Source organism: Melopsittacus undulatus, chromosome 3 (assembly GCF_012275295.1).
Source record: "Melopsittacus undulatus isolate bMelUnd1 chromosome 3, bMelUnd1.mat.Z, whole genome shotgun sequence".
NCBI lineage: Eukaryota > Metazoa > Chordata > Aves > Psittaciformes > Psittaculidae > Melopsittacus > Melopsittacus undulatus.
This window is the reverse complement of record NC_047529.1, coordinates 89,232,121-89,520,478: the sequence shown is the minus strand read 5'-3', so window position 1 is coordinate 89,520,478 and position 288,358 is coordinate 89,232,121. Positions and strand designations below refer to the sequence as shown.

Here is a 288,358-nt window from a genome sequence, read left to right as displayed (position 1 = left end):
ATGTTGCATGCATTTTATTTTGCCTTGCACCAGACACTTCAGCCCAACTGCAGACTGTTAAGAACCCAGTATATTCTCTGCATAAATGAGCTCAATCATTAGTGCTACCCAGAGCAAAGGAGTGATGCTTCGTATCTGTCTTAGGCCTTCAACACACTAATTGTCCCAGGATTTCCATTTGCAGAGAACTAAGGCACAGAGCAACTAAGTATCAAGAAACTGAGCTAAGTTTCATCCCTAAAGCTTGTAAGAAGAGGATCAGAGTTCATATTCAGACAATCTTCCTTAGGTCCCTCATCTAAACTCTTAACTCCTCTCACTGGCGACAGAGGAAAGTTAATATTTGACATCTCTGTTTGCCCTTTGTAAAAGATGAAGCAAAGTGCTTTTCCTCCTATAAAGGGACTATGTAGCAGGTAGGTAGCAGGGACGTCCTGGGTATTGGGACCACCTGTGACATGTTCTGAAGAGAACAAGGGAAGGCTCTTTGCACCCTTATCTTCTTTGCACATTCATTCAGAGATCTGACTGTAAAGCTGCTGATCTGTGTATCTCTTAACACATCTGGAGAGAAGGAAAAGATACACTAAATTTTTATTAAACTGACAAAACAGACTCTCTGCTGAGGGTCTGGAACACAACTGGAAGTTACTCTATCCTCTGTGTGAACAGTAAAACAACAGGCAGGATCCTGATCTGCTCTCCTCCTTTTTTATCCAGGGCTGCCACTGGGAAGCTTGGCTGTGCTGCTGCCATCAGTTTACTTTAAGGGAACAGAGATCTGTATGAGATTCAGAGTGCTTTTAAAGGCTTAAAATAGGCCACAGCTTGGCTAGAAATCTAAATTAGAAATCTGTTTCCAAGGTTTTGACCAGCAGCGCCAGCCATCATGACAGTGGGCTGGAAAGTTGGGTGTGCAGCTGTGTACCGCTTCCCATGTCCAGAGCAGGAACATTTCAATTGGGGAAGTGTGGGGAAAACTAAAGAGACTGGAACCAGTTAAAGAAAGAGGAAGGCTTGAGGGTTCTGGGAGGGTCTGCGGGGTTTGCTTTTACAGAAGCAGAGCAGTGGGCTGCTGAGACATCCTGGTCCTGCTGTTAATCAAGGGAAGCATCCCAATAAAACAGCCCAACAGTAACAGATGCTGTAGCATCATTTTATTTGCTGCCAGGGTGTTGCCTTTAACACATGTATAAATAGAGCGAATGATGTATAATACCCGCCTAAGAAGTTATAAACTTAGTTCCTAAGTACTTACACACTTCTTTGCTCAGTCCTTCCCACTGTTGTGCCCATTACTGAGCTCACTGTTGGCACCAATTAGGTTTTGCCCACTTCCCAAAGCAGTAAATTTGGCCTGTTTATTGCTCCTGTCCTCTCCCAGATGCTGCACTTGAACAGACTCTTTTGGGCAAATATTTCAGGCTTCAGTATCACACCAGCTGACTTCAGCTAGAGGAAGTGACTGAAAGCAATGTTATGATAAGGGAGCAATGTACATGGAGGGACCAAATTCTAAGGAAGTGGTTTTGTTTTACATTTAGCTCTGAAGTCAGCTGCTATGTATCAGACCTAGCAAAGGTGCTTTGTGATAGAAACCTTGTCTGGTCTTTTCCAGCCATACCATTTAGTCTAATAAAAGACAACCTGTCAGAGCAAGTCTCAGAGTTGCAGAGGGTAATGAGGAACCCAGCACCCACTGCTGCTAAATGCACCTTCACTGTGGCAGAGTGGATCTCAGAAAAAAACTCATGGGAAGAGATGAGCACACAACAGGGGTGCTTTGTGAGGGCAGCTCTAAACAAATGCTTTGTCTTACCCATGTCCTTGTACTACCGTGATTATAACAAGACAATCACTGATGTATTTCAGTCATGTCATCCGCTTGCCTTTATTCTGCTGGAAAAGAAAGAGAGGACTCACATTCCGCTGCATGGCTGCAGCAATTAGAAATAGCTGCGCATGTATCAGTGGAAATTTCCAAGGGCGATACGCAAGGTGTTTCCTCTTTTCTCTCATAACAAACGTATCTCTGGCAGCTTCCAGGCACAGAGGTTTGTATGAAAATCAAAACAGTCAGGTTTTAACTCTTGTATGCTTTTCTTTTGATAGTCTCAATAAAAGCAAAAAGAATCACAAGAAGTCTTCAATAGAACATAATCTTTACGTTACATGCGAATTCCTCTCTGAAAGTTCAGAACTGTTATGATTAATCTGCTTGTACAAGAAGAACCCTTGAAAAGCAATAGAAATCCATAAAACGAGCACTAGTGTTGAAAAATATATCAGCTCAAAACCTATGATTTGATTTCTGAAAAATTTCATGCATGTCAGCCCAAACACACACAGGCATGCACATGCGCACACACACACAAATCTGAATGCTTTTGCTAAAACAATATTTTTATGACTATTTTTCAACAAATATTCCAGACTGCTCCACAAAAAGTTCTTTTTTTAATCAAAGGAAATCATGGAGATTGTCGACAGTATGAAATGTGTTTGCAACAATCCTGCATTATTAAATCCTGATGGGGCATCTGTTTCATCCTATTCAATAAAGCCCTTTATAGATTTTGATTCTTTCCTTTCTTGAAGCTGGCTAACACTTCCTGCTGCAGGCTCTGAATGTGCACCCTTTTGAGCCTTCTATCCAAGGATTGCTCTTGTTCCCTGTCACTGTAGTGAAGATCAGACAACCTGGGTTTTCTTCCCTAACTTTACCTTCGACTTTGCTTGTGCCCTTAGAAATGTCTGTAGTATTTCATTTTGTACAACAGCCCACTTTCATATGACAAGTGGGGTTTTCAGCAGTCACACCTCACACATCACGTATATCTGACTGCCTTCCATCTTTACTGAAACACATCTCAACCTTCTACCACTTGACACCACCTATTTCTTTTCTTGTTTTCACATAATTATTTTTTTGTTAGCCCTCAAGAGAGGGACCATTAGAACAATTCTTAACAGTTTAACAGCTTAGATGGCCTCTGTGTTACCATTGCACCCCAGCAATACTGGCCTTAAGATAAACAGCAACTACTTTCCCATCCTATACTCCATCCACACATGGGAAAACCCAAGCTTCAGCCATTGAAAGTCTAACTGTCATGGTTTAAACCAAGTCCCCCAACTCCCGGAGAGTTAGGAAGGAAAATCCAAAGAATGTAGCCCCCACGGATTGAGATAAGAACAGTTTAATAGCTAAGGCATAACACAAAATCACTACTGCCATTACCACTACAAATAATAATGATAAAGCCAATAACAACCGAAAAGAATACAACACCCCACCAGCCACCGACCCATAACTCACTCCACCCTGCCCGGCCGAGCACCGCGTGCTCCCTCCTCCATTTTCCTCCAGAGCTCCACCCTTCCAGCTCTCTCCCCCAGTTGCATCCTGGGCATCACGTGCTATGGTATGGAATACCTCATTGGCTAGCCTGGGTCAGGTGTCCTGTCTTTCCTTTCTCCCGGCCTCCCCTCCTCCACCTGGTTGGAGCATGTGCTCAGAAAAAGCCTTGAACAAAAACACCCTCAAAACATGCTCGCTATCAAGCAACTGTTCCCAGCCCAGAAGTCAAAACACAGCACTGCACCAGCCACAAGAAGGAGAAAAATGACTGCCACGGCTGAAGCCATGACACTAACATATGCAGAGGGTGGATTCTCAGGTGACTTTGGTCATAAATCCCATGTTTAAACGACAATTTAACCCCATCCCTAAGATGTCTTGAACATCTAAGGGCATCCAGTGCATCCTCCTCCAAGAGGGCAAACTCCCTGCAGAAAATATACATGAATTCTCTTTCTGCTTGCTGCTTCACTGTTAAAGGTTATGAACCTGCTAATTACTCTACTCTGAAAAAAGTCATGGCCATGCTGTTTGCATAAGGGCTGAACTTGCTGATACAGAGCATTTCCCACTCAACCCAGCCTTCTAATATTGTCAGACAGGCATTTGAACATGGCAGAGGTGTCTAAGTCTCATACCCATATCTAAACACAAGTATTCATCCTGAACTACCTTACTGTGCCACCTGGGTTGCAACATATTCTGGGTATTTGGCTGGGTATCTTACCCAGATGAGCTACAGTTTTTCATCCTCCACTTGGGCTACTGTCCAGGCATCCCATACAGACTTTTGGCATAGACACAGGCATGCTGAGCTATCAACTTTCAGCATAATCATGAATTGTTACTCTAATTGAAGGGACCATTCCTACTGTGAGCTGCAGTAAAGGTCTTTGACACCAGAAAGGAGATTAGCTCATATTTACCGCATTCAAAGACAGCTACATCACTTGAATGATGCTCAGTATCTCCACTGAAGAAGGTTATGTACAAATCAAAGGAGCCATTTACAAAGCATTTACGAAACAATTCCAAGGGATTGTTATAAATCTCATGTCTTGTGCATAGATAGAGTCGTGCTGGATATCATTCAACCCAGTTTGATAGAAATGGCTGTCAAGATCACAGCCAAACTGGCTGTTAAACACCATTTTTGGTAAATAACACTCCTTGCAACTGAACTCCAGTGTTCCAGAGTCCGTGCTGTTACCCTTAGCTAGGCAAACTGCTTCTTCGTTTAGCCCACCACTAAATCTCTGACCTGGAAGTCCTTAGGTTGAGTGTGCTAAGGGAGTGGGAGATCATTTCTCCAGGATGCTGCATCATGGCCCCTCTCCTGCTCCCACCCTAGCCCCTCCAGGTGCCCCTGCCCCCAGAAACAGCTATTCTTCTTCTGCACCCTTTGCATCCAGGTCAGCAGTAGAAACATTCCTTTAGGCAATATGAAGAAAGTGGCCATGCCTGCATGTTGTAAAAAAAAAAAAAAAAGATATTTTCCAGTGTTACCAACACTGACATCAAGTAATGTGTCATCTTATAAACTCCTATATTTAGTCTATTTTTCACCTTTGATGATGTGTTTTATCCCTGGAACTCCATCATACCTCAAGATATTGTTCCTCAGTAATTCTTCCAAGAGTCATCAATGCCATTCAAAGGTGACCTTCCAAATATCAGGAATAAGACTCAAATACAGCCAGTGGCTAAGCCAGATAATTCATGGACTTAGTTCCTCCTTGGTTCCCTTCATTCCTTCCTCACCACTCCAGTGCAAGGTTGAAATCCAGCTGCTTTGCATGTGTACTGCATCAATGTGCTGCCAATGACTGTAAATTGTACCTTTAGAAAAGATAGAGATCACAGACCCACAGGATGCACCATCCCCAGAGAGGCTCACAGGAGGCCCAAGCAGCTCTGACAATGTGATAAATGTCTCAGTCAAACAATGTAATTGTCTGTGCTTGAGAACTGTATGGATATTGATGAAAAAACATCTGTACAATTTGTGTTCTGCATATCTCTAGGAGCACTCCTGTTTTTCTGCAGTGTTAAAAGACAGGCCTCCATCTTCAGACAGAAGGGGACCAAGGACAGGATATCTGTGATGGTGCCATCTCAGACCCACATGTCACCCACATTTGATAATTATTGTGGCTGCTCTCAAAACACATCTGTTTTTCAAGTGCATTCCATTCAAGCAGCTTTCTGAAAATTCAAATGTCTATGCAGAAGTTCTAGCTTACACCAGCAAGCTCCCTTTACACAGAGAGGCTGCAGGTCTGTGTCTGTACATGTCTGTCTGTGCCTCTCCTATGCAAATATGTCCCTCTGGCTCTGACCCTGAGGTTTAGTTGCAACAGCACCAGGCAATCTTTTCTGTGCAGTTTCACAAAGCAGCAATGCTTAAGTATTCCTGTGGGTAGCTGATGTATTTGGGGGTATTGCATGGTAAAAATGTTTGTGTTTTATAGAGAACACAAAGAAGCCTTAAGGAATATCCTCGCAGGAATTTTTGCTGATGCAGTTTGTATTGTTGCTTCCTAATTGGAAGGAGGCCTTGTTATCAGCATTTGTGCCCAGTAGCACAGATTGTTTACCTGCTGTGAGGGAGCCGCAGCGCTCTGTATTTTAAGTCAGAGCTGCTAATACCATTATTTTCTGAGAACACAGCCAACAAAAATATCAAAGCTTCCCAAGGTTAACATTGTGATACCTCCCCTCAGCTTTGGCCTCCAGCTATAAGAAGCTTTGTGGTTACTCAGGAAAAATCTCCCAGTTCTCAAAAGTTTAATTTTTGAGAGGATGTAAAGGAGAACAGATTTCGTTACTAAGTTTTATTCCAAGAACGATGATGGTTTCATTGAGCAGAGTCCCATTCTTGCTTCCCAAGCCCTTCTGAGATCCTCTTCGTAAACTCCAGGTGACTTTATCTGAGAAGCAGTTGTGAATGGCCTGGGAGACACCAGCCAGTACACATCAGTATTGATAACAGGGGCTGACAAAAATAGGCTTCTGTTTCTGGATGATCCCCACAAGGTGCAGGGAGGCCAGAAGCCCTCTGACCTGAGGTTGGGTGGAATGTGGTCAAAGAAGAGTTGTCCCTGTCCTGGAGGACAGGTGGATATCAGACCACAAGGTGATGAGGAATGGGGGTCAGTGATTCAATGCATTTCCTTGGAACCACTCAGATTTATTAGGGATGGCCCTTGACAAGGAATGAAACAAGAAGCATTTCTTTTTATATAAAAAGGGAAGGAGGAAGTTGATACTCTCAGCAATTGAAACTAAGAGAATCTGGAAACTCCTGTTTAAAGGGTATCTTCTCAGAAACCTTTGTTTAATTTAACATCAATGAACTCATCAGACACTTTTTAATGGATTGTTCTCAAAAAAAATTATGTTTTCCCTGAAGCATCCAGGAAATGCCTGCATTTACATGTTCAATGCTTATACGTTAAATGGGAAATGTGTGTTTGCTAACTCATTACATTACATTACAGAGTGAGGGTATTTTTTTATTATTATTCCTTTTATTTATCAGGCTGATTGCAGCCTTTTTTATTTAATCAAGTACATGTGTGCTGTCTACATCTGTGATGGCAAAGCCCCAAAATGGGATGTGAAATAGGGAAATGGCTAGAATTCACCAAAGACCACTGCTTGTTCGCATGCTTCTGTCTGAAACAGGTGGATCTGGAGGGAGTTATTTTGAGCTTAAGTTAATGCTGACCTCAGCTGAAATAATTTGCCCTCTCACTCTTCCTTCAATACAGAGTCAAGAGGGAGCTGTCTGACTGCTGCATGTGATTGTACACATCTGTCAACAATCGGAGATCCAAATGCAAAATGTAGCACTCGGGAACACAGTGTGGATTTCCGACACTCCCTGAAGGACACGAGGACCATAAACCAGTGAATGGATTACAATAAGGCATAAAGAGAGCATTTTTATCTGTGACAGATTTAACCCTGCTCCAGCACTGCTCTACATTATTTAAAGGAAAATGGTCTCTATTTCAAACCAGCTTTCTGAATTTCAAATGAGAAAATCAGTCATAAGCATTTTTTCCATGTGAATAATTGTAAGCCTCTTTTGGAGGTGGTTTGGCAGTGTTGTTTTGGAGGGGGCTGGCTATCAGCTCCCACAGAACACCCCTTCCCCAGTGAGCACAAGACCGGAGAAGGGACTGCAGGCTTCTGCATATCTTGCCACCCCAAGCAAAGAAAGGCTTGCTTCGCTGCCCTGGCTTGCCATTTGAAGCCTGCAGCACCACGAGCCAGCCAGGCTGTAAAAGAGTTATGAGGAATAATGTCCCAAAGCCAAGAAGCAGGTGTGAGACATGCTTCTCACTTGTGCAGACATATGCTGCAAAATGTTGCAACCTTTCCCGCATATTATCTTAATGTATAGTCATTAGGCAGGACAGAGTGGAGAGCGCACATATGGAAAACGTCTCTTATTTGGAGACAGGAGCATGTACTTCCCTTTGATGCTGGCACATGCAAGGAAGTACTGATATGCCAACTCCAAACTGCAGATCACAACCCGATAAAGAGACAATCTCAAAGAAGTCAGAAATTTTACCATGTTTTAGGCTACAAATATTTTTTTATGAATTATTCCGAGAAGCAACACAGCTGGATCCTAGACAACTGCATCGGTAAGTCCTACCAGGGAAATAACTTGAATGACAGAGACTTGGGATGAAGGTTATGCTAAGTTCAGGTAATGTGGACCTATTGGCATTGTGTTAGCTCATTCCTTGGACAGCCTTTGATGTACTCACAGCTTTTGAGTCAGGAAAGGAAACATGCATGTCAAATAGCTGGGTAAGAGGGTGTAGCTGAGTAGAATATTCATATAAATAAATGGCCAGATTCTAATACCTTTGAAGTGCTGGATTATTTCAGTTTTCCCTAAAAGTAAATCCTGATGACCTCCAATGACATTTAAAGTATTCTAGACTCTTAAACCAGCCAAGAAGCATTTACAGACAGAACAAAAGCACAGGCAGAACAAAATAATCCTGTCACTGAAAAGTCTAATTAAAAGGACCATATCAATTAAGGGCTAGTTATCTGCAGATTTTTTGAAAGATTCAGGCATTAAGTGAGAATAAGAATCATGTATTTATTAGCAATAAGATAAAATCAGGATCTTTAAAAGTTTGCCTGGACTTCCAAAAATTGCAAAACAATCCCAACAAGTACAGACAAAGTTGCTTGCAAAGTAACTTTTCACGGGAAAGGGAAGGATTTTCATTTCTTGTAATACAAATAAACATAGCCAAAACCTAGGAAATGAGTTGCAGAAAATGGATGTACATTTTCATAGAGATTAATTAGGTGAACTTCATGGCACAACAGGCACACAATTTTTTCATCTCTGTCTCTATTCAACTTTAGCTACAGAGACATATCATACTGGTGTAACAATCTGGTGATTTTGTAGACTTGATCTTTTGGCACATAAATATACCTCAACAAATTTCTTTCTTTCTCTTTGATTTTTATATAGATCACACCCTGCACTGCTGTTCTGTTCCCAGCTGGGAAGATGTTCTGTGACTTCCAGGTCAAATAATTTCAGTGGGGCAACAGCAAAAATAACACACTGACGTAAATCCATGAACAGCTACTATTGAGTCCATATTCAGGCTTGGTCCTGTGGCTTTTACTGCCCTTTCCGGATGTGTGCATGGAGGGACAGAAACACGGCCACTAGAGCCATGCAGCCTCCAGCTGTCACATTTCTCCCCCTGTTTTCTTAGCCTTTCACTTCCACTGCTGAGATCCCGGTCATACAAAATATTGGACTTTCCCTCAGTGGTGCCCAGAGAAGAGAAGATATTAATGAGGAAGCACATAACTCCTCTACCCTCCAAGGGAGCCATTGGAGACAGAGGTGTATGGTTTATTCTCTTTGCATACTCCAGAGTAAGGACAATTTGCAAAAGAGGGAGTTTTCCTCGTGTCTGTTTATAAAAGATTAGGTTTGTGCTGCATAAGCTGTAATTTGCGCATTTTCATGGTGGTGTTACTTTGATGTTACTGACTGTGAAGCTTTGATACCTAGCGCAATTGTGAAATTTCATCAATGAAACAGGTAAACTTCTCCATACTCACCAGCTACTTCCCAGAGTGTGTCTTTAGCAAGAAACATCCCAGTGTCTTGTAGGGTAAGGAATTTTCTGGAGAAGTTTATGTATTGTTTTGAAAACTGGAGAAATATGAGGGCACTGTTGTTGCTTCAAGGGCAGCTCCCAAGTAGGCAGTAAAGAAAGACACGTGACACACACTAGTCACGGAGAACAATCCCTCCCTGTTCCCTGCCACCAATCCAGAGTAAAGTACACTTGTGTGCTTTACTCAAAAAGCCAGCCCATACCCTTTTTTCTCCACTATGAATGTCAAAGCACTGAACTCATCCTATTACTCTCTGTTGTTTATAGTCCTGGTGCATGTTTCCAGTCCCTGCCAGAGATGAAAGGCTCACTGGACTTGCCACAGTTTGTTAATGGCACAAAGCGTTTGATTTGTTCCAAGCATGAGGGCATATTCAGTACAGCCAAGACAAGCTGCAAAATTCTTCTGATTCTTCCATGATCTGTCATCACCTGCCTTCTAGCCAAGACGTGGTTTGGAAGAATCAGTGGGTAAACAGCATGTGGAACAAATCATATCTGGAAAGAGTAGAAATCCAAAGTAGTGCTGCATGCCTTGCTGGCTCTTGTACAGGGATCTTCTTGCTGGTCTCTGCAGGCTGTTGGTGGACAAGGAATTTTATTTGATTGATATTAACCTGTGCTCTTTCTTTTTTTTTTGTTTAATCTCCCAACCGTACCTGCTAGCAAGCTACTGATGATTCTAACATGCATGGCATGAAATCAGGTTTTTCAGGGAAACAAAAATTCACCTCTCAAAATGAAAACTTCAAACCCAGGCCAAGTTTCCTTTAGCTTGTTCTCTGTTTGTTGCCATGTGGTTATAAGCAACCTGTATGCAACATGGATGCATGTAACAAAGTAGGGATCAAACTGTTTTCAATTGAATAAATGAAAATAATATGACTTCAGCTCAGATATTTAAGTAAATTATCTACCTGTATTATGAATAACACAGATAAGCTTTTAAAATCAAATCTCTTTTCCTCTGATTGATGATGTTTCTTTATTTTATGAGTGCTGAGTGGTTTTTCTGTACAAGATGGAGTTGTTTTCTTTCCTGCTTTTCTAGTTCCTGTATGCCAGAAAGAAGAGCTGGTTTTGATTTCAGTGTAGGAGAACATTTCAGTTCAGAATTATAGCAACAGAATTTTAACTGACATAGTTTTGTAAAATGTTACACGTTAAGATCATAGCCTACTCTGTAAAATACAATTTAAAAACACTTAAACTATTTAAACTGCTCAGCAGTGGCAGTATGATGGGAAAGAGAAAAAGAACAAAACCAACTGTGTCTGACTTCTCTTTCCCTTCTGTGCAGAGAGCTGCAGTCATGAAGATTCTCATCACCACCCCTCTATCAAGCAAAGCTTCCCCCCTGCAGGCACAGCATGCAGAGGAAGGGGTGTCCCTGCCTTCACCCATGCTCTGCTCCACTGCAGGGAGCACTGCTGAGAATGTAGGTTGTCAGGGACTTAGCGGATGGTGGGGTAGATGGGAGGGATGGGATGGAGGATCTTCTCAGGCCAGGATGGGGCCTCGGAGAGAAGCACCAACCTCCATGCATCCTACATCACTCAGGAGGACAAGACTGGTGAGCAGCCTGTCTAGCTGTGGCCCTGTGCCCAAAGGGATGTGTGTGTGGCTCAAGGATCTTTCTCAAGATTCAGCTGCTTCCATGCCCAGTTAGGATGGCAGCAGGAGAGTGACTCTCAACCATGCTCATTGATATATCTGCAATTGTTCCTTAACCTCCCTCTACCTCCAAGACCATGCAACCAAGTAATATTGGATCCCTGTAGAGGACTTACTCTGTGCAGCTTTGTCCTTTTAACCTTCTAATGATCTTCCAGTTTAAGCTGTTTGTGGCAAGACTGTAGTGATAGGACAAGGGATAATGGGTTGAAACTTAAACAGGGGAGGTTTAGATTGGATCTGAGGAAGAAATTCTTTACTGTTAGGGTGGTGAGGCACTGGAATGGGTTGCCCAGGGAGGTTGTGAATGCTCCATCCCTGGTGGTGCTCAAGGCCAGGTTGGACAGAGCCCTGGGTGACCTGGTTTAGTGTGAGGTGTCCCTGCCCATGGCAGGGGGGTTGGAACTAGATGATCTTAAGGTCCTTTCCAATCCTAACTATTCTATGGTTCTATGATTCTAAGACCTAGACTTAAATTGCTGAATGCCAACGTCACAAATTGCTTTTCAATATGCTCTGCTGATTCCTTGAGCTGTTGACAAGACCTGAAAGGGTGAGTTGTAAAGGGTTTTAGTTTGGACAAGCTTTAAACTGCTTTCTCCTAATTCAGCATCTGGTCCCACATGAGTGATGAACCAAATAGTACAAAGGGAAAATGAAAGTGTTTTCCCAAAGAATGGGCTCATGGCCTGTGAAACTGCCAAAAGATGAAAGTAAATGTTATAAAGAAACAGGGAACTCTGAAGAAGGTGGGAAACCTCCTTCCATGGCAGTTTTCACAGAGAGGTGCAGAGGAATATCTCCTTGAATATGCCCTTCTCTGGAGATATTAAAATTTGTCTGGATGTAATCCTGTGCAACCTGCTCTAGGTGAACCTGCTTTGGCAGGGGGGATGGACTAGGTAATCTCCAGAAGTCCCTTCCAACCCCAACCATTCTGTGATTCCATGATTGATTCTGGGGTTCTATAAATCTGTAAAATGTGGAGCAGGGCAGTTTGTAATTGCTTTCCACCAGATTACTGCCATATCCTTCCTAAGCAGTCCATGGAGGGGACTGCCAGATACAGGGACCTGAGTAAGACGGATGCTCCTTCCAGTTGGTTATGACAATTCCTGTCTCCTGAAGGACCTGTGATAGCTCAGCCAGGAGAGAGGCAGCCTTCAGCACATCACCTGGGAAAAGCACTGCTCCTACAGCACTACCATCACAAAACCCAACAAACCAAAATCACATTTAGGGAAAAATGCACTTCATTGGTGCTCACCACCAGAGTGGCAGAGAACTGAATGGAAGAATTGTGCCTCCATCACTGCAACACATTCCTTGCAAACATTGCCATGAAAATTCTCCATCAAATCCTCTGGGCTGTAGGGAATGAAGATGTGCCAAAATGCCTGGGGGCAATCGCATATTTATTTATTTATTATCTTCTTTATAAGTGTGTGCATCTGGGTGTTAAAGTCCATGATTGGATATTCAGGTTGTATTCCTCTTTTAATTATGAAAATGTCTGAATCTTATGTTACAATGTTTTTCTTCCTTCCTCCCCCTATCCTATTCCTTTCACCCTAATTCCTTGAGATGCTGAGTGTCACTGGACTGCAGCTAGGAATTCAAATATTCTACTGTGATAATTATGTTTCATATTTAACTTTTATATCATTATTGATATTTGATAGAAATCCATTTGGCATGGTTTTAATGCAGATCTCTAGTTATTTGGAGGAAAAACTCCAAATGCACTCATCTTGTTGATTCTGCATCTGGACAGCTTCAGATCAGTCCAGACTGGGAACACTTTGGTGGTAGGGCTGGGTGGGAAGCAATAAGTTTTTCCCTACCCAGGGAGGGCATTCAGGCTCCCTCAACCAGCAGAGCAGCTCACAGCAGCACCCAGGCACCACTGCCTCAGGGGCCAGAAAGTACTGCACACTTGAAAGCAAACAGCTCAGCTATGAGGTTCAGAGCAGGCAGAAAATTGGGGAGAAAGGGACCTGAACTGAGAACACCTCCACATTCGAGTAGGCTTCTGAGCAGAAGAGAGCTGCAGTATAGCAAAGGGATCTTGGTGCATGAATGTATTGTCACAAGTCACATCTTGTTCGTGATGAAACCAGACCTCTATCCTGATTGGACACAGCTCTGTACCTACTTCCTGACTGCTGCTCAGAAGCTGCATGTTTACTTATCTTTTAAATTCAAAAGCTCTGTGATAAACACCAGGTAGTGCACAACACTGTGTTTACCATCTCTTCTCCTGTGAGCAGATTTCTTAATTGTCTCGAGTGATGACTGTATATTGCACTAACACTCCCAGTCCCCATGAGGCCTCACGCTTGCCTGACTTTCCTGCAGGGGTTTTCTCAGAGCAGATGGTTTTGCTCTCAGAAGCTGCATTTTTTCTAGCAAGAAGAGCTGTTATGGCCCAGCAGCTGAGTGGTCCCCAAGGCAGGTGTGGAACCATCTCTGGAAAGAGCCTTCTGGCAGGAGCAGGGACAGATCATAGCGGGACTGCTGCCTACTGAGAGCACAAAGGCCCACAGGACAGAAACAAAGCACGGCAGGCTGGGCACAACCCATTCCTGAAATAGCACATCTGATCCTTCATCTTATTTTAAACAATATTTTGCAATAGCAAAAAAACTTTGTGAGTTCTCGCTCCATCTGAGCACTGTGCCTTCCTATCTTTCACGACAGCTCTAGCTAATCAGGCAATTTTTATGTATTACAAGGAACAACTCTTTTCCCTAATGATTTTCTGCAGTTCTGGAGTACTTTGCTTTGTTATATTGGATGGCACTTAGAAAGATGGCTATTCCCACTCTGCAAATGAGGAAAATGAGATACAGAAAAGTTATGCAACCAGGTCAAGGCACAGTTGTGTTTACAGAAACAAGTAAGAAAAGACAGAAAATCCTGACAGTTGTATAAGATCTCTTGTTCTTTTTCACAACACCAAAACTAGTTCATTTCCTCACATGCTGTGTTGGAGAGGGGCATTTATTACAGGTAAATTCATCTTCTGTCCTTAATTATTGTGTATAAACTGACCACTAATATTGATCCACCAGTCTTAAGAAAGCCCTATACAAATAATTATTTAAGCTATTACCAATGGTTATGGGCATTTGGGCAAATACATGTTTGTACGCCTGATGTGCTAACATGAACTTTGCATATGGAAACTGCTCTGTGAACACACGAAGCAGCTGCTTTTGAAGTGTCATATTTTAAGGCATTTTTTTAAAAAGCAAATGTCAAAGGATTGCCCCCTCAAGCCTCTCAAAAATTCAGCTGTGCATATTTTGACTAATCTTTTGCCAAAGTTTGTTTTTAATTGGCATTTTTTTACATTTAATTACCATATATAAGTGCAGAAATGCAAGCCAAACCACAAAAATCCCCCTATTTTATTTCACACTCATAATAAGATACAGTAAAATTGTCGAATGCACGTATTTTTTAACAAACTTGGAAACCCTCTGTCTTGAACAGGGACAGTTAGATTTTTTGCTTTAAGGCCACTCTGCAATAAGGATATTTCCCTGAAACCTTCTATTCTTAGACTAGGGGAGGAACTTAGTGAGATGCTGTTTCTCAAAAATAGTAACAATATGTACTCAGTAAAGCAGCGGGGGTAACCACAAGGCCTTCCAGCAAAAAAGATCTAAGTTGTACATGGCAAAGCATTTCAACTGACATTCTGGAGACAAAGTTTTGGGAATGAGTTCAGCCTCTGAGTTCCACAAACTTGAAAAGCCTTTGGGTGCTGACCATTACAATACGATGTATGGGGTTCATTTCAGGTGCAACAAACACACTTCGACCTTGCCGGCACTTGGGGAACTTAGGGATGCTTTTGAAGGTTGGGCTGGCAGCATCTCAAAAATCAGTTCCTGCTAATGAGTTTCTACCTCTGACAAACTGATTGTGAATTTTTTAAGTTGTTTCAATTATGAAGCTATTGTCCACCTGATCCTGTCACTGCCTACAGCCTGCCTTTCCACTAATTTTAATGGCCTTTGGAGTCAACCAAGGGAGTGGGTTCTGGACCTTAATACAAACATGCCCTCAGGGATGGAAAGGCAAAGCCAGCCTGTGAGAACATTAGAAGTTTCACAGTTTGGTGGCCTGAAGGCAAAGCTTGCTATTGAAGAATCCATCCCATGGTTCTGTGGTAAAGGGTGTATGGAATGAAGGGTAGTGTGATGCCAGTGAGGGTTAAATCTATGCCCTGAGAAACAACAGTGAGAAACTGTGAGCTAGGGCCTTTAAAGAGGCAGTGATATATGGTAACCTAAATCCACCAAAGAAAACAGCCACCAAAGATGCTGTGAAGTGGCTTTTCTCTGACCCCTCTGTAGGCCCCTCCCTTTCTTTTTAGGGGGCAGAGTGTAAGCCTCACACAAGTGTGCACTTTAACCTGGTTGTAATAAGCAGTGCTCAGCATCCACACATAGTCATCCCACCATGAGGAAGAAAAACCCTCTGTTAGAGATAGCAGGTGGCACCATGGTTGTAAGCATGGTGGAGAACACAACTTGCATACAGGAAAGTAGTGGCCTTGGTGGCATGCTTGCCCTGGAGTGGTGGCTTGGCCTCCCGCCTGCAACACAGATATAAATATAGGCACCTGTTCCTCAGGGCCTCACTAGCAGCGTACTAAGATCTACTCTGAGCACCAGTGAATTTATTTTTTTCCTCAAGGCATTAAATATTTGTTTATTGTCATGTTATGTTGCTCAAGAAGTATAGTCTTCTGGCAACAGGACAAACACATTGTGGGTGACAGAACAGCAAGCTTGCCTGCTCCATCCTCCCCATCCTTTCTGGACAAATGTCTCTAAACCTTTTTCACTCTAACCATGCACACAGGAGACTGGGCCAAGGCAGGTCTGCTGGAAGGCACTGTGCATAGGCTGTAAGAAGCAAGTATTTCTCCTCTTGTTCTGCAGCATCCTTGCTGAGATTGGTGAAAAATGAGTTTGATCCATGTGGTCTGACAGAGGCTGCAGCAGTTCCTTCCCCTTGCTTCTGAGCTGCAGATCCACAGCACGTATCACAACACCCCAAATGGTGAGCAGACCCTCCTCAGGATAGGGCCTTTCAAAGGACTCACTTGCAGCTGCCTCTTCCAGCCTGCCCCTGACAACTGTGATTTAATGTGACATCTCAACATTACCAGCTCTTATCTTCCATCATAGTACTATGATAGCTGAGGATTTAATGAGAGTATAGATGTGGAAACAAATGGTTACCTGAACAGTTGAGGGCTAATTTTTCATTTCATTTCTCTTTTTTTTCTTTTTTCAAAACCCACATTTCTGTTTTTCATGGGAAAACAAACAGACTGATTTTGAAAAGAACACAACATTTTGTTTTGGTTTGGGGCTTTTAAGCCAGTCTGATTGTTTGGGAAGGAGAAAAGTCTGGGTGCCAAGGCAGTGGTAGGGTCAGGAAGAATGCAACTAGAGAAAAAGACTCCTCAGGCTTCTGGGGAGAACTTCAGGGATTTTGGGAAACAGTCCCATTTCTCATTAACTGCCTTCACACACTGGTTTTATTTATGCTACAGCTATGTTTGCTGATTCATTGGCTATCTTGTCTGTCCAACTGCTTAATCTCAACCTACTGAGTGTGGGTTTGTGAAGATGTAGCAGCAGATGGATACCATTCTTCCAGTAAATCTTTTTTACAGTGTTTGTCTTTGTTTATAGTGTAAAGGAAAGGACTCTGAAGGAATCCAGAAAGCCAGAGATTTCAAAGACTTTGCAGATTACTCACGGAATAGAGTCACCACAAATCTGACTGAAACTGGTGGGTTACCCACTGGAGCTCCCATGGCAGCTTATGTGGGGAGGTACACCATAGACAGATGTTTGTGCTGCTGAGCTCCTGTTCCTTTGTGTTGCATCTGGAGGGATGAAGAAGAACAAGTATAATGCAGACAGGTTGTCCAGACTATCTGCTCTGTTTGATAGAGAACTTTGTCATTAGATCAAAACCAGTTTGCTTAGAAATTATTTTTTTACCTCTAAAACTTTAGTGCCTGGCTGGAGGTATTCACTCATTGCTGTGCATCCACCACGCATTTCTCTGAGATCTATGCAAAAAAAGGCATCAGTGACTAGATAAAGATATATAGATAGACAAATGAGTGATGATTGCAATTGCTTTAGTATTTTTCTTTTCACTCTTTGGACTTAAAACAAAAAGGATTTAAAAAAACCCCAAGATGAATAAATCCAGCTCTGCAGGCAGACTAGAATCTCACAGTGAAAGAAGCTAGAGGCATCAGGGAAAAAAATGCTCTGTAACAACTTCCAGAGCAGCCAGAGAAGACAAGAGCTGGAATTCTCTCTCTTTGCACCTAGTTTTATTCCAGATCTATGATTCCAGCTCCTCAGTCAATGGTGTAGTGTGCCCCTGGGACCATTGGTACAGGAGATATAATCATTCTATACCTGGTCCTGGACATAACAGCCAAGAACCTGAAGTACAAAACCAAGAAATATTGTGGCTTGGTTGTCCCAGTTCTAGAAAGATAAACACGGTTTCTGTATGGGATGCATATGATCTTGATTCCAGTTAGGACATGTACAAGGAGTGAACTTACCTCTTTCAATACAAAAGCTGAAGTCAACGTGGCCAAAGCTAAAGGCATTGGTTTTCACATTTAGAGGCAGTAACACACTGGGATATCTCCAGCTAATCCCATGCAGATTGGCACATCTACAACACAGACAGCTATGAAGCTGGGTCCAAAAAGCAGGGGTAGCTGCTGGGAGCTCCCCTGCTCCACAGCAAGATGACCACCTTGGCAGCATGCAGAGCATGCCCCATTTCAACACATTCCAGCCATTCCTGGGAGCCAGCAAGCTCCCTGTTCTGCACAGGCTGCGTCTGCCTGTGGTGATGGACTGGTGGAAGGGGATTTCAAAACTGCAGAAGTTGCTCAATGCCAAACACTGTTTCTAAATTGGTTTTCTGCCTATAAGCAGATCACACAAATCCCTTCCCTTCAAGAACCTCCCTTTAAGTGCCCTCCCTTCAAGAACCTGGGAGGCTTATTTTAGAGAGATTAATGAGTGCTTTTACAAGTTGCTGATCTTGTCTTAATGTGTCCTCGAGATGGCCACGTCCTTTTATTTTGTTGGAACCAAGGCAGGCTATTTTCTCCACCTGTGCTTGCTGAAAGCAACCTCGAGGTGTCTGATAGTACCACCGTCAGCCTGTGTTCGTCATTCTCTACCGCAGCTGACACTGTAATACATTTTCTGTCTGGTGAAATTTAGAGGCACATTAACCTGCCTGACAGGAACAGTGAGGCACAAACAGCTCCTGAGGAGAAATGTCCACAGTGCAGAAAATGTTTCAGGGTTCTTTAGGCTGCCGTTTGATACATCTATAAATTATGTTCGCAGTCTCACAGATACCCCACTAAAAAAAACACGAAGTATAAAGACACATAACCTTCCTAGAAACATAGCTGAGTTTGCTGCATGAATTTTCTAGACATTTCTGTCATCTTTAAATAACCAAAAGGCAAAATCAGCTATGACTCTGTCTTCATGCCCACTAGTCTGCTGCTAATTTCAGAGCTGTTTGGTCTGTGTCATGAGGATTAGTAGTGACCAGAGCATTTGCTCCAGAGTCAAATCAAAAATCAAGAAGAAATGACCTTTCCATGTCTGTACTTGAATATCTCTGTTTGATTTGCACTTTCCAGCATTGCTGGTGCTGATGGTGGAGCTGTATGTGTTGCTGTCTGGGGCTGTGCAGTGGCCTGGCTTTGCAGTTTTGCCTTTAGCATCTCTGCAGAGCAGGAGGGGAAAGGACACAGTGCTCTGGAGTCCTGGCTGTGGCACAGTGCAGGGACTCCTGTACTGTTTTTCACTGTGGATCAGCTCTTTCTCAGTTGGTGCAAGAGAGAGGCATTGACATTCAGGTGATTTCTGGCAGGCTTCCCTGGAGACAGGTCACTTCCAGCAAAACCTGAGAGGAGCCTGGGAGTGGTTTGAGCATACCAGGCAGCATGGGGAAAGCAACTAGTACTGGTTATCTCTCGCCATTTGCTTTAGGAGGAGCAGTCGTTCCTAGCTGGTGGTAATGGCTATTGTCAGCGATGCTTGAAGCCAGGGTTAATAGCACTGCTGGTATCTTTAACTTGGAAGTGACCACAGTTGGAAAGAAATCTTTCTGTCAAAATGCTGGGTTTGCTGGTTTCATCTTCTAGTTAGTGTAGCTGCATTAATCACTACTTTCCTCCTCTCTCTCTCTCACACTATGTACTTGAATGGCTCTTGTCACACTCATATCTGAGTGCCTCTCCCCTAGAGGAATTTAAGAGTAAAAATAACTCTCTATCTCCTTTCCCAGGCTGAAGAACTGCTTCCAGTTTATAGTTTCCTAAAAGAGTGCTGGACATACTTTATCACAAAAGAGCTATTTTCCTTGGCAGGAGTATCTGATGGGAAAGTTACATCAAACAACAGCTGAATGTAAACAGAATAGGGAGAAATCCCAGGATCAGGATCTGGTCCTGGACATATGACAGGAATGTGATTTCTGTCATGCTTGTGTAATTTTAAATTACACCACGAAAGCTGCAAAGGAAGTAGATATTTACCTGTAGTAGTGTATATATTTAATTCAAGTGCAGGATATTTTGGGATGCATTAGTTAATGCTGTAGGCCACTATGAAGACATAAAATGATGCATTGGTGATAAGTATCATTATTATTAAAGATTAATTGAATAATGTAGTTAAGATGCTGCTGAGTAATTGAAAATAAACAATTTCTTCCAGTTGTTTGAGCGAACAAGCACAAAAAGATTAGTGCTTCTTATAAAGAATTAGCAGACCATTCACTGCACTTGCTGTAGGGAGATGAATATTTGTTTCCTGGCAAAAGACCTTTTTCCAAATAGCCACATCCATTTGATACTTCCAGTTAAATCAAATAATATGTTTCTTTTTACAGATGCTTTATTGCTTGATAATGATCCTAACAATTTATATGAAAGGAATTGTCACTCCTAACTACTTGAATATAGCACCACTATAAAGGAGGGTATTCAATAAAGCCACCTGGTAAGATCTTGCACGGGAAGATCGGGAGGCATTCCCAACTACACTTCCAACATAAGGAAGCGGACTTGGATCAGTTTATACAACCGCTTTTCTATCTTTACAATCATTTCTGCCTTGACAGCCTGGCTTCCCAGGAATTGTTTCTGATCCCATGTATAATCCCGTGTATCCCAAGGTTCCATTGGCATCAGTAGTATATACAGGGGGGAAATCTACAATAAAAAAAAAATTAATCTTTGCAGACAGTGTTCTGTACTAGCAATGACAGATTCTTCAGAGGAAGCTGCAAAGAACTGCATACCGGGCATTTGAAATGGCATGTTCAGAGAGTCTGAAAAGACAGGCCTCTAGCTTGGATTTTCACATGCTCCTTGGTGCCTAATTCCATTGACTACATCGAGCAGTGAGAAGTTAACAAATAACAAATAAACAAAAGAAGTGGAACAAATAACAAATGCTTTTTGTACACCCATGTACAAAAACGGCCAATGGACACTAGAGCAAAACATAGCTGAGCTGTTACATACTATTTTATCCATAATGGGTATCCTCTTTAAAAAAAGTGTGCCCTTGTGTATACTCCTTGCTAAGAGAAAGCTTACAGCAGCACGTGGAAGGAGGATTTTCCTTAGACTTCACTGATATGTAAATGCCTGGTAAATGGCAACATGCATTGTTTATAAGGTAGCCAATATCCCAGGTAATTCAATTTTGAAGGATGCATCTGAGCTGACTGATGTGTGTAAGAGTGCATCTGAAATCAAAGAGCTCATCACAAAGGTGTGTCCCTTTCAGGAAATCAGGGAGGCACTCACATTGTTCTTTGGGAGTTGACAGCAAGCTCACAGAAATTGAATTAAGTATTTGAAAGCAATGTTTAGCCTGGTATGTCTGAGTGGCTGAAATCTGTGTGAGACTACATAAAGAAAAAAAAGTTATTTTGCATTAGCAAAGCAGATTAGATGTTCATATTTCACTCTTTGTTGTGACCTTGGCTATGCATAAAACAACACCCAGGTGAGACCTCATCTGGGCTTGTTTCTTAGGGAGAAATTGAAAGAAATGTGTGATAAAACTCTTGATTCTGGTATTATCTGTGGGAAGACCATCACAATCAGCACTCCCCCATTCCCTCGTGTTATGGCTAAGAGACAGCTCTCTTAACCCCTTTCCTCGCTTAGATCACTTACTTACAAAATCAACAGCCTTAATTAACGTTCCTTGAGGGTCCTTCATAAAATGAGGTTTTGCTGTTTGCTACTGAGCAGCCATGATGCAATAATTAACAGAAATACATTCAAGTGTAAAGTATAATCTGGAAACTCTCTTCAGGATTTGTCTACAAAAAGATATTAGCATTTTATTGCACCAGCAGACAAAGCAGAGCAGCCCCAGAGTACAAGGGCAGCTGATCCTCCACCAGCAATTAAGCAAAAATTCCCACTGAGATCAGAAATCATTTTGCTTTATCAAGAATGCATGTTTGTCTAGTGTTCCTGTGTACGTGTATTGCTCAGGATACGAGAAAAATACCGTGTGGTTTCACAATCAGCTGACACCAGTCTAAACCCCTGCTAGATGGAGGCAACCTGCCATTTTTAGGTCCCTACCCTGGTTCCCCAAAACGGAGAAAAGGATCCTTCCTCCTTTTTACCTCTGCACCATCACTGCCCCCTACCCCGCCTTTCATTCTTGTAATATTTTAAAAGTACCTGATCTGATTGCATATACAGCACCCCCAAAATGCTACTGCCATGACTAAGGGCACTGGTAAGATAAATTCAGAGATGTTTAAGCTATCATGAAACTGCATCATGCATTTGAAGCAAAGTTTCATTTTGCCTAAAGCTTGTTCATGCAGGAAAATATTATTAGCTACATTAGTAAAAGATGTAGACTTAATAATATAGATTGCATCAGACTGAACTTTTTATGTGAACGTTCTTGTTTGGGAATAATAGTGGTAGCTTTTGATTTATTGTAATTTAATTCTTTAAAAATATTGACTAAACTGCAAGAGGAAAAAAGAAGAGAGAAAAAAAAAAGACCCAAAAAAAGGCGTTATTTTCTCTAAAGAAATAAATTCACAGTAGGAATTATTCCAGGAAAACTAAATCAGTTTGAATTCATACCTTTGTTTATGCCACTGTAAGTTTTCCATGCAGACAGCTCCATATAGGGAAGTTACATTTTATATTATAATGAGGTTACAATGTGCTAATCCCCTTGGACTGAAGCAATTATCACCTGCCTGCTAGGTGTTAAATGCTGCATTACAAGGGGATTATTTTCTCTTTTGTTCTGACTGAGGTCTGGTCGACCCACAAATACACACTGGCTAAATTCAGGAGAGTGCATTTTGCCTTCCCTGAATCAGTTACGCATTGTGTTAATAAAACTGGACTCAATGACAATTCCCTTGCTATGTTGTAATTCAAAGTAGTGAAATGATGATTTCTATGACACCTGATCATTTACCATCATTCCGAAGCCTCGGTTATTTGATTTTATTTGTAGCACATTTTATTTTATTGTTACACGTTTTCTCTCCCACAGCCTAGCTTTGAACGTTATGTGGAAGTGCAGCTAAATACCGTAAATGAGGCAAGTTTGGACCTTTCTCCATCCCAGGAATGACACATGGCAAATACAGGTGCCACAAGAAGTAGGTCAGCATTGGCCTTTTTTTCTCTTCGCACTCAGTGCAATAAAACAGTGCCAGGGGACAGTTGGCTGTCAGAGATGCAGTCTTTTGAACGTTTGTAGAGCTGTTCCAGCTCCCACGTCAATCTTCACAGCAGCAATGAAAGGCTCCTGCCTTGAGAGCCCTGGGTGAGTTCCAGTTACATTATTGCAGTTTACATGTCTCAGTTTCCTTATTGCTTATTTGTATAAAGCACTGATCGCAAACCTTTTGTGTAGACATGCATCCACTTTAGAGGCATCTGTCTACCACTTCAGAGCAGATTGTGGTTTAGTGATGGTTGAGTGAGCCTTACCCGTGCACACATCACATACAAACACACATTTCTCTTCAACTACAGTCTCACTGAACACAGACAAGGAAAGAAACACCCACTCCAGTGTGTGTGCCTCAGATCTCGTATCCTAAGCTTACTTTTTGCTGCTTACTTCAAAGCTGGAAGATGTTTTCTTGGCATGAGCCATTGCTACCCATGTGCTGGGTGTGCTCATAACGTTGTCAGGCACAGCCCAGACCCACTGCTCTGGGACACATTTCCTCCTACCTTTCTCTCCACAATTCCTCATGGGTTTCAGAACAGACAATATTTCTGTAGCCAGACAATTCATGCCTGTGTACACTTGTGTTGGACTTGCCCAGCATTTTGAGAACATTGTCTTATTTGGATGAAAGACAACATATAGAACCAACATCCCTGTCATTTGTTAGCTGTAATGTATCCAGAGACTCCTTGAAGGCCAATTATATTCTGCCTATTGTTTCAGGAGCTTGGAAAAATTTATGCAAAGTACCTCGAATAAAAATAGAATTTCTTGTGGCTGTATAAATGCTCCTCAAGAGTCTGAGTCTTGCAGACACTGTCAAGAAGAAAGCTGATGCCACAAATCTTTGTAAAACCATATTGAAACCCACTTTATTTTCTTACATGTAAACTCAGTCCCACACTTAGTGCAATCAGTGTAGGACCAACACATTTAAAAATGCCTGACTTCGAATAAGTCAGTACCCAGCTTTTACCTCACAGGTCTTACCAATTTCATTGTGTATATAACCAAGGGATGCTATAGGTTCTGATTTTCCCCACTGGATAAACAACATTGTAAGATTCACCAAGACTTCCTAATACTGCTGCTCTAAATGATGGCACAAAGCAAAGGCCAATGCAACTTAGACAGCAGATTAAGATGTGTTTGCAGTTGATTTGTACCATAGGACTACTGCAATCTTGTCTACCATCATGAGCTGTGGCACAGCAACATTGGGTTCATACTAAACATCCTAAAAACTCCAATGCTTGAGAAACCATGAAGGGTGCAGGCCCATTCAGAGGGAATGCAGACAATGTTTTGAATAGGTGATGTCATTTTAGCAAAGGTCTAAAAGAAGAGGGAGAAGGGACTCTGGCTGAACTCAGTCACCTCCTTTGAATGTAGCTGCATCATGAAATAAGGCAAAGAGTCTGGCTAGGACTCAGTGTAATTGGGTGTATTGTAAATCACAGTAAGTGTTTATCTATGGGAGATGTCTGTGAGCATTCAGCAAAAAGACTGGTCGCATGTCCTACTTTGCCCACAGCAGTCTCAGAGAATTGCTCCTGCTGCTGCTGCTTGTGTGGAGGCAAGGTAAGAATGGGAGAGAAGAGTTTCCAGCACTGAAAAGAGAAGGGTTACTCAGTTATCTTTGCAAGCCCCTAAAATTCTTGTGATGGAAGTCACCCAGCCTCTGCTTGCTAGCAAGACACAAGGAGTCCTGTGCTCCTGTGGGAAACCTAGGACACCTCTGGCCTGGGGTGAAGACCAAAGGGAAACACTCTAAACTACCTGTACACTGAACTGAAGTCAGGGAATGCATGCATGCAACATACTGTGGCAATGTAAAACTGAGAACTGGCAATCCATCTGGGTTTCTCCTCCACCTGCACATTTCACTATCACTATTATTTAATTAGGAACTGAGCATCTGAAGGTTTCTCACTTCCAAAATTAAAAGGAACAGTTTTTATTTTTTCTGCAACTGGCTATTTACCCAAGTCACATCTGCTCTAAATCTAGTAGGAAGCCATAACTGGAACTGTCAGCATTGCTGAAAGATTTTTTAGTTCTGCTGATTAATGATGGCAAATGTAACCCTGCTGAGATTCTTGCCTTTTGTCTCACAATAAACCCCAGAGTCCTATATATCGTGTGTGGCTTCCCTGAAGTGCTGCCCATTTCTGCAACTTTAATGAGGAGCATTAGAGATATTTTCCTTTGGCAACCAGGCACTTACCAAAAATCCTTAACTTAATAGGCAGAAGGGAAGTGATAGGGTGGGATAGAAAATTCATAAAGTCAGCTGAGATGAAATAGGGAGGGGACAGCATCTTTAACCCCTAGTTCAGGTCTTTTTCCCTTCTGCCTGTTTTACCTGTACCACCACCCTGGGAAACCAGGCTGGCTCCTGCTGCTCCTGCAAGGAAGGAGAAGGTGAGAGAGTACAAGGCAGTAGCTACTGCTGGGGCAGCCCTTGTTACAAAGGGCAGTCATTGTCTTCATCCTGACTATTTTGTCAGTGGCAGGAGGAGTAACAAGGCTAGTTTATAAATCCCTACATGCCTGGGAAGCCTTTGGCCAGTGCTGACTCTGCTCCTTCCCTGTGTTTCCTGCTTCCTCCATGCCTTAGAGCTGCTCCTAGACTCACTGGAGAACACCGCTGGAGCAATTTCTGCTGACCAAAGGCTATAGTTAAGTGTTTTTCCCTTTGGTTAAAAGAAATGCAGATCATTAGCACACTCCTTTGCTAATAGTCCCTTCAGACAGCTGGAATTCCTGGCCAAACATCGATGAATTCATGTCAATCTGCACATGACATGATCTCCCCAAAGGTCATAATTTTCAAAATTGTTTTGGTTACCTCTGAATGCCTGGCTGGTGACACCCATGCTCGATTTGCAGAGACAATCTTTAACTTCAGTTACTTGTGAACTTCATGCAGACTTTTGAGCCTCCAGCACTGCTGAGACAGACCATCACATCTGAAATTAGAACTGCACAGCTGACTGCCCAAAGGAAGGAGTAGACATTCTGGAAATGTGACTATAAGCATGCAGTGAGCCTTATTGCAGGCATGTGAGAACAATGCTGCAGAAATCCTTGACTGCACAAGTTCTGCCTCTGTGATGGAGTCTGAGAATCAGTGTCTGAGACACTGAATGCTGATCATCAGCTCATACTAGAAGGTATTTGAACCTCGTAAGTTCATTTACTGTACAGGGAAGGCTTGTCCTTGCCCTCCTTCCTTCAAAGCTTGTAATGATTCAGTGTTCTGTAACTGTAAACCTCCATCTTTTCAGGATCATAACTTCTGTGCTGCTGCAATATGATTGCAAGAAGCAGTTTTCCTTGCTCATGTCGTCTCTTGTACATTAGGTTTGGATGAGGTGGCTTGCAGTTGGACAACAAGGTAAATGACACAGCACTGAAACAAGGAGATCACATTTAGCCACTGAAGTAGAAAATGTTCTGTTTTCAGACTGAAAATGCTTTTGGTTTGATTTGTTGTGGTTTTTTTTTCTTCAATATTGGCTATTACAAAGGAAGGCACACTGGGGTAGAACCATAGTCGTAATTCATACAAATATCTACAGTGATGAAATTCCCTTCAGTCAGACAACAAAGAAGAAAGATGAAATCCTAGACTGCAGGTGCCCCCAAATATTGGTTGAATGAACAATTGTTTTGCATTAAATTTCAAAGGCTTATCACATTGCAGTAGGCCTGAATTCAGATCTGTTGTTATTCATCCTGAAGTACCACCCAAATTCCTACATCTAGATCCCTTGTGCAAGAAGACAGCCCCTAGCCAGAAGGACATAGCTAGTCTCTAAGGACTCAGTTTCTCAGAGGTATTGGCTCTTCTGCAATTGTCACAGGAGCAATGCCATGGACTGACTCTAATTTTTGCACAGGAACTGGGACCTCTGTAGTGGTGGCCAGCTGTGATCTTCTCAGGCCCTGTTTCAGCAGTATCTGTTCTAAGCCATCGCACAGCATTTGGATTTTCTCTAGGATTAAAAACAGAGAAGTTCAGAGAATGAATGGCACAGACATTGCATTGTTATCACCTTCTCTGGGAGTCACAGTGTACAGGAGTGCTACCCTTCAGACATGCCCAGAGGTTTTCTTTTGTGCCTACTTTGCAAAAAGTCTTCCCTGGTGAGCCCTGAGAAAGAGGATCCTGGAGGGAGAGCTTCTGTGATCCTGAGATGCCTTCTCATCAAGAAAGAGCTGTGTTGGGAAGGAGGGCACACATATGAGGACCCTTGCTCTGTAGGTCACCAAACTTTGGACAAGGAACATGTTGATATGTGTTACTTAACTTTGGGTCAGTTTAACTAATAGGCAAAATTTGAGGGAAAAGTATTTGCAATAATGCAGTACAATACAAACAGAAAAATAAAAATCCTGCTTTTAAGATTATACTTGCTGGTAAAAATCCTTTGTGGATCTCAGCCATTTAATGTTTTTCCTTTATCTTGTGTTAGGCACCAGAATCTTTCCCTATTGTCATAAAGGGGAGTTTCTTTGCAAGAGATGACTGTCGCCGCTACTGTCTCCTCTGTCACTCCTTATTCACCCAAAGGAGGGAAGGGCAGAGGGCAAAAGCTAAGACTATTTTTCAAGCCATCCAAAGCTCAAATACCCCAGTTATCACATAGCTTACTTCAGAAAACTTTGTTATCAACACTGATTAGTTTCTGGACTCCAAATGGCATCATATAAAGAGTTACCTTACTTCTGTCTTCCCTGCTCCTCAAGATCCTTTCATTAACACTTTTCATCTATATCCTAATTATCAAAATCCTAGATCGGGAATACTTGTCTTTATGTACACTTATCTGGAATACTTGTCTGAAGACAAGCAAAACACCATGCCTGTGAAATGATGCCCGCTTTTCTTGCTAGACTTACAATCTTCTTTTTTTTCTGGTGACTATCTTGCAAAAAATGATGCTAAAGATGATGCTGAACAATAGTAAACACTACTCTGCGCTTTACAGAAGCACTTTTGACAGAGACTGTCACAGATACTATGTAAAAAGTCATCTCAACTTACGCCATATGTAGGAAAGGAGAAGCTATTTCACTGTCTCTAAATGGATTTTTAAACAAGAGATTACATCTGACATTGCGTTTAGGCAAGAACTGATTTATATGTGAATAAGAGTTACTAACAAGACAGCAGAAATTAAAATCTATTCATACTTTTTCAAGAGTGAGATGTGCAGTCACTGCAGTCCTCTCTTTCATGCTCTGACACCTTCTCTCCTTCTCTTGAATAATCTAATAATAACTGAAATTTCCACTCCAAAAAGCCATCTGCATTAATCATTTGGTCTGTAGAGATCTCAGCTCAATTATTGTCAGCCTACATGTCTGCAACTAGGAAATTATATTAAAAGTTACTCCACAGTGATGTCAGAGTGCAAGAGTTGAATGGTGACGGGGTAGCTGGGCTTCCCTGTGTAAGAGCAAAGCATCCTCCTCAGGACTCTGCTGAGCTGGTATGTGGTACTGTTTCCAAGGGGAAAAAGTAAAATTAATGCAATCAATTTACTTCATGTTTTGCCTTGTCTCAAAAATTATTAAGTCATTAATCTTAGCAATGTCATGGTGTTGTCATTCACTGAATTCAATTAAATAGGAGCTCACCCTTAGAAATCTATGCATTCTTCACATGCAGTATTCTTGACCATAATGGGTTCAGATCCCCTTGTAGATTTGGGGAAAATTAAAGGAAAGGTGTTAACGAGGATGGAGAGTAAAGTGCTTCAGTACACTGCAACTTGTACACACCTAACCTGATAGTACTGAGCCAAATTCTTATTATACAGTCGTAGGCATTAAACGAAAATGCAAGTCCACAGGTTTCATTTCAGGGTCCCTAGCTCTTGTGCTCTTCTACTCTCTGATTTCTATTTTCACTGAGGTACCGCAGAGTTTCTGGACCAAGAGGCCATAAGCTTTCATGCGCTGGTATGCTCAGCTGCCTTCCTCAGAAATCCTGTGCTGGAAAGTGGCTTTGTACCCTTGCATTGTAGCAACCACTGCTGAAACAGCACACTATTGCGTTGCAGAGGAGTGTTCACCAAAGCAGCTGTGTGCTGATGGTTTGAAGGAAAACTAGTAGGTCTGAAGAGAAATTGGGAAAAACAACATATGTCAAGAGGTTAATTGAGCTGAAGCTAATTTACACTGCATGAGCAAGCAAAAGTTTCTGTGATGGCAGACAGAAGTGGAATTAACATGAGAATATCAACGAAACTGCAGTACATTAGATCAATAGATCATCAGGAAAAGAAATAATAAAAATCTGATTATGTCTAATAGAACTGTCAAAACAAAAAGTCACACAGGAGACTACTTGTTGTTGTCCATAGCTTTTGAAATTATGTCTCTGGGAATGCTGCAAAAAATAGCACCCAGACTCTGATAAGGGGAAAGCACTGCAGCTGCCCACTAGGGATAGGGAATGCTCAGGGAGAATCTTGGGGTTACCTCTATTTTATACGTAAACACGCTGCCAGGAATCCCAGGCTATCATTGCCTTTTCTTGGGCCGCCTTATGACATGGGCTGCAAGTTATTAGCAGTAGCAAATGTTAGTTTGATTCCCTCAGGATGTATAGCTGGAAGATAACAGGGCAGCACCTAAGGTAATTAATTAGTCTTGCCTGTCAGCAGAGCTAAGCAGCTATAGCAATAGTAATAGCATAATGATACGATGATAAGGCTTCTGGTTTTGGAGCTAGTGTGGATAGGTGTCTGTGCTCTACTTGCCATTATGCAGCAGTCATGCCATCTCACATACACCAAACAGCCTTAACTGAATTGCTTTCACCATCCTGAATGTACCTGTGACAGACCAAAGTTTGTAGTACTGCAGCTCTAATCTTGACAGATATCTAAAGACCCACATGCCTTTGGTGCTATGGACAAACAGATGATGGCAACTTATGGCCCTGTGAGCAAGAGGTATGACTTCAGAGTTGCAAAGGTAGTGTTGTTGTCACTGATATTGCCCCAGTCCTGTTTCAGGAAAAGAGCACCTAGACTTGAGAAGCTTTGCTCTATCCCTGATCAGGTGTAACCATTGGAGGAGTATCTGAGAAGTGATCTATGCATCTTCTTCTCTGGTAATTTCCCAGCCTCCTAGGCCAGACAGAGGTTCTTTTAGAGGGCAAATTAGGTTCTGCTACAGCACAGTATAAGTTACTGACTGCATGCTTTGTATATTCAAAGTGTTTTAGCAGGTTCTGTAATGACTCAGGGAACTGATTATTATTCATGCAGAAAACAGCTGTAGTGGCTTAACACCTTACAATTCCCCATCATTTGATTAATGACCCTTTCTTGGAGATACCTTCTTCCTGAGGAGAGAATAGGTGCCTGCCTTTACAATACCTCAGTTCACACAATCTTTCTTAGCACAAGACAGCCTTCAGTAGAAGTATCACCAAATTTTGAATATCAGAAGACAGGCAGGTGTCTTGGCAACAGTTTGCATCAGAGCCCTCTAAAGTCTTGACTGACTCAGGACTATCCACCAGAATGCCTTGGTGAAAGCCCTGGAGTCCTGGTGCAACAAGTGATCAGTGGCTGGTACTCACCATGAAAATAGTCTTGCAGGGAGCCAGACTCTGAAGTCTTTGCTTTATTAAGAAGAGAGGTGCTTGCCTGGTGAATTACAAGCAAGTTTTAAGAGCATGTGGAGCTAATATTTCTTAACTTCTGCATCATGAAATTGTTAAAGTGAGACTGAAAATGTCAATGAAAATGCTCACAGATTGCTCCATCCCTTGTATCAACTTCTCCTTTTTTTCCACACAGTTGTGGTAATTTCATTACCTTTCTCACTTCTTGTTAGCTATTTCTGGGGATTCTTTCAAAACTGGCAATTCTTGCAAAGTCATCTTATGGGTTGGTTTGGGTTTTTTTTTACTATGGGGTATTTCACTGTTTGACAGATGGCTTTTTCTATTTTAATAATAGGGGAAAAGTATTTAAAGAAAGAATAGCAAGAGAAAAAGTATGCAGACATCAGAGAACAATTCTGAGGCCAGAGTGGAAAAGGAAAAAACAAACACTGAATGCAGCTAAAGGGAAGTGCTGCCATAAGCTGCAGTACAAACTGCAGGGAGATTAAAGAGATAGGAAATGACAGTTTGGTGAGGCACAAAAGTGGTCTTTTTTCACATAGATGTGTTTATTTGTAGCTCATAATTTTTTCAAGTAATTGAAAATATTAAGTCCTGTATATTGTTATTTTTATCACTATACAATTTTTATTGGTTTTTGCTCTTGTTTTATCACTGAAAAAATATCTCTGACTAGGAGATATCTACTATTTAGATAACTAAATAGGAAAAAGGTAACAAATGGCCACATCTGAAAAGTGAACATATGTTTTAGTTTACATACTTGCACCTTCTCTTGCTCTTCTTATAGGTTCTCAGTTTGCAATATTTTTACTATCTTGTAAAAATTTTAATAGCTTTTACTATTATTGGAGTAGCCTTTGTGCTTTCACAGCCTAGGGCAGGAAAGATCTTGTATTTGTGTATGTGTAACCATTTTGGTTAACTGGTTTAGTTTAACAATTAAGGTGCTAACAGTAGCAGGGAGCTATCTCTGTCCTGCCCCAGGCTCACTAGGATACTTTGGATGCTGAAGCCAGGGGTCCATGCTAAGCAAAGGATGTCATCCCAACCTAGCATCCTGCAGACAGGCTCACCCCACACTGCCTTTATCATGGGAAGTGGCTGGTGAGATGGCTGGTGCCCTATCACCCTGTGGGACCCTATCTGAGGTGAGGAGCTAGGGGATAGAGTGGGCAAGTTGGGATAGGGAGGAAGAGGAAGGGAAAACCAGCACTGAGCAAAGACAGGGCTGGCAAGGGGAACTGTAGCTGAGCGGGGGGGGGGGGGGGGGGGGGGGGGGGGATATGGTCCCACAGATGAGGCAACATTACCAGGAATGACTGAGGCTTGTGAGGACCTAGGGAGAGGGGAAGCTGGGACTGAAGAAAGAGAGCATCCCAGGCAAATTTACCAGCACAAGCAGAAACCCAAGGAGCAGAAATTGGGATGGGATGGAGTGAGATGGGAGGGGAAGTAGATTTGATGGAGGGGGGATGACTGGGCAAGAGAAAGAAGATTCATCTGCTGAAGAAATTGACAGGTAAAGGGTGAATTAAGCATCAAAGTAACAGAAATTAAAAGCTTATGTCAAGTTTGAAGCAACCGATCACTGCTCTGAACATCCAGTTCTGTCCTTACAATCATCAAAGTGATCCTATGTCATGCTTGACATGACTGACACCAAATTTGGCATTGATGATCACTGATACTGTGGGGTTTTTTTAATTTTTGATGTCTGACTTGGGATGCTGGAGCTCTCCTGACTGCAGAGGCTGACAATGGAGAATGTTCATGGGTGTGTTTTGTGCTCTAAATTCCCAAATATGCCCAAATCATCACACCCTCATCACTTCAGACAAGGTGCTGAAATCAGTGCTGCCTTTTGACCTCATCCTTTCTATGCCTGTGAAACAGTGATCAGACAGCCTCCACCCCCTCTCAGCGCAGCTGTGGTGCAGTCACGCACAATACAGCAGGTCCTAAGGTGTGAATCAGCCTGTGGGGAAGTGGGTGGCTACAGACCTGGAAGCAGTATGGCAGAGGATGTCACATTGTCTTGGATACAGTGCAAAGGATGAGGGGTATTATGGGGCTTGCCAGAAAGGCTGTACTGGGAAAAGCAGCTTAGGATTGTTGGACCAACGTTTGAGAAGTGTTCAAAGACTGTAGTGCCTAACTGGCAGCCAGATGAGGAAACACCCAGCTTTCTGAGAAAGGTTTGTATAGTGCACAGAAAGGTAGGTTTCATTTGCAGAAGGCTGCATTTGAAATACAAAATATTGAATATCTGCTCATCAAGGGATCACAAACTACTTTGTCACTGCAGTAGGCTCTGTGATAAGAAAGTTGATGAGGGCAAGGTGTTTTCAGACATGATGCATTTTGAATTTTTGAGCATGTAATTTGGCAACCTTAATAATGCTTTTCCGTGTTGCTTTTCCCTGTAATGACTGGCATTTGGAAAATTTTCAGCACCTGACTAGGACACAAGAAGAATGTATTCAGCCTCACTCAGCAGGACTCTTGAAAATAGTGAGACTTCAGAAAACAACACCTGTGTTAGGCATTCATCAGCTTTGGGTTGGAATGAGGTTGAAAGTGCCGGTTTCACTGAACTCCATGTTAAATGCCCTAATGTTCTAGAGAAATTCTTCTTATTAATGACACTGTATCAGGCTTTAAGATTAAGAGTGCTGATGGAGAATGGAGTCCAAAGCTGACACCTCTGGAGACAAAGCAAAAGCCAATCTACAGCATTGTCTTATGGAAAAGCAAACAATATGGAGAAGCCAGTCATCGTGACCATGGTATGGTGCAGACAGGGAGAGAAAAACAGTCTCCCACTGCACATCCTGCAGCAGGAATCATGGTGCCACTTCTTTATCAAGGAGTTTCCCAGGAGCCAAGGTGGAGCTTGATGAGGCATGCCTGAGAACCTCCAGATTTGTAGGTGAGTGGGGTTCTCTCAAAGTGCCTCACTGGAGCATGTTGCTGCCGCAGTTGGGAATTTGCCACCAAGTTTCTTTCTAAGCTCCCATTCTGAGAGTAAGGTCTCCAGTTTCATCCAGTCATAAAATGAGAATGATCCATTATCACTTGCTTTGGTTTTGTGGGATATTTTTTGTTTTGTTTTTTTTTTCCAACCATTTATATTTATAGTTTGTAAATAACAGGGACAACCAGGGATGCTACTATGCCAAACAAAGCAATCGGAACACTCTGCTCATCCTTCTAGCCCAGAGGAAAATAAGTATTGTGGTATTTAGTGAAGAAACAACACAGTCATAATGATGAAGTACTTCTTTTTTAAGCAGTGATTGAAAATAACAGGTTCATAAGCAAAATAGGTGTGATCAAACACATCAGGCATGCAAACCTAGTAACAGTAATTAAGGTTATGCTCCTGGGAAGAAAAGTGTGACTAAAACAGATGACATGCAAACTTTTTCAAACAATAGCAAATTGTTAAAAGGACTTTAAGTGGAGTAATAGAGCACAGGAGTTATCCCATCTTTTATTTGTTGCCTGGCAGACTGGATTAAGTTTAATAGATATGAAAGGCTGCAAGCAGCTACATGATCGTCCTCTACGGTTATGTAAGCAGACTTTGGCTTCACAACCTGTGTGCTTCCGCAGAGAATAAATACAAATCAGCTTCAATTCCAGTTAGAAAGAAAGGGGAATAACCTGCAAAACCACTGAGGGATGTTTTCCATATTAGCCCCCTTTGAAATGCAGAAGCCTGGAGCTAGATCCTAAACTGTTACCAAGGGAGATAGCTCCCCTGACTCCAGCTGAACTCCCATTTTTCTAGAAGTTACAGACGTGGCTTGGAGTTTTGTGGCCTCTGCATTTTCTTTCAAACTGCCTTTAAAGCTCTAAGCAAAAGCAAAGGCAGTAAGCATACAGCCCCTTTCCCTGCCTTTTTAGGTGTTCCATTTAGTATGAGCAGTGTGATGTACAAACAGTGAAAGTCAAAGACATTAATTTCTCTTTTCAAAAGTCAGTGGAAAGCTGCTGGTGGCCCATGTGAGGTCTGGTGTCAGGAAGCTCTGCCATCTCAAAAGCTGGGGCACAGGGGAATATTCTATTTTGGAAAGGCATATTTTTAGTGAGGCTGAATCAGAGCTCTTGAAAAAAATCTGAGATGGAAAAGTGGAAAGATGTTCCTGTATGAGCTGCTAACACATTTGGCTCCCCTGCTACAGATGTATGACTGCCTAGACTGGCACTTGCATTTGAACAGTGCCTGCAAGTTGCATCCAGCAGCAGAAGCTGGCCTGCTGGAGAATGGCATCAGTAAATTGAGTGCACTGCCCCTCTATAAATTGCCAGATAAGTTCTTTGTTTCCTGAGGGTAAATTTTCCCTCTGCAGATTCATCAGGAAAACCTCCCCTGTTATGTTGACATTCAAAGGCATCAAGCTGGAAAGACCCAAGCTTCCTCCATAAATTATCAGGACAATTTAAATTTCTTAGAAAGAGAAAACCAAGAGACTGTTTCAGTCTCAAATGCTTCTGACTCACAAATTCTGTATTCAGTGCACCGGCTGTCGGTATATAAACAGCTATTCCATGGAGTCCCAACAGAGAGAGATTTGACTGTTCCTATTTTCTTGGCTAATTTCTAATAAAACATCTTGAAGTCATGAACCATAGAACTTCTGATTGATGTGCACAGAATAGTTTGCCTCGGTGCCATAAAGAAACAAAAATAAATTACTGAACAACTAAATTAGCACTTTAGCTCTTAGCTAAATGAGTAAACACAATCCTTGATTAACACGGGAACTTCAACATCTCCTCTCAACTGCCGTAACAACCACCAACACCTGCAATGTCGTTGTGCCTAGTTTCTATAGCAGAGGCCCAGTCCATGACCTGGCTAGGGAAAGTCTCCCAGTAGAAAGAAAAGCACAAATGACAAATAAACAAAGGCTCGCTCCCTCCTGAACAGCCTTGGAGAAGAGAGGGGAAGCTGGTGACAGGCTCAGCACTGTCATGAGTGAGCATAATGTAAATACCTCGACAGGCAGAATCTGAGATTTTGACAGATGTAACATAGCTGCAAAGCAAGTAATAACGGAGTGCTAAACCCCCGCAGCGAGGGCGCAGCCCATCTCTGCTGGCATTCTCTTTATCCCCTCTCCCCCACCCCTTCTTTGTATTTTTTTAGCTCTTTCTTCCACCTCCTTCCCCCTTTCTTCCTTTTATGCTTTTTATCCCCCCTTTCTCCTCTCTTGGGATCTGGCACTTTGGGCCCTGCGATTCTTCACAGTTCATTGGTTTTGCTTTGCAGGGCTTCATTCCTCTGTGTCAAACAAAGATTGCGAGGAGGAGAGCAGAGGCTATAGAAGAGAGGTTACATCAGGCATGCTGTAGACAGTGCTGAAATGTGTTTGTAACCTTGCCAGCTGGATGGACAGCCCCTGCCCAGTGGGGACTCTAGAAAGCAGATTCAAAGTCATGCATACCAGGGGGTGGGGAGGGGAGGGAAACAGAAAGGTGGGATGTTGAATTTCCATATATTTCCATGAGCTTACTGTCATTTCTCCCTAGCATGTCACTAGCAGAATATTACAAGGCTTTCCTGCACTAGTCCTGCCTATTAAAAGCATACCCTGACCTAGATGCTTCATTTCCCCCAGAAAACAAATGCATATTGTGGAAAGAGTGTTGATACTGCCTGGAGCTTGTCGGAAACATCCCTTGTCATGGATTGCTTGTTTGTGTTTGTTGCAGTTGCTGTTCTAAGCCATGCAAAACAATTAAGCAGCTATAAAAAGGGATATCCCTGTCACCCTTTGAGTGTATCGAGGATTTGATTCAACATCACCCCAGTACAAAGGTGCATTGTGCAAACAGTCAAATATTCATCACATCAGCAAGTCTTACAGGTGTTACAGTGTGCATCACTGAAGTGCCTGCAGCCACAGCACTGGATGGAAATCCACAGTGCCAAGCTCCATCCCAGAGGACCTTGACTGAGGAGCTTACATTGTGAACATTTCTGAGCAAGTGACATCGTTAAAAATAACAAATAAAAGCATTCAACTAAAAGGGCCTTACAGCAAGGGCTAAGTCCTTGAAACTTTCCTTCTTTCAAGGCCTCAGGGAAGAAGAAGCCTCACAGACAGATGTCTCACCCTAAATATGGTCTATCCTGGGCACAGCAGGCAGCTCAAGCCCAGCCCTCCATCCTGACACCACTAATCCACCACCATCAGCTCTGCTTCAGTGAAACCCAGAGGGATAACTCTGTCCAGGAAGCCTTGAAGATGGGGTTCTCAAAGCAGGGTTACTTTAAACATGCATTTTTCCGTGTTTCAAAATGTGCGTAGCAACCAAATCCCGAGTGGACAACTGGACTACTTTGCAGCTTGCATTGAAGGCTGAGGGATGCCATGCCTGACCCACCAGCTGAGGCTTGTAAGGAACAGACAAAAATCTGCTTTTCTTCCTGCTGAATCCATGACACAGTTCTTGCAGAAAGGACAGGTCTCCATCCCAAGCATCCAATGTCAACATTCCTGTCACTGCAGTGACTCACAGCTCCTTCACTGGCCTGTCAGGATGGAGATTAGGGAACTAGTTTTTCTAATTCTCATGCCCCAGAACAATATAAGGTGTGCCCTAAATCACACCCACCAACCTCGGACCCTAGAGGCTCTTATGTTGACTGAGCCTTAATCAGTTGTGATGCCCCAGAGGGAGATGGTTTAACCGGTTAGTTGAAGTGCTCCCTGCACTTGTAAAGACTCAGCCAGACTTTAAGCCCCCAAATGCCGCCCTTAGCTGGGGAGATGCATTGGGAGAATCCAGTCTCACAATGCTCATGCACAAATAGGACAAGTAATTTTTGGAGGAATGCATGGCTTAGAAAGATTTTAACAGTTTTTAAGTATCCAAAAATAGTATTATATCATGTCTGTCTAGTATCCACTTTAAAATCAAGTCCTAGTCCCTCAATTTAGCTGCTTACAAAAGCTGAACTACTTCTGAGATAATAATTTTTCGTATACATTGTCTTATACAAGTGACAGCTCTATGGGAGTGCATGTGCATATGTGTGTTTAGTTTAGCTGAAGTCAGACAATTCTTTATTTAGAGGGAAATGAATAATTCCTTTCCTCCACACTCCATTGTCTACCTTCCTGCTCCTACTACTGCTCCCTGCTCCAGCAGCTGAAGGCCAGAAAACTTTCACAGAACTCACAGAATCCTCTAAAACTAACAAAACGAGCCCAAAGACAACAGGTTTGGTGGCTTGAGAGGGGTCAGCTGGGCCTCCAGCCCATGGCACTGAAGACTCCAGCATGTTCTGGCATGCAGCAAGCTGCTTAGCTGTTAGACAGCTTCAAGGAGCTTAAAATAGGACCTTCCTGCGGAAGCAAAGGCAGTGGCTGAGAGTGAACAAGAGCACAAGGATTTGTCCCACAGTGTCAGAATGAGCTGGGTTTGCTCTGACACACAGTGGATTTCCATTGTTTTTCTAAAGGTATTTCTTCTCTCCTTGGCACTCTGTAAAACAAGGAGTATCAGGCCCCTCAAATGCCTTCAGATGCTGCTGAGACATTTGTCACCAAACCTTAAAGCTGTTGTTTAATCACTTCACTCACAGCCAGATTCCTCCTTTTTCTTATAGAAATATCTGCAGTCTGGTATGTGTTTTCAGGCAAGATCAAGCTGTTTTCCAGAAAAAAGGTCTTTTCAAATCTGCAGTCATGTCTTACTTGAACTCCAGCTGGGCTCCTTTGTGAGTGCAACTTGTCATCATTTACAATACAGCATCTCTTTCTGTAGCTGTTGTTTTATTGTTCATGTGTGAAGCTTACTCTGAGCTTCTGCTATCCTGTGCCCACATCACCTCTTTGTAGGAAGTGCTGGGAAATGAGGGCAGCCACCATGCCATGCTTGGTCTGGTGTAATACAGGAAATACATAAAGATGTTATCTTACGTTACATTATGTTATGTTATAGGCAGAACGCTGCAGCCATCTGTGCAGAGCTACATTCAGCAACTGTATGATGCCATGCCTGATAGATGACTGGTTTACTCAAATATCTGGTGAACACTTGACAGTCTACTAAGATAAGTTACTGTCTAACCACTGCTCCCCACCCCATTCGTTGCTTTTATGCCAGTAATGAATAATGCTAACATTCCAGGGAATTATCATTTTTGAGACATTTTACTTCACAGCTCAACATTGTCTGATTTTGCAAGTTAAATGATCAGCCCAGGGTCTCTCTCAATCTACAGTCACAAATGTGACACACCTCATTTTTTTTTTCCTTTTTTTTGTTTCTTTGGGTTTTTTTCCCTCTTGCCACTTAAAAAATAAGAACATTCAATCAAAATAACTGCCTAGGAAAGGTTAGGCTGAGAAACTTTCAAGGGTGATTTAGATGATCTTTTTTTCCCTTATTTCACCTTACCATAGTGGGTGTCAAGTGTGGAAGCAGACTGTCACATTAATACTTGGAATAAATGCTGTCTAGGAAACGACAGTTCTTTCTAGGATGGCTCATGTGTGAACATTACAGTGTTCAGACTAAGCAAATGTAAACATAATAGCCTAAGTACATCCCAGTATGAATATAGCTATGTTGGCAACCAATCTACTGTTTAGGGGCTCTGCACAGCCCATTTTTACTGAACACAGAAATAGTTTGCAGAAAACTATTTGGTCAGTTATCTGCTATTGCCCTGTTTGGCTGCATGAACAGGGGGGGGAATCATAGAATAGTTAGGGTTGGAAAGGATCTTAAGGTCATCTAGTTCCACACCCCTGCACACCAAACCATGCCACCCAAGGCTCTGTCCAACCTGGCAAAAATAATCCAGGAATAAACCAGGGAAAAAGAAAAAAAATCAGAATAAAAACCAGTTAGATATCAATGCACTAACAGAACGTGTAGGATGATTGGTAACAGTATCTAATTTCAGAGCTCACAGATAGCATAATCTGTTAATTTACTTACGGCTGCTCTCCAGCAATAGTCAGAAGTGTGGCTGGATGGAATAGAATACAATAGAAAGAAATCTACAGAGTTTACAATAAGTTTGGCAGTGTCAGCCAACAAAAAGGACCCAGCAGAGGAGGCCACAGCCAGGTTAGCTGCACAGTGCCAGAGCAGGGCTGTCCAGCACCCAGCCACTGCTGCTTCCCACTACCTGCACTGGTCTGCTCAGTCAGTGGTGACAATGCAGGGAGCAACATCTCCTTATATCCACCAGCAGAACCATACCTCACAGGAGAGGATTTCCCCCTCCTCCCACCCTCAAATTTCAGTGAATCCTGATTGAAAAAAATCACAACTACCCATTTGTTCTTAGGTACATGTGATGTGTACAGAAAACCTGATCATTGGAGAGGCATTGGAGAGGCAAACTAGATGGGTTACACAGCTCCAGAGCTGGAAAACCTCAGCTCTTACTGAAATCATTGGGATTTAGGCACCTGTTTTCCCTGGAGTTGCTGAAATGAAGTACATCCCATATCTCCTGCAGTTAAAAGTATTCCAGAACAGGGGTAGAAAGCTTTATTTCTAAAATAATGTACCCCACTAAAACACTCGTGTTATATCACATTCAGTGGCTGTTCCACAAATGCTCCCAACAGCTGTTGAAATGTCTTGGTTGGATTCCTCTCACCTAAGTTCAGTCTTCCCAAACAAGTCTTACCTCCAGTCTGAATTTGATCCTTTGGCCTCCCCTGCAGCTAGACAGCTTCTCCAGATGGTGATTCAGAACTCCGAAAATCGACCCTTAGGGCATTTTTGTGCCTCTGTAGTTGAATTTAAACAATCAACTGTTTTATAAAGTCCTACTCCGAGAAAACATCCTTTAACCCATTAAAGATCACTGCATTCTGTTACATGGATCATGAGACACACAGAAACCTAGATGTAAAATAAAACATCTTTTATTGTGTTTACTCTTCAACATTTCAACTGATCCTGTAAATCTGAAGCTGTAAACCAGCAGGGAGTTGTGTGGGGATGGGCCCTGGGAGCAGGATGCTGAGCTCCCAAGAACTTCCAGGGACCCCACAATAGAAATTCCTTAACGGCTTTGGCCTCATTTCTGTCTCCAAGATGTGGCAGGGCAAGATACTTTTATTCCAGTAGTGTTACTTTTGAATTGAGGGTGACAAAACCTGAGGTATCACCCTAGCTAGAGCAGAAGTCTTCAGCATCGCAGTAAAAATGCCTTTCCTGGGCACAGGGGAGAAAAGGAGGAACAAAGGAATTGCTCTCTGGAGCCCATGACAGCCTCCCCATGCTGCAGAAACAGCCCTGTGGTAGCCATCAGAGCTCACAAAGTTTCTGGGAAGGCTGTAAAGAAAAGCAGCCACTTCAACCAAGATGTAGTTCTCAGCACTACAGCTTTGTCACATCAGCAGGCTCTGCTTCACAGCAGCTCATCCCTCCAGGTGAAATACAGATCTTCCCAAAAGTGTACACTCCTTAAACTCTGGGTAAGAAGCAGTATCTAGAACATGCAGAATTGAATCCTTAGTTACTCAGAGACATTAAAAAAAATGGGTTGAAGACAAGCACCAAAACTTCCAGTAGAGCAGTAAACTGAGCTATTAACCTGAGCTGCGGCTGTCGTCCTCTTTCTAGTAGGTTTGGGGTTTTGGGTGGTTTTTTTTATTTTTTATTTTGTTTAATTCCCTGTTCATGGTGGTGGGGGTATTTCTGCTCATTCAGGCCACCTGAAGGAGGTAATTTATTTTGAGAATGGGGTAGCCAAAGCTGTACTTAATCTTGTGACTTGCAAGTGTTGGAGTCTCCTTCAGTAGTGAGTGCTCATCAGCTGTGGCTAATGATGAGGTACCTCTGCAAGGGCTTTTTGGACAGACAACCCAGAGTAAGGAGGTCAGTCTTGCTGAGCAGTGACATAGGTCCTGTTTGCCTTTGAATGGCTGATGGTGGGGTTGTGCCTGCTGTAGGTGTTGAGAGCAACGGAAGCAGTTTTTCTGCATTGAGCTTTGTAGATATCTGGTGAATGTTGATTTCTACTTGTTTACCTGCTTGTGAAGCATCCTGGATACAATTCATAGGAAAGAACATGGCTTGAGCTGGCTGCTGAAAGTATCTATGTCCTTTTTTAAATTGTATCTGAGCATCCCTTTATCTGTCTGATTGTTAGGGTCCTTTGAAAAGTATTGCTTTTGGAGGAGGGAATTGTATCTTTGCATGTTGAAGCTCTGGTGCTCTGATATTTGAATTTTGCAGTAGAATTAAATCTGAAAGTCATTTCTTGGTCAGGCTTTTCTCAACCCTGCTAAGGTCTGGGCACCTATCCCTTTTGCTTGAAGGGACTGGTCCCAGCCATGGACCAGAGGACCAGGAAATGAGTCTGTGGGAAGAGCTGTTCTTGCTTTGTCCTGAGTTGACATCATCTTCTGAAAAGAGAACTGCTCCTCTTGAAGTGTTTTTTAACCTCAGCTTTTAGATCTCTTTCATGTGAAGCCTGTGTCCTTGTTGGATGTGATACCTCCCTTTCCTCCAACCCCAGTTCCTCAGCCTTCTCAGTTGGTGCTGCGTCCAGAAACCAGCTCTGTATGTGTTGGTGAGAAGGCATCTCAATCTATTTCTCAAAAGGCAAAACTGACCCCTTATGCCTGGGGGTCTGCCCACCTAAATCTTGCAAGGGGCCACATGGCAGAGGAGTATTTCTAGAAAGACTTTAATCTGGGGAAGGGAAGCATCAAGCTGGTTGTATGTGACCTCAGTCGTAGCTGTGCATCTCTCTGCCTCTTGCTGTGGTTTCTACTCTGTTGGTAATTGAACTGAAATCAAAACAACCATATCTCTCTGATGCTCTGGCTGCTAAATAGCAGTATTGTGAATAAATCAGCGTTACTTCAGAGAATCGCTTTAATATGGCAGAATTGCAGCAATCAGGGGATAAACATAGATTCAAGAGTATCTGGCAAAGGAGCTGATTGTCATTCAAATGAAAATGCTTTTGTTCAGCCTTTCTGCAAGTAGGGGTAAGTATCATCCAGAGGAATTAACAGTGCTTGAAGGCTAGGGTAACTTCTCATTCCTGCTCTGTCCCTGATTTTCTACCCTGTGGCTCTATGTAGAATGTCTTGCTTCCTGTCTATTTTTCCCCTAGTTTTGGGAGCACTTACTTCCTTGGTCCTCAGTGCTGTGTGAGACTGCTTATTTCACAAAGAGCTATGTGGTCAATAAATGCCTCCCTCTCCCTGATGCCAAACTAACCAGGTTGAAGGACAGGGAATGTTTGGCTTGATAGCCAAAACTGCAGGGCAATGGTTGGAAAGACCTAGTGAGATTTCAAGCAATTAATCCCTTGAGATAACCGTATGTCTTGTCTTCTCAATGATAAATGATGCCATAGTTCAGTATCGCTGCTGCTGAGTGCTCCTTTGTGTTGATCTCCTGTGCATCCTGCTCTCTTTGCTGTCATCCCCATAACGCATTTTCACCATCTGCCACAGCCTTTAATGAGCCTGTGCTCTACAACCCTTGAACAAAAGAACTAGCCTACAAGAGAGTCGATGGGGGGTGGGGGGAGGGAAGACCAATATTAAAGATAAAAACCACTTGGGAACTATTTTTACTGGTTGGCTTATGAAGGAAACTGGTGGTACAGACATGGTAGGTGTTGGCTCTACTGGCTTCCAGCAGCGATGATGGGCAACAGGTTAGCATTTGATGACGAAGCTCAAGGGGTAACAAAGGTTGTGGCTTCAAACTGCCACACCATGGAAATGGTGAATGGGAATGCTGATTGGAGGGGTACCTGACCTGGCTTTTAAAACCAGGTTATCTTCTAAGTATGCTGTTGAGTATGCTAAGTTTCTAGGGAGTGTGAGTGACCCCTGAATTTTGGAAACTTTTACCCGAAGTCATGTATAAACCATGACCCTAAGCTATGGGTCAACAATATCTTTTTTTACTTCATTAAAATAATGGATTTTTTTTCCCTTCCTAGTTTGAAGTGGGCACAAAGGCTTTCCATGTAGGACAAAGTGGCAGGGAGAGAGAAGTCAAGGCTCAGTCATGCTATCATGAGCATTCACATTTTAATGACCTCTGAATGCTCCTGTGTACAGATAATAAAAATACGATGTTTTTCTAACCTCTTTCAGGATGCCAGAAAAAAAGAATCCTCATCTTGCCCATTTGGAAATGCTTTTTTTTTTTTTTTTTTCTCAGATGAGCATATGCAAATTACGATTTCTGCAGATTTTATGGAGAATTATTCTAACTTTACCTGGAACTGCCTTTAATTACTCTACAGTCACATTAGCATTGCAAGTCAAAAACAAGGTGTGGGGCTAGGTATCCCCCATCAAAAAATCATACAATGTCACTTTTGTTTTTTAAAGTAGAGCTATTACCTGAGAGAACTTAATTTATATATGTGTTTAAAAACATATGGATTAACTAATATTTGGTTTAATTTCTGATATAGTCTTAGTTTGATCAACCTATGTTGTAGAGAAGAACTCTTTTGTGTGTGCATGGTTTATTTCAGCCTTATGATGGAAAGGATAGTTTGTAGTTTGAGTTCTTGCCGTGGTATGTTGGCACTAATCTGATTCAATCTACATCAGGACAAATGAATCTATTGTTTCTGATCTGTAGGTCAAACCTATTGCCTCTTGTAATTGTCTATATGACAACTTCTGTGTGAAAGGCCTTTATGCTTCACAGGCTGGTTAAAGACAATGAGAATAGATTTATTTATCTTTTTTTAAACCAAGAACTTCAATTTGGTCTTGGAATTTGGCTATCCATAACACTAAGGTGTTTCTTTCTCTACCTGTAGGTGTTAACCTGTTTTTACTGAAGCATTATATGCTTTGAAGTATGCACTGCTGTGCTCAGTGCTTATTCTTCAACATATAAGGCAAAAAAAAAGCAAAAAATCTAAGGCAAAAGTGGCAATTATCTGAGTGCTATATGGGCCCATCTACGGAAATCCTTGCTCTAGGGATTTTCCTGGCATTCCCCTCATGAGTAAAGGAGTGTAGGAAAGCATAGAGGGAAGTGAAGTTCTGCATTATCAGAGTTCCTGTACAACTGTAAAGCAATATGGCAAATAATTTCCAGTGCTGCTCTTCTTGGTCAGCAGCTTAAGAAGTCTTTCCAACACACCTTAGTTATAATAGTAGCTATACACCTTGGGTGTCTGTCTCTGCTGTTTCAGAAGCTTTTGCCTATCAATACACCATTTCCTTATGCAAAGCTGCTCAACTGGTTTTATCCTGCCTGTGGAGTTCTTATTTCAGCTTACAAAGCCAGGAACGAGCTGGAAGAATCTCTGAATTTGTGTGGTGTGAAACTCTCTCAAATTTCATAAGCAAGATGAATACATTTGGATTGAAATACATGGGAAGAACAGGCTGTTGAACTCTCTTGCCTATGATAAGTTGTTTCCTCATGAGATGCAAGGTATTTTGCATAAATCTTGCAATATCTCTTTGTTACCCAGGACAGGGTTTACAATTAATCTGGAATTGTCTTGTTAGCACCACTGAAGGCTCTTTGAGTTTTGTTTTGGCAGTTTCCATGGCTCTGAGTTACTCACAAGAGGTGTTCTGTGAACTTCCATGTCCCAACTCAACAGTGTGTGCCTGACTCCAGATGGGTTTCCACCCTGCAGGATATTCCAGGTTGTCCAAAGCTCCTGAAAATATTGCCAGTAACAACAGCCTGGAAACTGATGTGATTATCAAAGGTGCAGAAAGAGCAAGACTAAAGTCTGATTTAGGGAGCTCAATAATTTGAACCTGATTCTCCTGTATTCCAAGGAAGTGCACAGTTGCTTGTCCATTAGCTATGGTGGGAAGCACAGGTGGTTTCTTAATTTGTTTTTTTTTTTTTTTTTTTGTTTTGTTTTGCTTTGCTTTGCTTCCCTTTCCTTCTGTAAGAAAACTAACAAAGCATGATTTCCTCAGGAGGGATACAAAAGGAGAGTTTCTTTTCATATGACTGAGGAAATATTTCCTGCTTAGATCTAACAGCAATATTCCATTAATTCAGTCAGTATTTCAGGAAAATGGTATCTCTGGGCAGTTGGGAAACTTCTAGGGGAAAATATTTCCCCTTGAAAACATCTGTTTCCAGAATTTTCTGGCTTCTGCTCAAGTCAAAGATGGTCTCTCATCTACATCCACCCCTACTCTCTCAGGACATGGGGGATGCTGAAGGTGTACAGCACAGGAAGGGAAGGCTTTGTTGTTCATATCTGTGGTTAACTAGGCTTGAAAGGCAGCCTCAGTCTGAGCTGAACTTAGTTTTGGCCAATGGCTCTCATTCTGTCAACACCAATCACCTCATCCAACTTCATAAAAGTGATTTATAGGAGCCCATGCCTAGGTGCTCTTTTCAGAAAAGAAAGCCATCAACTCCCTCAAAGATAATAGGAACTTGGCTCTTGGCTCAGGGTGAGAGTGGCAAGTACCAGCAAAGCAGAAAGCTCTCTGGCAGGGTAATGAGTAACAGGGAGGAGCAGGGATGACTTGGCATTTGGAGCATGTCATTGCCTCTGTCCCAGCCTCCTCTGTAGATTCTAAACATGCTGGTTTGCTACTTGGTGCTCCTGCGCCGCTGTGGGGACAGCCTACTGCAGCACAGGCTGGACAGGGTGCCCTCTGGCCCCTACTGAGCTGCTTTATCCAGGTAGGGAGCAGTCTCTATAGGTGTTCATGTGTGCAGGTTGGTTCAAGTAGGCACTGGCATCCTATAGACCTGCAAGCAAATCCTGTGCCTCAGGCCTTAGCTGCTCGGGATCCTCCATAACAAAGCCTTGCTGCACGCAGCATTACCCCAAGGAAATATGCTTTTGTTGCTGTATTTATTTATTTTTCCCGCCACTTGGAGTTTATCCCTGCTAGCGATCTCCAACACAGCAATTACTGGTGTGCAGCAAAGATGAATATGGAACACAATAAATGTCATTAGAGAAGTTGGAGCCTTTACTGATCTGTGCTGAAGTGTTAGATGATGGATGGAAGTCATTAAAGCTAGGGCTTCTGTATTGCCACTGAAGCTCAAATGTAATCTGCTGCCTCTCATTCTGTATAAATTGTCACATGTGTACTATGTAAATGGCAATACTATCACTGGTATACTTTTTGATCTTATTTTTTGGTGGCTCTCAACTGTTCACCAGGACCTTCTCTGCAGTCATAGAATCATAGAATAGTTAGGGTTGGAAAGGAGATTAAGAGCACCAAGTTCCAACCTCCCTGCCATGAGCAGGGATGTCTCATACTAGACCATGCCACCCAAGACTCTGTCCAGCCTGGCCTTCAACATCTCCAGGGGTGGAGTATTTACCACTTTCTTGGGCAATCCATTCCAACACAACACTCACGGGAAAGAACTTATCCCTTGTATTTAACCTGAACTTTCCTTGTTTAAGTTTGAACCCATTACCTTTTGCTTGTCCTATCACTACAGTCCCTAATGAAGAGTCCCTCTCCTGCATCCTTAGTGGCCCCATTCAGATACTGGAATGCTGCTATGAGGTCTCCATGCAGCCTTCTCTTCTCCAGGCTGAACAGCCCCAACTTTCTCAGCCTGTCTTCATATGGGAGGTGTTTCAGTGCCGTGATCATCCTCGTGGCCCTTCTCTCACATTATTATACTCATAAGAGCAAAATTATTTGCACAGGGTTACCTCTTGACTTGCTGGTCCTGGCAAAGGGGGATAAAGCCTCTCTCCTTATCTAGCTAAGTTTTCTACCTACACTGCACTGTGAACTACTGGGTGAGAAGAAGTCCCAAGTTATGGAAGGTTGTGCTGGAGAGCCAGCCAGGAAGGACAAGTGTGTGGAGGAAGCATTCAAATAGCAGAGAGGATTTTAACTACGGAAGCTGAGACCCTGCACGTGCTAAGGAGCAGTGTGATTCTTGGGCTTGATAAAGGAAAACATGAGATAGATATCCCAGACCCTTTGCTTAATGTTTGGGATTTCCTGTCCAGGCTTCTTCATTTATTTCAGGCTAAAGTAAATGAAGAAAGCATAACCCCTACTGGGGTCCTGTAACCACACAGCCTTGAACAAACTGTGGGCAGCAATTCCCAATGGTGAAAATCAAACCTGTGAACAGAAGCAGAGGGAAGAATATCTCATGGCTGCCCCAGAAGCCTGGGGGTGGTGTGCCAAGCTCTGGACCCACACCCAGCTGCAGGAACAGGACCACAACAAGGGGGTCCTAATAGGTGGGTTATCAAGGACAGCTGGTGTAGTGCCCAAGAACTGGCTGGTGTGAGGCCAGGTGTAAGAAGCAGCTCTTCCTGCCCATGGGTTTGGCTCTAATGCTGGCCTCCAGAGGGCTGCTGCATGCTCTCCAGTAAGTAAGCAGTCTGGCTTTAGCTTTTGCTCCTCTTCTCCTATCATAGAATCCTTCATTAGCTACTCTCCTGCCTTCATCCACCTTCTAGTGATGATGGCATGGTGATGTACTGAACAGTGTCCTCTTTCCTGGAAAGGGGAATCTTGCCCCTCTTGCATGTAGTGCTGAGTTCTGGAGTATGTTTGTAGGGTGCATTTGGGTGTCCCTCTGAGCTGGTGACAAATAAAACCAAACAGGAGGTGCTAACAAAGGAGGAAGGGCCTGTCTGCAGCAGGAAATGTTGAGTGTAGGGACTTAAGGAATGAAAAGTCATCTCTTGTTGGCTTGCTATAACTCATGTCAATCTCTGGCAGTTCTAGGTTTATAGATCCTGCATCCTCTTCTTGTTTACATCAGGTTCATCCAATCTTTCCACTTTGCATGGGAAAGAATCTTCAAAGTTCGGCACCCCCTCTGAAATTTGTACTTTAAGCTACTCTTTTTATTATTATTTTTCTCTTAAGAAAAAAAAAAAAAGAAAGAAGTCTTCACACAACAGTGCTTTTGGGGGGTTTCTAGTCTGTAATTTTGAAACCCTTGCTCCTTTGTTACTTATTTCTGACACCCTATGGTAGCAAAAACATATGGTACATTGAAATTATTTACATCCTACATTGGGTTTGAAGTTGTAAAGTATGTTCAATAAATGAACATTCCACAGTAGGGACTTAACCATCCAACCTCCTTAGGAAGGTGTAATGCTATGGCGTTAGAAGGATGTGGGTCCTTTGAAGTCTTGTACCTAGGTTTTTTTTTTTTTTGTTTTGTTTTGTTTTTTGCAAGAAGAGCCAGGTTTGGTTTCTCCTCTGGAAAATATATGAAAATTAATATATTGGTCTTGTCTTGACTTGGGTTTTGAAGATCCAACTTGTATCCAGTTGTAAAAACCTTTGAAAGTCTGTAGCTGTAGCCGCTGTGATACCTGCCTGAAAGCGTGCCACAGATTTATGAGGAAAGGCAGGAGATGCTGAGTGCACGGTCTGTGTGCAGCCAGTGGGGCTGCAATGCACCAAGGGAAATCAGTTTGTTGCAGATGCTCCATCTGACTGAGCCAATGGAGGGAGGGGAAAGGCCGTATTGCCTCTGACCTGCATACCACAAATGCAGGTTTTTTTTTCCCTAACCAGCTTAATTTGCTGTGAAAGGTTGGGATAGATGAGGGTTCTCACTTGAAAGCTATTCTGTATGGTAAAGAATTAGATTTCCCCTGCATAATTTCTGTTCTTCTCCTTTCTATCTTACCTAGATATCAACAGGAGCCAGACAGACTACTGAATGTCTGAAAACTGAATTTACCAACTGTCCTGGGTTCAGTAGTAGCAGTCGTTTTTCTCCTTCTTAGCAGCTGGCACAGTGCTGTGTTTTTGACTTGTGGCCTGGGAACAGTGCTGATAACACTGATGTTTTTAGTTACTGCTCAAATGTTTAGACTGACCAGGGACTTTCTGAGTCTCATGCTCTGCCAGGGAGGAGGGGAAGCCAGGAGGAAGCAGAGACAGGACACCTGACCCAAACTAGCTGATGAGGTATTCCATACCACAGCACATCATGCCCAATATACAAACTGGGGGCAGTTACCCGGAAGGGTTAGATCACTGCTTGGTCAGGCTGGGTATCAGTCATCTGGTGGTGAGTGGTTGTATTCTCTCCCCTTGTTATTTCACTTATCATTATTATTATTGGTGGTAGCAGCAGTGGTTTGTGTTATAACTTAGTTACTGGAATGTTCTTATATCAGCCCATGGGAGTTACATTCTTTTGATTCTCCTCCCCATCCTTCTGGGAGCGGGAGTAGGAAGGGGGGGAGTGAGAGAGCGGCTGCGTGGTTCTGAGTTATGGTTGGTCTTAAGCCATGACAGCAGCTAAATAAGTGAGAAGCTTGCTGGAGACCCTCAAGCTCTATAGTAAGCACTTAGTTTGCAAATCTTAGATGGGCTTTGATGTCCGCTTTTCAAAAAAGCTCCAAAGGATGCCTCTTCACTGCAACTTCAATAAAAGAGAAAATACAGGAGATGACTTTTGAGATGGAACAAAAGCCTGTAACTGAAGTTCTTTTCCAGCTGCCACATGCAAGTGCAGCAATATGTGGAAATTCAATCCGAAGGGACTTGAAGTCAGATTAAAAGGTTGTAGGCACTTGTAGGATTTTGCCATCACTCATTCAGAGATCTTCTATTAAATAGTCCTTAAAAATTGAAATGTTTTCATCATGACACTGGATCATCAAAAGTGGGAGCTTGTACTTTCTGGGAAATGCTCTTTTGGGACTGCCAAGCCTTTTTCTGCCTTTCCTCCCTTCATTGTTGACCTCTGGACTTTTGCTCAACTGAACAAACTTGACTCAAAGTACCTGACCTGAAGGATCCTGATCTTCACAGGTCAGAGCATCTGTAGCTTCCACAGAAAATAGTGGGAAGCCTGAGCACTGCTCTCCTTGAAAGACTGGCACAACCTTTTTGGCTCCTTGAAGCCAAACTGAAGGAGCCAATACAGGAGAAAAGCAGCTAATGTCCATTTAAGGGATAGGATTTCAGCTGCTAGTGAGATGTAGCTTAGAAAAATCTAATCACTGTTTTTTATTGCTGTTTGGGGGCAGGGAAGTAATTGGTTTTCCTATTTTCTTTTATCTGTGTAGACCCATTTCCATGAGTAAATAGTAAACAGAGCCTATACTCCAGCTCCCTGTTCATGCTGTTATGTTTGGCAGCCAGGGTGTGGAGGGTAAGGAGCTGTCATGTAGAACAAAGAACATTTCTGTTTTATCACTTGAAACGCTACTGTCTGAGTGAGTTTTGGTCTGTGGGTTTCTACTGTTGTCCATGCAAAATTTGGGTAGTGGTAACAGCCCAGAGTATCAGTTTTTGATGGCTCTGGGTCTACAAATCCTCCAGATTCACTGTGCAGTTGGACAGAACTGTTGAGCTCATCAGTGGAAAAACTACACTGTTTTGGCTTAAACAGAGCAATATGGTTGTTCAGACCTAGCTCCCTGGAAAACTGGTATCCAACACATGCTTTTTGAAACAGCAGAGCCCTTTCTTAAAGGGGAAAGCAAACATTTTTCAGGTGTTGGAAGACCATGAATGGAGGTGAGTCTTGAACTGGAAAAAGAGCACCTCTTCAGAGACCAGAAGCATTTTCTGTTTGGTTTGCCCTAAGTGGCTCAGAGGACTGGTAACTAATGAACCAGTACTTGGATGTGGTCCTTGCTGATAATGCAGCATCAGCTGTTTGGGACCTGGCTGCTCAGTGAAGTAAGGCAGGCTGTTTGGTTTCTGTCCCAGGTGCACGTGTTCACATCAGGAAGAAAAATTAGAACTCATGCTAACTGGCACGGCTGCCAGCCATCTGTGTGCAGAGGGAGAGAGAGCATGCCCTGGGCACACCGGCTGGAAGAGTATAGGCTCAAAGCTGGGGATGCTGCCTCTGCTGCTGACCAGACTGAAATCATTGGAGAAATCAAGCTGGCACTGACTTTGCTTTAATGGCCATTGAGGCCTGCTGGATGTAAGTTTCATCAAGTGAAAAGTGAAGCCCTGACTCCAGACTGAAGAGGCCAATAGAGATTGGGAAGGTGTAAACCCTCTCCTGCTGAGAGACTATGTCACAGGTTGTTGAAACAGACTTTTCTGCTTGCATGAAATGCCAGTGATGCAGGAGAAATTTTACCCCTGTCCTGCATACCTTGGCTCAGGTGCCAGGGCATCTCTCCTGTCCCCACATCTAAGAGTCTGTGCTTAAGAAACACTGCATTGGATAAGCTGGTAGAGAATAATGCCAGTCATTACTGGCTCCCTACCTTTACTTTGGATGAAGTTCACTGCAAGTGAGATATTTATTCGGTGGAGGGAAGGTCAGAAGAGGATGTACAATTGCATCCATTGGAGTTTAGAGAAGGGCTTTAGAGCCGAGCAGATAATGTTCGTGGTTTGCCTGTTCCAGTGAATGCATGACATCTCTTCTGTATATGCAACTCTGCCTCTTCTCCTAAAATCCAGCTGGGAAAATAAGTCAATCATTTCTCATCAGGCTACAAGAATTTCAAAACTCCTCTCCAGGGCTCCTTCAACACTCCTCTGCCTACATCTTAATTTCCTGTAACAGTCCTAATCTGCTTCCCATAGGTACTCGTGGGAGCCTTGTTATCGACCTCAACTGGAAAAAGGATTGTTTCTACCCCTCATTATAATTGCTATTAACTGGCATAGCTCTTGCCTGTCTCCATCACAGGGGGCATTAACATAATAGGTCAGAGAAAGTGAGTTCTGCCTGTGGCCCTTGAAGGTGTCCCTGCAGCATGGGGATGGAGCGTGTTGGCTGTGCAGGAGGGAGCTGGTCTGGCTCCCCTCCCACTCGGGGAGTGTTGAGACCTGGGGCTGTCAGAAAGGGCATCCTTCAGCACTGTTTAAACCCCCATATCTGGAATAGTGATGTGGGTGACAGGCTGAAACTTCCCATGGCTTCTGTTCCTTAATTGCCTGTTCCTGAAGCAGCCTCTGGGGAGAACTGACGTTCAGTAGCTTGTTACCTGCATGGCTCCATAGGCTTCCTGCAGAGCCAGTGGGTAAAAGAGATGATGAATTGCCCTTGGAACTTGCCTTTCACCTCTGCCTTCCCAGAGTAACTAGGCACTGGATCTAGGGTGAGCTGCTGATTTAAACAGCTCTCCCCCTCCTGCAGTGGCATGAGAGAGTATGCTGAAGTCTCACCTTCCTCTCCAGCACAGGAAATACCCAAATATCAGACCAGGGCTCAAGTAGACTGGAAACAGATTTGGTGGCAGAAATGAAAGAATAGTGGAGTCCCATGTGCTTGTTTTAGGAGCAAGTTGCATATCCTATGAGGAAGATCCTGGGTTAGTTGTGGCACCCAAAATATGCTCAGGATTTTTAGCTACCTCAGCTAAATGCATGCAGGGCAAGAGCCAAATGTAGCACAGGCTTGTCCAGGTCTTGGATTGGCCACTGGAAGGTGTTTCAGATGATAATGCCCTCCAGGGAGATGCATCCCCTCTGGGAAAGCAGTCCCTTTTCTTCGCGGAGTGTTGCAGAGGAGGAAGGTGCTTGTTCTGTGCCTGTGCTCTTGTGTTTGCAGTGCCTTGAGCCACTCCTTACACAGGCATTTGAGATGGGAGGGCAGACCACAGAGACAGCCCTTCTGCCCTCTGCAGCCTGCTGGCATGGGCCAGCGATACCCACTTCTGTTGCAATAGCAGTCTCAATGTCTGGGTCTTGCCAGGTATATCCACACAGGGCACTTAACCTGAGACAAGCTCAATGTGCATCAGAGTCTGAGACAAGCCTGTAATTAAAATCTGACTGGTGTTACAGACCTCATTGCTTGACATCTGCCCTCAGTATTTTCATGTGGCCATACAGATTAAGAGGGATGTGGAGGAAGAGATAAGAAAAATAAGCTCCTGTGCTGGGCAGAATATAGTCTTCAATCCTGACAGATCAAAAGTGTCAAACTTCAGTCTGGGTAACGCAGGAATTAGTGACTTGGTGATGTGCTTCTTTTTTTTTGGGGGGTGGGGGGGAGAGATAAGGGGGCTGTGGTGGTGTGTCAGAAAATGAGGTTGGAGAAGTACTCATAGCACATGGCCAGTATACAGAGCTTGCTAAGAGCCATAAAGGCCTGTAACTACATTTGTATGGATTATACAAATCCATGAATTTTTAACCCACAGGACCTGGCTGTGTTGAGCTAGAGAAGCACAGAATTACCAGACACTGCTTTGTGATGTGCTAGTACCTGTCCTGTGGCTTTTTTTCTTACCCCTATTAGGACCTGTCTAGTAAGGGGTTGTGTTCCCACAGCCTGGGTTCTGATCGGTAGTGACAATTTGACTTTTTTGGAGCACAACTCAATTGTACGTTCAGGAGGCAGAAAAGCTTCACCACCCTTTAAACTTGCTTTAAGGGACAGCGTAATCAGGGTTTCATTTAAATATAATCCATGGATTCACTTACATGTTCTTATTTTCTTACTTTGGCGTTGGTTATGTAAATGCAAGCTATCTTAAAATCCCAGCTCATGGTTTACATTGCTCACCTTTGAGAATAAACCCACCCCATCTTCATCTATTTCTCATTCTCCGGCTTAACGCTGCAATTCAGGGTCCCAGTCCCCACAAGGAATAGCTCATTTCAGGATGCTTGCTGGCATTTCACTGTCTGAATCCTAGCTCTCCCTCTTAGTTTTGGCAATTGCTTGAATAGCCCTGGCAGTATCCTTTTAAAAATGTTTCATCTGACTTAGCAAGCTAATGCCTCCTCTGAGACCAAGGGAACACTATTTCATGTGTTCATCCAAGCCTTTTAAAAACTGCAGAGGCTGCTGAGGAATGTGACTGCAATCTATACTCAAAGGAGGTTGTGGCCAAATTGGAACACCTTATACATCATTAAATGTGACTGGAAGATAAAGTTAAAAATCATCAACCTCAAGGGATCAGGGCTTGAGCTAAAGTAACTGACCCCTCCACTAAGCCGTTGAGCATCCTCCACACCTCCAATGAGGAAGCTGGAGGCACTTGTGTTGTGATCATCTCACACCTGTAGCATTGAACCCTTCCTGCTTAACTGGGGACCAGCAGTGAGGTAACACTAGTTCAATAATTGTCTGAACTATGTTTTATGTTACAAAGTTTATATTATTAATGTGGACTGAGGCCAGCCTGTGGAGATCACATTGCTGTGGGTTCTGTGCCCATAACTCGTTGGACCCTGGATCTATTCAATGTGTTATCTTTAAAGATGTACAAAACCAGGCAGGGCGGGCAGATGAGTTGTGCTGTGGAGTAACCCACCCCACAGAGACTTTATAAAAGTTAAGTGTTTGTAGGAATCCATGTTGGGGGTGAAAACACATAAAATGCATCATCCAGCTACTGGGGACAGGGAAATAGCAACACAGTTATTGAGGGGAATCAGGGCTAACAAGTGCCATTTGGGAAGTGTTGGAACAGCAGTAAATGAATTTCTGAACTCCAGTGTACTTGTGAACTGCTAACCTGATGTGACTGCTTCCTGGCACATAAAGCACTTTAAAAAATGCTTCAGCATGTGATGCTGCCATCTGCTATGAGATGGAGGCGTCTTCATAGTAGCTAATAACAGGGTTTCTCTCAGCAAGTTTTATGTGTTCCTCTGCAAATGTAGATGGGCCCCTCAGTACCCTCCCCAGGCCCACTGAATGTCCTTTATCAGGCTGAAAGTCAGGAAATGATCCAGGGATCCGTGGCCAGCCTGTGTCCCAGACCCCATCTATTGTAAATTGCCATGAATCTCAGAGGCACTGGGATGCAATACCTCTAGTGAGGGTTACAGGAGGAGGGAAGAGACAGATGTAGCTCCACTGGCTCACATGTCAGATACTCAACATAGGGACGCAGGCAACTCTGCCCTGTTTGGCTTAGAACCATGGCTGAACCTGTTTAGTGCTTACTGGCCTCCAAACAGCCACATTTCCTAAATCAGAATATGTAAACTGATGGATGTTAGAGTGGGTACTGGTCCTGTCTTGCCCCTGGTTAGTCAATATTCTCTTTCCTGACGGAGTTCAGAACCACCTCTTCAAAATAAAACATTCCCTCAGTTTCACTCACATCTGCACTGGTGTCTCTGCAGTGCTGACAGGAAAGTTAAGAGAAATACTGAAGCTTCATTAAGAAGTCTGCAAGCTGGAAATAGAGAGGAGAGCAATGTGGCCCTGAGGGTGGGGAATGGGGGAAGGTGAGGAGAAATACCATGTTCATGCAGAGCATTTGATATTTAAAACTTGGTAGCATTTGCAGGGTAAACTGATATCTGTGGTTCAAAATGGGATGTGAAATTCACCCCAGGACTCCTGGGGATGCTCATCCTGTTCCCAGATTCAGTGGGACTTGATAGAGCTGTTACTTCTTGTCTGCAGACTATTTGGCACCACAACCCATGACGTGGCTACTGAGTCAAAACAGGCTTATGGGCTCTGTGACTCTCACTGAGCTACTTTTAAACTGGCTAAACATCACCTAACACAGATACGGATGTGCCAGAGCTCTCATACAAAACATGCCTGATGTGTTAAAGTGTGATTTGGCTCAATAGCATGTCTGGAACGCACCAGTGATGTGATTTACGATGCAGATATGGTCTTTGCTTTGGTTCTGCCATGTCTCTTTATGTCTCCTGATGCAGAATACCGTGTCACTGTGTGCACAGCAGCTCTTCAGCATTGTGGAGCCATGCAAGTGGGGCAAGCTGCAGTGCAGTAGCCAGCATGACCCTTCAAAAATGTGCCCAGCTGCCCTCTGAAGCTTCTCTTGTGCAAGAACTACAGCACTGATGTGTTAAATAAGAAAGTGTGGACATACTTTTACCAGCTAATTACTGTGTCAGAATTAGTTAATTAGCCCATATCGTGATGAAAGCAGGGTCCTGTATGTGCATATAGGAATGAACAGTACCAAAGGGCTGTGTGGTGGGGAAGGAGAAGACAACCCTGCAGATTAGCTGGGAATATTGTGCACCCCAAAGAGTGAATTGCAGGGTCTGTTGGAGAGTCCTGATTATCTATCATCTAGACAATCTCTGCCCTGTTTTCTGTGTGAAACGTGGTACATCTGTCTGTGAGCTGATGTTTGCTGATCTCTGCATTCACTTCTCTTGGTTTTGGTGGGTCAGTGGTGGGACAATCCTGCCCTTCTCAATGTGAAACTGATGAGAGCCAGTAGTGGGAATGGTGAGCTCCTTGCTCCTGCTGCTGAGCGAGTTGCATGGAGGGTTTCTTTGCTGCTGTGGAGTGAGCTGCTGCTTGGCAAACTCACAGTATTTATCTTATTAACTGGGCTTAGAGGATCTGTGGGGAGTGAGAAAGGTGTTTCCAGTGTGTGCAGAATGGAAATGAGCAGTAGGTAGAGGAAACTCTCTCAGCAGGAGCTTCCCTTGCCTGTGCAGACCAGGCAAATGGTGGGGCACCCTCATTTCTTTAGATTAGCTCCACATTTGGGCACAGTTTTTTGTCTTGGTCAGTGAACCTGGGTGAAGGAGGCTGTCTGACTATTCTGTGCTAGGTTTGCAAGAGTGAAAAACCTGTGAAGGAAGTTACTGCCCTTGGTTTGACACAAAGCATGAAGTCTGCTCCACGTGAAGTAGTCTGACATGAATAATATTGCTGCTGACTCCAGGTGTGTGAGGAGATGGTGGCTGAGCTCATCTCTTTTTTACCTCAGTTCCTCTTTTTAATAAGGTAGCAGGGTTGGTTTTTTTTGTTGGTGTTTTTATTGTGATCATTAATTCATATAACACAATATATAAAGGACATACACCACCTTCTGCACTCTCTTGCTACTGGCAGAGTTATGGCAGTGACTAATGCTGTGGACCAGTGTGGCCAGGCATTACATATGAATATGTAACCACCTCTGTCATGATAGATAAGATTGGTGAGAATATGGGTCCTCACTCCTTTGTGACTGTGAATATTTAATTCAAGAGATGGCTGAAGGCATTATTTTTCCTGGTTTGGAAAAATGGTACCTTGATCTTCCCAAGTGATCTCTAGCATTGCTGACTTACATTCATCCCATTATTGTGGTGAAAAATGAGGACTACATGTTTCCTTTTTAAAACACTTGGGACAGCATCACCACATTAGAATAATTCCCCACACCCTTTACAACAGGAATTTTGTTTCAGCTGAGAAGAAAATATTCACAAAATTTTTTTGGATGAGAGGTGAAATAAAAATTCTAAGGTAGTATTTTCCTTAGCAAATCCACCGATGGCAGTGCTGCCATCACCTGAAATGCATGATGTGCTCTGAGGTCTTACAAACCCTTACACAGAGTGACCCATGAAGTAAGTTATGCTAAATTGTGCCCTTTGCAGGGTCCTGCCTCGCATCTCGTGCCTCACTGGATGAAAACTGTCAGACTCATGGGTAATGTGTAGTAATTTTGCAGGGTCTGGCCGGAGTTTGTTTTCTGCTCATTGCAAGAAGAGCAAGTTCCTTTCTCCCTCTGAGAGCTTCACATCCATCCCTGAGCTAAGCTGGAGAAGCCAGGCTTGTACTTTACTTTACACTGACTACCTTCTGGTGCAGAGTTTCAGTGACAAATGTCATCATTCCTGTTATTTTATGAGCCTGAAACAGATGAGCTAAGAGAGGACTGTCTTACATCACTTTCAACGGAGAGACGCACACAAGGAGCCTAAGCAGAGTTCAGATGCTCTAGGGACGTGGTTGCAGATGACAGAGCTTTTTATCTTATCACCTTAGGTCAAGCTTTCCTTAAGCAGCTCAGTTGTTACTCCAAAAGGGGCAGTAAATTGTTTCCTGTGCTTAAATCTTGTATTTGGGTCAGTGCTGCTTGTAAAGATGCGATTCAGAAATGAAATGCATTTACTGTCTGCCATTGTAAGGATCCTGTGTATCTGTCTAGTCTCAGGTTTCCCTAACGTTTTAAGAGCAGAAATTGAGTGCCATGTCAGTGGCACGCCTCTTGCCTCAGTTTTTCTGCTGGTATTGCTTTGTGACTCTCCTTGGAGAACTCTACATGATCCTGCACACTGTAATGCTCCCTCCAGCAAAACCTCTTAAAGGATTACTTTGACTTGCGACAAAAAGTGTCAGGGAACACTTGACAGATCAGAAACTCTTAACAGAGTAGTCCACTTTACTTTCTGGGCTTTTTTTTTTTTCCTCTTATTTATGCTTTAAAGCAGTCAAATCACCTGCCATGCCTGGAAGGGCAGGTGGGATTTGGTTCAAGACTCAATGTTTAGCCTAGAAGAGGACAAAGTGGGAATGTGTGTGTTGAAGCTTGTATTGAATGTATGTATGAAGGAGAAGCTTTCCCTTTGACAGCCCATGATATACAATCTTATACTGTGTCCTCTATGAGAGAGGCTGAGTATCTGCAAGGGGAAACTCCAGAGGGCATCAGCAGATGGAAAGAGCAGCTGAAAATCAGCATCAGGCTCACAGAGGAATGGCAGAAGCTGTGGGAGGTGGAGCTGCTCCCTGGACTCACCTGTGTGCATGGCGCTTGCTGAAACTCAGTCCAAGTCCCTCCCAAATGCAGGTCAGTGTTGTTCCTCCATGTGAGCAGAAGTTGTCAAGTCCTCCTTCTACCCAAAAATAGCATGGGAGAAATTGTTCTTTTTGTGAGACTTAATAGTAGCACCATAACCTCTTGGCCAATGACTGGAGGTTAAGTACTGGCATTTGATGTTGTACTTGAGGGTCCTGCTAGGGCAACTTGCTCACTCTGGGTGACAATGAAGTTGCATTCAGTTACAGAGATTTGCAAGAGCATATGGTTGAAATATTGTCACGAAGTCACAAGGAAAGACTTGACCTCTAACAGTCAGTGCTGCTTGTGTATTCATGAAGTCAGTCTTCTATGTCATGTGCTTCATGGAGGGTATGTTCTGAGCTTAATTTTCTCTTCATCAACCCAAGATCACATAAATCTCTGCCTAACTACAGATGACTACAGAATCATAGAACAGTTAGGGCTGGAAAGGATCTTAAGATCATCCAGTTCCAACCCCTCTGCCATGGGCAGGGACACCTCACACTAAACCATATCACCCAAGGCTTCATCCAACCTGACCTTGGACACCGCCAGGGATGGAGCATGCACAGCTTCCCTGGGCAACCCATTCCAGTGCCTCACCACCTTAACAGTAAAGAACTTCTTCCTTACATCCAAGCTAATCTAAACTTCCCCTGTTTAAGTTTGAAGATGTTATCCCTTGTCCTCTCACTACAGTCCCTAAACCATGACATTTCAGGGGTTTTTTTGTGTGTGTTTTTTACCCCAAACTTCACTGTCACCATTTTGAAAATCAAAGTGGTGTCCAAAGTCAGAAGAGATGCAGACCATAAAAAGGATCTGAACATCCTGTGCCAGGTGAACAGCGTGTCTTTGCACAGGGGACAGACTGGCCAGGAGACCTGACTGCCAGCGGGAGAGTGTTGGGTTTAGCAAGAATAGAGAGACATGTGGATTTCATCCTAGGATTCGTGAAGGAAGACAGACCAGAAAGCTCGGCTTGGACAGCCTTGGCAGCATTCTGTTTTTATAGTAAGAGCACTGATAAAATTTACCAGGGACTTGGGTTTACATCCTCAAAAGCATTGATGTTTTTAAAATCCCAGAGGGAAAGCGACATTTCCCCTTTCATTCTCCTTCAATGAGAGTAGTGCTGGGGAGCATTACTGGTTATGTAGGGACAACCTGGAGTTGCCTATCAGGTATGAGAAGATCATCTCTCCTGTTTCTCTGAAATCCTTCATAATTAGTAACTGAGCTACACAGCAACCATGCAGAACTGATATATTAACTATATCTGAGCCTGGTACTGCTCAGTGCAGAAAGCCTGTGATCATACAGCTGAGCTTTGGTAGGGCCAGATGGAGAACCAGACTGTTCGTGACTTGTGAGCTTGGTTTTGTTGTATTTCCTGGTAGATGAGTTAGCTTTGCCCTTTCAAAGGGGGTGTGTGAACTTCTCACTGCAGCTGATAAGCCCCCATGAAAGCCTGAGCACAGTAGCTCAGTCGTGTCGGGTGCGGACAGGGTCACGCAGCTCTTCCTCCTCTGGGGAACTGGCAGGGCAAGCTCCTGCCTGCCCAAATTGTACCTTCAGCCTCCCACTTCAGCCAGTGGAGCTAAGCTTCCTTTCCAATCTGGTGGTGTTTTGCCAGTGCTTCTGCAGTGATAAGGTGAAGATTTTATAGATGCTTTGGGCATGTGGTTACAGACAAACAGCTCTGCTCTGTGTCAGGCTGGCCTCAACTTCTGAAGAGGCAGATGTGTGCGAGACTGGTGAAAACAGCTTTCTTTGAGCTCACCTCTGCAGATCCTTAATCCCTGACAGGCATGCCTGCCTCTCCTAAGCATCGTTTCAGCAGGCTTCAACCCAAAGGAGACAAGGTGAAGCTCTCTTTAGTTCCTTGGAGTGAGCGTGTGTGAGCATGTGTGTGCATGCCTGCGAACATGTGCAGAGGGCAGCGGTGAGGACTGCCACAACCACCCATGTTTCTGAGCTGAGGTGCAGCCCATGGCAGAAGCAGAATGTTGTGCAGGGTAATGACAGAGCTGAAATGAAAAGATGACTAGCAGAGAGGGGAAAAAAACTCATGAATTCCAGTATGAAATCAGTTACTTTCTTTCAAATCTTTACACTGTTTAGGACATGCGTAAACCATATGTTAAAGGTGTTAAAGGGATGAATGTGGAGTACATCTGGCTGCCTAAGCCTTTATCCAGGGGCAGACTGGAGGGAAGGATACGCACCCTGGGAGTTCCTGACCCAAGAGACATAATCCTCTTTGCTTAGGTTGCTGTATTACAGGACTGTCTGTACATAGGAGTTGGGATTATTTTCTCCTGTTAATTCAACTCCAAGAGCTAAATACCACCTCCCATAATAAATGACCCACTAATCATTAACAGTTTTAGAGGCAGAACTTGATTCTTTCCAGTATCTTTTGCAGAAGATAAGCAGGGTCTGTTACCAATTTATAGGGAAAGTGAATAAAGAAATCCCTGAATGATTGTCCCCTGGCCTCAATATATCTTCTGGGAAGAACTTTCTAAAGCCCAAGAACTAAAACTGCAGAAGAGGAGACATTAACCAGGCCTGGTGATTTATTTATCTTTTAGGAGACACCATTGCTGCTTCATTTCTTTTATTTTCCTCTATAGCAGACCTTTATTTTAATAGTATTACTAAGCACTGATATTTAAGAAGACCTAATCAATATTACATTTCCAATTCAGGATAATAAAAAACACACATAGTAAAAAGAATGAAATAAAGCTGTGATGCCTTACTGTTTCCATTTCATAACCAGGCAGTATTACTGTACTGGAAGAGCTGCTCTGTGTTGCTGCCTTCTGTTCAGGATGCTAAGGAGAAGGTTCAAGGAGAGTTGGGGGTTTGGTACAGCTGTAGCGCATATTCATTCAAAGACTTTGGGGTACTTGATGGGAAGACAAAGAAGAAATGTTTCCTGTCAGGATTAATGGAAAGAGACTGGCTTCACTTGCTACAGCTCATTATAGAGAATTAGCAATGACAAATCATGTATGGCTGTGAGAGGCAGGGTGCTCTCTTCACTTTTTCCTTCTCACTTAACAAAAACAAGTGTCAATAGGTAGATCAAATGCCAGCACTGGAGCCAAAACAATCAATGCCTGATGGCTATGGTGCTGGTTGGGTTTCCCTGAGTTTTCTTCTTTTGCAGAGGATATTGTGCAGTGTTGCAAACACCTGTGCTGCCTGTTAGGCTGGAGCACAGTGCAAGTGCTGAGCAATGCCTCTGCTCCCAGACATGAGCCTAGTGCCAGCATCACCCCATCCTGCTTCGTGCTGCATCGTGAAATGTGCCCCCAGCCACATTTAATCTGCTGCCCCTGAGGAAAGAGGGAATTGGCTTGAAACCCTCAGCTCCTACCTAGTCAGGCTCTGAACCATTTTGTAATAGCTTTAGTCTTGGCATCCCAGGAAAGATTTACAATAAGCCCTTCCATAATGTTTGGTTTCACTTGCCCTTTTGAGCTAAGGTCAAGATCAAAGAGTAGGTAAATAGGTTGTTCCAGCTTGCAGACACCCAGCTGCCCTGTCTGCCAAGTCTACCTTTGCTTATCAAAGCATTTATTGTTTCTGTCACCTTTTTATTTTTAAAGCGACTAAAGAAAATGCCTATATTTAAGGCAAAGCACTGTGCCTATTTGTCAGTGGCATCCAAATCATGCACATATGAAACTGCATTGTGGTGCTTCCTGAATCAAATGTGTTACATCTGGGATGCAGGAGGGCTTTCTTCACAATTTCATAAGAGAAGGAGAAAATAAAATCCCCAGCTTGCTTTAACTTTGAGACAGTTTTTTGCTCCAATGGTCAATTCTTGCCCTCCCTAGAAATGTCTTATTTTTCTGTTGTGAAGGATTCTGCTAAATGAAATAGCCAGTAGGCATTGAAAAATCTTTCCCAGTGTAAATAGTAAAGGATGCAAGTGGGTCACAGTTTGGTCTTTAGCTGGCTAAGTTACTGGTATTCAGCTTTGCTGGTTTGTTGTGAGACAGTTAGATTTTCCTAATCTATCATCTCAGCATTCTTGCACCTCTTTACCTGAAACTTTGCCCACTTTCATTTTGTGGGAACAGTGGAGTTGGTACCATTTGTAAAGTTTTGTCAGTGCTGTGTTTAGGTGTCAATACCGTGTTCCTGCTCTTCAGCATTGCCCAGCTAAGTGGAGGAAAATATCCTGGTCAACCAGTCAGCCGCTGTTCTAGGAACTCTGGTTACTGATATTACAGGAGTAAGCTTTGATCCAAACTCATCAGACGATAGCCAAGAACAAGCAGGTCTCATTGCCTGACCTTACTGTATTAGAGCCAGGAGAAACTAATCCTGCTCCTTTCAAATTTCATGAAGGGTGCAAAAGGAACTTTGTGAAAATGTGTTTTAAACGATAAGAAAACAAAATTTTTAAGTTTCAAGAAGAGCACAGAAATAGTGAGATGGGTGTGTCCCTATTGCCCCTCCCAATCCCCAAAGAGTGGAACAGGTTGGCCCTGGTATATCTAACCCAGTTCCTGTGACACTCCCAGTGCAGCCCTGGAGGAGCTCCAATATGCAGTGCTGTGCCTGCCTTCAGGCTGCTGGCACTGGGGTGCTCCTAGAGTGAAGCCTGAGAGTGTGCACAAGCTACAGGTCTTGAGATGGAGCTGATACATGTAAAAACTTGAGCCTACCCGGAAGGAAAATCCAGAAGTGTTTCCTTCAGTGTTTCATAGTCTCATTGTCAGAAAAGTAATACATGTGAAGTTATTTTCTTATTGTAAATTGGATTGTCACTGTAGAAAGGTCTCTTAATTTTCCATTTCTCCAGTGAGACCCATCATGTGTCTCCTGTCTGTGACTCTGATTATTTTAATATTTTCTCTCATTTTCCACTTAGTATTCCTGTGTGGCTGCTTATTATAAACTATTTGTTCAACTTTTCAGATGATTATAAGAACAAATAGCCTAGTGATGTACTAACCTTGTGTGTGTCTTTGAGAATACTGCAACACCTCTTGTGTAGGACACTGCTTTTCCAGACAAGAAAACCAGGAAAGAGTGGCTGAACACCATGCATGCGAAGAACTCAGACATTTCCTTACTCACTCAACCCCAGATGTTCTTTTCCCAGGCCTCATACTCAAGCCTTCATTAGAAATTTAAGAGAAATGCTTTGCTGTGGCTACTGGCTTGGCTGCTTTTCAGGTTCAGAAATAATTTCCTATATTCACAGGCCTTTCTTCCTTTTTCTTTTTTAATCTCTCTAGAAACTTCTATTCTCTTCCTTAATAAACAGTGCAGATAAATATCCACATGTGCATAGTATTTTAGAGCTTCTTTGTAGCATGTTAACCTCAGAGACTAAAAAAAAATCTCTTGCTCCCAATCTCATTTATAATAGGATAGTAAACTAAGAGGATACACATGAGGATTATTCTAATCTTACCCTGGAGCTCTCTCCAGCACTATCTGGGATCTGTTATTGAACTGCCTTCTCCAGTGCTCTAGAAAAGATGTGCTTATCTTGATTTAACAAGTAATGATAGCAAAAGTCTGAGCTGCCATCCTTTCGAAAGAATTGATTAGCTAACTGATTGTGAAAAGAAATACTGGGCTGGAGCTAAACACCCTTTGAGTGCTGTCCCCTCTTTGCTTTCTCCTTCAGTCCCTTGAGTATGTCTGTACATGGGTTGAGGTGGTGTTGGTGGTGTGTATTAAACATAACTAACTCCTCCTCCTCCAAAGCACATGCAATGGACTGCTTGAGGTGAGCTGCTTCCTCATCTTGCACCTTTCCTCAAGCAGTCCATTGCATGTGCTTTGGAAGAGTAAAGAACCTGGTGAAGGTTCCAACCTAAACAATTCTACGATTCCTTTGATGTTCAAAGGCTTAACACACAAAGCCTGTATGCCAGTCTGTACTTCTCAAAACGTTGAGGACTTGGGGTATTAGATAAGGAGAACACCTCTGCTCCAAAATGAGAAAGAGGCTTATTTCTGTTGAGATTCATTGCTTGCAGGTGGTAGGACTTGAGTTCACCTGGAGGTGATGGAGTCCTAGCAAGCATACATGAAACACATCCTTGGGATACCACAGATGCTCTTTTACTTGTCATCACAGCAGGTTTATCTGTCTGTATAGCTCACAGCATGCTATTTTTCTTCCTTTCAATGAAAATAACTACATTTTGCTGTGAGACTCTGATCTTGAATGCATCTTTGTAGACTGCTTCCAGAAGGCATCACAGAATTTCCCAAGCAGAGGCGCTGCTGCTGTCAACAGCACAATAACAGTCAAACACATGGTTTCTTTCTCCTCTCATCTTCATCCACACCCACCTCCCCAGGATGAAATTTCTAAAGCCTTGTATGCTGCACAGAATGCAAACAGGCATTGGGTTAGTTAAAAACATTCTTCTCTTTATTTGAATGTTTTCTACTCACCAATAAAAGGAAGCTAATACATTGCATAGTATACCTTTCTTTAAGTATGCTTGTTATACAGCATGTCTGAGAAAAGGAACAATTACTGGCTCTAGCTTCCCACAACAAACAGTGAAGTTAATGGAATAATAAATTAAAGTAGTAGTAGTCCACATTATGTATAGAGTAAATGTTAATTAACAAAGACAAATATAATACGAATGATGACTGATTCAGTTTTCCTTTTCCTCAGTTCAGTGTCTTGTTAAAGTGGTTGCATAGGTTGAGATTTTATTCAAATGCAGCAGTGTTCTGAAACACAAAAGCCACATGGGCTTTTTAATTGAGTGGGAATGTCTTCAAGAAAGGTGCAGTGAGAATGAAGGTGCTGTTCTCCTGCCCCTGTGATGGTTGTTGAGCGAGGCAGACTTCATGCTTAGTTGTCTCTGAGGCACTTACTTACAGGGCCTGCCAACTGTTTAGATTGTGGGCACTACTTATTCAGAGGACAAAACTCCACACATCCCTCAGTGTGTGGGAGAAGGAGGGTCCTGCAACCTTAGTGTACTGGCCATTGTCTTGTCATCATCCTATATAAGAGCTCATAGCTGGAAACTCAGTACCTGGGCCCTCTGGGGTGTGAACCCACCAGGAGGTTCTATAGGTCTTAAGGAAACAGCTGTAAGAGACTGATCTTGTCAGTGCTTTCTTTGCTGTTTATCTGAACTCAGGTGGGTTCCACAGGATGGCAGCTGGTCCTGTGCATGGGGTGAACATCGGGGTGCCACAGGCTGCTACCCATGCTGACTGGGCTGCCTTGAGCTGGAGACAAATGCCTTGTCTATCTGTCTGGGTGCATTTCAGAAAGTGTCAAATCTGCTATGGGGAGGCAGGTATTGAATAGGCACTGTCCAGAAAAGCTTGGAGAAAGAGCTGGTCAAAGAGAGGAGCAGCAAGAGATTGCCATGTGAAACTGGGGATGGGAATTAAAGTGGCAGTCCAGACAAGGTGAAGATCCAAAAGTCTTTACCACAACAAGGATGCTGGCTCATGTTTTACACAAAAAGAAAAGTCAACCATGTTCTGAATCACAGGGTTATAATTCCACCTTGAGGATCTGATGACTAGAGCAACCACCTGAGCTTTGCTTTGACAACCGTATGCTCCTGGATGCAATTATAATCCTGTTGTATGTCTTGGCTGCCTGGAACATGTTTCCCTTCTATCCTTAACATTGAGGTAGAAATTTCAACTAGTATTAAAACTGACAAAGAAATTGAACACAATCTTAGTGGGCGAGTAGTCCAGTGACCCTCCAAATTTGTAAAAACCTTCACAATGTAGCTGTAAAATGAGTAATTGAAGAAGCAGAAACAAGTAATCCTAAAAATGTCAGAGCAATGGTATAAAAAGTACAGTACTGAGGTGCAAGACGTTTTCTTCATCTATTGGCTTAATAAAAAAACAAACCAGATTTTCCTTTTAAATTCTCCCCCTGCAACAAATGGCAGAAGCAGACTTTTTTTGTGACACCAGAGATATACTGGTATCCAAGTAGGAGTACATGATGAATTCCTAAAGGCATTAACTGCTTTGAACAATGATTTCAGTACAGATCTTTCATATTAGTTGGCTTCAGCTGAGTGTTGGTTTTATTTCCTATAAACTACATGTTTATGTATATATACATATACCTGTCTGTTGCAAAAAAAAAATCTGTGTTCCTGTTGAAGTTTATAAGGAAGATTGAAGTAATATAATAGTAGTAATAATCTTCACAAGGAGACATAATGACATATCATTCATACAGTATTTAAGGTAGACAAATTACCAATGTAATAATTCTTTGTACTTTACAACCCCTGTAATACTAAAGCAAGTTTATATTAATATATAAATGAAGCAAGTTAAGCTACTGCTATAGGGATTGCTGTTAGTTACCTCCACTGTACTCAGTATCACTGAGTAAATGAGGTACAAATTTCAGTTGAAAGAACGCTGTTAGCTTGAATTTCATCCTATTGATTTAATTATTGCAGGAATGTGAAAATGCATTCAGTGTAAGAAAGCTGTTAAAGCCAAACTTCTTACAGCTAGTTTTCAAGAAGTAGTCGATGTTCCAGCTTTAATGCTACATTTTTAAATCAGAGATAAAAATCCATGAGTAAGGAAGACATATACTGTTTATGAGTCTTCAAGGAGAACATTTCACTGACATTAAAGGCAACTTTGCAGACTCACTTGAAATGCATCAATTTGTAATCTACACATTTACAGGGGCTGCTCTGCTCTGAAAGCTGTTTCCCAATCTGTGCCAGAACATGTGAATCTGTGTAGCATACTTCTGATGATAGACCTCCAGGCTCTGTTGCTCCATAATTGATTTAGTTATTAGTTATGCAGGGAGAGAAGAGATCCCTGAGGCTTGGTAAAACAGTATTCAGTTACTAAAAGCAGCCCTTTGTGAATTAATGTCATCCTACCAGCTCTTTCTGCTCATTATTCCTTCAAGTCTTGTTTTCCTGGACACCAGCTGTCACAGAGGAAGTCTCCAGCCTTTTCTTCTGCCTCCCTTGCTGGCTGAAGTTGCATGAGCACTGTCTGGAGTGTCTCCTTCACCACCTGGATCTCCCTCTGCAGAGACTGTGCAAGCTTTATTAAGGAATAAATCTATAGGTGATTGGCAGTCCCTCTTCTCTTTCCAAGTTATTAAATAAATTCTTGTTCTGCTGCTCACAACAGATGGCCATGGCTATCTTATTGTAGCTTCAAGTTCTTCCAAATTGTTAGGATTAAATATTAATACATTTCTCACACTTGCTTTCAAAAAGAAAAAAAAATCCAGGCAAACTGGAGTTCTCAAGTAGCATTATTTAGCACTTTAAAAGAGGAACAGGGTGGGGGATACTGCTTGGATATTGTTCTCAAGGGAAGAAAGGAGACAAAGAACCTGTACCATGCAGGCAGCAGCACTAGCTGCAAGCTGTCTGCTGGGTGGAGAGTGGATATTTAAGCCAGAGCCACAGACCTGAGTGGATCAGACCCCAGATAAAGGCAACAGGGCAGCAGGAGCAGTCTGAGATATAAGCCAAGAAACCACAGCTTGTGTGGCTTTAGCAAGCTCAGCGATGTGTGCTATGCAAGGAGTGTTGGGAAGCTAGGTAAGTAGCAAAATTAGGTTATAGCAGAGAAAATCTGTGCTCTAATCTTAGCTGAATTATCAGTATAATTACAGCACAAAACCCACAAATATAAAGCTATAGGAGGTTTCACAGTGAATGCTTTGAGCAAGTTGAAAAGCAAAGAGATTAGCAGCAGCAAGGTTATGCAGTTGTGCATGGAAAGGAGAAAGGCCACCAGAAATGCATCTGATCATTCAATAAATATACTCCATTCGGTTAAGGGTTTTCCACATTTTATTTGCCATCGTGTATTTCAGATTTCCTGCAAGGCACTAGGGAAGAAAATTATGGCTAATGGATCAGCCTCTTAAGAGACCTTCTACTTCCCTCCTTCCCCAGCTCCACAATGAGAGGCAAGATAGCAGGAATGAGAACACAAGAGGTGCAGCAGTGAACAGACAGGCAGATGAAGGCAGGATATTCATGGGAGCTAGTGGCAACTGCCGAGACATACATGATTTTTAGTGGCGTAGCTTCTTAGGCAGTACAGCTTTTTGTTCTGATGACTACTCTCTCCTGGGAATAAGCATAGTTTGTACTATCTATATATCAGCCTTGCTACTGATAAGCTTCTGTCAGTGAGACTATCCATTGTTGACTCAAGCACAAGGACTAGGTGTAGATCAAATGACACAACCAACCTTATTTTCTCTTCCACAGGTTACACTATGTGGAGAGCAAAGCAAACACGATACAAGTCAGAGCCTGCTGAAGCTGTGAGCCAACGAGCAAGCCCCTGTGAACAAGCCCCAGTGATCACCCCTTCCACACTGAGGCCTCCTGTACAGGTATGGCTTGAAAGGCAAGGACCCCAAAAAGGTTAACCCAAGCAGGCCATGACAGAGAAAAATATGTTCATTTCTAGCAGTAAGTCACCAAATGATCTCTGAGAGAGCCACAGACTCACTTCAAAGGAAATGAAACAGGCTGACACTGAAACAACTCCATTTCAAAAATACAATGCACAGGAAGGATAACGCACAAGGACAGGCTTTATCCTTTACGAAGTTCATCCATTATGAAATGTTGTTTTACTCGACCCCAATGTCAATGCAATGCCAAGAAAAAAAGACACCCTCAGGTTATGTAACTATAAAAAGTGAGCTGCTATGTTTGAAAAACTGTGCCTAGAGAGGACCATGGGAAAGCTATACCAATCATGGCTATTTCAGGCAGTCACAGTTATGCCTTTGAAAAGCATTCTGGCTGCTTTTGATTCTGTTATCAGGTCCTCAAACTTTCATCTTTGTATATTTACATACATTTACTATGATGTTTTAATACATTCACCAGGAGTATTCATGCACACTTCTAGTTTCTGCACAGCTCTTATTAATATAACGGGATTATGTCTGTCATTACAAGTAATAGCAGCACACATAAAACTTCTAGGATCTCAAAGCACCATACAAGGACAAATTAATTATGCTTTGCATCTCCTCTGAAGTAAAACACATTGCTCTGGACTGTCCACCGCTCTGCAACTTAATCATGAGACTCTGCTGAAAACCTAACTGGTAGAAGTTCTTCAGTTTATGAACACCAGGAAGCCTCTGAAATTTAATTACTTCTGATGTGCAGTTTCTGGCTACACGCTGTTATTTGCAATATCCTAAACTATTACAGAATCTCTTTTCAGGTAGAAAAGCAAAATTACAACATTTTGGTGCCAGTGGATAAGAAACCTTGAAGGAAGGATGAAAATTAAGACAGGGAAAGAAACTCTTAACCAACAGGAAGATGGAACAACAAGAAAGATGACTACATAGTCTAACTGCAGCAAGTTTCAGTAACCTCATACATAATGCCACAGCCAGCTGTAGACCAGTAACTGTCAAACAAGCCATTATAGCTAGGAAAAATTATGGTATAGGGCTCAGCACTGAATCTCTATACATATACAGAAGTTATGTCTGGATACAACTTCCCCCATTTTAAATATGGAAAAAAATACCCTAGTTTTGCATGGATCCACATGCAAATATGTCCTTAATGCTTAAATTCTCAACCCCAATGCTGCAAATATTGAGTCAGTATCAAGACAGAAGCCAAAATAAGTTTCAACTAGGAACATTTTCTGGTCCTGCTGTCTTCCTGTGAAATACTGCCAAAATCTCTTCAATGTCTCATAAGCAGTAAATTCAAGTATTTAGGAACAGCTTCACATAAACACAATACAAATTCTGCAACAATAACACAGCTCTAATGTTGTCTTGATTGTAGCTTTTCAGCTATTTGACTTTTTTTCTTTAAAACACTTTAGCAACATAACAGAGTCAATGCTTTGCAAAGGAGATACAAAGCAGAGCTAATTATGGCAGACTTAATTTTTAGACAAAATGGGCTCATCGATGATCTTTTGTTTTCTCAGCTCAAATGTTTAAGGAAAAGAGACAAAAAGCAGGTATTATAAACCAGTTGCCTTACTATAGGAAAGGTTAGAAACTGAAAGTATATTGTAAAACAAAATGGAAATCAAAGAAGCTACAGCACATGGGTGTAAATACACTGACCTACCTCCGTCATACATAAACAATACAAGTGGAACCATGTTCTCTCAATGCAACACACAGTGGAAAGGGCTCACCTTCCTGTCATTTCAAATAAAGTCAAAGAGGGCACCACTGACACCTGTCACTCTTGTGGGATTCCAAAATTTAGTGCAGGTTCACCCAGGATGAGATTCCACACTCCTGGTTCTGTTAAAAACCCATTCTGGTGTAAAGCAAGATTTGATCGACCCCGCCATATGATCAAGGTGAAGGGTTAGCAAAGTGACCTGCAATGCCTAATGAACAGGCACAAAATTCTGATTTCAAAGAAACTTTTTAAAATGCCTGTTTAAGGATGACAAATGCAGATTGCTTTTATAATAACAGTCCAGCCAGGTTTCTTCAACAAAAGCATTTTCACCAGGAGGAACTATTACAAGCATTCAAATTGTCCATCAAAATGTAACTGCTAATTAAGAACAAAAATGACTGTGAAATTGCAATATAGGCTCCATTTAATTTTAGTGGGAATTCCAAGCCTTTACTGTCAGGAAAGTAACACCTCCCATCAGCCCTGCAGACACCAGAATGAGTCGCTTTTCATCCTTTGCTATTTCCAATTAATGATGGGGACTGTTTTCATACACTCAGCAATAATTAGCCATAATTGAATGTTCTGTGGGTTTATTTGGTTATATTACATAGAATTTAGCAAATATGTCATAGTGCTACAGAGGAGATTTTCTTCCCCCTTTCTCCCCTATTGTTTGATGCTTTTTATACAAAAGTACAGTTTAATATTTGCTGTGAAAGGCTTCAATAATAAATGAGAATCCCAAGTCAGTCTGTACCTATACTGAGGACCAAGGAATAGCACTAGATTTCTCTTTTGTTCAGGTTGTGCTGGCAATTATGATGAGCAGCATGGTTGATTTAAGTGTGCTATGCCACCAGAACATAGAATGAAAAACAATGACATCTGGGATTTTTCTTCTAATACAAACTTAATTATTAATCAAAGCTATGACACACACTAAACACTGGCAAATGGCTTAAGAGCATCAGGAATTTATTTTTCTCAGTGGAGTCTTCAAAAGTCTTTCAATAATCAGATGACAGGACTAATTTACATCTGTGCAACCCCCAGTTAGATTTTTGACCTAATACATTTTGTAACGTTTATTCTTAAGGCAGTTTGGGGGGGGATGTTGGGAAGGGCAAAAATAACCAGCAAACAAGAGTTTGAAAAATTTATCCTGCTTTCATTACAATCACAGGTCTTTAAGCTCCTGCTCTCAAGAGTTCTACAGATTTTTAATGAACACTGAATAATTATCCAGTATTGGGATAAGAAGTTGTTTTCTTTCAAACCAAATAAACTACCATGCAAACAATAGATCCATCTATGAATCATAAATCATTCTACTGAGGCACCAATCTCAGTCTAGTTCCTGCAATATAAGCATGTTACAATAACTGAAAGTTTATTTTATAGGCATTGAGCAGTTTTTACTTAAAAAACAATCTACAGGTCTGTAGCACTGTGGTAGCTATTTTTCCTCATTCCTTTTTGAAGTATAGCACAGCAATTACATGTACCAGATGGTAACATTTTACGCACATTGATCTGGACTACCTCTGAAATAGCAAGTGAATGTTAATAAGGGGTAGCCAAATTGCTGAACTGCTTCTCTGTATGTCCCTATGTCCTAAGCATAGTTTCTCATTTTGTGGTTGGTGGTCTTGCTAGGACCAGGATATCACACAGTGTGCATTTCTGTACTTAGATAACATGAGCTGAATTTCATCAACAGTGGAAATCACTTCTGTATCAGACAAGCATGGCTTAGAACGAGATTAATCTGCAACTCTTCTCAAATTTTCAATGATTAGATTTTATTTTTTCAACTACTTCTTGTAGTTTCACCAGCTACAAAGAAATATGCACACTCCATAGAAAATACAAATGCTACTGTTTTACTTGTGCATTTTTTTTCAGGAATCAAAAAGCAGTTTTCCAGCTTATTTCACCTTACCTAGTAAACTGTAACCATGATCAGGCCTGACTACTTGGTTTGAATGTGAATTTAAATCCACTACAAAGAATCCGTAACTCAATGTTCTTCTATTGAGGTTAATGAGAAAAGCTTATTTGAGAGCAAATATGCATAAAGGAGGAATTAGATGCTCTGCACACACACAAGACAAACACATTCATATAGCTCTGAAAAGAATGATCACAAAGAGCGCCAGGGAAACATAAACACAACCAAGCACACAGGCTGTAAATATAATTGAAAGAGTATTGCAAACTGGTCTGTGGTATATACGAGACAACAATCTATCTGTATATTGAAAGACTTAGGAAAGAAAGATTTGAAGTAGTAACAAATGAGTGACTGTCTTTCCCCCCTCTGATATAGCACCTCCCAGTGCATTCCTCCCCTCTCTGCCTTAAAGTTTATGATTCTGATACCTTTACAGAAACCAAGTTTCTACAACAGGCTTTTGCAACATGCTGGCCATAGATGCCAAATTACCTAAAATACAGTGGTATTTTCACACAATCTATTTATTATCCTTTCTGTAAACCTTCTCCTGCAGGCCTGCCCACCTCAGGTTAGGAGGAACTGAATCCTTCCTCACATCAAATCACCTTCAGGTGTCTGTAAAGGCTTTTCTATTAATCTCTCCAACCTGAATTTATTAATCTTTCCTCATTATCCCATTGCCTGCCACCTCTTTTTCTTTAAAACCTAACCAGCTAAGTACTCTCATTTTCCTTGGCCTCAGTGGTTCTTATTACTTTTTCTCTTTCTTAGCTGAACAAAATCTCTTTTGTGATAAGCTTTTCTATGAAAGTTACAAATGAAGCAACACTCTGTGCTATTAAGTTTTGAAAAATGCCCAGTGAATACCTCATAAAAGTTAAGCAATCTTCAATCAGATAAGGAACGACAGATGAAGTACAGAAAGATACAGGTGCTTTGTAAGACAACATCTTATCTGGTTACTTGCACTGGAGAGTTAGAGGCAGATTAAATTGCATAGGATGCCACATGATGCACCTGCTGCTCATGTTTTTTTTAATAGGAAACCCCCCAAACTATGGGTGACAATATGCACAATCTGAGTCAACGATGTAGCATTTAATTTGGCTAAATCATGTTGGGAAATGCAGGTGCATGTATACTTGTATCCATGTAGCTTTTAGTGTGCTAGGCATTTACTTATATGAGCATTACTAACAAAAGGATTTTAACAGTAGAATAAAGTTTTTTCAGTGCCTAATCTCAGTGTGCACAGAAATAACTTATGTTTAAATCAATTAAAGCTGGATCAGACCATAGTGAGAGTTCACTGTAGGAAAACTTGCTACAACAAAAACACCCACTTCGGCAAGACAATCAATTCTCAACTTCTTAATGTATTTAATCTAAATTAAAAACTAGTATTCCATGTGAACCTGAAAGGCAAGTATTCCACATACATACTTACATAGATCGATACATACCTGTAGCTGTATCAAAAAGGATATGAATAACTCCTTCATCAACTCTGCAGGCAGAACTTTGCAATTGATCTTCCAGGTGCACCAATTTCTCACTTATTGCTTTACATTTTTCTCCCAACTCTGCAGAAAATATGAAGAACTCCTACAAGAAGTTGGAAAAGAAACCATGTTTTCTGCTGACTACAATTTTCTACATCAAATTTGCATCAAATTAAGGGGAAAATAAAATATTAGTAAGGGGAAATGATGCTTTGCAGTGCTAAGACATTGCCTGAAAGCAAATTCTCGTTAGAAAGACAAAAAGTTGTTATTATACAATAAATAGGTGGTTTATATGAAATGGAATAAACTTGTGGTCTCAGTCTATTTCTCAGCACAAAAAAAGTCATGATCTCACTTTCAGCAGATGATTAAAGGGGTGTGAAGACTGAACGGCTCTCTCTCTTTCCTGTTGTCTCACCATAGCAGGGGAGGAAAATCTCATGCTGACTATGCCATTTAGGGCATAATCAAACTGTTCATATAAATATGATTTACAGCGTTGAGCCATTTAAAAATTTAAAAGAGACACCACTTCTGGTATCTCTTATAAACACAAAATGTACTTACTTTTTTGAGGAAAACTATGGTTAGAATACCTAGGGACTTTGTTCAACTGACCAGAGAAAATGCACCAGACCAGAGAAAATTCATCAAAGCCTTAAGAGATTACAAAATGAAACTACACTTTTTGTGTTATCATGAAATGGCAAATTTTTCAAGAGTAATGCTTCTCTACTTACTTACACAGATAGACTCTTTTTTTCTATTTTAAACTGAATATTTTAAACCAGTTGCAAAGTCTTTTCCCTAACATTTACTGCACAATAGAGTTTGTATCATTATATTTTGTACTTTTTATTTCTTTGAGAAACAACCCAAATAAACAAAAAATACAAAAGAGGGAGGGGAAAAAATAAATCAATCAATTTGTGCAACACTGAGACAAAGCCTCTTCTCTCCTGCCCAAGACATCATGGAACTGTCTACAGTGATTGATAAGGGGTACATGTAAGGAAATATAGTGCCAAGATGAAGTTCTGCTGGAGCCATGTTGACAAAAAAAGGAGTCATTCATCTGCTGGAATACAGAAGAGTGAACTTTTTCTAGACCTAGTCTATACACTCATCCACAAAGCCTGCTGCACATGTGGCCATATGCAATCTTGAAAAAGCTTTTCTCCTTTAAAAAAGTACTTGAAGTCCTTTGCACTGATCTGTTGCTATGATAGCAGCCCATCAGTAGTTGCTTAAGATAAATCAAACCTTCAAGCAAAGCCCTTCCAAAGAAATTGTGCTAATACTTATTGGAATGCTGCCCATTGTGAAACAATCTGATTTTTGGTAAACACATTCACCAGACTTCAGTTCTGTGCTACCCTTACGCTTCATGTCACACAGTACATACACAGAGTCAAGTGTCAGAAGAGTTCTGCCTGCTGGCACATCCGCTGTTAAAGCACAGAGCTTTAACCTTTCTGCTTTCCTAGGTCTTCTGTCAGAGATGGCTACTCAGCAGACAACATAGGTATGCATCTACCTGCAGCTTGAATCCTGGATGAGTGAGCTGGTTAAGAAAGGTTATGTCGCAAACACCCACAGCTTAGAGAAGCACAGTGTGAGAACCAGCTGGCTGAGTCCCTGACTCTGCATATGAGTCCCTAGCAGCCATCTTCAGATTCAGTACCAAACATCAGAATCTATGGCAGCACTGCACAGAATTTATAGACATAAAAATGACCCACTGTTTCAAAAATAAGAACAGCGGAGAAGAAGTTACACATTCTCACTACAGCAATTAGGAATGTCCTTTTCTCAAGGCCAGGAACAGAAGATGAGTAACAAGTCTTCCATACAGCTGCTAAATCATTATTCAGCACACCAGCAGGACTCCATATGCTATTAGGGAGTGGGATAACCCAGGCTATTTATATCAATAGAAAGCTTTTAGGGAACCATGCTGTGACATGCATACAAGAACTGACAACAGTGGTCTAACAAAACTTAGGTCTCAGGCCAGAAGAGTCAGTAAACTGCAAAAACCTAGTACTCTGAAAGCACATCTAAAATTCTGAGCTTATAGAGCAAGATCCAAACTCAGAACACTGATTCTCTCCTACAGCTAATTACACCTAAGAAAAACAGGTCTTCACGTAACCATCATCTCAAACACAAGAAAAACAAGTCAAAAATACTGAGTTTGCCTGTTAATTAAAAACTGTTATTCCTAAATTAACTGTTCCATGATTGTATAGCAATGAAATGTATTGCTTTGACAGACAAAAGCCATAGATGAAGATTTCCAAACCAGACTCTTTCTACAGACTGTATACTTTGACAAAATGAATTAGTCCTGTACAGATCCTGAGGAGCTGCTATGTCATAGTGACACATAAAAAGCTGATTCTTGCTCTTATAACATCAAGGTACTGAATGTTTTAGTGTGATCCAGTCACTGCTTTTATCAAAAACTATTACCATATGAGATTTCGGATCACACTAATGCTGTCAAGAAAGATGACACTTCCAGTCCCAACTTTAAATCATCAGTTACTACAGAGAGCAAATAAAGAACAGTACATGTTACAGCACACTCTTGAATACCTGTGCCATTAAGCATATTTAAATATAAAAAGCATTATAAAGATATGCGTTAAAGTAGGGATCCCTTTCTTTTTTTAGTGTACTGTTGATGGCTTGAACATTTATCCAGATAATCTCTCACCCAACTAGTGGTATCACCAGTTGCTGTAAGACCCATTTCCTCCACTTTAAAACTGCCCTCATGTTTCCTGTCTCGTATATGCAAATACACAGTGTTCACTGAGAAGCTAATCTAAATGATAAGCACACCAGCTGGATTTGCCCAGCCCTGCTGTGAAGATCCACAGTTTCCCTATTCGCTGTGCCAGTGAATGTCCAGGGCAAAATGGGCCTTTTAGACCAACTCCCTCATTGAACTTCAGGTGGGTTAAAAGACACTGGAGACAGCATTGAGATACCTGGTTGGCAAAACCGGCTCCAGGCTGCAAGTGTGGCTAACTCTGATGCACACAGACCATGAAAATCCAAAACAAAATACATATAACTAGAGCCTGAAATCCACAGTTGCAGTGCATAACTACATTATAAGTGGATAACTACACTTACTGGTGTACTGCTACATAATCTGATTTCATATTTGACATTTTCTTTCCCCTTTTAAAATAAAACTTTACAGCAAGGTAAAGAAAAATCCCAGGAAGAATGGAAATAAAGAACTCAGCAAACAAGACCCCCAAGGCCCTTGGACTTCAGGTGAATGCTAATTCTGTAGCAAAGGCATCACATGGTGCTTCAAATCAGTACAAACCTGTATTTGGGATTCTAAGATTTGGCTAATAGCTTCTAACTGACTGCATTTCCAGGCAAGGACTTTATTGGTATATTGATCTCACACTAAACATGTTTAGAAATAAGAGACTATCATTTTTATCACTGGCTTTAATTCCTTCAACCAAATACTTAGATTCTCACTTAAAGTAAAACATCCATTCTGTCTCAGGAAAAAAACCAACAGCGTAGTGCTCCTGAATGATCACATTTTGAGTATGTAACGAATTGTCTAAAAATATAACAAAAGTCCCGTTTACCATGGCAATGAACATAAAATGAACAATGAGTACTAGGACAATGTGCTCAATGCAGATTTGTTACAACAATAAGGGAAGCCAGGAAATCTGAGAACATAAAAATCAATCAAACTTGTTTAGGTCTTTAAACACTTGAAACTCATTTAATCATATCTATATGGCTATGGTTGCACTGCAGTGTAACTAAAATAACTCCATAATGTAGGGGTTATATTCTATTAATCTTAAAGTCCTAATAGGTATTTTGCAGCTTAATTCCTCTTTACTACAACAGTAATAGTGCATGGATAAACTGTTTTTTGCACCTACATGACACAGCTGCCTTTTTAGTTGAAATGAGAAGTCCCTCCATGGTTTAGACAAGCATCATCCCTGAGGAACTTACTCGCAAGTATCACAGAAAAACGCAGAAAGATCATCATATCATTTTCCAGAACATGTATATATTGCCTTTCTTATTTTGGATTGGAAAGATGAGGTAATGCAGAGAGCTCTAATTGAACAGGAGGAAGAGGTACAATAGGAAAAAAAAATATACTGCTCTCAAAATATACAAGAATAATTCTAAAAATTCAACCAATTCCACAGCTTCTGCCCCCAGGCCCTTGTCTGAAAAGAGTTCAATAACCCAGAGATGTTGATAGGAAAGATTTCTCTCAACGTCACTGGTAACATTTTTATTTGACATTTATCTATATAGGCAGGGAAAAAGCTATCAATGACACACAACCTATTCAGAACAGCTCCTGATTGGGAAGTGGCACTTTACATTGATCAACATTTCTGAGAGGAGAGTGGACTCTGCCTCCAGCTCAACACATTAATAAAATACAACTCGTCCGAGCTTATAGGTTATGTCAATGCTACAAGCTACCGTAAGACTTTAAAATGCTTTGGTTATTTTTGTACTAACAGCACTTTCAGGAAGCAGATAGAAAAGACTACAGGAGTCAGAAGAGAGCTGAGCTGTAGTACTGCTTTATGGATTTTTCTGTGAATGGCTGGCTGGAATTCCCACTCCCCACCCCCATCCGTAAGCAGGTGAAAATAGCACAAATGTGGGTGTAGTGAATTCTTCTGGTTTCTTATGCAAAGTAAAAATTTTCATTCTATCCCAGAAATGTGAGAGTCTGATGCAAGAAATGGGAAGAACAATGTTTCAGCTAATGCACAGCTGGAGCATCAGAATCCTGAATTAAGAGCAGAGGAAAGGGCTTCCACTTTAGTCTTCTGCATTTCATTTTACCTTTTTACAAATCATTTTAGTCACCTGTGAGCAACAGCTCCTTGAGAGAATTACTCAAGGAAACTGTTTGATCAGCTTTTCCAGTGCAAACACCTTCCATCCTCTCTTGGACCTAGTTCAGCAATTTTACATGGAAGAATCAGTATTGTAGCAGCTAGATTAAGCTAACTCTATTAGAGACTCTATTAGGGATTAGAGCCACCATTAGAGTCTGTGGTGGTTTTGCTGAGAAGCAAGATTCCCAGATATATCCTTAAAATTAATTTTTCTTACAAAAGGAATTTTTGTAAAAAGGCTTTGCCTTACTTCCAACAATATCATAACCCCAAGAAGATAAAAGCCTTAGATGACCTTCTGCAGAACATCAAAGACTCAAAGGGTAAGAGATTTACAAAGAGTAAATCCTCTCTCTCCTACAATAATTAAAAGAATTCAAAATAACAGAAACAACAACTACAAAAAGTTGGCCTTGCAGATACTTCACACTATGGCACAAGGTTTAGAATAAGTGACTTATCACTGGCAGCAGTGCTGCATGCTTACCCTCACCCCTTTGCAGAAGTTAATGTAAATTGTGAGCACTTGAATTTCCAGAACATCAGGCCAGGGCACCTCTTAGATCCTTTCTAGAAACAAAAATGCATCCATCTATCTGTCCTGCACAAGCAGATGCTTCAGTCACATGCAAGCTAAGCACACAGGCTTTCAGATAGTGAGCTACACAGCCACAGAATGTCCAAAGTGCAGGAGGAGGCACCACATTTGTCCCTGCATTGGGGGCATTGTCCTGAGCAGGCCTAATCTCTTACTCTGAAAATAACACATGTAACTCATTACCAGCACCATCAAGGTGATGGGCAAGGCTGATGAGGAAGCAACCAGGGAGCACCAATGCCTGCTGCTCTGTGTCTTGCAGTACTATTAAGCCAGCTGTAACTCTCCTCAGCTGCCGTCTGTCTACACAGTTCTTAGCAGCTAACAGAACAGAGCCTGCTCCAGGGCTTAATTGTCCCTGGACTGAGCAAATCTTCCTCTTGCAAATTTTCCTTGTTACAAACCAAGATGGCCGCATTTAATTTTATCTTTCTATATCACACAATGTTAACTAACAGTTCCCCTCTATATAATTATTTTGTACGCAATTCAAGACTTTGACTTGCAACCACATCAGGATTTCTAAACCTTTTATTTCTGGTGCTTTCCTTCTTTTCTTCAGTGTGTTTCTGCCTTCTACAGTGAGGTGCCCAGACCAGTAGTGCTCTGGAGTCTTTGACATTCTCAGCTAAGCACAGTAATTATTTCTGTCTTACAACTGACATTCCCATTAATGAGGCTGCAAATGACATTTGCCCTTTCTTGGAAGAAGGTAATGAATCCCACTACCTGTAGTCCAGGATAATCTTAGCTTCTGCAGTATTGTCATCTTAACTGCTATTTACCATCTGTATACATAAATCCAACTTTTTTCTTCCTCAAATGCAATTTTCACCTGTCTTTTAGCATATCCCATCTTATTGATTTCAGGCTTTTCTTTCAATCTATCAAGAACGTTTTGAATTCTAATCCTAATTGAAATTACGTTGACTGGCACAAACTCTGGCCTGCCTCCTTTTTAAAGGCAAATACCAAGTCTGCCTTTTACGGATCCCCTGAGACTTCAATCTTCCTCCAGGAGTTTTCAAAGAGGTTTGTTAATGGTTTGGAGATTGTTTTTCTTGGCTCCTATGCACTAAGAAGAAATTTCATCAGTCTAGTCTGACTTGAATACATCTCATTTGCCTTAGGATCCTTTTCTGTTTTCGGTTCTTGCTACCTTGAAGCGAATATTAAGAGCACTACATTATGGACGTAGTTCATCACTTTTAGAAAGACCAAAAGCAAAGAAAATGAGGAATTAAAAAAATACTTCTGCCCTCTGCTCCCATTTCAGTATTTTCTTTCACCTTTATTACTAGAAGACACACACTCTTTCACCTACCCTTTACATACAGCTTATTCCTGAACTCCCTTGCCATTTTGCATGTGTTTTGTTTACAATACCTTAGTACATTCAGGGATCTTGCTGATGCACTCTTACAATGTGCAGTAGTACACATTTAGGCTCATTCTTAGAAGCATTTTTATCCTTTCCTTTGCAAAATTCTTCTGGACCACTGGAGAGCTGCTGACACAGATATTAGGTTGCTACTGTTTGCTTTTTTCTGCCTCCGAAGGAGATGGTGCTGTACTATAAACATGATGTCTTCTGGAGGTTACCAAAGATTATCTGCTGATTCCTCATCCAACAGAAACTCTACTTGTCTTTTCTCAGAAGAGGGATCAAGGTTCTTTCCCAATTACTTTTGCTCTTGCTACCTTCCCCTCACAGGCTGCTCTTATTACCTTCCACTTACAGACTGCTAGCTTGTTCCATCAGTCTGTTTATATTATATATATATATATATTTAGGAGACTGCAGCACTACAACACATTCCTCAGTTTATCATATGCAACAGTTCAAGCATAAAGCTTTCCAGACAGCTGTTTTGCAACTGTGTCATACCTCCGCCCCATCATCACATGCTTTTCCGACATTCCCTTTGCTTGCACTGATTGTCTTCCCTCAACCACAGGGATATACCACCACATGGGAGTGTTAAATGACACATCAAAATTACAGCCTGATGCTGGCAATCTTTCCCCACATCTTCCATTACAGCAGTGGAGGAATGTCCTTGGAAAAGCATCTACATAGGAACAGAGGTTCCCACTACCTTCCAGCACCCTGCTGTGGTCTGGGTGACAGCAGTCTTCCCATTCTCATCTCTAGTAGATTGAAGATCTTCCCTGAGTGCAGATTTCCTAAAATGCAGATTTCCTAAACACTACTGCATTGACTCATTTCATTAAACTGGGACAACTCCAGCTCCTACTGTGGGAGGATGAGGCTATTTACTGACTAACCAATAAAAATTCACAGTGGACCAGGACTTGGAAAAGAAACAAAAGCAGCAAACTGTTTTCCAGTGTCCACACCCTGGTGTGCTAGGAGTCAGCATAGCTGGATATCACTTATAGGTGGTTTCTAGTATTGTTCACTCCCAATCTCTGCTCCCAAGTCACTAAGATGCAAGAATCTGAAATGACTAACAGGGTGCTCTCCTGCAGGCAGCCAGGAGACTGACAACAGTGGATTAGGGGACCAGAGAATCAAAGGAGCATTTAGGCAAAGCCCTGACATGGTAAATGGTGCTGACAGTTTCATAGAGCTGTCTACAAACCAGCATCAATCCAGCTGTGGCAGTGTGGTAGGGCTTGGCTTTTTAGTAAATTTCCATTTCCTTTATTTGCATCATTGCTCTCTATTCTCTTGATGCAGTTTTTCTCCCTCAAAACGTTAAAATGGCAAAGTTCCTCTGCCTGTGAGGACTCTTGAGATATTGAACTGTTACTGAATACTTCTGCACTGGCAGCCCTCTGTGCCTGTGAGCCCTGGTGCATGTGTAAACCCAGCACAAACATCACACATGCTCTGGGCACATGTCCTGTTAAGCAAAGGAACAACTTCTGCCAAGGACTGGGTTGTACTACAGCTTTCAGTACAGGTCACTGCTGGACACAAACATGCAGTTGTATTCTCATTTGCTTTGGTCCAGACCATATGGGAATGTTTAATTTCCAGCTGTCTTGGCAGCTGTCACTACCAATGTGCCCTCAGTGTTTTGCCCCACTGGCAGTAGAGCTTTTTGCTATCTTTATCCTGTGGGACTAACTGCTCCTATTTCATGTCATCTGTGGACATGAGCACCTGCACAGTTTTGCTTTAATTCACAGTAACGTTCAATGCTAAGAAAGGCTATTTGCATATTCTGCAAAGTTCACCTTCACTCTCAAGACTTCCTGGTTTTATTAATGCTGAATCTACACACAGCCAAGCAGTTTATCCTAGGTGCGCTCTCATGTCACAGTCTCCTTGTACACAAAGTCAGCAATCTGAATTTGGTCTTCCAGTTGGATTATCTTTCATGGAGCATTCCAGTTGCTCCACAGATTTTGGATTCATGGTGGGAATTCAAAGAAATGTCTCATCTGAAGAGTTATCCCAACTGCAGTTTTTATTTATTTAGTATTCCTTGGCTGAGCACTTGCCACTTGTACTTTACATGCGGCATGTATGCTGTTATGGAAGGTGACTAAAGGTTACTCACCTGTGTAATTAATTTGCTGGCTGGACACAATGCTTGCATACTATATTTCCCTAATATGTAAGTTGCAACCCAAGGCATACCAATAAGAAAACAGACCAGACTGAATTAGTACAGCTCTTAGAACCAGTATAACTCTCCTTACACATCTATTATCTAAGCTTTTAGCTTGCATGGAGATGGATTTTTCTCATCACTTTCAGTAAATGCATCTCCCTTTACTCAATTATCCTAGACTTCATTAAATGTATAGACTAGGACCTGAGGTCTTTTTAGTTATGAAAATAATAAAAAATTACAACATCCAGTATTTTATTCAGACAAAATTTCAATTACACACTGTGCCTGATAAGCCACAAAGATGATCAGGAGGCTGGAGCACCTGTCCTGTGAAGACAGGCTGAGAGAACTGGGCTTGTTCAGCCTGGAGAAGAGAAGGCCCTGGTGAGACCTTAGAGCAGCTTCCAGTGCCTAAAGGGAGTCTGCAAGAAACCTGGAGAGGCAGTTTGTACAAAGGCATGTAGTGACAGGAGAAAGGCAAATGGCTTTAAGGTGGAAGACAGTAGATTAAGATTAGCTGTAAGGAAGAAATTCTTCACTATAAGAGGGGTGAGGCACTGGAACAGGTTGCCCAGAAAAGCTGTGGCTGCCCCATCCTTGGCAGTGTTCAAGGCCAGGTTGGATGGGGGTTTGAGCAACCTGGTCTAGTGGAAGGTGTCCCTGCCTGTGGCATGGGATTGAAATCAGATGATCTGTAAGGTCCCTTCCAACCCAAATTATTCTATAATTTTATGAAGTGTCATTAGTTCTGAGGCCCAGAAAAGTCTGTACAATATCACTACACTGCCTAGAAAACACTTACCTCAGATAAATGACCCTCTGCTCCCAATGAAATGTCTTCTGTAACCTATTAGAGATAAAATTATTAAGTATACAGTAGATACATGCTATATAAACAGTAAGATTTCAATGGAACTTACAAAAACCATCATTTTCTTTCACACATATGAAACATTTCAATTGCATTTATAATGGAACATTTGTAGCCACCCAATATTTAAAGCTAAATTTGAGTACATTTTACTAAAGCCTGCCTTTGGCTTCACAGTTAAAACCCACAAGGAATACAGCCTCTAAAGCTGAAGGACTAACTACAGATTAAACCAAACTTTTCTATTAAGCTTTCATGGATCTATACACCATTCAGGAGTCGACAAGAATTTTCTGGCACAAACCCTGTAAGTGACTTCAGGCAGGACATACAAGAGACCCCACTGATGATTTGTTTTGTTAACGCATGCTAACTATAGTCAATTCCTCTTTCGAAACTTGCTTCATCTGTAAAGTCTGTAAGAAATTAACCAACACTTTATTGATTGGCTGAGGAGCAAAGAAATTTGATGTTAATGTTATTGTATAATCATTAATTCTTATCACATATAACAGTATTGATAATCTTGCAATAAGCTGAGATAGGGATATTAGTTTGGTAGGGCAATAGTATCACAGATATGTACATATATATAATTAAGTGCAAAATCATTACTCTGCTATAAGATCATTATTATTGCTAGGTACTCTTTTTCGGTAATCTATCTGAAAACAAATTGCTTAGATTTCTTTTACCTGTAATATTGATTTTTTAATTACATTTTTACTGCAAAATACACATAAGCATTAAGCTTACTGAGATGCTATGATCAATAGCTAATGAGGTAGTATTTTTACCAGTGGATACTGCCTATCAGGATCACGCGCCACTCAGGGGCATCATACTGCACAACAACACATGTGACTGTACAACAATGATCTGAGCCCTGTGTAAAAGCCAGCTGCCTGTTGCAGCAGAAACCCTTTCTAGCTTGGATCAATAAAAAAAAAAACATTCAAACACTGACTTTCAGTGATGCTTAATGCTGACATTTAAAATTAAGATTAACATTTCTGAATTATTTTTGCAGCTCTACAAATACAACGTTTAATTAAAACTCAAATGAATGCCAGTTTATTTAGTCTTCTAAAAGTTTTGTCCTTTACACATTGCACATTTCCCTCCTGGAGCACAGGCTATCTGAATGCCCAGTAATGAGTTATAGCCTTCTGACAGAGGCTTTCTTGGTGCTTGCTATCACTATATTCTGAAAAATGTAATGTCATATCCTGGGATGATCTCTTTTCAATGACAGACACCACATTAAATACTATTATCCTTTCACAACTGTCCACTTAGTATCACTTAGAACATTCAATATCTTAAAAAAAGTGAGTCACATGAAGGCTTTACAATCACAGAACATCTTCCCAACACCAGAGTGCTCTACAGAAGATCACAAAACATTGTCCCAGATAGCAAAACTGCAGTATGGAGAGGTGGGGAAAAGACAGCAGCCCTTACTCTTACCTCTGCTCCCTGTTTCTTTTATGGTGAAAATGCAAGAAATTATCTACAAAGAATTCTGACAGGGTAACTACCAAAAATTCTGACTTACAAAAGGTAACACTACTGCATTTTGGGTTTTACCTTGTAACTTTAATCACACCAATTTTCTTGAAATCTAGTAGGTGTTTCTTTCCTTCATAGTGATTAAGAGGGAGCACTGCACAGCATGCCAGATAGCAGAAGAAGAAGAAAAAAGGATAGGTCAGGAACTCAAGCCTGCAGGTGCACACATACTCATGTTCATTAAGATATTTGGTGTTAGGGAGGTCCCAGCACACACACACACACTCTGTTTATTAGTTATCATCTGTTTCTGATGTTGTAACAAGGTTTTGCTTACACATACATTATCAACAAGCAAAAAAAATAAAGCAAGATATCCTAAGGAGTGGTAAAAGCAGGAGCTAATCTCTGAAGAGAAATTAAAGGTTACTGAATATTTTAAAAATCATCCAGATATGTATCTTAATGTATACTAATGATCATAACAACTCAGATCTCACCGAAATGTCACATGGGCAAGCTAACTTGCAGTCAGTTTGAAAGCATGGAAAATTTCTGAGACAAAAACAAAAATCAAGCCAAGTTAGTCATAAAAAGACAAACTATAACTGCAGTGATGGGGCACCCTAATTTCATTAAGATAGCTACAAGCTGGAGAGTATACGCTTATATGGAAATTCAAGAAGCAGTATCAAATACATCAGATGCCAAGCTGACTTGCACATGGCTGAGACCAGTAATAATGTCTATAAATTTTCTTCAACATATTTTTTAAATACTTAAACCTAATGAACTACCTGTATAAGAGGAGTACATCTTAATTTTTAAGTAACTAAGAGTGCTCCACGGGATGATTTTTGCTGGCCTCACTTTTAGTTTTGAATTAGTAACAATGTGTCAACAAGCTCAGATGCCCAAGCATGCGATTGCCTTCCCTGGTTAACCATGATAAAGGAAATTTGATTTACTAGATTATTTTGGGATGCCATAGTCTACACAACTGGGAAAAAGAAATTCTGTACTGTCTTAGAGAACACAGTTATGAAGACTATAAAATAACCGTTGACAGTTAATAAACCTGTGCTTCACACATGACACTGAAATATCTGAACTTGCAAAGAATTTATACCTTACATATTTTATAACAGAACCTGTCGTATTTTATGATCTAGTGGGGATATTTAATTAAAAATGAAAGACACTCCCTCTGCAAGCAATACCTAAGGATCTAAGTGAAGGGTGCTTTCAACTCATCTACTTTGCTTTTCTTATTGCCACATTTCTTGCTTGTTTCTTTGTTTTCTAATGAAACCTATACAGTAAAACACAGTTCTATGCAAGGAAACTATATTTATAGTGTACATCAACAAAACCAACATCCAATCCACAGTAATACTTAGCCAGATATGACATGATAAATAACTGGAGAGCTTCGTTTACAGCATTTCACCATAAAGTAAATCAATCATCTGGGAAAATAATATACCTTCCAAGGCATATAGGCACATATGCCATTATTACCCTTTTCTATGCTGTTTTGAAGCAAGGAATTCAATAACCTCTAAATACAAAGAATGCCACTGCTTCATTCTGCTTCAGTGACCAACAGCACTTTCTAGAAATTCCCCAATGGGGAACAGAAGTGACACAGTTGAAGAGAATAGTAATTTTAGAAACATGGCAACCACATCAAGCTACTTCTCACAGAGGGACAGTATATGCTTCTTAAATAATATCAAACTGAGCATTTTGACAAATACATGGTTTTCTACTAGGTACCCCACTTACTGTAAATGGCTACAAAAAGGTTCATTACGAACGGGCAACAGTAAGTTTTCCTATGAAAGTCATATGAATGACTAAATTTAGAGGCTAAAAGACACACCACTGTTGCTTTGTGGGTTGTTGGTTTTTTTTGGCCACAAACATTAAATTATTTTTAAATAAAAACAATGCAATACCCTAGGCCAGACCACTTAAAGGCTCCGGAAAGTGGTTTATCTTTCAACTAGTCCATTTACACACCAAGACAGATTCTGTCTTGCACTTCAATATGTTAAAAACTGGAAGTTAGCATGATTTGTGTCAGGGTTCTGTTTGGTTTTATATTCTGCCCTGTGATGAACTACTAGGAGATGTTAGGGAATGTTATGCTATTGCTCTTTTCTAAAAGTTTAGATACTGCCTGTCACTCATACTGGGATCCTACCAGCTTTACTATCTAAAGTGTACTCACCTGGGTAAAATTACTAAATGCCAGAACAAGTTAAAAAATCCTAGCTCCTGAAAGTATAAAAGCAGACTAACCCTAATTCCAGAACCAGAATATAGTTTATACATTGGAGTTGTTTATGGTTGCAAGGGGGTGCAGTCATCACTGATATATAACTTTGCCTCATTGATCAAAGCTGTAGGCAGCATTGAAGCAGAGGAAGGCTAGTCGACTAAGCTGTAAAATACAGCTGTGCTGTTCAACTCCTTGTAAAAGCCGGAAAATGAACAGTCTTATACTAACAAAACTGCTCGTTTTTTTCTGTCAAGTTTGTCAGTCCTAGGAGCACTGTGGAAACAGAGGCAGAAATACTGATGGGCATTTTCATGTTTATATTTGCACACTAGATTCTGAATGGATTTTTGGCATGTTCTCAAAATGGAGTTTGTTCAGGGTACCAGGACAAGCCATATCCCAGGCAAAGGCATTTATACCACAAAGCTTAAGCACTTAGGTGAAATGCTGGAGTTTGGAGGTAGTCTCCCAAAGTTCTCTCTATGGTTGATAGTGGCAGAGGGAAGTTATCAAAAAGCAAGTTCAAAAAGAAGAGCTTAATGGAAGCACTGTAGGTATGCTTTCCTCTTCCATTAAACATACGGGGAACCTGTCTGTCTTGAGTCCTGCACATCTCTCCAGAACCAGAAGTCACCTCACTTCAGCTGCCTAGATGTCATTCTAGGATAGCAATGCTGATTTCCAGGCAAATTATCTGGAATTGCAGAGGTGAAATAGGTGATTACCTACAGCACAAATCTCAAGAGTACTACACAAACAGTCACAAAATCCAACACCCCCCACCCCCCGAGCTTCTCCACTACACTTCTGAAAGGGGAGTGCAGCTTTCTATAACCAACAGAACTCTTATTACTTCATCAGACTCATCAGGAATACAATAAGAAGTGGTTGGGGGGGCAAATCAAAGTCACAGCTGACCATCTCCAATAAAAATGCTGCCGATGTGGAATCAGTCCATAAACCATTTTCCCTAGGAAAATGCTGCAAGCACTCTTGAAGCCCACACCAAGAATTTTACAAATGAGAAGATTTACAGTAAGGTAAGGGCCTGCTTTCCACTAAGTTTCAGCCAATATAAATGCAAAATTAGGCATCAGCTTTCAATGTAACACACAGTTCAACGGCTCAGAACATGAGGTGTAATTAAGCACACTTCTAGTTTTTGTCAATGAAATTCCAAGATAATAAAACTGACAACTCCTGTTGGAGGGTCTTTTTGTCACAGTGGTGCTGTTGGGCTGATGAAGCTTATTAACAGCTTGTTTGCCTTGGCAGCACAGTTAAGATGATTAGGTAGCTGTATATTTTTTGAGCATGGATGGCACTCCAGAACAGAACATGAAGACTTAGAAATTTGTTAAACCATTTAAGCCTTATGACTTTTTTCCTCATTTTAATACTTGTTGGATGCTGGAAGCCTACCAGCCCTCTGAGCTAGGAAACCTTTGACCATTTCACCAGGGGAGGAAAACTTGTTCTCCCCCCCATTTCAGCTAACATATATCCAGGCTAACAAGTCAGCAGAACTAACTCAGAGTGACACTCACCAATGAGATTAGGAACAGCTGACAGCTTGTGTTAAATACTTAATTGTTTTTCCTTTAAGTCCTGATGTACATTCTGTACTTATTGTCTGAATAATTTCCACATTTTAAAAAGACTGATTGTGAAAAGAAAAAGGGTTGAAGAGCTTCTTGAGAAGCTAGCAAGCTATTTTATTCATGTCCCCGATTGGAGGTCGGATATTAAATTCATACTTAACCTGCCCCGCTGACCCATCACCCAGATTCATCTCCTCCTCTCAGAAGGAAAACTAGCAGTTTGAAATGCAGCTGTAGAATATTTCAGATACCTCTTCTAGCTCGCTGTGCTTGGGGCAGGGAACTGAGCCCCACTCTATGCTCTTTGGAAAGTGACCTTCTTTTCTTTTCTCAGAATCAGATGGGCCATCAGCAGTCATCTCCATCTCATCCATTTGGTTCTCCTCTTGCTCAAAACCACAGCAACTTGTTTCTTTCAGTTGAAACCCTCGGATCAACAGCTGACAGGCCTCCAAGTCAGCTTCCCACACTCTTTGGAGCAGCTGGCTCCTGCAGCTGAAATAAAAGCCAAAAGAAAATAAAACTGCAGTTCGTGGAGAATAGTTGCTATTTCAAGAAACTTTTGGGGTGAGTGCTTATTATTAGTTAGGAAAATAAAAACAAAAGAACAACAGCAACTCAAATGCTTCCACAGATATAACACAAGGGATTTAAAACTTAAAAGCAGTAAAACTGTGGCCCTATTACAAAGCCAATACAATAAATAAAGAAAACCCTTTGTGCTAAGACGTTGCTTCCAACTGTATGTTGTACACTAGCTATATGTGTCCTTCTGCAAATCAGACCAAAGACCAGGGTCTTATGATCACAACCAGAGCTTCATTCATCCTACTGGATATACAGGCTCGTCACCCTAAAAGCAGTCATTTGGTTTCCCCAGATTTGATGTAGAACATCATGTATAAACAGTCACACTATTCACTGCATTAAATCAGCTCTAAGTTTTGGAGAATATATACACTGTATTTCTTGTTAGACTGAAACATGCTTCCTTCAACACTGGTGAATTTGATTAGATCAAACTGTAATACCCTTACTTCCCCTCAGCCTTATATTTGTGTGTATTGTCCTTATCTCTCACTAATATATTTTGGTTTTTATTTTTACTTTTTTATCCCACCAAAGAAAAAATGAAAGTATTACAAAATTCAAAATACCCAACTTCCTCATACCTTTAATCTATTGATCATCTCTCAGAGATACCCATGTATGTTACAAATACTGCTCCTGAGATCCATTCAATAAGTATTTCCACCTGAAGTAAGTGGGAATTCTAGGCATAGATAGTTTATCAGAACAAGACACTGATTACTAAGATCACACTGCTCTCAAGAGATGTGGTCACATCTCCATTTAATACATGTTGTCTCTAAGGACCAAAAGATTAGGTTGCCTGGTAAAATATAGCAGATAACTGGCAGAGCCCTGGATGGGACTCAAAAGCACCGAGTCTCATGGTAGTACACACTTCCAGGTAGATTTCGAGGCTAATATCTAATAACTTTAGTTTTTCACAGTGCTTTTCAGATTGTATTATTTACTATATAAAAATGCAGGGGGATGATGAGGAAATGCACTTGCATCAGAAACAGTCGGCTGGTACACTGGTACAGAAGATCTCTACTGGTGCCGCCAGAAAAAAGCGGCAGGTTGTAGTAGTAGGGGACTCTGCCTTGAAAGGGACAGAAGCGCTCATCTGTCGGCCTGACCCGGTCACAAGGGAGGTGTGTTGCCTACCTAGGGCACAGATCAGGGATGTTGCGGAGATGCTGCCTGCTCTAGTAAGTCCCACAGACTATTACCCGCTTCTAGTGATACATGTGGGTGCTAAGGATATAGATAGTAGTAGCCTGAGGAGTATAAAGAAGGACTACAGAGCTCTGGGAGAGGTGGTCAGGGGTTCTGGAGCTCAGATAGTCTTTTCGACAATTCTCCAAGACACAGGGGAGGACCTTCCAAAGGCAAGGAGGATTGGACAGGTTAATAAATGGTTAAAAGGGTGGTGTCATAGTCAAGGGTTTGGGTGTCTTGGACATGGGGCCCACATTTGTAGGCCAGGCCTACTGGGGGCTGGTGGAGCTGCTCTGATAAAGAAAGGGAAGAGTGGTTTTCCTGGGAGGCTTGCCAGACTTGTCAAGGATGCTTTAAATTAGTTGTGTTGGGGGAGGTGAGCATCATTCCATCCCAACACACCCAGTCAGTTGCCAGCACCTATAATAAATACTCTGAGCAATGTAGTGATATCCTAGCCACTCCAGCCAATGAGCCAGCTTCTTTGGAGCTTGGATCAGATGCCTCTATACAAATGCCTGTAGCATGGGGAATAAACAAGAGGAATTAGAGATGTGGGCACATCTACGGGGCTATGATATAATAGGCATCACAGAAACATGGTGGGATGGCTCCTTTGACTGGAGAGTTGGAATGGAAGGTTACAGGCTTTTTAGAAAGGACAGGCCCGGTAGGAGGAGAGGGGGAGTTGCCCTTTATGTTAGGGAGAGGCTGGAGAGTATGGAACTCTGTCTGGGGACAGGTGATCAGTTAACAGAAAGTTTGTGGGTCAGGGTTAAGGGGAAATCGGTGATGGGACACATTACTGTGGGGATATGTTACAGACCGCCTGATCAAGAGGAACCTGTGGATGAAGAACTCTACAGACAAATAGGAAAAGCCTCACGCTCGCAGGCCCTTGTTCTCATGGAAGACTTCAACCACCCTGACATATGTTGGAGTGACGGTACAGCCTGGCACAAGCAATCCAGGAGGTTTCTCGATTGTGTGGAAGACAACTTCCTTCTGCAAGCAATAGAGGAGCCGACGAGGAGAGGTGCCCTGCTTGACCTCATGCTCACCAACAGGGAAGGGCTCGTTGGAAATGTGACTCTCCAGGGAAGTCGTGGATGCAGTGATCACGAGATGGTCGAATTCAAGGTCCTCAAGACAGTGAGAAGAGTGTGCAGTAAGCTCACTGCCCTGGACTTCAAGAGAGCAGACTTTGGGCTCTTCAGGAACCTGCTTAGCAAGGTTCCATGGGATATAGCCCTATAGGGCAAGGGGGCCCAAGACTCTTGGTTAATATTCAAGGATCACCTGCTACAAGCTCAGGAGTGTTGCATCCCGACTAGAAGGAAGTGCAGCAGGAGGGCCAGGAGACCTCCTTGGATGGATAAGGAGCTGCTGAGAAAAATTCACAGGAAAAAAGAGGCTTATAAAAGGTGGAAACAAGGACAGGTGGCCTGGGATGAATACAGGGATGTTGTCAGGGTACTTAGGGACCAAGTTAGGAAAGCTAAGGCCCAATTGGAGCTAAACTTGGCAAGGGATGTTAAAGATAATAGGAAGGGATTTTATAGTTATGTAGCGGCTAAAAAACAGACTAAGGACAATGTAGGCCCCCTCTGGAAGCTTTCGGGAGAACTGGCTACACAGGACTTGGAGAAGGCTGAGGTTCTGAATGGCTTCTTTACCTCGGTCTTCACAGGCAAAGGCTCTGACTGCAGCATCCGAGTCTTGGAGGGCAGACGCAGGGACTGTGAAAACCTAGACCTTGGTCCCACTGTACATGAGGATCTGGTTCGAGACCATCTTAAGAACCTGAATGTACACAAGTCCATGGACCCTGATGAAATCCATCCGTGGGTCCTGAAGGAGCTGGCGAATGAAGTTGCAAAGCCACTGGCCATCATCTTTGAAAAATCATGGCAGTCAGGTGAAGTTCCTGACGACTGGAAAAAGGGAAATATAACCCCCATTTTCAAGAAGGGAAAAATGGATGACCCGGGGAATTACAGACCAGTCAGTCTCACCTCTGTGCCTGGCAAAATCTGGCAGCAGATTCTCTTGGAAGGCATGCTAGGGCACATGAAAAACAACAAGGTGCTTGGTGACAGCCAGCATGGCTTTACTAGGGGAAAATCCTGCCTGACCAATTTGGTGGCCTTCTATGATGGGGCTACAAAAGTGATGGACAGGGGTGGGGCAGTTGACGTCACCTATCTGGACTTGTGCAAAGTATTCGACACTGTCCCACATGACATCCTTGTCTCTAAATTGGAGTGTCATCAATTTGATAGGTGGACCACTCGGTGGATAAAGAACTGGCTGGATGGTCGCACTCAAAGAGTTGTGGTCAATGGTTCAATGTCCAGCTGGAGATCAGTAACGAGTGGTGTCCCTCAGGGATCGGTGTTGGGACCGGCCTTGTTTAATACCTTTGTTGCTGACATGGACAATGGAATTGAGTGTGCCCTCAGCAAGTTTGCCGATGACACCAAGTTGTGTGGTTCTGTTGATCTGCTGGAGGGAAGGAATGCCATCCAGAGGGACCTTGACATGCTTGTTTGGTGGGCTGATGCCAACCTCATGAAGTTTAACCATGCCAAGTGCAAGGTCCTACACCTGGGTCAGAACAATCCCAGGCACAGCTACAGGTTGGGCAAAAAGGAAATTCATTGTAGTCCTGCGGAGAAGGACTTGAGGGTATTAGTCAATGAGAAACTGAACATGAGCCAGCTTCAGTGTGTACTTACAGCCCAGAAAGCCAACCGTATTCTGGGCTGCATCAAAAGGAGTGTGACCAGCAGGTTGAAGGAGGTGATCCTGCCCCTCTGCTCTCGTGAGACCTCACTTGGAGTATTGTGTGCAGTTCTGGTGTCCTCAACATAGAAAGGACATGGTGCTGTTAGAACAAATCCAGAGGAAGGCCACAAGGATGATCAGGGGACTGGAGCACCTCCTGTATGAAGACAGGATGAGAAAGTTGGGGCTGTTCAGCCTGGAGAAGAGAAGGCTGCGTGGAGACCTCATAGCAGTCTTCCAGTATCTGAAGGGGGCCTACAGGGATGCTGGAGAGAGACTGTTCATTAGTGATAGGACAAGGAGTAATGGGTTGAAACTTAAACAACAGAGGTTTAGACTGGATATAAGGAAGAAATTCTTTACTGTAAGGGTGGTGAGGCACTGGAATGGGTTGCCCAGGGAGGTAGTGAAAGCTCCATCCCTGGCCATCCCTGGCAGTGTTCAAGGCCAGGTTGGATGAAGCCATGGGTGATATGGTTTAGTGTGAGGTGTCCCTGCCCATGGCAGGGTGGTTGGAACTAGATGATCTTAAGGTCCTTTCCAACCCTAACTATTCTATGATTCTATGATTATAAGTGACCGAAAAAAGGAAAATAACTATTTAATTTCAGCTTTTCTGACAAAATTAAATACCAGCTTATCTTTTATTCTATATGAAAGAGATAAAGGAGCTGCACTGCTCACACTGATTTCATTAACCTAACAAAGGAACATTTTTATCCCTACAAACTCTACAAGATTTCAAGCTGCAAAATTCACACAGCAATATTCTGAGATTGAGAATAAAATTACGCTCCAGAAGCTGAGCTTTTTAATTTGTGCTTAGAGTCAGTGTATATGTTTATTGAAGGCAGAATGCAGCATGAGGTCCACAAATTGGTCTCCCCCGAGGAGTTCAGAGTACTGCTAGTTAGAAAGGAAAAAAACCTTCACTAGATTACACCAGTGTTCCATCCAGGTAGCATTTCACCTACGAAGCCAGAAAAACAATATACCCTCCACTGTTTCTCTACTTGTGAGTCACATCATCATGGTTATACAGCCAAAACATTTCCTTGCTGACATACATAAGCCCCTTTACTTACTTTTTGAAAAAGTTTGTTTGCAGTTGTATATGGTTTATTATTATAAGCTTAGAAAATACACTAGAGACCAAAATCATGATTTCCACTGGATAGCTTGTTTTGGCTATTCAATTTAACAAAGAGCTGTATTTACAAAACTAGGGCAGAGATAGTGATGTATGAAGAATTCACAGTAGAGAAGATGAATAGCAAATATATATGAATATATATATATGTACAGAGCAATGGTGCCTGGGCTGCTGTTGTTGGGCCATGTCTCACCTCATCAGTAACATGCTTTTGACTGATACCTGTTCTAGTAATCGGCAGTTATTAAACATACCATTAATAGCTTACTTTTATTTTAAGAATAGCTTTGTTTTACCCCCATATCTGTAAAACTCTGATACATCTTAACCTAAGACACTGAGATGTTAAGGTGAACTTCTTTATCAGTGAATGCATATACATTTGGATATACTAAACTTATATACCCAAGCCCAAGAACCCTGCATCTTTTAGTCTGGGTTTGAAATTCAGTGCCTAAAAGCATTTTTCAAACACACTTTTTGAATGAAAATTACTTGAAAGCTGCAAATAGCTGACAAACACATACAGAAATTACTCAAAATTATGTTGTTACCAGCATGCAAAAATCTTTAGGCTTTTACATCAGGTGTGAAATCAAGTTCAATTGAATTTCAGAGTTTGGTTTATTCATGTTCAATCCACACTAAAAGTGCATTTGCAGCCTCCATGAAGCCAAAAATATGTGGATGTTTTTACTGAATAAAGTTTTTTCATGTATGCAACTTCTCAAAATGATGGATCAAGACTGGATCAGATTTTATATTATTCTTATATTTATAATTATTTTATGATATATCAACCTCTGGGTGTTATATGCCTGTCTGTATTTTACTAACAAAGTGACATATGTGGCAAGATCAGTGGAGGTGTTGGATCAATTTGCTGAAATCCACAGCAAATCACAATCCACCAACCATTTATAGACCCAGCAACAACAAAGCATACATTAATCACTTACAGATTGTGCACTTAAAAGCTCACATGAGTGCTTGTGAGTACAAAGTGCCAGTCTTTGCATAAGGTACAGATGAAGATGTTCAAAGAAACAGAGACAACAGTGGACTGATCATGGCATGTTAGTTACAGTACAATGGTTTAATTTGTTACATCAGTAACTAATTAGTCTAATCATAGTCAAGCACACTGAGGTATCACAGTGAATGAGCACTTTAAGGACCTGCAGGACGCCATGAAACAGGTCAGTGGATATCCAAGATCTTCACCCTTCCATAAAGGAATCAGGTAAGAAAAAAGCAAAAGCAAAAAAGAGCAAAAAGAGCAAAAGAAGTTAGTATAAAAATGCAATGAGCAATGTGGCTTAACAAAAAAAAAAAAAGAAAAAAAAAAAAAACAACAAAGCAAAAGGACAGAGTAGGTGATAAAAGACCCTGAGCAGCCTTGACATGGAAAGCTAGCAGTTACACCTGATGCGACAAGACAGAGGGAACCAATGGAGAAAAGCAAACAGATTGAAATGATAAGAAACAAAGAATCTAAGAGAACAGTCATTGCAGTGTCAACAGCTCTTTGAATAGATGAGAGTAGGGCAAGACTGCTTTTGTCAAGTCATGTGCAGGGAAATGGATGTTGCAGTAAGATGAAAGACTCAACCTGAGTAATTTTTTTAGCCAGACAGACAGCTGGGACAGGTTTTATCTCAAGGACACTATGCATAAAGAATCTACAAAAGCAGGCCTTAGTTGACTTGAAGAATTGCCAAGACATCCACAGCAACACAAAAGGACACAGCAGGGAGTATTCTGGATTAGGTCAAGTTGATGATGATGAAAGAGCTGTCAGAGATTTTTATGGATAGGAGGAAATGAATGCAGAACAGACAGGTTTATCCTTGAGTTCTCTCCATAGAGTAGCAACTGGAAGTGTAATTGCAGATGCCTTTACCAAAACTCAAGTAGCTTTCTAGGAAACAACACCAGAGACCAGAGGGTACAAGGAAACTAGAGGTTATCTTCAATCTACAAGTCACATTGGGTGAAATTCATGTCAAGAGTCATATCCAGCAAGGATTCTCTCTCTCTTCCTTGAAATCCAAAGATTATCGCTCCACTGTCTTTTCACAAGATTCTCAAAAGATAGCAGTAGGGCCTCTATGTGTCTCTCAGCACAACATTATTCTAAAACTATTTATAGTACTAACTGGAAATAGGAGAACATGACTTTCCTATTGAGGGCTCTGCATACATACAAAAGGCACATTCAGTTCCTGAACACTACAGCCTAAATAAAAACATGCCCATGTAAAAATAGCAGAAGATTTTATATTAAACCCTATTGAAAGAAAAGACAATCAACAAACTGACAAAAATAAAACCCACCAAACAAAGAACAACAAAAGAAACAACCAAAAACCAAAAACACACACACAAAAAAAACCCCAAAACCAAAGTCCCCCAACATCTCTTCAAAAGCAAACTAGAATCATACCAGGGAGATGGCACTACTTGCCAAGTGCCCCTTGGTGAGTGAATTGTTAAAAGTGGTTTGTAACACCCTGAGATCTACTGTGCTAGTAGAAAAAGTTGCTTATTTCACAGGAAATCCCTGTAAGACACATCTTGAAGGCCAAAGAGAGTAAGACTGAAGCTAAAAGGCTACATAACAAGACATTTATTTAGAAACTACATAACCAAAAGCTGACTTATGAGGTAAAAGTAACTATCACTTTTCTTCTGACAGGTGAGCCACTCCAAGGTGAGATTCAAGAAAGTATGAATTTACCTTTTCCTGGTATCTAGCACTCATGTTAACACTGCATTCACTGAACATAAAGGTGGTTTTCTCTGACAAGGAAGCAAACAAAACACAACAAAAACAGTCTGGTAGAAAGACCAGGATTTTCATTACAACAATTTAAATGATTGGAAAGTTTTGAGGCTTGCAGAATCAAAAGACTTTGTTCTATATCCCCACTCTTTGTCACTCTATTGTACAAACTAGGGAAAGTTCTCTGTATTCTGGTCACCCACTTCTATTTATATTTTATAGAAAAAGGAAGGAACTAGCTCTTCTTACTCTAAATTCAGTTATGCCTTTGTCGCCTTTTCTTAAGGCAACAGCCATGCAGTGAACAAAGGAGGCAAGGGAAAGACAGTATGGAATAATAATACTTGAAGGAAGGAAGAAAACCATATTGCTTTACTGGTAGCAGAAATCCACCCCTCTTACCTGTTTTATCACATTAACTCAGAGTCATGCATTAACAGCCCTTCTTAGATTTAAGAAAGATATATTTACTACTTCAGGAATATGTTTTGCCTTTCTCCTTCATTAAAAAAAAATAAAATAAATAAAAAAGAGGTTTCCAACCTGATCAGTTCTTCATCTTTCACCTTAGCTGTTATATTTTAAGATGCCCACAACCGATCTGTTGAACAAACCATGGACTACAAGGTTCATGACCCCCTTACGTGGCTCATGCAAGGCCCTAGAGAGGGAGGCACTAACCCCGTTTTCCCCATGTGGCTGGTTTGGAATGGCAGACTGAAAATGAGAATATATAGCTAGAGCTCATTAGATCACAGCTCTCAGCTGATGAACATAAAAGAAAGAAGAAAGGAGGTACAGGGAAAAGAACAGAGAAAGCCTGGAGTCTGCTGAACAGCAAAACTTTATTTTTCTCTCGCCCTGTGCACTAGAACATAAAGTCACCTCTTTTAAACATCTGAAATAAAAGTCTTCTGCTTTTTATTTCTTGCAAGTCTCCCTAATACTATAAACCCCTTCATAACAACCTCAATTTCACAACTCAATTCCTTCCATTGTGTCTCTTTCTCTCCAGTCTCCTTAGGAGCTGAAAATCTCCTGAACTGACTTCCTATTGTTCCAATCATCTGGTAGTCCCCCAAGTGCAGGAGACATTCTTCTCACTCCCTTATTTCGAAGCTCACTGACAACATTTGTTTGCTGTTCAGCACTGTTATTGCACTTCTCCATGTAAGAACAAAACTCATTCTCAGAAGGTCAGGAGAGTCCACACTCCCCTGGCCACATGTCAACATGCTCTAACACTTGCCTTGGAGACTAGCTAGAACTCCTAGTCTGCAAATCGCAGTACTTTTCTCTGGCACAAGCAATTTGCTTCTCTGACCTTGCCTTCTTCTTTATAAAACATAGTAATATCTAGAAAACAACAAATAACTGACCCTCTTTAAATGTGGTGTTTGACCTATTAGAAAATACACTGGCCCAGAACCACAAGAGCCCCAAAAAGCAACCCTCACAATGCCCATCTAACCTAGACTCCTACATCTTCAACACCCAAAAATTTTGTTCTGGTTAACCTTTCTAATACCTAAACCTGATGAGCCACAGACAAGTCCACTGTATAACTTCCTAGACAAAAGACATCTAGCATACCAGACAGGACATCATAGTACAGCACAGAGATGGGAACACTACTTTCACACATCTTTAAGAATAGGTGATAGCAGTGTCTCTGCTTTCTACAGCATCCTAGTAGCAGAGGCAAACGTGCAGAAAGGGACAGATTTGATGAAACAGGTGAGCAGAGCTTCTAGGCCAAACCAGCCCTCAACATGATAGCTTTAGCATCCTCCTCTCCTCTAATCAGGGATGTAACAGGGCTGAGTACACCTGGAGGTGCAGCAGGCAGCATAATTGGAGCCAGCATCCTGTGTCTTTGTTGAGTGATCTGACCTTTACGATACTCTTAGGGAACACCCACCAGTCTTTTAAGTTATGTTGGGATTAGAAGCTATGAGCTCTTGACTTTGTGAACAAAACAAAGAACAACAGTTCAATCCCCTCCTTCCCAACATCTGTCAAATTCCAGACAAAGCCCAGTGAAGAACCCCAAATATGAGCAGACACTTGCTCTGCTCATCCAAGATATCTAACACTGTAGGCACCTGAGGCCCAGTATAAAAAAGTCTTACAGAACAGAACGGAAATGTAAGAAAACCACTTTGGAAGGAAAAATGCCATGCAGGAATACAACCACTCAAACACTGCACAATCTCCTTAAGACTGGTGCTGCCTGCTGCAAACCTTGCTTTTCACATCTCTCCTTGCCGGTCTGAACTTTCACTTCAGGGACCGTGTATTTCTGCAAGTCTGACTACAGGGACAATCTCCATCAGTCTTCATACTCTTTCAGTTGAAAACTTAACTCTTTTCTTCCCTAACTCTATTTTCTCCCCTCCCTCCCTCTCTCTTTTCCCTCCATGCTATTACCTAGCAGGTAACACTGCCATTTTATTACTTGTGGTAGCTTCAAATAGTGCCTTTAGATGAAGATCCTGTGAAAGACCATGCACAGAATAAGTATATGCTGTACTATAGAATTAACTAGCTGAGAACATGAACATCATGTGTTGTGTTTACATGTATTACATTCTATTTTAAAATAATTTTAATTGTATTGTTTTATCCTTAGTGAAGGACCTCAGAATACGTGATGATACATGGATGTGAAGATGTTCATATATGAAGGAAATAAGCTTTTTTATATTGTATAAATACTTTCCTTTTAAAATAATGGTAGTGACATTGAAGAAAAATCAATGTACCATGTAACTATTATATATTTCACAGTGGTACAAAATAAGGGACTGATTTTCAAATGTGTATACCAAATTGTCAAACTAAGGTAAGCAAAAGGGAGCTGTGAGTGTAGGTAGTTTCCTAATTTGCATTTGTAGCTGAATGATTTCTATCAGCAGCTGAGATACATTATTGAGAATACAGCCTTTTGTGCAAAAGGCAAGACAAACCTTGTATTAGATGGGAGGGCTGGAAGCAAAACACGGCCCAAGACTAACAGCAAGGGGCACCACTATGTCTGATCTCCTTCCAGAAATCCATTTTTCTCTCTAGTTCCACAGATTCTGATTTAATAAATTATTGTTTTACAGCAAAACCTGTATGTTAACAACGTGATGAACCAGATGTAAGTTGTAATATTTCCCATAAATTCCACTCCACTCACCCCCAAATTATATGTAATGAAATCTAAATTATACGTAATGCATCAAAATATTTCTCACATGAAGAGCCATTACATTCTCACATTAATACTTTAAATCCATTTTCAGCATTTTGTACCTGTGCATAATGAGGTTGTATCACCAATTCCATACACTGTACAATTAAGAAAAAAAAAAGATAAATGCATTATATTATGATGGATGGATTCTAAGATTCCTAGGGAATCTTCTCAGACCTTTTAAATGCTATTAAGTTGAACTGGCTTCATAAAACATTTCTTTAAAAATTCCTTCCCTTTACAATATTCAGACTTTTCAAAGAAGCTAAAAAAACAAGAAATAATATTCATATAATAATATTCATGCTTAACCCCTCACAGTGATGTCAGTAAACAGAAAACCATAAATATCTGACAGTATTTTCTGCCAAATGTTTTACAAAAATTAAAACTATCAGCTGCAGTCATCGTCCACAAATTCTTCCGCTCAGTAAAACGTTACCTACTGCATCCCGGATACTGTAGGACTAGAATCTCAACTAAAATCTAAAACCAATCTGCTAATAATCATGACATCTTTCTCCTGCCCATAGGAAAAAAACACCTGATATCAGCATCTTGAGGTCTGAACTACCACCTTGTATTTTATATGAAATGTACATATTTTATGTCTGCCTTTTCTTTATTGAAGGGCCTGTTCAAAACAAAGAGGAGGAACTATTTTTCTGGTGCTTAAAAACAGCAATGGACATTTGATTAGTGTTATAAAAAACAAGATACCATACAATGCCAAACAATATTTTTGCCGTTTTCTCATCAATCCACTACCTGTTTCTTTAACACAGCACAAAACTTTAATCATGGCCTCTCATCTTTCTATTAATATTCAATGCAACTGTGTTATACTTAAATTATCTCCACTGGAAACACAAAATGATAGACTGCTGCAGCTGATGGTTTTCACTTTGATTCTTAATGCAAGGTGGATGTGGGAATGAGACTGACATGTTGAATGCAGGAAATTAAGTAATTTACAAGGGAAGAAGGAATGCACCTTGTAGTAAAAATTTACTACACAATTTTTTCCTTACATTTACTGTACAACATATTTTTACTGTATTGCCTAATATATAATGTGAAAATTTAGTACCTGTTTTCAGGGCTATTTATTTGTCTTTAAAAAAGGAACAAACTAATGGTCCTCTGCCCATACCTCCACTGAAACATCTATTAGAAATAATCTATTCTAAGACTAAAAAACTTATCGTTGACAGATGAGGAGAAAGCTAGCAGGGAATTCTTCTTAATAAGCTGTCCACATAAAGCCAGCTTCTAAACCCTTGTTTATCATTCACCTCATTCATAATCTGATAAAGCACCTTCAAGTTTGGTACTAACTCTGATAACTCAGTCTGCATGCTGCTTGCCTTTGGCTCCTGCAATAACAGCAATGCTCCACAATGTCATTAAACAGTCGTATCAGGTTGTTTGGGTTTTTTTTGACTGGATGGGAATTGCTGGAATAAGATTTTTTTTTTCTGCACTATTTAATATTTGATCCGAAATCAGATTTATGATTCATGCCTCTCCGGCATGAATTAGGCCCTCATTTTTGAAACCATGCATCTCAAGATCTATGTATTCATCTAAGCTCTGCTCAAACAGCTGAGCTGCTGCACAAGCCTAAATACCTTTGTGAGATCCCATACAGGATTCTAGTAACTTCCACCGAAACTGAAGCAATTTAGTGGCTTTCAAAGTCAAAGCCAGTTCTAAATACAAGAAAATGCATTTGTTTCCAAAAGTATGGCACAGGAAGAAAGCACACTATTTCCATTGAGGCCACATTCTCAGCTGCCACAAAACCACTCTGCTGCAATAGCAGCAATGGCTATTTATACCAATAAAAGAATGCATTCTTATCACAGAGCAATTAGAATAACAAGCCTGATCTCTCCCTGTTTATTACAGTCCCTGACCACATGTGTTAGGAAGCATAGAGAAGGAATTTACAATTCTATCATTTTTATTCTATTCTCTGATATAAAATCCAACAATTTATAATATAGTCCTCTCTCTGAAAAAAATAACAGACTTTCACTGTCAAGTGAATTTGGGAATGTGAGTCGTTCTGTGTAGTACTGACTGAGCAGAAATTAAGCATACATAACAATTGTAAACAGCAGGACAAAGGCATATCCTTTTAGAAAAGACACAACAGGGAGCAATTAAATGTTGTTGTGGAAATGCACCTTGAAATTCAACCTCTGTGACCAGGAAGACACACCTGGAAAAATGAGTGCTTGACAAATCATAATGTCAATAGATGCGTGCTTACAGAGCTCCTCTGAAACGTCCAAGGGCATGATATGACCTATTGTAGCTGCAGGGTCAAATGAAGTCAGGAGCCAGATACTGTTCTGGCTCAAAAAGAGCAAGAGAGAAAGGGCCGTGTCTACAGGTCCTCCCTGGCTGGATCCTGTTAGCTACAGTGAAGCCTGCACTGCTGACAGCACACTGAATTGCTGGGGCCTGTGTGCCTACGCTTGATGCCATGAACACAGAGATGACACACAGCTTTGCATATCCTTCCCTCTCTTCACATAGCTCTTTCTTCACAACTAAGATAGGTTCAGGTTTGCATTAAACAGCTCACAGAGAAGACAAAGTGATAGGACAAGGGGCAATGGGTGTAAACTGGAGCATAGGAGGTTCCACGTTAACATCAGGAAGAACTTCTTTACTGTGAGAGTGATAGAGCACTGGAACAGGTTGCCCAGGGGGGTTGTGGAGTCTCCTACGTTGGAGATATTCAAGGCCCGCCAGGACAGGTTCCTGTGTGAGGTACTCTAGGTTACTCTGCTCTTGCAGGGGGTTTGGACTAGATGATCTTTCGAGGTCCCTTCCAACCCTTGAGATTCTGTGATTCTGTGACAGAGCTGGGCAAGGAACAGGTGATGCCAGTGGGCAAAGAGGAGTACTTAGAAGAGTTTACATTCATTATGCACTCACTTTTCAGTTAAAATAAAAGACTGGGAAAGTCCCATAAAATTCCTGGAAACAGTCTTCTGCTTAAGTAGATGTCTTTTTATCCATTTTTCAAAATCAGTCCCTAGTTTCCAGAGTGCTTCTTACCCAACACTATGCTCTTAACTAAACATCTGCAAATAACACCAGTGCCTCCTTTTGAACATTTTCTCCATTATCTGGATGGGATGATGAAAACACTGTCCTTTAGCTTGAACAAGTATCCAAAGGTAACTCCTCATTATCTACAGCACACCGCAAATACATCCTCAAAGTTGATGGTCTTGGACCTTATCTTCAAACACCCTCTGAAAATCCAGGATAAGGTCAACAGCTGAACATTCTTTATGAAGCCCAGTGGAGCCATAAGGTAGAAATTTCTCAGAGCCACTGAAATGGAAAACTATTAAAAAGCAAATAACTAAAGCTCTTTGTATCAACCTTTCCTTCTTTAATACAAATGTACATTAGCATAGGTACCTAAAAGAAAAATTTTATAGGCTTCCATATCAAAAACCACACAATCTACTCTCAGAAAGGAGGAAGCCAGTATGGCTGTTGTCAGTCATGTTAAACATTCGCCATTCACAAAATGGGATCCTCTCTGCAATGAAAAACATCCCTGATTCACAAACAAAAGATGAATATTAATTTTAAACTCCAAATAAAATTAATGTAATTGAATCAAATAGAAAGTGATGAGAAAACAGATGGGAAAAAAAAAAAAGAAAAATATTACTTCGTCTCCAAAATAGGGAAAACTGAGCACATCAAAGCAGCAAAGTGATGCAGAATTACTTATTCCTGATGAGGCAAGAGTTTGCAGCATAAAAGACTACTGTGACATTAATGAGTTGCAGCACAGTGTTGAACTCCAGCTTTTCAGGCATGCCTGACCAGTACCAGAACAACGCAGCCTAAGAAAAACGCACACAGAGTAAGAAAAGAGTCTAACAAAATACACAATTACTAACCAGCTAGAAAGGCTGTGAACTTTCAGCACATTTTCTTTTTAAGCAATACTTTTTGATTTTATAAGGGGAGACCCAGCCTTGCCCTCTGATGATTTTTGCTATGCTAAGTACAAAATGAATGAAAGACAAAGAGCCTGGAGGGAATGGGGGTAGGCAGGCAAGCTTTTCCATGAATATGCAGCAAAATCCCGTCACCTTGTCTTTGCCAGTGCTGCACACTACCTACTCAAGTTAATTCTGTAACTTTGAAAAAGCTCTAATCTAGATGAAATCTGAATTAATATGGACAGACTTACTAAAGGCTGTGTGATCGTGTGCTTTGCTTCTTCTAAAGCTTCAACAGACACTGGAAACCAGCCTCAAATCTGGCCTTTCTTTTTTTTTCCTAAAACCAAATTTAGTTTCAATTCTGAGATTAGATTTAAACCAAACAGAGTTTTCCCTTACTTCTCACAAATCAGTACAGTCATGTGCCACAGTTCCCCAACTTCCCAATTAAAAAGGAAAAAAAGTCAATTATTTGTGACCCAGCATCCCTGAATGGGCAAAACGCAAAAAGAAAAAGAAAACACAGCTGCTAAGCTTGTAGTTCTTGTGCCCTTCTTTACTTCTTACTGCCTCATACAGAAGTCAGTCATTAAAAAATGTTCAGGGCACTATGTATATATATATGCACACACACACACAAACCAAATATACGTTGGTGCAATACTAACTCACCACTAGGACTTAGAGTGGAAAAGGAAATTTTGTGTTTTGTCGCCTTCCCCCAGACAACTGCTGGACCCAACAGCCTCCCTATCACATCTCCCTCTTTCTGCAGAAAAAATCTTCCTCCACACACCTATATCCAGCAGGTGGGGCTTCAGGAATTAAAACAAACTCCTCCTTCCCTTGCAGCAAATGTTTATTTTATCACTGCAGACTCAGAAGGTCCTTGCTATTGCAGCAAAAGACATGGAGGGTGCCATCAGTTCAATTATCTTCTCTATTGTGAAGGCCATTAGACAGAATCAATGGGGATTTTTGTGTTGTTTTTGTTGTTGTTTTTTTTTTTTTCATTTTCTCACTTAGTGGACAAAGCAGATTGCATTCTTTGTCCTCCTCCGTTTTTACTGCTCATACAAAATGCTTTTCATCTATAGAAAGGTATAAATATTAGTTCTGCCAGTGCTGAAATACACAAGCTCAGGCTGGGGGCCAAGAGTTGCACCCTGGCATGAGATATGAGTTTGCCTACCAAATGATCTCTGCTGGCACATGGCACCCTAAAGATGAAATATGTATTATACTGCAGAGACATGATATCAAACTCTACTCTGCTGCACTTCCAGAGAGATTATTTCAGTTTCCATCCCTGTGAGCATTACCTATACTTTTCACATCCAGAAACAGAAGGAACAACAAAGATTGTCTCCTTTCCTACAGACCCAGTTAATATAGGTTAATCCATTTCCTTGTAAGATTATTTAAATTTAAATTTACTAAGAGCTTCCAAGATACTATACTCTGTCTGGACATTGCAGGCATTTTCAAATGTATTGCAAGTGATTATGAAGATAATGCGAACCTACACTGTGGTCATGCAGCCTATGATACCTCAAAAAAGAATCTGCTGCGTTTTAAAATTGGTAATAGGTTTTCTCTGAATCAAGTGCTTAATTATATTCCTGCCATCTGACTCTCCTCCCTCCAACCCCTATGATATACAGAGAGGAGATACACAGAAATAGGCGTGCTAAGGAATGAAGTTGGAAATAAAAGAAAGTAGGTAAGAATTTTCAATGTGGAAGTGAGAAAAGGGGGAGACAAGCTACAATAAATGAAACACCAGGAGAAGAATAAGAAAGCTGTCTCTCTAAGAATGTTAACTTCAAGACAGAGCAATTAAAGAACAGCAAACATTAGGAAAAAAAGAAAGCACACAAATATTTAAAGCAGATGAAAACCAAATAAATAGAGCAAGAAAGGACACTTAGTTTTTTACTTTGTTAATTGGATTCACCATTGTGAAAATTAAGTTTCCAGAACTAGTAAAAAAGAGCATGTATCTCCCAAATATGGCTGGGCCAATACAGCAACCAAATAATTACCTGTAATTTATTAACTAGCACACTTAGTTTGCTTTTCATTATTCACTCTTTTTATTCATTAATATTTTGGGCAAGTAATCTTCCCTCACTACAATAGTAACAAAACAAAAGATCTGTGGGATCTTGCCCATTTTTCCCTCTCCTACAGAAATCTTTTTAAAACACTATTTTTGTTTTCAAGTTCCTATGTTCTTGTAACCAGTTGCACAGATGAAGTGATAATCCTTCAATTTGTAATATCATAACCTTTCCACAGCAAAGTAAGTGCTATGACACAGGTAGTTTTGAAACTAGAGTATCAGGAAAACATGAGCCTTTAAAACCAAAAATGCTGTTTTTGTGACAGTGTCTCTCATGTAGACTAAAGAATAAGGTAAATGAAACAAAGCAAATGTAAACAACAAAAAGAACCAATTCTCCCAAGTGAAGTGTCTGATCATCCTCACATGGGTTTGGTGACACTGCAATGCTTTTGCACCATTACTGGGACAAATACCCCATATAGACAGGAACAGTGGAGAAGTCATAAGCAGGTACAAGAGCTATGCATCTACAAGGACACAGAGCCCTTTTGATATGCTCTAAGACAATCTTCAACCAGCTTTGGGACCATCAACAGTATGAAACACTGTCCCTTCAGTGTGCCATGCTATTAAGAGCATTCATACCCAGCTCTGCTCCCAGAAATATTTCTGAAACTTAGTATGTTATTAAGGAGACTTGAAACATATGGCATTTAGCTAATAGGGTGAATAATAAGGGAATATAATAACTGTTTTAAGACTGTTCATCTTCATGTAAACTGGAATGTGATGTGGTGGCAACTACTCTTGACCTGGACCCTTCAGGACATCAAATGTCTTGTCTGAAGGGATGGAAGTCAGTGACGATGATGTGTTCAAATGCATTAAAAACACTGTTTGCTTGAGAAAACCACAAGTTTCTCATACAGAATGCATGCTCAGACTAGGAGTTTCAGCAAGCAGGTTGCAGCCACATTTGTTCTGAAATAGTCAAGTGACATTTGACTGAAACCCTTAAAAAATAATCACAGATGCATGAGATCAGGTAAAACACACCTTGGGTTTGACTTCTGCTTCTTCAGTAAATGCAAGTTGTCCTAATCACACACAACCCTCTTCACACCTCAGTGAACAAGGAGCCATGCAGATGAGCACACCACACAGCAGGGTAAGACCCCACTAAATTTCCTGTATTGTGCATCCATGAGTTGAAAAAAGCCACCATTAACATGAAAACAAACACTGAACTGAAAATTAACCAAGACAAACAGTGAAAGAGAATCAATTAAAAAAGAAAGGTTTCACATACATTTGTGAAGCTATCAGGTGCTGTATCATTCAAAAATGGCAAAGCACATACTAGCAGGTACATTTATTAATTTCCCCTTTCTTGCAGAATAACTCAGAAAATAGCTCAATAAAATACATTTAATTGTCACCAGCTACTCTTGAACAGTATTATTTCCCAAAAAGTTCATTATTCCTCTCCAGGAATTATAAAAAGCTACTAAAAAGTCCTGTGTTTGTGATGAATGGAAGTCACATCCTAATCTTTGGAGGCCCAGAGAACAGCACAATCACATTAAATTCCCTCAGCTCAAGAAATGTCATCTTTGCATCAGCTGGTATAAAAAAAGCTGTTTGCTGCCTGAGGCAGTTATGATAAGGGATTTAGAAGCCATCACCATGTGGGCCATGAGATATAAAGGAATGCATCACCGCATATAAAGTGTCTGCTGCTCACAATTTCAGAGCTAATGTTCTCACAGCTGTGTATGACTTAGACCAGCTGGGAAGAAGAAAGGGACTAAATGAGTCACTAGGAAGGATCTAGTATCTTTTCTAACCTGCATTTAACATTCCTGCAGCAAAACTGCTGGTAAGCAAAATAAGATCAGATCATTGTCCACCAAGGGATGGGGCTGTGTGCCTTCTTGGAAGCACAGCAAAAAACACATAGTCTTGGGGACGTAGGCAAAGATGGCATTACAGTCTTAGTTCTGCACTCCTAAGATACTACCAGCAGCTAAAATGGCCCTCAGTGCAACTGAGGCAGGTCACAGGTCACACAAATTACTGCAGGCCATCTGGCACTCCCAAGCATGCCTGCACTGCTGCACATAAGAGAAGGAAAAAGCTTTTGAAAAGCCTTACTCAGCAGCCTTAGCACAGCAGTTCTCTAGCAAACATCAGGCTTTCTACACAATGACATACATGACACTCAGAGCCCAAGATGAAATCTTACCCTTACAGAAAATAAAAGTCTGAAGATGGCCACTGAAGAGCTTTGTCATTAAAATGCTCAACATTTGCAAGCTTGTACTTGTAGGTTTGGATACCACAGACTTCAAACAGGGCTCTGGGTGGATGCAGGATGCTAGAAAGCTTCAGCTGGACACAGAGACCTCACAGTAGAAAATCATTATAGGCTTGAGAAATGTTTAAGGACCTAATTGTTTAATTAGCGATGAAGGCAGCTCCTTCTGGGGTTTCCGCTGCCTCAGGTTTCAATACTCCATGAAAGGTCTGGCTCTTACATTCTGAGCGCAGGCAGAAGGATAAATGATGCTCCCAAGATCTTCGGTTTCGCCTGGCATTTCATTTGCTCTCTGCCTCCTTCCCCCTCAAGATGTATTTTCACTTGTGAGATGCTGCTTCATCCAACATCATATCTGTCATTAATTGCTCAGGCTATGGTTCAGGCAAAACTTTCAAGTTAACATGTAGTGTAACTCAGGAAATATTTGGTATGCCCAAAACCCCAATTCTTAGGGCAAATGTCAGATCATTCACAGCATACAGAAATGAAATCTTCAGATGAAGTTCTCTTCTAATAATTCTGCTACATTTACTCCATCTGCTTAAGAGTGCAAACTTTCACAGATTATCAGTTTCTAGTAAGTTTCACAAGGACAGTATACTCCAAATATGTTTCAATGGATAGCTAGCAGATGGACACTTGAAAAATATTGTTATTTCAGCCTAAATCTCATGAAGCTGATTTGCACCATAAATCTTACTTTTGCTTGGTATAAAGAAATATAAAAAAAAAAGAAAAAGTACAGAAAAAGTTTTTTATTTCATTTATAAAATGCCCTATTTCCCTCTGCTACTGCAAGAACAGCATAGCAGTGTCTCCAAAGGTAAGAATGAGCTAAAAGAAACAAAGCCTTTTGCTGTATATTTCAGTGATGTAACTGAATTCCTGGCTTTGCACAGCACTTTATAAGATAACTGTATTTACAGGGGAACATTTACTAGCTTCTGCAAGGGCAATGGTCTGAAAGATAATTTTTATTTTTTTTCAATTTTACCTTGTTCCACACATTTGTTTTCATTTCTCCAGCTATCAAATACAGTTCTCATAGAGATCAATCTTTCTATGCACATGTATTCTCACACAACCTCCTCTGCAATGGAAGGGAAACAGACTGAAGCTAGGACAGGGATTTAATGAAATACAGTGCCCATGCAAAATGCAAGAGAGACACAATTGCTCATATCACATGACTTCACTGAGATATGCAAGAGCTAGCAAATAACCCAGAAGATGATGAATTTTCACACAGAAATGCATATCAAAGGTTTCTTAACCATTTAAAATGCAGGTGACTTTTTTGGTATCTTCAAGAACAAGTGAATATTTACAAACACCAAGTCTAGACTTGTATTCCCACATCTAAGTTCCTAGCCAAACATAATTCAGCACCCTCTTTCCATCTCCATTAATTTCAAAGATGTTTATTGGTACCCCACACACTTTGCAAAATCTCTCCACTTCCATTTAACTAATGAGTTAAAAGATAGATAGCATTTAATCATAAAATCCCAACCCAAGTCTTCTGCTCTTATGGCTTTCTAGCACTCTTTTGTAGGCTCATGACCCTCAACCATTTACATGACTTCAGCTCACTTGTGGCAGAATTTAGTGGTTCTTTAAAGAGTTGGATTGCTGAATCATAGAATGGTTTGGGTTGAAAGGAACCTTACAGATCATCTGGTTCCAATCACCATGCCACAGGCAGAGACACCTTTCACTAGATCAGGTTGCTCAAAGCCCCATTCAACCTGGCCTTGAACACGTCCAGGGATGGGGCACCCACAACTTCTTTGGGTAACCTGTGCCAGGGCCTCACCACCCTCATAGGGAAGAAGTTTTCCTAATATTTAATTTAAATTAGATAATAATCTAAACACTTTTTTAGTTTAAAGCCATTCCCCCTTGTCCTATCACTACACGCCCTTGTAAAAACTCACTCTCTGGATTTCATGCAGGTCTCTTTAGGCAGTGGAAGCTGCTCCAAGGTCTCCCTGGAGCCTTCTCCAGGCTGAACAAGCCTAGCTCTCTCAGCCTGTCTTCATAGCAGAGGTACTCCAGCCCTTTGATCATAATCACAGCTCTTCTACAGACTAGAAGCCCACTTTAGTCATGGTAATGATATAAAACCCCAGCAGAGCCTTCACTTGGAGTGGAAAGAAATGAGATGTAAAATACTTTCTGTGGAAGAACAAGGGTCACACAAGAAAATACTCAGATGACTTTCAATGAGCTAGATCAGACATCTAGAAGTAAACCTCTCCTGTACAATCCCTCTTAAATCCCTTATCTCAAGCAATGAGCTGAAGTTATCTAAGCAAAACTTCTTGCACTTCAGATATTCATAACAGACAGATGTCTTCACTGAACACAGAGTTTTATTATGCTAACTTTAACCTCTTTTGCACATCTGCTGTTTCCTAACAAAAGATAAAACTTTTGTGAAGTGTACCATGGTGTTCAAGGCTGGGTTGGACAGAGCCTTGGGTGACATGGCTTAGTGTGAGGTGTCCCTGCTCATGGCACAGGGGTTGGAATTTGATGATCTTAAGGTTCTTTCCAGCCTTAACTATTCTGTGATTCTATGGAAGTTATGGCAATAGTATTTACATTCTCAAAAGAGCAGCTAATGACTTAATGCATAAGCCCTAGGAGTGGCTTGATATATATTGGTGACTGGAAAAGAGATAGCTTACATGCTATTTACTTATTATTTGATGGGAGGATACTGTTCTCAATAGTTGCCAAACCACTGCTCAGAATACAATCTATACTTCAAAAGGAAAAAACACTGCCAAGTGATTTGTATACTCCATGGGTTAACTTTCTTTGGAGTGAAATTATTAGAGACTGAACACATTTCCTTTTTTGTCAGTGCTTATTTTCCCTTTTTTTTTTTCTTTCCCAGTGCATATTTTCCCTTTTCTTTTTCTGTAGGCATAAGTCTATTAAAAGAGTACTGCTCCTAATCAAACAGATTGACATTCTATAAAGCTGTTCGAGAAGAGAGATATTTTGTAGGCTGCAGTTGAAAGTACTGCATTTATTTAAAAAACAAAACCTGAAAACAAGACCCCCAAAAAGGCACTCCAGTAAATAAGCTCAGTTCCACCCCCACCCTCTATACCCAAAAAACCAAAACCAAGCAAAACCCAAAAAATATCACAAGAGGAATATATTCAAAGTTTTCTTAAGAAAATAAACAAAAGAGAAGGAGAGGGGGAAAAACATTTTCATTGACAAAACTGATACTTTTTTAATTTTAATCTTCATTAAAACTGTTTTGGTCTGAGCTTTCTTCATTAATTCTCTTGTATTATAAAAGTAGTCAAAAATACATTTCTAAGAGTTCTATTTTATTTTGGAGATATATCTTAAACTGAAGGGTTCTGAATCTAGGTTTCTACTTAGAACATTGCCTAGCAAAATTATATGTTTTAGCTGGAGGAAAAACTTTAGAAGCTTATTTGAATTCATGCTACACAGATCCTCTACTGGTTTCAAAAGCATCAGAAAAAGTGAATCCATGAGCCAGATGCAAATTCTTCCTCTGTCTACAACGTGAACTTAAAATTTACTCTTTAAACTTTCCTTAGAGAGTCTTTCTTTAAGTTATGATATACATAGAGGAGTAATTTGGTCATCTATATGAAGACCAAACAAAGAGAAACAGTTTCTCAAGTTATTTCTATAAGGGGAAGGTGCTTGGAGGGGAGGAAGCCTCTTGGGCTCTTGCTTACTTTTTTTAATTATTCAAGCTGTATAGCAGGTGTAGTTAATTACTTAAAGTGCAAAGAACCTTTAAAAAATAAGTATCTATAACAAATCTATTAGTATAAATGCAAAGAGATTTTAATGATGTAGCATCTTAGAGGCTTCTTTTTGTCAAAAATATCAGAGATTTTATCTTTCCACCAATATGAAAAGAAATTCTCTTCCCTTAATTACTTGGGATAAACTATTTTTAGAATAATAGCATCTGTATGTATTGAAAACTGTCACACCGTTTCAGGACTCAGTCTTCACCATCTGGGAACTTGGCCAGAACTGCACTGTTTCTTTGGGGAGTTTGGTTTGGGTTTATTTGGTGAGTTGTAGGGGGTTTCATTGTTGTTGGGGGGTGCTGTTTGGGGCTTTTTATTATTTATTTTTAGTTCTTAAGAGAAGGATGAAAAAGTTTAGAAGCCTGGCAACAAGTCTGTTACAGAAGCTGATGGCAAGCCCTGAACCGCATGTTAAACTGCGTGTACAGCTGCAGTGATATACTTTGACTTCATGCATTTGTGTCCTCAGCAAACGCTGGAAGAACAGTTATCTCAACAGCAAACCTTTAAAGCCTGGTTGCAATAGAGAACCTAGACTGAGGCCCAGGTCTACAGGGTATTCAGAAAGGCAACCCTTGCATACAAAAGCAACAAATCATATTACAGTATTCGACAACTCTTTCATCTTCTAAGGGAACTCTGAAATGGTCATCTACTGTTCATCAAAATATGCTTTCAAAATATAAAGCAGTTCCAAAAAGAGGGTTTAACTTTTAATCCTTCCCCTGAAATGATTCTTCTCACAGAAGCAGTATGAATACCAGCAGTTCAGCATGGAAATTTCTCCCAGAAATAGAAGGAAGAGTGGAAAAAAACATGCTGCAAGGTCATTAACAACACCTATCAAGATACACAAAATTGTGTAATAATACAAAATACTGGTGCAGAAAAATCCAGGTAGACTACCCAAAAATTACACAAAAAGGCATAAATAAATTAAAACAAATAACAACTGCAGAGTCAATCTAATGAATCCTTGGAAGGTGGCAGTAGTGGGGAAACATACAGATTCTCCAAGTATTTAATAGTTACAGAGAAATTTACTTGTTTCCGGAAGCCTGATAAGTCAATTGAATCTATACAGCCTAGAGCATCAATACATGTTGTTATACATTATATTTTAACATTAAAATATTAATTTTAATCTTATATTTAATAAAGAGTATGGTTTTCAAAACAACAACCCTCAGAAAGTTCGTAAGACTTGTCTTATGCTTATGGATTGGAGTATATAGAACCATAGAACTGGCTAGGCTGGAAAAGACCTCTAAGATCACGAAGTCCAACCATTACCCCAGGACTGCCAAACTCACCGCTAAACTGCGTCATGAAGTAAAATGATATTAAGAAGGAGTTAGGCAGCACATAGTCACACAACTTGATCTTGAGGTCTGTTTCCATAATTTTTTACTTGGCACTAAATTGCTTTTAAATTTAAGAGTTACACAAAATAAATACTTCCATATTAAAAACAATGAGTGAGCACATCTAAATATCTAGAACCTTCTTTTTATAAATATACAACCAAAAATAATGAGGTTAACAAGGCAAAGTCCACTAACGCAAAATATTCATTATAACATCGCTGCAACATTTGCTAAGCTTATTTCAAGGAGTAGCCTAAAATTTAAGGGGTGACATAGAGCCCCTTTCATACAGCGAAAGAAAGAAATGCAAATACTAGCATTTGGGATGAAAAAAAAACAAAAATAAGAAAAAGGAGAAAAAAAAGGCAGCAGGCAAAAAAAGAAAAGGTATAAAAATAAGCAAATTCTGCATTAGGATTCAGTTCTTAAAATATCTCCATTGTTGTCTTGGTTTCTATTTGTTTTCCACAATCACCCAAATGGCACGCTTTCAAAACTGTTATATAAAGACTCATTACTTGTTAAAGATGCCCAGAATTCTAGTATGGGATTCCTTGGCACTGCTCAGAGCTGGGTTTTGCATAGGAACAGATGAGTGATTTTTCAACCAGCTGTCACATCCCAAATACTTCAGGGCTTCTGGGTGTTCAAGAGCTCACACCACCAATTACAGCACCTGCAGGCAGAGCTGGAGCAATGCACATGAACCATACACATGCTCCCTTTTCTCCAGCCATCAGACCAGAGCTTGAGCAGTGTACACCAGCCATACGCGTGCTCTCTTTTCTCTGGCCATCCAACCGCCGCTTCAGAGCAGTCCTACGCACTTGAGAACATAGTGATTTTTCTTTTACCTGCATCCACTGGCAGGCTGGTGGCAAAGCTGCTGATCACAACCACAAACAGAGATCTTAACAATAACACTTACAAGGTTTCCAGTTTTGAACCATTTTTTATATTATACTAACAAAATTTCCAAAACATCCTTGAACACTTTTATGCATGTCAATGCTGCATTAACAAGCATTTTTAAGGTTACAAAGGTTTCTATAATATCATCCTTACCTATGCAGTTTATCCTCCAGTATCTCCATATACTTTTCAGCATTTTCTTTTACACTGGTGACTGCAAAATAAAAGTTAAAGTTAGGTAATGGTATAACTGTACAGTTTTTAACCAACTCATTTCTTATCCACAGGTTTCATATATATATATATATCTGTTAGAAATTGTCATTCCATTAACCTTCAAATTGCAGTGTGGGTGTCTTCTCCCTTTTTTTCTTGACAGTCTATTGTATCTGTGTTGCATTAATATATCTTGTAAATCCCACACACCTAGGTCCTCCCCTTTACCATCAGGAGAAGCAAGGAAGCTTAACTAATTTGTCAGTCCACACACAGGAGTCCTTTCAAATGTTATGACTCTTGTATCAAACTCGTTTTGATAAAACCAAAACAGTATAGAATGGAAGGAGTTACCACTAAAGATTGTTTTAAGATTTGTGATGGGTTTTGTGGTTTGGCATTTTGTGTTTGCTTGTTTGTTTTTAAACTGGGTACCTAGATACTGCTTGCATGAGTCCCTACTGTTTCTCTCAGAAGAAACTCCAATAAACCACTCATCATTACACACAATAATAAAGACATTCCTCTGGATGACACTTGGTCCTCCATCATGGGTATGAGAGGGGGAAAAGGTAAACCCACTCCAGGAAACAGGAGGCTTTTAGAGAATAACCATTTTCACATTACGATAACTTTTTTTCCCCTCCCTAATAGCTGCTTGCCAACTCCTAGTCTAGATTATAAATCAGTTGGTCACTTTTAAACTCTTAACTCGTTGTACATCAGTTAAATATATATTTTACATAAAAATGCATTCTACAGAGTATCACTGTTTTGACAGGCAAAGCTTGCTACATGGGTGAGGTACCCTGGCAATGTAACCATCCGTCTCCCCCTATCTTCCCTACAATACAATAATGCCTCCAAGCACAGTTTATACATATCAGGTACTTCATATTTCTCACTTCCCTCTCATCCCTCTTTTTTTTTTCCATCACAAAATATAACGTCACACACTAAAGCCTAATCTGAAAACTCAGCATTAACCAAATCAGCTGTGCTAAAATTCTGTTCACACACATATACACATGGACGATTTCACTAAATGAAACCACATGGGTATTACCATTAGCAGTGAGCATCAGGGTCAACCGAATGTCAACTGTCTGCAGACAGTGGTATTTACCTGGTCACACAGCAGTTACACATCACTTAAGCAGTCTGCATCCTAATAGCATATATAGGACACATTTTGCAAAGGTAATTTACTTGGGGGGGAGGGAGGCTATTTAATTTGCAAGAGACTTTATCAGAATAGCAACATCCCCAAAACCCTACAAACAATGACAAAAGCAACCAACCAAAATAAAACACCACAACCCTAGTACTCTGGAAAGCACCACGGTTTTGTAACATCCTTAAATCCAGGTTCACTGTCACAATAGGTTCTGCAACATATATGAACCAGCAGGATTCTGGAAGATTGTATTTTACATAGACAACTGCATTCATTTGTATATTCACAGACTCATCTCACGATGAGAAGAGTGCTGATGAATGTTATGCAAAAGGTTATATAAGGATAATGGCACTGGAGACTGAAAGTTTCCTCGGCTTGTAGCAGTTCTCTAATGACTACAGGACTTAGCAGAAGTTCTCTGTTTCTTCACCATGCTTTTATTCCTACTCTTCGTGCAGAACTGTGGAGAGCCTGCAAGACTGCAAGCTTTCCTTTAATGACACATTACAGCTTTATATAAAATACCACCACTTTTTCCAAACTCCCTATCTGTCAGTCCCCAATGTGCTGACCCGAGGGCCAGTGCATGCTTTGATAACAGATAGCTTAAAGGTGTATGGCTGCTGTACTTCCCCTTCACTTGCTATTGTCATAATATCCTTCAATATGAGGTGTTTCAACTCAGGGGCTTATTCTTTTAGATAATAAAGTCAGCAGATATTATTAATTTTTGAAGAGGGATGAGAAGAGGTGGAGAATCTGTTTCACACTCACTTTGTTTCTAACAGATATAGTGACTTCTTATGTTACATGAAAGATAAACCTTGCTTTCAATTTCTCCTGCTGTGCTTGTCACTTTTTAATTGGGTATGATCTGATAGAGTAATTCACACTTTCACAGTTCAGTCGTGCCCCTACATGCAATTTTACAATGCCCTTGAAGCACACAGCTTAATACATCAGCATTATTCAATGACAAAAAGTAATGGACAAGAATACACCACTAGTCAAAAGTAGGTCAGTAAAAAGCTAACACTCATTTGGAAATCACCTCACATCACTAAACCCTACTCTCTCCTGTCAAATGTTTTAACTACATTAAAAGAAATGCAAACTTTGCTGCTGAAAAAGAAAGCTCCCCAGATTAGCTCTGTCTCCTTGCCTTCTTCTGCATGTAATTGGATGAGCTGTGACCTGGAGATTTTGTTGAAGGAAAACACTGCTTAAAAATCTACAGAGGTTATTTCCCCCACAACAAATTGCAAGTAGCACTGCACCAAATAAAGAAATACTTTCAGCCTTTTAGATCATCCATTTGAAACAGAAAACAAGTAACAAATTAGCAGATTTTTTGTTCTAAATAAATGAATATATTCACCATCCCTTCAAAGAAAAAAAAATGCAAGCAGAAAGCTGTGCATGCCTTCAATCTAGCTAAGAAAGTACCAGATGACAGAGGAAAAAAGAGGCAATAATATTTTATGAGATTCTTTTCTGCATAAACATGCCAAATGGTTTATTTCTACATTTAAGTGAAGGGGATTGCTTTTTTCATCAGTTCTCTGGGGATTTACATGCTTAGCTCTTATTGGCCTTAAGAGGGGGTATTAAAATAAGTATAAATACAGAAAATCAGACACCAGGGCATTTACTAAGATTAAAAAGACTTTTTTTGAAGCCTTAATTGAAAAAAAAAAAAAAAAGTGATTCATCACTTCTTTCTCTTATTTTAGCATATATTTTTCTTCCTCCTTACAGCAGCAGGAAGAGTCCAGTCTTGGAACCACTCCTTGCCAGATGGAGCTGAGGGGCAGTGGTGAGGTCCTGGGATGTCCTTTCAGTTGTTACAGAGCATAAATCTGCCATTGTAGAAGCTGTGTAAACATCTTCCAACAATTAACCTACATAGTGTTCTTCTAAAATAACATCATGTGATATTTCTCATCTAAAACCAGCCCCACTGGGGTAATGATACTTCTATTATTATTATTATTTGAGCCTGCACATGGAAGTATATAATCATTTTTGTTCTCTAATCTTGGTCCTCACAAATTGAGCTTACAAAGACCTATGGACCATGATATATGCATTGGATTCTATGATCAATGTTTTCAAAAACTTTGTAAAACTGTGTATCTGACTGGAGATACCTTGAACCCAGTGTCCATATGGAAGCTCCAGATGCCAGCTGTTTTTCAGGCATAATTTTGATGTCTCTAAGTTGTCCAATAATCATACGAGTAGATGTTCAGCAACATCACTGTTAATTTGCAGTGCCTCATTCAGTACATACCGCATTTCTTAGGTACGCTAAAACTTTGTTAAACTGCTTCCTTGCCGCAAGATTTTTTTGACAGTGTTCATTTAGTAGCTCTATTATTTGTATACTGGTGCTTACTAGGTTCAATTTTAGCTTCTAATTTCAGTTTCAGTTTCAGTTTCACTTATGTCCAGAGCTATCTGAATCTGAGTTTTACAGATAGTGATCTCTGAGTAATGTTAGTGAACTAAATCACCAAGTTTCCCAGAGTTTCATTTTTCTCTGACACGACCGCAAGTGTTGGTTTATCCATGTCTCACATTTCTAAGGTGTTTTAAGACACTTCTTGAGAGAGCTGTGTTCTCTGTCAATGACAGCTTCATCTGTAGACTTTTTTTTTTCTTCTCCCCACTTTCAGTTAAGAGGTTAGACCATTCAGGGCTTTTGTACTTTGTCTAAAATAAGGATTTCAGTCTTAGTCTACCTGCCTATCAGAGCTGAAAGCTGAAAGCTTCAGTTTGGTTGGGGTTTTTTACTTAAACAGGAACAGTTGGTATCTTTATCTTTTAATCAGGGATCCTTTTCTTTTCTTTGGTACGTGCATACTTGCACTTTACAAAGTGATGACTTATACAGCCCTTGCCTGAGCTCTTTTCATCAGTCTGCTTGCTATTACACTCCAATTAAAGGACAAACATGCATAAAATAGAAGCGAGTATTAAAAGTGTACTAAGTAAATACAAAGCTCTCATACGCTAACTTATAAATGCATGAGTAGGTATTACAAAGACCTGTGTGCTGTGAGAAAAATGCAACATAGTTATTCAGCTGGAATGATTTTGAGAATGATTTTTGGGAATTCATAATGTCTCTGTGAATTCTGCTAAGAAGAAAATGGACAGTTGATGGCTACGGATTCTAAACAAAGGTTTGGTTAGAACCTGAGCTAAAATGTGATTGAGAAGTGATATCAATGGAACAATTAACAGTTAAAATAGGAATGTAAAAGCTTGGCACTTCAGAAGAATAACGGGCCTCAAAAAACAGGTAGCGAATATCACAGCAGTTTTTAAGTGCTAGCCCCTAAGTCTGTAGATTGCTACCAGACAAACAACCCACACATTGAGTTCCATAGATGCAAATCCAAAGTTAGCTTCTTGCTTTTGATTCTAAAAGGCCTTTTTTTTTTTTTTTGGTTGGTTGTTTTTTTCTGGGGTAAAAGGGGTGCAGAGTTGGGGTGAGCCATTCTATGGTTCTGTGAACAGTGACACACTTTCACACAAAATCAAAGGTTGGAGCAGCCATAATGGCTGCTAGCAGATCCAGACCCAGCACAAAAACCACTGCCTGACATTACCTGCCCTCAGAACAAATCTGAAGCCTATACAATTAGCCTCTCCAATCCACAAGCATTACATTCCTTCTCAAATACTTTATTAGCCAGGTAAAGCAAAACTCCCATTGGCCTTGGTGAGGTTTTTGTACAATTTAATGATCTGAGATTTTGCTCTTAATGATAATGTAAAAATAGAAGTAACTGATGGATATGCATTGGTCCACCTGTGATAAACTCTTGAATGCAGAATTAGGAGTCAACAAGGTTGACAGGTTGCTTGTCCTGTCACTATACAATTTTTAAATGCAGAAAATATTATTAACACTAAGAAAAAAGCAAAACCAGAACATGATTAGTTGAAAATATCTGATGTTTCCTGTCATGGAAGATATGCTGCGTTAATGTGTGAAGTTGGGATCTGAAAAACTGCTGAATGGCTTCAATATATTTAAAAGTTAACTTGAAAAGACAGTCAAACTTCAGCAATGACATCTCAGATACTCAACTAGATGTCAAACTGATTTACCAAACCCCAATAACAAGAGTTTAGATTACAGGATGGTAAGGCATTTTGCATCTTGCAGACAGAAAGAAGAAAAACTCAAAGAATGAGCTCTGCATAAAGAACAACAGCCTCTCTCCAGTGTATTATTTCCAGGGAACTTGATTAAGAAGAACAAAAAAAGGCCAGGATTCAAGAAAAGGAAATAGATGCCTTGATAAAGACATGCAAATGCTCAAAAAAATTTGTTAACATTCTGGGTTAAGTCAAGCCACCATATTCTACGCAGGATTATTGACTGCCTTCTAGTAGTGAAGTAAATACTGAGATATGTAGTTACTGCCCATGTCTTCCAGCAGTTATGGATTGTTAGAAGGAATGTGATAATCTCCTAAATATCATTGCAAAAGAGCACAAAAATTGCCTCAGGAAATTACTGCCACCAGAAAGGAAGGGGCCAAAACTTAGGAGTCATCTAAACAGATTGACTATTCTGTGGATAGGAACACTACGTAAAAGGGAAGTGGAAAGACTAAAATCAGTACTGAACATCTATTAAAAGAAAGCCACACAGTTAAAGACAACCCAAACTTACCTGATGGAGGTGAAGATACTATCTGCCTAATTGGGAGATGATATCATAACACAACCACAAGCTTTCTTCCTCTTTCTAAAAACAGCTGGCCTGGAGGATACTGTCCTGTCACACAAATGTAAAGCAGTGCTTTGCAGTGACATGCCACCAGTGGGTAGCTCTAACACAACAGTTCTGCAGGGACTGAGTTGTATGAATGCAGCAGGGCTGTACTATGTGGGGCTGCTAAACAGCCTGAATCCCTCTGGATGAAAGAGAGTCTGCAGTAACTGATAGGTGATTTGGTATGTTGACCTTGCCATAATCCCATTCCAAGAGGACAGAGGGCTTTCACAGATCTATTGTCAAATGCCACTCCACTGCTTTCAGAGAGAGAGAGGCAGTATGTTGCATCTTGACCATATGAATATTTCTGCCATTAGATTCAGTTGACTCTCCAGCACTTGCTGTCAACTGCTCTGATACCACAGGGCAAACTCTTCTGGTATACAGAAACCATTAAAGGTTCTAGCTCGAGCATCACTGTCCTCAAACACTTTGCTCACTCTTATATTTAAAATCTCACAGTATACTGCCACTTCATACCCTCCATCTTTACTGAAGTAATAAAAATATAGGAAATAAAAATATATGAAGAGTAATAAAGAAATACACAATTGGCAAAGCACAGGATAGCATAACATTTTCTCTCTTACAATGCACTGAAACAGGAAAAGCAGAAAAGTACAGAGTGAACAATTCATCTTCCTCAGGAAGTTCCCTTTGGGGTTGTCAACACAGAAGGTCTACTGTTAACATTCTGTCAAGCACATGGGTACATCCTGAACAGTAGGAAGCATACAGTCTAACCTCTAGACATGCTGGGAATGGGTGTTCAATGCTATACCCAAGACAATCAGCTTCCTCTCTCTCCAGGACACCCCAGAAACACCAAGAACCGGCTCATTTGGAGAGATGGCAGTGATTTACACATAGCAGAACATGCACAAAGCACATAGTGAAGAGCATGCTCCATCTGCATCCTTGCCTACAAGGCTCTTTACATATTTACTTAATGTTTAGGCCTTGCTGCGAAAGTGGATTTGAGCCTGCAGTGAGTCAAGTGATACCTTGGCTTTGTAAAAAAACTATAGCTAAACATATATAGTATATAGAAATACTGATTTTAAAGAGAAGCCACATCCTGCCCTCAAGGTAGATGTCAGGGCAGATACAAGCTACAGAAAATCTCAGCATGAACAGAAGTTTGACAAAGAAATAAAACCCTAGAAAGCTAGATCTTATAAAGAGAAATGACAGGAGGTGCCAGCAGCTCTGCCTGTAACAACACAATTCTGTCTCTCTGAGCATGGCATAAAAGGTTTGCAGAGCAGATGAGTGGGGAGGGGGAACCACCCTGAATTAAAAGGCACATTTGAGAAACAGACATTCCAGGAATTTACCTCCTGAAGCTTCTTCATTGTATATGCTACTTTTCATCCAAAGAGACAGGTAACCCTTCAAGTTCTGTGATGACTAAATTGCCTAAATTGAAAAGAATTACCATACTTTCACAGGGTTTCTAAGGCTGCTTTCACATTTCTGCAAAACCTGGCGAGCCTGACACACAGTGGTTCCTCCTGTGCTACATATGGGAGACAGGAGGGAAAGGAGGCAAATTACTTTCTAAATACTTTCAGTAAATAATCTACCTTAAAACCAAAATCAGCTGAAATGTTACGAATTGTTTTATTATGCAGCATTAAAGCAAGCACACTGCTTCTAAATTAAAGGGGTGGTAGGTGAAATGTTGGCCCAGCAGAGACCAGAGCACTGAAGTTACATGACAATAGACCTGCCTTGATACTTATGGAGACTATATAAAGCTTAGCAAGGGTTATCAAGTAATTAGTGCAAGACCACCCACCTGTATAGTCATGGGTCTGGGAGCAGCCTCTAGGAGTTCTACCTTAAATGTCTCTCTTGCACATACCACCTCTGAGGTACCACAGGCCAGGTGCAGAGACTCCTATCACAGGTTTTGTTACATTTCCATAAATGATTCAAAAGCTGCACATGTTTGGGGTGCACCAAATTAAGCTTTAAATTGGTTGCAGAACTAGAGAAAACCATTCCTACTACTTCACATGCCTGGTACCAGGTGGCAACATTCTCCATTTTACTGCAAGGAAATCTGAACTCAAACCCAAACTACACGTCTGCTTTAAACTGCTGACATAAATAAGCCAACTTCCCCTGAAAGGTCTTCTTCATGATAGACAAGTTTTACTTTATTTAGAAAGATGCAGAACCATGCACAATTCTTAGCTCCAGAGTGACTGCACAGCACCACTTTCTGGAAGGATGCTGGGGATCCACACTGAAAAATCCTCAGGGGCAGAGCCTCCTAAATTCTGCTACAGGCAAGGCAAGAGCTGAGTTTTACTCTCCCATCCCATTCCATGGATAAGATCCTCCTGTTTTGCTAGCTTCTCTGCAGTCACCCAAGTTACTGTTTCCATAGAACATTACACAACAGTTTATCAACACACTTTAGCACCGAAATTAACATATCCTCTCCAAAAAAACATTAGGAAATTTTCCTTTCCCTTTCCATTCCTATTTCCCTTCCATTCTTCACTGAAGAACTAGGGAGAAATTAAGCAGAAGGCTGAGGGAGAGAGAAAAATCTGCTTACAGTTTCTTCACATTTTCTCTTACCTGGCTTTCCTCTCTGTCTGTTTGCTACTTATTACTTCAATCCTCTGCCGACCATCTGTTCAGACCCCCCCAGAAAAAAACTATTTTATTTTTACTCATTTATCCTTGCAAAGCAAAGCCTAAACATAAAGGAAAGCCATGTGTCCACCTTGCCCCCTGTGGATTGTCAGCAGTCACAAGAGATCATCTGGAAGCCATTACACAAGCTAAAAAGGCAACAAGACTCAACATGTGCATAGACACCAAAAGAGTTCAAAACTTTTACTCAAATTGCCACAAGATTTTCCTGAAAGTAAGACTTATTTCAACACTGCTAGATTAAAAAAAAAAAAAAAAAAAAAACAAACCAAAAACCAAAAAATCCAAGACAAACAGAACAATCAGGCTTTATGCAGGAGCTAAGCTCCATGACAATAACTGACAACACCTAATGCCTACATTATGAAAAGGAGTAACAGTTCAAACTTCTTTTGGCTGAGGAAACAAACTGTGCAACAAGAGAAGTCCTGATTCAGCTTTTAATGGGATACCTTGTGGCTAATAGGGATGACCCACTGACCATCAGGCATAGTCACAACTGGTCAGCAACACCAAGGCTTCTAAAACATACAGTGGCTGTTTTAGGTTCTCCCACAGTCATTGTTATGATGAATCATAGAATAGTTAGGGTTGGAAAGGACCTTAAGATCATCTAGTTCCAACCACCCTGCCATGGGCAGGGACACCTCACACTAAACCATATCACCCAAGGCTTCTTCCAACCTGGCCTTGAACACTGCCAGGGATGGAGCATTCACTACCTCCCTGGGCAACCCATTCCAGTACCTCACCACCCTAACAGTAAAGAATTTATTCCTTATATCCAGTCTAAACCTCTGCTGTTTAAGTTTCAACCCGTTACCCCTTGTCCTATCACTACAGTCCCTAATGAACAGTCTCTCTCCAGCATCCCTATAGGCCCCCTTCAGATACTGGAAGGCTGCTATGAGGTCTCCACGCAGCCTTCTCTTCTCCAGGCTGAACAGCCCCAACTTTCTCAGCCTGTCTTCATACGGGAGGTGCTCCAGTCCCCTGATCATCCTTGTGGCCCTCCTCTGGACTTGTTCCAACAGTTCCATGTCCTTTTTATGTTGAGGACACCAGAACTGCACACAATACTCCAAGTGAGATCTCACAAGAGCAGAGTAGAGGGGCAGGATCACCTCCTTTGACCTGCTGGTCACGCTCCTTTTGATGCAACCCAGGATACGGTTGGCTTTCTGGGCTGTGAGTGAACACTGAAGCTGGCTTATGTTCATTTTCTCATTGACCAACATCCCCAAGTCCTTCTCCACAGGACTACCATGAGTTTCCTTTTTGCCCAACCTGTAGCTGTGCCTGGGATTGCTCCCACCCAGGTGTAGGACCTTGCACTTGGCATGGTTAAACTTCATGAGGGGGAAGTTTCAAGTAGACTTTATTACACCTTATGTTTGAGTCCTTTACAACCAAAAATTGATATTAAATGAGTAACCCACTTTGGCTTTTTAATTTAAGGTCACAAAGGAAAGACTGCCAAAGATTCCTTTGAATCACTCACGCTCCTCCAGAAATTTTTCTCCAAAAGGACTCTGCAAAATTTCATGCTACTCTTACTAGTGCTAATTACCTTTTCTCCACCTCAACATGCTGGCTAGTCATGCTATACAAATGAGGAGAAACCCAGGCATCTACAGACAAAAAGCCAGAGGATAAAATACATTTTGTACTTTAACAAATACAATTATTTAATGCAGAAAATACTTGTGCTCAAAAAAAACTTCTTTATGGAACAATAACACGGCAGTGCAGCACAGGGCAAAAAAAATGGGGGGTGGGGAAATTTGCTCCCAAATGCTGCCATAGAATCTGGTTACTAAAAGAGATGGAAAGGTGAGCTGAGTATAAGCATAAGAGCTTTGAAAAGCAAATGAAAAGCAGGGAAAAAAGTGTTAAAACAAGGCCAATGTTACCACTGACAAAGGAAAATGACAAACACTTATCTTCAGTAAACAAATGGCTGCTAAGAAATCAGTCCTTCTTATTTTAAAGACAGCAAAGCAGAGCTCAAACGTATATATTGAATTAACACATACTGCAATAGCAACAAGAAAGAGGAATATTCAGCATTGCAAGCTATTTTTTAACAAACTTGAAATTACATCAAATAAAGCATCAAGGTCCTGTACCAGTTACAAATGATAACTGCAAATAGCACTAACTTGCATTTTTGCACTGCTGTTCTCTCCAAGGATCTAGAACAGGTCTTCAAACTACAAAGAAGCATCAATTTCTGATTTGAAAAATAGCTGACAATGCACAGTGATACAAAGAAGCAAAGTGTCCCATATAGACCGATATACTGCAGTTTTTAGAAGCCCTTTGTAAACTACTTGTCTGCTGATGGCTATACCAGGCATCTTTTCTGCAATGCAATAACAGGGCTTCTAAACACGAAAAAATGTGAAGCTGAGCAGAGCCTTTTCTGTAGTCATTCCAGGCACAAGGAATAAAACAGACAGCCTTAATATATTGCTTTCCTTAATCCCTAATAATCTTTGCCCTGCTGCTTCCTTCTTCTCCTGGTATTATGCAACCTGCTCACAACTGCTTATGAGTTTCATTAAACTCATCAGCAACATTTGGCTATACTTGACATATCACTGTAAACATGACACTTTTGACCACGAACATGCAGCAGCACCTCAGAGATCTCTCTACTATTAGCATACAAACCTGAAGCAGATATATAACATGTAACTGGCAAAATTACACCAGCTGAGCAAAACAGATGTAGCTGCAAGAATGTACATGCACTAAGTACCCACACTAACACTGAGCACCCAAAAGAGCAGTCACAGACACGAGTGCACACTGTTGAGTGTGACCTTTTTTGAACTACTTTCAAGACAGGATCATTAATTTAATTGGCTGACTTAAAAAATACTGCTTACACTATAAAATCTGTGTTATCTTTCTTATTAACTTTCTAGTGCAAACCTCTATTATACTAGAGCTCTTGAAAGCAACAGATTTAATATCTCTAAGCTAAGGCGGTCCCAATGAAGGCATGAGACTCCCCCTAAAACGATAAAGTACGTTTTATAAACAAGTTGCACATACCACTTCTGACTGCATAATAAACAAGGGATCCCAGTGACATTCCAATGGAAGACAAAATCTACTACATTGCAGATTATCATGTAATCTCCACCTATGCTGCTCTATATGTCATAACATATTTTCTTTGACATCCTCCTCTGTTATCAGAGCCAGACATAAGTCTGCATCTTCCCCTTATCTGGATAAACTACAAAATATTTGAGCTCCCTCTAACCTGTGGTTTTGGTTTTGTTTGTTTTGGTTGGTTTTTTTTTGTTTTTGGTTTTTTTTTTGGGGGGGGAGGGGGCAAGATAGACTTATTTCTTACTTCATACTTTGCTTAAAGAGATAATGGAAAAAGCAGATTCATCTAGTTCAAAAACTCTTTCTAGATTGAAGCAGTTTCAGCATCAATAGAAAAATCTTTTATTTGAATTACATCTTAGGACCTCTGTTTGAGTAATGTCCATAAAAGAAGGGAATTAAAGACCTTGCCCTTCATGGGGAGTCTGTCATGGTTTAGACCCAAACCGCACAGCTCATGCACTCCCCCCTCTCCTGACTCCCCCAACTCCCGGAGAGTTGGGAAGGAGAATCCAAAGAATGTAGCCCCCACGGGTTGAGATAAGAACAGTTTAATAACTAAGGTATAACACAAATCATTACTGCCACTATCAGTAATGATAAAGGAAATAACAAGTGAAGAGAATACAACACCTCACCAGCCACCAACCCATAACTCACCCCACCCTGCCCGACTGAGCACTGACTGATACCTCCTCCAACCCCCAGAGTCCTCTAGCCCTTCCAGGTAACTCTCGGTTACATCCTGGGTATGACGTGCTATGGTATGGAATACCTCTTTGGCTAGCCTGGGTCAGGTGTCCTGTCTCTCCTTCCTCCCGGCCTCCCCTCCTCCCTGGCAGAGCATGAGGCTCAGAAAAGTCCTTGGACAAACCAAACATTTGAGCAGTAACTCAAAACATACTTGCTATCAGCAACCGTTCCCAGCCTGAAAGTCAAAACGCAGCACTGCACCAGTTACCAAGAAGGAATAAAAATGACTGCTACTGCTGAACCCAGGACAAAGTCTCAGCAGCATTGCTATACTGTAAGTAGAACGAGTGGTTTTGTTCTTCATAGCAGCACAAAGCTTTAATGCAGTGACTCTTACCCCCCAAAAATAACTATTTCTGGTGGACCTGACACTTTTTGTTGACTGATTTTCATTTTTGTACATTTTGTCTGCCATACTACCCTAGCTGTCTGACTCGCACACTCTTTGTCTCATTTTCTCCTCCATTCTTTCTTTTCACTTCACTGTCTTTCAAATTCCTCTTTCTCTGTGCTTGTTGGCTTTGCTCTTTCATTTTAGTTGGAAATCATTCATTACCACAGGGAATTTTGCTTCTGGTTTTGCTCTCCATACTAAACTTGCAGTGCTTCAGCTCCTGCCAGAAAAGAAAACTTTCAGTGCAATCTAATAAGGACTCCCAAGCTGGTAGGTTGTGGACACTACTGATTATTCTGGTGATGTTGAAATAGCTTCCCAGTGGCTGCTGTAAACTCTTTGTACAATAGCTTAATTTAACATATTCTAATACAAAGTATTCTTTAGGTATGAGTTCACATACATGAGTTCATGACCCAAATTATTTTTCAAGAGGCACCTGGAAAGTTTTAATTTCTTAAGTTTTAAAGACATGAGTCCAACTTCGGTAAAAGTCAACATCCAAATCTTTAGGACATCCCAAAACCCATAGCAACCAGTGGTATTGTGCGGCTGCTCCAAAATGTACAAAATTAGGATTTTAGCCCTCCTCTCTCAACCTTTTCACATATAAGAGCAACAGTAACTCTTACTTCTTCTAGTCGCTCCCACGAGAAAATAATCAACTTTTCAGACAACATCCACCTGTTTCTCATCACTCCTTCATGGAAAAGCTAGCCAGGTAGATGAAATTGTCTGCAAGCCACCAGGCTGGACCACACCAAATTGGGGCTGTGATGCTTAGGGAAGGAAATTTTCCACTACTCCCACAGCCTGAACAGAGAGAGGATGACTTGGATTTCCTGCTCAACTGCCCAGTCTAATTACTGGGCATTTAACAGTATAAGAGACACAGTCTGCACAGGAACAGACTGGAGCAGTGCCAGAAAGAGAAGTGGATCAGGTCAAACAGGAGAAAAAAAAAAGAAGTCATCATGAAGAGCAGGTTAGAAAGTGTTGCTGAAAGAACTGAGCCCAAGGGGATACTTGCTGGTCTGAGCTGATCTGCAGCTGATCAGCACATTACAGCCACATTTCCAGGGCACTCTGCTTAAGTCTGAGTAGAGCTAAGTGCTCCAGAGCACCAGACTGGTGTTCAATTGAGCTGCTGCCTCTCTACTTCCTGACTGATGTATCAGTTGAAGAGTTAGAGTGAATTGCCTACCTTGGGTGTTTTGGTGGGGTTTTTTCACAGTTGAATTCTAAAGGTTGGGCCAAAACGCCCACAGTCTAATAGAACTGGACTTGTACCAGCCTGTATATTTATGCAAAGCTGAAGAACATTCAGTGGTTTTCTGAACTTTAAGGCTTCCCATAGATCTTGCTGCTCACACTAGATCAAGTTGTAGAAGCGAGAAATGCTCATACAGCAATGCTTCCACAGTGCTGGATTGCAAGAGGCTTTTTCAAAGTGGTGTTTGTGCATTTTAGCCATGAAACTTCCTGTCATATCAGTAGGAGTCACACAGCTAAATTCCTAAGCAACACTTTTGGAAGATGACTTATATTTAAAGGAGGATTAGAAGAAAATACTTCTTAAACCATTTCCCACGTAACATTATTGCTCTTAAATTCAGAGAAACATGGAATTGTTTGGGGGAAATACATGATTCACTGGGTATCAATTTTTCCATCCAGTTAAGTTGGGCAGCTATGCTGAGTGTTTAACACATACCCATACTTCCCCCGCCCTTTCAACAGAGTGTATATATTAAACACAAGTTAAAGCTTCTGGGGTTTCAACTTTGTTGATTTTACATTCCTTCTGGGATTTAAAGTACTGTTTTGTTTAATTATTTTTCCTCTACTCATCCACAGTATTGAATGACAGTAATAATGAGCTCAGAATCATTGTACAAATCCCAGTAGGAACCATTCATAGTTTGCTAATAGGACATTATATTTGCATTACCAAGTTCAGTTCAAAGCACGTTGTGTAAATTAGCTCTGAGGGTTACTACTACAAATCTAAAACCAGAACATCAGGTCAATTAGCAGAGCTCTAAAGCACATTAGTTTGGGTGAAAACATAAGGGTTATGATTAAAGTTCTAGGAAATCCTCTCCCTTCTCAGGCTAAGTACCTCTCAAAAGAAGCCTGGGTTTGCTTCTGGGAGAAACCAGAATGCCTCAGCTCACAGAAGTGTGGTCTGATGCTGGTGACCCCAGTGCCTGATAAGCAATGCTAGCTCCAAAGAGGAGAGCAAAATTAACTTGCAGGAGGTATGAAAGTCCTCAGAACACTATAGAGGATCCTCAGAACATGACTTTCTTCTTCATCCAAATTAAAAAACAGATGAGTATGAGGAAGACTTGGAGGATCAAGGAATTTGACATAAATATATTGATTATATGAAAATGCAGCTAACACAGAAAAGCTCTTTAACTTCCACCACTGAGATATATGTAGCACCACCAAGCTCACAGCCACAGACCAAAAAGGCACAGTTCAATAATGATGAAAGAAGGCCTACAACTCCCTAAGACAGGGATTTCCCAGTAACCAGTACTGTAGGACTACTTACCTTTTGGCAAACAGCATACATATATGATGATGATAATGATGGCTTGGCTTCACAAGTGAAGATTTGGGAAGGGCTTTAACCACGCTCACTACAAGCACAATGACCAAGGGCATGTGGGATATGCAAATCTGTTTTGAAAAGGGTAATTAGGCAATCAGGAAGTGTCTGACCAGGACTGTCATCTCCTGAGCAATCTCGAGCTACCCATGCGCTGGTCTGCCTGCATGTAAGGTTGGATCTGCAGCTTCCCATGCAACTTGTCACCTACTGTTTTGACCCTCTCCTGCCCATACAGACAAGTGAGAGCAAGCCCTTCCAGCCTGCTCTGGGGATTGTTTAGGTGAGGGCAGTGTGCGCAGAACTGGCCCTACCCTTTACACCTGAGGTTTATCTGCCAGGGCCTAGCGAGCTGGGACAGTGACAGCAAAGCCCACAGGTCGTAGGTTTTGTAAGAGTGTCCTTCTCTTAGATGGAAGACCATACAAGGCTGGACGAGCTCCATCAGCCCGGGTTTGAAGACAGGAGTTTTCTTTCTCCTGTGAGGAAGGCCTGTCTTTGCTAACACAGATTCAGGAAGGGCTTTAGCCCACACATTCTGAACAAGACTGTCATTTCCTGGGCTGAGCAGGATTACTATTGCAACATCATCAGTAGGGTAAAAGTAACCTGTCTTGTGACGGTCTAACCCCAGCTCACATTCCCTATTAGTGGGTGAACAATCCAACGCTTGGTGAATTCTGCTTCACAATGATAGGAAGAGCTGACACTGAAGGATCAAAAAGTGATGTCACTATGAATGCTTGGCCACCACAAGCCAGTTATCCCTGTGGTAACTTTTCTGACACCTCCTGCTTAAAACCCCAAAAGCCAGAAGAATCGTAAGGCCCCACTTTCACAGTCTGTAGTCGTACTGAAAAACAATATCAAGCTAGCTTCTGCCCTTCTGCTCCACGGGAGGTTTCCGTCCTCCCTGAGCTCACCTTAGGACACCTGCGTTACGCTTGGACAGGTGGTACCGCCCCAGTCAAACTCCCCACCTGCCGCTGTCCGCGGAGCAGGTTGCACCCAGCACGCGCCGGGCGCTTGGTGCTGGAAGTGAGAGCCCCCCTCGGGGCTCACCCCCCAGCCTCACCAGGTAAGTGGAAAAATGATCACACACTACATATACATACACACACACAGACACACAACTATGGAAGTAGGTAATGAACTTCAGAGACCAGATACAGCATCTTTGCATCAAACTGCTGGAACAAAAGCATATAGACCCAACAGGAGAAGGGGTATCCTAATAAAGTTCTACCTCAAGACTACAATTCTGATGAAGCTGAAGAATGTCACATTAGAGTAAAAGGAAAAGGGGCTAAAGGAAATTATTTTGATCAAGTCAGTTTATTGGTTTAAACCCTCTAGTCAAGTTAGGTCAGTCTTACCAAGCCATCAAGTCAGCACAGTATACCTCTGCCCAGGCAAAGATGATCTGAAGATTCATTCCTTTATCATTTGGTGGTTAGCTTCTGAAATTTTAGCTAAACAACTGCCTTATAAAGCTGCTTATTTGAGAAACATTAACTCAAAAATACATCCTATTCTCTGCAGAAACATACCTGAAACAATAGATAGGTGACTTAAAAAATCATGTTATTAAACCAAATTATGGGATTTCCGATTACACAAATAAATCACGCAATGCACAGGTTTCATAATCAAATAAAATTGGTCATTCTTCATACACTAAGACAAACAGATGTGACACAGAGGAGGATTTCATCAGAAATATTCATAACTCCTTTCTTTGTACCACTGTTTGGCAACTGCCTAATGGACATACAGGAGCTGAACTCATCAAAGCTTCTGCCAAGCCCGGGAATAAATGACTGTAACAGATGAAGAACCAGGCAGAAAAGTATTTTTGTTTGTTTGGGTTTTTTGTTTGTTTGTTTGTTTTTAAAAAAAAAAGAGAGATACTGGAAAACTAATTTGGATGTTTGAGTCAAGTACCTCTGAAATACTTCCAGGCCCACGAACATGCCCAGCTAAATAGCTGTAACCTCCTGCTGGATGAAGCAGGGAGAATGAAAGGATTTGCCTGCACAAGACACCAGGCATGCTTTCTGGGAGAAGGCAGCACACAAAAGCGTAACAGATCCCACCCTACCTGCAGTGCAAACTGATGTGTGAAACAGAAAATAGGCTTTTAGTGAATTACAAACAGCTGGCAAGGACTTATAACTACTCAGTTGGGTGAAAAATGCTCTATATGGAAGACAGAAACACATGAAAGATCAGACACCACACATAAATTGAAAGAAAATGAATGTATTGTCAGAATACAAACAAGCAAAAGGGATATTTCAGAAAATAAGCACTGAAATAAGCGCTTTACTATTACATGAAAACTCAGCAGCAAAACCAGATGAACTAGAGTGCCTACCAAAGTGAAAGCTATTTGGCATAATAAGTGCTTCTGAAACCAGGTAAAGTAACACAAATCAATAGACTGCTTATTATATCTACCTATATAGTAGCACAGGAAGGCTCAGATTAGCCTTAGTAGGATTAGATTGCAAGCACAAAATGAATTTGCAGAGGCAGGGAAGCAACATATTACTGCAAGACTCAATAGGATCTACTGTGGAGAAAATTCTGTCTTTAAAGGACTATTCTCTGAATTTGAATTTTCCCTTTTTTTAAAATCATCCCATGACTTTCTTTCCTTATTTCAGTTACAGTCGTTCATTTCAATTTGCTGGTCTTTTTCACCAGGTTCATGGCTAATGTTTCTTCCATCACATTTTATATCCATTAAAGAGGCAGAGAAACTGCCAAGTGTTTTATTTGGGGGGGTGGGGGGCGCGTGGGGGTGTGGTCCTGTCATTCTGCATTTCTGTATTTCCCACAGGAACATCAATTAGAAGTTCCTCTTTAACATATACAAACACACAAATGGCTGGGAATCGGTGTTAGACTTTTCTTCAAGACACATCCACTCAGGGTCAGAGCAAGCACAGAAGGAAAAAAAAAAGCTTCTCTGCTTTGTCTATGTTTTACATGAGACTGTCAGTCTGATATCACTTCCCTAATGAGTGGTGTAACTATTATTCTAATGATGCATTATTCCAATTTTCAGCATTTCTATAACCAAATTGCCTAAAGAGAATGGAGATGTCCAAAGGGGAACCATTCCCTAAGAAAAAACATTTGAGTAGTAGCAATTAGTCACTTTCTAAAAAGTTGTGAGGCAGAATTGCTTAATAATGATTCATTTCAAATGATCCCAGAGAACCTCAGGTTTGGGTTTTCTCTTTTTAATAGGTTCATTCTCCTTGTCCTTCCCCAGAAGATATTGAAACAGGAGACAACACTGCAGTCATCAGCAGGCACTGCTTCATAAAACAAAATGGAGCATATCAGCAAAGGAGAACAGCTGCCTAACCTTGATTTGTGGCACTGAATCTTTGCTCAAGATATATTCCTGTGGGAAATTCTGTGACATTTGGACAGCTATGACTCTTTGAAAAGCATTAAAATATTGAAGTTTTCTTCACGTATTTTTAACAGAATTTTGATCACTTGTTCTCCCATCAAATTGGACAATCTGTAAATTACTGACCAGCTGAACTGGTCAAATAGATAACGGGGGCCAGGTACTGTCATTTCAGAAAACTCCAACACTTCTACTGCCTGAAGTTACCACCTCTTCCTTCTCGGCTTCTTCACAAGTTGTTAAAATTCACTCTCCTGGTTTAAGGAGCTTTCCTCAAAACCTTTTCCATCTGCCTCCAGTTAGTACTGCAGTGATCCATTTTTCTACCTGGAAAACAGGAATTTCTCATTCATGGAGGCTCAGGACCAGGAGCATACTGTGCAGCAGCTACCCCAGGGGACGGTCTCCAGCGCAAAGCACCCTGGCAGGACTGGAGTCCTCCAGAGAGTGAACAGTGCCACCTTCTGACCCACTGTCCCGAGCTCTTGAGGCATGCCAGCCTCCTGCAGCCATCCAGGCATGTAATAATGACTTACCCAGATTCAGATGGCTACACAGACTTGCCAAGCTTGCACGGTGCAATGAGGAGCAGAAAGGCAGACAAAACCAAGGAGAATGGAAAGAAACTCTTCGAAACAGCTTCTGTCACCCTGCCATTAAAATCACCTTGTAGTCTAGCAAGAATCATCTTTGATTAACCTTTTATCTCCTGGCCTCCCTAGCTAAGGAATTAGTAACAAAGGCGTTAAATGGCACTGGATTTCTTGTATTTGATTTGTACTGTTCTGAAACGTCATCAGTTCTGAGAGGTGTTAATGTGATCTGCTTTCTACTATGGCATGGGAAATACAACACAGATATAGTTCGTCCTGTTTATAACAAAATTAAAAGTCATTATCCTAGTTTGACAATTATTTGAAGAGTATTTGTTGGTTTGACCTAAACTGTCAAAGAAATACTCTGCAGTTTCAGTGTTTACCTATAAGGCATCTTTTATTTGCAGTGATTCCTAGGAAAGGAATGCTACTCTCAAGTTCATTTTTTTAATGGACTTCTGTTTCTCCTGAGAGCAATTTCATCCTTAGAAACAACGCAATAATGCAGAGGTTCTTCGGACAGAGAAAAAATATGCAGGCACCCTAACAGGCTATAAATCCTCTCCACAAACTTCGGCTGGTTTTTTAAGACTCTTAAATTATCTCTGGTGCTGTGGATTGAGTAACCAGAGCATTCCATATGTGGAGCAAGGGACCAGATGGACAACAGAAAAAAAGCTCATCCTTCACTGTTCAGAAAAGTATATTTCAGGAAAAAAACCCTTTACAAAAAGCACGTAGGCAGCAATATACTTTGGCTGCCACAATGGGAATTCTAGCTGATGGGAACCACAACTATTTCAGATCAAGGAGCTTCAGAGTAAAGTGACAGCTTGTATGTCTGGACTTCATTTAAGGGCAAATCTCAGCCCCTTGTAAGTGTGCTTCATCCGCTTCTAAGTGTGCTTCATCCACTGCAATTGCAGAAACAAGAGCAAGGATTCTAATTTTTGCCTAAACCAGAGAGTGGATGAAATGTCCTCTGGACTGGTCAGGATAGTTAAAAGAAGACTATCTTTGGAATTATCTCCTAGCTCTCAGGCTACTCAGCCTTCTGCCCTGCATCAGATAATCCCTACTCAGCAGACTCCAAGATGATGGCATCATGTTATCTCATCCATGAGGAATTTCTTGTGCCAAGGAGCTTCCTGCATTTAAGCTGTGGCAAAGAACTGTGCCTACCTTTAAACAAACACATTCACTGCTGGATCCAAAAAACTAAGTGATGTTCTTCACTGAGAGAGGAACTGTTTCACCATTTAACACTTAAATGAACAGACCCAGAAAGACACAGGTACCAAGAGAATACGAGGCAGAGACAGAAGCTGAATCCAAACATCCAACTGTTCAGTTTGTTGCTCCAAACTGCATACTGCTTCAACAGACCTGCCAGCTAAGTCTATTAAACACATAACCAAGATTAAGGCTATTTCTAGTGTTCCACCTCTAAAAGCATTACTGAGGAGAAACCAAACCCTACCCCTCAGCAGGACATGCTGCATGCTGCCAACACACATTTCATCTAAGGTGATGGGCCAGATCATTGAGTCACCTGAAGGACTGGGATGGTTCAGAAGCACAGTGGGGATATCCTTGATACCAGAAAGAATGTTCAGGGACATGGCTTTCCAGCCTCCTGCATAGGGATAACACCACCAGCCACCAAAGGAGACCTGAGACACACCAACAGTTTGTGGAGGGCAGGACACCTTAGGTGGCAGATCTGCCAACTGATTGTGATTGACAATGCCTACCAAGGGGGCCTCAAATTCTCCTCAAAGGGAGACTGTAAGTTGCAGAGGTCAAAGCAAAAAGTTAATCGGCTGGTACATACCACAGAAACAAACTCTCATTCCTCTCATCCTCTCAGCAGGGCTCTGCTTCTGACCTGCTTTTTTCCCTGCTAATTTTTTTTTCCCCACTTCCATTCACCCTTCTTCAAAAGACTGCTAAGAAAGGTATTTCTTCTCTATCTGCAGTCACAGCTTTAAGTATCTGCATCAACTATGTTCCTATTGTGTTAGTGTCAGCATTCACCTTAACCCAGAAACCACACGCAGAACATCTGCAGCTAAGGTGGGCTGGTAGGGATGGCAGCCTTTGGGGAAGGAAGCATGTCAAAGCATATCATAGGCACAGGAACTGCTGCAGAGACAGCAATTTGGAGGTACCAGGGTGCTTCATTTTGAATCTGATAGAGAGTGGCTAGTACAGAAGGGGGAAAATGGCAAAAAAGAAATGGGAAAAACACTGGTACAAAATGAACTTCCTTGCCTATTCTCCATGGACATAAAGGGTTCCGGGTCTTGGAAAGAATAGCTGATGTAAATAATTTCAGCAAAATCCTGTTTTAGATGCATTACTTAATATGCTTCCAGCTCAATCCTACTATTCCCTCACACGCTCAGAAGGCCAAAACATACAAAGGCTGATCTCAATGTGAACAGCTGTTTGTCATGCTGCATCAGCACAACTCATCACAGGCATGTTAGTTTCTACAGGGCATAATAAGGAATACCCATTCCAAGCACAAACCAAATGATATTTCAATCCAACATTTTTGTTTAGATTTTGTCCTACTACTATAATTTTTCACATTTCCTTTTATAACTTTAATGGAAATTTTCTACCCCAAGCACAATGTTTTCAGGCTTTCTAGTAAAACTAATAAAAAAATTAAAAAGAACCCTCAAAAAGCCCCTTGAAAAACTTATTTCTGTTCCGATCAGCTTTATCTAAGCTGAAGTATTTATTGACTTATCACTGCAATGAAGAGATAAAAAAGAAAACCAGCACATCCTCAAGAATCAAAGCATAAAACACGAGAGCAGGGGGGACCCACCTCAGCATAAGCGTCTTCACAAGCGACTTACCTTAAAAACACCCAAATCTTTCAAAGAAACCCTGCAAGCCAAGTTTCAAGCACTTCTGTTACCTAAATGTGATATTCCTCATAAGAGACAGGAAGTCCCCTCCTTCTGCAGAAGGCACATACATGCTTCAGAAATTAATTAAAAAATAAGCTATCCCATTACTCACCCTGATGTTCATTTTTAGTAAGTTCAGTTTCAAATTCTCTCACTGATGGTGTTTTGCTTTGATTCCTTTTTCTTGGTCATCTGCTGAGATCAGCATCTCTCAGCATTTCCAGCTCTTGGGGAGCAAAATTAGAAGTCCAAGACCTCCCTTTTAATCGCTCTTCCTGAGCAATTAATCCTTTTCTCCAATAATAATGGATTTTGAGTTCAACAACCTCCCATAGTGTTCAGTAACACTACTAAAGCTGTTCTTCAAAATAACCCCAAAACATCAGCATACCACATAAAAATAATGAAAATTAAAGACAGCTTCCTTTTAAATTGTTGTCAGGACCAAAAAGCAAAACTGTGAATTTCTAAAGAAACAAAGTCTTTCCTTCCCAGCATTTAAAGGACTCTCTCATGTCTTCCATGAAGATTATATCAGATTTGACATAGAGAATATCAGAACAAATTACTGATGGGGTGAGGCACTGCAGATTGAATCAAAGACTTCAAATAGATAGTGCTCACAGCACTGCCACTGGAAAAAAGGAAGCAAAAATCTCTTTGCCTCAATCACAGTTCCTTTGTCCACATGCATAAAACTCCCAGACAGAGTCTGGAAGCCTACTGCTTCAATTCCTGATGAGCGTTGATGGTTAACAGTAGGTAACTGGCACAAGAAGATGTAACAAGGATAGAGCAAGGGGTCAGAGGGTTGAACTCCTCATGACAACCGGTATGGTGGAGGAAGTCAAATACAAAATGTACTGGTTCTGGGAATCAACTGGCGTACACAGAATCAGCTCAAAGAAAATTGCAAAGCTATGGCAATAGTTTTCTTGTATGATACCCTTCATGCTATTCTCATACAAATAATCACAGATGGATTTATATAATTATTTATAATAATTTTAAGAAGTAGGAAGTCACCATTTTCTTTACTGAATAACACTATTCTCTGATGAAACTTAAAAATGTATGAGTCTCAATAGCATTAATCTGTATTTTTGTAAGAACATCACTATTTTATAATATTACCTTCACCTCTTACTAATTTGTTTTAAATTAATAAAACACAAAACAAAGATAAAATCATGCTAGTGCAGATCAAATATAACTTATTCTGAAGCATTTAAATGCTTCAGAAGCATCTAGAAAAGGCATAAAACAAAGAAAAAGATTCAGGTCAAGTGAGGATAACTTTATCTTTCTTGCTGATAAACAAGCCTTTGCACATATTGCCTCAGAATGTGTTTTATCTAGTTAAGACAAACAGCTTTGATATGGGAATTAGGGACAAAAATCATTGCTTGCTAATCTCTTGATTGTTTTAAAACGAGATAAGCTAAAACAACTGTGACAGGCAGTTTCAAAACATTATCAGTTACTTGTAGAAATCATATCCATTTCCATCTCAAAATATTCCTAAATTTGCACTTATGCAAGGAGTATTTGATAAAGCTTGTTAGAGACCACATTTCAAAGAAAATAAATGTTTTGGGAGTACAGACAGGCACACAAATAATATCACAGTAATGATGCAAAAGCAAGGCTACTTCAAAGAAATGGGATTATACTTCAAGAAAATAAATTTATCAATCTGATTCTTTCTTCCTATTCAAGTCATTCACTGTTCTGGACACTATTAACAGATCAACTTAGTTCAGCAGTCAAGTACATCCATCTAAATTGAATATTTTATTGAGTTCAAATCACCTTGTCTGGACTTAGGCTACTCCAGACTTGGAACATGGGAAAAAGCTTCCAAGAAAAAGAAACTTCATCAATCCAAACACAGGAAATGACATCCCCATGAGACTGGAATAAGCATGGTGCTAACTCGTGCTATCTGGCACTATACACACTATTGACCTCATTCAACCTCAAGATTTCTGGCTGGAGATGGGTGGTCAGAAAATGAATTTATATCTGTGTAACAGACTAAGCATGATAACAAGGCAACATGAAGGACAGCACACATCTCCCATTGAGGTGAACTGTTTCATTAGCCTATAGCTGGAGGCTCAGGTGAGCTGGTTGGTTTTGCTTTGAGCACTGCTGGTAGCTGCTGTCCTCAGTCTTTCACTTGTGGAAGACTAATGGATCACCATAGTACATTCACATCTTGGGCACAGGAAAAAGACAAGCCTGACTTATGTGCCTCTGGAAGGCAAAGGAACAGAATGAAATGTGACAATACCTGCTATATCTCACTCAAGGCTTTGTGACATGTCACAACATGCCTGGACAACATCCATCATCCCACAGACAGATCTCTTCAGAATCCACTCTCTCTCCCCCCTCAACCCCTTCTCCCCCCCTTTTTTTTGGTTTTTTAAAGCCAACGCTGGTATTAGAACAAACCTAAGGCACAAGAATGCATTCTGATTCATATGTGTAATTATTGACCTACTCCTAATTGTTTAACCATCTCTTCAAAAAGAGCTCGTTCTATAAGAGAGGCCTACAACTGACTTGCAGAGAGAGTCTTATCCATCCTTACAGACTGGAGTGATTTTCTCCTCACTGTCTGCCAGCTTCCTCCAGGAACTGAATGTACTGTTGGAGCATCTCACATTTGACAAAATCATCAGGGGTCACACCAGAAAAACACAGACACACACAAATAGTGTGACATCAAGAGGCAGAGAACAGCTGAAATTGCTCTAGGAGGAATTTCCTGCAGAAACACAATCAGATTGGTGAAGCCACATAGGTTTTGTGAGTTTACCAGCAGCAAGTGTTAGGGGAAAACCAGAGTAGAAAGTTATCTTAAAAGCAAGAGAGCCAGCCTGGCTGTAAGGTGAGGCCAAGCAGCACCATTGAGCTGACCACCCAGTGGAGCAGAAGGAGAAAGAAAACCCAAGAGAAGAATTACAGCAGCAAAGTTTTGCAGTCAAAGTGTGATTGCAAATTATTAGGCCAGCACAGTACTTCAAATGACAAGCATAATATTGTGTACTAACTGCTCTCCAATCACACTACTTAGAGATGAGACAGGGTTCATTTTAACACTGCCCTTCAATACTAGCAAGAAAATGTTACACTTTCACAAAGTAAAAAACAGTCTTGACAGAGTAAAAGATGGAATAAACCAAGACAGGCAGCATACAGATGAAGTAATTTTGTTGTAAAAACACTGGCTGCCTGGAAAACTGTGCAACTCTTTATAAATATAAATTCAAAGTCAGTATCAAAAGAAAATCAGAATTTCTAGTTCATTGTTTTAAAACCCTCAAAATTCTCTAGTGCTAGTCAAGATACAAAATATGAGCTCTTTCTCGCTACCTACTGAAAATCAATGAATGCAGTTTTGGACCATTTACTGTATAAGAATCTAACTAGAAAGTAAAACCAAACAAAACGAGTAAACCCATCAATGTTAGCACACAACACCTCAGAGCTAAGCAAAGAGCTTCCTCCTGCAATTGAAATTAAACAATCTCTTTTATTGGTTGTCTCAGTTTATCAGTGTCTAAAGATGCTGGGTAGGTTTTTACCTACATTTTACACTTTTCAGTTATTCAATTCTTCTGAAACATACTGACTGAAGAGACCCAATTAGTGTAAAATTCAAATTTGTTCCTTTGTAATTATACAGGCCATAAAATTCATTGCTTTCAGGCAGACTTTTACACAGGAACAAATGAAGCACCATCACTTTATCTTCCTTAGTTACAGTTGTGGTATTACTGGCCAAGAATTTTCACTAAATTCTAAGACAACTCTCATTCCTTCTCAAGAACAACTCTATAGGTCTATAGTTGTAGTCCAGTTGTAATAATTATTATGCAAATCCCTCAACTCCGCATGGTTACCCAGCCTTAGAACTCATTACAGACTCATTAGAAACACAGTTGCTCCATCTTCTCTTTCAGATACTTTGAAATTTAATCATTACCATGAACTAGGAGGTAATGCTGCAGTATGAACATTATACTCATCACAAAGCTTTTGTGTGGGTGCACAGGATTCTTTCATACTTAATTTGTAATTAATCATACTTTAGATTGTAGTCACTGTTGTGGGTTTGTGGGGTTTTTAACACACAAAAAAAAAAATCTTCTAAGTAATTCCCCCTCACTCACACATTTTACCAAAAACATTAAGAGACAAACAGAAATTAATTATTCTTCACAGAGACTGGGATGTCAGACTCTTATTTTTAATTTCTTTTTTTTTTTTTTAATGGACTTAGCTAAGTTCAGAAAAGAGTAAGGAAACAAGGGTTAGGGTAAGAGGGCAGACACCCTGAAAGATGGCAACATCAGCAGCTGCGGGAGTTACTTCCCTCAGGGGCACAGATGCTGAGATGAGGAAAGCAACCAGGATGCAGGACTGAGAGAATGAAATGTAATACTAAAACATTGTGCCTTGATTTACAGAGGTAAGAATTACCTACTAGCCTGAACAAACAGGAAGTACTCCAAGATACTGAAGCACAGAAGTAAACTGCAAAGACATTTCAAAAGTATAAAAAGTTATGATTCAGGTGCTGGGATGCTGTTTAAACCTTGAGAAGTTCCAAGCTTCTTTTCTGTTAGTACTGTTAACAGTACTGCACGGAACAATAGTCAAATCTCAAAGGTAAATAAGGACTGGATGATTCAGACAAATCTTCACAGTAAAATTGGTGACTTGATACAATCTTAAAAAATGGTAGGGATTTTAATTAGGCAGAACTGACAGTGATAAACCACAAAGATAAAAAACAGATTCCTGCTGTGGACATGAATTCTGCTTACCTAATCAATGTAATTAAATGTTTAAAAAGTCTTCACACTGGAGCTGCACACAATTTCCCAGGAGAGGTGCAGGGAAATTTCATAAGGAAAACATCAAAAGGTTTTAAAAAAGTGCAATATTATTCTTTACTTCACTGGGGCAGGCAGTGATGGGCTTCACCTGCCACATAGTTTGAACCCCCACAACAGCTTCATCTGTTATGATCTCTTTTGTTCCAGATCAATGAAAAAGATATCACAAAAGGTACTGAAAACCATTATCACAGTAAACTGGAGGAGAATAAAAGCAATCACAAGTTCACTGCAGAATACTGATGGCAACCCAAGTTGGGAGATTATATAATGAACTTCTGCAAACTTCACAGCAAGGCTGTTTTTCAGGCAATAAAAGTATGCTGAAGACTGAGGAAAACAGGAAGAGGGAGGAAAGCAGGATAATCATTCAGTGGGTCTTGTGTGAAAGAAGTGGCCTGTACATGCTCACTGAAGGACAACTCAAAACCCATCTATGTCAAGCTATGAAACAAGGGAGTAAAAGCAAAAAAACCTTACCACTGCTGTCTAAAAGTGACAGAATTAAGGATGAAAAAGCATTCAAACAGAAAACCAAGACATATACATACTTACAAATAAATATTCTTTTTTATTCTTTTATGGAAAATACAGGGGAGGGTCTGCAAAAAAATTGCTTGGTGCATAATCAATACATTCATACCCATACATTCTGCAGCAATAAGCATCCCAAAAGTAGTCTCTCAGTAACTTAGCGAAGGATTTTTTTGCATTAACAATTCAATTCTAATCTCCTTCTCCTCTAATTTCCCCAGAGATTCAATAAAGCAACTTCATCTAAAATATCCATCTAGAACAATGACTAAAAAGGGTATAGTAAAAACAAACTAAAATTGCAGTGCAGAGGCTGATCTGACCACTAAATGTAAAGCATGAGAAGATAACTGATACATCCATTTTGAAGTGATAGCAAAGCGGTCACCAGAGTATTAGAAGTCACTCGATTGCCTGACTACTCTAACAGTAAAAGATCTCTCAGATCAACAAACATTTTGTTGAGATCTTCCTGACATCATTTCTCTTCAGGAGTAATTGATTGGGACATGCTTCCCTAAGCCACATATTGAGTAGTCAAAACTAGCAGCACAAGTCTTCAAGTTATAGTTCAAGGTGAAAAACATGGGGGAAAAGAAATAAAGTAAAAATCATGTATGAATCCCTCTTCCATAAAACGTAATGTTAGACTTCAGTGTTTAACAGGAAGCTTCATCTGTTTAGAAACAACCTCCTATAGATCATGACAGCTACTCTTTTAAGAGATCATTTTACAAGTCTTCATTTTTACTTTCCTATGGAATTAACTGACTGAAATTGGTCACTTACTTCTGAAGTCACCATCTTTCACTTACAATGGTATTGATATTTCCATCACACCACTTTTCAGTATCATGGACTGGAATTTAACAAGGAAATAAGCATAGGGATCAGCAAACTTCAATAGAACCGTAAGATCCATTTTGCCACAAATCTCATTTATGTTACCAAAAATAAAAGAAGTACACAGTCTGCCTCTTCTGGAACACTACAAAAACATCATGTGACAATTCAGATTGTACAATAATAAAGGAGGAAGGGAAAAAAATACTTAGTTTTGCTACAATGCTAACAACCATTTCAGACTTGCAAAGCTTCTGAAATGTCAGTTGTCAACATCACAAAAAATGATGCGATTGTCTCAAATCCCCAAAGTCCCCATTTCTTAATTATAAGAACTGCACGTTTGCCCAGAGAAACAAAAGAGAAAGCAGAGAGAAAAGGGACTGGGACTGGAAGAGAGCCTTAAATTCCTTTCAATCAATAGGGTGTTTAAAAAAGCTATCTGAAGGGACACGAGTGAAACATAGCAATTAAAGGAATGAAAACCAAGGTTAAGATTCTCCACAGGATGCCTTATTATCATTTTAAGTGTCATAGATATCAGGGAGTATAGCCTCCACTAAAGTGCCAAAATTGTTCAACATATATGACTTCAGCTTCCAAATCATACTGGACCTTCTGAAAACCATGACCTCTTTGCTCAGTCACTAGAACAAGCTTTTGTAAGATACCCCAAACAAGAACAAAATTCCCTTCAGACAAACCTCCATCTCTTTTCCTTTCTCTCTACCTCCACCAATACAGATAAGGGGTTTTGCCATGTAGTTTAACTGGTTTTATTGAGAATACAGCAACTTTAATTCCCAAGAGAGGTAAAGAAAAGCCTTGTGCAGCATATCCTGACATCAAAGTCCTTATATTGTCATCTTTACAGGGGATGTTTTTCTATGTTATAACTTTAATTTATACCATAATTTCTGCATTAATTTGTAGATGTGTGTCTAATGTCCTAAGAAACACAAAGATATTGTAGCAAAAATGACAGACAGTGCTGACTCACTGATGGCAAGAATGAAATAAATACAAAAGTAATTTTCCACTCCTCTGTACTGTCAGTTCTGACGATGTTTCAGCAGAGATTAATGGGCACAGGTTTTGTTTTAGAAACAAACTTGAAAAACATTCCCAAGAAAAAGACACAGGGAAACTAACTTTTGACAAATGCATTCTCTATGTTATTACTTTTGTTTGTAGTATTTGTTTGGTGTTTTAAAAATATTTAAGTATTAAATTCAAAGTAATTAAGGACTTACATAACCTGTAGCATTGAAAGCTTGCAGAAAGCCTTTTATGCAAATGATTTAATGCAATACACTGATAGGTCTTTCTAACCAAGAGGAATCAGTTCACAGCAAAATACAAAGGACTCGTTTAAAACATTTTCATCTCTACTAAAATGCAACCTATTCCACAAGCTCTCCGAGGACACAGTATGTCATCCTGACAGTCTAAACCATTCAATGTGCCTGCAAGTTCACCAACCTTTGAGTTCTACCACCAGCTAAAGCCTCCTGGGTTTAATATCCCTGTTTTGGCAAGGGCATGATGCTCAATGTCTATCTCGGGTATCAATCCAGTCAAAATGTTCCATTGTTCACAAGAGAGGAAAAAAAAAATTAGATCAGCAGGAAATATTAGCTAGTTGCCCTTTCCTTCCCTGGCAGTTTGGATATTCTTCAACAAACTGAAATCTGTTAGTGTATCCCTCCAGGTGAGAGAGGAATTAAATACTGCCTTTAAAGGACAACCAGATTTGCTTGGAGTTTTGGAGGCAAGGGGTGGAGGAAGGGGAATCCCTTCATCCTGTCTTCAGGACAGCGGTGCAGGCTACAAACTCAAATACAGAGAAACACTTCCCTAAAGGTCTAGGCTAAATACTTAAGCTCTGGAGAGACACAAGGCTAGGGATTCTCTCCTTAGCATTTCTAAGCAATCTTAGAAAGTCTAAGCAGTTGCTGCAAATGCCCATCTAAGGCACTAATTCTCTACAGGCACTGCACAGAATATGCTGTACCACACAATGGAGGGTCTAGCACCTAGAAGAAGCCAGTGATGGACCTTGCAGCATCTAGTTCTTTTAGATCAACTCCTCAATAACTTATTGAAGATCAGTAGAAAAAGACACATTAGGTTGTCTGTGAGAGACATTAAGAGAGCATTTGCTTGGTACATACTAAGAGCAAAATCAGACTAAATGATGTAACAGTCTCGCCTGGCCTCAGCCCTGTGTAAAATGATCTTTACTGCCAAGGGCCGAGAGACTAATTAATTTGTGCTTTAAAAACCCTGCAGAAACTTGGAAGAGTGATGCTACTCTGCTCGCAAAGCATTCATTCTTTGGTTAATTCAGACTCCTTCTCCCTTAACATACATCAGTGTATCCATCCAGTTCCCTGGCAGTGCTCAAGGCCAGGCTGGACAGAGCCTTGGGTTTAGTGTGAGGTGTCCCTGCCCGTGGCAGGGGTGTTGGAGCTAGATGATCTTAAGGTCCTTTCCAACCCTAACTGTTCTATGATTCTAAGATATTCTGAATAAAGCACAGAAGTAGCACATTTTGCAGTTCAAAGCTGATGACTGCTTATATTGCTTCAACATGTTTTTATATTCTGTATATATGAGGCTGACTGAAAAGCTAAGGAATAAATTAAAACTTTAGATTGTAATGAGACAAGCAGTTTTGCCCTTTGTTTCTCTCTGTTGTCCTCAACACGCCAGAAGGTTGGTAACAATACATGCCTACTCATCTGTGGCAGATTATCATCACCTACAATAAAAAAGAACTAGGTATAGCTGGGAGACTTAATTTCCTTTCATATTATCCAGAGATCAAGGCTTGCTCCAAACTAGGGTAAAATAAAACATTGAGAGTACCCTACCATGCCTCCTGCTCAAAACTGGAATCTGCCTCCATATAGGCAGTTGACAAAAAGTACTAAACACTGAAGAACAACAGTCCCAGATACTTGGGTACTGACCCTGACACTGGGAACAAACTATCCCAAAGCAGTGCTAACAAAGGCCATGACTTGCTAGTCTGAAGACCAGTCAGACACTCCTCACTGATGCTTATGTGCTGGAGTGAATGGCACAAGAACAATTTACCCTGCCAGTCATCCAAGACTATAGACCTTGCACAAGAATTAAATGACCAAAGATACAAATTCCACTGCATCAAATACACAACTGGAAAACAAGCAAAACTACCACCTTGCTCTCTGGGACAGTTTTAATCTTGGATTATAACTAGAACAAAGCACAGCCTTAAATCAGTCTTGATCCATATTTTTATTTTTCAGTCAATTTTCAGAAGAAGTGATTCTCTTTGGAGAATCAAGCTGTCTGCCAGAATATATTCTCTATGTTCTGACAGCACACAAAACAAACACTATTGAAACAGTTATAACCTACCAGAATTGTATCTTTATATTATCTTCATATCTATTTTATTAGAAAATAGTAAGTGAAGTTACTATAGATATTTTTGATACACCAAGCTCAGCTCGAATGAGAGTCCTTTTTAAATAGCACAAAAAGAACACTGCAAACTGGTATTAATTCACTAAATAATTTACTTGTAATGACTTGTGTACATTTGAAGGAAGCTAGATTTATCCAAACCTATTTTAAATTGATCAGAAGGAAACACTGCTTCAAACTGGGGACTGGACACAATCAGTTCTGGGTCCCCAGTTCTTCCAAGATTAGAGTTCTGGGAGACCTGTGTGTCCAAACACAGCTTTTATTTGTAGACTTGAAGAGGGGAAACAAGTTTATTATAGTTTAACTCTGTCAGTTCCTCAGTGTTCAACAAACCAGTCAGTAAACTGAATGAGTCAAATTGAAACAGAAAATGATCTCAAAGCTCCTGCAGCAGAGGCAAGAAAGATAAGGTGATGTCAAACATTCAGTTTCAAACACACTGGGATCCCAGGTGGCTGGAGTCCAAACTCCCCTTTCAGATCAGCAGCCGTATTTCCTGTTAAAACTGTAACTGGACACAGCTCTGTTCCGTGCAGGAGCAGCAAAATATGAAAAATGCATTCAACACGTTACAGAAAGCTTAGTTCTTCACTGCTTCATACTAATATCAAACCAATTTCAAACCATTTGCTTTCACTTTTGGTTCTAAACCCACCCCAATTTATTCATTAACAGTCTGTAGCTGATGGCTGGGATCAGTTCTTGATGCAGTGCTGCACTGTGCAGGGCACCAGCCTGGAGCACATTGCCAGGACAGACAGCACTTCCCTGGCCTCTTCTCCCTCCATTATCTATCTTCTTGTATGTTCCAATACAGAGAAAATATGAACCACAGTTGCAATTCCCTCAGTGCACCTTGAAATAATGAGAGTTTACTGCTGGAGTGCTCTTCCTTTATTCTTCCCAAGGCCTCATATCCTGATTGCAATCCCCTACCCTTTCCAGTGTGAGGATTTATTTATTTTAATCACAAGCAAGTAACGCACACCTACAGAGCACTAGTTCTTATAGCTGTCACTTCCCCAGGGACATCTCCACTGCCAATATATTCAATTTGATGTTAATAAACCACAATGAGTCAGCAGAAATCGCTCCTATCCCAACAACTCTCCCCCCGAGGGTGTCAGCAGATGTTCAAAGGAGAGATCAGCAGCAGGGCATCGCCAATCACCTCAGTGTTATTTTAGCCTCACTTATTTGTTCAGCTTTTAACTGTCTACTTTATAAAGAGGGGATAAAGAAAACAAATCTTTTCAGGGAATAGTTCACTCCTGCAGAGATAAAAATCTAGCCAATACCATTCACACTTGCATGGAAAAACATACATTATATTGCTTTATCACCTGAAATGATACAAAACCATTGTCATCTGAATCAATTGATCTCCTGTTTGCTGCACAATATAGCACAGTAAAGCTTAGGGGGTTTTGTCCACATTTGCAGTTGCATTAATTCCCAGAGCAGAGAGCTGTAAGTCCCCCCTCCGCACAGCTCTGGTGCAGGCACATACAAAATATTGTATTCAGCTCTGGACACCTCATTACCAGAAAGATTACACATCATAGAGAGTTATTAGAGAAGCCACAAAAATGATAAGTGGAGACTGAAGAGATTGATTACATCAAAACATTAAAAGTTAACTGCAAGAAGACTGGCTAAGGAACAACTTTCCAAGGGACACAGTAATGGCCTGTAAATATTTGAAGTATACATACGCCAATAGGAAATTAATTATTTAGGATAGCAGAAAAAACCTAGATACAATTAGGAATAACAACCTGACGTTAAGAAAGGTCTGCCTCTCGAGAAAAAAAATAAGGGTAATAGAAGACTGGCTTTGGGAAGTCTATCGGCTGAGTAACTTAATAGGTCTTTTGTATCTCTACCTCCTGTAACTCTATGATAATAATGATGGAGCGAAAGAAAGGACTCAAAGTATGAAATCCAATTAATTCTTTGCCAGTAGGCAAACCATCTTTATCAGATATTTTGGCTTAGCAATAAGCTTAAGCTTGGTATGATAGATCCTACCTGTCAGTTACTCAGATGTAGCTTTTTGTAAAATCTTCAGGGAAGACAAGAGTATTTTTATGCTTTCATTAAAACAGACTACATCCATCAAAGGAGGAAGTATATTAAAAAGATCCATGGCATTTTCAGAGTAATCTGTGCATCTGACCGGTGCCATATTTAGCATTAGCTAATCTGTTTTGTGCATCTAACAGACAGCAAACCCTTTGGGGCAGAAATCCCATCCTCCTCTTTCTTTCTATTAAACAGCGCCGAGTGTGTTGACAGCACTCAACAAATAACAGCCAGTTCCAAGGGAGGGAAGTCTGTGCTAGTACATGCTGTGCAGTGTTACTGTCAAGAGATAAACCCTTCCATTAGCAATGGAGCTGGGAGTCTTCATGTCCACTCGAGTAGAACAGTAATTCCTACTTCTCCCAGGAAGAACTTTACAAACAGAAAATAACCTCAAAAAAAAATTCTATCATTTGGGTAGATATGGAAATTGGTAGGAAGCAGTGACGAAGAAGACACAAATTATTTACAAAAGGAATAAATCAAATATTGAGACTAAAATCTAGCACTTCTGAGAAGAATCCTCTTTAAACACACATACAATTTGTATGCATTGCAACACCATCTTTCAAAGCAGTCAGGCATCGCTTTTCAAATAACAATAATTAATCACTGGGGGTACATTTAAAAAAACCCATACCAGTGTATTACTCTGTTTCCTAAGCAAATATTTCATCCAGAGTTAACACTATTTATTGACACTGCTTTGGCTCATGCGAAACTGTTGCAGAAGCAGGTCCCATTTGAGGAGCCAAAGAGTCTGCTCTCCATTTTACTATCTGCCAAAGTTAAGTTTTGAAAGAGCACTTAGGGACATACATAGTTATATATTGAGATATATAATTTATATATAATTTATAATAATAAGGTGCTCTGAATTAAAACATAACAAGCCACAGACTTATGACTGGTGGGAAAAAATTATTGTTGGCAGCCTGCACAGTACACCTGGATACTCCTCTGACAAATTCCTCCTTTTAATATTTAATATTTCATTCACATAATATATTACAGAACTCCTTCTGATTATAAATTCCAGCTTTGAATCACATACAACTAACAATGCTACTCTCCATCATACTGAATGAGTTTTTTCTGGGCAGAGATGCTGCCTGTGCTGCTCTTAGATGAACTTCTTACCAAGAAGCAATACCAGTGACAGCTGAAATACTGATGGCCAAGAAAGGGACAGGTTTTAAAGAGATGTTTTATTTTTCAAATGATCTTGGCTACGCATATAAAACATCTGTTTTATACTGCTCCCTGTGTGCAAAATGGGTATTTAGTAATTTATATTAAAGTAGTATAGTGATGGTGATGAACACTCCTACCTAATTTGCTACAGCCTTCAAATGCTGTGTGCATTTACAGAATCACTAACTTCAGAAACATTTGCACTGTAGTTTCTCTTTCCAAGGATAACATTAGCTAGAAGAATTTAAAATACATATTCAAAAATTTGCATTTCTCTGGCTCAGTTTTCTAATCCTTAATATTCACTCAAATGTATCACAGGTTTTTATGGAAATCTTGGGAATTTTTCTGTTCATAGATTTTTTTTTCCTGTCAGTTTCATCTAGTATGAGAAATAAACTTAAAAAAAAAGAAAAAACAAAAAAAACCCACAAGACTTTGCTGAGATGGAAAATAGATTTTGTTACTTTCTTTTCATTAAAAGATTAAGAAAAAACACCTGTCTAAAAAGTTATTGAAAGCAATATATAGACAATAAGATGCAAATCTTATTTTTATAATGTTCTTATGCCATTAAACAGCCTTCTAGGAAACAGATTCTAGGATAACTCATTCCAATGGACAAGCCAAGCAAAGAGAGACTCTTGAGACATGATAGCATTAGCTATCTTGATAATAAAATATAGATCTTGATAGTACTATCAAGATTGCTTGCTGCCAGCTTCACAACCTCCACTGTCAAGTAGCACTTGCAGGCAGATACATTTTTTTGCAGCTCACAAAAGTCAAGGGCAAAACCAAGCACAATGACAGACAGAATTTGTAATCCTGGCAAGAAACAAGATCAAAATCAAACAAGCAAGAAAAATGTTTGTTGCTTCAAGTGATTTTTAATAGTATTTGTCAATATTAGTGTTAATTTTTAATAGTATTTGTCAATATTAGGTAGAAGCTCCATTTACAGTGGTTACATATCTGTTAGGAAAATTAAAAACCCAGCTGACGATAAGCATCTTAGAATCATAGAATAGTGAGGGTTGGAAGGACCTTAAGATCATCTAGTTCCAACTCCCCTGCCATCAGCAGGGACACCTCACACTAAACCATGTCACCCAAGGCTTCGTCCAACCTTCTAATCTTACATTCAATTCTGTCAAGCCGAATTGAACCTTTCACACTGCCCTGTGACCGACTTGAACATTTGTGATAACAACCACCAGAAAGCCACAGAGAAGCTGATGTTCTAAATCATTTAGAGCAAAAAGACATATTAAATCCACCGTTTCAACATTATTTTAAATATTTACCTACATTGCGTGCACATCAAATGAGTACACTTTGAGCAGCTTTTTAAGGACAATTGCCTAAATTAACTTCTTTCCACCTTTCTGGATGGAAGACAAACACACATCCAGCATATACAGACCGTGCAAATTGTACTAAGCTGTACTCAAAAAAATCAAGAGAAAAAAGGCTTGACGAGAAGTCTTAAATAGCTTGATAGATTAAATAAACTTAAAATAGCTTGATGAGAAGAGACTTAAATAACTCATGTCACACAAACCAGTGGGAAGATTAATTGCTGATTGCAAGGCTTGGGGTTCAAAAGACACAGAGGCTCAATTTTTTAAAATTCTCATGCATGGTATTTCCATGATAGTTTGGTGATGATGTGCATGTACTTTATTGTGTCATATTTAACATCTCTGTAATCCATTAAGATGACATACGTCGTTAATGTTGTTTCAAGAGCTATTCTCATTCTTCCCTTGTCATTTCAGTTGTGCACAAAAAGGGTTCAGAAACCTGCACTCATTATAACTTCCCACATTTCATTTTATAGCACATGTCCTTCTTCAAAGGAAAACAAGAGAAGTCCCGAGAGCAATGCACGTCTAATGGCAAGTTCTCCTGTCTTCCACACAATAGAATTAGTAGAGTGAGCTCAAAAAAAAATAATAGAAGTGGAAAAAAATCTCAGTATGGTTGACTGTGAAATTCACATTTTCCTCTTATTGCTAAACAAATGGCTAAACACTAGCACTGAAAGAAAAATGGCTAAATATCTCAACATAACAAATCATATTCTGAAACAGTAATTCACCTGCAACTTTTGTATTGATTCTCACAAATAATAATATCTCCCCCTAAAACATATTTCACATTGTTTTCGCTCCATTGATCAGGAGTGTTTTATAAATGTTTCGATCACTCTGATGAGAATTTTGGCTACACATGCGCATCCTGTGATCTTGCTGAGCTCCAAAACCACATAAGTGTGCATGCTAAGTAAAAAGAATCCGTATTTTTACTACAGGTTTTTCCTTCTACATACCTGCTGTCTTGCTAAGAACACGCTACACTAGATTTATCAGCAACAATTAGCCGCTTGTACCATCTACAAAAGATTACCTATATAAAAAAAAGGAAGGTTTTTTTCCAACACATATTTTACATTTGGCAAATTACTGACATTTTTAGGTTCCTTGTTGATACAGATCCAGATGATTTTTTTTTTTACTTGTAGCATTCATTTGACCTTCTGAAACTAAGCATAGCTGTTATGCACCAAATAAACTGCCTTAGCAAGCTCAAATCCCACAAACAACAAAGAAAATGGTCCTTCCACCTCTATGAGTAAAAAATATCACGGACAGTAGGCTAATTTTATGCACACAGGGGCTACACGGAAACAAATCTACAACAGTGCCAATACACCCGCTTGTTTTGTCCCTGTACTGACATTAAAGAAGATTCATCCTCTATGAAAATGCACTTTATGCAGCTCAGTCACACTCATTACTGTACAGTCATTTAAAATTCAGTTTCACTGCATTTTGCAGCATCACCAGCACTGGCCAGGGATATTCAGTTTCAAGGCAGCATTCTGATATTTTGAAGTTAGGTCAGACAATGCCCAGAATTGTCTGGTCACTGTCTCAAGAAGCATTAACTCTCTCAAAGGGTCTGTTTACAAGTGAGAAGATGGAACCATCCACCCCAGGATATCCAGTGCAGAGAAAAGGAGGGCTAGAGGATCTACTCCTCCACCACCTCACTCTGTGACACAAGTATCCAAGACTGCCATGAATAAAGTCACACACACAGACCTATAGATGGGTATCCCATTTCCCAGACCACTGTATTTTTCACTGGTTGCTTGAAGAAGTTTTAGTCAGAAGTCTCTGCAAAACGTTCTTTGGTGCTCAAAGAAATGAAAAAGCTTAGCAAAGTTTTTACAAAGTCTTCTTACCAGGTGTACTTATCACACAGACTGTACCATATGCCTTCCTATTCAATACCTTAAAAGACAAAAAAATGCCTCACACTTCTCAGTACTCTGTCTTTAATAGGTATATAGTAAATGTAAAATATCATTATTCCATTAACACAGCAGAAGTAGCACAAAATATGTGTGTGCTGCTCCCTCTGTGCTTCTATGATAATTTTAAATCTATTATTAGTGGGATTAACAAGGTTCAGCTCAGTCATATCAGTTTAGCAGCACACATGAAGTCTGTGAGCATACCTGTTTGTGACATTCTGCTACCTAGTCATGTGAGTTGGTCTTTTCCTCTTGCAGAATTAACTCTTTGCCTGTAAGTGCGACTTGAACAAAATTCTGAGCTAGTGAGGCATCCTTCTCCATCTGAAACAACTTGACTCTTCCATACTGCACTATTGCTTTGAAAAGTTACCATCAGGAAAGGTGCTGACGTAATATCCTAATTTAAATGGCTATTTTTTTTCTCCCTTGTTAAACCCTGAAGTATTTTGAATACAGCACCAGGGTATAATAAAATGTGAGTTAGTAATGAAAAATAAAGAAAGTGGATTTAAATAAAATATCCCCTATTACCATTCTTAATTCTTATCTATTGTGACGAGGACAGCCATCTGGATTATTACAGCAAGGTGTGCATTCAAGAAGAACCCAGCCAGGACCAAGTGCAATTCAACGCCCAGAGCAGTAGCCTTCACTCAGGTTTTAAAGGAGGGCGCTTGGCTACCAGGAAACGCTGCAGCCACAACCCCTCTCCCGCGGCAACACCGCCCTCTCGCGCTGCCACCTCGGCCTCTCCCAGCCTGTCATTACTTTAATTGCAGATTAATTACAGCCTTTCGCCAAGGTCAAAAGGAACATTTGGAGGCAGCATAAATACATCATGCAGAAAACACATAATGTTGAAAAGCTTTGGGGTTTTTTAACGTAAAATTTGACATTTGCTGCCTTGATGAGCACAGAGCTTACATCCCACAGCGCAAACCCCTGCAGTAAAGCATCTCTCCCATGCACAAAAAGAGTGGTCATTTAACCCCCACAGCAAACGACATTCAGCAAACATTAGGCTTTTCTCTAAATTAATCATTATTGAAAATACTTTCTATTGAAACTAATTCTTTTCCAAATGAGACTGGCCAATAGGGTTACCCTACCTGTAATTATATTTATGTGATCTTCGAAAGAACATCAAACTTTTAAATGGATTCAATTCAAAAGCAATGGAAGCAGCAATGAAGAGTGGCTGTTGAGTCTAAGCAATAAATCATATAAATTGCATAATTACAACTTCCCATGGCTCCAGAGACAGTTTGCACTGGGAAAGGCAATGAATGATAAAGCAGAATTAGTTTTATAACCCCTAGTTTATCAGGACACAGAGGTGACACCACAGGCCTTCCCCTCCAGAGCACATTCAGCTACTTCAAAACCACCACCCCTACCCGTGTCCTGCAGGTCAGCAGAGCCCAAGGTGGATTCAGATCCTAGACACAGAAGAAGCTCAATCCAGATAGTTGCCTAACTGTAAGGCCACTGACCTCCCACCTACTCTTTTTGGGGGGAAAGAGAGGAAAGAACTGAATTCACCTCATTCTGCAAGTTTGCAAGAGGAATAGACCTAAACATTACTTTTGTCAGAAAGAAACATTTCACACATTACTAAATCAAGAGCTTCTTCCAATCTACAATACATCCTCTTCAATTTTTTTCTTAGTTTTTGTGCCTCCTTGCTATTCCCACTAAAAGGCTTTATTTTCCTCCTCCCCCCTGCCTCAATTTTCCAGTGTATTACACAAAATGAAAAACATTCAGAATAGAATCATAGAATAGTTAGGGTTGGAAAAGACCTTAAGATCATCTAGTTCCAACTCCCCTGCCATAGGCAGGGACACCTCACACTAAACCATGTCACCCAAGGCTTCATCCAACCTGTGTAAGTTGTAACCCACTACCCCTTGTCCTGTCACTACAGTCCCTAATGAATAGTCCCTCCCCAGCATCCCTATAGGCCCCCTTCATATACTGGAAGGCTGCTATGAGGTCTCCACGCAGCCTTCTCTTCTCCAGGCTGAACAGCCCCAACTTTCTCAGCCTGTCTTCATACGGGAGGTGCTCCAGTCCCCTGATCATCCTCGTGGCCCTCCTCTGGACTTGTTCCAACAGTTCCTTGTCCTTTTTATGTTGAGGACACCAGAACTGCACACAATACTCCAAGTGAGGTCTCACAAGAGCAGAGTAGAGGGGCAGGATCACCTCCTTTGACCTGCTGGTCACACTCCTTTTGATGCAGCCCAGGATACGGTTGGCTTTCTGGGCTGCAAGTGCACACTGAAGCTGGCTCATGTTCATTTTCTCATCGCCTGACACCCCCAAGTCCTTCTCTGCAGGGCTGCTCTGAATCTCTTCTCTGCCCAACCTGTAGCTGTGCCTGGGATTGCTTCAACCCAGGTGTAGGACCTTGCACTTGTCATGGTTAAACTTCATGAGGTTGGCATCAGCCCACCTCACAAGCGTGTCAAGGTCCCTCTGGATGGCATTCCTTCCCTCCAGCGTATCAACAGAACCACACAGCTTGGTGTCATCGGCAAACTTGCTGAGGGCGCACTCAATCCCACTGTCCATGTCACCAACAAAGATGTTGAACAAGACCGATCCCAACACTGATCCCTGAGGGACACCACTCATTACTGGTCTCCAGCTGGACATTGAGCCATTGACCACAACTCTTTGCAGCCATACAGCCAGTTCTTTACCCACTGAGCGTTCCACCTATAAACTGATGTCTCTCCAATTTAGAGACAAGGATGCCTTGTGGGACAGTGTCGAACGCTTTGCACAAGTCCAGGTAGATGACGTCAGCTGCTCTAACCCTGTCCATCAGTTCTGTAGCCCCATTGTAGAAGGCCACCAAATTGGTCAGGCAGGATTTTCCCCTAGTAAAGCCATGCTGGCTGTCACCAAGCACCTTGTTGTTTTCCATATGCCTTAGCATGACTTCCAGGAGAATCTGCTCCAAGATTTTGCCAGGCACAGAGGTGAAACTGACTGGTCTGTAGTTCCCTGGGTGAATTGCAGATTTCAAGTTTTTCCAAATCCCTGGGATTTTCAGTACCCAAATCACAAGTGCGCCAACACCCCCCACAGTCAATGGAGGAACAGCCCTTTCCCTTTTCTTTTTCATTGCAGTTGATTTACCACCAGTCAGAACTGAGCTGAGCTGCACCATACCCTTCCAGGCAGGGAAGTGCCTTCTCAGTGCACTTTGATAACACAGCCACAAAGCAAGCAGCAAAACAAGAACTGGCATAAGGCTTCTCATAATACCTAGTTAAGCTAGCGTAGCTGATGATACAAGACTCTAGTGAATGCTAGAACAGTTTATGGTGCTTTCTCTCTGTTAGCAAATCGCTCCAGTTTTCCAACCAATTTACAGCCCACATACCTACTCTGCTGCTATAACTGTTTACAGTAAATCAGATTTGCCTGTGATTGTTGCAGCAATAACTCTCATCAAAGGGGGCAGCAAGAACATATTTCAGTCTAATAAACTAAATGATGGCACATTACGCTCCCTTTTAAGGAATGCCTTATCAAAATCCATAGAGAGAATGTCATTTCATGGAGGTGGGGAAGGATGGTGGTGGCTGCTGAAGCTGGGAAGAGTTAAAGAGCTTGCTGCCACTCACACACAGTGTGCCAAAATAACAAGAATCTTTGAAGAAAGCCATCACCTACAGTAGGAATGGGGAACAAAAGCGAAATGAGTTTTGCCTGTGTTAGTGACCTTTGAATGGTAGACAGACAGGTAACTTTTCTTACTTAACCTTATTACAGAGTTGGGCTTGGACAGCAACTCTTCTATTACTGTGTTTTTTACCTATTTTGTAACATTAAAAACTCACAATACTCAGACTCAAACTATTCCCTGAGGAATACACTATGTATTGAAGCAGAATTCTTCATTAAACAATCATTTTGGGTAGTTTGTTTCCAGGAATGTATCTTCTTGCCTTTATAAACTTCACAGCTAATGTAATTTCCAGAAATACCTTGGGTATATAAATTTATCACAAGTTCTACTGTTCAGCAGCAAAACACAATCGGGGAAATGAAGACAGAAAGAAAGAAACAATAATTCCAAAGCCAAGTCACCTTGGTTTCCCCAGTGCTTAACATCGGAGAAACACGCCTCTGGGGGACCATTGCACTCTGCCTTGAGAGCTTAGTACTTCATCACAGCTCAACATGGTACTTTTTCTAACACGGAACTGAAAGAATAGATAGGAACCTGGAAAACACTGCCGAAAAAAAACACATTTGTGATGTGTAAAGGCACAACTAAGCCAGGGTTACCCAGCTGCATGCCCTTTAAGCATCACATCCAACAGGGTCAACATGTAGGGTAAGAAAAATAGGTTTATGACAAGGAAACTGTACAACAGTGTATGCCCACACAAGAGCCAAGCAGTGTTGTCTCTAGCCTGGTTATTATTAACATCTTATGGCAAAAGAGAGCAGTATATTGACTGAAGGCACTTCATTGCAGCATCTGTTCTGGGACAGAAAAAGGACCTAGCAGTACAGAGCACTACTTAGCTAAACAGAGATGAGTCTCCTTCTGCTTTGAGAATTTCAGATACACTGCTGCTGCAGGCAGTGAGTGAAATACTGCAGGTTAGTCCCTGCTGGTTTACACTGCACAAATAGTAAAACACAGCCTAAGGAGTTTTCTGTTCCTTAGAATAGTGAGAAGGTATGTACACAGGAGAAAGAAGCAGAAATAGCTTCCCATTTGGTGTCAAGCTGAAAGAGGGTAGGGTTTAGATGAGATGTTAAGAAAAAAATCTTCACTATAAGGGTGGTGAGACAATAGAACCGGTTGTCCAGAAAAGCTGTGGATGATCCATCTCTGAAAGTGCATAAGGCCAGGTGGGTGGGGGCTTTGAACAACCTGATCTAGTGGAAAGACAGTTAGAACCAGACAACCTTTAAGGTCCCATCCAACCCAAACCATTCTACTATTCTCTTCCACCAAACTTGCACACTGGAAAAATGCTTGTCATCAAGAGCTGTCAATTTTTAATGCAACCATCTAACTACCAAGTCCACAAACTATGCAGGTAGAATGAAGACTCTTTCTGAAACTCAGTTTTTCTACACATGGATTGAAACAAAAAAAAACAGCCAAATGTGTTTTTTAAAAAGATGTAAAGCATCAAATGTGGAAAACTGAAACTGGGGAAAAACAAAGATAAAATTAACAGCAAAGTCTGTCCATACAGCTTACTTCATTAACCATTTGCATCAGAAAAACTATTAGAAATGAGAGAATAGTATGATAAATTAAATTATTTGCACATACACAAATACAAATAAAAAGACTAGAGAAAATGCAAAAGGATTGAACAGAGATGAGGAAAGATAAAAGAAAAATACACGTCAACTGGACTTAGGAAGATGAAAGCTTGCAATGAAAATAAACAACAGTAGAAAGAACAATGAAGAAAAAAAAAAAAGGAAAAGTTGTAAACAATTTAATGCCCAGATTTTAAAGGTTAAAACTTCTTTTTGGCTGCAGAGATGCATAGTATTTATCAGAGATGGAGAAGTATTGTAGCACATACTTTGAAAAATGCTTAATATGCTGGCAAAAGGGTATAAAATAAATACAGGAATGCCACAGACTACAGACTCTGGAGGTTCAGAACAACTCCCAAAACCCAGGAAAACTTTAAAAGATACATATTTTCTTAATTCTTTATATTTCTTTGAAAGGCATAAAAGAATGCCTGATACCCTACCTAGGGGGATGCTACAGAAGCAGAATGAACTAATAAATGTATATACCAATGGTTCTCAACTGCAGTTCAGCATTTTAGCACTGCGACAAAGTATTCTAACACAAGAAAGGGTCCTGGTTGCCCTGGTACTTTATCCTGCAAAACTGTGAATAAATCTTCCATTTAGACCACTGAATATCGATTTTCAAGGTCAGGCAGACAGCCTGTAAAATACTCTAAGCTTTTAGAATGTTTCGTTTTCTCCTGCAGTCTCTAAACCCAATCTCCCTAACCAATCCACTCATACGCTACACAAGTAACCTCAGCAGGGGTCACCATGAGAGGCAAAATGCAAGCAGCATAAGAATGAGATAACACGTACATACTGTGCCTTTGAGGAATTAAACAAGTGTTCTCTGACTTGGGCATGGCAGCTTCTTTCAAAAATAAACTTATCAGGTAGAGAGTGCAGTGGTGGTGAACTGCACCATGGGAAAGGTGTGAAGCTGTGTTCCATGTGATTAGGAGCTCAGATGTACAGAACTTCAATGAATTACTGAATTGTAAGAAAACAATTTCAGAGCGTAAATTGGGTAAGAAAATAAATTATGCAGAGTTTAGGAAAAGTACTGGGAGTTCGTAAATTAAAAATTAAAGAAAACAGGGGCAGGAAAAGAACCAGGAGTTGCCACAGAACCCCGTGAACAGTAACAACAATAGAAAATGCTAATAGCATTCTGCATTGGGCGTCATTCACCTACAAAAAATACCAAAACAGGAATAGCTTCTCTAGTTACCATATTGATAAAACAACAGTTCAAGCATACAAGTCTAAGACAGATTATTGAATTCATTGATCCTGGTCATCTCTGAAACACAGGCAGTAAGATTTCTCTGAATTCATTCCAGCTGGAACTAGGTATAAAAAAAACCAACCAAACAGTTACTGGAAATTTACATCAATCTTGGCCGAACTCTGGCAAAAGCTAATTGTCCTGTCAGTTAAAAGGTGAATAGCTCACTTTTTTAACCTCAGGTTGTCAAGTTTCAATTGCTAGCCATTAGAAGTGATCATTTCTGCTTTGGTACATCATCATAAAGATCTTTCCACTATCAGTTCTGGTCTACAAGCAGGCAGTTGCAGACTGCCATCCAATGATCTCAGATCTGTGTTCATGAAGCTGAGTAGACGCACTTAACACCTTAAGCCTTCCATGACTAGGCTGTCTTCCCAAGCCTTTCATCTCCTATGACTGCTCTAGAAATTCTCTTCAATTTTTGAAGGTACTGACTTTCATTCCATCACTGAACGTCATCTATGACATTCCAAAATATATGAAACAAATGTTAAAAAAAAAATTAAGTTCTAGCTTTTGCCAACATTAGACAAAAAGCTACTGACGGTGGAAAAAAAAAGTATTTTTTTTATTGAGAAAGACTAATTCAAATTGCAATCTAAAATTCTTTTTTTTTTCCTTCCAACTGCTATAGAAACAACTTCTGGGATCAGTACAAATACACTCACATTTTGTTCAAGAAAAATTCAAGTCAATGGAATAGAAAATGCTCTTACCCACCAGAACAAAAGTACAATACTGTCTCAAGCGGCTTGTGATGGCAGAGGGTATCATACCTGATTCTAACCAGTCTCATTGGCAAAAGCTATTCAGATACATGGACTTCTCTTTTCAACTTCTTCTGGTCTATAACCCACACTGGAAACAGTTTGTAGGTAAAACCTTTTTGTGTCTTAGCCAATTTGCTCATGAAACATCTTCAGGCTATGACACTGACATGCCATCTATGTTTTTTGGTGCTGGCAAGGGACTGAGTCAAGTACTTGCAGAAACTGCCAAAACCTCTGTTTCAGCACCAGAAGACTGCAGGAATGTTGTGTGCTGCTCTACTTTTAAGTTTTCCCAAGATTGTCATTACTCAGCACATAAAAAGAAAGCACACTGAGAAAAAAGAGCTACATTAACAAATATTCACACCCATGTCATAATGCCATCTAAGGTGCTTAAAAGCACACCAGCATTTTGGATATTTCAGTCAGTGTCTAAGGCTTATTTAAAGGCATCTCCCACTAGAATAATATCCTCTCCACTTAAGAATGCGGCTGACCACTTAAATGAGCTCATGAATGATGGTATGTTACACAGCTTTTTTCTCAGGTAGTGAACAGAATGAATAAACTTCATATTGAGGTTTTAACATTTTTTTCTGCTGGGACATGTACATTTTTGTTTTGATCGCTAGATTAGCATTTACAAGAACGTTTTTATACCCACAACTGTATACTGGAAACCTGAGAATACAAGAGCAATACATGTTTCATTCAGGTCATTCTATTGCAATAACAAGACTAAATGCTACAGATGATTCTGTTAGAAGTACCACACTGTAAATACTCAGACTTAAAAAATAATTGCTTTTTTTTTCTCCTAACTACAGAGAACTGTCCCAAAATAATAAAAAAATATTACAGAAGTCAACAGAAGTTCACTGAACTAAATCCAAAGTAATTAGCTTTTAACTTAAAAATTACAAAATAACGGTTTCTTTCACAGGAGGTGCTTCCCAACTGCAAAATGTATCATTTTGTGATAAAACTGAAGGATTTCTAAGATAAGCAAATTTCTGACTAATTTCTGCTCTTTCTTATGCTGACAGCATTTCCATCAGAGTAAGTGGACCTACAACCAAGCAGCTTAGGTCAGAAATGGATGCTGCAGCTTCAATATAGCAGAATGCCAGAGATGAAACTGGAAGCAAAATGCATTGATACCAGTGGACCAGAATTTCTGTCTCCATGTATTTTCAAAACTCTCTCTCAAACAAAACATTCAAAATCAAGAACAAGAGATTTGCCAGTTTCTGCAGGATTTAACATTTTTCAAAGCTTCTTAAAATCAAGCCCATACGACATGGCTGGTACCTATTTGCTTTTCCCTGGCACAGAGCACAGACTACTCTGTAGAGTATTTCAGAATACAGGAACTGGGAAAAAAATTAATAGAGAAAATGTTACTATGACTTCTGATCTAGATATAGGATTGTTTATCTGCACTGAAGTACACATAGTTTCAGCCTGTAATTTCCAGCTTGCACTGTTAATTATGTTTCAGTGCACCTCACTAGATAAGAGGTATACTCCAGCCAAAAATGTATAAAGGTTGTAGTCCAAATTATGCAATGTGTCCTCCAGCTGATAATTCCAACATGTACTGAACTGTCTAATCATCTACGGCTTGGCAAACACTGTCTGTTTATCTTTACCCAAGCCTTCCCCATGCATATCAAACCAAACATATTTTCTGCAAATACGACGACTGAATCTTCTTTTCATTCGGTATTATTCAAAGTCTGAATTATATTCTGTTTACTACAATATTTTTGTATAAAGAAATATACCAGGATTTGAACACAACAACAAAGTAAGAGTACACTTTCAAATACACAGTTTGATGTATTTCTTAGAGGATCATAGCCTATCAGTTGGCATCTAACAGATACTCAGAAATAGTAACTAATTATTAGGTGCTGCACATGGACCACAGATTCTGTGCAATTATTGGTGGCAAAATTGCTGGTCTTATACTACAGCCTCCTACTACCATGTCCTGTGCTTCAGTATTGAGTCTGCAGACCACAGACCTCACAACATAATTATAACAGAAACAGTCATTACCTCAAGTCCTCGTACAAGGAAACTGTGGCACAAGTCAACTGAAACATGAGCAAACTCTCTCTGTTCCATCTTTAGTAAGAAGAGAAATCAAACTTAAGGGTACCAAATTCTAGCTCCTGACTTCAAGCATTAGCAATTCCTTGGTTTTTTGCCACTTAACTCCAGTTTATGTCTCCAATGATAGAGGGAAGAAGAAATTTATGTGATGAAAGCTTTAAATTTCTGAACATGAGATACAGGGTACTTAACTCTGCTCTAAATAATAATATTTCCATCACCTCAGAGTAATCAGTTAGGATTTAATAGAAGTACAGAAAGGACAAAAAGCTTAGAGAATAAAGAGCAAGAATCGTAAATTATAAATATATTCTCTCTGGGGAATCACAGTCAGAACAAATAATCTCTCTTTTCCATTTAAAGTTTCTGTATTTCCACTTGTGTATCTTGGTGAAAGATGTGAATTGGAAGAGATTTTCTACAATAAAGCCCTTTTTAGGGTAACACATGTAGTATTAAAATAATTTGGGGGATAAAAAACAGCTCTTCTAGGGAGGAATTGAAATTCAGTGTTTTTATCAACAGATACTATGCCTTCCCCATCTTTCAATTACTACAGATTTGGTTATACTTCTCTATATCTGTGGGTATAAAGCCTGCAGCATTCTTGCAACCCTTCAGTCATTCAAGAAACAATACAGCAGATAGTCATTTCATTCATTTTAAGTGTATAACTTACTAAGTTAAAACTCAGTAAAGGATAATAATATTCCTATTTTACAGTACCTTAATTACAGAAACCTTCATTTAGCTCATATCTTTATTACTGTATTTGCAAATACCTCAAAGAAAACCTTGAACCAATTAAATGCAAGACAGAATGAGGCAAAAAGATCTGACCTGCATCTGGCAATCACCAGGAACAAAAACTGGAACAAAGAAACAAAACCCAAACAACCTGAATTTCATGAGGGACATGTTGTATTCCCAATGTAAGGATAACTCAGAGGTTTCTTTTGCTTAGATGTTTGTACTCCTAGATGCCATATCTAAATATTGCCAGTTTAGATCAAAGCAAAGATGAAAGATAATATCTCAGAAAAATATCTGACTTTTCAGTCAGAGGTGAATTTACCACCAATGTAAGGAGGTACAGTTCTTTACAAATTGCATGCATTCATGAAAGCACAGAATTTGACTTGCATGCTGCAACTCAAGAACACTGCCAAAACTCCTGAATGAAAACTTTTGGGTGGAAACGTATTATTGTGCTGGATTTTGCATTAAAATACATACTGTGAAAAAAAAAAACCATAAGTAAAAAGTTAAACAATATCTTCACTCTCTGGTTCTGCGGCAGTAAAATCCTGTCCTAGGACATCAGTCTTACATCAGTGATCCCAGATGACCCAAGCCAACATTTTCCTGCTTACAGTGAAAAAAACAAGTAAAATCAAAAACATTAACTGAATGTAAAATGCTGCAGTACTTTTTACCTTCAATCTGCAGAAAGCCTGAATCTTTGGGAGGATAACTGCCTGAAATTGGTTTCACTTAACTGCTACTTGAAAACAAACTGACAGTATTCCTTAAATATCCTATCAATCTCTATACACATCCTCAAAAAGAAAGTCCATGAGGCAAAGAATCCTGAAAAGCCCTTTGCTGATTTTGGGGACCTCAAAATATATGCATGTTAGCAACACTAGGCCAACAGTTTACCCACTTTTTCAATAAAACTTTGAGTCTTTAAGAGGTCAAACACTGGTTTCATACTTTTAAGCATGTTTCAAGATCAAGATATCAAACACATGCCATAATCCCATCCAACAGGTCCAGACCAAATACATACAGGCCATAGGTATACGAAATGGCAAAATGAACAGAACCACAAAACCAATTACCTGATTGTCCCAGTTACCTCACAGGTGAGACAAGGAAAGCAGTATTTACCTTGCTTTGAAAAGTAAAGCCATTCTGTTAAGTGTAACTACATACATCAGTTTTCTTAGTTCTCTTCGGAGCACTCCACCATCCTCAGACACGTTTCACCTTTCTGCCTGCCTCCAAGCAGCTTCAGTCAGATACAACTTTACTTTTCTGTCCAAACTGTAATTCTCTTAATACAATGTATAGAAATGACAGATCTACACCATCAGGAAAACAAGAGCTTCACAATGAAATAAATTGGAGAGTTCAGTAGCACGACAATACTACCTACTCAAACTCCAGATGTGGTAGACATTAAAGGTCTGTTGGAGATCACCAGGGCTAGTGTCATGCTAAAGTAGTTGCACAGGAACCTGTTCATCTAAAGACACTTTATCTTTTTTTTATTCTTATTATTTTTTGGCATCTTAGCACTCCTTTTCTCCTGCAAAAAAATTAAAAAAAAAACTATAGTCATAAAAAAAGGAGCAGTTCAATCAGCCCAGTACTACAGAAAATGCAGCTGCAGAATTAGAATCTAATGAAAAATTGTTAAAATCGGTGGTATATACTTCCAAATTTATTCCAAATTCATTCATCTATGTTGCTTCATATGACTGCCACTCAATCAGCTGGAGCAGCTCAACTAAGAGAAGTAATGCAGAAGCCTAGGGCACAGACAGCAAACTAGGAATAATTTGATATTTACAGACACCTCAAAAGTTTAGTGCACTATGTATATAGCTATCAATAGTATTCCAGGTATAAAGGAAAAAGTTTCCTGGCATACCATCAGGACTTTCTCCATGCTTGTTTATTTGTATGTACACCAGCACATTAAAGTATGCACATTCCACTGTAGGTTGAGGTTGACCATCTCACTGCAGCAGAAGGCTGTTCAGTAACACTTTTCAACATCACATTGCACTTCCATGATTCCAGCAGAGGAACTTCGTATTTCTGCCGCCCTACAACTTTAAAAAAACTTCTTGTCTACTGCTTATGCTAGTTTGAGATCATCATTTTCCCTGATGAGAGACAGCTTAAAACTTCTGACCAAGCTTTATTTCTTGCATGTGGTATATAACCACCTCTACAACTAGAAAAAAATACCAGGTCATTTGATGAGCTGTTATTCTGTGTGTAATTAGGTCACACTGCTACACCTACAGAGAAAGAGTATAACACATATATAAAACATTTCAATAAAGTTAATACCATCAGATCTCAGAAGAAAGAGATAGAAGAGAAGCTCACCGCTGGGCAGCAACAGAGAAATGGCCTGATCAGAAGACCACCATAGATATCAGTCGGCTTTGAACCAAACTGCTGTGTCAGCTCAAGGTGCCTGAACACATATTTCGTATTTCCTGAATTACAGATATTTGCATCTAATTATACAGAATGGCCAGATTAAATTTAATACCTCCATTACATTTACACAAACTAAACCACTATTGTCCAAGTGAAAATTATGAAGTATTTTACATATTTAAATGAACAACAGCAGACAAGATGACCTTTATAATCTCCATTATAAAAAACACATTACAAGTGACTCAAGACATATAGCAAACAATTATCCTAAACCAGACTGGTTTCCAATCTTTTCAATCCTGACAAAAATCAATGTCTAAAATGCATATATATTACAAGTTTTAATTACAGGAAGAGCTTAGCAGAACTTAATCTTTATATATTTCTAAATTCTACAGATAATAGTTATCAAAAAAGCAATTCCATAACACAAAAAGACCTCAATTACTTACAATTAAGTATTATTTAACAGAGACTATATTACTAAAAGAATTATTTTACTTATTTTATGTAAATTTTTGTGGAAGCCTGATATGGAATGAAAACCGTTAGTCTGAATTTGATCCTCAAAGCTGGGCAACAGCTCAAAAGGCAATGACTACCATTACAAAATTGTAAGACAAAAAGATGTATATGGGGATACTTAACCTAAAAGATCCCAAGTGCTTTAAAACTGACTGAAGAAAATGAGAATCATGCTCACAATGAAATGCAGACAAGCATATAATATGCATAACACAAGTCCAAGCAAATGCAGGAATACCAATTTTTCAAATGAAACAGCGGAGGGAATACTGATGAGCAGAGTGCAATTACTCATGCTGTATTTGGCCATGACAACACAAAAAGGAGCTCTGCAAGGTTAGGCTTCTTGGTTTTGTTGTTTTCTTCTTTCCTTTTCTTATGTGGACCTGGCTTTTACATGTTGCCTGACAGAGGGCTGCTGAACACTACTTTGGAGCACCAGCTGAATGTCAGCTGAGAATAAAGGATGATACCAGCTGCAGTGCTAGTCCTATTCCTGCATCATCACCGAGGCTTTTATACTTTCTGGTGAACGCTAAATAGGGTGAATGCTGGCTAAATCTGACACGATCACTATTTAAATAGAGATGGCCATAGGCAAAAGCAATAAGCCATTCCATTTCACCATTCACATGAATGACAACAAGAACTTCATATAGGTATGACATGCAGAACATAATGACCTTGCACAAATTAGAAGTGGACACACAATGAGACTGCAAACAGCTTCCTCCTCATGGAAGCCCATCTGTTACACATTGCACGGTTCTCCTTTAATGATTTATTTAAACAGAAGCAATCAAAAGGTTTAGCTTTTCAGTTTAGAATCAGATAATCACTTACACACAGGATGAACCATGGAAACAATATGGAAAACCTATTTGATGCAGAAAAAACAGTACTGAGGAACAAAATTAAAACCACCACCTGAAAAATCAGTAAGCAAAACATGGAATTATTTATTTCATTTCATAGGCAGATAATTTAATGTTTTGGGTTTTTTTCTGAAATAATTAAAAGCAGTATAAGGCTTTTTTAAACATTTTCAAAAAGCATTACAAAAATCAGTTATGAATAGAAATACAGAAGCTTTTCTATAAAGGCTATTAGTAAAAAACCAAACAATTAAACAAAAAGAAAAAAAAGAGTTCCCAGTGGGAAGCACATGCTATTATATGACTTGAGTATTGAATCTGCCAGAATAAAGTATTTTTGAACAAGAATAAAAACACTTTGCATTAAACTGTCATTAGCAATTTGGTAAGTCACATTCTATACAATTGCATATGAAGTACAGGGCCTACGTATCACAAATATTCCCATACGCAAAGCCAATACTGCTTTAAGCAGCACCACAAGGGATTTCTGCTGTTCACCTGGTATTAAGCTTTAGACTACTTAATTACATCCTCCACAAGAGCCAAATACACGGCTTTTTAAACAAAGACTGTAAAAACACTATGAGAATTTTTGCTGGTTTTTGAAGTACATTCTTAACATTTTATTCATAAGCAGCTAAGTTAAAACACTTTCTTAAAAAAAGAAAGCAAATTGAAAAATGGATTGAAATAGGTTTCTCTTCTGTTAGAGGACAGAAAGCTATGAGGGATTTTGTGCAAGCTCGTAGAGTGTTGTGACTGAATAGGAGAAAGAAAATCTGAGCGTGAAAGAAAATTCCAGCATCCTAAAGAAACCACTCTGCTCCATCTAATTAATTATTCAATAAATGTATCTGTTCAATCCCAGAAAGCTTCACCCTACAAGCAGGCTGGTAAGAGCTTTATGACTTACACAACCAGTTTCTAAGACTATAATACTCAAATGACAGTTGAGCAGTACAGACTGAAGTACCAACCTCCAAACTATAGTTTGAAAAAGGGTTAAAAAGTTACTTTGATGTGTGGGTTAGCCTTTATTTTGTATTTCCTCTAGAAATTAATTCAGCATAGAAATTCTACTTAAGATGACTTGGCAAGCACAACCTAGCAATTAGATAGCAAAATACAGTCCCCCCCACCACAGTTTTGTGCATAGATACATTATTTACAACGAAATGCTTTCCCAAAAGTGTAAAATAGAGGCAGAAAATGGCTGAGTGCAATCAGAAAAGGAATTTACCAAATGAGGCAGGAAAACTTGTCTGTCAGTACTGGTAATGAGGAAACTGAGAGGGTAGGTTTCATTTCCAGCCCTGGGTTACAAATGTAAATCAAGCCAAGGCAGAATTTATAAGCAGAATCCAGCAGTTTTGGCAGACAGGCAAGTAATTAATCTTCGCTTGTCTGGAACATGGGTTTTGTTGGTTTGGGCTGCAAAGCAGTTCTCTTCCTTGCCATAACAGGACCTTCCAATTTTGTAAGGTGGGCCTGCTCAACAGCAAAGCTCAGACCTTCAGTGATTTTTCCCATAACCATTATGTCTTAGGCTATAGAAATACCTGCAGCCTAGAAGAATGTAAAGCTCACACAGAGTATTGCTTGATTTCCAATCTGTTTATTGCAAGTCATTAATTCAACCATGACTGATGCTACAGCATCAACTGGGAAACTGTTTCACTGCCATTCCAGGTAAAATTACATGACCTCTGAGTCTCTGGCTTTCCTATCCGTAAAATGGCAGTGACAGTTCACCACTTTCTACAGAAGTGTTCTGATGCCCCCAGAAGAAAGTGTCTAAAGGGCAAATTAATCCCATTCATCCTAGAATGCTCGTACATGGCATACTTGTCAATGCTTCTGTTATCCAATAGGGAAAACATTTTTGAGTATCTCTAAAAATATGAAAGGATTTTTGTCAAATCTCCATTATAGGGAATACTGACAGCCCTCAGTGCAGTAAGCCAAGCCTGATTTTTGCACTGCATCTGCAATATCTTTTATACTTGGGCAGCTGGCATAGAGTGAGAAAATTCATTAACATGCTAATGATGTGTCCTATTTAAAATTCCAGCTCTGATTATTGTGTGATTAAGTCTCTTCCCTTGACGTCTGCTTCCTTATATCTGCATTACTGTGAGAAATCAACAATTATTAATGAAGAAAAAAAATAGGTTACCAATTTATACACAAGAGAAAGACAAATATACACACATATTTCAGCATTTCAATGTTTTCCAGACAAAGCAGTATTATCTTCAATAAAAAAAAAATAAAATTAAATAATAAAAAAAAAGTTTTCAAGAAGTTCACAGGCAAAAAAAGATAACAGCTCAAGTGCCAGATGAGAAATAGACATGTGTAGGAGGAATACCTGCACAGAAGGTTTTAAGGTTTTATTAAAAAAGAGGGAGGGCTCCTGATGCAGGAAAAGCAGATTATGCCCTGGAAATAAAACAAAAGAAAGAATGAGAGGAGACAACAGCTCCAGTTGATCTGATTACCGCTCCCAAAGAAGAACGAAGCATCTCCTTTCTACAGTGAAAGACATTTAAACCAACTGGCTTACTTGAACTAGCATTCATTTGCCTTCAAAACGAGAAGACCAAGAGACTGTTTTCTTGCATTACTTTCAGTAACTTATGTTTAGTTAGAGATAGATACCTATTTCATTTTGTTGAGTCAAAGCATAACACAGCTGTGTCACAAAGAAGAATCACAGGTACATCTCTACTGCACACAGGACACAGATCAGCCAGCCTAGCCCAGATTGGTTTTGCTGTTTAAGTTCACATAACCTGAAGGGTTCCCTAATGAAATCTGTGCAGGCAGCTAGTAAGAAAAGCCAGAACACAGTAACATTCTCAGCTAGTACAGTTAGATGGAGAAGGGATTTCTCTCACTGGCTTCTAACTATAAGAAGGAGAAGTCCAGCTAACCAAGAATGGGCTTCATCAAGCAATGGTACCACTCATGCTAATTTTACCCATGGCACAGAGCAACCGAGCACATGCTGCACTAGTAGCTCAAAGAACAGAAATAATTTTTCTGTCAGACTACGCTTCCCCAAAATCACACTATCCCCAAAAACAAGGGGTCAGCACACCCTGTATTGCAAGCCCCATGCCCATGGTGCATCACTTGTGCTGATGCTGAACCTCCCACCAGGCAATAGTGGGTCTCATGGGTGCACTGATATCCAGCTCGTAGCAGGCTTCTGGTCTGAGCTGGCATACAGGATGGGGAAGAAACACAAGTAAAACGCAAAACCACCTTTCTCAACAGCAACACAGATTTTACTTGCGTAAATGAACCACAAAGCCTGAAGATGTGCATTAAGTCAGCTTGGCCATCCTGAATCAAATTTCACTTTTCACAGTGCAAAGCCAACACAATTATCTACAGTTCTTTTAAACCACAGCAAAACCAAATGGTAACAAAATCACATGCCAATTGTTTATGCTTTTTTCTCCAAAAATAAAAGTACTTTACAAAATAACATCTGGTTCATAAAGTGGATGCTGTCTTTGAGGTATAATCTAGATACTGTTTTCCAGAGTGTATTAGAAGGCTTACATTCAGTTAAATGTGTTGGTACCAAACTCATACTAGCATTCTCAAACCTACATGAGTTTTCATTTGTTAAAGGAGAAAATTGTGCAGATAACACACAAGGAGGGCAGAGATGAGGAAAAAGAAAGATCTTGGATTTTCATTTATTACATGACTAGTATCTGCTTGATAATTTTATTTTACGCAAAGATTTAATTTCTCCTTCCACCTACAGAATCACAATAAATTAGAAGAAAGAACAATCCACGTAGTAAACACGGTATTTTGCAATTTATTGCCATAAACAGTAGGACAGCAGAGGTCAGACCGAGAAGACACCTCATTATAACTACATATATGCAAATGGAAAGAAAAAAATATCTGTGAACTGCTACCAATTCTGTTACATCAGCAAGAGTCTTGCAGAGGTTTTTTTAAAAGCCTGCTGCAGAAAAGTACAAATGAGAAGCACATGGGTATTACAGAAAGTTTAATTGTCCTAGAAACAAAGGAGTGGATTAGAAGGTCAGAACCCTCTTCAACTCACTTGAAAGCCCAAGCAATGAGGAAGCATTGCCTGGTGTGTATTTGCAACTTTGGATCACAATGCACTAATTTGAGGAATCATTTTTAGAATTTTTATCTAGTTACTAAGAAAGCAAGTTTTTCTCTAGTAGCATGTGTATATATATTCTTCTATGCATTTTTAAAACATTGTAGTAAGACATATCCAAGTGCCTACAAAATTTTGCTTCTAGGATAACTCTGCTTATCCATTTGCCTATGAAGAAACTTCATACAATTTTAAAACAGAGGTGCTTTCCTCTTCTTCAACCACCTTATAAGATCTGGAAAAGGAAAGACATTTCAAACCCCTAGAGCTTTAAAGTAGCTCTCAGATTTATACTTAGCTGTTTAGAGATAACTATAGTAACTGTACATTTGTAGTCAATTAAATGTTATTCAGTCTTTCCATTTAATCAAGCAGCCAGGCCACTTTATCTGCTTAACCTCAGGAGAGGATACAGCAGATAAGAGGCTAAGTCAAGTCTAGGAACGACCATGCTGTTTGTTAATTTGTCAGTAGCTTTCAGAGTAATTCCAGAGAACTTTTCTAATTCCACCGTGACACTACAACCCAAGCACAGTTCTTACGGTTACATGTGAGATGTATTTGGCGAGCTGTTTAAACCCCAACTCAAACTAAATTTACAAAGAGAACTCCTGCCTTATGAATTAGCCATCCCTTGCACCTTGTACATTCAGACTCATCACCAAGTGTTTTATGTATATATACATAAACACACTAAATATTTAGTTACATATCCTAAATGCGTTGCTATTGGCACAGCCAGTCACACCTACTGCTTCCACATAAAAGACCACATATGTTTCTCTGTATGTGAATACATGCACATATCATCATCACTATTATAAAAATGGGCTTAGAAAACAAAGTTTTTGAGAATAGGGCTAAGAGATTTAAAAAAATCTGTATGTTGCTGGGATACCCCTTCTCCCCCCTCAGACTCTCTCACCTCAAGTGGAAACAGCTGAGAGCATATTCAGCATAATGCTTATGTAGGTCCTGGCCAAACTTACCTCAGAAAAATCAGCATATTTTCTGAAACGTAGGATGGTTCATCAAACCCTGTAGATATCTAGGATCTCACAACCGAGCAAAAGCTGCAAGAGCCTGTGAACTACTTACCGAAGGCAGTCTCTCCTTCTTCAAGTTCTTGTTTCAGTCTGGTGTAATCATCTTTGATTCTCTCTAGTTCTCGGACATTTCTGGCACTCAGAACCAACAGTTCATTGAGAAGTCCTTCCAGCCCCTCCTTCTCTGATGTTAATGATCTTATTTCTTCTGTTAGGTCCTTCGCAGTACCAAAATTACTTCCTGTGTGTTTTGTGGGGACAGGGGGTAGGGAGAGGAAAGAGACAATGAAGCAGATACTTGCAACATCAGTAAATTACAGAGCAGACAAGGGAAATTAAGCAACTATACTTCCCAAAAGCAACTGAAAGATCAATCTGAGGGGGAAAGAGCAAACAAACAAAAAAATAAACAAAAAAAAATAAACTGCTTTGCAAGCATCCATTTCAATAATATACTACAAAACCAATTATGCTTGTAGCAAATTTAACCTTATACATACAGTAACACCGTGTTCAAATTACAGATATAATTTACAATTTTTAAGAAAACTTGTTCCTAAGGGTCCATACTTCAAAAAATGTCATACTGTAATTCACTGGTCACTACAATGTGATCTGTCAGACCATTTTCTTCTCTTGGAGGACACCTCAACCTGCAATACTTTTGAAATAGATGCTATCAATCGACTAGAACCTGAAGCATTTCTTCTTGAACAAAGCAGCACTATGATGTTGCTCCTAACAAGAATCAGAAGACTGCTTATAAATTACACACAGCATTTCTTAAACAGTATGTAGGCCTGTGTGAAGACCATCAGATGTTCTTCCGAGAGACCATATTTGAAAGTCACAGCTCTCCAGTTCTGGTTCTCCCTGAAGCATAAAACCTCAGACACATGCAGAATACCTCAGTATCACCAGCTCACACTGCTTTGCATTTTTTAAAAATGACTGGCTCCTTTGGACAGGGATGCAGAGTCAAAAGTTCAGTTCTCAACTGGTTTGGCAGTATAGCCGAGCAACATTTGCCCACTTGACCTTTCTGAATACCATTTTTGTAAGAATCTGAGAGGTATGTTTCCTTACTTCACAGGGAAGCCTTGAGTATATATAGACAATACAGTCTGAGATGCTCAGCTGTTAAATGAATTATAAATAGCAACAGAGTAACTATTACAATGCTACATTTACACAGACAAACCGGTGTGTTTTCAGTGATTCGGTTGCTTGGCTGGGGGGAAGAGAAAAAGAAAAAAAAAGAACAACCCACAACTTTAAAGAATACTCATTTCCATGTAGACTTACCCAATACAAGATAAAAGATCTATAGCACAAGATCTAAACTCTAGCATCATCCTGACTTAGCAAAAATTTGGTGGTATGATATAATAAATAAAGGCACTTGGAAAATTTAGTCTTGAAGCAAATATATAGCACATTCAGTCACACATGTAAGGCATATAATGGCTTCTGAAGTGCATGCAACGACTTTAGACTCCAGAAATAACTACAATACCATCAGCATTATTAAGATATAAAGATGTCCTTTGGCTTCTGTTTCTGGAATATTATAAAACATTGCTTACACTCAAGAGAGCAATTTCAAAGTATAGTTTAGAAAATTAAGACATAATCCAAAACATTAAATCCACATCAGAGTATTCTAAATTGTGGCATTACATCCTTTTTACTTGGTGTCTCAAGAGTTTTGGTCACTAAGTCTTAAACAGGAATGTTTTGACTGCTGTTCAGTTGCTTCAGGACAGAGGAGCGAGTATTTACACTGGTCAGAAATCATTGTCAACTGCTGAGAGAGGCTTCACTCCTCCAGAATGTAAGAGTGAACAGAAGCACTTCCAGCAAATAACTACAATCATCCTCCTGAAGGAAAGAAGCTGCTGCAGACTGAAGTAGCTGTATGGAGACAAGTGCGCCAAAGGGAAACTGCACTTCCAAGAATTTTGAGAAAAATGGTATCGAACAAGACAAATTTAAAGACTGTACATTGCAAGGCATGGTAGCCTTTGTTTCATTTTAGTTTAGTCCTAAGGCTATGGTAGTTTCAACCAACCCCTTTTCCCCACTTAGAGATGACACTTTTTTTGTTTCTATTTAAGAGTTTAAAATTCTCTGATTTCTAATTCTCAGCTAAAATCCTGCTTGCCAGTTCTGTCTTACAAAGAACTCTACAATTAAATAACTATAAATATGCTTTACAAACAATAGGATCCCATGGCTTACCAGAGCATTTATTGGGAAAAAACAGTGCAATTTTTATTATCCGAATCTGTCACATGTTCCCAAGTGAGCAAAACACAGCAGCAAGAACAGCAAGACAAAAATCACCAGGAAAATGGCAATGATTCAGATGCTTCTAAGGCAACACGACTTCCAATTCAACAGTCCACCTTTATACACCTGAATTCATCCCAAGCATCAAAGCACAAGAGCCTTAATAAAACATGAAGGCAAGAGATTCTTCATTAGAATTTGGAACCTGCTCTTGCATTTTAGAAGTCAACAAGAAAGGCAATACGATATTACATATTAAAGTTTCATACATAGTGAATGGATCTTAATTCCCAGAGGGAAAGTTTATATCAAAACTGAGGCTATGAGGAAATGGCATTAGGTACATACCCAAAATCCAAAACACAGGTGCTTGATGTAGCTAACCATGACAGCAGAAGTGTCTGGAAGTCTGCTGTGAAAATTCAGAAGAGTGCACACAAACTCATGCACAAGTGCCATGAGTGAGCTCCTGACCTCAATCATAGCAACCAGAAGAGCTGCTTTCTAAATGCCATGAGAAGGTTGATTTAAAAATTAATATATAATGTCTAGCTGCCAGCATTAAAAGACACGTCCTTTTAGGTTGGGTTTTTTTTATTTGGTAAGAGACAAAGTCACATTTAATGCTGTAAAAACATTCTGAAGAGGTGTCAAAATATTTTCTTCTGCTAATATCCTGAAAATGCTGAAATCCTTTCTTTTGATGATAAAATATTTTTCCTAAATGAACACAGTAACTGTTACTTTGTCACCTACTCAGAGCTATGTTTTATATAGCAGTACCGCTGGGAGAGTTCTGGTTGGGTGATACTATACAAATAAAGTCAGTCCTAACTCTTCCCAGGAAACAAAAATCACTGAAGCTAACGGAACTGTTCACACAGAAAATCTGTATGGAGACAATAAAAGTAAGGAACTAATAGTTTAAGATCAAAGCTTAGCTTTTTGTCTAAACCAAGACAGAAACAGGGATTTTATGAAACAGACCAAAGGGCAAAATGCTACTTTTCCCATCCTTCATCCTGTCTCACAATGATGTTTACTACCAAGTATAATTTTAGCTACTTCATACATGTTCATATAAACACATTGGGCACAAACTGGTACACCAAACGCAGAAACCCACAAATTCAGAAACCTGTTTAAAAACCTCCAGGATTGAAAGTCTGATGCTTTATCAGAATCTTAAATCTATTCCATTTCAACTTGAACACATGAAATCAAGACTGCTTGGGCAATCATGGGAAGTAAAACTGGTATTACAATAAAATCTGAAATCATTCACATGAACTCAACCAAACTGATTATACTTCTACAACACTGAAAAGTCAAATTTTAACTTTCCAGCTAATTCAAAGTATCCAGTGTTCTCACCAGGTTGAATTACATGTTTGCAGTACACTGTCATAAGTAGCTGAGTAGATATACTTTACTTTCAAGAGGCTGAACAGCACCATTACCTTGAAAGACAGCAACAAAACCCCAGTTTAAACTTCCTCCTCAATCTTACCCTCTGGGGCTATCTCTTCATATGAATCCTTCATAACCCACTCTCTACAGAGTGTCACATCAGGTAAGCTCCAGTGGTTTGATGTGAGTGCCAAAAATACCAGCCAAATCAAACAAAACAACCCACACTGGGAAAACTAAAAAAATTAAAATTATCCCCAGGCACAAAGTAGCTATATAACTGCTTTTATTCACTGCAAACATAAGTAGCATATTGGTTTTCCTCTCTTCCCAGAATTTTATTGGTATATCTATACCTAAATAGTGCTCTGCATATCAAGTATACTTTCTTTACACAGAGTTACATGCCACAGACTCAAGTCCGTTATAACAGCTCATTGTTAGGTTTTACTGTATTGGCCAGGTTATTGCCAGTTTAGTAGCCTCAAACTGACATGAAGTTGTTACCATTTGCCAAAACCAAACTGACTAAAAATATGGTTGACTAAAAATCTGTTCCATTTTGTAAAAGCTAAACATGTTATCATTTAAACTTTACTGAATATTTCTCCCCTTTGAAATGTAAGACAAAGTTACTGGCCCACAAGGCTTGTAATTCCCACTTTTTCTTGTATTACATAAGCTCTTAGTTTTCATTATTTACACTTGAAGTAGAGTGGTAAGCCCCATCCCTACTGAAACTATGCCCAGTGTAGTACAAGCAAAGGAGACATTTTTTCCATTCACAGAAAAGCATACACAATGGACACTGGCTTGAACGTCGGAAAGAATAGACCTATCATTCTTTATTATTACCTATAAGCTAATTCTTCATAGGCTAACACCACTACCTTTCATAATACATAAGAAAGTGAAAATTTCTATTTTAGCTTAAGGCATTCACTACCATGGTATTTATCAATGGCACTGGAATTCAAGGCTGAAAATCCTCTACCCTGTGATTAATGAGAATACAAACTGATTCCAACACCAGAAAAAAAAAAAAGAAGAAAATAAATATAATTCAGCTACTCACAAAGAAAAGAGAAAAACCTAAAACCATGACAGAAATGTAAGATTTTGGAAGCAGTGCCATTGTGTTTGCACCTCTAAAAAAGACAAATAGCAAATGAGGGACAGCCTACCATCTCCTGAAACATTTCACAAGAATTCCAGCATATCTGAATCATAATTATTGTTTTAAGCAACAGCATGTGCCAACACTCTCATGAAGCATAATGCAACTAAACGATTGATGTGATCCTGAAAGGTAAAGTAAGAAAAGCCATCTAGAAGCAGGCAAGAGACCTCATAGACATACATTTGAAGGAGGAATTCTCTGCCACAGGAAACCCTCTTGCTACTACACTGAACCAAGTCACCATCGAGTGACCAGGAAACACCACTTTCCCCCAAATCCCCGCCCCCCTCCCCAAAAAAAAGGTGAGGGAGCATAAAACCTCAGCAATAATAAAATTTCAAATCAATAACAACTCAAAAACTCAAGTGAAAATTATCAATGAGAAAATGCACAAAAAGCTGTAGAAAAAGGCAGAGGTTTGAAAGACAGCAATTCAGCAAGACTGAGACACAACCTATTGCAAGGAGCAATAGCTACTGGTGACTGTCAGGCCACCAGATACCCTCAAGTGCCTGCACTGGGGGTGATAAGTATAGCCCGGGAGCACATTAGTCCCCGCAATTTACTATGTGCATTAACAAATAAATGGCTGTTGCAAGTCATGCATAATTTCTTAAAACATCGTAAAGGATGCCCAACTGAAAGCACCTTCCCCTCACAGAATCACAGAATTCCAGCTTTTACCTTCTAACATTTCTCCTTTGAGCACAAAACCCTGGAAAAGGAACAGCCAGAGAGACTACTCGACCTTCTCTCCTGCTCCAGGGATAGTAGCTCAGGTAACAAGAAAGTAAGAGTAAGTTGTTACAAGACTGCCTTTTACAACAGAAGCAATGATTTTCTGCTGTCTGGTCACATATCATGCTGGAACTTCAGCTACAACAAATTAGCCTTGAAGTTCACTGAAAGCCAGTAACATCCAGCAGTCTCATTTGGAAATGAGATGAAAAAGACAAATAGCATAGTTATCTGAGGTCTGTGTGACTGTTTGAGAGTTGGGTTTGGGGGCTCACTGGTGTTGTTTGCCAAAAATTGCATCACTTGCAACCATACACAGTGGCAAATTTTACTTCACAGAGCATAATGTGACTGTTGCGGGAAGACATTCCACTACACAGTATGCTGGAAACAGACGTTGCAAAGAGGCATGAAAAAGAATTAATCTTAATATGCCTCTGAACCGTTAACCCACACCACTGCTGCAAGCAAGAATGTGCATGTGTGGAACCAGCTATGTCATCTGACAAGACACAGAACTCAGACTCCAATTCATCAAAAATTAAGCTTCATAAGTCTGAAGGCCTTTTGGTTACAGTTCCTTTCTGAGCCATGCAGAATTTGAGCATCAAAGAGGCAACAGGTCTAGTGTTAAGTTTTGTGGAAATACACTATCTAGTGTATATGTCATACTATTTATAAACTATACTTCTACACTAACACAAGGAAAAAAAAAACCCTTTTTGTTGTACTGCTGGAAATCATCCCACAACAGCATTTCCAAGCAGCTCCCCCTTGCAGGTATTTAATGAAATAGAGATAGCGCTAATCATAGGATGACACATAATCTCTCACCGGTATAGAGAATTTTAAGATCAAAAATGTTTGTTGTTTTTTTTTTTAACTACTTACAAGTCACCTCATTGTAGCTTCTGCATTTGGATATAATTTGTGTTTGCAAAAACAAAAGGAAAGTTAATGACATGCATCTCAGATAACTACATGACAAACTCAGTATTTCATTCATGCCTGCTTAGCTCCCTGCTAGCCACTTTCTACCTATCTAATCCCATGCTATAACGCATTCTCAAGAGAAAAAAAAATCATGTAGAGCTATGAAGACACTGCAAAATGTATTAAACAACCTCTTTTATTATTCAAATATAGGAAACACAAGATTACTACTAAAAATTCATTTTAGCTTACAAATTCTCTCCTATTCCCAAATTATTTTCTAAGGAAAAATGAGAAGCACACAATTTCTCATACACAATTTGTTCTCCTGCAAAACAGCCCAAAGTAGGTAAATAAATTTTAGTAATATTTCTACAGTTACATACACACTCTTTTAGCATACCATCCTATATGAATTTTCTTACTGGTTTAGGATTATTTAATCTGCAATTTATTCCCCTAAAACATTTCATGCTCAATAGACACACAATGCTAACAAAGAACAGAGCATCATGTGCTGTGCTCTTCCCGTAACTAATGACAGAATTCTTATAATAAGCATATTAACAGCTACTGCAAGAAGCAACTGTTACAATAATCACATGCAGGTTTCTAAGCGCTGACATTAAGGTGTTTTATTTTAATAAAAAACAACCTTACTAGATGCTAAACCGTAACATTTCATCGATAAGTATTTACAAATGTGTATGTCAACAGTAACATCTCAGGCAATCAGGAGCACTTGTTAGCTATAATTAGCTGAAGCTACAGACTTAAAAACCATGAACAATATTGTAAGATTCTACTAATTATGTTTGAAAAAAATGCTGGACTAGCATCTCAGGTGTATTAACTGCAAGTTATTTATCACAATAGGCAAATGCCTGTAAAAGTAAGGGAGTTGTTGATATAAAGGATCCAAATTGTAATCGCTGATAAAAATACTTCTTGAACATTTGAGTATGTGCTGCTTCTCCCTCCCCCAAAATCTCACTGTGATTTAATGACTGTATTTATTCAATGGCTTTCAGTAATCAAAAGATTCACAAACTAAGTTTCTTTCTCCTCCAAATTGAACTTTATGCTTCTTCCAAGGTCAAAATAATGAGAAGAGACACTAACATATGTAGCATCATCTCTTATATCTTTACAGTATTATTTTATCTTAAAATTAAAGGTGTTGTATTGACAGAACTAATAGAACTGTCATACTTACATTGCATTCATTATAGTATTTTCCTCACAAAAAAAAAAAAAAAAATCAGTTATATTCTTAATGTTCTGGTGCAAGTACATCAGTACTGTAAATCAGTGTGTTTGGTATAGGAAGTACAGTTCACGTAGAAGATAAACATTACCCTGAAGCTATCAAGGTAGCTATTAGAGGATGAGTTATCATGCTTTCCAAGTCATCACATCATTAAGTCATTGCATGCAAGCTCCGAGTATGCATGTGCCACTTTACTATATTCTTAAGCTCATAGAACCATAGAATAATTAGGGTTGGAAAGGACCTTAAGATCACCTAGTTCCAACCCCCCTGCCATGGGCAGGGACACCTCACACTAAATTGTATCACCCAAGGCTCTGTCCTTGAACACCACCAGGGGTGGAGCATTCACAACCTCCCTGGGCAATCCATTCCAGTGCCTCCGCACCCTAACAGTAAAGAATTTCTTCCTTATATCCAATCTAAACCTCCCCTGTTTAAGTTTTAACCCTTTACCCCTTGTCCTATCACTACAGTCCCTAATGAAGAGTCCCTTCCCAGCATCCTTATATCTAACTTCACTTTTAGGATACATTAATACAGATGTGTGCAGTTACCTTTTTGATTTGACACTGCTCCAAAATCACTTAATTCTAACTGCTTCCTCAAGAAAAATGCTATGTTAAAGAAAAGTGATGCAACAGCTGTTTAGAGTTGATCTCTGTATCCATTAGTACTGTTGTTCAATGTAATTGTTAGAATGAATGATCTAACTGCTAGATATAAAAGCAGAAATAACAGACATTTATCCCTGCCTCATGTTTCCAGACTAAATTAAAACCTCTATGACCAAGCTTCATTATTACTTCATATTTAATCTATACACTATAATTCCCTCTGAATTTCATGCTATTCCAAAACTGTCCCTAAATAATTGTGTATTACCCAATTGATGATTCTCTTACCTTATAATGATTTAATATACTCAGGATGTTCATTAACAGTCTGTTAGCTGCCTGACAGTTCAGGGTATATGTAGGTAAAGTATCTTGTTTAAAACTTACCCAGTTCTTTAAAGGTTAAGACCTGCTTCTTAACTATGCCTTATTTAAGAGACATCATTCATTTATGGCTAATGCAGGAATATACAGAAACTGAATAATTCAGCTTTCTCTGTATTATCCACTGCTCACTGTTTTTGCCTTGTTAAGGAAAAAAAAAAAAAGCTATTTTTATCTCTTGCTTCCTCTTTCCTCTTCTGCATTTATAAAATCTTTTCTTCCTGACTTGCTTCTCTGCTCACTGCAATTACTTCTGCACCCTGAATTTCTGATTTTATCATTTCATGCTTTAAGACTAAAATACTTCCCTTCTCTCCCCCCTCCCCGTGTTTGTTGGGGTTTTTTTTATTTTCCCTTCTGGTGGTCAGAGAGATCATTTTTTTTATTCCCATATTTCCCCATATTCTCTGCACACTATTCTTCATGTAACATAAACAAAAGCCATCATATCAACTAAATGCATCCATACCTTATGGCAAGAGAAAGGAATTACAGTATCCACCGTCACCAAATTACCTTTTGTCCTTGATTTTTAGCCAGTTCCCCCCAGAATTTTGCCTTATAACAACTTAGGATTGTAGCACAGTCATTAAAATTCCCTGATGTGAGAGTTTTTCAGGGTAAGAATTAAATAGAAGAAAAAAAAACCACTACAAAAACAACAAAGGAACAATGCTTATCACCAGTACTAAGAAATAGTACTGACACTTCTTAAAAATGCATAGAAAGGCAATCATCGTCCCAGTGCTGTGCAAACAGTTTATAGAAACATCAGCATTAAATTGTCTTTTGAATTCATCCCTGAAATAAGAAACCTCTTTTAACACTTAGAAAGTATAAAAGAGTTAAGAATGCTTTGAAAATCATCCTCAAGTTGTCATTTACTCTGCCAAAGCTTTGGACTGAGGTACATATTTTCTGGCCAACTGCTTCCTGCTGGCAACATGAAGCAGTTGCATGTCCAGTCTGTGGGATATTTTGTTCTCAAGAAAGTGATAAAATGGTTGGGGAAAACTTTGACCCTGTTTCTGAAAGCAAGAAAATTACCTACATTCAAACAGCCCACAGGCAGAGAAGGATGATTGTTCAGCTCACCTCTCAAAGTTGGACACAGAGAAATAGAGAGTTTCTATTTTGGAAAGTTGTTATTAGAAACAAGGAAAATGAACATGCTCAGCACCAATACAAGAGCTAGTCCTTAATCTCCTTTAGGACTTTGCTCAAGCCTAATGTTATCCACTTCTGGCAAACAAACCATGTAACACTGCACAAGGTTTCATCTTTTAAAAAATCCATGCATGCCAGTGCTAGATTCTTGTATCTAATTGAGAAGGTAAATCACCAACACATAGCTACAATATGTCACCTCGACATGTATTAAAACCCTCTAGCCTTTCTTTACTTAGTGTAACACTGGAAAATTCATTGTACTCAGGTCTACATTCCCCCTACTCAGCCTCCTCTTTGAGGCAGGTGTCTAGCAGAGACACCTACTTACACACCTGCAAACAATACATGGAATTGAAGTAGAATAGAAAATCCACCTCTTCAAACTTGAGACGGAACTGTGCTTTGCCTTCTTTTGTTCAAAAACAGTGCAGTAATCCCAAATAAATGGTATGTAAAGCTGTTATGTATCAGGCTCTCTAATCACATTTCAGTGTTTTACTGGTTGTAAATAACAGGCACAAGTGCTCCACAAACCAAATTGCTCTTTTGCTGCCAACATTAGTGGCTTAATGATCTGAACAGCAGAAGCTGCCAATTATTGTATTCCATTTAAAAGTGTCATTTAAAGCCACATTTGTAATTATTATGCCTCTCCTGTAAATTTATGCTCTTAACTAGTATATAAGTTATATAGGCATATAACTTGTAAGGTCCAGGAACAGCTATTGATAATTACTTATCAATTTCACCTATGGAAAAAAATGTTTTTTGCCTGTTTGATGCCTACCACACAGCATCCTCTTTACCAGTATTTCCCAGCCACCCAGAGGGGTCTGAAATACCTTACACAACACAAGACACATCCTGGTTACCCAGACTTGCCATAACTTCAAGGGATCTACATACGAGAGCATCAACTTTCCTAGGAAGTCTCAGATATTAAAAGCTCAGCAAGTGCTCTAATGCATCACTCATCAATGTTAGTCCTTTTCATTACTTAAACTTACCTGAAACAGCCAGCATTTTTGCTTCAAGTAGAGCTGGTAGTTGAGTCTCAATATCACTCACTTTCCTCCTCAAAGTACTGCAGAGTTTCTGACTCGTGCAAACCTAGATCAAGGCAGACAGCCATGATATACAATTCATTCACTGGAAAACATAAGGCAATTTAAATGGGGCTTCAAATGTTCTTAGTTTACAGACATGACATAACATCATATGGCAAGGTAGGGAAGCTTAATAAAAGGTGATGTTCTTACAGAAATACCCAACACAAATCAAAATTTCCAGGCTTTGTCGCACATTCTATCATAAAAATAGGGAAAAATAGTAGTATTAGCTACCTGCATGAGAAAGGGCATGTATCATTACTAGATACTGAGACTGCACACAGAAGAAAGGCCGCTTTACAAATTCTGTGCAATTTCAGCATTAAGAGTGATGCCTGGAGCAGAGTGTAAATAAGCCAGCGTTTGGAGTTTAAGATACCATAGCACAGAATGTACAGCAATTTTTATGAAAAACATAGGGCGCTGCTCATCTTAACTGAAAAGAGGCAGAACAGATAGAATTAATTCTCTACACAGACAATGAATAAAGCTAAACCAGGTCAATACTATACTTTATTTCACAATCAGGAAACACAGCTGACTGGGGCTCAGGTTTATGACTTTCCTGCTCTCTTTTTTTTTTTTTTACCTTTTCAACTGGAAGTTTTTCAGCAATGAATCAGGACTGGTAGTAAAAATATTGAGAGATAGGAGGAAAAATAAAAAAGGAAGTTACACTGTTTCTGTACTTCCCATTGAAGAGTACATTACCACTGCAGAAGGACTTTACACAGCAGACAAAATTCATGCAACTCCCACCTACTCAAAAATGTTAGTGTTTCCTCCATATTGCATCATTTTTGAAGGAAAGCAAAATCCCTCAACAAGCTAAGGTAAATCCCTTGTTCGGAAGGCAGGCATCAAACACTTGCTTAAAATTGTAGCTGACACTTGAGAAAACATTATATTCATTGAAACCAAGAGTAAAGCGATAGTGAAGATAAGCACCAAGCCACTTATGAAGAGATGAGATGTGAAATGCAATCTCCAGAGGAAAGTTTCCTTTTCTTACTTGACTTCTCTGGCCACAAAAATAAGTGCATATACCATGCTGTGAACAGAAGCACAGTTACCACCTCACTTTCTAATAGCAAAAGCCTACAGCTCTAATGGCTTATCTGTTTGTACAATTCTAATAATTCAGATATGACACTAACTGTAAATCCTTTTAAATGGACAAATACCCCCTTGCTTCAGCTGAGAGCATCTGTTAACCTTTTCCTTGTGTCAACAGAACTACCATGCTTCTTTGGATGCAGCTGAGTACACGGTTGGCTTTCTGGGCTGCAAGTGCATATTGCTGGGTCATGTTGAGCTTCTCATCAAAATAACACCTCCAAGTCCTTCTCCTAAAGGCTGATCTAAATCCATTCTCACTGTAATGTCACCTGGCCCTGCCTTCCCTTCCCCTGACTCTTAAGCTCTTGATTAATCCTTCATCCATCCCCACACAGAGCACCCCAGCTGATCAACACAGAGGGCAACACCCTCTCTTTGTCTCCCCTGCCTGTATCATCCCCTTCCAACACTCTAGTCATAGTAATCTCCAAAATAAATCTGAAAGTTTTTAATTACTTCATTCTAAGCAGTTCTCTCTCTTTAGGGGTACTGAATGGCCTTGAACTGCAATTAGGGAAACTTTCAGCTCCAGGAAAACTGCATGAATATATCCCATGCTGGTAGTAACTTAAAGTCATTACCACTAGACAGCTGTTTGGCAATTACGCAAAATAAGCTGGGAGGTTTAATCAGTTTCCAGTAAAAACTGTCCACTTTTGTAAACACTACCATCAGAACAAAGCTCACTGGCACCCTTTATTAACGGGCAAACTGCAGGAGCCAGAGGCTGCTCCTCTTAAATCATAGAGATGATTCTTCTGGAACATGAGATAGGTACAGATACAAGCAGAGGCTTGGTAATATGTCACATGCATTCTGTAAATAAATGAACAACATTAATCTTCAGAGCTATCATATGGCACATGAGCTACTAGGAGAGGCAAAATAATGTAACATCCTCTAAACTAATAGTACTGCTCAGACATTAGATCAGTTCTACTCTACAAGCTCCAATTCTTTTCATTTTTTTCTAATTATTTTATCTTAATTACAGCTACAATTATTCATTACAGTAGCTTATTCAGCCACTAAGGAAATGTTATTTCTTAGCTGACAAAAATGAACATTCACAAAGCCAGCTTCCTCTGCTGCTCCCATTCTCCTCTAACCAGTCTGACTGCAAGCACCTGTGCCCCCAGCAATGCCCTTTCCCTGGTGTCACTGACTAGCTCTGCTGCAGCCCATGGTCCAATGAGCTCCAAGTCTTAAAAAAACCTCCCCTTCAGTTTCAGGGACTTTTTCTTTACAGGCAAATATTACCTTCTTTGGTGGTTTGTGGGGTTTTTAAAGAAGACTATAAAAAAAAAACCAACCAAAAACCAAAAAACACACACAAAAAAAACCCAAACAAAAACCAACAAAACAACCCCACACAAAACCAAAAAACCACATACAAACCATAAACAAGAGGATCTTATTCAGGGATATATCTTACGAGTTGTATTCAGACACATAAATGCTACTTAAAAAAGCAGTCTATCTGAAACCAGTAGAATGCTGTTTTGTGGAAACAAGATGAAAAGCAGCAAAATATCAAAAGAAAATTTGCCTATTGTCATCCTCTTCCATCTTTCCAGCATATGATTTTAATCTAAGGCAGCAGAAACAGGGACAAGGACATTGACTAAAGTGCTGAAATTTACTCTTCCTCCAACCATTTCAAGGAAAAAATGATAACAATTTTTAATAACCTTCACATTTCTCTACAACAGCACCCTAGAAAGAAAGAGAATTTTGCTTTACACTGCCTAAAGACAACAATCCACCTTGATCTCCCATAACAGCACAATCTTGACATTAGCAAAAGCAGATACTAATTTCTGAAGGGTGGTGGTGGATAACAGGGATTGTTCCCTTCATTAGCAGGCAAATTTAAGCTTTTGCAGCCTCAGCTGAAAACAATACAGATAAGGCAGAAAAGGCCATAGAAATACCAGTGGCACAGGGGAACAAAAAGACCTTTGACAAAGCAGTGTTTTCCCCATACAATGAAAAGGTTTAAAAGATCAGCTCTATTCAGCTTGAGAAAAAAATTAATAGGATGAGACAATCTGAATAAATAAACCAATAAATGATTTGGAGGAGTCTCATTACATTCTTTCTATTTATCTTCTCTAATAAATAAAAGACATCACACAGGAATGGAATCAAATTAAAATAATATTTTATCTCTTGAATATTTAAAGGAACAAACAGGCTGTGGAATTCTACCTTGCAGACTTCAACTGTTATCCGATGTTTCAGTTCTTATTGAAAAAGTCTCCAGATACTACAGCTGTAAAATAAAACTTCAAGAGATACACATATTCGGGGTAGAAGGTGAAATTTGTTTTAGCTTGCAGATGGCTTGAAATAACATTACTGGGGTCCTGAATGTCCCATTCATTTTAGTAGATGGGCTGTAGATCAATTACAATCTTTTCCTTGATACCTTATTCATAATAATTTAAAAAATAGGGGAAGCATCATATTATAATGGCACATAGTAATTTTTTTTCCCCAAGATGTGTGCATAAAGCAAGGAATAGAGGAGAATAAGCTCAAAATTATGTAGGAAAGGAGGGAGGGGTACTGAGATGCAGTCTTCAAATAGTCTTTCAGAACAGTGCATGCCAAAAGCATTGGTTGAGTTTATTAGAAAAAATAGACTATAAAGAATAAACTATTTTTACTAATTTTTATGTGTGCTACTAGAGAAAGAACACAAAAAATAAACTTATTTCAGAGTATAAATTCATTACTGATCAAAAGACAGAAATATTTTCCACTCCCTGTTCCACATAGACCAATATGGATCAGCTACAGTAAATGGACCTTTTTTTCTAGAGCTCTCTTGAAGCAAAGATGTTCTGTAGCTTGCTAAAATAAAAAGAAAATTTTAGTATTCTGTTTCTCAGAAGAAAGCCATGAGAAATAAGAAAACTAAAGAAAAAGTATTAACATCTCTGGTTAGAAACAAAAGGTGTGCTAAATATTCCATATCACTTTTCTGCATATTTTTAAAGGGGAATAAGAAAGAGATTGCTAGTTTAGTATTAGTGTGGGTGGGAAACATAGGTACTTCATTTATGCTTTTCTTTTACACCAATGAAACCAGTCAGCTAGGAAAGTAAGAGGCTCTATATGAAAAGTCAAAGCATAAAGTTGTGACCAGAGTTCACTTCCATTTCATGAAGCTGAGGATTCTTTTACTAAATAGACTAGCAAACATAAACCAAGAAACAACAAATTACTCCATCTGCTTCTTAAATGTAATCTCCGTGGCCTGTCCAAATATAAAAGATGGAGGGTTTTTTGGAGTGTATGTTTAAAAATATTTATATGCAATATCTGTTTAGAAGAAGTGTCACAAAACCAACTTTCTAAAACACAGACCATTTATTACGATGCAAGCTATTATCTGCTTCTCAGAATATTTTGAAGAACTGAACACTGATGTGTACTTACTTTGGCAGTAGTTTCTTTAATGGACATGGTGAACGATTGCTCTTTTTCCTGAAGGCTAGAAGGGATTAAAATAAAATAAAGTGAAGTTGACTTTCTCTGCTGATCACGGTCTGCTACACAAGACACATTTTCATATGGAAGCACAGAGGCTTTAAAATGACTCATATTAACACAAAAGAGCCAATACCAAGATAAAATCTGTACCTTTGGTTTTAGTGTTGCTAGTGACTAACCAAAATTTTGTCCACCCAATTTCTAACTCACTTAATTCTGTTCGTTTGCAAAACAGTTCATACACTAGCTTTACAGTTTCTTATTGAGTGTATATGCATTTTATTTATCATTAGAATCGCAATTACGATTTCTTGTGTAACCCCAGTATCTTAGAAATTCCCAGCAGTGTCCAGGACTGATGCTTTGCTAGGCTACCATCCAAACACCTAATATAAAGGCATTTCTGACATAAGGAGTTTGCAGTTAACTGTTCTCTTATAATCCAGTTTCCAGCTCTGCTAGGAAAAGTTGAACTACAGTCACTTGTTCTAACAGTAATTTTATATGAAATATCATTACTCGGTTTAATTTCATAAAAACCTACAAAATATTTGTATCAAACTGATACAACAGTGGGCAGAAATTGAGGCATTGTTCATGCTTATATGAAGAAATTCAAAGGTTGTTTTTTTTCCACACATGTAAAACCAAATAGATTTATTATATTTTGATATTACCGAACCTAAAATAAGTATTTACCTTTGGTGCTTGTAAGTAAATTCACAAGTCACATTTTTAACGTGAAAAAAAAAAAATAATCCAAGTCAAGTCAAACATTAGGAGTTAGTATAGAGATTACTTTTTCAACTTTAATACTTCCCTCTCTCCTACTCAGCAGGCACACTCTTTCATACAGTGTTCAATTACTTTATCACACACTATTTGGTTTTCTGTCAGACGCCTCAATTCAACGTACCTGACAGCACTCCCCACATCAGCATTACAATTCTTTTTAGCTGCGTTATAAAAATTGTACTTCTTTCACAGTCTACTGCTAATATCCTTGTCAAAGAAAGAACTATTAATTTATTTCTGAGCTTTTCTTTAATGTTCAGCACTGGAGTATCCAAACATTTCGGAAACATCACAGGGTTTACTTCAATGATACTCCCTCAAGAAAAGGCAGTATTGTATTCATTTTACAGGTGAAAGAAAAGTTACTGTTATTCAGAAAGTTAAGACTGAATGCCCATTTTGACATGCACACTATCCCTGCTGCCTACCTCTATGCATTTCAGTTTTCTTTTGAAAACTTACTTTTTCATATTTTTCAAGCATAGCACATACTGAGTCTTGTTTAAAGATTCAGAATTTGTGTTAAGTCTGAAAGCCAAGCATGGGAAGTTAGACTTGTGCTCAGTTACTGAATGCCTACAGAAAGGCTGGCACACAGGAGACAGCCTCAGAGGCAGAAATCCGCTACCTAGCATATCATTTAATCCCATTAATGAGAGAGCTATTTGCATCACTTTCCCTAATACCCTGCTTCATGTAGCACACACATTTTCAATCTACAGCCAGCAAGGCCAGTCACCTCATTACCACCACAGCATGCAGGGGTCCCTTCAGTTCCAGATGAGGCAGTCCCCTCAGAAATAGCTCATAACAGTATAAGTCAATGCCTATGTAAGGCAACAAACAGAAATGCAGCTGGCTATCTATGTAAAAGCGGCTTAACAATATTTCCCACATAGCAGTCTCCAATTTCTCTCTTTCTATAACAATATATAGGCAAACCACAAAATATCACATATGTAATGATGCCATTATCAACTCTCTGCTTGCCTCTGGGCATGCCAGAGGGAATGAGCTATTCAGCCATTTCTTTTCTCAGGCTCTGGAGCTTTCACTGACTTTCAGCATCTCCCACAATCAGTGTCTGAGCTGATCAAGTTACGTAAAAAAGAGCTGGGCTTTGTGCACAGATGTCAACAAGGAGCAGCAAGGCTACAGTGTGTAATTGTATGAATAATGGGTGACTGACCCAATTGTTCTGAAAATGCCTTGTAAAATTCAACTCTAGAGACCCAGGCCACAATAAAATGTAAAGTGCAGTTACAGCCAGAAGAACAACAGTATAAAGATGGCACCCCTATTTAACAAATGTCTTCCATGTGCCTTTCCTCTTATCTGCTTACTTTTCTTCACAGAAAGTCCCCCCAGTTCATACAACATTTCACCCCTCTGCAGAACTCACACAGATAATAGGAAGAGAGATTAATTTTTAACTTCTTTTTTAACCATACATTCAAAACAGCACTACAAACTAAGACCCAATTGTAAAGTCTACATTGCTAACAGGGATGCACAAGCCCATGAGGATTTTCACGTCCAGGTACAGAGTGGAAAGAAACAGGCTCTTTATATTCAGATTTCTTTTTAATGTGTGTCTATCAAATCACTGAAAATAAATAAGGAAATCACACACTGTCATTACAATGACAGCAGAACTAGAGCTTTAAGAGAATTTTATATTAATCTGACACATATCAATAAAGAATATAATTAGTAAATCATCATTTTGACTCAAGCTAGCAATAGCTACATTAACCACAGACTTGAACCTGAAGAACCCTTTGTTACAGTTGAAGCATTCATGCAGACTCTTACAAGTGTATTTGCATTATTTATGATATGAGTTCCACAGTAGGATCCCGTTTTGAATCCTTGTTTGCCCTCAGAGTGATACTGTAGGAATCCCCTGTCGTTTTAGAGGTTAGTCTATCATACAATTCGCACAAAGCAATCAAAATCATGTATGAACCAACCATAGTTACCAGCTATGACCACCTTTTAACTAAGTTTATTCTCACGTTGTTTTCTTCTACCACAGAACAGCATCATGGAGAAGCCCCTCACCAAGCTTTCCAACTAACTAACAAGCTAATGACCCACAACAGAACCCAGGCAGTCAATACCGATTCATTCTATTAACAAAAGTGCTTTGACAGCCATGATCTTTTACATGCAATTTGAACAGGAAACAGTATGTTCTTTTACCACCACCCTGAAGCATCATATTTCATTTTAAGAGGGGTATTCTGTCTGCTTAAAAGGTATTTTATTTATTACTATCAGGGAAAATAGCTTTAAAAAAAAAAATGCTCTCTGGAACAGCACTGAATTCTTGCCTGGGAAGACATCCATAGTTTTGACTCAGTGTTATCCTTCTCTGGCAAAACAGCTAATCAAGAATTTGTCTGCTTGTCCTCACAGTCTCTGCTATTAGAAGGACCATTTAGAAGTTACTTCTCAAATTCAAGATAAGCTAACTTCAACACAGAGAAAGCAAAGTTCTTGACCCAGCTGACAGGACTAGAATAAGACAGGAATTCAATTAACACAAAATTAACAGACTAAATGCAGGAGAAGAAAGGTTTTCAACACTTGCAGAACTGACAGCTATCTATACATCATGTGTAATTTCTTCCTTCATGCAGACGTCCATGTAAGCCTATCGCTTAAATAGCTTGCAATGGATTTACATACATTAGGATCCATAATGAGGAGAGAAGAAAGGCATGTAGACTTGATACATCTTAGGCCTCATTGTATACACACTAGACCAAAACAGGAAAGCAGGAGCTGAGGAATTACCCTTTCTGGATAACAAATTCAGTAATAATTTGGCAAAACATGGACTTCAGCTGGAGAGCTGCAGGAGGATATGGGAATGCTGCATATTCAGGAGCTGAGACTGGCTTGGCATATAATAAAAAAACCACAGCAAAAATTTTTAGATCTCAATACTTCAAACAATACAGTGCCTTTTAAGTATCTCATTTTAGTGACCTTAAAGAAAGATAAGAATGAGTATGTTGAACTGTAATAAAACAGTTGCAACCTGATGAGATGATAATGTTCATAATCAGTAATAGTATGCTGGCAAAATAAAGAAAGCCAATTCAAAGCAATGGGGGACAGAAGGAGGACTGGAAGTCAGGGGGCTTGCTTCACTCATTCCTTGCTTTATCACAGGCTTTCCACATAACCACAGAGGACATTAAATGTCACAATATAGCAGATAATGTTTAAAATGTCTTTTAAAGAATATTCCAAGAAGTTACAATTTCCATGCAGGAATTACAAATACTATGGAAGTGGCTTTGTTCAGAGGAAGGCTGTCTAGCACAATACTGGGAAGAATGTCTTTCCTTCCACTTTGCTAGTATGCTTCCCATTGCATACCAGGCTATTGTGTATTTATGTTTTGCTTCCTCAGAAAAAATTCAAAGAATGAAAATGGGCGAAAGACAAGTCATGCTGTTCTCTACATTCAAGATATATAAATATACATATTGCTTAAACAGAAACAGTTCCTGTATTATTGACAAAAATACATATACAGTGACAATAAAATGTAGCAGAATGCTGTTCCCATAACTGCATAATAGAACATACCACACACATGGTACCAGTGTAAAATAAATATATTCTGTCCTCCAAATTCTTATCTTCATACAAAACTAAGCAGCCAGACTGAAAAACAAGAAGATAACCTTTAACAGCAAACGATCCTTACATTAGCATCACCTAAAAGTTTATTCTAGATCCTGTAATTTCAGTTCCTATCTCCACACCACAACATAGTTCTTAAGCAAAAGAACTTCCATTTCTTTAAAACTAAGCACAAGACAGAACAACCTAAAATTACCCATGTCTGAATTTTTAATTGAAGAGCAATAGTCTAGAAGCATATGCTCAGATTATACGTACATGAGAAAGCATGATGGGCTGAAACTTCAGTTCATATAGATACGTATCCCCTCCTGGATAAAATTAAAGAGTATTTTCTTGACTATCAGCAAATTTAAACAGATTAGAGTATGCCTGAATTTGGCCCAGAGTAATGGGACTGCCTGCAAAGGATAACTTCATTCTAACAGCTGCAGCCTATAGGGAGCAGGACTTTTCCAACTTTAAGTCTTCTAACACAATTCCTTCTTCAACTCTGGAGTCACAAGAAGCTGTACTCTCTTAGAAGACAAAAATGCATAAACCAAGCCCTACACAAGTAATCCTGCTTTTATCAGCAAACAGAAGTTGACCTTCCAAAAAAGCCTTTGTCCAGTCCTTTGCAAAAGAAACTGGAAGTGCTTCTCAAGGAAGATTTGGTGTAAACATCTGCTACTGTCTACATCAAGGCAAAAATCCAACAAAAATCGTAAGTCTAGGGACTTCACTGGACTTCTAAGAAAGAAATCCACAATACAAAAATAAAGCAATCAATCAATAACTTTGTTGCACTTTTACAGTTCCTTTTATGTGCATCTCTCACAACACTTTGAAGAAAAATCAGAAAAAAAATAAGCTTTTGAACAAAACTATACTTAACAAGAGGCAGCTTTAAGCTAGATATGTACAACTAGGACAACGAAAAATAAGAAAATCTACTTGTACCAAAAGTTTTCTTGAGTAAAATCCACAGATTCATTACTACAGGTATCACATGCAGGGTTTGGGTTTTTTTTACAGGGTTAGACCTACAAAATAGTGTTGCTGGCCCTACACTTCTGCTTGATTAAGAATATTCAAAGCCAGATGGCATTAAATGCATTAACAGAACTTTTCGTTTTCTTTTTAAACTCTCCACCACAAAGTTTGATTCTGCCTAATCAAGAAAGACATTGAACAATATTTTCATTCTATGTGATCTGTTCATAAGCCTGGCAGGGATACATACTTGGGTATTACCATACCAGGAAAGCAATTTTTCAGTCAAGCAAGTTCTTTTTCATCTTCACGCAATGATCCATAGGACTTTAAACAATGTGATTTTCACAGCAGCATATCTCTGTCTTTGGAAGCAAAATAATCCATTAAACAAGAGTCAGGTTTTATAAACAAACTCTGAGTTTTTCCTTAGGTAACGCGGCATACAGAAAACTTCTGAGATGACACAGCTCGTTAAACAATGATAAATCCATAAAATTTCTGCTGAACTGATGTGGTGAAAAATCCAATTTCTCTATCTAAACTTGTATGTGCTCCTGAGATGTGGACTTTGACACTAAATAGAAAGAGAGAGAACTTGTATTTAATGCATCTGAAAATGAAATTTGCGGCAGTTGCAAAGACTAGTCACCTGAATTAGCAGCAAAATGCAAAATGTCACCTTGGAAAGCTTCTAACCTGAAAAATTAATCTGATCTGAAATGAAAATTATCAAGAGATGTACTTTCAGGTACAGAAGCACTGGACCTTCTGTAAATTTCCATCTACAGAGTTCTCCAAGGAATATGAACGAGAACCCAAAATTACACACCTAGCTCTGAACCACTAGAGAGCTGATTTTGCTCCAGCAATTTGCTCTTTTTTCTATTATGTGCAGAGCAGCTTTTCTTCATTGTTGCTCTGTGTCAAGGATCACTTCAATACATGTGCTCCTCCACTAAGAATTCTTAAAGAGGCGGAGCCAGAAGTACACTTCCCACTGTCTTTGTATAACATCAGCTTACCCATACAGTTTCCCATTGACTCATGGGTTGCTGGGTGACTGCACTTGTTTTTGTCGACTCTCAAAGAGTTATACCTATACAAAGTGAACCATAACAACTCATCATACTGCTCAGAAGCTTCTACATACATAAGAACTTTAAACTGAGACAACCCTTATTTGCTGCAGTGCTGCCACACACTGGTCCCAGTTATGGGAGGCTTGCAGAAAAATCAGGGAATCAGATGACACTTCATGATTTTCTGGTAAGCATGATAAATGAGATTATTTTTTCTTTTAATACCTGCAATAGGAGGACTATAGGAGGCACCTCAGTCTGCATAGTACGGTAGCTGCGGTTTTCTTAGGAAAAATCACTCCAGCTGAAAAAATGAGTTCACAGTCACCTGAAGATGCTGCTGGCATCTCTAATGATACCACCAAGCTGAATTTTCATTGGCATGTACTGGAAATCTTCTGGTCCTATATAATGCATCATTCAGACAGCCAAACTGTCCGTCCGTTTCAACCAGTCATTCATGTGGTGTTGTAGTCGCTCTTTGTCAGCTGCTGCTGCAGGGAGTGCTTGTGGCAGTTGCTGCTCCCTGAAACAGGAGCATCAAACTGAAAACAAAGGCACAATGAAATAGCTATCTGCAGCAGCAGTTGATTACTTCCAGACACTTTCCCCAGACTTTTTGATATGTCAAGAGATCCCCATTCTCCTGCTACATATGTCTGGAGTGTACAAAAACTAGAGCTTGCCCACAGCAGCTGCAATTATTCTCATAACATCCATTGTACTTCACAGACTGAAGGGATCTGTTCCTGGGTATTGTTGTTAGCTGTTTCTCTTTCTTATATACAAATGACTTCAGTATCATACACTGATTGGGACAACAGGTCATTTTTCCCTAAAGAGAAATAAATCTCATCATATGCATCTCCAGAGGAATCCACACATATATGGCCTAAACTTTACAGGCTGCTACATCCCACTGGATGCTGTTCAGGCAAGCAGGTGGAACGATATGCTCAGCAAGAAAAATCAGATTACTTATCACACTGCAGATGTGGGTACTCGAGCAGGTAGTACTCATCTTTCTATTGTGACTTTTGCCTTCTATAAAGCTGCTTGGAAGGATTAAAAACTGCTTTTAACATTGCTGTAAAATACTTCAGGTTGGTAGCAGTGGCTCTGTCCTCCATGTTGGAAGACTTACTCTCCTTTCCCTGCTGTGCTTCCTATACATCATGTTCTTTCCAAGGAAGGCCAGTACTTGCGACACAGTAGCAGACTTCACAGAAGGCCTTTTTCCTCCCTGTAACAGGGGTCCCCACTGGCCCTAGCAGGATCAGAATCACTATAAACTGCTAAGCCACAGAACAAAGGACTCAGCCCAGACACAGGCAACTCAATCAAGAAGTCCTACACCACAGTCCCAAACTCAGGCAGCTCTTGTTCAATGACTTTTGTTCGCACGTTTGCAGGAAGCAAATTCTTTACATGTCACAAAGCACAGACATGGTATGTCATACCAGGCTTTCAATACACAGTTTCTTCCCACAAGCGAGTTAAAAAAGAAACAAAGCCACTTGTCCAAGGAGTCTACCCTTCAAACCTCAGCAGAGAACAAAGGAATGAAATTAATCCTAGGTAGACAAAATGGAGAGGAACATACCTATCTATCTACAAAAAAGAAAGCTGAGCCTCCTAATCATTCAGATCACAAAGAAAGAGAAAGACCTCTTTCACCTATGACTTGTCTTAGCCTCTCACAAAAGCTTGCAGCCACCTTTTCTGAGAAGACAGAGATGATGGCCTCCTCAAAACAAACACAGCTGTGGGGCCAGCTGAAAATGAGACAATCCAATTATCAAAGCACAGGGTGGGTTATGACTTTCAACACAAAATTCAGTTTTCGCTCAAAAAGCCCCTCGTGGCAAAGGAAGCTGGCTATGCAGCTAATCATCCCAAGTGCAGGAGGGCCGGGGAATTTCCAAGGCAGAATCCTCCCCAAGTGCCAGAGAATATCTTCTCTGGCTCTGTTCCTCTGCCACAAGCTCACTGACACAGGTTTTGTGAAAGTGTAGCACACCAAATAAAAGGGATTAGTGGATCATTAAACAAGAGAACTACAATTAAAAAAAACAGGGCACCAAACTACCATCATTATCCCTAGCTAGAGTAGCAGCAATGGTATTGGCTTTACTTTAAGAACCGCATAATTGTGTTTTGGCTCGTCTGATGTACCATAGACAGACATGGTTCCTATCGCAGAAGGGAGTTTTAAAATTCTCTGTTAAGCCTTAAAAATGACAAAAATTAGAGCAGCATGAAAGGGCCCTAAGTCAAGGCACTAAGGATTATTCAAAGTGACCTCTGCATCGTCCTTGTGTCACAGAAGATGATTTATCACTGACTGAAATTAAGTTAACATGAACAGGCCTGAGGAGGGAACTGGAGCTGTCAGTAGCCTTGAAGGCTTCCATGCCCAGAGCTTACAACTGGGACAGATGTGAACATCAGAGCAAGCAGTTCCAGGAGCTTTGCATCACTTCTTCAAGTAGTGTATTTTGATTCCTGCAGACCTGCAAAACTAAAACTGTACTGCTATGGTGATTGAGAGCTCTCTCCATTGCTATTACTTGATGAAGCCCTAGCTGTGGAGGTCACACAAGCTACCTGTTTTTGTCTGCGCATCTGCCAGCTCAAAACACTCATTTTACCATGCATATCTGTAAGAGAGAAACAAAGAGGAAGGCAAATCGCTCTTCTCTCACATTTTATTTATATGCCTTCCTTTTTAATATTTTTCTTTCCATGGACTTTTGATATTCCACAGCAATACTATGTGGACTGATAGTGTACTCTGGTTGTGAAAGGGAGAAATATTTTTAAGAAGAAGAAGTAAGATTGCCCTACAAAGCAGGGAATAGTACAGAGAAAGGAGCCCAGAGGCTTTATCCTCTCACACAGCACAGGAGCAAGAATCTTACACACATGAGACACAAACACACATGCTTACACCACCATCACTGAAATATAACTGTAGCTGAGAAGGCAAGTGGCTATCAGGTTGTGACAACTGATGGCAGAAGGTGGAAAGACTGGTCAGAAGGGCAGAAAGCCTTCCTACCAAGGGAGCACCACAGGCTGATATCTCCCATAGCGGAGACATGATGATGAAGTCTGTGAAGAATCACCCCCAAGTAAAAACTCATAAGTTACATTGTATGAGAAGGTGAAAGCAATAGTGACTTGCTGGAAACAGCTTCATGTATAGTCAGTCCAAGGCCCAGCTACCCCATTTTCCCCCCAGCACCAAATGAGATCAGAAAATGTTTCATATTGCTACAACGCACTTTGAGGTCTATTAAACCATCAAAGTCTTCACGGTCCAACTCACAACACAGCATAGGAGTCCCTCCTGAAAACAGAAGGATAAGAAAAAAATTATTTTGCCTCTAACTTACCTACTGACATCACTTTCTACTTGTAATTAAACACTACTAAGGTTGTGAAGTCAGGAAAAAAGGGCAGACAAGAAAAAAAAATAAATAAAAGCTTCAAACCCCAAAAAGAAGTAAACCCAGAACTAAGACTCTAAGTCTATCTGGCATTAAAAGTACAATTCAGTTCCCTGCTGTACCATGCAGGAATATTAGCAGCCTGTACACTGTCATATACACTTCACGATACTATAAAGCCATTTTATTCCTCTGCTCTTTGTGTTTGTGCTACCCTCCTATTCCCAGAGGATATTTTTGATACATGTGCATTTTCACAGAAATAGCCAAAGAAAACGTCAAAGTACACATTAAATAAGGACTTTCCTGGTTAGACTGCATGTTACATAGCAAAAAACAGATGTATTTTTGAAAGCATAGGGTGCAATTTGTTTTGCACCTTCTAAATACAGTTCTTCAAAACTTTGTTGAAAAGCTCATGTGAATAAACATGGCTGCATTCAGTTCTTAGTACTATTTCACAGAGCCTGCTAATCACTTATTTGCCCAGAAGTATCATGTGAACTATATACTCTGAAGAACATCAACACAATGTGTACAAAACAGTCTGTCCGAATACCACTTTTCATTAATGTTAGAGTACGCATAAAACTTTTTTCCCCATCTTTTCCCAAGTAAACCAACACCTCAAAAAAAAACCCCAAAAAAAAACAAAAAACCCAAAACCACACACACAAAGCAATTAAAAAAAAAAACACACCAAAAAAAGAAACAACCAAAAAAAAACCAAAAAAAAATCCCAACACAGCCAAACAATACCACAAAAAAAACACACCACCTTTTTTGCCTTTATCAGGCTTTGGCCTCAGATGAAGTGGCTGAATGCTTTGAGTATATTCTAATAATGTTTTTAACCCCCTGAGCATTTGTATTTCACTTTGAATTAGTCTGTCAGATGAGCTCCAGGCGTCACTAAAGCAGAGTAAATTGATTGCATAAAACTTCAGTTCTGTGCACCACTAGCCATGACAGTACTATAATAACTAATACTTAGAATAGAGAATTTCCCTATCTTCAGAAGATCCCACACACCCACTGCAGAACAAATTCCTACTAATTAAAAACTGGTCCATGGGAAGGGTGGAAGAATAGGTGGAGTATTACAATATTTTGAAAGATAATTCATTTAATTTCTTTCTTTTAACCAGCATTCTGTGCCCAAACAATAGTCCAGATGGAACTGTGCAATTTATTTTAAGGATGACACGTTGTACAGTTGCATATATCTGTAGATATGGAAAAAAACACAATGCCAAATGAAACTAAATATGAACATAAGAGACATCCCAGTTTCCACTGTGAAAAGAAAAAAAAAAAAGGAAACAATAAGTACTGAAGAGAGTATGTCAAATAATTAAAGTGTTCTTATCAATAGAAGATTCAAGTTACACCAGTTAAAAACTTATTTCTGAAATGGTGTCCTCTTCAGTAGAGTACGGACATTATACATTTTGTTACATTTTGTAATCTCCAGGAGAAAGTACTTTCCACTGAAACACTGTCCTATTTTCCTCTGATTTCAGTATGCCATTTTTAGTTAAAACACTAACATATGTCACAGTGCACACAACACCAGCTGTTCCCACCTTTTAAACACATCCCCACACAACCCCACACAAAATGAACTGAGCTTTTCCATTGCAATTTCCTCCTTTTATAATGATTACACCCTTCAGTTTACCAAGGGCAATTAGGGCTGTCTGGATGAGCAAAACTACACATTCTGTGGTCTCAACCTTGATGAGAATCCCTGTCAAAACACAAGCTAACACATTTGCTTGCACATTAACCAGCCAGGTTTTAACCTCAGCTTCCAAAAGCCCAGAAGAAAGAGCCCATGGTAACATATCTCAATTTTTCAGACTCAAAACATATTATTGTTACTGACAAAGGCTTTTTTGTTTTCAAAAGTCCACCACAAAAAGGAAATGAACAAGACAAAACCAAGAATCTTCCTGAAAATAATGTTTGTCAAGAAAATAAGCTTAGAAACAATTCCTTAGCCCAATATTACACTGACTTGCGCTCTTGCTTCTGCACACTTCTATCTGGGCAATTATTCTTCATTTAAGATGTTCTCTCAACATTCCTTGAAGTTTACTTTAATAAGCTGCTATTTAGTAGCATTTAGACCAAGCAAAACAAAATAATTTGTATTTTATAGTGAGCTACAAGTCACTCAATACAATTAATTTTAGCAGATTGTCTTGATGCTTCAGACTAGCCCTGTGTTATTCCAGTACTGAATGCAATTCATGTACCCAACAAATAATTATGCCAAAGCACATTATAGCAGTACTTGGGATAATGCAGTTAGAATACATAGTATCTTGCAACCTGATAGCCAAGAGACTGTAATTTAGAGCATATTGATACTCAACAACTTTCTGCATAAGCACTGATCTTTAATAAATGCACATGAGTAATAGCTTTATTTCTCACACAGGTAGCCAAAACTTTAGAAGACATTATTATTCATAAAATAAGAAGTGCATTTACAGAAAAATCTATTCCATATTAAATATCCCAATACTTTTTCATTTAAAACTAATATGCTCAACTTACTTCATCAAGTATCTTAACCTGTTATCTAATACACAATTGCCATTCACAAGACGTACTGATTTAGGACAGCCAATACAAGTTGCAAAAAACGGGAATTCTGGCTAGATATGGACCAAAAAAATCCTTGCAGACAAGCAAAACTGAAGACAGACAGGGCCCTGAGCAACCTGATCTCACTTGGAAATTGAGCCAGAGTTTGACAAGACTACCTCCTGAATCATCATATGATTGTATGACAATGTAAAGGATGCCCATAGGCATACAGGAAGTATATTCACACCATATGTCTTACTATCTGCTGCTGCTTTTTCTCTTACAGAAAGAGAGAACACAACACAACTGGATGCAAACATAAGATCACTGTACCTGAGGTATGGACTACACAGCTTTAAAGGAAACAACATCCAGAAAGCCAACCATATTCTGGGCTGCATCAAAAGCAGCGTGACCAGCAGGTCGAGGGACATGATCCTGCCACTCTTCTCTGCTCTCATGAGACCTCACTTGGAGTATTGTGTGCAGTTCTGGTGTCCTCAACATAAAAAGGATATGGAACTGTTGGAACAAATCCAGAGGAGGGCCACAAGAATGATCAGGGGACTGGAGCACCTCCCGCATGAAGACAGGCTGAGAAAGTTGGGGCTGTTCAGCCTGGAGAAGGCTGCATGGAAACCTCATAGCAGCTTTCCAGTATCTGAAGGGGGCCTATTAGGACGCTGGAGAGGGACTCTTCATCAGGGACTGTAGAAATAAGATGATGGGTACTGAGTTTAAACTTGAACAGGGAAAGTTCAGGTTGGATATAAGGAAAAAAGTCTTTACTGTAAGGGTGGTGAGACACTGAAATAGGCTGCCCAAGGAAGTTGTGAATGCTTCATCTCCAGCAGTGTTCACGGCCTGGCTGGACATGGCCTTGGGTAACACGGTCTGGGGGGGGCCATCCCTAACCATGACAGGGGTTCTTGTTCTTAAGAACTTCATGTTCTTAAGGTCCTTTTCCAATCCAAACCATTTTATGATTCTATGACTGAGGGAAGAGTTTTGAGAACCAAAGGCAAGCAAGGGGCTGTATGATAAAGTCAAGTGGTAGAGTCACACACCTGGACTGGAGATTTCAGTCTGTGCTTCCAAGACAGCTTGTGCACTTTTCAACAGAGCAGCAGCTACAGCATATACAATACCTGAGCAGATTTTGAGTAGGATGTACAAGACCAATAAGCCACATCATGTAGAGAAAACACCTACGAGATGGTTTTAATTCAGAGCAAGCCAACATCTTCTGCAGACAGGAAGACTGCTGAATAGGCAGTGAGTGTTACATTGCTTCATTGAAAGACTGCATCAGCCATATTGTGACGCATTCCTATCAGCTCACTTAGAAGTTGTAAATAAGAAGGGGAAAAAAAATTAAAAAAAATATATCACTCTTGAGGTACAGTTGCCAAATCCCTCAACAGATATGACAGATATGACCACCACATCAGTCTCTCATCTCAGCTGACTGCTATAATCATTAATCCTTCCCACTTTCACTCTCCCAGAGTCAGGGCTCCTATTGCCTTCTAGCCCTTTGTCAGATTTCTGCTTTTGTAGTACTAGATACATTAAAACCCAACTTAAGAACTGTGATGGAACATGCTTCCTGCCAGAACATTGAAATCCTTGGCAGGTAAGAGCTTACTCTGAGATGGTAGGTTCAGATCCAGTCAGGCTGCAGAGGACCTGAATGCAAAGCTTCCATGTTCTGAACTAATGACTCTAGCTTTCAAGTGACCATGCCATAAGTGGACATCTACACCATTGCTATCAGTTCTGGTGAGAAAAGGCTTTAGGGTTTGACAAGAGCACCTAGCTATAAGCCAATATAGGAGGTTTAAACTGTTTCTAAAGGTTGTCACAGATGACTGCCTGAGTGGGCTTACTTGCACAACCCAACCCAGCATTCATCTGTCTGCACTTCCTATAGGAGAATTCCAGGTACGGTAGAGAGTAGAAGCACCTGATCATTGTCCCATGTGACACAGAGCTGATCAACAAACAAAACTAAACCAGAAAAGTTTAATTCATGCATCTTTTAAAAACTAACAGAAAGGAAACAAATTAATTCTAAATTTTCATTTAAGTTTTGAACCCACTTTCAATTGTGCCTGTTTTCCCTCTAGTGATTGTGTTATTCGTGGTGCTAGCAAGACCAAAGAACTCTGAGCAAGTTACTCCTGAGCCAGTACTAATTTAACTCATCTTTAAATCATTTCCCAAAGAGTTAAGGGCAACTCTAAATGTTGCATCAGCAATGTGAGAGGTGAAAAATCTAAATATTCTTTCAGAAACAAGTATCAAACTGAGAGAAAAATCAAGGCCTGGGTTCTGACAGGCTGCTTGAGACCTTTTATTCCTCAATCTCAGAAACACAAGTGTAAGATACTATAAACAAAACTAAACTTAATAAAATATTTCCCATAACCTAGCAAAAAAATTTAACCAAACCTGAAAAGAGATGAATATGTCCTTTACAAAATGTTCCGCTGACTTTAAATAAAAATATATGTATAAATTAGGACACATGAGCAGCAATTTCTTATGAATGTTAATATAACCAAACTAAATCCAACAAACATGAAGGGGAAAAAAAGCAAGAAATGTAGTTATTGCTTATCTAGAAGAAATGTAAGTTAGGATAAACAGATTTTATTTTATCCTGGTGACATAACACTTTCAAAGTTCCATCACCAACATCCCATTACCTGCCAGTACAGTTTAGGCTCTGAGCACTTGTGTTGCTTTCATAAATAAAGATGAGGTTATTTCCAATAGGTTACCAAGAGTAGCTACTTTTTCATTTAAAGGAACCATACACTGTGCATTTAAGGGTAGGGACCTGAAAAGTCTTCATGCTGCATCCTTCCCCTGCTCCCTGAAGCCCACTGTCTGAGCCTAACACTGTGAATTTATTATAATTGGAAGTTCACTGAAGCAAGAAGCATCTCCAATATTTATTCGGATGATGCCTAGTTCTGACTTCCAGGCTATGAGAAGCATGTTGTAATTACTGCGATTACCAAGCCGGGGGTGGGGGGTGCAGGGTGTCAGCAGAAACCCACCAGTTAACAAGAAATAGTTCAAACTGATGATAGATATTAGCAGTTAATGGATACATATGCTTTCTGTAAGTGGTTCTTTAGCATAAAAAAATTATTAAGTGCAAGACTTGCAAATAACTACAAAGTCTTTCTTCCTGAGAAAGTACATTAATATTAGAACTTCAACATCTCTTCTTAGAAAATTTTAAAGTGTCTGAATTCAGCTAGTTTTCTGATGTAATTATGAAAAAAAAAACTGACAGCAAATTCAACATTATTTTGGGAAGATACAAGCCTCTACATCACTGACAACATGCTGAAATTTTAATACCTCTTTATTGTCCCCGGAAGATCCAGACTGAATGGAATTTGATAGGACAATGCTAAAGTGTCACCCACAGCCTTGCTTATTTCCTGTAGTTCTCTCAAAGAAAGACAGCCAAGTAAAGCAGTCAGTTCACAGTCCTGTGACTGAATAAGCCTATCTTGTTCTTCAATTTCTCTTCTTAGCTGTTGATCTTTTGCTTCCAATATGGCCAGTCTTGCTCGGAGGTCTTCAATTTCCTTCTGCAGAGAAAAAAAACCTGAGTTTACTATCAACCCTGTTAGAAAAATCCCTCTGCTCTTAGAAAAATACAGTACAAGCCTCTAAAGTAACATGAATTAAGGTTCTCCAATTTAGCACATTAAGCAAGAAGACATTCTTTTGTTGACACACAATAACTCTTATGTTTATCATGTTTAGAAACTCTAGTGCTAACAATCTGAACACCCCACCTCCATTTCAACACCAAATTTCAGGTTCTTCTTCTTCATCGGCCACCTTTTACCTTTAAAATAGAAAGCTACTTCTAAGCAAAATAAAATCTCAGCTCAAGAATGACAAGAGAATCTTGCTACAGACTGACAGATAATGTGATCAACCATATATCTGTCCTCCTGCAGAGTATCTCTGCAATGGTTTCTCTGGGCTTTCAAACCAACATCAGGATATAAATTCCAAATCACTGACTCTGCAGCAAGTCCTTTTGATTATTAGTATTTGACTTCAACGAAAAGCATAAAATCCCTCCCTTGACTTAAAATGACCACAGCTTCAAACCTCAGTTGTGTTTGTCTTGCTAGAGGTTCAAACACCATGCATTATGGTTCTGAAGTTTCTGCAAAAGCACATTCTAATTTTTCCTTGGAAAGACAACAGGTAACTCGCACCCTAGGAAGGAGCACTTCATGAAGGAGTCAGGGTTGACAAGTTAATAAAGGTATTTAATATCTAGGCCTTGGCTCTTTTGTCACAATTTAAAAGTGAGGCTAAAAAGAAAAAAAAAGAGAAAATAAAAAAGGACAACTATTTGCTATTGAAGTAGTTTAATACCATCCTGGAAATTTGATTCTATTCCTAACACTTCCTACAGTCTCTGTGAAACTTTGCAAGCCACTTAAACTACTGCCCCCACACACAGCCACAGACTGAATGTTCACCATCTTCCACAGAACCAGAAAGAGGGGTCTCTGAAGTGCTATCTATAGACTCTCAACAGAAATCAAAGCTCACAATTCCATATTTTGATTATATTCAGTCCAGCTAAAAAGAGAAATTAACAAAAAAATAAACTAAATAACTAAAACAACCTCAAAACAAAACCTTTTACAGGTAACTAATTAAGCATTACAAAATTGACCTTACAAACGACCATATAGCTTTTCATAGCAATTCACTTCTTCATTCTCTAGCTGTAAAATGGCAATGAGAGTACCTCATCACCCAAATCAATGTGATGGAGATAAAATTAAGTGGTTTTGAATCACTCTGATGCCATGTTGATTAATGCTGTAAAAAGAGCCCACTCAATACATCTGAATTAAAAAGAGGGCTTGAGTAACATACAGTAAAATGGGGCTGACTATTGAGTAATGAAGACAAAAATGGTATTCTGAATATCTAAACAAGCACCTCCCATCTTCAACAACATATGCAGCAGGAATCCAGAAAAAGAGGCATGTTCATATAATTAAACACTTTCATAAGGCATACATACTATGCACAGATAACCGACTTAAGCACTTACTTGCTTTTTGAGTGCTTTGCTTTCAAACCTTAATATAATTTTAATGTTTCCAGGCTATTTTAAGTGAAATTTAGTTGTTTAATGCTCATTTTGTCAACAAACATACTTTCAGGTTTGCTGCACTGCAACAAGCTCCCTATTACTTAAAATTACAAGAAACAGTCCTAGCATCTTAAAAGGCTGACTGGCTCCAAAATTTCAACTTATATTAGTACTGGCACATTAAATTCATCAATTATTTTCCTCCTTTTTGGTTTTAGGTTTAGCGACAAGAGAACAGAGTGGCCCATGTTTCAATCTACAGGCATTTGTCAAGGACAGAAAGGTCATCAGGCCAAAAACATCAGTTTTATTTCTTTCAGACTCAAATTAGGCTTTTAGCGTGCACAAAGGACAATTCTGTCTCTGTTACCAGTTTGGGAATACTGCCAAAATCTTCATAGGCCCTACTTTATACAAAGACCTTCATACTCTGTAAAAAACATAGCAATTGCAATCATTCAAATAAGCAACCTACATGGAAACAGAAAGGGAGATAAACAGAATTTGGCTTTACAAACACACTTTTAGCACTGAAATGTTTTTACAACATAAATAGATAGCAGAAGCACACAATCTGCATTCTCAGAGAGAAAGCTGCTCTGATCAGGAATAGTTCACAGGCATTCTTGGGAGAATGGAAATTTTAGTCAGTAAACTGAAATTCTTCTGCCTTCTTTTCCAGAAATGCCAAGAAGCTTTTAATGGGCTCTTGGTCAGCCTCCAGGGACAGATAAAAAGGACTTAAAGCCTCAACATGGAGCAGCAGATTATATTCAGCTCACTAAACCTAAGCTGCAGTTGTACTTTGTGGACTTGAGTTTAGACTGAGGTTTCTATAACATGACAGCTAATCAGTACTGATGGGTTAACCTTCAGCTTCACTTATGGGCTGGTGTTCTCAATGAAGCACAGATTACAGTAGAAACATTAATATGTAAATTTTAGATACTGTTACACGCTTTCTAATCCCTGAAGACAAAATGCAGAACCAACAGAGAGAGTATAAAGAAAACGAAATGAAGGGGGGGGGGGTAGGGGGAGGGGGGCAGTGCAGCAAACTGAAGACAAACACCTCTGATGTTTTCAGATCACAGAAGATTTTGGGCAGAAGCAATCCTTAAGGGATGCTTGGGAGCCACCAAATGCCACAGGTCTGTCTTCTTTTCCAGAAGCTCAAATTAGTGGTAGTTTTGATCAAATGCTCATAAATAGCATGTCTGTGCAACAATGTGACTGATTTGTCCCTTGTACAACTACATAGGAATAAAGATTCATCTGGAAAAGTATAAAAACATTACCTGGCATTGAGTCTTAACTACAGTAATTTTCAGTGGAATATCTTGAAGTAGCTGGCTAAACATCTACATTATTAAAAAATATCTTTCTGAACACTGATAATGTTGAACTATACTCTTACATGTTGATGAAATAAATTAAACAGTACAAAGGTGAAGACTAGGATAGAAAAGACATATCCTCATTTAGGTTTGATTTTGCAATGACCAATAGATACTTCAGTTCTTTCTGGTTTTTATATACATATTTGTGTGCATACAAATAAACAGATGATTATACTGTCAGATCCACCAAAGGAAAAACAGTACCAAAAATAATGAGATTTTAAGACAAGACCTACTAGCTCTCTGAAGCATCACATTGCCAAGTGTGATTGCCAAGGAGGTGGAGAAAAGACTTGCACTAGCCAATAAATTGGGATTTTTTGAAGGACAGTGAAAAGAGCTAAATTTTGCAGAAAAGACTTACAGATTAAAAATTGGACAGAAGCTATCTTAAAAGCATTCCATTTGCCAAACTACTGCATTGTGACATCACATGTCAGTATAAAGTTATTGTTGGCAAATGTTAACAGCTCCATGATGATTCCTTCATCCTTATGAAATGCATCAACCATCTTTCAGGAACAAAAGCTGGTAAATCATGTATTTACAGTCAATTCTAACCAGAATCAGATAAAAACTTTTTGCCTTTGAGTAAAAATTGTTGGAGATCAGTGAAATAATAAAATGGCAAATTATAACACAGAGAGGACACTTTAAAAGATAATTAGGAAAGTTAAAGCATGCACACAAGCCACCGAGCCTTGCAGTTCTGCTTCTCCATAATGAGATTAACTCAGCTCCTGTGGCTGCCATCTCCAATCATCACTTAGATATCAACTGGACTACAGCCAAGGCTCTAATTGCTGCACAGAAGCAAAGTCACTATTACAATAAATGTACTGAATTCTGTGTGACAGCTTACAAGCTTTTCCCTACACAGCACTAGTTCTTAAGAGAACTTTGCAGTCCTGTTACCTGTAACCACTTCTTTTCTTGAAAAAGTTGGTTTCGTTTTGTGGCTGAAACCTCCATCCTCTCCTGGTAAGTGGATCTCAAAAGTCTATGCTCGTTTTCATGCCAAACTTGCATTTCTCCATTTCTAACACTTTGGAAAAATGAAAAAAGCTAAGTTAGCATTATTGCCAAACACCAACTTTTCAAAGACTAAATAGATCAGAATGTTACATGTTACCTTCAGAGTCATAACACTCCATCACCAGAATGATTACATCTTAAATGGATATAGTTAGAGAACAAGAGATTTTTCCTTGGCATATCTTCCTTTATTATCTCAAACATTTACACTGTTTTTACCACATGCTGAAGAATAAAAAAGGAAAACTTGTATAGCTTCAGGCTTCCCCCAGCTTTTTCATATTTCAGAAATTTATCCATCACTGCCTTGAAAGAGACTAAACTAAGGCATGTAATTTCTATCAATACAGAGAAAAATCTCTCTTAGACAGAAGTTTAGAAACTTGCCAAAGCCATTTTTGCAGCTTCTGACAGCTTTCAGAGACTACATTAGAGATCATCTGGAGTGTTTGCTTCTCTGTTTGCCAAATTTTACTTCTCTGCTGCACAGTGAGTTCTTTCAAAATTGCAGTCAGTGGGATTCCTCACAGTGGCCAGTACAACCCCCAGCTGTAAATCTTTGCATGATTGGATCCCAAGGTAATCAGTGCACTACATTAAGTGTCAAGTCCATAATCAGCCTCTCAAAATGCACCTGCAAACAATGCAAACCTTTCATCTTGTATGTTCCTGCATAAGGGCATGCGTGCTTGTAAGGCCAACTGTATTTCTGTGTCCGTCTCTACAGAAGCAAGTGCATTACCACATAAAGGGTACAGATGCATTTCAAGATCTTGTTTAAAAAAAAATAAATACAAACAAACAAAACAAAAACCCTATGTCTCAAAGAATGTTTCTGAAGCATGATTTCCCACTGTAATCATGCAAAGCAAATGCATTCATGCCACACACAAAATATGCATCACAAGTCTAGTGTAAGCACAATTAATCACACTTAGGATCCCCATGCACAGCTGTTTGACAAGTGTGTAGAACAAGAGATTCCTGTCTCTTCTGCAGGACCATCAGAAGACACACATGCTTTATTTCCTTTCTATGTGCTGAAGAATGTACTGAAAAGGCAAAATAACCCCTGGCACTAAAATAAATTGCATTAATATTTAAACAAAGCATACATAATGACAGCACAACTGTATTTTTGTAATAACAAAACAGCTCAAAGGGACACCTGCAATGTGAGGTGCTAGGTCATCACTACACATATGCCTTACAATCATTATAGGTTACTGTGGCTCCAACCACCCACACTTGCCAGAAGCTCTGAAGCCACCTTTTTAGCAAGAGCTGCGTCTTCCCAAGATCTGTATGCAATAGAGATTTCCAAGTAGTTGGTTGAAATTAAGAAACATTCCACAATAAACATACGCTATTCTCAGAACCTCCTTGGAAATCCCATGTACATCTAACTTTTTGGTACTGAGGAAACAGAAACAAGATCTCTTGGATCTCACCAAAATTGGGTGATTGCATGAACCCAGGTTTAGCTTAGGTACTGTTCCTAAGCTAAACATAACCAAACGTGGCTCCTATCACCTGCCCCCAATATCCTGTGTCAGCACCAAATACATTCCCCTAAAAGCTAGTCTCATAACTTAATCAAGTAAAACAAAACCAGGGCATGAATTTCAGTTTCATGTATTGAACAAATAACCTGCCATATGCACTTTTTTATTTTAAAAGTTGTTAATTTGCAAAAAGATGAGACTGGCTTAACTACTGCAAAACTGCAACAATCTTGTCATATGGGGCTAACATCATCTTTCTAATTCTCCAGTGAAAACAGAAGTCTTGGGTATATTGGTTTTGTTCACATTCAGAATCAAAAACTGAAGCCTACAAGTTTTTCATGAAGAAGTGGTCACATTTTCAATCTTGCCCTGTCTAAAAATACTGTTGGAAAATAAAGATTTTTAACACCTGTATTGAAGACAAAGGGCAGGCCTGCTGCATCAACAAGAGAGTCAGACCACAAACAAAGCAGTATGAAAGGCTACAAGAATCAAGTAAGAAAAAGAAAGGGTGTCACAACAAACTCAAGCTCAAAGAAAGGAGCATGCACAGGACACAAAAGTGAAGAGGATAGTTATCTAACCCTGAAGAATGGCACTGCTCTCAGACCTGTGCAAACAGAAGAGTTACAGTTGTAATCAAAGAACAGCACTAGCTTCATAAATGTATATATTATTTATTCTGTATATTATTATACAAAAAATATATCTACATTATATAAGAAAAAAGAAGCAGACTATGTACTTCAAGGATGCTTTAGTGACTTAATTTTTGTGACAAGAAAGACAACAGCACCTCTAAAGCCAAAATCATTATAAAGCAAACACATCTCAATTACAAAATACAAGATGTTGCACCCTAAATCGTTAAGGAATGGCAAAACAGCTGCTTAGGGCCTCAGAAGGTAGAGGCAAAAAACTCTGAGGGCATGCAGTTTGTTTTATATCTCTCTTAAGCCTAAATACTATAAAATAGAGACTAAAAATACCCTTTAATGTGTCAAATTTAGCAATGAAATCCTATTATCTGTACTGGTTTTACCCAATTTTCATGTCTATCAAAAACTATGTATTGACTAGCACACTGAAGCCTTTCTACGTACAAGCTGCCAGAAAACAAAAGATTTTTCTTCTTTCATTTATGCTGTTGCATTTAAGAATAGCTCCCAGTATCTATGAAGAATCCTCATGCTTCTAATAACAGTAACCAGTAGCATAGCTGAAGACCGGCCTAGAAAGAGAGGCAACTTTTTCTTCCTAAGCTAACTACCTCCCTTGGGTCATCCAACGCATCTTCATTCCCCTGATCTTTGAAGCTGTTATCCCTTCAAGAGAAGGTTGAGAAATTGTTTTTGTGACTTTGTACACTGCTGAGCACATTACTGCCACCTAACAAGTGATGCATAAAAGGAAACTCACAAAGATCTGTTCATATAAAAAAAAATGAATCTGTTTTTACTTTATATTTAAATATCCTCTCATTGCTTGTAAAGGAGCATCAAAATTAACTCCACAGGGAACCATTGCTCAAGCTGCCTTGCTGCTGTATGCTCAAGTTGCCGTGTCAAGGATTCAATCCCATTCCCACTCAATAACAGTGAGAAAAGTTCCATTTAATTCACCAGTTTGACATGATCTATTTTTTTTAGGGCAATTCTAAAAGAACTGCAGAAAGAAAAAAAGGAAGGTGGGAGGGGATTTTCATAAACAAGCTCCATGCTGATATGCTAGAATGTCCTTAAAACTCTTTATTAGAATTATTCATGAATTGCATTCTGTACTTAGAGAGAAACAGAAGCACCATTCTACATAACAGGGAATCAACAGACTTACCGATGATCAGCAGCCCAGTGCAACGTTGCTTGAACTTGGGTAACAAACCGGTCCAAAAAACTGCTAACTGAAGGATGCCTTGAAGGAAGCTGAAATTTTAAAGAATTTTTCTCTCTCTCCAGTTCTTCCAGTTTCCTTCTAAATTTATCAGCTAGAAATTAAAAAACAAACAAACAAAAACCACAAAAATTTACTCATCAGTGACAACGGTTCCATTTTACATGTAGAAGAAATACAGGTCAATCAACAAAAAGTAAAATCCACCTCACAGACAGTTCTTCTCCTTTTGATAAAATGTCAGTATTTCGCTCAAGGATGAATTGCTAAGAGTACAATGGAAAACATCAGACAAGCAGGATGCTAAGCTACTTTCTTCTACAACAAGGACAAAACTGCAGGCTTCTCAGCACTTTCACAGAGTTTTAATTTGGTAAGGCTTCAAAGAATTGGTTCAAAGTTATCTGTGCTTTTTTCCTAGAGAAACAGCTCTGAATCCAATTCTAAGAAAACTCCTACTCTTAGCTGTTCCAGTTTTAAAACAGTCTTAGGTGGCAGTTACACATTTAAAGTCTGACCTTTTAACAAACTGCATCATTATTAGGTCAAGAACTGAAGAATCACCTATGATCAGCAATATGTTTCAGGAGAAAATGCACAAGCAATTATAGCATTTAAACAATTATATCATTCCAGGCTGTCCTGAATTATGCTTATTTTATCATCCAACAAAAAGATTTAACTTCCAGTAAAAGAAGCAGTGGTCCTTAAGAGATTACTTTGACTCTACCATAGCTATAAATTTCTTACAGTAAATATTTCTCTGTGTAAGCCAGTTCTTTGTTTTCTTTCCCTCTGTAGAAATCAAAGGAACACAGTTTAATTGCAAATTATTATTTCTGGAATATATATTCTGTACAGTGCCAGTATGTTAGCAAAAATCACATCCATGACACATAAGAAGCCTGGCTGGTCCTGGCCAGAACACCTTTGATGATACATTAGTCAAATCAGAGATAGCTTAACTATCCTGCAAATGGAAAACCTTTACAGTTCAGTACTTTCCCCATGACCCCACTGCCTACAATTTTGCACAATTAGCATTCCTTCCTTTCTAACATCTCAATACATCATGTTACTATAAGAATAACATCCATCTGTGCATGCTTTTTACAGCTTATTTTCTTTATCCTCAAAGGGGTTTTAAGACAAGGGGTTTAGCAAAATGATCCATTTTTACAATAATCTATCAGTCATACTGATCTCCTTTCTGCTTCTGTGCTGATGGGGCGGAATAAAGACACAAGAACATACTAATGAGACTAGATCTTCTCCCTGGGGCAGCAGACTGTTCCAGGGTAGCTAAACTCCTGTTATTATTAGGGTGCAAAGTTACTGCGGGGTCCAGGCCTTGCCCCAGCAGCCACATGTACATGTGTGTGTTCTCTTCCTGCAAAGGAGAAACATATTTTCAGCAGTGAAGCTGAACGACATTTGTAGTGCATTTTTCAGGGACCACAGTTGTTCAATCCCTACCACAACAAGGAAACTCAAATTTGGGCCCAGATTAAGCTCCCTAGCCCATGCTTTCACCAGTAGGGCATATCAGCATTTGTATTTTGTACAGAATTTCGAAGACAGTCATCAAAAATATCACTGTTTAAAACAGAAAAGTGTTGGATTGTGATCAACAACTGCTGAATGCCAAAACACATAAAAACATCTCCTTTTACTCAAACTAGCCACCAACAAGCTTTGTGTGTTAAACAAGCAGGAGTTGAGAGAGAAGGCAACTCTCTACAGCCATTTAACAATGTTTTCACTGTTCTCCAACATAATTACACTTACACTGTGTTTGCGCATCCAGCTGTTTCATCACTCTATTCTACCCATCCTGGCCCCTAGAAACAGGCTATTTTGGGAAGGAAAACAGATGAGGGGATCCACCTGCCAATTCATTCTCTCTTTCATTAATTCTTGGCTATATTCTGCTTTATACATTCCAATCTACACAGTATTCAATTAATTTCTACTAACAGATGTTTTTAAATAATTTGTTCCACTGGCATTTTGTAAGTACTACTGCTAGACATATCCACTTGTTACCTCTCAGCGCTAAATGTTTTTTATTTTTTTATACTTTCAGCATTGCAGTTAGGGGTTATGTCTCAAGAGACTCCAGCACCACCGAGCTGAACTCTGCAGCACACAGCTTTTTGTCTCCTTTCCTGGAAAGGTTGATCTGGCTGTCTTCAGTGAGAGAATAGATCAAGGCTCCTCAGTGCCAGCTGCAGAGAGCCATGCAAATAAGGCTCATCTCAGTCCAGCTTTCAGTGCTGCAGCTCAAGAGAGATCTGGGTCAAGCAGAAGTAATAGAAATTATCAGAACTCTAGCAAATAGAATGTAACAAACATGGCGATAAATAAGTGGAGATAAAGACAAGGAAGTAACTTCCAGTACATACCAGGATGCTACAAAGTAATCCATAATATAGTGCTTTTTACCTCTCCTCAGAACTTGGGTTCCCAGTAACATACCCGAGTTGTAGTAAAGGAGGTGAGGAAAAACATTACATATAGTAAAGCACTTTAACTGCTTGGGATAGACAGGAAATCTCCACCACTGCTGGTTTTCAAGTCAGACAAACATATGTGAGGAATAGCTCTTGCACACAGTTTCTAAGGTTGAAGCCAGCAAGATCAAATATGCTCTCCTGAGATCCCTTCCCACTTATTTTCTATGATTTTTCAGCCTAAAAGCAGATAGAGAAGGCATTTGCTATTCATAAGCCATCAGACTCAAGGACATCACTTCTACCTCCATTTTAGTCTTCCAAGTGTGCGATTCCAGCACAGAAGAGACCTTCACAGAATCACAGTGCTCACTGATGGACAGAAACACCGAAAGAAAATACACACACTTGGATACCTACACACACAAAGGCTTAATACTTTAGTGCTCTGTCCCACACTTCACCTCAAGTCATTTAATACACAGCTCACATGAAAAAAAGCAACATCCCATTTGAAGTTCTTAGATGAAGGAACTTAGTATATTCAGTAATGAAGGAACGTAGCATATTCAGTACATACTGTTTTACAGACAAGTATCTGGAATAAGGTTTAATTCTCTTAAACAGCCTTTTATTTCACTGTATTATGTTGCCAACTGCCTTGCATCAGTCCTACAGATACCCTATACAAAGCTTCTGCTTCACAGAATCATAGAATGGTTTTGGTTGGAAGGGACCATAAAACTTATCTAGGTCCAGCCCCCTGCCATGGGCAGAGACACCTTCCACTAGACCAGGTTGCTCTAAGCCCTGTCCAACCTGGCCTTAAACACTTCCAGGGATGGGGCATCCACAACTTCTCTGGGCAACCTGTTCCAGTGCCTCACCACCCTCATAGTAAAGAATTTCTTCCTGATATCTAATCTAAACTATCCTTTATCAGTTTAAAGCCATTGCCCCTTGTACTGCCACTACATGTCCTTGTAAAAAGTCCCTCTCTACTTCTGTGTAAACAGCAAAAAGTTAACCCTTAACCTATCTCCCATCCCAATCTATTATTGCCTTATGCACCTCAAACATCCCACTCAAACTAAAGTCAACCCAGAGTACAAGCCTGGGAGACGCTGACTAACTGCTGGTTTCAAACAAACAGCAGTAAGAACTGCACTGTCTCCAAAGAACATGTTTTGTAATAGCTTTAAGCAAAGGAAGCAATTTACATAATTTTTAATTTATCATATGAGAACATCTGGCTACCTCTCTACTTTTTACACATTCTGATATGTATTTTTCCCTATAAGACAAGGTTCACTTTACCAGAACTTTTTATCATCATTTAAAACACATTTAAGAAAATCACCACAGTAAGGGTAGAACCTCATTTGCTACATACTTCATATATTTACATTTATTTATGTCTGTTCTTTGCTGATAGGTGAGAATATGATCAATCCTGCTATTCTACAAATTGTTGGACATTAAAAAGAAAAAAAAAAGCATTTCTTCAGCTAGTTCAACTAGAGAGTTCTCTTTTCTCATGCTATCTATGGTTTTGGTCTCCAAAATATATTATAGCAGAACATTTCAAATGGAATTATGAATTATTTAAACACATACCCTATCGGTAATTTTAAACCTGAAGTCTGACCTAGCTGTTTCCTCTTTTTTTTTACTGTAAATAAAAAAGAAAGAAAAATAGCCAACAACATTCCTTTTTCACTTTCCCTACACATTAATAACTTTGACATCATCATGCTCAAATCACACCAGTTTCCAGAAGAGACTTAAACAAGCTAAAGCAATGCTAGAAAGGCTAGAAAGTGCGGAGTCTAATGAATACGTGACTGAAATGCAGCTGGAGATTAGACTGCTAAGGAGGGTGTCTATAGCCTAATTACTAGCATTGCCTCCTGCAAAATTACTTGAAGGAGAACATACAAACCAAGTAGTATCCAAATGTGACATGTAAAGATATATACTGTGATAAGAACTGAAGGCATTACAAGCAACTGGAGTATACCTGTGCCCTTAATTTAAGGATAAAATAATGAACCACTTAACAGTACCGAAAAGATACACAGTAGGAGACACTCAATTCCTTGCGAGTCCTAACACATGGATATGTGTAAAAGGGAGCTTCAGATTAAAATTGGGTAGTTGAGTAGCTAGCCCTTAGACTCATAGAATAGTTAAGGTTGGAAAGGACCTTCAGATCACCTAGTTCCAACCCTGCCGCCATGGGCACGGACACCTCACACTAAATCACGTCACCCAAGGCTTCATCCAACCTGGCCTTGACTACCACTAGGGATGGAGCACTCAACTTCCCTGGGCAACCCATTCCAGTGCCTCCCCACCCTACCAGTAAAGAATTTCTTCCTTATATCCAATCTCAACTTCCCCTGTTTAAGTTTTAACCCTTACCACATGCTGTCTTGTCACAGGTACAGAGCAAACCTTTTGCCACCTTCCATTCAGCTCTGCATATGGAAACCTTTGAAACAAACTGAGTGCAAAGTCAAACTGCACACCCAGGCATATTTACTGTTAGGGTGGTGAGGTACTGGAATGGGTTGCCCAAGGAGGCTGTGAATGCTCCATCCCTGGCAGTGTTCAAGGCCAGGCTGGAGTAAGCCTTGTGTGGCACAGTTTAGCATGAGGTGTCCCTGCCCATGGCAGGGGGGTTGGAACTTCATGATCTTAAGGTCCTTTCCAACCCTAACTGTTCTATGATTCTACAGCTGGCTCCACAAATGTGTGGGGACACTGAAACCTGCTGGAGCAACAGGAGCAGCTGCTCCACCACAGAGCTATGCCTACCCTACTGCCTCTATGGACTAAAAGGAGCACATCTGCAGAGTGATACCGTTCAGTATTGAAGCCCCAACTTCATCCCACCTGCATGAAACCAGTCCATGCACTATAAGGCTGCTTTACAATGTAAAGCACAGTAAACTGAACTACTGGAAAATTCCCTTCAAAGGCTTGCAAACCTAATTTTAACTAAGATACTATTTGGGCTAGGGTCCTTGAAATATATCCAGCTGTCAGTGGAAAAAGTAGCTCCTAGGAATGCCAGTAAGCAGAGGCTAAAGCTTTCCAGACAAGGCTATAACCCCCTGGGTTACAGAGCCAAAATCTGTGTTCAGTTCATAAGAGGCCAGAGCCTAATGGCTGCTATAGCAAAGTGCAACTGAAATTACCCAGCTTACCCACCACTTATTACTTTCCATTCAAACCAAAAAAGTAACTTTGTGAAATTCAGTCCAGCTGTGCTCCTGAACTATCAAGACTACCCTGAGGAACAGCTGAGCAAACCAAACTCCTGGCTATGGAACACCATTTGAAGTCAGAAGTAAGTGCTACAGAATCCACATTAAAGCAGGAGGGACAAAACCTGTAGAGTGCACCACAACTCCTTGTGTTGTGTGTATTCTTTAGTTGTATGGCACTCAGTACAGGTGACAAACCTTTGTAATTCAATGTTTGCCTCCAATTCTAGTGCTATTTAAAGTTAAAAGAGTAGTAATCTGAAAAGTACAAGAGAACTGGTCTCCTACATTCCCAGCCAGACTGAAGGCATAAGAGCAGCCAAAATGCACCTCAGTGACCTGATGTCACATTTGATGCCATAAACTTCACCTGCTGCAGGTAACATCATTGGGAGGGATGGGGAGGAGGAAAGGAAAAGGAGAGGAGGAATGTGAAAATAGGGAAAATGACAGCACACACACACAGGGTCCTACTGCAATAAAATTACAATCAACAGAGACAAATGGAGAGAACAAAGCATCAGACATACAATGAAAACATTGTACCATAATTTCAGCACACCAGAAGCAGCTTAATCTTCACTGGTCTTAATCTGACATTTGTATTTTACATTAAAGCATAAACTAACCACTTCCATACCTTTTTAAATGCTGAAGTAGTAACATTTAAGTTACTGGTATGCATAACAGTTGCTGAAATAGTGGGCAGTTTTCTGTATGTGACAACCCCTCACTCATCTTACAGAGACTGCACAGAAATAAAGGCACAATCCCGTACAATGTCTGTACGCATCTGTAAATTCCTTTAAGCACCACCAGAGTTTTAATGCGTGGGCATTTTTTGAAGACATTTCTGCTTTAGTCAATTCACAATACAAAATAAGCAGTGCCCTATTGGCTGTTTGCTTTTCATAGTCTTTCATAAACATCAAGTTTCCAATGAAACCACCAAGATACTTACATTTCCAGTATGACTTTACAATAATTTACAGTAACATCAAAAGAGACAATAAAAGGAAAAAACAAGCTGATTGCTGGTGCACTTCATTTTATACCAACATTATTCTGCAAGCAGTGCTGACAGTACTGTCACTACATATGAAATGGTACAGAAATAAAGAAAAGTATGTACTGCTGATTCCAGGCTGAATCTGCATTTTAAAAAAAAGCATGGCTGTGCAGCACAATGGTGTAGATACCTACTGTGAATTAAATTCTACTCTTAAAAAGATCCCTCAAGAAAAGGAAGCTAGCAGAAATCAATGCAAAGCCACACAGCTCCTTCTTTTATTGGAGATGGTAGAGGAAGAATTTCAGTAAAGGCTTCCATCAGCACGGTTCACATACATGAACAACTGTCAGCTATATATTAATATATCACCTGTGGGTGATTCAATCCCACTTCACCATGGCCCCTTCTTTGTTTCAGGAATCTCTAAGCCAACACGTGCCTTTATTCACTGCCTCTGAATAAATGCCATGGCTTGATTAGAAGACAGACCAGTCAATTAACAGTGAAACAATGCAATACTCTACAACTAACTGCATTCTGAGATACCAGTCACTTTTATAAAGCAAGTTTCTAAAGAAATAAGAAATTCTAAAATCTGATGGACTGTATATCTGGGCTTATATTTCAAGGATTTTCTGACTAGAGACACAGTCAGATTATGTTGGGATTTTTTTTACCAGGCTCTACTTAAGCACATACTGTGAATGTAAAGTGCTTTGTTCTAGCTGTCAAAGAAATAAAAGCCTCCTTTGTTACTGCCTAACCTGAATATATTGAGAATATCATCCCAAAGCACACCATATGAAAGATTTTTTTTTTGCTATAAGTCCAAAACTAGTATAGATAATATAAGAAGTATTCCACAGAGGTTTATCTTCTTGCTTTTAAAAGCCATGCTGTAAAAAAGTACAACAAAGCAGCACAAAGTCAGCTAAAAAACACCAACGAGTAGGTGCAGAATTGCTTTAAAATTGAAGTTTGAAAGAAAACAGCACAGATTTTAAAATGTGGTGCATATTAAATTGTGCAATGTTCCCCCCCTCCCCCAAGGACTATAATATGTAAACAAATTGACTTGCAGTTCTTCTTAAGCCACCACCACTACCAAAGCCAAAATGCAATTAGACAACATTATCTTCCTTCTGTGACAAGGCACACTGATGAAAAGGTATCAAATATTGTTTCTTATAGAATGGATATTACCCACAGAGAACTCCAAAGAGAATATAGCTACATGCATACATCCCCAAACCAATTGCTCTGAAAACTGCAGTGGGGAATGCTATGGGGGAAACTTGAAGATTTGCTTTAGAAACAAAAAGAAGAGAGAAAATATAAAGCAAGTCTTTGCAGTAACTGAGCTGAAAACAGTAAATCCTTTCATAATGAATGAGTACCTGGACACCAGAATTTTGGCTTTGGGTGAAGAAAATATTTTTAATTCCTCTTGCTGCCTGCATTCCCCTTCATGTGTTCCCACAATAGCACTCAATGTTTTCCTGTATTCCAGGTCTTCACTCTCACACTCAGTATTCTACATAACTCAATATATACACCTAATTTCTCCTTTCATTACTCCTTCCTTATCTCCAGTATTCTTCAAGAACTAAACCTTTACCCTCAGATTAAGCTGATACCCTTCCCAAGCAGTCTGGATCAGTAGATGCAAAACCAAAACCTGTTTCAAAACTACTAAAGATGCTACCTTAGTTCACCCTAGCCACTTTTCCAATTTCTGCCATCCATGTTTGTTCTAGCACCAAAAGGTCACACCATTCTCCTTCATCCAGAAAAGGCCATATTCTAAGAAAGCAAGCAATATGAGAGAACAGTTCACAACATTTGTGATTTGTTCTCAGACTACTCTGCCTGCTGTCAGGCAAAATCTAGTCACAAATTTTAACATTTCATAGAATAATCACAGAACGGTTTAGGTTAGAAAGGACCTTTAAAGGTCATCTAGTCCAAAAAGCTTAGATGACTGGCTAGAAAGTTCAACATCCTACATACAAAGCATTGTAAGAGTATCTTTAAATTCTCTGTTTCCCCATCCTCACTCATCCATCAGTACTTTCACAGAATTTCTTGTGGAATTACCAACAGCTCCAGAGTATTACAGGAAAAAAACCCAACAATTAAGAGCTGTTCGATTTCCCTGGAGGAAGCTTACAAAACAATTTATCCATCTGCTCTGCATTGGAAAGACTGACACGAACACATGAAAGTAGTTAATATACAAAGTCTCACCCACATAGGTATATTTTTCTTACTACTGGTTCCCATGAGGCTCTCAAAACACTTAATGCTAACCAAAATATCACAGGAGCCTGCAGATCTTAAGCACTGTATTAGAAAAAAAAAATAAATAAATAAAACAAAAAACAACCAAACAGAAGTAGCTACAGGCATCATCAAGACAACCCATTTTAGTAATTTCTTTTTATGCATCTACACCTAGCAACATCTTCAGACAACAACAACAAAAAAAAGCAGAAGTGATACACAGCATGGTTTCCTGGAAAGGGTTCTACCCATTCCTATGCCAGGTGGCTTCAAGTCATACTCCCAATATTCTCTCATGACCACGGATTTACAGTGATCTCAGCTAAATAACCCCATTTCTTTCAGCTTCTAGGTCCTCTGCCTGTAAAAATTTGGATGGTAACAATTGCTCCACAGGGGCCTCATTAGGCTTAATTAACTCCTGTGTGAGATCTTCAGATAAAAGGATTGCTGTAATTACACAATCTGAACTGCTTCTTGCATAAGAAACCTTGTATTATCCCTTTCATAATTTGACCTTTTCTTAAAAGTTAGTGCCCTTTTGTTCTTCTACAGGACTCTGTTCCCTATAAAAGACTACTACCTCCGGGAGTCACCTCTTCATTTTCTAATTTCAAATGCAGATAAAGCCCAGCCTTTCTTTCCTAGTTGAACAAAAGGGATCCTGAGTTTTGTTTCTTTTTTTTAAATCACTGTTCCATACCTTCCTCCCTTTCACAAACATGCTACTATTTTTCACATTTGTGATATTCTTTTAATCCTGGCACTACAGCTGTCCCCACCGTCCCGGCACAGAGCTCCTGGGAAGTGTTACAGGCAGAACTACCCCTCAAGCACACAAGACACTGGGCCGAGCTCTACAGTAGGTTGTCAGCAGTGGGCAGTGGTGAAAAGATCAAAAGGCTCTCCAAGCAAGTTCCACAGCCCTTTAACTCTACTTTGCTCCTCCTTTAGCAAAGCACTTATGAATGAGACAACATCCCATTGACCACCAAATGCAAACAGAGGCTCAGCTGGGTTATGTCCACACACAAAAAGAGCCCACCCAACAACAGCTACTGCAAAGAGGCATAACCTCCTCTAGCATGGCAATCCACAGAACCTCTCCATGTCCCACCCAAGTGAATCACAGCAGTATCAAGGCACCTTTGCTGGTCTCCATGCTTTAAACTGTGAGACTTTAAAATTTTATATACATACTCACCGCCTTCTTCCAGCCTGAGCCCATGAAGTTTCACTGTAACCAGCAGCTTTTCCACCTACTCATCAGAGCCTCCTCAGCATGGAAACTCAAACTGCTAGACCTGTCTGTATTGACCGAGAGCCAGGGTGGATGGGGCTTTGAGCAAGCCAGTCTAGTGGTAGGCGTCCCTACCCATGTTAGGGAGGTTGGAACTAGATGATCTTTAAGGTCCCTTCCAACCCAAACCATTCTGTGATTATATCTCCTGTACCATGTGTTAACTACAAATTAAATCACTGCAAGTAATAAGTTTTTATCAGCATACAGCTTCACAGTATCTAATCTCTACTTTCCTCATGAATTACAATTAAATAGTACTGCTACAGTAGCGGATCCTGCTGTAAATTTCACTCCATGCCAGCATACCCACACCACCTGTTTCACCATAGCCAAATAAATATTTCTATCCAGCCTCCCACCTTGACTCTGCCCAGCACCATCCCCTACTACTGAAATTATTTCAGCAAAATGTCTTGGAAATTATGAGTAAAGGTTACATTAATATATCTCAACAGCAACCTCTCTAAACTTTCTTTCACCTTCCAAATACACCCTGCAAATGCAACAGATGATAGCTGAGCTGCTTTTCCCACCCACACCCATTCAGCTCCTTTACCTTAATTGGACAGCTTTGGAAGAACTGTGGTAAAATATGTAGATCAGACAGATGGCATTTGCTGCTCTTTTATCAATCCTGCTGCTCAGTAGTTTTAAAAAGCCATGATAATTCACTGCTTGAATAGTGTCAGATAGATCCTGGGTTCCACTGCAACTTTGTCTTCTCCATTTTGTAAGTGGAATTATTTTATTCACAGGAAGCATCAGAACCTTCATCCAGGGCACAAAAAGATATTTGATTACAACAAGATACCCAAGATAACCAACTTCTGTTCTTTGCTTTTCAATTTCTCCTCAAAAAGCACAATGCTATCTCTGCTTTATTCTGGCAGATCTGAAAAACAACTGGCCTCTGCACTTCCCACCTGGAACAGTGGGGCAGGGAAAGTTTGGCCCTCCCTTAAAGTTCTCTTTACACTATCCACCCTCACTGTAGGGCATGCTCATGGCTCCCTGTTCCTCTTCACAACCAGAACCACATCTGACCATCATATATTAATAAATTATCGAAGCTACTCATGGATATATATATCTATATACACACAGATCCCTCCACCTTTGGGTGGATATATTTGCATACACACACATCCTCCCATCCTTATGGAACACGTCTTCCTTGCCGTATAGTGAAAATTATTATTCCTCTTCTTTTCAGAGAGATGTGTTAAGACAAAAAGCAAGGTTAAAAATACAGAAAACCACTGTTACTTGGTTACAGAACAACAAAGTGTGGTGGGAGAGAGTAAAAACAATAGATTTTACTCTGAAATATCAGTATTTGATGGCTGGCTTGCTAGAATTTCAGTTCATCAGTGTTCAAATTGCAATTTAGGCAGTGGTCATTTCTAAGCAAGTTCTTCCTTACTGATGGAAGATATGCAAATAACTTTTATCATGTTCTTTACTAGAGGCTCCACATTTCAACACGTATCTTCTTCCAAGCAATAAGCTCCTGTCAAGTTTGCGTTCCATCAAATCTGTCAATTGCAACTCATTTGGTGCTACAGGACAAGCCGACACATTGCACAAAGGTCAAGTGGAAAAACATCCTTTCCATTACATCAATGTAATAAGTTGGTAAAGGTCATTGTCCAGTAATTGCCACTATAGAAAATAACTTTATAGTAATCTACATGATAGAGAAGAAAAAGAGCAGTTCCTTCATTTATTTTTCTAAGACACAAGGTAACATTACTGCCATTGTCTCACTGCCTATAGAGTCTGATGAGAACAGCTTAACATACAGACCTTATAGCTCTCAGAAATACAACAAATATAATACACAAAACACAAGGACAACTTCTCCATAAAACCATGAAAATTAAAATGACAGCATTTATTGATAGCAACACCTTACACCTCTGAAGCTCCAATCACAATAGGAGCTCGATGGGATATACAGTTTTCTATTAAAACTCCAAAGACTGTAGTATGGTAAGTGATGATATACCCATTTTATGGACAGCTCATTTGAAACAGACTTAAGTATCCCACCTACAGTTGAAATAGCAAAATACCAATATGTTCTTGTAACTTAAAACAAACAAAACCAAACCACCTTAAATCCCACAAAAAAAACCACAAAATCTGTTATGTACTATTTTTAGCTCCGCATTCCTATATAATAATCTATTTTCTCATCAAAACATTTTTCTGCTTTTCCAAAAAGATGTTCCACTATCATTTGGAACATCAGCAGTGTGTTACAGAACAATAATAATGTATACAAATACAGAAGTTAGCATTAGACCACTTTAATGCTGGAGATGAAAACCTAAGGCTAAGTGAGCAACAACCCAACTTACATAGAGGCATGATCCTCATCACCTGAGGAAGCCTGGCTGTGTCATGCAATGGAGGAAGAAAAGGGCAAGGAAGATGCTCAGATTCCCCTCATTTCACTACATCTATCCAAAAGCAATTTATATATGACACAGTGTACTCTTGGTTTCTGCTAAAGATTAAAAATTGAGCACTAGCATAAGGGATTCAGAATCTGTATCATCAAGACAAGTCTGGAAAAAAATTTGCAGTTACTAGGAGAAGTAGTAGAAATATTTTACACACTGGACTCTAAATGGGAAAAAAAAAAAAAAAAAAAAACAAACCCAAAACTAAGAACTTTTCTCACCATATCATTTAATCAATGCTCTGTTAGCACTGGTCTCCTGGATTTGCTGCAAAACTGCTTAGGTTTTAACAGATTTTACATGTCAGCTGAACATTACCAAAAAATTGTGTGCATCCTAACAAGCTTTAATCAAGAAGAAACAACTTTTTACTAAATTAACAAACAGTTAACCAGAGACAGCTGCAACTCTGTCCCTAAGACACAGAATAGACATTAACTACCTTAATGCCTCCAGAATGAGGCTAATAGAAATTATAACATCATCAAAAATGGGAATTATAACATCAGAATTGGGCCATCCCATCAATAAATACTGTGAGAGAGACAGTACAGGTATCAGAGCCACATGCCTCTTCCAAAACCTTACTGTTCCCTTAAAAAAAAAAAAAAAACAAAACTGGCATAACATAATAACATATAGCTCCTTTCATGGGTTTTCACTTCCACAGGGAAGGGGGAGGCTGGAAGCTGGCCAAAGGACAGAGTGGCATTCTTCACAAACCTCTTCAATGCCACTTCAGCTGCCACGTGCAAGAATGGGAGTGATGTTTGTTTTACCCTCTGGCACATTTCCTAAGTGTGTCAAATTCGACTAGTTATTCAAAGATACTCAATAACAACACTATCAAGACCTTAAAAAGCCATAATGGTTTCTTCGGTGACAAGTACTATGAATGATGGCAGCACCACAACATGGTGTTGCAAGCAGCTGCAGTAAGGCACATCCAAGAAGAAAATAAAATTATTCTCAAAGATCTTTGCTTTCTAGCTGTTCAGTAACAGACAGGAAATAACATTTTAAAGTGTTTTAGGTTAGCAAAGCGTTGTGTTTGACACATACCCCTTGAAATGTGGATGCTTTAACTGTAACTGCATTAACACAATACCATATATACCCCCCATTCTGGAGAATGTTACTTATGTTTGGAAACTTCATCAAGTAGATCCATTACTGTGTAAATAAAATTTTCCCTTGGACAGCTGCCTTTACCTGAAGAGGTGAAAGTTTAAAAATCCATAATCTAAAGATTCTGATATTCACTGAAGTCAGTGGGATTTGCAGGTGTGCAGCCTATTTACAAGCTGGAACACTTACATAAGCCTAAACTGAAGAAGAAAAAAAAATTGTTTTGTTTTTGTTTTTTTTTTTTTTTTTTACAAAGGACTAGAAAGAAAAGTTGACAGACAATACCTTACACCTCTCCAAGCACAATCCAGCAGCACACACATACATACAACAAAACATAGGCATGTTAAACCACTAGAAGAAACAAAGTCCTAAAGTGACAAGAATTGTCAGACTAGATCAGACTCAGGTCCATCCAGAACAGGATCCTGCCTGCAGCAGTGACAACTGGATGTTTCAGCATTTCAAAAGATGGAGAGAAAGGCCCTCAGGGGCAGCCTGACAGTCTCTAGAAGACTGCACACACTTCTGGTGCCAGAAAATCCTATGGATCAATTCAGCAGGCTACAGGACTTAGCAGGCAGCCATACCTTAATGCAATTATGTGACGATGAAAGTTAAGAAACAAACCCTCAAACAAAATTCCATCGTGCTAAGTTTACAAAAACCTTTTCCAGAAATACTTTAAACAGATTTAAGCAGAAGATACAATCAGGTACAATTGGGTCAAACACAGGAAAGAGTGCAATAAAAAAAATTTAACAAAGTATTTGCATAAAGTTTCAAAGGAAGTAAGAGTCTGAATGTTATTCCTTCAGAAAAATCCTGTAGAATATCTCCCTCTGTACAACTACCTTGTCTCCTATATTATATCCCTGTTACTAAGCTCCACTGTTGATAAAATGACTTTATTTTCTCAAATAAATTCTGTAGTTCTCCCTGCCACTGCAATATTTCCACTGTTACCTTTCTAATTTATATTCACCTTCTCCCACTGTTATTAGGCAACAAAAGAATTAACATAAAACTCCAAAAAAAAGTTAGAAATAAAATCTTTAATAAGTAGCAAAAATATCTAGTCCAATTTAGACATTCCCGGTCACTCTACCCAGTGTCAGAACTCTTCCTTTGGGAACCAAACCATCATCTGTCCTTAACCCAACTCTTTAAATTGTTTATTTACCAGGGAAAGGATTAAGATATTAATATTATCCTCTAGCACCATAGCTTCCTCACCATTCCTAGGCTGGCTTTATTTTTTTCACATATAAACAAGAATTTGGCTTATTTACCTAAATCCATTAACAATGAGACCTAGCTGTGAAGCGAATACAGATATCCTCAACTCCCAGCAAAACAGGATTGGAACAAGATTAAAATCTTGTTAGTGGCTGGCCACAGGGCTCCCATCAGGGCAGAGTATGATGCTCACTCACTGTGGTTATAGCACATCTTTTTCTTGGGAAAAAGAGAACACAAGAAGTATATGATTCAATGCAAATATTTACTTTAAAAAATAAATAAATAAATCCCACTGTTCATCCAAAATCGGAGGCTCTGACAAGACAAAAAGTGTAGGGAAAGAGCAAGTTAGAAGTACAATAGTGTTCTCCCATTCCTAACAGACCTGGACAGCAAAGGGTAAGTTTAATCCAGCCTCTTCCCCTTACTCCTTCCTGCCAGAATTCTTCTGCAATCACACACAGAAGCCTGTAGCCTCAGGAAGGGACAGGGAACTTCATCAGGAGCCAGGGATGGTCTTGCAGAATCTGACTCAAACCATTCAGAGCCAGCAGAAGAACAATACACCACCACACAAATCCTTTTTACTACTTTCCAGAGGGTAATGATTCAAACTACCAGCATCTAATTTTGCATGATATACTGCATGAGGTTCCCGCCCATACATGTGACACACACAGTGACATGACCTTCCAGCTCCTTTCATATATTCACTGCTGTTCCTCAGGCTCCTGCAAATAAAGGAATGTAGGGAAACACCACCTGCTAGGACAAGGTCAGTAACTTCCCAGTCTGGTGAAAATTAACTCATTGAGTGAAAGGGACAAGGAAGATGCACCTTGTCATCATGCCCACAATCTTGACTTTAGATTACAGGTAAGCAGCAGAATTACTACCTTGCACTAGCTCAGAGTCTGCAGTCCAGAAGACAGTTTACAACCACAGAGATGCAGCACAGCAGCAGGCTGATAATACCCACTACCACCCCCAGGATATCACAGTAAACCATTGAAGAGCAAATTCAAGCCTGCTCACCAGGTGATAAGCAGAAACAGCAGCAGCCCAGGCTAACAGAGCCTGCTGCCTGAACAAATATGCAAGAAGGGCACAGGAGAGGAAGAACATGTGACTCATGGTCTTCCCAAAAGACACTTGCCAAGCACCTTCCTAAAACACAAAGCAGAGGGAAGAGTTACTGCTAAAAGATACCCTACTGTTGCAACATGCTAGCATGGAAACAGAGGACATCAGAATGGGAGACATGGGAAAGCAAGCTTCTTGCCTTACAGTCAGTGAAGTTCCTCATATCATCCTATGCACAGGATACACTCTTCTTCATGCCCAATTCCCATGCCTGAAAGACTAGAAATCTTAATTTTTAAAAGAGTATCTGCTAGGGCTGAACTTGCACAGTAGAAGCCCTTGGCAGCTCCTCATGGCTAAAGTTAAGGTGGTAAGGAAAAAAGCCATTTGGTAGCCCTTTTGCCAGAGAGGAACCTCAAGCAGTGCATTTCTGAATGAACAAATGTAAAACCCTGAAGTACAGGATCCAGCTGAGGACAGTAGTTCCAGCAGATTTTTTTCAGTGTGGTGACCCTGATAATTAACACTCCCTTTTTCATTATGGTCATTCCCACAGATTTCAGTAGCAGGTAGCTGCCTATACTTGGAAGCAACTGAGCAGTTGGAAAAAAGAGACCATTTAAATATCAACTGAAAAACAAGAATGGCAAGAATACCACCTGTGCAAAGATCATGCACAGGCACTACAGCACTGAACACATCATAATACTGCTAAACATACCTCAGATCTGGAGGATGTTTCTTAGTCAGGTACTCAAGGTCAAATTGGAGGAAGCAGGACAGTTGTGAATTCCATGAGAGTTGGCACTGATAAAATACAACTTTCTGACCTAACTCTGAGCTCCCAAGAACGTTCTCTGACTAGAAATAAGCATTGCCGCAGCTTCATCCTAACCTTCAAAAGAAACCTGTGGCAGTCAGTTAATCTCAGCTGAGCAGAATACTAACATCAAGATTCAGCTTCTGTACCTCTCTCCTGATAGCTGGATTGGGTTGTTGCTTTCAACTTCTTTGCATAGAAGGGGCAGTTGGTATTTTTTGTGACCTTTGCTGCCCCAGTCTCTTCCGTGTACTTGCTTGGAAGCTAAGATGACAGGTTTGTGCACTATACATCACTTCAAAAAAAGGCCTCCAATTGTCAAGAGTCAATTGGCCTGCAGATGAGAATTAAAAAAATATCTAGTATTTCACACTGTTTTCTTAACTTTTCCACAGGTTATCCCATGCACTTTGGTATAGGTAGCCTTTCCAGTTGCCTACCAGGGCTGTATAAATGTTTTCTTTGCTTTCACAAGAATACTTCAAGGAATTCCACACCATAGGTAACATTTCTCAGAATCCCTTTTAGGTAGGCACTGGAACTATCGAGAACAATGTGTGCCGCTGTATTACATGATATACATCTTGAATATTCAAAATGGACTTTGGTAACTTTAGGCAGACATACAGCATATCTTTGTATGGATGGGAAAAAATAAAGTCCATAGAAAAAAAAAGTATGAGAAAGCAGACATTCCTTAGAACTGAGAGACATCAACTATACATACCTGAACAACTAACCCTCCATAAAACAACTCTTTAGATCTTGCTACAAATAAAGAAATACAAACCCCACAGCCTTACATGAAATAAATTAAAAAAACCCATATTTATCTTGGCTAAGAACACCCCATCCTTCCAGGATCTCTGCTCAAGCAGTGGGGAAGGTATACAAGCCACTGATCTACCCACACCTGTTACATAAAGGAATGACTAAGTGTAGCAAAAGCCAGGCAGCACACTAAACTCTCGAGCAGGGAACTCGGAGTACAGAAGTTCGCTTTTCTGACAGAAATAGAGGAAAGGCTGCTTCTTAGGAAAGGGAGAGCCAGGAAAGCTTTTAAGAGCAAGGAGGGTCAGTGCCTTCAAAGAACTAATTTCCCATCACTTCTAACTTCTGAAATAAAAATTGATTTTGCAGGCAAACATTGAGTTTGCTATTAGGTGCTCTTAACAGCCCTCACTCTGAAAAACAATTAGGGGCCCTTCACAAGAAAGTTTCTATTAAGCAGTTATAACCTATAAAATTAAAGCAGTGAAAAATGGGCTTCCAGACAATTTAAAACAGGCACAATGTACAAGGCAGACTTGGCTTGGCTCCTGACTCCAGAAAGGCAGGAGACACAATGCTGTTTCAGGCACACAAAGGAGGCCAGGAAACGGGGCTGACACTACGCATAGTACAGTCCCTCTAGCAGCACACATAGAGGTAAGAATAAACTTCTTTCCACAGGCTTATTGAAGTCAAGGTCCAAGTTTGATTCCTTAAAGCTACAACCCAAGGGATGCTTGTCCAGGAGAACCAGGCCTGCTGCATTACATTCCAAAACACTCCAGCCTTTTCATGACCTAAATCTCCTGTAGCCTGTAACTGAGCTCCAGCTTGTATAGAAACAGAATTTATTTTCTTCATCTGAGCAAACACAGTATTTTTAAGGATACTTCAACAAGCAAAAAACATTTTGTTTCACATTTTTGCCTTTATTTTTCCCACAACAAATGTGTGTGCCACAAAAGAAGAAAGTCAGTCATATACAGTTCAGTTGCCTTACTGCCCACACTGTTTCTGAGTAACTCCAGTCTGTTTACACTGGGGTAAGCATTACCCATTCACACATAGACATGCAGCTTTGCCTTCTCCTTACTTGATTTAAAAGGAAAGGGCTCCCCCACCCCAAATGAAGTAATAGAAATTAAATAGGTTTGCTGAGCATGTAAGTCTGCCCCTAAATATTCAGAATGAATGGGTCAGTCAGTACACCACCTGTAAATAAACAGAGCTGAAGTATTTTGAAAGCAGGAGAGAAGAAACTTCTTGTATACAAAACCAGGCAGGTTCAACCAACAAGCAAAGTAGCATAAAATTAAAAGAATCAGACATGTGATAATAGCACAAATGGCATGAGAAATGAAGATTTTGCTTCTCTGCCAAATTTCTCCCCTCACATAGAGTCACATGATTATTTCTGAAAATGTCAAAGAATAAATATAAGACTGATCTAAATGAAATAGCAGCATCCTACTGGACCCTATGCATTCCTTGATATGAGTCCTTGGAGTTACAGGTGGCAAAAAACCACCCGAGACAGGAAAACTGCACAAAACTCAGAAGACTTATCTACAGGCAGACATGAACGGACTCATGATGCAGAATAATTATATTGGGAAGCCATTCCAGTGGCAGAGCTTCTGCAAGCACAGTGCTCTGAAGCAGGATCAAATTTTAATTCTGGAATAATTCTATTTTGGACTTTTTTCCAAAAAAACATTTCTCATTCTCCTCAGCACCTTCAGGGTTTCTTTTCCTGAAAGATACTGTCATTTTATAAAAACATTATGAAAATACACTCGCACATCTTTACTCTTCTTACCCTAGGTCCTGTCAAACATGTGACACAGCATGACTGGAACCTCTGTCCAGAATGCCTTGCTATTTTCATTCTTATCATTGGTTAGATGGCACTAGAATAACCAGCTGTTGAAGCCTCCTGTGATTTCAGCTCTTTCTCACAAGTGCTTTCTCTAGCCAGGAAAGGCCATAATTAAAATATTTCAAACCAACACCCCATAACTTCAATATGAATTTTGGTTTGATTTTAATCACTGCTGTGTGCTTAAAAGAGCTGAGCTTTTTTGTTTTATTCCTTTTGTTTGTTCTTTTAAAAGACAGGGCAGCAGATTCTCTATGAACTTGGCAACAAAGGATGACATTTGGCCTATAAATACCGAGTAGCAGATACCGCTTGCGCGCATTTGGAGAAGGTCAGGATGAGTGTAGCACCCTTACATTACCAGAGCTACTTTCCTAAACCTGTAAACACAAGGCTTTAGTAGAATTACTAATGTGCTATTGCACTTTCTGCTTCCAGATCACCAGTTTGACTCTTGCTCGGATTAAGCATTAAGAAATTGTTCCCCTTGAATGGTATTTGATATATGAGGAATTTTCAGCAATAAACCCCACTAGTAGGCTTTGCAGTACATTATGGTGTACAGCAGGAACCTTTTCTCTCTGTATTCCTATATGCTCATCATTAAGAAAGTCATTTAATATCAAATGATTCCCACTGAGAAACTCATTGCTGTCACTCAGAATTCATTTTGAAAAGAGCACAGCTTCAGCCCAGTGCACAGCAGCAACCAAAAGTCATTCCACTACAATACCAGCTATTTGCCAGTATTAGGAGTCACCCATACCCTTGAGACTGGGCAGGTGAAGGTCAAAGCATAAAGGGGAAAAAAAAAGGAAAAAAATAATAAAAAAAAATCCTTCCTTTGGTAAAACATTTGAATGTCATTTGGGGGGAAGAACCCAGCTGTTTGAGCTCTAACAAATAGGAAGTCATGTACATCCCAGTTTATGGGGGCCTGATTCCTTGCACTCTTAAAGTTTCTTGAACTCTTCTTTGTCTCCAGAAAATTCAACTGTATTGATTTTTAAAAAGGTCTTATTGTTGAGACCATTATCACAGGCTCTCCAGTCTACAGCACTGTCCCTGACACTTCGGTGCAATGCAACATGAGCTTTGTATGGTACCATGGCACATGCCAAACTGTTTTTGCCCTTCACTTCCACTGACACATTTTCTCAAGAAGCCTAATGAACCCTGGAGAGCTTCTAGCAACCCACACATTAACGCTTTCTCTCTAAAATGCTATTCCTCCGGCAAGCTATCATCAGCAGGGAGACATGCTGAGGCATTTGGGAATGCCAAAGGTGTGCACGAATGGACACCCACAAGTAAGTCAGGTAAATACTATGTTCTGCAATGACCTAATCAAAAAGGCTGTTCATCTTTGTTTGTATTTGGTTCCAGCATCATGTCTGAATTATGCCTCTGATCCACAGCACCTCACTTTGCTCTTCGTTCAACTTTGCCATACATCAAATCAATCCAACTCATTAACTTCATCTACTTTTTCATGCTTTAAAAATCTGAGTACACAGATGTACCAATCACTTACTCAAATCAAAACCTACCAGAAATCCTGGCCAGCATTAGATTGGTAGGATATCAACAGCAGAAGTTTAAAACACATTATATAGCATTGGTTTGGATGCCCCCACTATAAGATTTCTTACAGACTTACTAGCTCTTTGTCCAATCCACGTTATTGTATAAGAGTGCTAGAAATTTGAAATTTCCCCTCTTCACCTTTTTGAACAGTCATTGCCATAACCTACCATTGTCCCAAGAAGGTTAAAGATGTCCTTAAAACAGCACATTTGCTACCTTCACCTTCCACAGGCAAAAGATAAGAAACATGCAAAAGCTTGCATATGATGAAGGCAAGGAGGCATTGGAGGGGGCAGGCATGCCTGAAGAACTATGAATGCACCCCAGGATGAGCAATTGGGTCTGGGCATGTGGACAGGGAGGACAGGAGTGAAACCTCAGGAGAAAGAAGTTAATTAACTGGAGGCAATCCCACTCTGCAGAGAAGTTTGGCAAATAATGGAAGGTCTGCAGTGATATCCAATAAAAGGATCCTATTAAAGAATTCAACCATACACCATCCAGCAAACAGCAAGGAGTGTTATCAGTTCCCCACAGAGAACTCACATTGGAACACTTCAGTGTTTGCTTTCAAATGACAGCCACAGTCATTCAGCATCTTTTTAATCCCCAATTATACAGAAGTCACATAATCATGCCATCTAGAAGTTTCTGTCCAGGTCCAGTCGTTTATTAAGCAGACAACAATTAAAAAGAGAAGGTGCCCCCCACCACTCCCTTAAGGTGTTTATATCCTAAATGTAAGACAAGGGCAGCAAAATAAATTTCTAGTAGTTGGTTTAATTAATACTCATACTGTCTCCAGTGGCCATGCTGCAAATGAAAGATGATTTTCTTGTCTGGAGTTAATATTCCTAAAGAGCGAGAGAAAGATAAATCTGTCCTGAATATAAAATTGGGCTGCATGATTTTGCAAGTGCAAAGTAAGCAGATGGGCTGGGTGGCAGGAGAGCTGTGTCACTCACTCTGTGGGTACTGTCCAGATAGCTCATCAACACTGCTCCCAAGCTTTACGCACCCATCACAGCTCTGTTTCCAACTGCAATAAAGCAAGTAAGCTCTTAAATTATCCACAATTGCTTATTTTGTTCGGATTTTTTCACTGCTTGTTTGTTTGTAAAAGACTAGCTTGGCTGTCTGGGAACAGCTTGGCTGTATCACAGGCTGAGAAACAGAGCCCAACTATCACAGGAGGGGTAGCCCGCAGTGTCAGTTTTAGACAGCAGATGGCCAGGAGTAGAGAAAGCTTCCAAGCACATGGTATGCCAAAACTTCAGCAATTTTCCTTTTGTCAAGCAGCTTCCAGAAACACAAGATGTAGCTGAACCTTTTCACGCTGGCCAAGATTAAAATAAGAGAGCATAGTAGCATCCCACAAAATACTATCACTTCCTAAAAATATTTAGGCTGCACAGTCTAAGCGAGATACTGCATGACTACAGCAGCTTCCTCTCCAATACTGGCTAAGGAATTAAAGACGCAGAAAACACAACTGCATTTTCAATGTGAGGGCATAAGCAGATCAACAGCAAGATCTTATTCTACCTCAAAGACACACCTTTACAAGACGGAAACTGAACAACTGGGTTAAAATGAGGATTCACAGTGAAAGCATTTCAAGAAATTGCTGAAGATACATGTGCTGCACATGCAGTGAGTAAACAAATACAAGTGAATGTACCCAGAAATATATACCAGATTTCCCTCTCATAAACACTGGCCATCTAAAAAAAAAAAAAAAAAAAAGCCATTCTTCTGACATTAAAAAAACCCCAACAACCTGAGTTTTCCAGCGGCCTACCTGACAGCAACATAAGGAGTTTCATACCTATAAACTGTGAAGGGCTGTAACCCTGCACAATAAATGTATATGGATAAAAGGTGTTCTATCTTTTCCTTTCAAGTTGGTGTCTTTGAGAAACACAGACAAGGTGAAAAAGCTGCAGGGGTAGTGCTGCCTCTGTTTTTTTGCAAGGGAACCTAAGATAGAAATTAAGTCAAATTTATACCTCACATAAGCACTTCCTTTCCTTAACCACCTAAACCCTTCTGTGGAGGCTAAGTCTGTTAAAGAAAGACAAAATAAGCAAGACCCATGCAATAAAGATTGGATTTTGAGAATTTGTACAAGCCCTTCCCCCCATCCTCTTAATAGCTTTACTAGAAAGTTATAAAAATGGAAAATGAAACCCAAAAAGATTTACCCAGACTTCAGGAACTTCAACAAGCTTGTGACAGAGCACAGCTCTGACAGCACAGCACAATAAAAAGCCCTATTTGTCCCATCCACTCCATACATACTGCCAACTCAACAGCCTGCAACTGCAAGTTACAAACTCATAGTCTCCTGTGTCACAGAAGCTCTGCGCCTCCAATGTCCACCCCACCACCTTTTATCTAACCAGTAGCCTCAGATGTAGGTTAGAGTAGCCTCAGATGTAGCCACTTGATATACAGCTAGGTTTAAGGATTTTACTTGCACAGGTGTGTGCCATCCTGAAACAAGTAAAATCCAAAGTAGCATGTTCTTTGAGAGCTATTTCCAGATACAGCTTCTCCCAAATTTACTGTCCTTCCTCCAAGCAGCTAACTTGCCTTCATTTCATTGCCTTTCATTTGCACTGGAACAGGTTGCCCAGGGGGGTTGTGGAGTCTCCTATGTTGGAGGTATTCAAGGCCCGCCTGGACCAGTTCCTGTGTGATGTACTCTAGGTTACCCTGCTCTTGCAGGGGGGTTGGACTAGATGATCTTTTGAGGTCCCTTCCAACCCTTGGGATTCTGCGATTTCTATGTCCTAACAACTGTCAAGCAAGCTTTTAGTTTGAAATAATAGAAGTACAGTGAAGCAGGGCTTCTATCCAACCCTTACCTGCAAATAGCTCTTCCAAAGGAAAAAAAAAAAAAAAAAAGACCAAAAACCAAACCAAACCACACAAACACACCACCCACCTGCCTGAAGATCAAATTAGTTCAAGTGTTCAAAAGCTATGACTAGAAATAGCACTTTAAACAGGAAAAATATTTTTTCCAATCAGCTATACATCTGGCCAGGACTTTGGGGCTATTGCATAATTCAGTGTTCGCAAGTAACACATAAGAAGTGGTCAAGACCTCCCTTTTAACAAATTACATTTTCAAGCCAGATACTACTTAAAATCATACTCCACTGATTTACTCTCTGCAAGTGAGCAACGCATCTCTTCCAGTGTAAACATACAGGAGGCTAACTGCTACAAAGTCCTTCCTTCCTACAGTTCTGATGTAAATGCATGAAATATGCAGGAAATATGCATGAATGCATGAAATAAGGCTCCAGCTCCTACACAGCACAGGGTTCTGTCCTTGATGCCCCACAGTTCCTGAGACACCGAAAGGACAATTGACATGGAGAGGTCTCAAAGAGCACAAGCAGAGAGAAGAGGTTAAAAAAGAAAACAGGCTGTTCTCCTGCAGAGCACACAGTGCTCTGGCAGAGCCCATGTCAGCTCACCAATTCATATAGCCCAAGCTTTGATATCTCAGCTAAAATAACTGAAGGCTCACATGACATTAAATGTATTTTCATTGGGAGGATAGGTTAGGTTTTGCCATAACAAGCATAAATGTTTCTATCTTCTAGCTGTCATGTTGAACAGATGAGGAGTTGCTCCGATCAACTCAATGACCTTCACTGGAGAGCCCTAACTCTGAATATGATATGTACAGGGAAGTTACCCTTCCTTACCAGTTACATGCAATGGATCCATACACTCACATTCCTACAAACAAGAGTTTAAAATTTATAATAATTTATCAGAAAAGATCAGTAGCTCAGTAGATACTTATTTCTGAGTAATAAGATGGCATATGAACCAATGGTGGAATGCAGCAGCAAGACTCAGTCCTGACAGTTACCAATCCAGTTGCCCCTTGTACCAGGCAATGTTGAGAAGTTCAAGCAGTAAAGAACAAGAAAAGGAGTTTAAACGATTGGGCAATAGATTTGTACTGCACAAAACACACTTACTTCTACTGTAGGCACAACTTATACAGACACAAAATAAGCTGCTTCTTTTCTTCTTTTTAACCTCCTGTATTCAGCAGTGCATTTAACCTTGGAGCTGTCAAGCTCCATCATGAATAATGAGCCATGACAACACTCCAAGTGATCCTTGGAGAACAGACCAATTTTTACTATATGCGCTATGCAAGGCAAAACACTTACCATATTCCCATGGTACCATACCTGCTTTGAAAATATACCGTAATGTGGCCATCAAGAGGGGACTACAAGTAAATACAGAAAAAAATAAGCAACTTCCTGATATTTCATCGCCTCAAAACACAGAACAAGGAATAAAATATATAGCATCCTAATGTTTCCTTTTTAAACTTAAGTCAGAGTTAGAAGATTTGTCTCACTGAATGTGAATTTCACACAAACTTTTCACAGCCAAGGAACATCTGCATTTGGAACAACCCATGCTGGCTATAGTAGATAGGAGACCTTGCAGACCTTGCAGCAGCATGCCCAGGGTCCTCTAGCAGATGAGGATGAACATGGCACAGGAGAACATTCTCTGCCCCAAGCAGCTCCTTCAACACTCTCAGAACAAACATACACACACACCCCATACACATGGGGCTGCCAGAAATACAGGAAGAGATTGTAGCTGCATGAATGACTGACAGTCCTCTACACCAACACCCTAACCATGCTGGCAGGTCTTTAGGAAAGCACAGCACAGGTAAGCATCCTAGTCTTGTTGCCACAACCAATAGCACAATGCATCATTTCCATTCTCTGTATGAGCACCACTTAAACTTCAGTTTCAAAAAGCTACTATAAACTAAGGGAGCTTTCAAAAAGCTCTAGAGAGCAGGAAAGCAGCAATATCAGACAGTAGAGGCTTGGCTTTCATTAAGTTGCTAAGTTTGCAGTTTCAGATTGCAGAAACCGGTCCTAAGCACTTTGAGGAGTTTTAAGTGCTAACACATCTCCCTCCCACTGAACTGCTGTTAAAAACAGAGCCCTCTCTCTTGCAAGACTGGATGGCTCTTAGAGAGCCAAAGTCAGAAAATCACTTGAGTTTTTGCCAACAGTTGAAGCTGAAGAGCCTCTACCACTGAAGTGATAACAGTTACATATAATAATGTACTTATTGACAGTTTTGTTTTCCATTTGGAATGGTATATTTCCATTTGGTATGGGTGGCCATACCTTCTCTCCACCTGCCCTCCTTCCCCTCTGCTAACATCTTTCACATATAGGGTATTTTGCAGCTATTCACATCATACCAGATCTCCCCTTCACCTGCAGCACTCCCAAATCAGCAAGACCCATGCTATCACCACACATAGCACTACCACCATCTCCCATTCAAAACAGTTCCGCTCTTAACAGAGAACTCTCTCTATATTCAAATAAGTCCTCCAAAATTATAGGGACAATAATTTTCTTTTTAGCATTATAGTTAAAACATCCTCAGCCCTCCACATACACCCTTGTCAGCTTCTCCCACTCCCTGATAATGTATCTCCATTTATGTCCCACATCACAGCTCTGAATGTTTAGCAATTCCATTCTATGCTAGCAATATTTGGCAATAAGATCCCTTTAAAGAAGGCTAATTACAGATTCCATTTGAAAATAAATTGGTACTGGGCCAAACTGTAAGCTCTTTAACAAGCTTTCAAACCTCACTCTATGCCAGGCAAGACTTTGTTCTCCACTAGGAACTGTGACATAGCTCTAAAAGCAAAGGTGGAAAGCTTGCAACTGCAAGAGAAGGAAGGAAGGTCACAGCTCTAATTCTTGCAGCACTGCACCTTCTCCATGCAAGTCTTTCCCTGGAGATTCACAAAAGAAAGCAAGGAAGGTAGTTTAGATACCATGAATATAATGAAAAGTAGTCATAAAAAAAAACCAGCTGACAGCTCCAGCAGACGAGGAACAAAGACCAATATGACAGTAAATGGGTCAAGGACTCAAAGGACTGATAAAATTAAGAATGTGTGCTTATGTGCATGCATGGAGCATGGCATTTCCTGAGAACACTTCTGTGAAGGTGGAGTTCTAGTTTTCAAAAGGATGGAGGAACATAAAGCAAAGTCTCTCAAGCACCTCAGTACCTAGGTCCCATAGCAGGACAAATGTTTTCTGCCTATATATGCCAGGCATAAAGCAGAAAACAGCAATCTCACCTGTGGATGCTCCTCTCCACCTTTAGCATTGCTGCCACTTTTGCTGTCTGGAAGCTGTCCCCACAACACATGGTGAAATCACATTTCAGCCAGACTGGTTTTCTGAAGGAAATTAATGCAAGACTCTGCAAACAACCCTTTGTGCTACCTGCCTGACAACTAGGGTGGAAACTGGAAAAGGCAATTAAAAAAAAACAATGGTCAACATAAAGATAGTCCTGTTTTGAAGATACAATACTAGCACCCAGGAAAACTACATAACTTTCTGTGCAAACTTAGACAAGTCATTGTTTTTCCTTGTGGTCAACAACTACATAGCATCACAAGCAGATGTCACACCTGATATAGTAAAATACTCCTGTCAGAGTGGATGACTGCCCAGAAAATCCCAGCTGTAATGTGTGGGAACCATGCACACTGAGTACACAGCTGTCAGGAAGTCTCCAACTGGGAACTCAAGCCAGAGGCACTTAAAAAAAAAAGACTACGAGTATTACACATGTAAAGCATACACATCAATAATGTTTATTTGACAGAGATTAAACCCATGAATATCTACAACATCCTCAGCTTTTAACACAGCTAAAGGTTTTCCTCACTGGAAAAGGACACACTAAAAGAATGACTTGTGACAGTAGCAGACTTTTCTACCACATACAGACAAGCATTTAAGAGCCCAGCAGAACCACTCTTGTAGAAGGGCTACACACCTATTCCCTGGACACTATTAAAATGCATTTATATTGTCTTGAAGGACACCTTTAGGGGCAGGAAAACAGAAACATGGCACAACTGCAAAGCTTCACACATTGATTTTGAAAGGCAAACCACAAGTCTGGCCACCCCCCAATCCCCTAAAAGCTGAGAATAAAAAAAAGCAGCAGGAAAGAAACTATTTTTTTCCATCCTTATTTCTCTGATGTACCCAATGCAGATTTTACTGACCCATTTGCAGGGCTTCCCAACTAAAGCCAGATCTACCAGGAAGAATTTAACCTAGAATGTCAAGACTATCAAAATATGAGTACCTGAACACAGACTACCATGAGAAATAAGAAACCTGAGATGTATGTTAGTAGATGCTCTAATTATTAACACACGCACACACAGAGCTTATCAGAAGTGCCAAGGCATTTGAAAGGAAAAGGACTATCAAATACAGGTATTTGCCAGCAGCTGTATCATCACCGTATTCTCTAGATGGTGGTTTTGATTCAACTCAGCAGACATCAAGTTAATCCCACAGGACAGTATCACTCACTTTTATAATAGCTCCTGACCTCATTTCTGTGTTTGAGACCTGCTGTAGTGTCATGACTGAATGTAGCAAGCAACAAATCTCACTCTGTCAGCAGCCAGTGCCTGTCCTTTCTCTTTTCAAAGCTTTCATTCATTTCTGCATTTTTTAAAGTCATTCTGCTTCAAAACAGCTGATCCTGATGGTGGATATTTGGATTCCAACCATCACACATGGTGATGTGACTCAAGAAAATAAAAACTGTTGCTACTTGCTGCTGACCTGCTTCCTTCTTTAATTTGTAATCTGCCATACATCAGAATAAACAATACAGTTCATTGAACTCACCTTCCACACATACCCACCACTATGGAGCAAATGTAAAATAAAATTGGTAGGGGAAGAACAGAAGGGAAAAAACCTCAGCATGATCTAGTGGGGGAAGGAGGGAACAACTCTCACCTCTATCATAGTCATCTTCCTCTACTGCTTTTTCCTGAAGCCTCTTAAGCCGTAAGATCAAGGATTTTATCTATGCAAAGAGAAAGAAGTTAATGATGAAGAAGTTGCATTTTAAAAGTACTTACACTATTAACCTCTACATGATATCAATTTAATAGATTACTAAATTGCTAGAATAGCCCAACTTTGACAGTTAAGCCCAACATTCAATAAGTGACAGACCCATTTGGAACTCAGCTTAGCTGCAGCTACTTGAGCCAAGCACAGTTTCAGTCCAAATGCCTACAGAGAATAACAATGTTTCTTGAAAAGCAAGAGATCATGTGACTGTAGGATATTTTTCACACTTTGAATAAATCAAAGTACAGACTATTAGAGGACTCTGTCAACACAACATCTACTTAAGATCACACTGTACTGTGTGCTCTTGAGACCATTCTAACAATTTTTGCTCCATATGAGTTTTGCACAGAACAAATCCAGAAATTCTGTCTGAAAACCATTTTCTTCTGTAAGTAAAAAAAAAAAATATATATATAGCATGAATGTTTTGGAACAGGTATACTCATGGCACAGAAAATTGTGTTATCATGAAGCTTGCGAAGTTTTATTAAAATATAATTTAGGCTCATCTATACAATATTGACATTCACATCTTCAGAAATGTTCACACTGCAAATGCTAGACAGTGGGGGGGAGCACCAAACCACCAGGAACATCTGTATCACACACAGAGCACCCTTTCACACCCAAAAAAAGAAACTTTTACCAGAAAAGTTTCATTTCAAAAACTACTGTTTCTCATTTTTAACATGAAGGGTTTGGACAAGAGTATTAAATTTACTAAAAATTTGTAAGGCCAGGGGTATATTTAAAGGCCATTATAGGTTTTTACTGCAGAAGAATTTGGTAAGAAGGTAGGTAGTCCTCATAGCCATACCAGTCACAGACTAACATGGCTACAGCTACAAGTCTGAGAAGTGCTTGCTTTTTATTAAATTTATACGTGGCCTGTACCAAACATACCATTATTAGCACTGAAAAAGGAAAGCCTGGAAAAAGCAGCAGCATACATTCTTATAGCCCAAAGCCTGAAAGTGCTTGGGAAAGCGTTTTTCAGCACAAGGAAGTCCGTGTTTCAGATATCTTGCATTTACAAGAGATTTCACCTCCTCCCTGAAACTCCTTTATATTTAAATCTCTATATTTAAATTTGAGATTGCATAGAGGAAAAATAGATACAGCCAGCTAACAACTTACCACAAACATTAAGTTAGCATGACTACACAATCAACACACAAATTAGGTAAGACATTTAAATTAATCGTATCCCTTCAAAATATGGTATGTGAAAGCGAGAAAATAACTCTAAAAAATAAAGCCAGAAAACAATCAAAATCAGGCTATAGGATGCCCCAGAGGGAAAAAGCAAACAACACTGCACAACAGTGTAAATACCCCCTTTTCCTCAAGGGTTTATTTTATTTTAGTTTTCACATCCTGAAACTCCAATTTTTTTCTGAGACTGGTGAGGAATGTGTAACATATTGAAGGGAGGAGCCACAAATCCTCACCATAAATTATTTTCTGTATGTTATGCCATAGTTTTGATAGTTTTAAAGAAGCCTGCAGTAGGAATTATTCAAATGACACTTTTTTCATATATATGATGTATAACAACCATCTACATTGAGAAGTCAGCTTCGCTGTTGTTTGCAGTGTTTACTCCATCATGTGCCCGCAGTGGCAGGTCATTTAAAGACTGCTTGGGCACCACAGCCCAGGCATGCCCACGGCAAACTGACTGATGCCGTTGCAGTAAAGCGCTTTCCATTTGCAGGCTTGTAAGATGTTTGGAGCTCATCTAATCAAAGAGTTGCTTCAGCATAGCATGCCCTATATCTGTACCAGTGATGGCCACAAGTACAGAAAAAAGTATAACAACCTTGGTATTGTCCCCTTTTCTGGACTATAGTTGCTTTTGTTCCTTTCTGAAAGTTTGAGATTTGCTCATTGTCATTACAATAGGAAGAGGCTTCAAATTAAATATACACAACTGTCTAATCAAGGGCAAAGACATGCGAGGGCACAAATCCCCAATTCTCTGTTCAATGAATTAATGACCACAGAAATAAAAGATAGCAATGTTTCTTTTATACCTATCAAAGAAGCATGCTGAAAAGATAGAAAAATAATTTCCTATTTTGATTATGGTTCATATTCCCAAATTTGCAGTGAATTAATTTCCCAAACTGTCCCAGGCTTTGGGCACATTGTCATTCCAGGCATGAAGCCAAAGAAACTGCTCCATAAAAATGTGTGTGAAGCCATTACACAAGAGAACCTAGCTTGAGTCCTAGATGCATCTTCTATGAAAAGTATCAGAGAGCATTGTAAGCCCAGATCAGATGTCAAAATAAAAACCCCAACCACCCCCTTAGGGCACTGTAAACAAAAATGAAATAAAGCCAGTATTTGTCTCCTTATTGCAGGCAAGCTCAAAACAGTTTCCCTCCAATGCCCACACCACCATCCTAAAGACTCTATAACAAAACATAGCCAATCCTTCTTAAAAGTTTCCCTTCCCACAAAAACAAACACAGGGAATGCGACTGGCTGTGCGGTAGATATATACATGGGGATACACAAATGCAAAAACAAGGACTCTAAACAGCCCAGTACTCCTCTGGTGTGGAAGGAAAAAGAAGAAAGGTTCAATTCCCATTTGGACTTGACCCTCATTTTTCTTCACATGGAGAGACCACCCATCATCAGTTGACAGGTTACTCTCATACGGATGCCTCACTCCAAGAACTTGGTTAAACTTAATGCATTTCTAGTTACAAAGTTTAGTGTTGTTAAATCATGGTGCATCAAGAGTTCCTACCACCCTCAAATTTCATACTACACATACTCCAAACTGCAGACAACACAGCCATCTGTGAAAGACAACAGTATTTGTTGAATTCAGAAACTGATGTGTGACATACCAGAAATAAGAGGATCACAGTTTCAGTTGAACATAGGAATAGGGTACTATAAATATATCACTTTTTTTAAAGGACCAAAAAGAAAACAAAAACAGTTCTCACTTTTATTATGCAGAGTGCTACTGTAAATCTTCATGAACAACTGTGATAAAAGCCACTAACATCCCAACTCCTACATCAGCTTTGACTTTGGCTCTATAAATACAAATGTTTTGAGGGCCAGGGGAGGAATCAAAGATGAAGTGAGATTACTAACCTTTAATGTACTACGGTTGCCAAGCAGGCAGTCCTGTAGCACTGGTTCATACTTTTTTATCAAAGTATCCCAGCTATGGTCACTAACAGTAAAACTGCTTTCATAGCCTGAGGTAACAGAAGAGCCAGCAGATGCTGCATCTGAGGAATCTGTAGAATATGAGTATGTTGCATCTGTATCTGAGAGAGAGAGAGTCTCACAGTCCTGCAGTTTATCATTCACTGCGGTCTCATTTTCATACTCCAAATCCTCACAGGGCCTAGAGAAGCAATGTAAAGCTCCCAAGTGCTCATGAGTGTGCAGCATCTCTTCTGGCATCTGCATACTTCCTGCAGTGCTGGGATGTCGAACATACTCAGTTTCCTCAATGGCTGACTTGCCTTCAGCATCTCTTACTCCAGGTGCCGAGTTCAGGGAGAGCTGTATGAAGCTGAAACTTGAACTAAAGCCATCATGTGCCCCAACATAATGAGAAATAACATCTCTGGTTTGATATTCACAGCTGTTATTCACTTCTGTCTGATCCAAAGCACACATGTTCACAGGCTTGCTCACTTCAGCACCCTCACTTTTCTGCCACGTACAGCATACAGCAGAAACATCTCCTTTGCTTGTTGCTGCAGTAGAGTAAATCATTATCGCTGTGTTTTCTGACTGCAGACTCTTGCAAGATGGAATATTTTTGTGGCATCCTGGCATATTTCCAGTAGCAGACAACATTGTTACCCCATTAGCAGGAACTACAGAACTACAGCATGAGAACTCAAGGTTATTTTGGCATTGTCTGTGTAGAGAGCAGCTCTCAAGGTGTTCACAGTGCTGCTTGCCATGTCTGAGCTCTTCTGGACTGAATGGTTTGCAGGCACTCAGGGACTTAAAATCTACCTGTCGCTGAGCTTCTGGCCTCATGTATCCAGGTCTTTTTGCCAGCTTCTTTTTACAAAGAGAGCCTGCAGGCATGAAGTGCTCCTGACCATCTGGAGGAGGGAAAAAAAGTCATTAAAGTGTTTCCACAGTTTCCTAGGCTTAACATATTGCAGCATCTGAAAATAATTGTTTCAGGAATATCACACAGTGCATTGCTTTCTGTTTCAACAAAACAGACACTGACCATAATGCTGATAGAGGAGAAAAGGTGTTGCCAGAGAATACTGTGTGTATTCATTCACTTTCTAAAGAGTTTTCACCTGCTTTTACGTGAACTCACTAACATAACTGGGACACAAACCTGGGTACAATGAATTGCATCATCTTCCCTATTCACAGCACCACTCTTGTGCTTTTTCATTCTCAATTTGCTTAGCAGCACAGTAAAGCACAGACCTGGTCAAAGTCTCTCTGATCCAGAATGATTTTCAGACTTACAAGGACATCTAGGATAGGGCAGAATTTTCACCAAAAAGATGAAAACCATGCAAAGAAATTTTGTGCATAATCTGTTATTACTCACATCCAACTTCTTGTGTATCATATCCATATGTTATTAGTATGAGTAAATGATTCAGATTCTACTTCCAGAACAGATGCAACTCTGTAACAGTCTGTACCTCCAGATGTCAGTCTAATGAGATATTTTACACGTTGTTATTTAGCTTTACTGTACTACCTATTGTCCAAAATACAAAGTTAAGGGAAAAGGTTTGCACACAGGACCATCAGCTCTAGAAAACTTATGCCACCACATAATTGGTAGCATTACTGCAATATTGATATCATTAAGAAAAAGGCTGAATAGCTCAATTTCCCCACATATACCTTATTTACACAGATGAAAAGATTTACTGTTTGCAGAACAAATAGACAGAAGCAAGATAAAAATAAAAAATTCATTAATTAATTAAAAAAAAACCCACAACACACCAAACATTAAAAGTGGGATATCAGAATGTGGCATCTGGTCTTTGTTTTCTGCACATTTCTATTAGAAAAAAATTATGGGTGAAAAATTACATGGTGACTAATTTCAAATTCACATGGATTTACTGCTGCTAGTAAAAAAGTATTCCATTCATCTGTCCTGCACACAATCAATGAGAATACAAGCTCTGCACCATGGTCCATTTTGCAATACAAAAACATATTGACTGGACCTATTTACCAGAATCACCCTTCAAAGAGATCTAGTGACTACCTGAATCATGCCTTCAATTACCTGCCCTCTACTCATTGAAACAGAATCAATTGCCCAGAGCTCAGGTGACAGAAACATTCTCATCACCCACACAGGGCTCTTCCAAAAACACAAGTTTCCAATTTTATTTTTACATGCAATATATTTAATATTCATCTCCAATTACAACCCTTTGACAATTTTTACATTGATGTATATGCACGTAATCTAAACCCCTCAACAACTCCTAACACAGGTTTTATACACACCTCAATACAATGTCATCCTATATAAAAGTTTAAGCATTGGACCTGGAACTTCCCAGAAGAATTTTTCCAACATTCACTACACTTTCTCCAAATAACATTCAACAAAAGCAATTTATACATTTTCCATATACTACAATAGCAGCACATCTCACCACGTGACTACAGTTAAGCCTCTGTATTCTGCTTCCTACCACCATAAATTAGGATGCCCCAGCTGCCTCTTACATTGTCTTTTGTCAGAGGAAAAAGCATCACAGAAATCAGAAATAAAAAAGGTCAGGGAGCCCATCAGCCTGTCTCCTATAAAAAGACACTGAAATGCTGTACTGGGAATAATTTAATAGAAGTCTTAACAAATAGAAACCGCTTTTGGAGTAAGGGAACAAAAATTGAACAAAATGTTCTTTAGAATTTAATTCTTTTAATTTATATACAGAATAACAGCCTAAATTTCCTTTCAGCAGAAAAAATTAGTCATGCAGAAAAGTCATTCTAAGACTGGATATACTTTATCACCATTTACAAAGACCAGTTACAGGCCTCATCTGTAAAAATGGAAAAGGTTCTTCACTTTAATTAAAATCAGCTTAAAATTGTTCTCACTAAATCACTATGAATTTCTAAAGCAGACAGATAATCACAGCTCTTTAAACACCAAATTTAAACTAAGCTAATATAAGTAAGGTTTAAATTGGCCAAAGCATTAGATATTCACACAAAGTGAAATGGATGTGACTACAAATTCTTGGAACCAAAGTGGTACAATTGCAGTACTTTGAACTAGTCCATGCAAAATTCACCCACTTTGGTGCTCCTCTACACAGATTTGCCATTCAGCTCCTTTACGGGCTCCAGGTATGCCTCCTGGCAAGTCCAGCAGCACAAATCCTTCACCTGGCTACCAGAGCAAAATTACAGCCCAAGACACAGGCTGTTCAGCGGGTGTTACGAGTGGAGGGCTGCAAGTCCTAAGCCCCAGAGCAACTGCATCTGAGCTGGTCAGAGCTGCACTCTGCACAAGCCAGAGAAGGAGTGAACAGACACAGAGCTGTGACCAGCACCTCAACATGAACACACACACACCTTCCACAAAGGATGATGGAGGGAGAAGGCAGACACAACCTGATCCATGATTCCAGCTAGAGAGCAGTCATAGTACACTCAGCCACCCTGAAATCCAGCCAGGATGAAACTATGGCTTTGGGTATACTGTCTGCTCTTTCCCCCTCTACCATATCTCTTTTTTTGAAGATTAGAATAATTTCAGTTGTTTATCACCATGTATCTGAAATCAGTTAAAGACTTCATTTTTTGGCACACACTTCCAACCATAGCTTGCTTTGTTTGCACATTAGATACAGAAACTACAGTGAATCAATTCAGCCAGAGTGCTAAAGAAAACCAGGCCTCACATTTTTCTTGCAATGTCCTCAGTTTCAAGCAAACAAATAACTGATTGCAATTAACTTCAAGGCTATCAACACAGTTCCTTGGGAGTATCTTGACAGTGAAGTAACTGAAGGAAATTAAAATACCCTGACGTTACAGCAAGCAATGCATTGTATGAGACACACACCTGGGAAAAAAGTCACAAATGGAAGAGAAGAGCCTTTCAATTGTAATATTACAAACTAATTTTTAATACATGTTACAATCCTAGGAGATGATGCAATGTATATTCTAATGTCAGATTATATGCAAATTGCTTCAAATACAAATTATGAAAGCCCAGAAATAATTAAAAGAGTTTTTTCACCATAACAAACTTTCCTAGTGACCAGCATTTCATAAAATCCAACAGCTCAGAGCCAAAGCACAGTGGAGGGGGAAAGGGGGAAGTCTATTGTAAAGCAAGGTATGACCAGCAATGCTGTTCACATCTTAGATGTACCAGTAATAAGAAAGAGGGAGAGGTAAAGCCAAAGAGCATTTTCCACTCTGCTCAGTGGGAAACTGAGTACAGTGGGAACTACCACAATAGTGGCAGTTCGATTTTTCCAAAGGCTCCAGTATCATTTGTGGACAGACAGGTTTAGCTACCTTACATTTTTATGAAGTCCACTAGGATTTTATAGATCAGCACAAAAACTCCAAAGTAATTATCTCCCCACCCCTGCTTTAAAGACATATGCAGAATGCTTGCAAGCTCATCAAGTCCTCCCTGAAAGTAACCGAGAAATTACATGTGCAGTTTTAAAGAGAGCTCAACCTATATTACACACAGTTTATTTTTATTAGAATAACAAATTCACCTTCAGAGTATCAGTGGGTGGTAACTGTGGTGTGGAGGGAAAGATACTTGGTCATATTCAAATCCTACTATCAAAGCACTGCTCCAAGCCATTTATGTAGAGCTGCTTCTGTTAGGGAAGGCCTTAAAGATCTGCATTAAACTGTATGCGAACAAAGTGAGATGAAAATATTTATTATTTACAAATATAGACACACAAACATTTAACATACCAGTAAAAAAATAATCTCCCAGGGATTATTCAATCTGACATGACAACAACCATTACTGTTCAGTTCCTACATCATTAAAATATATAAAATGCTGCAGGTTCCCAATTAGTTATATTTTAACTCATTTGCTGAATTTCAAGGATACCTCTAACTCTTTAAAATAAGATGGCACTGATCTCAATACAGCCTATGTTAAAACAAAGCACCACCATTTCTTTACGTAAGTAAGCTTCCAAAGAAAGTTACTTTTCAATAAAGATTTTCATAACTCTTAAAAAGCAAAGGTCTCAGACAGCTTTTTCATCTTACTTATGGAATGTTAACTATACTTTGATTTATCTAGCATCTTATAAAGCATATCTACCAAACAGAAGCAATGGCCAAATTACATTACATTTGATACCATTTGCAAATTATTTCCTCACTAAGGGCTCCTCTGATCCCTAATGTCACAGACTGGCTTCAGTCATTCAACTGATAAATTTCCAAGGCATCACATAAACAATATCCTCTGAAGTCATTAAATGCACATTAGGTTCTATTCTTCATTAAAAACACTTCAGAGTTGTGCATTTTAGAAATCAAAGTGCTCTTCCAATAGCCAGTATTTAAATAATTGTATTGACATACTCCCATAACACGCATGTCATTGAGTTGTTACATTTGAACCACTTACCTCCTTAGCACAACTCATTCTATGGTATGATGAAATTACAGCATCTCTCACTACAGTAAGAAACACATTAGCTGATACCAGTTTCAATATGCCATCAACTTCTTTTTCCCTTTCAGGAAAAGGAGTTTTAAACACAGGTTTGCCTAAACTCTAAGAAATTAAAAAAAGAAAAATAACTGTTAAAAAGTAAGCTGGTAAATATCAAAAGCTTCCCGTATCAGTAATAATCACCTATTTAGTCAGGGGGAATAAGGAATTTGCTTAATTACATACTGTAATTGTGCCTGATACTACTAAGACTTTACAACACATCTGCATCGTCAGTATTCAGCAGTGCACTGACTGCACACAAAAGCAGGCTTTTTTCTCAAGCAAGTGCCTTGCTGAATCAGGGCCTAAGCACCTTGATGTGACAGAAAGACCAGAAATATGCCATTCTAATCTTTTCAAATTTAAAAATATAAGTAGCCAGCTTGTGAAAGCATGCAGTCATACTGTAAAGGCCTATTTGATAACTAATCAACACCCTATGGCTGTCAGCCTGAGACCTAAAGCTTGGCTATTATAGAAAATTGCGTTCCTTTAAGCTGAATGAAAATTACACCTCCCAACTTCTCCACTGCAGCATTACAAGGAAACACATTTCATTGGCCAGAGAAGTAACTGGCCAAATTTATTCTAGACCGGCCAAGTGACTCTGCTGTCACAATTAAGCAGCACCATTTAGATCACAGAAGCATGGAATAGTTTGGATTGCAAGAGCCCTTAAAGATCATCTAGATCCAGCCCATGGACCACCTGATGGACAATAAAACACCCTGGGGTAGAACACAAGCAGGTCTGGAAAAATAAGCCAGTACCAGCACTGGATGCCTTCAGCACACTCAGTAACAGAAGACATTTAACTTACTCAAAAATATCCAGCCCAATTTGTTTTGAACCTCAGCACAATCATTTTTAACTTATAGTTCAGTAATTGAGAACATTATCCACTTTCCAAAAAGGCAGAAGGACACAAATTGAAAACCTAGCAAGAATTCTCACAATAGAGAACCAATGCTTATTTTTATAGAAATGTCTCAAGCATAGAGATGTTCTGGTTCTTTCAGTCAAGATCTGAAAACAGTTTTAAATGTTACACAGAATCAGGGAACAAGGATTTTAATAGAAATGGTGAAGTTTGCTTAGGTCCTAAATTAATTTGCAAACAACACAATGGGTTTGCAATCATCTCCCATAGAAGTATTTCACCAAATATGCATGTAACTATGAAATCAGTACACAGCAGTCCTTTCAAGAATGGTCTGTTTAACACACCACACTTCTCTTTCATCACTCTGTCTACAGAATGACAGTGTGGATTCCCACTACTTCTGCTCAGTCAGATCATCTACAGCAAGACTCTAATATAAAACTCGTCAGGGGGAGGGGAGGGAGAAATTAAAAAAAGTGAAGTGTGAGAGCACATTGACAGCAGTCAATTTCTAATTCAAGCACAGTTTGAGTTCTCCAGCTTGGAGATTTGAATTTTTAATTTTACCAAGAGAGTGGATTCCAAATTAAGCAGCTGATGCACAGTCAGTCTGAAACTAGAATTGAGCTTACTGAAATAGAAAGTAATTTTCTCTTAACAGCTCAGTAGTGATCACATCTAATGAAAATAAAACAATGTGGCAGTTCCTATATTGCCAAGGGTGAGGAGTCAGAATGCTTTTAGCTTTACAATTTAATATCAAAGTCCCAGGACAAATGCTCCTCCTTTGCCTGCTGAAGGAAGTTTACCTTACATCACCAGTCAGCCTTGTCAGGATGCAGTGTCAATGCTGTCTAGACAACAATGGGGATAGAATAGACTTCCAGACACCAGGAAAGCTGAGCAATAACTTCCCACAGAAAGCACAGCACCTCAGGATGCAGCTTGAGCACAAGACACTGCTTAAGCCAGGCATGTACACAAACTGCAATTACAGCAATGCATGTGACAGAGCCCACACCTAGAGAGGAAGCAGGCAAATGAGCAGCATTGGTCTCTCACCGTGCTTCCCCAGAAAGAAACTCTCAGGGCTTTGCATTAACCACTGCAACTCTTCATATTCCCACCAAATTTCTGTACTCTGGTATCCTCCACTCTTGCTGCAGTGATTGTGGATTGTGTTTCTGCTGGCTAACAATTAATCACCACACTGAGTGGCAAAATAATTCTCAGCTGAACCCAGCTGCAACACTGCTCTCTTATCCTCAACAACTACACAGACAACTTCAGTAACGCAAGTCCTTGCTAAAGGCCAGCAGTACTCTGCATCATCAGTCGATGTCATAGCCTACAAGGAGTCAACCTTCATGCTCCAGCAAGCTCAGTGCAATTCCCTTAGAGATCTACACTGGTAAGCAGGAAAGCTGCACGATATCCCTTTTGAAGCTTGACTTTTACAACTCATACCCATGGTGGTAAACAGACGAAACAGAAAGATTTGTTTTATGGTGCCCAAGACCACAGAAGCAATGACATCAGTTATATCCTTTTCCTCTAGCACAGAGGAGAAACTAAATGGTTCAGGTGCAACTCTGGAATTACTGTGTGAACAAGCTTTGGGAGAAGTACTATAGTAGATGCTGCTGAAACTGCAGCAGATTACTAACCATTGGCAAGAACACTGGTCTTCTAGCAGATATCACAGCTGCTTATAAATAAGGTGGGACAGAAGTCTCTTCACTTAGCATAAGTTACACCAACAAAAAAAATTAACAGTCCAGGAAGAAAATATACTTTCTCTCTACAAGGTAACTGCATTGAATTACAGGATTTACCAATGTGCCAGGACAGAATAATTGCCATTGACACAGAGAATGAGAAACTCACAGAAAAGGCTGAAGAGCACTCAAAGAAGGCACCACCAGTGCTAGACATCTAGCAGTCCACATCTCCCCACATACAAGCCCTGGCATTAGTGGCCAAACTTGGTATTTCCTACCCACATCACCAGGTATTGCAGAAACACTGCCTTTGAAGCCAGACCCCTGGAGATCTCCAAGAATCACCCAACACACCTCACACCACAAGTGGAAACTAACAGCTCAAGAGGACCAAAGCCCTGTCTTCGCATACATCCAAAAGCCATACCCACTGTGGGAGGACATCAATACCAACAGATCTACTTTCACTGCCACTTACTCTTGTTTCCATTCAAATTCTGCCAATCCCAACACTGAATATGCTTTCCACCACTCCCATCAAACCCCGACTTCTTTTCCCCCAACTTCCCTTGCATTTTTTATTCCAAATTAGTCTCACAAACCCATTTCTTATTTCTCTTCAAGTAAGTGAAAAAAAAAAAACCAGCTGTACCAGAAATCTCTCCACTTGCTACTCTAGATTTCTGAGGGTCATACTTGATGCTATACCATCTAGAGTGCTAACCAGCCACAGAGCTCCCAAGCAATGCTCAAAATCACACAGAAATACTCTTTCCTGATATCACTCCTCAACACCACCCCTTTGGTCCTTTTTGGTTTATCCTATTTGTCACATCCCTGACAGGCTCAAGCTTCCCCCATCCCCATTAACAGGATTGCCCTCAACAGCTATAAAGCACCTTTCAACTTACCTCCAAAAGTCTCCTTTACACGAGCTTCCAGATTGTCCAGCTCCCCAGTCTCCTCCAAGGGACCCTATCCCTTTCTGTGGTGGAAACCCTTCCTGCTTCACTGTCCCCATCAGCAGGCCTCAGAAGTTTCTAGGCTTCTCCAGGTGCATTTAAAAGGAGCCCAACCACACTTCAGCTGTACCCACTGATTTCATTGCTTGCCTCCAGGTGCTCTGCCTTTTGAGTATCAGGACTGCAGCCAGTTCTCAGGGCTCTTGTTACCTCTTTTACAGCACACACATAGTTTGTTTGAGCACCTAATCCAAAACCCACTCTAAAGGCACACTGGCTCCATTCATCTCCTTTGAGATCAACTCAATAAAAACAGTCTTGTAAGAGCTTCTTTCCTGTGACTGTAAATCACTGCTATTCATGTCTAGGAAAATCAAGACAATTACCTGCCACAATTTACTCTGACAGTCTCCCTGGGCAAACATACATTAGCTAATAATACAGGTTACACTTATTAACATATGCCTATGATGTTCAACAAAAGACCAGATTTTTTGCCAGAGGATTTTAACTTACTTCTGCCACATGCTATTTGTAATTCACTTAAGTATTCCCACCTAAGTACAAGGCCGTAGGATCTGCCACCTTTCACTGAACCTCACCTGTCTGCTTCTATTACCCATGTAAATTAAAGCACCATATTAAACTTCAGAGATATTGTACCCTTACTCATGTACCTAATGATAACTTGGAGATGTTTCTTGGGTGCAAGTACCACACTCTGTGTGATATAATAATGAAACAAAAGCTCTCAGCAAAATACTTTAAATTAAAAAATAATTAAAAGTAAATGCAAAAATCAGACCTACCTTTCAAAAATATTCTCTATATTAAGATTGTCTTGAGTAAGCCAACCCCCTTTTTTTCCAGGTCAATACATTCTGGATTCAGTTTAGCATTTTAAATGGATTTTAAAAGGTGCAGATTGTACCATATGGTGTTAAACACACACACCTGAGAAGATCTGCTGCAGAAGCAAAAAGCTTGGCAGAGAAAAACTTTGAGCGTCATTCAAATTGTTTTCCAAAATAAATACAGATGGTTAACCCATTATTTCCCATACTGTTCAGGGTTTGTTTTTTGTTGGCTTTTTTTTTATTTGGGGGGAGGGGGGGTTAATTTATTTATTGATTTCTTTAAAAAAATCTGAATTCAGAATCCAGGATTAGAGAATCCTGTTCAAAGTCACATTTGCTTATCACTTTCAGTTGTATGGAACAACCCCCTGGCTCATACTACTGTAGCAACAGCAGGAAATTTCTTCTCCTGCTTCTTTCAGGTTTACACATAGTACTACTGACAAGTACTATTGTTAAAAAGTAGCAGGCAGAACTGCTGTAGCTTCCTTTCAAGGAAAGCAATGCATTTTCAGAGACATTTGATCTCATGAGTCCTGAGGTACTACAGTAATCTGTGGTTAAAGCAGACCACATGAGAAGCTACACAGTTTACCCAAGTCACAAAGCATACCCAAGACAGAACTAAGGACTTACGCAGGACTCCTGAAAGACAGCTAGAGAGAAAGCATTTCCACTGTAAGGATAAACCTAAGGCTTTGTACCTTTACAACTCCTGTCTTCATGGAAAATATTTGATTCTTTAAAAGCAGCATCTGAATAGAACTTTATCTGAAGAGTCTCAAAGCTATCAAACCTTGGAGTCATAGGTTCCCCGCAAGGCAGATCCCTGCAATAAGCCCATTCTGTGCAGTGAAGTTTCATTGGAAACTTCAGGTTTAACTTACACTTTCACCAGAAATTTGAAGCAAATACAAACATGATATTTACATGACTCCTTAACTTAACTTACCTATAATATGACTTGTGCTCGCTTATGTCTTTGTATTCCAAATGTAGTAAACAAATCTTTACTAATCCACAGATCTGATACAGGAAAGTATATTTACAAAATATCTGTGTCAAGTAAGTCCATCAGGCTAGCCAGTAGACAGAAGTTCATGAACAGGCTGCTTTAATTTTCAAGTGGAACAGTGCTACCTTTAAGCTGGAAGCCTTTTAAATCCTGTCCTGACTAGGATGAAAGGGAAACTCACAATATTCTGAAGGTACTTGCAAAAGTTTTACAACCTGAAAAACATCCTTTCCTTCCAATGCTCAGTGAGCAGGAACATCATGCATGAATAGCCTTATGAAAACAAAGATGTGCCAATAAAACTGTGAGAGACACTGAGAAGACACATGGATTTTAATTTCTCTGTAATGAAAGTGTCATAGTGCTTTACTGAACAAAAATGTATGAAATGTTTTAAATTACCTTAAAGCCTGAGTCATAAGCAAGGACTTCTCTATCAGAGAAAGCCATGAAGGCAGAACTCAGAACATCTTTAAGGTTAGAATGCCCTCTTTGGGTATAAAGATATATTTGCAGCGACATTAAATTTCAGCAAATACAATACTACTTTATGCTATAGGAAGAAAGTAAATCAAAGAATGCCAGGAGTGGTACTCTAAAACTTCCAATAAAGACATTATAAATGGCATTTGATTACCCTCTATTAGCAACAACATTCCTAAGATGCTACATACAAATCGTGAGGAACAGTGAGGATAACAGCAATCCATACACAGCAGTACACAGGAGTAGGACAAGAAAGAGATAGACATAAATTAAAACAAGAGAGGTTCAGACTGAATACAAAGGAAAACCTTTCCATCCTGATGCCAGCCAAGCAGTGGAGCAGGCTGCCCAGAGAGGTCATGCAGTCCTTGGAGGTTTTCTAGGCCCAACAGGGTAAAGTTCTGAGCAACTTACTACAACTTCAGAGTCAGCCTTGCTTTGACCAGGGAGTTGGACCAGAGACCTCCTGGTCCAACCCAAGCTATCCTATCTTACGTCTAAGCTTTAAATACATGTCTCAGGACTTGCAGTATTCCACTAATTGTCTATATACACAACAACAGTTGAAGAGTTTCACATGTGAAGATGCATCAAACTTTGCAAGAAAGCAATTTATCTGATTTAACTCCACAAAGGATTCACAAGGAAGTTAAACAAAGTATTGCCACATCCTGGAAGCTGGAAACAGCTGACTTTCTATGAAAAATATTAAGAACAAACTTAAGTATTTGAAATAAGTAGGTTCACAACCAGCATTTAAGCATCCAGCACACACAGACACACAGAGAAATCACAAACTTCAATGATGGTCAGTGCCTTAAGCAAGACAGACACAACAAGGCTTAACAACACAATAACTCCTATGTTCCACAGCAGCAGACCTTTAGCAGTTAGCTGGTGATTAAATGATGCTCATGAGCATCACTTAAACGTCACTTTGATCTACTGCTGTTATTTCACAAAATGTTTATTACTGAGACTTTTTTATTGCTTGTACAAACATTGGAGAGCATTTCTCCCAAGGCATCACTCAGTTTACTATTATTAAAAATTATTTTGATACCTTTTCCTAGGCTGCTTGCCAACTGGAGGCCAAGACAGAGCCATCTGCGAGACTATAACTGTCTGAAGACACTTGCCTCTCAGAAACATAATCCCTTAAATGGTGCTAAGGGCATTAAACACACACACACAGAAATATCACATTTGAACAGCTGCAATGAAACCTGCCTCTCACACAGATTTCCTGGCAAAAGAATGAGGAAGACAACCTCTGTGCAGGGAATATTGCTTCTACTCTATATTAGTCCATAAAGTCTAATTCTAACATGGGCATGAAAAAAGACAAACCTGAATACTCTGCCACACAGCTGAGTCAGGCACCCATAACCATGCCAAGAATGTATATGTTCTATGTAACTGAGTGCACGAATACAGTTCTTTCTATTCTCTTTCTTGTGTTTATATAGAATTTGAGGGATTTCTGGGGCTGATCTTTCTTCTTCCACTACTTTCCACTGTCAGTGCTCAAAATACACAGGCTGCTACCCAGAATTCCTTAGAATAGCCTTAAGCTGTCCCCTGCATTGTCTTTACCTGGTTAGTTTTGGGGTTTTTTTATTATTACTACTTCTATTATTATTCCCTACTAAGCTCCCTGCATTGTAATCCTCCTTTTAAAAACTACTTTCACATTTTGTATCATGATTTTCAAGTCACTAAACATAATTTTAGGCAGCTAACATGTAGAACAATTGCTCCTAAGAAGAAACCTTGAAGACAGCAACTTCATGTACTTCTCAAATGGCTTGCACAGAACAGTCATGCCATACCGGCCTTTCAATATTAAAACCACAGCTAATCTAAACTGGCTAGGGCCACATTTAATGCCTATGTAAGCACACACTGTTTCTCTAAGACCTGGCTGTGCAGGAAGTAATAACATAAGGAGTATGTGTATCCAGATCCAGTAGAAAGGTCTGGACATCCATCAAAAAATTCAGTGCCACACCAAGCTCACCAGAAAAACAGCAAAGCTGTTGCTACACACCATTATCAGTAGTTATAGCACAGCTAAATTATTGTAAAATTATATTTAATTAATTTGGAAAGTGAATGACATGAATATAGCCAGTCTCTTCAACCCAAAGACAATAAACCTTACCGAATGCACTCTAAGAAAAAGCAGGTGCTGGTCTTTTTTCATCTTACAGCAACCAGAGATTCCTTGATAAAGCAGGACTTTTCTTCTGTCCTCATTCTCACAGGAAGCAGACACTGATGCACTGCTCAGAGGGCACCATTAACCACAGCAGCTCCTCTCATGGCCAACTCTGTATAAGACCCTGACAGACTACAAGCATGGGAATGCTACAGCAGCTGTCTTTCCATGAGCACGTTCAACTTTCCCAGGGAAAGAGGAAATGCAATACCTGTTGATTATTAACTAGTTTGAGAGCAAAACCACACGGAAAACCATCTGCACTGGTGCTGCACTCCAGACATTGGCGACCTGGCCCTCTCACACAATTTCAACAAGGGTCTCCTCAAGATTTTCACTGCTTTTAAGCAAATAAAAATGTACTTCTCTCCTAAACAAGGGGTCTGGCTGTAGAGGACCAGATTTTCAGCACAGTGCTGTGGTAAAACACTAATGCCCCACCACAGTGCCAGCAAAGCCTGGGACAGGGTGTTCAACAGCGTCTCATGGCCCCAAGACTCCATGCCACTGCTTATGCATGTATGTCAGCACCCCTTCTGTGTCACTTCCACTTTGGACACAGCAACCACAGAGATGTTAAAATCATGGAAATCTTGCTCCAGCAATATAAAGCACCACGAAACTCAGCTATTGTCTGTCCTGCTCTCCTGAGATTGGTGTGCCTATTGCTCTTCAAGACTGAAGCTGGGATGTTGACAGCTCAGCTCTCCTGATCAGAGCCTGAGCTATTAGAGCAAATACTGACAGATTAATGCATTGCTCAATAGAAGGGAATAGCCAAGCCTCAGCAAACAGCTGCACTGCCCATTCCCCCCCTCCCTCCCCACCTGAGTCTCTATGGGCCATTAGCAACAGGAAGCAGCTGGACATTAGCCCAGCACATGAAATTCAACCTCATCCCTGCCTCAAGGTTTTGGCCAGGGATGGCTACTAACAGGGAAGAGTAAGCTCTTGCCCTCAAAGCCATCCATGCTTTCCAACAACAGGGGAAATCAAGCCCTTCCTCATATGATCAGCTTAGCCCCTACAACAAAAGTCACATATTTTACAGGGCTGAGGCTACTGGATTCACCACACTGAACAGGTTTTGGGATGGCCCTTCCTTGAAACCCTGGTATGCTCCCCTCAAGTCAAACATTTGCTTGTGTGGGAAGGGAAACAACCAGATCACAAGAATTAGATAACCATAAGAAAAAAGCCTCTGTCTATAAGCATTTGGCCTTGCAAATAGTCTCCACAACCACCATTCCAGGTGCTTGTATATCTGCAGAAGTGATAAACCATAAAACTAAGCCAATATGTCAGTGGAAAGGACGCTTACCATGATAACATTAAGAATGGGAAATAAAATACTTTTGGCATCCCACTAAAACAGCAAAAAGCAGTTTACTAGCAGGAAAAATCATCTTTCCACTTCCCAAGCTCTCTAGAGGCTTTATAGCTTTCCAAAACCAAAACTAAAAGACCCTAAGAATGGTTTCTTTCAGTGGTCAAAACATACTTTTCAGACCCAAAGGCCTGACTGACAATTTTAATTCCAAGAGCTACCAGACAGATGAGCTGAGCTACAGACTACTCTGCTCACCCCATCATCTGCCAAGTTATGGAGCCATTGTCAAAGTTCGTTATCGTCAGGCACATTAAAACATTGCTATCATTTGATTCTAGTTTTCCATTATCATCATTATTATTATCATGCAGAATTTATCAATATCTTGAAAAGCTACACTGATGCCACATGCCTCACCTTACACAGATCAGGATACTTGCAAAACAACTCTGAAAAATCTAGTATCAACTCCTAGTTCCTGCCTGTTCCACAGATACTAACCCTTTCATTCTTACTCAGTTTTATAATACTTGACTTTTTGCTCCACAGGTTGCCTCAAAGGTGCTCTAACAAGAAATTTTCCTCTGCAATGGTTTCCCAACCCCTCAGCAACAGAAACCTTTCAACCTGAGCCCACTAAACTCTCCAACCAACTCTTCTGCCACTAGAGAGAACAGGGCAAGTTCACACACATCACATTCATTCTGCTCCTAGTTTCAAGCAGCCACTTCTCCCACGCGGCTCCCTTCCAAGGAGATTTTATTATCTCAGCATAGATACACTGTGCTTAGCAAATTACTGTTATACCTGTAGTTCTGACTCAGGTGCTGTCTGATCTGACCTATAAATATAGGTAATGCATACACTTTTGAAACAAAAGGAGCTAGCAAAGCACTATTAAGAAAATGCATTTTCCACTTTCCATCCCTAAATCTGAGTACACAGCTGTTTAAATAATAAATATTTATTTTTCAAGGTAAAAAAATTATTTTTACATTTGCTGTTGTTATATATAAACATATTGACAGAAGGCAGAAAGAGCAGAGTAACTAGACAATTTACTCAGACACCAAGGTTGCAAACTAACACACCTATTTGTAAGGTAGTAAGAGAGGAAGAAAAGGGAGGAAGGGATGAGAAAGTATAGAAAGTGCCATGGATCATACTCATTAGGCAGCAAGGTCCCAGTTAGTAATTTGTCACACAGAGATAATAAGATATATGCTGGAAGGAAGCATGGCTGTAAGATGAAGGAGGGTCTGAAACAGAGAGAGCAGCACTGTACAGTGTGTACAAAGGGGAGGCAGAATCCAAATTCTGCGTACCCCAAAGGAGTCGCACTGAACAAAGAAACCCTACTTGAGGCAAGCACATGATCTCAGCCCTCTGCCTGCAGACTTCAGATTAGTCATTAAGCCACTTTACATTCTCAGCCTCGGTCAATAAATAGGGAAGTAACTCCATGTCAAAAGCTAATTCAATTTCCATACAGAAAACTCATGTTTAACAAACAATGTCAAGAGCAGATCTCAGATTCCACAGCAGAAGTAGCTATGAAGCCAGATAAAGAAACGTGTCTCCCTGAAAGCATTTTTCAGGTGAGCAGTTAACAGAATCTGTGTCTATGTGCTATAAGAGAAGAAAACAGGAAATGAAATGGAGAGTTAAAGATTTAACATTACACAGAATTAAGTAAAAACCTCCAAGTAAGGATACTAGCAGGCGTAACATAGGCACAGCTGCCTTTGTTCCGCGCAAGAGGGCCAACTTTTTCCTCGTGTGACTGCTGATTTACAAAGGGCACATTCATCCCGAATACGTAAGGGTTTTGCAGCAGTTTTCCTTCGAGAATATTGAATAGTATTACAACATACCGTGAGCTCAATCCTAATCTAAGTGACACAGCATGAAAGGGCTGCTCTCTCGAAAAAGATGCTAAGGATGAACTTGGAATCACTATGGCAACTCTGCAGGTTCCTTTCTGCTCACCTTTAAAGCCAATATACTCCAAAGGAGGTAAGAAAATCCCTTTCCACAAGACTTGCTAATACATATTATGGCCAAAACCAGAAAAGGCCACAGTCTGTCCGCTGCTCAATTAGGAAGGTCTGCTCAAGGAAATCCAATGCCAAAATGACCCCAAAAAAATCTTAACTCCCAAGGAGCTCTCCCAGAGGTGTTACACACTCCAATAAATCCCATTTGAAAGGTCAGGTGGTTCAGTAGCTGTTGGAGGCCCAAGTTATGGTGAGCAAAAAAAGCCTAACCAAGTGTGCCTAATTTGTGAACAAAGTCAGAATTAACCTTTAGGGTTTTCCCTTTTGTGAGTACAAAACATTGTTTGCAGTGCTTTTCGTCTTCCTGTTCGTCACAATTAATTTATCTTGGTGCTAATAAATCCCCTTTTCTTACATGATCCCACTACAATTCCAGCAGCAGCAGCTTAGGCCCAAACTTTTGACTTCACTTTACTGAAGAGAACAAAGGCTGATTTATCTAAGTTTGAAGAGAGAGGAAGTCAGCAGCAATACAATACTTGCCTCTTACCACTCTTTAGAGTGCTGCTGCACTGTAATCATCAGTATCATGTATGAGAACAGGTTATTTTCACTGCCTAATCTCAATGAACTACACAGAAAAGTGGTAACTTTAATAGAATAAGCATTGAGAAGCAAGGGGAAAAAAAAAGACAAAGTTGGGTATGGTCTTAATCACAAGTATGCAAAACACTTCATGAGCATTTGGAGGTTCATTTACATTCCCTCAACCCATCATGACCACAACATTTTAAGTAACCACAAACCTCTAAACTCAACTTTGTTCTATTTAAATCAAATATTTATTCTAAATATCCTTACTGTTTAGTTTCGTAAGTGCTTAAAGCCCTAGTAAAAATCTGCAGCTTCAACTGGAAAACCACTCTCAGCACCTTCCTTTTCAGCAATGACAGGAGGGAATACCCATACAACATTATCAGAGACTTTAGTAGTTATATAAAAAAATTTAATAAAGAACGTGCATTTCTATGAGTTACTGTAAGGCCAATAGCAAATTAGCAAGTAAATGAACAAATATGAAAGGATAAAGCCAGAGATAAGGCATCCTGGTGTATTTTGCTCATTTCTCTCAAATCTCTCATTTACTTTTAATGACCAGTAGTGCTTGCTGGTATGTGTTCTGCAGCATACTTTGTGAAAGGCCTTATTATAAAAGCACTTCACTGCAGAGCTCTTAAATCTCTATTCAGAAGCACAGCAAAAAGTTACTCAAGCACTTGTACACAAAGATTAGTGTGGATTACCAAGCCATGAATGAGCTGGTTCTACTAAACCATTGGCAAGGACAACTGAAGTGTTTGCAGAAAGTCTTGCCGGACTAACGGAGCTGAGAGAACCATGTATCCCAAACAACACGAAAGGCAGCAGACGCACCCAGTGAGTGACACGTCTTTCTTCCAGCTCTCCTGGGAAAGGTGAAGTATTATTTTTCCCAGAATCTCCCCACAGCTCCAGCCTTTCACCAGCACCAGTGCTGGTAACACAGGCAGCCCTAGTTCGGGCCAACTGATGGCTGTTGCTTTGAGGACAGGGGAGAGCAGCTCATCCACACTAGAGGTCACAGTCTTATTATAAAACTCATGCATAAGAGTATATATGCACAGTTTCTCTATTAAGATGTCAGTTTCCTTTCTCTTTCTTTAAGCCCAGTTTGGAGACAGCATATGGGTGACTGTTACTTCCCTCTTTGCAGTTGGTCATTTTAAAAACAATAAATCACACATCTTTGTGTCAATGTAACTGTTCTCACACTGGCTGAAATGAAATTGACCGGGTTTTTGAATTAAAAAGTATGTCATTTCAACGTTGTAACATAGTTTCTTAGACTGTGTTCACTGTGAAATAAAAGCTATTATCACTGGGGTTTAGGATTAAAAAACCCAAAACTTTCAGGCCGAGAAACGAGAGATCCGTATTTTTCCACCCTTAATTCCCCCGTGCTCAACACGACTCCCAGCATCAGAGCTGCCGGCCCTCCCAGCCTGAAGGCTGCATCCAACCGACCCGCCCGGCGCCTCCAGCCGGGAGAAGCGCTGCCAGCCCCGGCCCCGTTAGGGCTCAGCGTCGCCCTCCTTCTCCGTCCCCGTGTATCTGCCCCTCCGGGCCGGCGGCGTGAGGAGAGCAGTGTCCCTCCCCCCTCCTCACGCCGCCGGCCGGGGCCGCCCTCCCCATCAGCAGCCGCGGAGCCCTCAGGCCGCCCCCCTCACCTGAGCTCGCCGCCTCCCCCCCGCCGCCGCGGCGCCGCCTGTCGGTACCGCCCGGCCGGGACTGCGGCCGCCACATCCCGGGTCCCCCCCTCCGGTCACGATCCTCACCGGGGCGGAAAGCGGCCGTGGCGCCGGCCCCTCCCAGCCGGAGGCGGGCCGCAGGCAGCTCCGCCGCCCTGGGGAGGGAGAGGGATGCGGGTGGGCCCGGTCGTGGGGGCCCGGCCGTGGAGGCCCAGTGTGGAGCCGTGCAGAGGCTCAGCGAGCAGCGGCGCTTCGGGCAAGGCCTGCCCTTGCCCGTGCAGCGCTCTCAGGCTCTCAGGCTGTGCGGTTTCTGCTCCCCCAGGTCTGCAGCGCATCGGCAATTGAGTTAGGAGGGAAGAAGAGATGGCTACGCTCGCGGTCCCCATCTGCATCATCCTGAAAGGATCAGCGCACCAAAAGAGCCACCTCTGCCACACATACAGAGGCATACAGGGTCTCTCTTGTACATCCCAGCATCACGGGGATACGCCTATACCAAATGTATATACCAAATATACTATTGGTCATCAATTTGCTTTCAAATGTAGCTGTACTGTGCATTGGTTGGGTCTGACAGCCATCGTGTTACTGCTCATGAGCCCTGCTATAGCACTACGTTGTGTGTCAGATACTGACTTCATTAAGAGTGTGTGTACAGTTGGATAGCACAGTATTCGTTGGCTTCAAGTAGCCAACCCTTCATATGTGTTTTTGTTGGCTTTGTATCTCTATGTCAAACACAGAGCTTTTCCATTTTGTTGTGCTGTCATTTATATATATAGGTATGGGTTTGGGGTAGGATAGAGGCAATTTTCTTCATTGTAGCTCATGTAGGGCTCTGTTTTGGATTTGTGACCAGTATTGATAATTCAGGGATGGTTTAGTCACTGCTGAGCAGTGCTTACACTGGCCTCAAGGCCTTTTTTGCTAATCAAACTGCCCTGCAAGCAGCTGCACAAGAAGCTGTGAGGAGACACAACTGGGAGAGCTGACCCCAAACTGACCAAAGGGATATCTCAGACCGTATATCTGTACAGCATCATGCCCAGCAGTAAAGGTTGAGTGAAAGAAGAAGGAAGGGAGGGGTATGCTGGGAGCGATGGTGTTTCTCTTCCCAAGTAACTGTTATGGGTGATGGAGCCCTGCTGTCCTGAGGATGGCTCAACACCTGCCTGCCAATGGGAAGCAGCAAATGAATTCCTTATTTTGCTATGTGCATGCAGCTTTTGCTTTACCTATTAAACTGTCTATACCTCAATCCATGAGTTTTCTCGCATTTACATTTGTGATACTCATTACACCAAGGCAGGGGAAATGAGCAAGCAGCTGCTTGCTCATTGGGGCTTAGCTGCCTACCAGACTTAACCCACAACAATATACAGCAGATAATTTCAAGTCCTTTTTTGAAGATGACTGTACCTTTCCTGAGGCTGTCCCCATGAACTTACAGATCATTGCAACAATATAACTTTCTCCTAAAAACCCTCTCCTATTTTGTGCCTTAGATAATTTTAATCCTCAATCGTTTCCCTTGTATCTTCTCCTCCCTAGTTAACACATGCATCACCTTTTGCTATCCCTAGTATTTCTTTACTGACAGTCAGTTTTATCTCTATTGGTACCATAATTGCAAGCTTTATATAGCCACTGACTACAGATTTTTATTACTTTTGCTAAAGTAGTACCTGCTTCAACCATGGATCATCATATCCACTATATTAGCCATGCACAGGAAATCAGTGTTTTTCAAGATGACCTCTATCCATCCTAGTCTGTAAGAATGCTTCTACCTTCTCAGATGCATCAAATGTCATTGTAAGTTAAAAATACCATCCTCTGCACAGGGAAGTTCTCATAACATTCAGAAAAGTTGCTGAAAAAAAAACTCAGGTTTCTCTAACAACTGACAGTGTACTGATGTTCTCTGGTTTCAGCCCATTTATTAAGAAATACAGGACATGCTAAAGTGAGTTTTGACCTCATGTTCCAGTCTGTGCCCTTCCTGACTTGTGAAAGAAGAGAGAGCAGCTGTGCCTCACATGCCAAAAATAGCCATGCATCCTTCTTCTTCTTCCTTCAGCCTTGCTGCAGTGCATCTGGTTCAGATGATGTCAGTGCTAGCTCCCATCAGTCAGAGAAATTTGTTGTAAAAGGCATTTGTACTGATGCAGACAAAGGGCCCATCTAGCACAGCCTTGTGTCCAGCTCAAACCCACGGCAGTTGCCTCAGCATGAGCAGGAACAAGGCAGCACACACAGAACTTCCCCTTTGGATTCTCCCACTCTCTGACTGATATCTGCTCAGGGGTTTCCTCAGCTCAGCTTGGTTTGTTGAGCCAGCACTGTGCGGTGGCTCTCATGCTCTCCCAGTGCTCACCCAGCCTCCCCTTGAATCCACTTCAGCTTTTGCCACACTCAGCATCCATGGGTGAGGGCTTCCCCAGGTCTCACTCACTGCAGAAGGCACCAGCTCCTTGTGCTCACTCTGAGCTCTGTGGCTCAGTCTTTGAGATCTGTGAGATATTGTACTTTCCTAATGTGTCCATGACGCTGACAATTTCCATGTGTTATGAAAAGGGATCATGTGATCCCTTTTCCAAGCTGGGGAATGCTAAGCTGCTCAAAAACTGACCCTGTACAAAAGCAGCTCCAAACCTTTGATTATCTTTGTTGCTCCTCTCTACATTTTTCTATTTCTACTTTTTGGGATGATGGCGCTGAGTAAGGGTACAGGTTAGCTATGTATTTGTACTGTTATTCATGTTTCCTGTTGTGTTCTGTGTTCCTTTAGCAATAGTCTGTAACATCTGATTGTTTTTTCTGACTGCTGCCATTCACTTAGCTGATATTTTCTGGTATGTTACTAACCCCACAGTTTCCTCCTCAGTGGCAGCAATTATCTTAGAGCTTTTCACCTTATATGAGAGGCTAGGATTATTCTTACTGATAGGTGCCAATTCAATTTATACACAGTGAATTTCATCTGTTCTTTGATTGTCCAGTCATTCAGCCTCATAAAGTCCTTCTCCAGGCCTTTACAGCCAGCCCTCGTTCATGCTACCTCAAATAGCTTAGAATCAGCAGCAGACTTGTTTCATCTGAAATGTTGAACAGCAGAGGTTATAGAGACACCAATCAGTCCAAAGCTGATTCTCTAAACTAATAATCAAAGGAGGCATGGCATGATTTATATTCAGAAAAAAAAAAACAAAACAACTTTGTTAATGGGTTCTTTGCATTTGTTCTGAATCTATTCCAAGAGTTAAAGTTTATGCAAAACTTCAACACTTCTGCTTCAGGTGACTTTGCCTTTCCTCATGTATACTCACATTAATGTGCATATTTAACAGAAAATTCCCACCACAACAGAATCATAGAATCACAGAATGGTTTGGATTGGAAGGAACCTTAAAGATCACCCAGTTCCAACTCCCCTGCCCTGAGCAGGGACACCTTCCACTAGACCAGGTTGCTCAAAGACCCATCCAAGCTGGCCTTGAAATCTCAGCAGACTGTGAGTCATTACCTCATTAGATACTCCTTGGCCATATTGACCATCATCAGTGGTCCACCTTGGCCTCCAATCAGGAGACTTGGAAACACACCATACATAACACTGTTGTCTCCTTTGAGAACACATGCAGAACTAGTCTCCAGGAGAAAAGGCAACATAGAAAGAATCGTGCCCCTCCTATACCACCCAAGGAGACCTTTCGCTGTGCTTTTTGCAGCCGGATTTGCCTATCCCATATTGGCCTTTATAGTCATCAGCGCACTTGTAGTAAGCGCGGGTAACACCCTTCCCAAATCTTTGTTCACGAAGTCAAGCCATGATGATGAGATAATCAGCAGTATATGTGAATATGTGTGTGTGTTATATATATTTATATATTGAACATGGCAATCTGTTCCTTTACTAACCAAGGAGCTGCTTTTGGGCAATCACCCTTATTCGATTGTCAGACCATTGGAATGGAGTTGGAGGGAGACGACAGATAGCTTCTACAGAAGACTTTAGACACGTGGAGAGAAAGATGCAGGAAGCAGACAGGTAGGTAAGAGTAGTATTCTTGGGTTTTAATGCTGTTTGAATTGTGCCCTGCATGGAAAGTCTGATCAAAATGACATGGTGAGACATCCAGAGCTTACAGAGAAATCTATTCACCTACAGTTTACCCTAATGCACTTTTGGGCACTACTTAGAATTTAGAATGAGATGGATGGTGTAAGAAATTGCACAAAACGTACCTAACAGCTGATACTATATGGCTATCTTCTAATTTAAGTTAGAGAGGAAGAAGCTGGAATGTTTTGGTATGTCTTGATTTTTAATTTTCATTATGATGGTGTATACAGGCACAGCTGCCTAAAGAAATGGCTCTGCCTTACTCCCTCCACTACTTCTCCAGTTGTGCCTTCCTTCCCTTCCCTTTCCCCATGCTACTGCCCGCTTTGTGCTGCAAGAGCGTTTCTCTGGCTCTACAGTAAACTGGGAACAGATGTGGATTTAAACCTTTTTTTCTTTTTTTTTTCCCACCAAAGCCCTTTCTCCAATTGAAAGCGACTGTGAAACCACAGCATTACAGGCTGCATCAGAAATCCCACCAAATTCCAACAATCCCCCCTGTGTACTGAAGGCAGGACTGCTGCCTCTTCACAAACAACTTCCTGTGCCCTCATGGAAGCCCAAAATTGCCTCCTCTGTTTTCCACTCCTCATCTTGGCCTCTTTGCTTCTCATTGTCTACACATAGCTGCTTCTTTGTGTGGTACCTTCGCTTCCAATTGATACCAGTGTATGAGAGCTCCCCGCTGCACCTGCTGCCATAGTGAACAGATTTCCTGTAGCTCTGTCCCTTATGACCTCTGCTTCGTCTCATAGCTCAGCTGCAAACTCTGCTTTTCTTCTTCTTGCATTCATCTTTCTTTTTCACTCTTTACCCCATCACTGCCACACCAGAGACCTTTTCTATTTCAGTAGTAAATAATGTACTCACCAAAACATACCACTGAAGGGAAGCCAACTCTACTTGTAAATTCAAGTCAAATTCAAGGGAAAAAAAGGCTTTGCCTAGCATATAAATGAGGAACGCCTGGACATGTTAGACTTACTAATTTTATCTCTCTGGGATCAAGACATCTTAATCTTTTTAAGCTATGCTTATATGTGGCACTGCAGCAGGTGAGTAAATAGCCATCATGCTCATGTCCTCATGCTCTACTATGATTTTTCTAAAGCTGTCCTTTTCATCATCTCTCCTTCACTTTGAAAACCATTTGCATGGCATCTCTTGGAGCTTGGCTTCAGCATGGACTAGGGAAGCTGCAATGAGATAGGAGGCCAAGCAGGGTTGGCTAGGGCAGAGCAGCAGGATGGGATGGCACAGACCAGAGGTCTATGTCCATGAGGAGGTAGGACACCCAGCCAAGCTGCCATATCTCACCAGAAGACTCAGGATAAGGGATGAAGGTAATCATGGCTGGATGGGAGATGGCAGCTTATCTCAGTGGTTTGCTGTGGCTGCGGGCTCCTGCTCCTCACATTGCAGCCCTCTGCGGAAGCCAGATCCTGGCCAATACCTTTCCATTGCCTGGTCCTGCTGGAGCCACAACCTCTGAGCTGCTTCCTTTTCACCTACATACCCTCACAGCTCAGCTCACCACTTTTTCTTCCCCCTCAATAATAGCTTTGCAGCAAAAACACTTCTTCCACTTTTCCTTAATTTTCACTTTAAATGTCCAGAACCAGAAGAGTTCATATCACTTTCAGGGATGAAGTTCATCCCCAAAGGATTGTTTTCCATCAGAAAACAGTAAAAGCAAGGGAATTTTGGTTTAATCTCCAAAGAACTTTATATATATTTAGTTCATCAACAGAACTGAAGTAATTTTTTTTCACAGTTTTAATCAGTGCTTAGCTTAGATATATCGCTATGCCCTATCCAAAATGAGGTGTTCTAACTTTGATTGTGCTTTAGTTAACTCTGAAGGTAATAACTCTGAACTTGCTTTGATATGATTAGCATACAGGTAATCTTTATGATAGATAAGTCAATAAATTGAAGTGCTTAATGCAAAAGCTAAGTCACAGTCTGAGTTATTAGGAATTCCCACAGAACTCCTAGAGTCTTCAGCTACACCAGGGTTTTATTAAAAAAAAAAGCAACTTTATAAAACTTTCACAAAACTTTCATGAAACTTTCATAAACTTTCACAAAACATGAATCTGAATGGAACTGATGAGACTTTAATGCAATTGTTGTTACAGGTGAATACATTTCACTTTCCAGAATCATCTTTTTCCTTGTTCATCCACAGCTGTAACGGAGCAGCTGTAGATGCTGCTGGCATAGTTTTCTGATCCTTTTCCAAAGACAGTGACTCAACTGGTGTCAGGGTAGACTTCAAAACAGAAGTAAAGCTGGTAGTTCATTAGCACTCAGTTCAAATTATTTATGGGATTAAGACTCATATATTATGGATAACTCAAAAATGTTTAAAGGCCTAATCCAGTGGATACACAAATAAAAAGAGTTAAGTCTTGGGGTGTGTATTTTCACTGAATGCCTCCCTATAAACTGAAATTAGTTCAAGAAAACTTGAAACTTCCCTAGAGACACCTGATCACTCGCAAACAAGCTGAGGATTCATATTGCTGTTCTCCAGGCTTTAAAAATGAACTTAGGGCCCTTTACTCAGTAGTGTGGACCAGCCATAATTCTAAGTCAGTATATCAACTAAGAACAAAACTGGGAGAAATGAAATCGGAAACAATGGTGGTTTAAAAAGCAGAATAAGCTTTTTTTTTTTTTTCTCAGCAGCTATCCTTTTTAATGTACTACCCCCCCCAAATCCCAAATTGTTTCAGATTTATTAGTCTCACACTCTCGAGTTTCTACTGCTTGTCACAAATTGTTTTAAACATTACAGCACAACCACAAAGGGAACCACTTTTCCTGCATTCATCTTTTTACATCTGGATACAGAATTATTTTCTATTGAACTGTCATTATTATTCTTGGGGGGAGGGTTTGGGTTTTTTTCAAAGTAGGTGTGAATTCAGATTTGGAATTATCATTATGTGGCTGTAGCAGTCATTTTAATAGACCTTAACATGTCACCTTCCTCATGAGATGATCATTGTATACATCCATTGTATACATCCATTTTCCTGTGTGGATTGAGTGGATCACATAGAGGGAAAGGCCTGGGGTGTGGGCAGTCACAGTGACAGTGGCAGAGTTCCTCACAAACACCTGCCACCTTCACAGAGCTGTGGCAATAGCTTGTCCCATCCTGTAGCATTGGGACGCAGCTGCTCTTGCTGGCTTCCCCACACTATCAGTCCCCAGCTAACTGCATCAGTGCTGTCAAATGACCTGCTGGTGCTGCGGTGCACGCAAAATGCTGACAGAGCGATGATCCTGTGGCTTTCCTCCAGCATGACTGCTGTGCCCAAAGGAGCAGTGGGCACTGAGAAGGCAAGTGTGCTGTGCTGCAAGGGGCCCCTCAGAGCTGCTCACATGGCCAGGCACAAAAAGCATTCAAACACATTAGGTTTGGCAGCAAGTTCCTGTCGCCTTCGTTTTTCCCATTTTCATGCCAATGTACCTTATGTTGGAACATTTAAACAAAGTATTAAGCAGAAATAGAAGATAATAAAAGTACGAATATGTGAAGCATGCTCCCTGCCTGTCAGAAATCCAAGGGGTGCCCGAGAAGGACCGCAGTCAGGGGTTTGAAAGCCCAGTGCCTTGGGTCTCCAGCTGGAGAATGGGATCTGGCTACAAATTCAACTTGATCCACATACATCTGTGCTGAGACTGTCCTTGGAGTTTACATCAGGAACTGCAGGTTATTCTCTGATTGCATGTGACTGTGTTAGCAGTAATTCCAGGGGATTTCTGCTACTGTGTTATAACAACTCTTCTGTTACCTGCAGAGCTTGCAGAGCAGCTGGGGGACCTCACTGACATGGGAAGACTGAAGGGCTTACTGTCTGGAGTGCATAACTTCCCTAACTCCAAACTTATGGCATATCCAGCAGATTCCCAGACATAGGATTGAGCAGGGCCTCAAGAGTTTATCTCATCCTTCTCCCTGGACAAAGGAGGAGTCACATGTCTGGCATCTAACATGCTGCAAGTGACTGTGTTTAGGTGATTAAATCCCACCCTCTGGTTTTACCCCAATGTAAGTGTTTTTACCCTAGGTGATGAAGGCTGATACCTTCCTCCTTTGACTAAACTAAATAAAGTGAACTCTACAGTAGCTGATGAAAGGCCTTTTTTTCCCAGTTCTTGAACTATTTCTATGACTCTCTGATCTGCTGACAGAAAATTCTTCAGTCTTCTTTTTCAGTGGGAACACTCCAGCGGGATACATGTTCCAGCAATGGTTTCATGTGGGGCTTTGATCACTACCCACTTCTCACCAATTGCGTATCCTAAGGTAGTCAACACCTTTTCTTCCATCACACTGGGAGCTCCTACTGAGTTGCTTCTCTCTTCTGAGCTTTCCAAAGTATTTCAGAGTCACTGCTCACCATCTGAAAACCACCTCCTGTAAGTACAGCCTCTGTTCCTGCTTTTTAGATGTCTAATTTAGCTAGATATCTTAGGACTGTACTAAGACATCACCTGCCTGGATGGGCTCTCTATTGAGCAATCCTGGCCACTCTAGGGTACACTTCATCATTATTTACCACCTGGCCAGCATTTGCACTGTGTGATGTCTTAGCAGAAATATTATGTTTATTCTCAGATCTTAACAAAAACAGCAATAAGTCTTGTACTGCGCCATGCAGACATCACTACAGTAACTCACATTCCTTAGCAGTTCTCCTTGGACAACTGCATCTTTTAATTCCAGCAGGTCTCAGACTACCAAATATTTAAATCTTACACAGTTCTACTTTATTTTTTATTAAATCGGGCTGTTGTGTGATACTTGTTCAGATAACTGACAGAAATCTTACATTATGATGGTCCACGTCCACCAAGCTTCTGCTCTCATCAGCACTGAATACTGAGCCTCAGACCAGACAAGGCTTGTTCTCATTAATGCCATCTGCGTTTACCACATCAGCATCTTCAGTTCACAGCTGATTGGGTTCTTTACCAGTAATTAAGTTATTTTTAGTGCCTTTGTCCAGGCCAGAGGTTAACCTTATCTGCCTTGAGTTCCCTGAGGCCAGCCTCCTTTATTGAGGAGGCTGTCATTAGCATAGCCTGAACTTCTGGGGTTGTGCTAGGACCTAACCCAGACACTAGCAGAGACTTTCTTGGCCATGACCTGTGACTGGAAAGGGAGCAGGCAACCCAGGCCAACCAATTTCTTAATATTCATGACATCTTCTCAAGTTATTGAAAGACTGGAAGGCACCTGAGATCATAAATCCCAAGTACCATCCTCCTGCTTTCTCACTTCGCTGGTTTTGCCTTGGATAGAGTTTATTTTCCTTATAGTAGCTGGTATGGACCTCTATTTTGGATTTGTGCTGGAAACAGTGTTGATAATTCAGAAATGCTTTAGTCACTGCTGAGCAGTGCTTACACAGAGTCAAGGCCTTTTCTTCTCACCCCATCCCATCAGTGAGTGGGCTGGGGCTGCACAAGAAGCAGGGAAGGGACAGAGCTGGCACAGCTGACCCCAACTGCCCCAAGGGATATCCCAGACCATATGGTGTCATGCTCAGCACATAAAGCTGGGAGAAGAAGGAAAGGAAGGACATTTGGAGTGATGGTGTTTATCTTCCCAAGTAACCATTGCATGTGATGGAGCCCTGCTGTCCTGGGAATGGCTGGATAGCTGCCTGCTGATGAGAAGTGACTGAATTCCTAGTTTTGCTTTGCTCATATGCACAGCTTTTGCTTTACCTATTAAAATATCTTTACCTCAGTCCATGTTTTTTCTGAGTTTTACTTTTCTGATTCTCTCTCCATCCCACTGCAGGTAGTGAGCAAGTGTCTGTGTGGGGCTTAGCCACTGGCTGGGGTTAAACCACAACACTCATTCTTTGTTGCCACTGGAAGATGGAACAGCTACACTGAGTAGTGAGCCTGGCCACTCACTAAGTTTTGTCTCTAAGATTTCTGAAACATACCTATTAGTCTTCCTGGTTGTTGGCCTCACATCTTCACTACTGTAGTGCTTGCCTGAGAATGAGCAGATGGGCAACGTAGCAGGCATCAAGGCATTTCTGAGCTAACAGGAAGTAACATAACCTCTCCTGTGACCTTCACGTGCCTCGCTTGTTCACAGGTTCTTTTCTGACTGCACTAAACCAAGAGCCGGTCCTGCTGGTGGTACTGTTGTTTCTGCCTGATTAGAATCATAAAGGAAATATTGCTCTGGTCAGTGATACAAACCACACATAACAATTCTGGGAAACCTGGTTGTCAAAAATAGATTTACTTTTTAAGAAATAAATGACACGTATTAAAAATCCTCCTCATTTTATTCTCCAATTCCGGAAATGCCATGAGATGGCACAAAGATTTTAATTTGTTGATGCCTGGAAAGAGGAAAGCTGGTTCCATTTCAGACACCATCAGATAATACCTTTGCCAGAGGATGTTACTACGGTTTAAAGCTAAATATATAATATAAATAACCTATCTGCTGCTGTACAAAACTATCTACTGGCTGGAAGCAATTATTGTGAGATAATGCATGGAAGTTTGCCAGCTGGGCTTGTTAGGTTTTCTAACTCTACATTTATAATTTACATTAGAGCACAGCACTATTGCCTAGCCCAGCCAAGACCCCATTGCTCTGTTTATGAACCTACTTTATGTATCAGTGGTAAAATTATAGACTGAAGTAAACCATGCAGTGAACTAATCTAAACCAAATCCTTAGAAGAGATTCATTTCCATTCAGGAAATAAGCACCGTGTTTAAATGGACCTCGTTCAAGGTGGGTGAATTATTATTCCAATTGTTCAGCCAGCTTTACAGCTTACCAGTGGCTCAATGCCAGCATTTACTCAACAGGCTAATAAAAGTCTGATTGTCAAAGCCACCAGGTCAGCTGCACACTGGATGGCAGTCAGGGAGCAGAGAGCCACAGAGAGTGTAGCAGCCACCACCACAGCAGCCACCTTGGTCAGACAGAAGGCTAAGGAATTACACTTTCATGTTACATCATGTCCTGCAGTCAGTAATAAAATTAACCAAAAATACTCCCAAGATCTCTCTGGGCCAAAGAACATGTGGATGTGGACACAGTTTTCCCTTCACCAGTGACCTGTGGAGAGGGGCTAAGTGTGGGAAACAGGGTCCCATGAGCCTTCCTTGGGGATAAGGGGCCTTCATGGGATCATCCCTCCTGTGCTGTAAAAGGGAAGGAAGAGATGCACAAGGAAGAGTGGGGAGCATGTGACTCACAGGCTTTTGTGTTCCTGGTCCAGCAATAATGATCCTGGAGGTGAAATCCTAGGAAAACCATGACAAAATCTCACAGGCAGATCATAGGACTAGATTTCCACATAAAAAAAGAGACCTTTACTATGTAACAACTGGTCAGCAACCTCAGTATGCAATACAGCATGCCTACAGAGAGACTCTGTTGTTGTAATGTTGCCTGTATTTCCTCAGTGTGATCACAGAGAACTGGTTCTCTTTGGGAACAAATGTCTGGATGGAGATAAGGCTACATTTGCAGTTCATGGTTCCTGTGTGATTTGCTGTGGAAAAAGCTAAACATTACTCCATTCAAAACATTCAAGCTAGACCCTGGCAGACATTTTCCCAGCAAACAAAAGCTGTGGAAACTGTGCAGATGCCTGCTTGGAAATGGTTGGGTGAGAAAGAAAGTTTTGCTTCCCATTTCACTTTTATTTCCTTATTCCTTACATGATACTTAGAGTGAAAAAGGAACAGGAGCAAAAACGCTCACTTGGCTTACTGAAATCAGACCAAACGCTTTGTAGCACAGAGGTGAGAATTTAGGGTGGGGGAAAGTCTGGCACCTGGGAGGACAACATTGGTTAGAGCGAAGATGCTCTGATTTGTGCTCCCCATCTGACATATGCCAAAAGACTGTGCAAAAGCAGGATTTGTACTAACTTCTGTCCCCAGTTCAAAGCTTATAAATTACGGTATTTGTCTTATTAGCAGACCATGGCAGGAGATCAGTCTTCACAAGGTCTTTTGACAGCCTTAAAAACTGAGTCACCTTCTGAAGGCTTCAGTCTCTCCCCATTGACTTCAGAGAGAGCCAAGGAAGGTTATGTTCCTCAGCTGAGTGCCCCAGGCTGTGAGAGATGACTCTGAGCCATACGAATGGCCATGCAAACAGAGCTGCTGTGATTCAGCCCTTGGGAAAATGATCAGAAAGGGAGAAAGTGGTACATGTGGTTTGGAAGAGGGAAAAGCAAGAGGAGGAGGGAAGCTAAAAGAGGGAAAGAGGAAGAAATTGAAAGAAATTCCGCTGAAGGAAAGCAACCACCAAACGGAAGTAGCAAAGAGACTAAGGGGGAAAAGTGCTGGAGAGATCAGGGAGAGGGAAGTCAAAAGCAGACCAGTGAGAATCCTGAGCATCACACAGAGGAGCCCTCAGCCCCAGACCCTGACAAAGGAGCAGCTGCTGCCTGCGGCTGCAGGAGCCACTGGCTGAGCCACCCCCTGGGACCAGAGGGAGTCCTGTGTAAAGGACACTGAAGCATGGTTGGAAAATCATTCAGGGCTTTTCCTTGCTCTGTTGCCAAAGTTACCACAGCATGACCAAGGCAAGGTAAGCACAGAGAAGCATCCAAACATATCCAGTCTTTGGAAATACTTGTGAAATGCCTTTCGTATCTACTTGGAAAGTTACACAAATGCATATCTTGTGCAAATCCAGTGATTAAAAATCACTAGTTCATAACAGTAAATACACTGCTGACTGGAAAAGTTAAATATGGTTAACAGAAATAATGTGGGAGCCATTAGCCAGTAATTGCTTTAATAGAGTCTATTATCTTTAATAGAGCTTTAACAAATACACAAACACATGTACACACAGTGGATATACCATATTAGAAATAAAGCTGTAGTAGAGCCAAGCCACAGCTTAACTGTTAAGACCATTGATAAAAGGCCTGCCCTCGCAGCTGGATTATGTTCTGTAAAACACAGTGAGATGCTTTTTCTCTTTGGGAAACCTTCCTGCTCACTGTGAGGAAGTGTTGCCTGAAGGCTGAGCCAGCACATGTGGGATGCAAGCATCCAGACTGCGGTCGCATGGCACTGAAGAATAACGTGCTGCAGAGCTGCAGTGGGAGGCTGAGGGAGGCAGAGAGGAAACTCTCACAATTGCCTGTTTCCCTGCACCACATTAAGCGACTGAATGATCCCAGGCTACAACAGAATTACAGGAGTGAGTCACGGAGTTCAAAACAAGAGCATCCACTAATTGTTCCATGGAAGAGGCTCAGGGAAGTCTGAAGGAGGATTTTGTAGGATATTCTTTTACTCATTGTGAGCTTTGTAGTCTTGTAGGAAAGCCAGACGTTCTGATCCGAGAGTTTGTTTTACCACTCATAGCCCAGAGAGGGCTGTGTTCCACAGCAGGGCATCTCCCACAGGCAGGTTTTCTGCTGTGAGCCTGGAGTAGCTTTGAGGCTGTCCAGAAGGAGCTCTCAGACACCACCTCATGGCAAATGGAAGGAGGGAGGAAATGGCTTTATTCCCAGCCTGGCTGTCCCATCAGCTCTCTGTGGATGTTTTGGTCTGTTTGGTTATGATCTGTTCACCTACATTTCAGGTGTTCAAGGCAAGCAGATCATACTATCTCTACCCCCAAGCCTCTGGACTTGGATAATACGTTTCAGTGATCAGCTTCTGAGCCTTACTCAATGAGGCTGTAGAGCCAGATACAAGATGGGGAAGAGCTCCAGGCTTCTGGTGAAAGTTTAGTTTATAGGAGATGGATGTTACATCCTGGGTAATGAATGGGAATGAATGGGAGTCTGGGAAGCATATGAATCCAGGGTCCTTCTTTGCCACACTCTGTATCCTTATCTTAAGTTCATAGTGGAATTCACTCCCTTTCCCTCACATAGGAAGAACTCATCAGTGGTCCTTTGATGCCAGTACACCCTGGTCATAGGCAATGATGTATGTGAGAGGGATGAGTGCAGTCGCAGGCCCAGGGGCTGCACAAACAGTTGGGACACATTGCAAGTTAGGAGGAGGGGTGAAAGGGTATTCATCCATGGGCAGGTTGCTCTGGCAAGAGGGTCAGTGAAGATGGGGATGGCTTCCACAGTGCTTATTGCCCCAGACTGCAAGCTCATGCCTGTGGAACTACCTCGTGCCTGTGCTTTCACCCTTCCCTATCCCTTACTGACCACTGCACCCAGCAAGTTGCTACAGTTGGGTCACACACAACCCGCTTGCTTTTATGGTGCTGATTGCTTTGATCTCTTCGGTCTATGCCTTGGACAAAGAACCAGTTTGTTACTCCTTGTGGGTAACCCAGCTCCTCCATAAATGCTAACACCTGTTTTGCCTGATCTATGTCTTGTCGTTTTCCCACAGCTTCACCTCTACCTGTGCTCCAGGTTATTGGAGTCCAACTTCCAGGAACCAGGAATGCATAAAGCATTCCAGGATCTCACATGCAATAGTGGCATAGAAACCTCTTTCCAAGATTAATCTTAGTGCACACTGGGATACCATGTACTCATTCCTCTCTAGGTAATTCAGGTTCTTGGTCTCTAGTGGCTGTCCTGCTGGTAGCTCTGACCTTTTCCTTCCTCCTGTTCTCTGTGTCCTCTGATGCATGAGGTCTCCTCCATTCTTATCACCAACCTTCTGCTTCTGGTTACATGAACCTGCTCAAGACAGAAAAAGGATCACAGCCTACCTGCTGGACTGTTGCTTTCTGAACTATGGGCTATTCAGTATCTCACTAGGCTTCCCTGAAAGATAACCGAGGCTTAATGACTCTTTGGTTTGGACCTTTTGGTCATGCTCTTTTCAAACGTCAGTCCAAACGTGACAAACAGAAAACATCAAAAGCCAAAGCAGATGGATCAAAATGGGATTTGGTAGAGAAAGACCTGTGCAGGCAGATTCACCTGGCAGAAGTTCAGTCAGCTGGTTCAGAGGAAGGCGGAAACACCTTATGCAGATACAGTGTCTTCAGTGAGGTGATAGAGGCATGAAAGACTTAATGACCAATGGCCAATCCCACCTTTGCTGTTTTCTGAGAGAAGGAATTAAGGAGTGGCTGCTTCTGGACCTGTCCTCCTCCCACATGTCACCTGTCCTTGCTGTCGACAGGAGCCAGGCACATTTGAATTTTTCTTCTACCTGAATTTTTATGAAAATGAAGACAAACTTTTTTTTTCCCCATTGCCAAAAATGTGGGAATTTCAGCAGGCTAGGAAAGTGGAGAAAAATTAGAAAATCTTGCCAATTTTTCCGTGTTTTACACTTGGACTTAATCAAAAATCTATTTGGAGTAAAAGCACTTCTCAAATTATTACCAGAAAAGTGAGAGGGAGCAAAGAGATCTGCCAGGATGCAGAAGGAGCCCAAGTTGGTGGAAAATTATCACATTTGGGGACCATTTACTAGAATAGTAACACTTACAGACTTATGTTTAAAACAACAGCTTGGTCTCAACTGTCTGAAAACCCTTATTGCACTCCTGCCAAGTCATTAGCTTACAAAGCTCCAGGCCCTGTCTACACACAACCCTGCCACCAGTTTAACTAAAATCACTATTTAATCTATTTAGAGCAATCAGCACAACCCTTTTTTGGGGTAACCAAATTAACCTAAATCAATACAAGCCTGTTGCAAACAGAGACAAACAACTTAAGGACATTGACATCAAACCCTGCATTAGCTTGAGCAGTGCGAGTTTTGTGGCGAGGCGAGAGCTCAGGTCAAGCCTGGGGATGCTGTAAGGGTCCTGTTTGAAGCATGTCCAGTTGTAGCTTTGTGCTGAGGTGCCCAAGTTGTCTCTCCTGCACGTTGCTACATGCATAGCCTGGATCCCCACCACTTCTCAGGGCTGTGTTTAGGAGCTGTGGCCACCTTCACCCTGTCCTCCTCCTGGCCCTTAACCCTGTGTGAGAAGCCTGACCGGTTTGCTGCGGGAGTTTGAGATGAAAGGCATAAGACATAGCTAGCTCTGGTGGAAAGCATTTGGCTTCAATGACCTGAGAAACCTTATTTAAACTCTGTTCTCCTGAGCTGAAACACATGACAGCATAAGTATGGCCACAGTATCCTCCCTCCCCGTATCTGTTGCTGCCTCTGCACAAATGGGCCTCTCAGGAGACCTGCTGCATTCCCCTCCTTGGAAGGAAGGAAACACCAGCAACAGCAACTGGCCCAGAGCACAGGCTGTTTTCCCCAGATCTCACCCACTGCACAAGCTCCTGGTGCTTGCTTTGAGCCTGGCTATGGACAGCTGCAGCTGACGATGTCTGATTCTTGGCAGAGACAGTGAAAGGTTCCTCTATATCCACCTTCCTTATGGAAGACATAATCCCACAGTTCTCTATATACCCTCCCTAATGTAATTTTTCCAGGCTGAAGGATTACAGCCCACTGGACTTCCATAGTTTCCTTCATAGGGAATCTGATCCCTAACTTTGGTCATCCTTTCTGCCCTTCTCTGAACCTCTGTGCAGTTCTGCTATATCCTTTTTGAGATGAGGGGTCAGAGTCACACTCAAGAGCAAGTGACCCAGGGATTCATACAGTGACATTTGTACAGCATATCCTTGTCTTTATTTCTAGTCCTTTCCTAATAATTCCTAACATTTGACTGGATTTTCTGCATGCTGACAAGCATTGATTTGATACTTTAATGGAAAAAAAAAAACCACAATATTTTGATCTTGAAGGGGGCACACAGAGATTATTTTTCCCTATGTGTATCACTTCACACCTACCTACACTCAATCTGCTTCCCCATCCTGTCACTCTGCAGTCTCATGATGCTCTTCTGCATTTTTTCAGTCAACTGTTGTCTTTACTGCAGTGAGTATCTCATTGTGAGAAAACTCACCTCACCTCCTCCATGTCTTTACAGGTGTGCTCCTTGTATGTGCACAAGCGGAGAGGGAAGCAGGCAGTAAATAAGGCAAAAATACAAGTATGTACTCATACACCAGTTATTCTGTTTTGAGGTGCTGCATCAGCAAACCCCCATGGTAACACCCTATAGCAAAATGTGACTCCAAAACCAAAAGAAACCAGAATTGGAAAAGAAGCAAGGACAAAGGCGAATCACGGAGAGGCTGCCAACATGTGGAGACACCTTTGTAGATGCTTCTGTCTCTGTTTCCCTGCTGCCCAGAGGGAGCAACAATCTCAGAGCTCCTGATAACTTCAGGAAGAGCTTTAACCTGAGACAGAGCTGCAGGATGTGGCTGTTGAGGTTCAGCAGGTGAGGGATGCCACTAATTTCCCTGCTAGAGCTAGGGATTTCAAAGTGATTTTACTGAAGACAACAGCTGGAATCTCACCTGAGTTTATCCAGAAAACTGGGAGGTCATCAGTTCTCTCCTAGCTTTATCCACAGTGCAAGTTGGATCCCATATATTCAGAAACCCATACAAAATCTCAGTCTTTGTTAAGCTGGGGTGGAAAAAGATGTAAATCCCTCTGAAAACTGTGATCTTCCACAGGCACAGGAACTGCTCTAAAATAAACTAGCAGCTCCTTCCTCTTGTGGCTGTAACCCAGAAAGTAGTTAACATTAATGGAGTATCTGGCCCCTAGTTAAGCTACAAAAAGCCAAAGATGCTCAGATACATCTGTGACAATATAACATAAAACAGCGCTAATTTGTTAATTTTGTATTGCAGAGTGCCTGGGCACCAGTTGATGTCTGCAGCCACGTGTTCAGACACACCAGCCTTGCTCACAGGTTTACAGTGTGATAGCTCAACACCCTGGAGTTGGGCGTAGGACAAGCAGGAACTGTGTGCTGTTCAATGGCTTTCAGCCACGGGGTGGGGGGGGAGTATCCTGGGGACGGTTCTCAGTTATGAATAGGCCCTGTAGGAGAAGGACCCTTAGATTACCCTTGAATGGCCTTTAGGAGAATAAATCAATATCCGTGGTTGTGTTCGTGACAGTCTCACCATTTCTAAGTCTGTTGATGCAATTTTATAAGTGATTGTTACCAGTGCACTGGGGCAACCCAAGTTACAACTCTTACCAAAAGCCCACTGCAGGGGTGTTTCATCACCCCTCTGCTGTGGTGCATACCAGGTCTCTTCAAGCCTGGGGCACCCCTGAGCAGCACAGGGCAAGGAAGAGCTGATGGACCAGGACAACAAGAGGGACCAGCTCAACCCCAGCCCTATTCTGTTCACAGAGTGCAGTACAGCCAGTTCTTTCATGCTACAAAGTCTCTGGGTTTGAAGCTGCTTGCTTTCTACCTAAAGGTTTTATGTGGCAGCGACAGTCATGGCAGGGAAGTACCCAAGCACATTCACACATGCAGAAGCATTTGATTTTATACCAGGAGTTCAACAGCTAAAAAAGGCTTGCATTTTCTTGTATGGATAGCTTGATTGTAACATAAACTAAGGAATTTAGGACTCCAGTCTACAAATCCTTATTAGCACCCCTTAAAAGTACTAGTTTAAATAAGAGTATTTGTATAATTCACAAGTCTGCAAGAACATGTCCAGTCGAACTTCCTTATGGCTTTTTATTTATTTGTATTCAAACACCATACTGCATATGAGATACAAAATAAACATAAGCCATTCCCTGGTTTTCCCAAAAGCACTTATAGTACAAGTGTAATTTATACTGAGTATAATTTATTGCTAACAGAGACCTACCCGAGTATAAAATTGAAGCTTAAACCACACCACTAACTGTGTTTATAAGAACTTAAAGAGAAAACAACGCATCACTTGTAACTGACCCGCAAGCTTGAGTACTTCTGGAGCTGGACACTAGGTGGCAGAACAAATATATGCTCTCTAATAACTGACGAATATGCGTCCTTTAAGTAAGAAGGCAGGCCCAGAGACGTTAAAGTACAGCATGTATCTAAAATTAATTGAAATCTTATAGGTGCTCTGCTTTTCCAGATCAGTTCCTGTAGAACACAGGGCCTGGTAAGGTTGGGTTTAAACCTTTTATGTTCTTTACTATGAATATTGTGATTTACGCACACTCTCAGGTCTTTCGCCACAAATGCCCACAGTTCCCTTTCTTTGTAAAAGCAGGACCCCGGCGAACACTACCCCAAAATTTAATGGATGATAAAAGCTTTACAGAGAGGTAAGAATCTCAACTGATCCCATGTGATTTAAGAACATCGCTGTAACTGCAAGTCTGTAGGACACTGCAGCAGCAGCTCAAGTTAAGCAATAATAATTGAAGATCAATTGCTTATGGCTGCTTTGTTCCTGTAAAGCAACGTTTCTTCAGCAGCACATCAACTGCGAGCCTCAGTGCGTAAAGGCTGACCCGAAAAGCGGGAGAAAAAGGTCTGAGGCAAAGAAAACGTTTTGCACCACGAGGTGTCAGCACACACCGGACCTGGCTGCCCGCTGCTGGGTGCGGGGAGGCTCCAGACTGATCTGCCGTATGACCTTACACTGCTTCATCTTACCCATCTTCCCTCACAGCTCTAGCATCTCTTGTCTGTCACCTCTCCCTTTAGGTGCGCAAAGCAAAACAGCCAGCCGTCCTTGCTGCAAGGAGAGGAACAACCCCCACTCCCTCCTAAAATGAGACTGGCAGAACTGAACAATGTTCCTGTGACATCGCAACACCTCGGTCTATTCACATGCATCCTTTGCCTGCCTGGTTCCTGTCCCCAGGCACACAAAAGCTCATTTTAAAAAAAATCCTGGGCTATTTCCACATAGCTTTGTCAGCTTTTCTTGTGGAGGCCCCCAGAAGAGAGGATCTTGAGGAAGAATTAAATTAAAATGGTCAGATCATTTTGGATTAAAAGGGGCCAAGGCAAGGCTGCAGGAAAGTACAGGGCTGTGGGAGAAATTCCCAGAGGCAGATGATGCTCCATAAAACCTGCAATGCACCAGCAGCCGAGAAAGTTTATGACAGGCTCAAGAAGCCATCTGACCTGGTGTGTCAGTGGAGGAGCAAAGCATGCACAACAGCTTCTTTCTTTGGGAGGAATGAACATCTGCATGACATGAAAATACCACCACCAGAAGGGGGAGGGGAGGAATGAACATCTGCATGACATGAAAATACCACCACCAGAAGGGGGAGGAAAAAGAGGATGAACCCCTGTGTCTGCATAATGCAATAGGGGAGGCTCTGAGTTGAAGCCCCCTGGGTGGCTGGAGGGATACCAATGCCAGCGTGCCCAGCCTATGGGAGGAGCTGGGAAAGCCCACATCACATCACTCAAGGCCATGACTGGTTCCAGAAGTTAGAAGCAAGCCCCTTCTGCTATGCTCTGCAAAAGGGCCTTTCAAAGGGGTAACAGGTCAGGTAAAGAGGTAGAGTTGGGAAATCAGACTCCTCAAAGACAACCTTCCTCAGAACTGGAGAAGAAACATCTTTTATGTTTGTAGGCAATTTACCTTGGCTCATGATGATTGCAAACCTCAGACTAAGTAAGGTTTTCTCACCTGCAAAAGCAACATGAGATCTGCCCACCCATCCATCCATCCTGACACATGGCACCAATTCTGGGGACATACGTACCAGGCCTCTCCCCTCACAGCCAGAGCACTGTTTCCAAAGTTGGAGGCACAAACAGACAAACCTACTTAAGAAACTAACCGATTCCTCTTCCTGCGTGGAGAAATTTTACCCCAGGATTCCAGCTAAACCAGGAAAGGACTGTGCCCTAGGATGGACGTGGGCAATGGCTCAAAAGAATGGTACTGCCTAAGAAAGGATAAATAAAGAAAGGGAAGAAACAGAGGGGGTTGAAGCAGCAATGACAGTGAAACAGACAAGTAGACAGCACACAAGGAAACAGTGGTCAAAGTAAGCATTCCTTTATGTGAAAAACTATCTAACCAGGCCTCTAACATGCAAATGGTGGTAGTTCACACATCAAGGTTTGTGGCTACCAATTCGCGAGCAAAGGGAACATGCATGGGAAGTTGGGTGGTTGGGAACTAAGAGCTTGTTGATCTGCAGCAGACTGGCTGGAAGCCTGCAAGCCCTGCTCATTCCAGGGTCCACAGGTTCTCCACTGGTCAGAAAATCAAATTCCTCTTATTTAAAACCCAAGGATAGATAAATGCCTTAGGAACCATCTGGCTGTTTTAAATTCAGTTTCTATGGTCAACTGCAATCTCTTTTATAGCTGAGTCACCTGGTTTTGAAGTGTTGTTTCTAGTCCCTTGCAGGGCCGTCTTCCTGTCCCACATCCTCCCCAGTCCCACCCTACCCCCCTATGCACCCGCTGCCCTGCAGTTCAGCCTGCTCTTCCTCTGTGTTGTCCCACTCCTTGCCACTCTTCCCCCCTTTGTCTCTACCTCACTTCCTTCCATTTTGCTTCTCCACCGCCTTCGTCCTTCTCAGCTAACCCTTTACTATCACACTCCAGGCTTTCTGGAGTTTTGACTAGTTTCTTTTCCAGAATGGGAAGTGGTAAACCAACCTACGACAACGCACAGTCTTCTGGTAAAAATCCTGCTGCTTCATCTCCCCCTCCCTGGCTACCATCTTCTTTTTATTTGTCTTGGCTACTCTTCTGCCTACTCTTAAATTGCAAATGCTTTGAGGGCAGTGCCAGAATCCAGTCCATAGAATTCCATAAGGCACACAATAAGCTAAATATTATAAAAGGTCCTATTTTAATTTTTATTTTGCTTTTGATTTTCAGTAAACTCACCAAAAAACCAAGTAAGCAGGGCTCTAAGTAGACAGACATACGTGTCCTGTCAACAGGAAGCTTCTCTTGCATAACTTCTCTGGCAGTTCTGGAAAGCAAATTATGGTTGGCTTTATTTTCCTCACTGCAAATTAATAGTCAGGAAAAAAGTGAACATGTAAAGAAAAATCATTTCTGAGAAAGGAGATTGTAGAAAAGCAAATGATCTTTAGGACGCAGAGCTGCCCTTGTGAAACATCTGCTATGACATAGTCCTGTTCTGGCCATAGACCAAGTGTATCAATAGCTCCACAGAGTAATGGGATAAGAAATGGGAAAATTGCCATTGCTTGTTTAGCAGAGCTTGTTTTGCTGATAAATGTCTGTCACTTTTCAAATAGCTACAGGGTAATTGTTTGGGGGGGGGGGGAAATATTTCCTTGAGCAGGACATTTGCAGGCCATTAGCTATTTCCCATCTGTGCTGGTGTTTTAATACACCACATATACACTTTGCTCCCTAGTAGAAATTATTCACAGCTTCTGATTCCAGGCAGACAGCCTGAAGTTTAGAAATCATGTCTGTCATTAAGATCTCTCTTGTCTTAAAGAAAATTTATTTTTCAAAATCATTAGAAACAGTATGTATTTTTTTTTTTGCAAAAACCTCTAACATAAAGATTGCTAGG

At 40.3% G+C, this 288,358-nt stretch overlaps 1 protein-coding gene across 1 annotated transcript; it reads right to left on the bottom strand.

Annotated features, from left to right (window-relative positions):
• Positions 1–65,563: 65,563 nt before the first annotated feature.
• On the bottom strand, positions 65,564–247,480 carry DISC1 (DISC1 scaffold protein). The gene is made up of 14 exons (XM_034061203.1): positions 246,521–247,480; positions 243,275–243,344; positions 214,034–214,184; positions 210,573–210,702; positions 206,478–206,713; positions 190,481–190,535; positions 185,813–185,915; positions 174,864–175,052; positions 116,595–116,655; positions 90,459–90,702; positions 84,739–84,783; positions 74,800–74,917; positions 68,071–68,232; positions 65,564–65,899 (listed from the first exon to the last, which is right to left on the bottom strand). The coding sequence occupies exons 1-13, from the start codon at positions 247,478–247,480 to the stop codon at positions 68,087–68,089; spliced, it is 2,508 nt and encodes an 835-aa protein (XP_033917094.1). The 3' UTR covers positions 65,564–65,899; positions 68,071–68,086.
• Positions 247,481–288,358: the final 40,878 nt, after the last annotated feature.

Excerpts from the sequence above, each read along its gene's own strand:
- DISC1 (XM_034061203.1), bottom strand. The coding sequence starts at position 247,480 with ATGCCTGCAGGCTCTCTTTGTAAAAAGAAGCTGGCAAAAAGACCTGGA. Across the intron at positions 206,714-210,572 it reads AAGAAAAGAAGTGGTTACAG|AAGGAAATTGAAGACCTCCG; the intron begins GTAACAGGACTG and ends TTTTCTCTGCAG. Across the intron at positions 175,053-185,812 it reads AAAAATGCTGGCTGTTTCAG|GAAGTAATTTTGGTACTGCG; the intron begins GTAAGTTTAAGT and ends CAAAACACACAG.